General features: G+C 40.9%; 3 protein-coding genes and 2 pseudogenes across 10 annotated transcripts; 3 read left to right on the top strand and 2 right to left on the bottom strand.

Moving 5' to 3' along the window:
- Positions 1 to 102,425: 102,425 nt before the first annotated feature.
- On the bottom strand, positions 102,426 to 102,746 carry LOC127198906 (elongin-C-like; annotated as a pseudogene).
- A 31,381-nt stretch (positions 102,747 to 134,127) lies between these two features.
- Positions 134,128 to 140,005, top strand: Pfn2 (profilin 2). 2 transcript variants are annotated; one of them, XM_051157191.1, is made up of 3 exons: positions 134,128 to 134,340; positions 136,321 to 136,513; positions 138,676 to 140,005. In XM_051157191.1, the coding sequence occupies exons 1-3, from the start codon at positions 134,209 to 134,211 to the stop codon at positions 138,771 to 138,773; spliced, it is 423 nt and encodes a 140-aa protein (XP_051013148.1). In that variant the 5' UTR covers positions 134,128 to 134,208; the 3' UTR covers positions 138,774 to 140,005. The 2 variants fall into 2 exon arrangements, with proteins under 2 accessions (XP_051013148.1, XP_051013147.1); XM_051157190.1 differs by lacking the exon at positions 138,676 to 140,005 and adding an exon at positions 138,355 to 138,621 and having other exon boundaries at positions 134,134 to 134,340.
- Positions 140,006 to 146,294: 6,289 nt separating this feature from the next.
- Rnf13 (ring finger protein 13) lies at positions 146,295 to 243,920 on the bottom strand. The gene is made up of 10 exons (XM_051157189.1): positions 243,758 to 243,920; positions 224,173 to 224,298; positions 220,419 to 220,499; positions 202,107 to 202,232; positions 186,136 to 186,223; positions 178,523 to 178,613; positions 172,964 to 173,069; positions 160,589 to 160,682; positions 148,409 to 148,489; positions 146,295 to 147,947 (listed from the first exon to the last, which is right to left on the bottom strand). The coding sequence occupies exons 2-10, from the start codon at positions 224,284 to 224,286 to the stop codon at positions 147,583 to 147,585; spliced, it is 1,146 nt and encodes a 381-aa protein (XP_051013146.1). The 5' UTR covers positions 224,287 to 224,298; positions 243,758 to 243,920; the 3' UTR covers positions 146,295 to 147,582.
- Positions 168,976 to 170,312, top strand: LOC127199105 (60S ribosomal protein L10-like; annotated as a pseudogene).
- Positions 243,921 to 244,085: 165 nt separating the features above from the next.
- LOC127199248 (LHFPL tetraspan subfamily member 6 protein-like) lies at positions 244,086 to 255,592 on the top strand. 7 transcript variants are annotated; one of them, XR_007831919.1, is made up of 5 exons: positions 244,086 to 244,316; positions 247,831 to 247,951; positions 250,694 to 250,752; positions 253,900 to 254,469; positions 255,545 to 255,559. XR_007831919.1 is itself a non-coding variant. In XM_051157187.1 (3 exons), the coding sequence occupies exons 2-3, from the start codon at positions 254,085 to 254,087 to the stop codon at positions 255,553 to 255,555; spliced, it is 396 nt and encodes a 131-aa protein (XP_051013144.1). In that variant the 5' UTR covers positions 250,311 to 250,752; positions 253,900 to 254,084; the 3' UTR covers positions 255,556 to 255,592. The 7 variants fall into 7 exon arrangements, 1 of the variants encoding a protein (XP_051013144.1); XR_007831918.1 differs by having other exon boundaries at positions 250,688 to 250,752; XR_007831922.1 differs by lacking the exons at positions 253,900 to 254,469; positions 255,545 to 255,559 and adding an exon at positions 252,549 to 252,642.
- Positions 255,593 to 288,358: the final 32,766 nt, after the last annotated feature.

The following is a 288,358-nucleotide window of genomic DNA, read 5'->3' as shown; positions in this document are numbered from 1 at the left end:
CTGCACTGGGGTGGTACCACCCACGAAAATCATTAAACATAAAATCTCCCTACAGACTTGCCTGTAGGCACTGTGATAGAGGCATTTTCTCCGTTGAGATTCTCTCTTTCTAAGTGACTCTAGCTTGTGTCAAGTCGACAACAAACGAAACCAAACACCATATACCTGGCACAGTGGCCCAATATGAAAATCACAGGCTGACTTAAAGTGCTGTGAGATTTTTTTCTTTCAATTTTTTTTAATAGCGGTGTTGCATGATTCTTGGTCATGAACTTTGTTGATGACAATGTCATGCAGCAGTGTCCGAAGATTGGACATGCCTGATAGAGGCTCATCACATAGGTCCCAGAGCCATGTGAGCATAGGCATCGTTGTGAATCCCCAGTAATTTGGGTCTCTGCTATAATGTCACAGACATCTGAACATAAGTAATCTTAGGATTATTTACCTTTCCTTTTGCAAACTCAGTCAAATTGCAAGATTGTACTACAGTTTGAATGCCCTCAGCAGGCTCCACCTTTCACTCTTCTAAACTATACGGTGGTCAAATTGCACAGCATAAATTTTAATTTTCTTTCCTTGATACCATCTATTTTTTAAAGGGCCCCATTTATGCAAGGTGCAACCTAACGGCAAGTTCTTAGAGATGAATGTTTGGTTACCCATAGCTCTTCCCCTGTTTCACTTGTTATCTAGTAAGAAAGGGAGGAAGGAAGGAAGGGAAGAAAGAAAGAGAAAAAAGGAAAGTTCGAATAAAATGTTGGACACTTAAATACATGACTGGAAAACACTGGTGACGGGTGTCCCCCCTTCCGCCCCAGCTTAGATGATCAGTTATCCTTTAGGAATCCTGATGGTCCTTCTCTGGGTATGCCACATTATGACTCCTTATTATAGATTTAAGGTTGTGGTAAAGGATATGATCTCTCCAGCTGGCACAGAGGCACACACCTGTAATATCAGCGCTAGGGAAGCAGAGGCAGGCGTATGTCTCTGAATTCGAAGCTAGCCTGGTCTACATCATGAGTTCCAGAACAGCCAAAGCTATGTAGAGAGACCCTATTTCGAAACCAGAAACAAAATTATCTCCTTCAGAAAAGGCAACAAATGTTTTACACAGAGATAAGAGAGCTTTAGATTTAATCACAGAGGTTTAGAGAAGAGGACATCATTAGTTATGTATCTTCACTAAGCTCATATGTGATTCTGTGGCTTTAAATTTTCTTTTCAATTCTTCTCACAATAGTGTATCAGTGTAGGTTCAATGGGGGTCGTGAGTGTCACATTGTGGTGCAGAATCTCAGTAGCGCGGTGGTGCCTACGTGGGAACAGAGGGTTCATAGAAACTCTCTCTACTTCCCATTCAGTTTTGATGTGAACGTAAAATTGCTCTCAAAACTAATTTCATTAATTAAAAACGTCTTTGTCTGAATTGTTAGAAACACAAACCTGTATTTTGCCAAATTAAAAATGATTATTTTTGAGTCATGATACAACTGATTAACTTTTGGGTAGCGTAATTTGACATGAGAATTCATGGTGCCTCTCTACATTTACATTTAAACTGAATACAATTCAATAAAGTGCTTATTATGGATTCTACTGCCAGTCACTTTGACAAGAACTATTGGGAAATATTAATCTTAGAATACATAGTTCAGAGATGTTGGATCATCTTTATTCATGAAATTATGTTCTGAGAAGCAGTCTGGATTTCATTTATGCAATGTAGGCTGCTGTATATCTTGTTCCCACACTTGCATCCCTTTGTTTACTTCCCTCAGCAGACAAAGAGCCCGCGTCATGGCAGATGACGGGCAATACACACAGAGCGCCTAGTGGGCTCCAGATACGAGTTCAGAGTGTATATGTAATTATTAAACCATTTCAAAATTATTCCAAGTAAGGATACTAGTTGTTCTTCTCTCCCCACCCCCACCCCTGCCAAAAAAATCCAGAGAACACAACTTTTTCTTTTCAGTTCTTGCCTAACTTCTTCTTAGATTCTTGGAGACATTGTATTGACATGCCTTCTGCAGCTTAGCCTGAACAAGACTTATTGTCCAAATCATAGGGTCTTTGAGACCTTTTCCTTTTTCTTTTTCTTCTCTGTTCTTTACTTGTGTACGTGGTAGGGCAATTGTTTATTACTTGCCTGGCTGGTTCTAAGATAAAATATTGCTATGTAGCCTAGGCTCTTCTCTACTCACAACCTTCCCAAGTGCTGGGATCAAAGGCAGGCATGGGTCATTGTGCTGGGCACTGTGTTGTCAATGAGCATGTAGTATGGATGCAATAAAAGCATTTTTAAAGGACCAGGATATTTGTTTGCTCTTTTGTTCATTTAAAGGTTTCTGGATGACAGTAGCAACTCAGGAATCCTAGGCCAGTGTTTCCTCTCCAGTGCCTTTTACAGACTGGGCAGCTCTGTGGATACCTTCCTGGAGGTTCCACTTTAGAAGAAGAAAGCTTGCTTATTTAATCAGAGAATCTATTAGGCTACACCTTAAATGTGATTGAGTCAACCAATGAATAAGCGGACAAAAGGATGATGATGATGATGATGATGTGTGTGAGGGGGGAGGGGTAGATAAAAACTAGCTGATGCTTTTCATGGAATTCATGAGGCACTTCTGCTGGAATCCCACTGTCCTGTTACAATAAATGTCCCTCCAGGACGCCAAGCCTATCTTTTTCACCATATGAATATTTCAATCAAGATATTTTAAACACTAAACCTCTCCCCTTTCCTGGGCTAGTTCAATCCCCAGACTTTAACAGATGGCATTGCTTTCAGTGTGTCCCTGCCCCCTTGGGACTAAGCAGGACTCCAGGCCAAGGACCATCAAAGACCTGCCAGAGGCTTATGGCTTAAGTACTTCAGAGTAACCCAGCCCTGACATTTGGCGAGGCTCCAGGGCACTTCGGGTCAAAGAAAGAATGCATAATCAAAACCTCATCTGTAGCCTGTAGCGGAGAGACTTTCAATTAAAGCTTTTCGTGGTTTCACAGGCGATCCCACACTCATTTTCAACACTGGCTTTGAGGGCTAGCAGACGAGTCAGCAAATGGCTCACCCTGCTCTCAGCAAACACTACAAAGTCCTAGACACTCCGCCCTGTCCAGAAGGTCCCAAGGCTCCTGGCAGAGACTTGGACTCAGGAGCACTGGGAAAAGTTGACTGTACTTAATTAAATGAATGCATTTCTATTGTTTTCTGCAGACATTGCTCCCTCATAAGGCAAACGAGTAAAGAAAAGAAAGATTGAGAGAATGTGGGGAGGGGAAGAAGTTCTGGATGTAGCTGGCACTTGGAAACTTTAGCCAACAGATACAACTGAAACTGCAACACAGGTAGTGGTTGTCTCATAAAAACTCAGAGCAGGATGTTAGGAGACACTATGGAGCTGGAGGGATGGCTCAGAGGTTAGGGACATATACTGCTCTTGCAGAGGACCTGGGTTCAGTTCTTAATGTATACCAGATAGCTCAAAACCACATGTAATGTCAGTGCCAGGCAGTCTAATGCCCTCTAGGGACTCAGGCAGCACTCCACACATGTACACACACAGTACATGCAAATATACAACAATAAACCAGAGCCAGGCATAAGCCTTTAATGTCAGCACTTAGGAGGCAGAGGCAAGTTAGGCCAGCCTGGTCTCTACAGTGAATTCCAGGGTCTCATGGGCAGGAGGAAACTATGCTTATTTTCAGTCAGAATAATTGTGGCTTTGGGGTTTAAATGCATTAACATGTGTTTCTCTTCCTTAAATCTAAAGAATGTACCTCAGAAAACCACTCTATAATTTTATTTATGAAAAAGAAAAACTTTGTGTGTGCATACGTGTATGTAACCCAGACTGTTGTGAAAGAACTCTACTATTGAGCCAAACCTCTAGCCCAAAAGGAAAATTTTAAGTTAATTTATAAACTTGAACTATTATTTTTAACGTTGTTTAATCTTCAGTCCTTCTTATAAAGTACATCCTTTAGCAAAGAGAGTCGTAAAGTCACAGAACCATGCACGTGGCCATTATGTAGGCATCCAAGGGTATCCTTCTCCCTAAATCCCTGCACTGAAATCTCTGTTTAATAAAGTCACCACCTCTGCTTCACACTTCTGTGGCTTAGTCAAGGATCCATCTTTGCCTGAGTAGAATTTCCTAAAGGAAACCCCCTCCCCTAGCTCCAGGCAGCAGCATTGGGCCACTGATAAATGTTGCATGCATTAAAAATAAATATTTATTTTTGAGTGATTAGGGATGAAGACCATGATGTCCTGAGTCATCTTCATAGACTAGTCAAGACCCTAGTCTGGAAATAGAGCCCTGATTAAAATCCGAGTCCTGGTTCTTACTCAACAACTACCCAACTTGCTTAGTTTCGCTCAGCATCTATTCCCTTCTCTGTAGGAGAGATCAATTGTATCCAACCCCTAGTCTCACTGATTCAAATGAAGGGCTTGGTCGGTACCTAAGGTATCGACTATTTTTATTCACGTGTATGATTTAAGGAACAGTATGTCTACATGACGGATGGGCATATCTACCTTCTAGATACATATACATGTGAGCTAACATTTAAAAACTGAAACGTTTAGATACAAATTTAGACTTTGAGTTTTCCTTGAAAGCAACTCAGGTATCTCACAATAAGGGACTGAGTCAGGGTATAACTACCATGGGGGTTGGCAAGAGCTCACTGTCCTATCACCTTCTGGGCCATTCTGTCCCTTTGGGTTATTTGATGAAGTCATTTTCTATCGTGTTCTTCTACTGGTATCCTACTCTTTGCCACGGAAAGCCAGAAGTCTTCAGAAATACAGAAGCAAGCTGACATTCAGACAGACTAAGTGCACGTAGGTGAGTGTTATGCAGTGAGAGGCTGCCTTTGTCTCTCACCCAGTTGAAGAGTTAGGCTGTGAGGAGATCCATTCAAAGGACATGAATGAGCTCTCTAGATCAAGGATCTATCTGTTCTAGGCCTCGCTGTGCAGGCAACCTGCCTTTCTGCACATCGCCTGCCTGCTGAGCAGATGGTCTGCTAGGGACCCACGTCAGCAACTCCACTGCTATGAAGAGCGCTGTTTGCCAGGACATTATTTTTGGTTGTCACAATGGTTGGGAGAGCACCAGTTACGTTTGCTGCGTGGAAGCAGAGAGATGGACCCAATACTAAGCAAAGGAAAGAGAATTTGCTGTGGGGGAGCACAGCTTTTGAATTTTCTACTTTTCTTATTGTTTATAATTGTCATAACTACCAGAAAAATACAATTATCTTCATTCAGTACTGAACTGTTAAATATACGTACACATGGTTTTCAAATAGTTTTAAAATTTTCCTGGGAGTTCAAGGCATGTTGTGATAGAAATGTATTTCTGTATTTAGAAATTTACCAAGATTTGGTTTCCATTTTAAAAACTATCCAAAGGCAGCATTGTTTAATGTAATGGGAGCAACAGTTTAGTCAGTTGGCTTTGTCCTGTGTATGTTTGCATATAATCACAAATTATGATTATTTCATGAAATGTAAGGGGGCATCTCTGTACTGTAATGGAAAAACTATACTGTTCATGGTGACTCACTCTGGGTTGTTTCTGATTCTATGTGAACTATTTTTCAACTCTGTTAAGTGCAGATACTTAAGAACAGTGAGAAAGCTGGGCATTGTGGTGCACACCTGTAATTTCATCACCCAGGAAGCAGAGGCAGGGGGATCTCTGTGAGTTTGAGGCCAGCCTAGTCTACAAAGCAAGTCCAGGACAGCCAAGGCTACACAGAGAAACCCTGTTTCAAGGGGGAAAAGAATGATGAGAAAATAAGGTTCATATGTACTCATATATACTCTGTCCCATGTGGTAAAGACTCAACTGACTTCCTCTCCTCATTGCTGAACAAGTTAGCTTTGCCTTCCTCTGCACACTGCAGAATTCCTGATCTGTATACATGTCCACTTTTTACCTTTTCTTGAACAGGTTGCCGATCGTTAATTAATTAAAATACACGCGTGCGCTTTCATGTTTGGTGGGCATCCAGCTTTAGGAGGCACTGCCTTCAACATTAGTCTTGTCTAGTATTTGCCAATAGACATTTGCATCTATTGAGGACTGATTTCTTTTCAGTTCTCTTCTTAGGGCAGGATATTTATTTATTTAATGTGTGTGGTTGTATTTACCTTCATGCATGTCTGTGCCCACATTTCATGCCTGGTACCTGTAGAGGCTAAAAGAGGGCTTGAATCTCCTGGAGCTAGATTTCAGTTGGTTGTGAGCCACCGCGTGGGTTCTGGGAATCAACCTGGGGTCTCTGGAAGAGCAGCAGTGTTCTTAACAGCCAAGCCATCTCTCCATCCCCAGGGTACTTATTTCATGATGTGTAGGATGTAAGTTTATTTTAGGATAGCAAAGTGGGTGTTTAAATATTTATTATAAAAGAGAGCATGTGGACTGACAAGTTCTATGAATAAACCCACGTAAGTAACTGATGACCAATCTGGGTCATTATTTTTCCCAGTTAGAAAAGATAGTTCTGGAGCTGTAGGCTATTAAAAGAAATCTCTAAGTTGCACATTGTTTTTGGAAAACCTTCCCCATCCTCTGAGCTCCAGCATAGTTTATGTAGGACAATAACAAAAAAAGTCACACGTGATTCAATTATTATGTTGCATGTTATTGAAACGTTGAGACTATCTCAGACAGACTACACTGTCTGGCCATCTTAGCCTTAATTCAAATACTAGCCCAAGATGAGAAGGCTGTCACATGCAGGGACTCCTTTCCTTGCCTGAAATCTCAAGGTATGTCTTAGAACTCACTATCATAATGCATTTGCATGATACAACAGATGCATTCCCAGAACAGATGAGGTTTCGGCTGAAGTTTCTGGAATCTTAAAAGAAAACAATGGCTCGGCTCAGCCATCTTGACACCATTTCACCAGTGTCTATTTGGGGATGATCTTAGCTGACAATGATGAATGAAAAAAGAAAGACTCACTACTAGTTGTGTACTACCAAAATAGCCTTGTTTCAAGATATCACTTTTCATTTTATTTAATAAACACATTTCCCCTAAAGACAGCACAGAAAAGCTTGGCAAATAAAAATAAGCTTCAAAAAATTTATAAGCCTAACTTATACGTTGCTTTATTTAGAGGAGACTTTTCACACTTTTTCTTCCACCCACCAAAAGGAACATGCATAATAAATGAAGCTAAGCTTGGCAGGAAATCCATCAATAAGGTTAATTTAGTGTAGGCAGAATAGCTAATCTCCATATGGCCATCAGGGGTTGTTCTTATTTCAAATAGCTGAACATGCCTCTCCGTCTCCGGAGGAACTGAGAAGGGAACCTAAGCAACGTGGGTAAGCACACCCTGACTCGGAGGAGATGATCCTGTGAGAATTCTGTTTTAGGGTGACTCACAGCAAAGAGCTCAAATGCCGGCTCCATCACTCACACGGTTCACAATCTCAGGTGAGACAAATTTCCATAGCCCTCAGGTTCCTCCTCAGCCCACTCAAGAGACAGGACACAGCTGGATAGAGTTGCATGCTGTGCACACGGCCGACATTTCAGGACAAATGTCTAGCACTATATCTAATATTTTAAAATATTATTTTTAATATTAAAGTTTTAATTTTTTTACTAAATTAAAATTTTCAATACTCTAAGTTGGTGACAGTAATAGTTCAATACATGGTGAAGTGTTGCTGGAGACATTACTCACCTTTAAAGAGAAGATAGAGAGAGAAAGTCTAGGGAAATTTTTGTCTTTTTTATGTCTAAGTCCTCCATCAAAGGCTAAACTGGGAAGGATTTTGAGCCACATTAGGAAAATTTTCCTTTCTGGTTTACTCCTTTGGTATGTACATAATATGGCACTCTTGGGGAAAGTAGGTTTTAAACGCCTTTGGTAATAAAATGCTAATATTTGTTTTCTGGTAGCTAGCAATGGTCTATGCTACCATGGAGTTTCAGTCACTACACATACAAAAAAAAAAAAAATGTATCTGAAAGTGTTAGTTCAGTCCACAGCAATCTTTTCATGACAAAAAATTTACTTAAGTTACAGAGTGAAGTAAATGCAATTACAGATTCCTGGGCATAACAAGACACTATTCTTTTTTGACTGTTTTTTATTTTTAAGGACAAAAATGATATATTAGGTGCCCATGTAGAGGAAGACCAATCATGTTTAAAATGTGATCTAATCATCTGAGGAGATGGAGTAAGACTGAAGAAGGAACCATCCCTCTTTTAAAAGAGCTTGATTGGGTAGCTGCTGTGCAGCTTTCATTATGCCTCTAAAAGGAAAGAAAGGAAGGAAGGGAAGAAGGGAGGAAGGAGAAGAGGAAGAAAGGAGGAAACTCTCATCTTATTCTCTCTCTCTCTCTCTCTTTCTCTAAGGCCTCATACAACTTTAAAAGCTTGAAACTAGAGGCTGGAGAGATGGCTCGGTGGTTAAGAGCACTGACTCTTCTTCCAGAGGACCCGGGCTCAAGTCCCAGCACCCACATTGCAGCTCACAACTGCTTGTAACCTCAAGATCTGACACCCTCACACAGACAAAGATGCAGGAAAACACCAATGCACACAAAATAAAAGCAAGCAAATTATCTCAAAAAAGAAAAATAGAAAAGTCTAAAACTATGTGGAGGGTTGAAAAGAGAAAAGGAGGAAGGAAAAAAAAAAACAGGGAAGAAGATAACTGTAAAAATGCAAATGGCCTTAAGAATATATTCACAAAGGCAAGTTTTACAGCATGTCCATCATTGGCGTCAATTCGCTCCAATTAACACTGTTGTTCAAATTGATCTTAAAGCAAATATTGTCTTCCAAATTAGTATTTTTAAAAAACGATTTAACTATAATCAGTTGAGTTTTTGCCTTAAGCATGCTTGTGTTTAGTGATTTAATGTGTGGTAATCTCTAAAAGATATAGAAGGCTGTATTAAAAGTTGGATTTTACTTGCCCGGTGTTTCATACCTTTTTCATTTCAGCCTGCTAAAATCTTACTAAATATTTGACTCCATTCTTGACTCTGGAGTTTGAAGCCTTCAGGTTTTTATTCGGACTGTGCCGTTTAATTACCTACCTCAAGCAAACTAACCATCTCTAAGCACTCATATTTTAATCCTGAAAATAAGGAGACAACGAAGTAAGGGAAGTTAGGCAAGAAAAACAAACAAACACAATCCAAATTGTAGTGGAAGACCTGAAATTGTTCCTGTTCCTAAGCAGTGATGATATCTGTACAAATCCTAAAGAGTTCACAAAAAGGGTGTTAGAAGTAGCAAGTTAATTCTTCAAAACTACAATATGCAAAATCACACAGAAAACCGGTTGCGTTTCTGTACAATGACTATGGGTAACCTTGAAGCCAAATTAACAAAGCATAAAATAGTAGGTCAGCAAAATGGACCAGCTGGTAAAAGTGCTTACTGGAATGCACATTAAAAATCTAGGAAACCTGCAAATTTACCCTGTTAGCATTCATACTGTGAGGTGAAGGTGAGGGTGGAAATTTCCCAGAAGCGAATGGGCCACTGAGCCTGAAGTATGCAGTATGGAAGAAACAAGAGGGACCTTATCTCGAGGTGAAACTCCAGAAAGTGGTCCTCTCTGATCTGCACAGATGCGCGCGCGTGCGCGCGCACACACACACACACACGTACCCACACTCTCAGACTCCCATCACATAGGCACACGCATGCGTGTATGCACGCGCAGGTAACCTATAGAATGGAAGGAAATGTATATAAATCATATGTCTGATGAAGGATTAACCCTAAGTGCTTTAAGAACTAATATAACACAACAATTAAACTCAGATAACTCTATTAGATACTGGACGAAGAACCTGAGTAAACATTTTTCCAGACTCAGCATGCATATGGCCAACATGCTAAAAAATAGTCAACAATGTAAATCATAACATGTATGCAAATCAAACCCACAATGAGCTTTTACCTCACACCAATTTGGACAAAGAGTATAAAGAAAATGGGTGGAATCTTCACTGAAGACGACATTCCCGTCTGTCTTTATTGCTAGCATGGTATTATATGAATGCTTTATGGTATTTGCTAGTAGAGAGGTGCATATCAGGCCACTGAGTAGGTAAGCAAGCACCAGAGCATTCTAGTCCATTCCTGTTGCTATGATATGATACCACTGACTCGGGAATTTATGATTACGATGATGTATAGTGCACAGCTACAGAAACTGGAGATTTCAAGATCAAGTTTCTGGTAGCTGTGGTGTCAGGTTAAAGATTTTCCCCCCTCCTTTCAAGAAGAACCCTTGACAAGATGGGTCCACTGTGCGACAGCAGCACAAGCATTTAGGGTGATGACTTGCTTTCTGATTAGAGTGAGGCCTGTTCCACAGGAAAAGCTCCACAGGAGCTCTAAATCCAGCCAAAAGCTTGTGGCTGGTGAGATCATAGGCCCCAGGGTAGAAACTACTATTGTTGTCTTGTCATGGTTCTCAAAGTGACTTCTAAATGTTTATATCCATTGACCTAGACTGCTCTCAGACTTACTCAGAGAAGCTCCTTTTTGCAGGAGCAAAAGAAGAGTCAGTATAGAGGCCCATAGTGCCGAGAGCGCCTGGGAGTACTCAGCCCTAATGAGGTACCTTTTCCACTGTCCCTTCCTTGCCCCTGCCAAGACTCAGAGAACACTGAGGAAGATAGGGTGGAAATCTTGCAAGAGCCAGAGAATGAGACGGAGTGCTGGGAAGTGCAGCCTTCTGTGCATGGCATGGCCACCATGCTCACGAACCCATATCAGCTATGGTCATGCATAAGAGCAAGCCAGCCAGAAAACCAGCTACTGTGAGAGAAGATTTCTAGATGGCTCTACCTCTGACTGAAGAGGTATTGACTGTTGGTAACTGCTAGGGAACAAAGATCACTTTGTTTGGGGATGTGTGGCCACTCTTAGGATGGCCCCTTGCCTGTGTACATACAGGTGGCACCAACTGAGCTTAGTGGTTATTAGGGAAAAAAGAAACCGAGGTGGAGCAAGATAAGGCTGAGATTGGGAGGGGTAGGTTGGGGGTAAGCCTGGAACGAAATTGGGGTAGTTGTGATTGTATTTCATGATATGTAGGCTTTGAACTTCTTCAAACCTACTTTACTTGGGGTTCTTTGATGCTTACACTTCCCTTCTAACACACCTACCCTAGAGAGGAGAGAAAAGAGGTTAATAGGAACAGAAGAGAGACCTGGAACCCAGAACATCAGCCAGAGCCTTGAGCCTCAAAGCCTTCCTCTAGGAGCATCATAAAGTGGAGTGATGAACAGTTAAGACTGAAAAAGCCCGATATCTTGTTTTGGGCGTATGTATGTATGTATGTATGTATGTATGTATGTATGTGTGTGTGTGTGTGTATGTATACATATATATATACATACACACACACACACACACACACACACACACACACACACACACACACATATATATATATATCCTTTCAAAGTCCATACTAGAATGTTTATCATTTGGCAAAGACCATGCCCCTGCAAGAGGGAGTTAGTTCCTCTTCCAGTGGACAAATGTCACCTGTTCTCTCACAAGTCTGTTTTCAGCGAAAAACACCACACACCTTCACAGGAATCTGTTTCACATCCCACACTTGGGATCAAAACAAAAACATGTTTACATCTTCTACAACTGTATATCTGTAGAAAGTTCTCAAAAGTAAAACATTTAAAAATAGAGTTCCTTGAAAGTTATCTTCTCTGGGGTGAATGGATAGTGTGTCATCATATACTATGATGGAACTGAAGAAAATCCAGCAGGACTTACCTTTCTCTGACTGCTTCACCCAGCACTGATTTCACCCTCTCAGGTGAGGTTTATGAACTATTCTCTTTCTAAAGATGTCATCATTCAGGACCATTGTCCTGAACTTAATTTTCAACATGCCTTTTGGAGGCTACACGAACATTTTAAACCATAGCACAGAGGTACAAAGACAAGCATGCTCGTAGCAATCTGAAATCCCTGGCTGTCTGCTGCAAGGCCTTCCCGCTGCGTGATGGTTTGCTCATGTCTTCACATTTACTGCTTGGTATTCTCTGTGCTTTTCTAAACACACTCAACTGGTTTTCTCCAAACAATTAGCATTTTGTCTTCTTGCCATATATCCATGTATGAAAGCCTCATAACCTCCTTTCCGTATGAGGGGATGTAGCATTTCCATTTCTAAAGAGATTAGGAACTGCTTGGAGGCAGCTGCTGCTGTTGTTGTTGTTGTTGTTTTGTTTTGTTTTGTTTCTTATGCCCTGGCTGGGAAGGCATGAGGAAGGCAGATCTGCTTTCTTTTTCTTTTTTCTTCCTTTCTTTCTATCTTTTTTGTGTGTGTGTGTGCTGTTCTGAGTTTTGTGAGAAAAGTAGAAGAAAATGAGATTGTCAGAGTGTGTGGTTCCTGCAACACAATTCTTAGATGGAAATGATATTGGTAGTAGGATAAAGTGGCCTGAAAATAAAATAAAATAAGTAAGAAGTCTTGTCCTAGAAAACCAAAAGGCAGGAAAGGTGAGACAGAGTCAAGAGGGAACAAGGAACTTGATTTCTGTAGCAAACATCAATATTGGTCTCCAAAGCCCAAGTGAAGAAAGCTAAGGGCTTGCTCAAGGGAGCTGTTATAGCATCATGGTTGGTGGGAACTATCTGAAATTACTATTTATACTCAGTTGAATTAACGTTCCTAAATGTAATTAAAATAGCACACATATTAACTTCATGGATGGAGTAAGACAAATATTCATTATCTTGTCTCTCTTAGAGACACTGCAAAGCCATATGTGCACACTGAGAGATATGGTGTTCTTGCTATGGCTGTAAGGGACAAAGAAGGAGGAGAGACCAAAGGCAGTGGCGTCCATCAGTCCTCTTCCTGTGTTCACAGAAACTCTTTCCTGCCCACTCCTTCCCTCCTTTGTAAGTATCTATTGGGAAAAAATAGAGAAGTGTAGCTTCCTGTTGAGAGGGAGGAAAGGGAAAAAGGGAGTGATGTAATTATATATTAATTTTTAAAACATGTTTAAAGTTTAAGGAAAAAATGTAGATCTTGTCATGGTTTCTGGTCTCAGATAAACCCTTTCATGGGCCTCCCAGAGGTGAATAATGGCGTAAGAGACAAGCTTTAGTCAACTAAGAAGCACCCACATTTCAAAACCAGGTCTTCTTCCATGACTCAACCCCAATGGCCCCCTTCATCACTAACAGCGAATGCAACACTCTCCTTATTTCCTCTGCATCCCCAAACAGAGACAGCCATTTTGCTCGCGTGCACATGTGGGCGCGCGCACACACACACACACACATACACAGCCCCCTAATAAATCTCTTGTATGAGGTCTGTTGTGTGGTGTGATTTCTGTGGCATTCCTTGGCCCTTGATCTCTAATATACTCATTCAGTTGAAAAACTCTTTCATTGATGCCAAGACTCAGATAGGCTCTTCTGGTGCCTGTACTCCTCCTCATCAGGTTCAGAGCCACACTGGGACCCTATCCCCCACCTCCACTTATAACAGATTCACCTGTGCAACAGACTCACCTTCCAGCTTACAGACTGCTAAGCCCTCCATCCATCACTAGCAATTGGTAAATAATCCCTGTCAGTTGGTATAAATGCTTTTCTGAGCTCAAGGAAGTGATCACTGAGTGTCTGGCACCCCTCTAGTAGTACTCTTAGAGGCAGAGGTACCCGTGGATATGGTCTTAAAGCCACTGTTGACCCTCTTCATCAACCCCACTGCTGACCCTTTCCCTTGGGTAAGGTTTTGTTTGAGCTTGATTTGTTGCTTGGTTTTGTTGTTGTGTTGTTGGGGAAATTTCATCATGCACCTGATCACACTCATTTCCCAGTATTCACAGGTCTGGTCCCCAATTCTTGTGATCACCCATCCCCCCAAAAATAAAGAAGAGAAAGAGGAAGGAAGGATAGGAAGAGGAAAAAAGAGGAGGAAGAGGAGGAGAAAGAGGAGAAGGAAGAGGAGGAGAAGAAGGAGGAGGAGAAGGAGGAGGAGGAGAAAGAAGAAAAAGAAGAAAGAAAGAAAAAGAATGAAAGAAATTCAATTTGTGTTGCCCATATACTCACTGGAGAATGATCAAACTCCCAGTGGCCAGCTCCTTAAAGGAAAATGTGGATGCCCCTGTCACATGCTATAGGTGCTTGATATCCAGATAAACAACACTTAGAAGTGCCCATCAGGCACCTCTTGCAAGAGCCAGTGACTTACAGGGCCAGGGCAGAGAGCAAGTCTTGCTGTATATGCCAAGCTGCAGCCTGAGTATGGTGACTGTCCATCTTCACAATCGTACTTGGCTTGAATTGCATAACAGACTCAACCAGACATTAAAACACAGCTTCTGGGTCAAAAGACACAAATCTAAGAGAAAATGTGAAAAGGATGTGTCAGAAATCATGCCGATTCCAGATTCTCATTTTCACTAACAGGATACCAATACCCATAATGCTTACTGCTTTTTGTTTTCCTTACCTCATAAGCATATGGCCACACAGGCTTATATCATGGGTCTCTCGGCCATGGGTTCTTGGGTATACTGACATATGAGTAGCTAATACCCATGATCAAGTGGGATACCTCTAAGAGAGATCCATAGTTGCTGGGCTTTACCCAGTTTCTAATTGCTTATTACTATTAGCATGTTCCCAATGATGTTGATGCTGTTCACCTGAGGACTCCACATTTAGAAACTTTTATCACCAACTACAAGGAGCTCCATGGATGCTACAGGAAAACCACATCTAAGATACAGTGTTTGGTGACAAAAAAAAAAAAAAAAAAAAAAAAAAGAGTGGGAGCTAGTGAAAGGTGAAGGTTTCATTTGTGAAGAAACTGGGGGTTGTATGTACAAATATTACTTCTAGAAAGTTTCAAAGAAAAGGCTAGTGGTTTCCTCCAGGATCTGGGATAAGAGCTCAACACTTCTATGATTGTTCTGTGGTCCCACTCAATCCCAGTACCATCTCTCCTGCTCCCCTTACACTTCTGTATCCTCCACAGAAGACTGCCTCCCTTGATGGCTGGCTTCCTGGGTTTCTCCAGTATGACTCACAGCAAGCCGGTCATGCACACCCATAATCCCAGCACTTGGGAGGCAGAGGCCAGGCTGGTCTACAAAGCAAGTTCCAGGACAACCAGGGCTGTTATACAGAGAAACCATATCTCAGGGAAAAAACCAAGCTCACCCCCCACAGAAGAAGAAGAAGAAGAAGAAGAAGAAGAAGAAGAAGAAGAGGAAGAAGAAGAAGAAGAAGAAGAAGAAGAAGAAGAAGAAGAAGAAGAAGATCTTCTAGAGAAGACAGACTGAGGATTTCCTTCCACACTCCCTCCGTCTTTGGTACTGTGACTCTGGCAATATGCAAATTTGTCTCAAACCATTTCCTTCACAACTCAAACTGAACCACACTAATAGACTCCCACAGGCTGTTGATGAGTGTCTGGATACCCCCATGTCCCTTGTTTCTTTTAATCCTGGCAGTATACTGTAAATAGTCCTTTTATTAATGTCTCTTCATTTGAACCTCCTGGAAGCATTGTTTTTCCTCTCCTAAAATCCTAACTATGAAGCATGTATCATTTGTATCATTTAACTATTTTACATGTGTTTGTGATATCTATCCAAAATGAAAATACTGAAACAAATTGATACGAATAGAAATTTAATGTTGAGTAATCTTCAGCAACAAGTTTCAGTAGTTGAGAATTATATCCTGATCTACAGGGAGAGAGAGAGAGAGAGAGAGAGAGAGAGAGAGAGAGAGAGAGAGAGAGAGAGAGAGAGAGAGAGAGCCTGAGCCTGGGCTTTTGAAACCTCAAAGCCCCCCAACACACACACACACACACACACACACACACACACACACACACACACACACACACACTTCTTCCAACAAGGACACACCTGCTAATCCCTCTAATCCTTTCAAATAGTGCTATTCCTTGGTGACTAATATATGAGCCTATGAGGGCCATTCTTGGTTTTTTGGTTTCTTTTGGGTTTTTATGACATGTTTTCTCTGTGTAGCCTTGCCTGGAACTCTGTAGACCAGGGTGGCCTCAGACTCAAAGAGAGCTGCCTGCCTCTGCCTCCCTGAGTGCTGAGATTAAAGCTGTGCCCCACTGCTGCCCAGCATGAGGACTATTCTTATTCAAGCCACCATGAGTAATAAATAATACTTGTATATTATTTCATAACCCCAAGTAGAAAGTCATTAAACTCTTAGCTGTTCTCACTCCAATGCATATGCACAGCATATATTCTCACTCCATACCTGAGCTGTGGAGCAGGGATGGGCGGCAGTCTCACTCCATACCTGAGCTGTGGAGCAGGGATGGTTGGCAGTCTCACTCCATACCTGAGCTGTGGAGCAGGGATGGTTGGCAGTCTCACTCCATACCTGAGCTGTGGAGCAGGGATGGGCAGCAGTCTCACTCCATACCTGAGCTGTGGAGCAGGGATGGGCAGCAGTCTCACTCCATACCTGAGCTGTGGAGCAGGGATGGGCAGCAGTCTCACTCCATACCTGAGCTGTGGAGCAGGGATGGGCGGCAGTCTCACTCCATACCTGAGCTGTGGAGCAGGGATGGGCAGCAGTCTCACTCCATACCTGAGCTGTGGAGCAGGGATGGTGGCAGTCTCACTCCATACCTGAGCTGTGGAGCAGGGATGGTTGGCAGTCTCACTCCATACCTGAGCTGTGGAGCAGGGATGGTTGGCAGTCTCACTCCATACCTGAGCTGTGGAGCAGGGATGGTTGGCAGTCTCACTCCATACCTGAGCTGTGGAGCAGGGATGGGCGGCAGTCTCACTCCATACCTGAGCTGTGGAGCAGGGATGGTTGGCAGTCTCACTCCATACCTGAGCTGTGGAGCAGGGATGGTTGGCAGTCTCACTCCATACCTGAGCTGTGAGCAGGGATGAGCGGCAGTCTCACTCCATACCTGAGCTGTGGAGCAGGGATGGTTGGCAGTCTCACTCCATACCTGAGCTGTGGAGCAGGGATGGGCAGCAGTCTCACTCCATACCTGAGCTGTGGAGCAGGGATGGTTGGCAGTCTCACTCCATACCTGAGCTGTGGAGCAGGGATGGTTGGCAGTCTCACTCCATACCTGAGCTGTGGAGCAGGGATGGTTGGGCAGTCTCACTCCATACCTGAGCTGTGGAGCAGGGATGGTTGGCAGTCTCACTCCATACCTGAGCTGTGGAGCAGGGATGGTTGGCAGTCTCACTCCATACCTGAGCTGTGGAGCAGGATGAGCGGCAGTCTCACTCCATACCTGAGCTGTGGAGCAGGGATGGTTGGCAGTCTCACTCCATACCTGAGCTGTGGAGCAGGGATGGGCAGCAGTCTCACTCCATACCTGAGCTGTGAAGCAGGGATGAGCGGCAGTCTCACTCCATACCTGAGCTGTGAAGCAGGGATGAGCGGCAGTCTCACTCCATACCTGAGCTGTGGAGCAGGGATGGGTGGCAGTCTCACTCCATACCTGAGCTGTGAAGCAGGGATGAGCGGCAGTCTCACTCCATACCTGAGCTGTGGAGCAGGGATGGTTGGCAGTCTCACTCCATACCTGAGCTGTGGAGCAGGGATGGGCGGCAGTCTCACTCCATACCTGAGCTGTGAAGCAGGGATGAGCGGCAGTCTCACTCCATACCTGAGCTGTGGAGCAGGGATGGGTGGCAGTCTCACTCCATACCTGAGCTGTGGAGCAGGGATGGTTGGCAGTCTCACTCCATACCTGAGCTGTGGAGCAGGGATGAGCGGCAGTCTCACTCCATACCTGAGCTGTGGAGCAGGGATGGTTGGCAGTCTCACTCCATACCTGAGCTGTGGAGCAGGGATGGGCAGCAGTCTCACTCCATACCTGAGCTGTGGAGCAGGGATGAGCAGCAGTCTCACTCCATACCTGAGCTGTGGAGCAGGGATGGGCAGCAGTCTCACTCCATACCTGAGCTGTGGAGCAGGGATGGGCAGCAGTCTCACTCCATACCTGAGCTGTGGAGCAGGGATGGGCGGCAGTCTCACTCCATACCTGAGCTGTGGAGCAGGGATGAGCGGCAGTCTCACTCCATACCTGAGCTGTGGAGCAGGGATGGGCAGCAGTCTCACTCCATACCTGAGCTGTGGAGCAGGGATGGGCGGCAGTCTCACTCCATACCTGAGCTGTGGAGCAGGGATGGGCGGCAGTCTCACTCCATACCTGAGCTGTGGAGCAGGGATGGGCAGCAGTCTCACTCCATACCTGAGCTGTGGAGCAGGGATGGGCAGCAGTCTCACTGGGGAAAGGAATTAGACCTGTAGCACGGAAATGTGGAGGACACAAAGTCTAAGTAATGATTCTGAAAGTTTAATACCTACTTAGCAAGAGTAATGATTTAAAGTGGGAAGTTGCCAGATGGGACCCACTGTTAATAACACCTGTCTGTGAGCTATATTATAAATTGTCTCCCACTGTTTGTCTCAGGAAGCCAAAATGCCTCCTTACAGATTCAGGGTCATATATGGGGGTAAGGAAGTCTCAATACTGCTGATATATTGCTTAATAGTATATAAAACTTACACAATATTAGAAAAGGTCATGAACGCTATTTAAAATATTTGTGGCATCCAGAAAACCATGTTGACGGATTAGAAGGCCCTGCCTTACACACAAACGTGCCTCCGGAACCTGGCAGAATCTCACTGTAAGCAGTCCCAGGTTCGAATGCTTCTGAGCCTGTCAGCCTCACTTAGGCTCTCTGCAGGACTTCAGACTCTCTGACAGTCCAGGCTAGCTTGCTGTTGTGTCTTCCTCTTGCCCCTAAGAATCTTCCCTTCCCATTATCAGGGCTGTAGATAGTGAATACCCCACCTTTCTCTTTGGTCACTCAGGACTAGCCCATCTGGATAACTGAGCCCAATTCTCTGAGACTTAATTCTCTTTGGACCAGTTTCTCCATCTTTAATGGCACTGCAGAAACACTGCAGCAACGATCACTGCAAAACACTTGGCGAAGGGTGGTAACAGGAATGCAGTAGACCAACCCTAATCCAGTCACAGGACATCGCATTCAGTGTTGCCCATAACACACTCCACCCATTTGCGCAAATGTCCACTCCCTACTCCCTAGGAAGCTCTAATCATTATCTTACTTGAATGCCTCCTTCTTCCCTCCAACAGTAGGATTTCCTTCCCAATGTCCCTGTAGCAGCCCTGACGCCCACGGCCTTGTGTAATGCTCAGTTCCTTCATCTATGCTTCTCCCACTCCTCAGACAGACTAGAAAAATCTCTGTCTCTTGTTTATATCTTCTCCCATAATGCACCTGACCCAAAGCTGGGAACAGGAGTAGGGTGGGGACTTCATTATTCCTTTTCATTATTGAACAATCCTGTCCAGCATCAATAGTCTTTAACCCTGGCAGTACATCAGAAACACCTGGTAATATTAAAGTCCGTCAATTTCCAAGCCACATCCCAGGGACCCAGTTTCAGTTGATCTGGAAGGGAGCCCACCGCTAGGTATTTGTTTTTAAGCTTCCTAAGCAGATTCAACATGCAGCTGAGAGCAAGAAGGGCTGCACAGTCTAAACAGGATGACTTCAACCTCAGGTGTGCCATGCACTTGCAATTCGTCTACTGGCTATAATTTCTCTGTTTTAGCGTTTTCAATTATATCTTATGAATGAAGTTGTGACTCTGAGCTCTTTTCTGATATAATATCCAAGGAATCATTTTCAGGCAGGTAACACCTTTCCGTCATTACCTCATTGTGCAGAAAATCAAGCGGTAACAAAAGCAGCTAAGTAATTCCCTTTCAAATGAAAGACTAATCAATCATCAGTCTGCTCTCTAAGCGCCTGCACCATGGCGGGCCAGCCCCATTGATGATATTCCATCTCCTCTCCTCCCCCAAAACAAATCAGACAGAAATCTACCAAACAACAAAGACCAAGGCTGACTTTAAGAATTGGGGTCACTGATGAATAGTGATGAGAAAATAGGAAAAGGAGGAAAAAAGAAAGCCGAACTAAGGCTGATGACTTAATGAGGCTATTATGACAAATGATTTGATGGCAGATACTGAACATGAAGGTGAGTCAATGGGCTTTGATGATATCTACAAGTGTCATTTTCCTTAAGTGTCTAAATGAATTCAACGCCTCCTGAAAAAAAAAATCAAAAGACATATATTTTGAAGACTTCCTGCGAACAAGACAGGAAAGGCAACCTTGAGGAACATTAATCTCATTTTCATGGGACAGACTTACTGCAATTTTAATTACTCATGAGAAGAAAACAATGATGTGAAAAGGGGGGGGGGGAATCCCAACAACACACAGAACTCTGGAGCAGCCATTGGCTTTTAACTATATGCTTTTGTACAATAGTTAAAAGAAAGAGGGAGAGGAAGCCATCAGGAAGTGTGTATACTACGTAACAAAAGCGCATCTCTAAATTATGCTTCTTAAAGTGGTCCAGGAGACCAGTGAGTCAAAGGCTTGGAAAGCAGATGTGTTGACCACTCAGACCAGCTGCGTTCTTACTTTACTATAAACCATGAAGCTTCTTGACTGAGGTCTGTCTCCTCAACTTCTCCTCCATGGGACACAATAAGGAGCACCAGATGACATCCTGTACACACACTTAAAGGTTTACACACTTCAATTCTTCTCACTAAAATATGGACACAGGTTCAAGGCTCATCAACACTAACAATAAAAAGCTTCCAATGTGAAAGCAAGTGACCCCCAAATAAACATGCAGGCAAAAGGAATGTGGGTGAATGAATGGTTATGAAAAGAGCAGAAGAAAACATTGAACCTGCCAGAATTCATAGCCTCTGGGAAAAAAGAAAAGCTATGGCATTCATTAAATAAATCAAACTGGGAAAAGAACAAAAATCAAACAACAAAGAACACACTCATGCAAATTAAAACTATAATAGTCAAAACTAAAATTTAGGCACTGTTTGTTACTGAAAATGGAAAGAAAAACTCCAGCCAGGGTGGAATAGAGTCAAAGGGAATCCTCTACAAGTAGAGTGCAAAGAATAAGAAATTAAAATTAAAAAAAGAAAAAGATAACAAATGACTCCAAATTCTAATAGGAACCTAGGAAGGGGAAAACAAAGGATGAGGGAGAGGAGATGAGGGTATGAAGGGAATTACACAGGAAATTTCCAGAACTACTGGGCCTGAGAAGTCCATTATAGTGAAGTAGCGCATGGAGGAGTGGGGGGAGGGGGGAGAGAGACAGATAGACAGACAGACAGACAGACAGACAGACAGAGACATAGAAAGAATGGGTGTCAGAAAGAGGCAGAGGAACCCCCAGACAAATCATTTTAAAGTTCCAGAGCAACACACAAGAAAAAAACCATACATGTGACCATGTCTTCCAGTTTACAGTCATGCAGAACAGGAATTAACACAGCTCCAGCTTCTTCAAAGGCAACACTAGGGACTAGAAAACGATGGCAAAATGCCACCAAATCGTCAGATATTTCGGCCTTACCCATTCTTTCCTAGAAAAGGATGAAAGACTATTAATACCAGCAAAACAGGATATGAACCAACGCCCTAGAATCCTTCAGTGGAAGAAAGAAGCGGTGCTTCATGTGCGCAATGGGAAGTCACAGGGCGCAGCCCCACAGCCTCCCAGCGTCTGATGTCCTTAGCTGTTTGGGTTTTGTTTACTCGTTTCATTCTTGAGTTTGGTTTTTCTTCGCTGGTTTATTTTGTCTTGGCTGTCTGGTGAGTGTATATTGGTAGCTGTTATGGTTTTCATTTGCACTTTTCTGGCGACTAAGGTACCTGTTGTTTCTTGCTCATTTGCATATTATTTTGTCTGTTCAAGTCCTTCGTCCATGTTGTAAACACCATCTCCTTTTTCTTACTGATTCCTAGGAATGTGTAAGGTGTGTTTTGAATATGATCCTTCAGGCTTTTGCATCACCATCACAAAATACTGGACAGAAACAGCTTGGAAGGGGAGACTTAGTTTGGCTCCTGGTTGCAGCGGTGTCTGCTTCTCACCACAGGGAGGGCCCAGTGGTGCAGGACCAGTGACATCGTGGTGGGCAGGAAGTAGTGGGCTGCTGTACAGAAAAGAGTAAGGGCAGGATAGGATAGTGGTAGAATCGAGTCGGAATGACAGACTAAAATTTATAGGATTAAACCAGTGGCCAGATAATACTATCTTAACAATATTTAGAGCTAACACAACCTTGAAATAACACTGAGAACTGGATGTTTGTCTCTGTAGTCTCTTGTTTGCTCCAAAATAATATTCTGAATTTAAAAGTAAAATATCTCAGGGCCTGAGAAGATGAATCCGTGAGTAAAATGCCTGCTTGAAGGCACAAGAATCTAAGCGCGGTCTCCGGACTCCACATACGGAAGGATGCTTGTAGTCCTGGGGCTGTGGAGACAGAAACAGGCACATCTCTAGGGTTGTGGGGCCAGTGAGTTTCAGGTTGTGAGAAGCCCTGTGTCAAAATAAGGTAGAGGCTGAATAACAACACCTGGTTGTCTGCTCCCTAGCATGTCCACACACACAGGTGCACATGTCCACACAAAACAGAATAAAGCAAAAAAAAAAAAAAAAAAAAAAAAAAAAAAAAAAAAAAAAAAAAAAAAAAAAAAAAGAAAAAAAGAAAAAAGAAAAAGAAAGAAAGAAAAAGAAAGAAAAAAGAAAAGATTTTGACAAAAATTATTAAGAGCTACTAACAAAAATTATGATCCTGTCAGGTAGTGCGCGGGATTTACAGAACACTGATTTTATAGCTTTTTAACATGGAAAAACATTAGGAAACACAGACCTAGGCTCTCATGTTAAGAAAGCCAACTGCTCTAAGCCACACTTCCCCCATCTATAGTGAGAGAACAGTGGTATTTAGAAGAAGTTAACAACCATTATCCTTGCCTGGGAAGTAGATGGTGGTATTTTTAAAGATCTGTTGATTAAACTATTGTTTGGATAGACGAAACTTATGTTGGAAAGACCATTGCCATTTATTATGATGTATATAAGGAGCCAAAGGATGTTGTAACACAAATAAGAAGGAGGAAGGGAGAGAGTTAATAAAAATAAAAATTTAAACTTTTTATTTAAAAATAGTAAAATTTAAAAAAAAAGATTTTTAAAGAATCTTGGCTCTACAAATAGCAAACAATGCTTTATTTCTCTAGCACCTAAGACTTGGAGGGAGACAAATGACCTACCTATATGTTTACTTAATGACCAGAGACCTGCCATCATGGGTGACAGGCGTGGTGTCCCACTCAGTGAGATGAAATGCATGCTTCCCACCGGTTTCTCTGGAGGGGCTGTTATTCATCACAGCTGTAATGTTCCCTTTGGAGAGCTCCCACTGGAAGGAAAAAGGCATACTGGCAATTTATATACAAAAACCAACCCACAGTTGGCTTTGGAAATTAGCCGGGAAAACTGTATGCAGTCTGTTAGTTATTCATGGGCATGCTCTGACTTCTGACGGAAGGGCTATGGTTTCATTTCATTATCAAAGCAGTAAAATCTGAAAGCAGCAACAACACGTTAACCGGCTGGTTTGCAGGCTTCTCTAGCTGGCAAACTGGTGGATATACAAGTTTTCTTGGTTCAATTGACTTCCGAAAATAGTCATAATCACACAGACCTGGGTTTCAAATTAGTAAGATAGCCTTTGTCTCTAGTATTCACCACTGTCCTTGCCCTCCTTGGAGGTAATTATGAGGTCACCCTCTTTCCTAGAAATACTGACGACTCCCTGCAGAATACCTGGGGCCTGGGGTCCACAGACATTGCTTTCTTACAGCAAGGCAAGAGCGAAAACTATGTTGAAAATCTCTCTTAACATCGAATGAAATGGTGGGACTGAGAAATGCACATGTACAGATCTGGGCACATGAATCCTGATTTAAAAGTAATAACGTTCCCAGTTAGCCCTACAGCAGTACAGCCTCTCACTCCCCACTTCTCCGCAAATAATAGAGTCTTGCATCTGCAGAGGGTTGGGAAATGTGCATTCATGTATATCAGCAGGCCTAAGTACAACAGGAAATGTAAGAGAGACATGAGCCGAGTCCAGCATATCCACTTTCAGATGGGAACCCTGAATCTCGAGAACGCTTACCAACTTGCCTTAAATCTCACAACTAGTACAGAAGAGGGGCTGAAACCCAGTAAAGGAAAAGGTCCACCCCTCCACACTAAGTACCAGAAACGCTCACTGCAAACTCAATAGGACTTCATCTTTTGTTATGATGGGTTCAATCTGAATGTATTTAAGCAACAAACCCTAAACATCAGTAGTTCTGTTCAGTCTTGGCCCAGTAGGTATGATACTATGAGATACACAAAGCCGCGGAGGCTGCTATTTTGTCAGTTGCCTACTCGCCATAATTTTGGTGTTGTGCTCAGTAACCATTGAGCTGAACAACACTCTACAGCAAACAGACAAGCAACATTAGAGTGACAAGGTTTAGGTGGGTCCTTCTCTTACTGTGCATTGTGGACACAGGCAAGTAAACAGACACCACCGAGCACTCCGAGTGCTGAGGGAAGAGACAAACGTGGTGGCTTGTGTTGGTCATCCCAGCACTTGGGGAATTGAGATAGGGTTACTACAAGTTTGAAGCCAGCCTGGGCTACCAAGTAAGACTCTGTCACAGCAAAACAAGACATCAAAAGGTTACCAGTGCCCAGAGGAGAGTTCAATGACTCAACTAAGAGTTTTCTGAGGCTAAAGAGATGATTCCACAGTTAAAAGTATGAATTGCTCTTGCAGAAGACCGAAGTTTGGGTTATACCACCTATACCGCAGCTCTCAGCCATCCTTAATTCCAGTCCCAAGTAATCAGATAGTGTCTTCTGACCTCTTTGAGTACCAAACACAAATACACACACACACACACACACACACACACACACACACACACACACACACATACATACATACATGCAAAATACTCATATACATTAAGTAAAAACAAACTTTTAAGAAAGGTTTTCTGTGTGAGGAAATGCCTTTCTGCAAGAAAAGAAGAGCTTGGTTGTGTGCCATAATCCCAGTTCTCAGGAGTCTGAGGCAGGAGACTCCAAGCACCAAGCCCGCCTGAGCAGGCTAACAGTAAGACCCAGTCTCGAAACAAGACTAGACGAAGCAAGAACTGGAAGAGCAAAAGGAAATTCCAGGCACACTCAGAGACAGAGATGGGAGACAACAGGAGTAAATAAGCCTTTTGGTGGGGTGGGGGTAGGGGTGGGGAAGTGGGGTCGTGGGGGAGTGGGGGTAACGTCTTAAAGTGGACTGGTGCTTAATTATAATGCTCACTAATGCTCATACAGTGTCTGCCCTGCGCCGAGATCTCTCCAAATGCATTTCATTCCCATCACCACCTTAGGAGGTGGGTGCAGCAAGCAACCGAGGCGCACGGCTGCTACACAGCTCAGCCAGTGTTCCAAGGCCAGTGCTTTTAGCACACTGCTGTACACCTTCCTTCAACTTGTGGGTGTGTGGGTGTGTGTGTGTGTGTAATCAGGAGGAAGGGAGGACGAGAGAGAGAGGACACAAAACAAACAACATTGGAAAGTGTGTGCCTGGCGGAGGCCTTAATCCACTGAAGGACTTCACAGAAGAGGCCTGAGAAAGTAGCACGAAGAAGTGAACATCAATATTATTAAGAAAGCCTGAAAATTAAAACCAGCTGTGAATTCTCAAGTGCGATTAGAAGTTGTGTCTGCACAGGAGCTTGACTGTCCTTCCTTCAGGATGGGCTCCAGTGTTCCAGGCTGCGTAAGTGGCAGTTTCTGTGGGACTGTGCAGTGCCTTTACAAATATATGATCGGTAAGAGTCAGCTGCCGACAACTGAGTCAAATTCTGGAAGTGTTACATGTGCCTCACAGATAAGAGGTAAAAATGCATAAGGACAGATTTTATACTTTTTCTTTCTTTTCTTTTTCTGTTGTTTTCTCTTTTTTTCTTTTTCTTTTTAGAGGATTTTACTAGCTATCAGTGGCCCCTTAGAAGTTCAAAGTTAAATCTGCTTTCTAGTTCCAGAAAGGCAAAACTCTGTAATAGTAATTATCGATCTTGCCCCCATTTGAGCTGAAGTCTTCAACGCTTATTTCCTCTCCCACTGTTTTCTTCAAAATGTTTATTGTTATATATTTGCATGTCTCTGCATGGAGAAATACAGATGTATCTTTGAAAATGACACAGATTGTTTCGCAATGAGGGTGCAGTATAATTAAACACATACACAAAGCAGATGTTTCTCAGAGACTCGGAGATTAGTGAAAATTAGTTTTCTTTCAACCCTGGAACCTCAGAGAATCTCTCTGATTTTTATACTCTCGTGGGGCCATGTCAGTTCAAGCCCATTTGCTCGCTATTCAACATCTAGCTACTGACCAAGAACCAAATCCCAGGCATTGTTACAAGCAAAGGCAACAGGCTTTGAACCACAGGTAAATTCCTGTTCTGGGAAGGCTGACATCCTGGCAGGAGACAGGCAGGCAAACAAAACACGGAGAAGTGAAAAAAAAAAAAAAAAAAAAAGAATTCAGAGCACGAAAAGATATTTTCAGAAGAAAAAAAAGTTGGACGAAGAAAAATGAAACCAGGCAAATGAGGTTCCCAGGTGTTGCAAATTGCTCTGCCCCGGTGCATGAAATCCGCCCCGGTGCATGAAATCCTCTGAAAGATGCCTTTGGCCAAGGCCTGTGGACGTGGGAGAGGAATTCCCTGCAGAGAGGAAACACCCAGGTCAATGCTCTGGTGCTTGGCTGCTGCGAACGAATGTGTTAATGAAAATAAAGGCGGGTGTGGTGGCTAGGATTAGTTGTATCCCGGAGAGAACCCTGGAGACAGGCAGTGAACAATATGGCTTGGCAGATTACATAGGGATTGTGAACCAGAGGGAGCTGGAAATTTATCTGAACAGAGCATCTCATTCCCGATTTTGAAGAGCCACCGCTGATTCTGCTTTGAGAGAAGATTGTTCAGAAACAGAAGGCCCACCAGGGGGCTGTTGCTATTGCCCAGAGGACAGGGTGGCCCTTCAGTTGTGAGATGCTGGGCATGTAAGTGGCAGTGAATGGAGCTGGGTTCGGTTTTAGAGACGCTGGCAGAAAGACAAGCCTCAATGTTAACCGTGTGATCCACTTCCCTAGCTGACTTCTGCAGGCTCGTTCATTTGAACCAAGACTGCGATTTGAGCAATTTTATTTCACAGAGAAGGGTTCGCTTTGGAGGAGCATGTGGGTATCTTGGGTGCAGCTCCCTTTATCTCACTGTGCCCCCTTTTAAAAGTTGTGTGCTGTCCACTTATGGCCCTCCCCTCTATGCAAATCTTCCCACACATGTAATTTTACCTCTTGCCCCTCATGGCAAGGCCTGAAAATAATTCTGCACTAAATCTGATTTACATGAGTTGACTTGTGGCTGACCAGATGATACGCTGCTATGGTTTGTAGGCATTTAGTTGACATTTATTTTTATTTTATACTTTAATTTTCTATTGCTGAACATTTTTTCCCCAGGCAGACCCCACACGCTTTGGGAAGCCACACATGCTTTGTGTGGCAGGGGAGCTTGCTGCAAATATCTTGTGACCAGACCTATCTGTGTGGCCCTGTCTGGCTGGCACTGTGGTGAATAAAACCGTCTCCATGTCACTGCACACAGGATGAACTGCAGTGTCAGCAGGTTTCCATGACACCGAGGGGTGTGAAAGACACATCTCTCCCACACTCCACTTGTTAAAAGGCCTTCGTGGAGCAAACAGCACGGTCTGTGCCCACCTCCCCTCACTGGGTCCTCTCATGCATGGGTCTTGTGCAGTTCCCACAACTCCCAGCAGCCCAAATCTCAGACTTCTAGGCATTAATCCATGGTGCCCAGGAGCAAAACTTCCCCAGGGCAATGTCAGAGATTTGCTCAGAAACCGACAGCCAGAAACTACAGGTAGAGAGGTGAGGCACAGGCTAGAGCCAAGAGAACAGGTGAGACTCAAGACCCTAGTGTACAGGAATCTTGAGAGTAGGGATAGAGATGACACAGAGGAGAGAGGGTTGAAGTCGAAAGCAACAGGGACACAGTGAAGGAAACCAGCCAGGAAGGCAAGCCCATGCCAAGAAGACTCCAGAAAGGGCAGCCTCATTCACCTCTGCTTCAGCAAAGCGCCACAGTGTCCCTCCCTTCCTGTCTGACACGGTTTCCACCCAGCCTTCCCACAGTTACCCACCACTTCTGAGACAAGCCACCCACCCCCATGGAAACCTTCAAAACTGAGGAGCAGATCTGAGGTTGAAGACATCAGTGTTGGAGTGGGACCATTTGGGCCCAGCCTCCATCCCTATGGCTTACTCACCATTGGCCTTGAACACATTTATGTCCTTGGGCCCCCGTCACTCTTTGCTCAGTTGTAAAACAGAATGACAATTAATTGCTACTTAAATTATTGAGGAATTTTCTAAGACCCTAACATATGTTCTTCATAAATGCTCAATTATTAACATTATAAAGAACTGTCAAAACAGGGTCACAAAATTGTAGTATGTTTTTTAACATTTTTATTTAACAAATGATAAGCTCTAATTAAAAACGCAGTGGTATGTGGCTGTGGAATTCATGGGTAATTGCAGAGTTCAGTTCAGTTTAGTTTAGTTTTTAATTAACTGAAAGTATTGTAGAGGTAGAATGGTACAATTATGGGACATGAGAGTTGAAGAGAAGCATTCGCATCAAGACCGTATTTATAACCATGTTTGGAAGAAATGTTAAAAGTCTAAGTTTGGGGTTCCTTATGAATAGTTGTCTACATACCAAATATTTCCCCTGGTCTCCTCCAGGACTCCTGTTCTCACACCCATCCAAAGGATAAACTGAGAGAGCAGATAAATGCAGGCAATTCTGAGTGGCCTCCACCTTCTGTCCTCCAATTTCAAACTTAGATGAATAGGGCAAGGGGCCATTATTTGTATGACTGGATGGTTGGTAGGCACAGAGGGGGAGTTCACATAAGAGGAAAACCTAGAAGGACAAATAATGCGAGGCTCATTTGATCTCTAAAAGCAGATGTGTTAAGAGCAGGATCAGTAGACAAACTTCTTTCCCTTACCTCACAACTGGGCTTTAACTCACGCACAGCCTGTAGGTGTGTGAAAGACATACCTGTTTACTGCCTGGCCACAAGCAGGGCCTTAGGTTTCTGCCAACCACAGAGTAGGAGCCTCAAGTGGGACACAAGGGGACCATCCTCTGGAGATATCCTTGCCATGCGTTCATGCTTGGTATCTGCTACAGGGCCCGAAGAACTTTAGATCAGGCATCTCACCTGCTCTCAGGGATGCAGAGGGAAACACTCACCGAGAGTACAGCATGCGGGCTATCCCTCAAAGAGCCTTTCATCTTTGGAAGTCTGTGGTTTTGATGGAAGGCTGAGTTTTTTCCAACCCTTCTTATGGGCAGGCAGTCGTGGCATATGCCTTTAATCCCAGCATTCGGGAGGCAGAGGCAGGTGGATCTTTGAGTCCGAGGCCAGCCTGGTCTACAGAGTGAGTTTCAGGACAGCCAGGGCTACACAGTAAAACCCTGTCTCACAAAAATAAATAAATAAATAAATAAATAAATAAATAAATAAATGGAAAGGATACAGGACCTGGAATAGTGCTACTTCCTGATGCATTTTCTAAAGGGCTCAGAAAATGAATAAATAATGTCATCGTTCACTAAGCATGATATGAAATTTACATTGTTTTTCTGCTTTGTAGATCTAAGAGTTCAGAATTTCTTTTTTAAGGGTGTGGGTACCATTGTATGTATGTATGTATGTATGTATGTATACACACATACACACACACACACACATATATCAAGAAATAATTTGTTGTTCTTTGCATCATGGTAACTTAGCAGATTAATTTTGGGGGGGTCAACAAGTTTTTGGAGTTTCCCGTATCTTTTATTTATTTATTTTACTTTGTTCATCAATGAAGTTGATGATACCTTTCTTTGAAGAAATTAAGACATTGGATAATGAATGACAACCTATAACATAGCTGCTGCTGCTTCTTGAGAGCACAGTTGAAGAACGAGCCACCACAGAATGTAGTTGTGTAAGATAGAATTTTCTTATCTCTCAGGGCCTTATGGGTTGATCAGGCTCATTTACTCCAGTGGAGGCCAATGGGGCTGAAATGTCTAAGATGGCATCTGCTGCCTCAGCAAGCTAGTGGGAAGGCTGGCGCTTGGCTGGGTATCTTCTCCACGTGTTCTTTCCCAACAGGACATCCCAACTGCTTTATAGAGTGGCTCAGGGTCCCAAGAACATGTTCTTAAAGAGGGCAAACCCTTATGGACAAGGCCTGAATAAAAGCCTGCTAGTATTTCAACAGCCAGAGAAAGACAGAAGAGTTTAAGGAAGGGATCCAGGCCTCACCAGGGAACACCAGTATAACAGCCAGCTATAGCCATACACCATACCTTGCATTAGGTGTTTTATGTCTATTAATAATGTTTTTATAAACCAATGCAATCTGGCAAAGAGCACACTTATAATCCCCATTCTAAAATGAAGTAAAGGAGATAGTGACAGGTTAAGCTCCTTAAAGGAAGTCTTACTGGGGAAAGTGTGGAACTGAATTTGGACCCAGGTCATCTAATCCCAGAGGATGAGCTTTAAGTCTGAAGGCATGAGCATATGAAATTAGCAACTTCAGGAAAGGAAGTGATGTCTCAGAAATGCTTGGTTTGTGGTTTGAGGACTTATACATTCAGTAGCAGTATAAAAGTCCTGTCCTTTTTCCAAAAGAAAAACGGCATACATCTTACTTCTCTTAAAGATTAATTCACAGTTAGGAGTGAATCCCAGCAGTTGGGAGGCAGAGGCAGGCAGATCTTTGAATTTGAGGCTAGCCTGGTCTATAGAAAGAGTTCCGGGACAGCCAGGGCTACATAGAGAAACTCTATCTTTTTTTTAAAATCACATTGGCAACATTTCTAGCTTGTTGAGTTCTTTTGATCTGGGTTAAATTTTATTTTCCCTTATCTGTTGTGATTCAGTTTCCTCAACTATAAAGTGGCAACAGTAATATCTAGCTTACAGAGCTATAGCAAGGATTAAGTGTGCTGCTTCAATGAGCATTAAGTGCCTAGAATTTCCTCATGCATAAGTGTTCATAGCTACACACAAAAGCACAGTGAGCAGAGAGATGTGGCAGGCTGTGAGTCAGATTTAGGGGCTCACTATAATTCCCAGTATAGCACAATTAGGGTGGTGAGTCTGAACCGTAGGTAGACCCAGAAAGCCTGGAAGATGGCTCAGCTCAGAAAGGTACTTGCCACCAAGCATGGAAACCTAAACTCAGTCCCCAGAACACAAATGATAGAAGGAGAAAACTAAGTCCTGCGAATTGTCCTCTGACCTCTTGATGTGTGCTCTAGCACCCCCGCCCCCAATGCCACAAAAGTAATGTAAACACAAGCTTTTAGTGGGCTTGGGACTCTCCAGAATAAAGATGGGAAAATGATGGGGATTTTGCACCCCGTCCTAGGAAGATTATAAAAATAGACACTGTGAGAACTCACAACTAGTGATCAGCGTAGGATTAGCGTAACAGAGCCATTGTAACTGGTCCAGGCTCTGGGTCTCTCAGCCTCTTCAGGGCATCTTCAGACTTGGCAATGGATGGCTAGCTTCACTGTGGAGTCCCGATAGCTTCCGGTGTCTGAAACTACTTGGATGAACATGAAGATAAGGAAGCAGGCAGGAAGGAGAAGAAACTCATTGTGAGTAGCTTTCAACAGTTAGTTTTCATTTCCTGGTTATGCTGGCTGCTGCCTCTGGGGGCTGAAGCAATTTACAGCTTAACCCAACAGGACTCTGTGCTTCTTCCTTTGGAATCTGAAAGGTGGCCTTTTCCATAATATTATGGTCACCATGAGGACATCTCTAAATTCCAGCCACAACATTATGAGTAAGAGGATACACTTCTCACTGCCTCCTTTTATCTCTGAAGCCTGGAGGAAGAGGGGTGGGGGTGGTAAGGCCACTTACCCAGAAGCAATAAAATGAGGGTAGAGGATGTGCCTGTGCCAGGAAAGGCAGGTGGCAGCAGACTGCACTGAAATGCTCACAGCACAGACAAATCTCTCCTCCACAGAGACAGGAGGAAGGACGAAGTGGGGCAGTGTGGAGAACGAGACTTTCTAAGATCTGCTTATTGCAGTCTGTCCCTATAGCGTATTGCCCAATCTTCTCTGAGAATCAGGACACTCTTTCCAGGGAGGAATTTGGTGCTGTCTTTTAAATAGTTTTCTATAATTCACTTAAATGTATTTCTTGTGGTCTCGCAGGCCTGAGCAATTTCTGGGTGCAGTTCCTTGATGCTCTGATGTGATTTCTTTCTTTCTTTCTTTCTTTTTATTTTTTTATGTGCAGTGGTGTTTTGCCTGCATGGATATGTGCCAAGGGTGTCAGATCCTGTTGAACTGGAGTTATAGACAGTTGTGAGCTCCCGTGTAGGATCTGGGAGTTGAACCTGGGTCCTCTAAAAGAGCCCCCAGTGCTCTTAACCACTGAGTTATAGCTCCAGCCCCGAGATTTCTTTATGATCAGCTATGTGAAGCTGTTTTGTCACCTGTAAAATGGGCAGCATGATACACCTGCATGGTACACCTGCATGGTACACCTGCATGATACACCTGCATGGTACACCTGCATGGTACACCTGCATGGTACACCTGCATGATACACCTGCATGATACACCTGCATGATACACCTGCATGATACACCTGCATGGTACACCTGCATGGTACACCTGCATGATACACCTGCATGATACACCTGCATGATACACCTGCATGATACACCTGCATGATACACCTGCATGATACACCTGCATGGTAATATTTGGGGAGTAGCCAAATAAAGTTGGTTGTGCCCTCCTAACCATAGCCTTTCTTTTACATATCAGTGTGGCATCCCACACGCCTCTGGAGTGGACTCCCATTTTCATCCCCTCTGCATTTCTTCATGCCAGTACACCATCTCTCATGTGGGCTATGTGTCAAGCCTTCATCAGGTTTTCCTATTTCAAATGCCAGAGGGCTCTTTCAGAAGGCAGTAGTGATCATCCAAATCCCAACTGAGCACCAGGGCTCTACGGCCCTGTGGGCCAGCCATCTCTCTCTCCAACCCCACCTGAGTACCTACACACAGCTGTCCCCCTAAACACAGCTCACTGTAGAGTCTGCCTTGTCCACAGACCCTGGATTGCACAAGTCTTTTTCTCTGCACGAAGGCCCCAATTTTCTTCCACTCAGAGCTTTTCCATAAACTTTTCAAGACGTAGGCCAGAAATTATTCCTTCTTCTCTTTCACCTCGGAAGATTCCTGACCTCCCCTCTGCACAGCATCCCATATCAGCAGGAGGCCTCTCTCCTTTCTGTTCAGAACAGTTGGTCCTACTTGTGGCCACCTTCTGCAGAAATCAATGTAGATCCAATGTGCTGCATGGGTCTGCAGAGAGGAGGAACTCAAGATGAGCTGACAAGTGCAAAGTGCCCCTGGAACACTCTCTCCATCCTGTCCTTTTAGGTAGCAGGTTTCCCTGCTCACACCACTTTCTAGTCTTAACAAGCCAAACTTGCCTTCAGAAGTGACAGCTACGTGAATGAATGAAGCACACAGGACAGTGGGCAACCAGAACATCAAATGCAAGAAGGAACAGGGAGACTGAAAACAATCAAACACTCAATGCTTATAATCCTAGTAGCTTTCCTTTTATCCATGGCTGAGCTTTATACATTTCACAAAAGTAACTAGGGCAGGTTTCAGCTATGAAAGCTTCTAGAAAATACGATGCATTTTAAAAGGAAAATCGAGAATGAAAAATGCTTTAAGTATACCAGAGAAATAAATGCTTCAGTCTCCTGGAATTGGTACTGTTCTGTGAGGGAGGGGATGGGGGGTGGGTGGAGGAGATGCCCCCCACCACTCCGTCGCTCATTTCAGACCTGACAGCTTCAGTAGGAGGGAAAGCCCTTGCTGCTTATCAGTTGGCAGAACTGAGAATCAAAGGCTGCTCGTCACCGAGTGGTTGTATGAACAGTGTCTGACTAGGAAACGTTTGCAGGAATTTGTGCATTTCTGCCCTTGGAAGACGTAGCAGTCTAGGTTTACTTTTGAACAAATGCTTTCCCTTGTACAGGTGGCTGTAATGAGAGTTTTGGTTTCCTTAAAAAAAAACTGTTAGGTTATGTGAATATATATATTTTTTTGTTTTGTTTTGTTTTAATCCCAGTGTGGGATATGGGGCTGCTTCAGTTTGACCACAGCCATTAACTATGATTGTCTTGTGATCTAGCAGGGGTGTGATTTGTGCCAGCTGCAGATCGTCTAATTCTGAGAACTCATGAGAGGGTAAACATATCAGAACACTGAGAGGACCTGTGGCAGCTGCAGCTCTCCCTGCCGCTGCCCACTGCTGCTGCTGGTTCATCCTGCCGCTGTGTTTGCTATTGCTGATTTGCTGGTTTGCTGGACAGCTAGACAGCTGGATACCCTGACTATGAAGATTAGACTTGTCCCAAGGAACTACTTCTCTAAACAGCAGGAAGTAGTCTAAAAAGACATACTGCCCCTTTCCCTCCACCCACTTTTTTTTTACTTTATGAATATTTTTATTTTTACATATACATTTATATTATTATACATATATACAATAAACTACCTACAGCAAGAAGAACCATGGCACAATCAGGAATTATATAAATGTTACATTCTTAGTGTTTTGGCTATTTGTATTTGACAGCCTTGAAGAAAACATCTTTCCTATCTTGGTGTGCCTAAAATTCTGAATGTAAATCACTCTCCATCACATCTAGTCATTATCAACTTAAAACACCTATCTAGACCTTAAAACATTTTAACCCCTAAATAACTAAGCTTCACTGTAAAACTAAACTACCTGGCCCCTTTTCCCTTTAGCCTTCTTTCTCTCCTACCTAGTGTTGGGGAGTTGGAGGGGACTAGGGTGAATAAAGACTGGAAGGGACATAGAGTTATAAGAGCCCCAATAAAGTAGATAAAAAGGATGCCTACAGATGGCTCATGATTTAGGATGGTTGACTTTTCCTCCCAAATGGTACAGAAGCATTAGGTGTTTTATGGAAACCGTATTTCAAAAATACTTTTCACCTAAATTTGGTCTTTCACAGACTAGCTATATGTGAAATTATACTCTCTTGTCATACGAGGTAGAGATGTCTCATCCTAGTACCCAGACAGTCAAATATCACAAGACAAACTACTGTGCTGCATGTTTTTCATCATAGCTAAGCTATGACATTAAAATAGTCTACGCACACTGAACACACTTTCCAGTTATGTTCAACTTCTGATGGATTTATCTGGTTATCAGGCCATTTGAAGGAGGGAAACATGTGTATTCTTTCCCCAGCATGAAAATCAATTTCTTTTTTTGGGCTTTAAAAATTAGCAAAGCAGGACGCTCTTACTCTGATTAGAAATTCCTAGTGTTTAGGATCACAGGATGAGCACAGGCATTCGGAGGCTGGGGAGCCAGATAAGGATGATGATGCTTCTCAGGCTCCTCACTGCACCAGCATCGCTTCTGCAATGGCGTTTTGTTTTGTTTTGCTTTGTTTTGTTTTGTTATTTTAAACCTGGAAACAATTCGCAGTGTTTTAGTGAGCAGATGAATTAACTGGTTGGAGAAGTTTGAAGTCTATGCAGAAAAGAAATTGAAAGAAAAAGACAGCTTCGAAGAACAGTGAAGAACTCCTACCCAGGGAAAAGAAAAAAAGGAACATGGTCATGATATGGGCAGAAACATGAACGCATTTGCAAGCATCGGACTCTGTGAAAGAAGCCACACACAACAGGTTCCGTGCTGCACAATTCTATTTATATGACGATCTGGAAGACAGTCTAGAGTGGACACAATATGAGGATATGAAAAGATGACTGACTGCACGAAAACACATAAGGAATTCAGGGGTAATGGAGCCCATTTGGATTTTGATTCTGGTATTATTGTAAGGCTATCTAAACTCATTGAACCATGCAGCTTAAAATGAATGTTTTACCGTGTGCAAACTATCCTCCCTTAAATCACGCACAGGATGACCCTGGTAGGACAGATGGGAAGCAGGGTTGTGGCAATGTTCAGGAAATGGCTGCACGCATTTTGCCTGCATTACACATTAAGAATCTGTGCCAACACTTTGGCTGCAGAATAGTGTAAGCCAATCACTGGTGGACCGGGAAGCTTCCTCCCCTCTGGCTAGCTTTTATGGGGCCAGATAGTGTTATGCAGGCTGCTAAGGAGAAAAGTCATCAATAACCGTACCCAGCACTAGAATACATGATCCCTAATGATCTGTCAGGAAGATACGTCCACTTGCCGCAGTAGTGGTGTGATTGGTATGGGTGAGCCACTACTTTCTTGTTTAACTTGTTGAGGCCTGCTCCATAGCAGGGAATTTCATGCCTGGTACTGTAAACCTGGTCACAAGCCCTTGGCTGGGAAGATCATAAGTCCTAGGGACTTTTTGCTACATTCTCAGGTTGTCTATTTGGTTTCTAAATATTGGTGTTTATACCCATAGACTTGGGCTGCTCTCAACTTGAATCTGAGAAGCTTCTTTTTGAAGTAGGCAGCAGTCAATGCAGAGACTCATCATTAGCCAAAGTGCTGAGAATAACTGGCTGTGAGTGCTCATTCCTACATGGGCTAAATGGGGGAGGCATCTTCATCACTCCTCACCCTGGCCAAGGCTTAGAGAACATTATGGAACAAGTGAAAACAGTGCACAAGCCAGAGGATGAGGAGGAACGCTATGGAATACGTTTCTAGACATGGCATGGCTGCTGTCCTCATGATTTCCCAGAAGCTGCACTTATCTGCACAAGACCTACACAAGACCAATCCAGCCGGAATTGCAACTTAGATGCAGGAGAGGACTCAGCCCTTACTGAGGACAGCTGCTGAGGGAGGGAGAATAGTTCTTTGGGGGGGGGGTTCCCATGGATGACTCCATTTCTATGCACATACAGGTATCACAAATTTGGACTTATTGGGTTATCAATAATAAGAAGAAGAACAAAACGGCAGCAATTTGGGAAAAGCCATATTGACAGTGCCTCAGGAGAGCAGAGAGGATAAATTAGAGTGGATTTGGCTGTATTCTACTGTATACATGTATGCGTTTCTCAAAGAATTAAAAAAAAAAAACACAACTTAAAAAAAACATTTTCTGTGGCATAGTTTCCTTGAAAAGGGTTCTGTTGCTAAAAGCCAACGGCATCAGACGAGTTAATTAATGTTCAAGAGTAGCTGAGGCTTGTTAGGAGGGCAGTGCCTCTCTGTGTTGATGTTGTCTTCCCAAGATCTATTTCACTGGAAAACAGAAACCAGGAGAGAAAAGCCACAAAGGAGACTATGTATATTTACTTTCCCAGAGTAACCCCATATCTTTTCTTCCTAGGAACTCTGTCTTAATAAGAACTGTGTGCACTCCCAATTGAGGACCACAGGTATGGAAGCTGTCTGTTGGCCAGTCCCGTGATGCTCTCAGTGGGAACAGGTACAAGAAAGCGATTCCTTGGCTAACCCAAAATAAGCACCAGATAGGTTTTACTGGCCTCTGATCAGTAGGGGGAACACGGCAATGACCAGCCCTGGATGCTTCTCCTAGCCTGAAGAGCTAGCTGATTAAGTCACCGCTCACTTCATGGCTTGCCTGCACAAGCCTGAACTAGGCCTTGGGAAATCATCGTAACGCTGCAAGCCCTTTCATAGGCTCATTCACACTCCTCCACCCTATTCCCAGAACTTGTTATTACCATTTGCCCAATTTTCCCAGTGCCAGATGAGCCCTGGGTAATTTAAGGTTTATTAAAATGCCTAGAGTTTTGTTGGCAAATATTAGGACTGGCGGAGGATATTAGTTGGAAGGATGAAATTCTTTTGTTCCTGAACCTCCACTTCACATCAAATGTGCAAACTGCCATGTGCAGTCTGAAGTCCAGGCCTCTCATGCTGTCCTTCTCACTGCACTCTGCACACTGCCTTACTGGAAGCCCACTATTGCCCACCATCCTCAACATGCTAACGGGCTTGCAAGAATCTTCATCACATGCCAGCTTCCGTCCTGTGACAATGTTTCCATGGTTCTGTCTCTTCCCATATGCTGGTTACAGCTGCTCAGGCACAAGGTGCTCAAGTACAGCAGCTTCTCACTTCTGCTGGTTCCAGAAGCTTCTTTCTTTATTTACTAATCCCATCCACACCTCAATAAACAGTACATTTATCCTTCTCTTCTTCTTCTTTTCCTCCTCCTCCTCCTCCTCCTTCTAATAAGCCTCCATCAGTCAGGAGAGGGATCATTTCAATTCCCCTGTGTCACATTCTACAAAAACTTCTCTGTGCCCTTAAGATAAATCTTAGAACTCCCCATGCCTTCCTCCTAGATCTTACCTTCCACTGTCACTAGGCTCCATGCTGTCTTAACTCTTCCCACTTGGGGGCCAATTGCATCTGCTGCCTCCATCTGGATTGGCAGCCCTCCTCCCTGTAGCCAGCCACCCTTCTCATTCTGGTTATAGGTAACATGTTGCCTCTTTAATAAGTACCATTCTGTGTAGCTCTACTTTCCTAGGCTGCCTCAATGTTATCACTCTAATTTTCTTTTTCAGTCCTTATCACAATCTAACAAGCATATTTCACACACATTTGCTATCTATCTCCTCATAGCAAGCGACTCAAGATCCAAATAGGCCAGGCCTTTGTATTACTTCCTATTATATCACTCAAAGTCAGAACAAGAAAGAAATGACAGCACACTCAAACTGAGTTAGATTTAAAAGTGTAATACTGGGTTGACTTCAAAAGATAAGTGCAGCAAAGGTTAGTGCAGTCCTCAGGCTAGCAAAGCCAAAGTAAGAAGAGAATCCACACTCTAAGAGACAGGGTCTGTGCAATAAGACAAGGATGCAGGGACATTGATCCTTCTTCTCTTTAAGAACCTTCTGGTATCCTGCTGGCTATGATCTTTGTCTAGTAGAAAGAAGGAGAACCAAGGTGTTGGGACAGTCCTCACAGGTTTGTCTAGTAGCACAGAGCAGAGCAGAGAGCAGGTGAGGCATCTGAAGAAGTGGACCAGGCTAACCAAGGCCACCAGATTCTACCTTCGCAGAAAGCACCACACAGCTGGACTCATGTGACATGACAGCCTCACCCAGCAGGAAGATGTCATGGAAGGTGGTATGAAAGAATCCAGAATTCTCAATGATTCACTCCACTTTGGGGGAGACATTTTAGGACACCATTCACTTCCTCCATCAACAGGGAAATCTAGACAGCTGAAGATTTGCTTCATGGTTGTTTCCTAAATAGGGTTTCCAAGATCTCAGCCCCATGGCCCTGTACGACACAGAGAGGAAATTCCTGTGGCTGGCAGGGTTGTGGGTTCTGTGCTACAAACATTTCTGAAGCTGGAGAAGTTGTTTGTGTACAACATGGAAACAGGGGCTTGTTTTGCATTGTGTTTGGAAACAGAGGAGAACTAGGTGTGTGCTAGCAACACCTCTGATTTTGTAATGGAGTTTGGAGCTCCTCCACCTTGACGGGGGCATGGGCAGCATCAGGCTTCTACATACGGGGTCAGTGGCTAGAAGGGGAAGATGCCAACTCGTTACACATTTCTGCCATCGGCCTTACGCAAGCTGTGGAGTTGCTATGGTGACAGCTGTGGGATAGATGTATCTACGTGGACTGGTGAACTGAAGTCCCCCTTGAGTGCTTCACAACCATGTGAAGACAGAGTCTTGTCTTTAATACTAGATGAGAGGAGCCACAACTGCGTGGTGAAAAGGCATCTATATATTATATCACTGAAGGTGGGGTGGGAGCCACTTGCTTGTCAAAAGGTTTTAAACAATAAGCTAGATAATATATGATGAGATTTAAAAAAAAAAAAAAAAAAAAAAAAAAAACCAAACCAACAAACCCAGTAAGAACAGGTTCCCCACTTCCTCAGGATAAGATGGACTAAAGGAGGAGGTGAGCTTGGATGTGTGGGAAATGCAGAGGCCAGAGCAGACAAGACAGACTGTGGAATACAGCGCTCAGTCCTCCCGCTTAAGGACTGTGCCTTCTCTTAACACAGCAGAGTCGTGCAAACAGCTACAGACTCAGTGATGGTGCATGGACCTGATAAATTTAATTTTCTCAGATATCTTTATACTTGATCCATCTTTTCTATTTGGATAAAACACCAACACTTCTTTCATTTCCTCTGTGACAAAATAAAGATGAGTCCCCAGTATGTGTTAACTTTTGGTAGGAGTCCTACCTAGCTTCTCATAGGGGAAGCTTTGGAAGTTTGTTTACCGATGGCACCCAGATGCATCCAAACAAGAATGAAAAACCAGCGCATGTGAATCTTGGCGTGGGAGAGAGGTGCTACACCTTGTTTCCAGTGCAGAGGCTGGCTTCTTTCCATTAACCCCAAGGCACTGGTTGGTGCTAGGTTGAGTAGCTAAGCTTCTAAATGAAACTCAGATCTGACAGGAAGAGCTTGCTCATGGAGCATTTACTATGTGCTCTGTAGAGAGCATTAAAAAAAAAAATCAAAGATACACGAGCTATAGCCTAAGAGGTAGGGAGGGCAGGGGGTAATTCTGGGCTGGTGAGAATTATGGTGTGTTGTGACACAACAGAAGAAGCTCTTGACCTAGGTAGGAACTAGGTCCACAGTGCTGTTAGAATATTTTCCATATGGTTCTCCTAGCATAGCCTACGTCTTGTCCTGTTCCCTGGGGCTGATTCGCAGGAATTGCCTCAAAGGGCTTCTGTGTCTCCTTCCTCCTATTGTATCTGACATATAAGGATCCCAGGACCAAAGGGGCAAGGTGAGGGGTTGGGGATGGACCTCAAGGAAAAGAGTGCATCTGTGATGCCATTTTCTGGGATTCTGCCTTTCGGGAACATTGCCCACAGCTGAAGGATGCAGCTGCTGACAGAACTGGCAGGGGGAAACTTCTGTACACTCTTTTCCTTGAGTTCTAAAAATCTCTCCTCTGGTTCTTTTCTACCTCTTGAAAGGTAACTCATTATTATGTGTGATTAATATCTGCCTTAAAAACTTTAAATTTCTAATGCAATGATGTATTTTGCTTAGTTGAATTTGAAATGATTTTAATAAAAATAGTCAACAACCAAAAACGAACGTAAAATCATTCATTCCACTAATAGTCCCAGCATTTACTGCCTGATGACTTTGAGTGCCTTTGCCTTTTTCCCTCTCAAACCTTGATAATTTTTTTAAATTATGAGACCAATAATCATAATGAGATTAGAAATTAGTTAAGGGGTTACATGAAACAATATACAGAAACAACATGCTGAAACTAGAGTTAGCTGTACTTCCTTCCTTCCTTCTTTCCTTCCTTCTTTCCAGTGATTCAGAGTATGTGCATACATGCATATGTGTATGGTGCATGTGTGCGTGTATACGTGTGTGTGTGTGTGTGTGTGTGTGTGTGTGTGTGTGTGTAGAGGACATTTAGGGGGAGTCAGTTCTCACCTCCCACCTTGTTAAGGTAGGCTTTCTCTTGTTTCTGCCACCGCAAGGCATACTCCTGGTGAGTTGGCCCATGAGCTCGCAGTAAGAGCTTCTGGGTATTCTTCTGTCACTGCCTGCTGTTTCACCATAGGAATGCTTGTATCCCAGATGCTTGCTACCCCACCTAGCTTCTTATATGAGTTTGAGGCATCAAAATCAGGTCATTGTCTTGCACAGGAAGCGATATTGCCCACTGAGCCACCCCCGCCCCCTCCCCTAGGGTCAGTTCTTGATGAACAGTGCCAGTGCCAAACACCTTGACCAATTTTCAATGTGAGTTTCCCGCTGGACTGTGTCTCTTTGCCCTTCCCTTTGAAAACGCAGATGGACACCTTATCTGTCTAGCACAGTGCCTTGGAACCATTAAAAATGGTTTCCTTTAAAAATCAGAAGAGAACTTGATACCCTATGAGAATATACAGGGGGACGTAATCCCCCTCAGGAACAGTCATAGGGGAGGGGAATAATGGGAAAATGCGGGGGGGGGGGGAGGAATGGGAGGATACAAGGGATGGGATAAACATTGGGATGTAACAAGAATAAATTAATAAAATAAAATAAAATAAAATAAATAAAAAAAAAATAAATAAAAATCAGAAGAGAAATAATAACGATGAATCTATAACAACAAATCTGCATTTCAGTCATCTTTATGTTGATGCAGTTGAACTACAGAATTTAAATTTGCTAACTGAAGGAAAGTCCTCCCATGAAGGCCAAGATACCTACAACCCACAAGCCCATGGTTTTCTCTTCATCTTATTATTATTCCAGTGGATAATTTGACTCAAAACTCTGCACTTAGCTGCTGCTGTAAGTTAGACACTGGACTGCACAGAGAAAAACTTGAAGGAGCATGAAAGAATGGCCTGGAAAGCAGGTTTAGAGAGTAACAAAAGAGGTAGAAAATATGGTGGACGGATCCAGCAAGAATGTTTCACTGGATGGCTGTCTATGCATAAAATGAAAGTTCTTGCCCTATGACAGCAAGAGAATATAACCCAGCATCATGAAAGATGAAAAACATTTGCAAACCATGCAGGTAACAGGACATGGGGCAGAGAGACACGGCAGAAAGATTTAATCTGATATTGAGATATATATCCTGATATATATACCAGAAAACTTTGTGATCATGGGAGAATGCCAGTGAACTTTACACAGAGGTACCCAGACTAAAGCTCAAACATTTGGACACAGGACAAAATAGAAGAAAATGCAATAAGTAAGTCTTCTGCCAACTCAGGGCTGAAGTGCATCAAGACTAGGCAAACCTTACCTCTGACACATGTAATTGTGTGTATGTGCCTGTCTTCCTTTGCTTTTTTTTCAACAAACACCTCAAGTAATATCTGTAAAAGTCAATACAATTTTCCAAGTGCAATCATAAAAATTATGATGTCATATTTGAGACATTTTCTTCAAGAAGACAATTTGAGGTCCATTATAGTTGTTTACAAATTAAGAAGAAACTCAAAATAAGCTAAACATCCAATTGTACAAGATCGAATAAACATATTTTGCTTTATCCTTAGGCAGTCATTAAACACATGTAGGTTAGAATTTATTGAGATGACTGACATTGACAATATGTCACTGGATATAAAATATTAAAATATATACAAGAGATTGTATGTTGTAATTTTTCTTTTTATAAAATTAGGATTATTTTATTTGGGGGCTAGAGAGATAGTACAAAAGTTAAGAGCATTTGCTGTTCTTATAGAGGACCCGAATTGGTTCTAGTACCCAAGTCAGGTAGTTTACAACCACCTGGATCGCTAGCTCCAATAATAGCCAATGCCTCTTATCTCCTTGGGCACCTGTCCACATGTAACATACACCTACACACACACACACACACTGAAAATTAATAAAAAATAAAACCAATACCTCATTTCCATTAAAACAGCAGTAGTTCTGGGTTTTAGACACGATGGCACAAATCAAACACCTTTAAGACTTATTATAGCCATTTCTGGTTGAAACGGCCTCTCTTCTGTGGTTTACCAGTTGTGTGATCATTGAACTCATGAACTCAGGCCTTTGTTTCCTAAACCAAGTTGCAAAGCGCTTCAGTGGCTAGGATGGCTTCTTGGTGAAAGCCCATCTATGATGGGCTAAGGAGGAAAGTGTTCCAGGTAGGTGAACAACAGAAACAAAGTTAAACATGTGTATTATTTTGGAGAACAGAGGAGACTTACTGGTTGAGTAAGAAGGTGTAAGAGATACAAGAGGGATAACTATAAAGTGAGCCAGGTAAGGGGATCTTGAATGCCAGGTCGAAGGGTCTTCAGGTTATTCAGAAAGTGATCGGGCCATAGAATCTGTAGGTTACAAGATGACTGGACACTGGCATTTGAGGAAGTCTCCCTTGAGGGTTAAGAACAGTGATCAAGCTTTGCTCTCGCTGTTCATAGCTGGGAGAAGATCGAGAGACAGCAGCAATGGAGTGGGGGAGAGTGGCAAAGGAAACGCGTTGGAGTTATTTTAATAAAACTGTATTGTTTCTCTCAGCTTATTCCTTAGCCTAGCTATTGCACAAATAATTGAGGCTCTTTTGTATTTGTTTATAAAGCTACACAACACAATCTTGTGCAGTTTTAGTCTGGTCCTAACCCTCTATGTTATTTGTCTTACTCCCAGCATACATCCCAGCGGATACTTGCACTTTGTAGCTTTCCAAGGCTCCAGCTCCTTCCTCCTGATCTCTCTTGGACCGGTAGCCATGGCTGAATCCTCTGGCTTAATCCCCTACTTTGTCCTGCTAACTCCCCCCCCCCACCTCCCCCTAACCCCACACTGCCACTGGCAGAAAGTCCAGCCCTATTCTCTCCCCTGTTCAGCAACTGGCAGTAAGCTGCTTTACTGGCACGCCAGGGAACAATTGGGGAGCGGTGTTTACACAACATTGAGACAGAAATCAGAATTTAAACTACACAATAACCTTATGCCCACAGAAACAAAACAGTCACGAATCAGATCCAAGAAGGGTCCTACAGGTGTGTCCCAGCTGTGAAGAGACGAGCTCTCCCACACCACAGGAGACAGCTGTGAGCATCAATTCTTGGGCGTTCACCAGATACACCACGGGTCTGTCACCCACAGCTACAGGCCCCCATATTCATATACATCTCTGAAAATCTTAGTGAGCAGCTGTTAGGTTCTTGTCCCATGGGACTTAAAGGAATTCAAAACCATTATCAGACCATATATAGCTACAAAGGAGCAAACACAGACAGGGAGGGTTCCAGCATCCAGTCACTCAGAGAGCTTAGCTGTGGTTGGGATTCACGGTAGCTTAAACTTTATGCATTGTTGGTATCGCTGTTCTGTAGATGCGATCCTGGAAGGCCACAGAGTGGAAGAATCCAGCAGATAGTCTGGATCCAGTGTCTGCTGGATTCCAAAGCCATGTGCGGGCATATGTGTACCTAGCATATGACAAAGGTCAGTCAGTGTAAAGGAACTGAGAGGCTCTGACTTTTCACATTCAGGTGTTTGAGGATAATGCCGGTTCTGCCGCTGTGTCCACAGCTTACCCCACCTCATCTCCTAGGGGTTTCTCTTCCCATTTGCATAGACCTGTTTTCAATGTTCAGCATTGCAGGGAACCACAGAATGGCTTCATTTCTATGATAATGACAGTGAGAGACCCAGAGCCTGCTTCCTCAAAAACAAGCAGTCTGGGGCTAGGGAGATAATTCCATAGTTAAAGTTCTTGCAGGCAACGGGGACCAGAATTCAGATCCCTAGAGTGCACACAAGAGCTGACTGTGTGCGGTGGCACGCCCGTAACTCTAAAAAGGCAGGCACAGCGTGTCTTCCGAGAAAACTGGCCAATGTGATGATTACCATCTAGCTCCAGGTTTAACTGAGAGACTTTGACTCAAAAAGAATACGGAGACTCAAGGTCAAGGAAGATTCCTAACACCTGTCTCCTGTCTCCACACACGTGCTCCTGCATACACACGAACTCACATATACGTATGAGCACATATGCGGTGCACACACAAACACATGAAAAGAAAGGTGTCTGCCTAATTGCAAGAATGTTCTTTGACAGGCAGAATCCAGCATCCCCAGGAAATAAAATAAGACCAACCGACACTCTGGAAATTTTCTCTTTTTACGGATGAAGAATCCAAACAGGATATTTTGTAGCCAAGCTACAGCTGGTTCCATACAGAAAGTTTCAGCTATGCAGTTTCTGGGATAAGGAGGGATCCGTGGATGCAGAAAGAACAAAGGAAGTCTGAGAACCCTGGGAGTTTTCCCGGCTTTACCACTTTACGGAGGAATCAAGGAGTTCAAAAAACAGGGTTTGCTGGGAACATCTTGTTCCTGAAATAATACACTTGTACATCACTGGCCTCCGTTTATCTACTTTCCTTGTCTAGCTACCCCGCCCCCACAAGGAAAAACAATAAATAAACAGAGCTAACATCACACCGCTATCATATAAGATGGATCTGGTTTAAAAGAAGTTCCACGTGTGTACTCCCTACACACCCAGCCGTGAATGTGTTATCCGGACTTGTCTACACTTGTCCCTGAAATCTAAGAGACCCTCCGTGCCACCCACAAAGAAGGATTTCATTTTCTCACAACAATACCTCTGATTTGGCACTGGGAACCATAAACACGGGCAGGATGGTTGGCTAGGGGCACCCCTGAGGGCGGAGAGCACAGGATCATCCTGTGCTTGAAGGAAAGCGGCCAGTGCGCCCTTGTGCATACTGCTCCCTCTAGCTTGTTCCTTAGTCTCTCTGGCTAGGCAGCAGTCCCTGGCCATCTTAGGGGCCCCTCGCTGAGTCTGTTTGCAGTTGGCTGTTCACTGGAGATGTTGGAAGTTGTAGGCTCAGACAGAAGACGAGGAGAGAGCCCGGCAGAGACCACATAAAGCCTGAGAACAGGCTGCTTTGGCACTGCCTGCGATAATACTTATTTGGATCTGATTTTGTCACCCAGTGGGACGGGAATGGAGCCCAGTGTGGTATCAGGTAGCCGTGACCGGGAGGGGACTTGAGGCTGCAGCTGGACAGGATAAACAGGGAAAGGGCGGAGAGTGAGACTCCCCCGCTGCTCCCCCGCTAAGACCAGAAATGCTTCGAGATCATCAGTTAAAGCTTAACAATCAACACGTGTCGTTGGTCTCTCTCGCTCTTGATTTCTGGGATGTTGGCAGCGCTGAACTGCAATGGTCACTAATACTTGCCAGGCCCTGAGAGGGCAGAAAGGACACTGACCTGACCTCAGAAGTGTCTATATTTAAGATGGTGCCTCTGCTGCTATTTTGGATCCAGTCTGTCACAACTCGATTATGAAGTCTTCTTCTAATGTTGTTTTGCCCTGATGTTGTTTCTCTGCAGCTGGCATTACACATCGTGAAGGCACTTTTATCTCTTGATAGAAATGTCCCTTCTGTCTAAGCACTGTACGATATTAGTGGCAAAGATTACAGAGTAGAGTGTTGATTAAAGCAGGATTTAAGGCAGGTGTTGATTAACGCCAGGGACACTGATGTTTATTTTGAAGAGTATCATATGTGTTGCATCTTACGTAAGATGACTGGTATGAACCGTTCCAGAATACGTGCTGCAGGGGCTCGTGGTGCTGGAAGCTGCACCCACAGCTTCTTTGACCATATTCAGAAAACCTCAGCAGTCCATTGTGTGTATGTGTGTGTGTGTGTGTGTGTGTGTGTGTGTGTGGTGGGTGGGTGGGTGAGTGGGGTGGTGTATCTCTTCAGCCTTCGAAGGCAGTAGAGCGGTGAGCCCTGGGAAGCCAGCAGGCAGTTTAGCTCAACACTACTCAGTAGCTGTTATTGGTCCACACTTTGGGAGCTTGACTCCGAGTAGTTATTTCTGCTATATGTTAGCACAGCACAATGAGGTGAAAACTAGTCTGGTGATAACTAACTCAACCCCCTGCGCCCATCAAAGCATATATAAAATCTCCTTGAGGAACATGACCACATCAAAACTCTTTATAAAGTCCATAAAGATAGGCTCTACAAATTGGCTGAGAAAAACAGGCTTAAGATTGACTGAGAAAACACAAATTCATGAGACAGGTCTGGATGGGGAGGGAGGGTCCAGTGCTACAACTGTCTCTGACCACACAGATAGCATGAAGCACATCTGTCCCAGCCTTGGAAGTGTTTATATTCCTTCCCTTGAAGAAACAACTCTGCGTGGTTAACATTTCTGGTTCCCCTAGCACGTGTCTTTGAGCACAATTACCTCCACACCGCTTGCAGTCCTTGTGGGTGTGGAGTGGCCCCTGAAGTCCCCAGCTACAGCTCCTGTTAGCAATTGATGCTTTTAGCTTAAGCCTGTGTACGTCATGCTCTCCAGTATTGCCCTGGTCCTCTCAAGCAGTCTTGTTCTGTTTCAGTACTTCCCATTCAAATCTGCTTTGTTGGTTTTCAATGTGTAGCCCAACCCACAATTTAGATAGGAATTACTCTCCATCTACCGTAGTTCTGACCTAAAGTGAGGCCCTTAGTTCTTAAACTACTATAAAACCTTCCACTCTCCCTCCTCTCAGCCCTCCAATTATCGAAAGGGCTCTCTAAATATTTGGTTTAACTAATCACCCCCGCCCCTTTTTACAGCTCTCTCGAGCATCCAACATGACTCCTTAACCACATATCCGGACTTTTATAACCAGACCCCTATCTATCATTCTTAGAAAAATGAAAACAACCCTTTCTGAAATCCCAGGGGCTAATGATATAATGGGCACCTTGGCAAAGGGTTCTCATGGTTGCAATTACCCAATAGTATAGCACCTTGGATTGCCCCAGATGATTTTCTCTCGCAGGGAGAAATATCCACCTAATTACTAATGGTCATCATTTGATTCTGTACAGAGGTGAACTTTCTTAGACTTTTCTCAAGGTAGTCCTATAAGGAAGTGTGTGTGTGTTCAAATAAGGGCAGCTCATATATGGCATTCTCATATATAAGGTAAATAAATTTATTTTGGTGGCAGGCAAAAGCAATCTGAAAGCTTTATAAAACTAAAATAGAGGGCTAGGGAAATGACTCAGCAGGTAAACTTTCTTAAATGTAAGGATCAGAGTTCAAATCCCCTGAATGCACATAAAAGCCAGCTGTGTAGCGCAAGAATCTGTAACCCCAGCAATCATACAAGAAGACGAGAGACTGAGATGGCAGAACCTCAGGAAGAAAATAAGCCAGCTAATTTGGTGTACACTGTGTAAAAACAACAAAAAAGATCACGTCTCAAACAAGATAGATCATAACCAATGCCTAATGTTCTCAGACCTGTGCTACTCAGTATTGTATGTACTCAGGCAAACACTAATGTGCAATGACACACATATGCACGCACACACACACACACACACACACACACACACACACAAAGAGAGAGGCAGAGACACAGAGACACAGAGAGACCTGTAAAAAGAACTAAAATAGAAATATCCAATATAATTAACAGTTCTTGAGAAATTGTTGACTTGAGGGTGAAGCTATTAAAAAAACATGAGACAGAATTTGTGAACTCAGAATTGCTGGAGCTGATCTCTGCCAAGAGATTGCCTGTGTGCTTTGGTATGTACCTTGTAACTGTGTTCCCTAGAGGAATGCTCTTCCTTCTGGTTTTGAAATACATATTAATTGCTTACAGAACTCAAGTGAAGTTGACTGCAGGTCAACCTTGACACTGAGGGAGACACAGACCTTCAGTCATTTTTGGACCAATCAAGCTGAAACAGAGCAGCCAGCTCTTATCAAAATGCTTAAGAAGATGGTGGTTGTCTCCTGTGTCCCAGATGTCCTTTTTGGGTCACTCTGTGACACCTCACAGGACGCTGGAGGGACAGGGCTCACACTGTGCAATCATCAGTCCCAGGCTGAGTTCTGTTAAGACGCATGGCCCTGAGCAAGACTGTCGATTTACCTCTCTTGTGAAATCCAGTCTATCACCTGACTTGGTAGGTCAGACTTTTTCCTTACACAGCACAGTGCTTACTCATTGATGGATTGTTGACTGCTGCTTTCAGTGCTTCAGTGATGACACTAGGTCTCGCTGAGTGACCCGGTGAGGCTTTCTGTGTACCGGTGTGTTAGTTAGGTTTTCTTTTCTTTTTCTTTTTGGGTTTTTCAAGACATGGTTTCTCTGTGTAGCCTTGGCTGTCCTGAACTCGCTTTGTAGACCAGGCTGGCCTCAAACTCATAGAGATCCACTTGCCTCTGCCTCCCTGAGGACTGGGATCACAGGCATGCACCACCATGCCCAGCTTAGTTAGGTTTCTTATTGCTGTGGTCAAACACTGACCAATAACAGCTTGGGAAAGCAAGGTTTTTATTTCAGCTTTACAGTTTATAGTACATCATGAAGGGAAGCCAGGGCAGGAACTCAAGGCAAGAACTGGAGGCAGGAACTGAAGCAGAGGCCACGGAGGAGCGCTGCTTACTGACTTGTTCCCCAGGCTTGCAGTCTGCTCCTGTGACCACCTACCCACGGGTGATACCACCCACAGTGGCCTGCCCACCCCATATCAATCAATTACTAATCAAGAAAATGTCTCAGAGGCTTGCCTACAAGCCTGTCTGATGAAGGCATTTTCTCAACCGAGGGTCTCCCTTTTCTGATTTATCTTGTGTCAAGCTGACAGTCCTCCACCTGGTATGTCAGCATGAACTACCACATCTGGCAACGAAACACTTTTTACATGGCCTTTTCCAAAACGAATTCCTAGCTCCTTGGCCTACAACAAATGACTAAACCTCAATTTTACATAATGAAAATAATGCTATTCTAAAAAAGGTTTTGTGGTGATGCTAACAGACATTAAACAAAACCAACTACGTTTACTTGGAAAACTAGACTAAAATGTGTTCCCTTACTGTAGGCCCTCTCAGGACCTGTAAAGCACTAGTCAAGGAATCAGGCATGCATTCTCCAAATTAATTTACCCTCCTAAGTCTATTGCCATGAAATAACGTGCCAGAGTTATTTTCATCCATATATGCATCTACCTCAAGGAGTCACAAAGGCTCCCCAAGGGATGTTGGTAGTTTAAAGGTGATTCATTGCCAGAATGTGTCTCAGTGCATTAGCCTCCCTGTTGTTGGAATCAAGTACTCAGGATTGCCTGATCCTATAATGCTCAAGCATGCAGCCTTGGGGAGTGTCTTAGGCAGAGTTTTGTTAAGTCTGAAGCTTGCATTAACGAGGTGTTTGGGGGATATGTGGAGACACTTCGAATTCAGTAGCTGAAGTGGTCCAGGTTTGTGATGTATGTTTAATGTCTAGAACTATAATGTTCTTGAGACTACCAATTTTTTCAAGCTATGTGAAAGAATCGTCATGAGGGGAAAAACCATTACATCTTTCTAGTTTGGTTCCCTTGGTTTGACAAGGTAGTTAGAACTCACTTGGTTGAGTCGTGCTATTAAATATTTCTGCCTGTTGGGACAAGCCTCCACCAGACGCCATCATGGTTATCTTCTACTCCGATTCATTGTAACAAACACTGTTAACACTTACAGTGAACACCATCAGTTGTTAACTTAATAATGTGTAAAATGATATGTGGCTTCCCAGAATCCTCTTAGGAGGCAGGTGAGTCAAGAACTCTGCATGTTTCTCCTGCACACCCAGTGTCTGAAGCACTATCTTGGGGTAACATTAAATTAGACAGGTGTATGAAAAGTCAACCAAGCGCCCCAAGTGCAGCAGCTACTTAACAATGCTTCGTTCTTCCCTGCTGGTCCCTTTCCCTGACCAGTCTGATGAATGGCCTCATGCTTTCTACGCTAAAGGTGCTCTCAGGAGGCTTGATAAGTTCATTCGTATTGAGAAATCACTTCATCTTGGCTTGCTGCTCTTCTGTCACCCAGAATTTGCACTTTATCACTGGAGAGGGTAAAAGCCAGGAGAACCACAGCAGCACTGGAACACCTCCCTGCTCTCCCTGGGCCACTGAGAAAGGACCCTTGTCTGTGCAACACTCTTTGTCAGGGCACTGTCCACTCTGTCCCAGTGAGTGAGTGCTTCTTGAGTGCACACTAAAGAATATATCGCAAGTATAGTATGTCTGCCATGGCTCTACTTGGGCAGGCTAAGGCTGACAGTGATGATCATGTCTCAGAAGCACATTTCCTGAAAAAAAAAAAAAACTCACACAAGTGGGGAGGTACTCTACTGGAACACTGTGTCTTCTCCTGGCACCACCCACATGCAGCCGGCTTATGGCATTTAGGGCTGTCTTACTTTTTCAGACTTCAGAATAATTGGGAAGTGCTAACTTGATGAGCTTTCTCCAAGCTTGAAGATGAGTTCAGCAAAATATTTAGCAGAGCAAGAGGAAACCTACCTCCTACCTGTTAGGAAATCCCAGCAAGAAAAGCGTCATTCAACCAGATCATGCTTAATACAGCCTAGTGTTGCTTCCTCGGACAGTGGTGATGCTTCCAAAGAGAAGTGCCAGTCGTAGAGGCTGTTCTCAAGTGATTAGCCTAAACTGATAATCCTAGGAGAGCCAGGATTGGTCATAGGTACACACACACACATACGAATGGCTTATAGGCTGTGGTCCAGTTAGTCCCATGGCTGTGTACCAATGAAAGGTCTGAGAATCTAGTAGTTGTTTGGCCACAAGGCTAGATGTCTCAGCTGGTCTTCAGTATATCCTGGAAACCCAAGTAAGTAGGCTTTAATGCCAGTGAAGAAATGGACTTGCCAGCAAGAGCAAGAACAAGCAGACAAAGAGAGTAAGCTTTCTTCTTGTATATCCTTTACATGGGCTGCCAGCAGAAGGTATGGCTCAGATTAAATTAGGTGGATCTTCCCACCTCAAAAGGTCTGGATCAAACATGATCTAATTAAGATACTAATTTTCACTTCAAATGATCTAGTTAACAGAAAAAATCCCTCACAGGGTGTCTTAATTGGGGGGGGGGGTCACTATTGCTGTGATGAAACACTGTGATCAAAGCAACCTGGGAGGAAAGGGATTATTCAATTTACATTTCCACAGCACTGTTCCTCCCTGAAGGAAGTCAGGATACAAACTCAAACAGGGCAGGAACTTGGAGACAGAAATGGATGCAGAACTGTTGTGGAAGTTTTGGGTTATACGTAAACATGTTTTTGTTTTAATCCCAGGTGTGGGATTTGGAGGCTGTTCCAGTTTGTTTATAGCTAATAATTGCCACCTGGGAGGGCAGGTGATGTTTCTCAGCTGTGAAGTGCCTCATGTGGGGGGGGGGGGTCTGGTCTTTATCAGGGGGGATAAAAGCCAGACAGGGATAGAGACTGGGGGGGGGGGCTCCGAGAAAGAAGAAGGTTACTAATGTCTTCTCCCTAATGCTCCTGGTTGCTGTTGGTGAAGTTGGTCAAGAAGAAGTTGATGGTATCATGAAATGAGAACTGGACTTGTCACAAGGAACCCAACAACTCTGAACAGCAGAAAGCAGCTAAGAAAAACTATCCCCCTCTCCCCTCTAGCCTTCCTTCTCTCCTACCTGGTATTGGGGTATTGGAAGAAATTGGGGTGAAAAAGGGAGAAAGAGACTTAAGGAACCCTAAATAAAAATACATTTTAAAAATACACCAACACAGCACCCATGGATGGGATGGACCCTCCTCCATTAATCACTAATTAAGAAAACGCCCTATAGCTGGATCTTAAGGAGACATTTTCTCAATTGAGGCGCCTTCCTTTCAGATGACTCTAGCTTGTGTCAAGTTGACAAAAAACTAGGCAGGACACAGGTCTACCCAGCCACTTGGGATTTTGTTAGTTCCAGATATAGTCAAGTTGATAACCAAGCACGACCATCACAAATGGAGTTATTTACTAAAGGCCTTGATTCTTCCACTACCGAAGAGTTTTGTATCCCAACCTAATTCCTATAGGCTCTGTCCCTTCACCTGCTCCCCCAGAATATCAGGTAAGACTATGATCAAGAAATCCCACTGAAACTAACTCAAATAGTAACAATGTTCATGAAAACTGAAAACATTGGTTTATATATTTGAAATCGGCTGCCATTTTGATGTGTGAATGCAGGATTCGTTCAGGAGCTTGAGTGAAGCTACAGAAGCTCTTGGTCCTGTCTTGTCACAACATATGTTCCGCCATTAGGCACCACGTGATGTGTGACTGTAACTCACTTGGCCCACCTGTCCACATGTCCCCATGGCTTCAGCAGCTATGGCCTCATGTTCCATTGCCCAGAGAAGTCTAGTCAAACAGAAAAGGCATAATCTATGTCCTGAAAGTCTTAACATGTGTCTCTCTTCTCAACATTCCTATGAACCCATCCCACAGTTCAGTCAGTCAGGCAAAGCCAATCCATGTCATGGGGACAGAGAAGACCTCACTGAAGTCATGGGTGGGCTTAGGTCCCTCTTTGCCTGTGACTAAGTTCTGCTAAATCTTGGTGACAAGTCATATTGACTGATGTTCTGACCTCTCAACTTTCACCTTGACACTGGCCCTTAAGACAGAGCCCTATCTTTATGCCCTGCCTTCCACATAGTGTGTTTCTGGACCCAGAACAGACCCCTGGGTTCCAGGCTATGACCTAGTTGCTGGCCTCATTATGTTGGAAGTGAGTTTTAGGATGGGGGTCTAGTCAGTTCTTTCCTCTCTTCCCCGTAGAGCTTTCCCCTATAGAAAAGTCAGCAACTGTTAATACAGAGTGGTCAGGGGAGTGATCAGTCCACAGCATCCGATACTCTGACAGCTTGAAATAAGCATAAATCATTGCAGCCCGTGTTATCCCATAGGCTTCTTCCAGCAAGCTTTTGCACTCCAGAGCAATGGTGAAGAAAAATGTTGTTGATGAACACTACTTTTTTTGTCACACTAAGCTCCTGCTCATTAAGCCAGATGTTCATGCTGCTCTCTACACAGTTCAGTTAAAGATTATCTAGGTTGCAACAGGGTTCAGGCCGTGCAAGTACAGCAAAGGGCTGTTTAAGTGTGAGTTTCTTGGGGGCTTATGTGCACTCCTCTTCTTCTTGATAGGCATCTAGATTCTGAAACCTCCCTCCCCTTGAGCCCCATGGCCTATTGCCTGTGCCAGTGTGGTAAGCCTACTCCTGACACACTTTTACCTTCTTTCCTTCAGGACACCAGGGCTCAGCATGCATGACTAGCCCATAGCTTAAGTGTCCCCAACCTTTTGGTAACAGGAGAACAGCTGGTTTTTATTTGTGCTATCTCTGAATACCATGTAACTGATTTGTCACCGGAGTGACAATGGCTGCTCTGCATACCAGCTTTGAAACTACCCCCTTCCCTGGCCCCAGTCAATGGAAACCAAGCATACCTTACCTAGAATCTTTTCCTATCTGAGAACCAGGTCACCCTGTGACATTGGGACACATATAGTCTCACTTTGATATACTAGGATTCTGGAAGCAAACTTCCTAACACAGCTTCCTGTGTGTCTTGATCTGAAGAACGCCTCTCACATCCAGTCCCGGTCAGCACAGCCTGCTTTCCCTTTTAGCCTTTCCTTCCTAGAAGCCACCAGTGTCATTAACACCTCCTGCTCTTCCTTTCTCCCCTAGTGTCATCTAAAGCATCAGGGTGTCTTTGGAGAAGACATTTTTTTCTGTTGTAGAGGATTTATTAAATGAGCATGGGAGGAGAAGGAAAAAGGGAAGGGGTACTCCAGAGACACATAGACAGTAAGAAGAAGAGAGAGGGGAAGAGAGAGAGAGAGAGAGAAAGTAAGATCTGGAGAGGACACTTTGCCCTCTCCATTTGCCGTTAGAGTCTAAGTCCTTATCTCCTCTCACTAATATATTGAAATTTGGTTATTTCACTTTGTTTTACATGCTAATAACTGCTCTGTAGTGCCAGGGCAGTCCTCACAGTGGAAGGCAGTTTAAACTCTATTCCCCAAGGCCTTCTCAGGACAAAAGATGCTCGAGAATTTATAGGGTCCCAGAACCATTCTCTTTTCTTTTCAATGAGTCCTTGAATAGTCTTTTTATAAGCTCCCTTGACTGTGGGTGACCATCAATGCAAACTTTTTGCAAAAGTATTTTTGGGTAATACAAATGTAATGGTCATATGCTTTTTGGAGCTCCAATCCTAGACATGGTCTTTTGTGAGATTACTTCAGGCTAGGGAAGGGACCTAACACAGTGTCTCCAGGAGACAAGGCAGCAGAGAGAGCAAAGGCCAGGACAATGAAGGCTGAGGCTCTAGGTAAGGAAAAACCATGGTCTAAGGAGAAAGCCAGAGGAGTTGTTTACTTATGGGAGATGGCACCTTAGCAAGCCTCGTGCCAGTGTGCCAGTTAGTTTTTGGTTCCAGCTAAACACACAAGGTAAAGACATTTGGGAAGAGAAAACATCGACTGAGAAAATGTTCCTACCAGATTAGCCCTTGTGGTTAGGTCCTATGAGTTTATAAGAAAGCAGACTGAACAGGCCATGGGAACCAAGCCATTAGCAGCATCTTCCATGGCCTCTGCATCAATCCTCCTGCCTCCTGGCTCCTGGCCTTGGCTTCCTCCAGTGAACTGTGACCCAGGAGTTCCTCCATCCTTAAGTGCTTTTGGTCATAATGTTTTCCCATAGGAATAGAAATCCTAAGACAGACAGTGGCCGAGTCTGAGCCTGATTGTCCTAGGGTTCTTGGAGTAGATTGGAAACAGCTGAAGTGAGCAGTCATTTGCCTGTCCTCTAGTATCCTGCCTGTCTTCTCTAGTAATGGCCTGAGCAGAGGAATCAAGGCAGAATACAGGCACACAGAGAATGGCAACTGTGTGGTGACGGGGTATGTTAAATTGATTCTGACAATCATTATTCAATGTAGATCATCTTAGTTGCTAGCCTGAATGTGTATAGTTTTATCAATTACACCTCAACAAATCTCAAAAATAAAACATATTCACAGACATACACATTTTTAAAATAGGAAATTATGATAACCTTGTAAGAAAATTTAGTGTCTTGTTTGTGCTCTTACTGATGATCCAGGTTTGGTTTCTAGCACCCATGTAGATTTACAACCATAAGTAGCTCCAGTTTCAGGGAATCTGGCACCTTCTTCTGGCCTCCACTGGTGCTGGGGATGCATACAGCGCACATGCAGGAAAATCCACTAATTCACATAAAATAAAAATTAATGAGTGAATTAAAATTTTAGAAAAAGAAAGGCTTTGAGCTCCAAGAAATTTTCAATCATCCCCCCAAGTGACATTGACACAAGTGTCCACTTTCATAGGTTAGTAGCTAAAACCAGTTGGCTCTGAGTACTAAAACAACAGTACCAGGAGTCGTGTTTTTCATTCATTTGTTTCTGTTTTTGGGACAGTGTCTCATGTAGCACAGGCTGGCTTTGAATTCCTAACCTTCCTGCTCCCGCATCCCACATGCTATAATTACACACATGTACCACCACACCCAGTTTCAATTCTTGCTAAGATCCTAATTCAAAAATCTGAATAGAGAAACCCCAATCCCACATCCGAAGATTTGAGCCAAGCTTCACATCTGACCCTTCTGAGCTCTTAGGCTTGAGCCAGCACTGTTTTCTTCATGGAACATTCTGGTTCGATTTTGTTCTTGAGCTCTGGCAGACACGGCAAGCAGATTAAAACCTAAAGGAGATAGGATGCCAAGCTTGCCCGAACATTTAGGAATCAATGCAATTATATGCAGTTTTGTCCTTTCAGCTGACTGCTTCATTATTTATATGAAATTAAATCGTGTTTTGAGCTCTTACATTCTGGTAAGTTTTCCAAAATTGTATTTACTGACATCAAGCGCTTGGGATGAAAGATGCTATAGATCCCAAGAAGCTTAGCTCAGGTCTGAGTCCCCCTGAAATCCCCTGAGCTCATTCTTTATATCAGAAAGGAGAGTTACTTTCACCTACATCCTGGCCTGTGCTTGAAGACCAAAGGAGGTAAGATCTGTAAAAGGCCTTGTGATGGCTTAGCGTTGTCAGCCTAGAATCTCTTATAAGGCATACCTATGAAGCGGTTCCTAGGGTAAACCGAGGTGGGAAGAGCCCCCCAAATGTGGGCAGCAAGTTCCCTGGGCTAGTGTCCTGGGCTGATGAAAAGGAAGAAAGAGTGTTGAGTATCACTATCCATTACTTCTGCTTCCTGTGTGCAGATGCAGTGTAACCAGAGACGTCTCATGCTTCCATTGCCATGACCTCCTCTGCATGGTGTCTTCAGTGTAATAGGCTGTATCCTCAAACTGTGACGGAAATAAAACCTTTACTCCTTACATTCCTTTGCCAGGTATATTGTCATGCCAAAAAAAAGTAACTATATAAGCCTAACATAACACTTGATAAGCAAGTATGTTCTCATCCCATGATACTTATTAATATGCTACATTAAAGCCACAATACAGTATGTTTAGACAGCCAAGTAAATAAAGGCAATAGACAGCTCTCTTCTTCTTTCTTTATGAGCCCAAAATTCACTGAGTTCCTCTGTTCTACTAGAATATTCCAGAAGCAAAGAATGCATTAGGGGACAAGAAAAATAAGGCTACTGCTCTCTTGGAGGACACGTGTGAGTGGCAAGAAAATGACAGACAAAAAAGGAAACAAAAAGATAATTTTGGACATTCATAACTGATTGGAAGAAAACAAAACAGGGTGATATGATGACGACTTGTGGACGGTTAGGAAAGATCTCTCTAGAACGATAATTTCAGTGACACCTGCCAGAGGAGATGCCATGGGAATGTGGGAGGTAAGGTGACTGGGACAGCAAGTGTCAAGGCCTGGGGTAGGATTAAGCTTGGCCTGATGGGAAGGCAGAATGCAGACATGCTTGGCTGAGGTCAAGTGCTTGGTGGGAGTGTGAATGTGTGCCACCATGCCCAGTGTGTGCAGTGCTGGGCAAGAGTTTCCCGCCTGCTAACCAGGTTCCCTACTAGCTGAGCCACATCATTAGATCAAGGTATATAGTGTTTTTTTAAGCCCACTTTCCAGGTGGGAAAACTGAGGCAGAGATGCTCAATATCATAGTGGGATGCAGACCGGGGGTCTGAACCTGGACCACTGGCTCCAGGCTACCTGCTTTTTACATCACAATTCTGCTTCTTTCCTAACCAAATTGCACAAATCTGCATCTTTTGTGATTTAAGTGATAGGTAAAGAGAAACCAAAACTGTATTTATTTTGGCATTTGTTGCTTTATAAATAAGTGCAATTATTTTCCTTATCCCTAAAGATGGAAGCCCCAAATCGGTATTTTATCTCAAGTATGCTCTTGGGAAAGTGACTGTAGAGAAAGTGGCTTTGATTAATTCATGCTGTCCTGGTTGATGAGGGGGAAGCCTTGCTGGGCCAAATGAAGCCGAAAGGTCTCCTCCTCATTGCCTAGATGTTTTTACAAGCACAACAGAGCACTGGATTAAAGCAGAAAATCTGCCCAAATACTGAGCACAGGAGACCGTGAGATGGCCTCCCTCCAGAGTAGATGTGCTAAAGAGGATTGGAAACCTGCAGGGAGGTCACTCCCAAAGACACATTTGCTTTTTCTTGGCATTGAAACAGCTTCTCCTGGAAGAAGTAACATATTGTCTACCTATCTATCTGTTTTTATGTGTTTATACGTGTATGTGCACAACACACCTGCACAATGCCCTTTCATCTTCCTTATTTTAGCCACTAAAAGCATCACTTTTCTACTTATCCTTCTAAGTCTTCGTCATGGATATACAAGAACAGTCTAGTAACTCCCTACATCCCACCTCAAAAGTTCCCCCACACAACAACACAGGAACAAAAGGAAGAGAGTACTTACAACCTAATTACAGTAAATGTGTACCAGGTAAGTATAAGTAATAATTATACAGTGTGTGTGTGTGTGTGTGTGTGTGTGTGTGTGTGTGTGTGTGTGTGTGTGTGTGTGTTTTCCTGGATAGTTTACCATCAATTTGACACAAGAGAGAGTCATCATACAGGAGGGAGCCTTGCTTGAGAAAGTGCCTCCATAAGACTGGGCTGAGGCAAGCCTGTGAGACATTTCTAAATTAGTGATTGATGTAGGAGAGCTCAGCCCATTGTGGGTGGTGCCATCCCTGAGCTGGTGGCTCCGGCTTCTAAAAAAAAAAAAATCTACATGGCTGATCAAGGCATGCTGAGCAAGTAGCAGTCCTCAGTGGCCTCTGCATCAGATCCTGCCCTGTTTGAATTCCTGTCTTGACTTTCTTCAATGATGAACACAAATGTGGAAGTACAATCCAAATAAACCTTTTCCTCCCCAACTTGCTTTGGTCGTGGTGTTTCAGCAAAGCAGTGGTAACCCTAAGGGAGCTATCAGCGATGCTTATCTGTATGTCTGTGTCCTGTCTGGCCTGAATCTGCCTTAGTCATTAACTTTGTCATTCTGTCAGGCATTGGAGCCTAATTAATATTCCTGATACTTTTAGCTTTTTCTTTCCTCTTCCCCCGCACCGCCCCCCCCAACCCCCACAGTACTGAGTAGTCAGAGCCAAGGCCTAAAAGAGTACAAGCACTCTACCAACTGAGCCAGGTCCCCAGCCCTTTCCTAAAGCCTTTAAAACTATTAATCGGGCTTTTTCCCCAGACTCCCCACTGTCCCGATAAAGATACCTGATCATTCCTACCACCACAGCTTTCCTCCAGCACCATTCTTCATAAAATGCCCAAGGATGATTCCCAAAGTGCCAAGCACAGAAGGTACAGGGTAAGCACATACAAATAGCCGGGCGGTGGTGGCACACGCCTTTAGTCCCAGCACTCGGGATAGCTGTGAGTTCGAGGCCAGCCTGGTCTACAAAGGGAATACAGAACAGCCAAGGATACACAGAGAAACCCTGTCTTGAAAAAAAAAAAAAAAGAATAAGCACAAACGGTGCTGCCCACATTCTAGCTGAAGAGGCACTGAGAGTGGACTAGTGTTACATCGCTCTAACTCCCATGGTCCGATGGAACCACCTTGGCACCACGTTGGCTCTGTAACTAGAACCATTGCTGCACTGACTGGAAGCACTAGTGAACTTTTTAATGATTAAAATATCTGGGTGGAAGGGACGGCTCGGTCAAGAGCATGGACTGCTCTTCCACAGGGCTCCCAGGATCGATATCGCATGGCTCACAGCTTCCCGTAACTCCAGCCCCAGGTGCTCCTGAGCTCTCTTCTGGTCTCCACATGCAACTGCACTCACATACACATACACATGCCCACACACAGATTCACACATAAGCATGTGATTTTATGTTAAATAAACATTACCGAGCGTTGGCATCAGCCATCAACTCTAGCACAACTGAGACTCCCAGTCTATGATTTCTGTTTTTGTTCCCTTAAGTCTCACGATCACACTGTTTACAAATTAACCCCCCTATTTCAATTCTTCTATTTAATGAGCTGGTGAGAAGCGCCACTCCCAAAGATGCATAGGCAGTGGTTCTTGTTTTGTGTGTGTGTGTGTGTGTGTGTGTGTGTTTTTCTGAAGAGCTGTGTAGAAAGAACCCCGACTGATAACTTAGTCTGACTCAGACAACCAGCATCTCATGGGCAAGCCCGTGCTTGCTACTGCACCTCTCACACTGAGCCTCAAGGAGCATCTGAACTTACGGGTCGCCTAGAAAATGTGACGAGTGCTTATTCTCTGCTTGACAATATAAGCCACATTAAAATGCCTTTCAACAACCCAAAGGTGGCATTGTAGATACAGAGAATCCCTTTTAAATTGTCATAGTCAAACATGAACATATAATGTACACATGGCTTCTCTGTCTTTGACCATTTCCTGAAATGATGTTCCCCATCTTTGTGAAAAGTTAGATATTACAAATTAAGTCTAATCATATCTTAAGGAAGGGAAAATAGTCACTGTGTTTGCTGCAGTTTCCCCTTTACTTTTTAAAAAAGATTATGTTCACTGAACTAACTACAAGCCAATGTTACTTAAATCAGGAGTAGTCAACACAAACATTGTGTGGTTAAGCTGGCTGGTGAGATGACTCCACAGGTAAAGGCACTTGCCACCAAACCTAAGAACCTGTGTTCAGTCTCTTTATTCACATAGTGAAAAGGAAGAACAGACTCCCACCAGTTGCCCTCTGACCTCCCTATGCATGCTGTGTGGCACATATGCACCCACAGGCACACACATGTGAGTATACACACATACTCTACATAGATAAAGGTAATTAAAAGTATTTGGCTAACCGTTCATGATCTGAATTCTGGTGTATGCGATAGAAATCAATTGTGGTACACATTCAGGGCATACCACACTCCTATATATATATTTATTAATCAATAAAGCAGCTGCTATTGCAATGGATCCTTAGACCCTAATCAACCCCAGACCTTAGTACAACTGATTCCATGATGGAAGTACCCCTGAGGTCCTAAAACTCAGCGTATAGACAGCACCACCTGCCACAACAAAAACAGAGACCTGATCCATCAAACCCACAGTTCTGGAAAAGTCTCTAAATTTACCAGCCTTGCTCTTTGGCTTCTATAATTCTGTTTCTAAATAACTGTTCTCGATAACTGAAGTGTGTCAGCCTAGGATATGGTTTTGTTCTTAAAAACTCACCCTGAGAAAAGCTCAGGGCTACAGTGGGGTCCTAAACCCCGGTGTGGTCTCCCTGGCTACTAAATAGTTTCTATTGGCTTAACCCAATGTCCATGCAGTCTTCTCTGGTGGATACCCCACAACTGTTATTTACTGGTAGCTTTTAAAGCTTCCCTTTCTCTCATTCTTCCTCTTCCTTCTCCTGCTCCTCTTCCTCCTGCTCCTCTTCTTCTTGGTTTTTTTGAGACAGGGTTCTGTGTCGCCTTGACTGTCCTGGACTCACTTTGTAGACCAGGTTGTTCTCAAACTTACAGAGATCTTCCTGCCTCTGCCTCTCTGAGTGCTGAGATTACAGACATACACCACCACACCCAGCTTCTCCCACTCTTCTTAATACTGACAAAGGTCACTCTTGTTCTAGGGCTGTACTTTTGGAGATTCTGATGAGTCTCCTCTACCCAGGTAAGGGGCTTTGTTTTTGTTGACATCAGTGTAAAACAATCGCCCCCCTCTCTCCCTCTCTCCCCATGCCCCACCCCCATCCCCCTCTCTAGCCCAAATCTTGAGAGGACTTCATCCACATCCCTCATCCTCCAGGCCTGGTTTGGGCTTTACTCTGGGATATGTAAACACACTTTTACTTAAACTATAAGTGACAAGCTCCAGTGAGGGCAGCAGGTCAGGATTACTATAGGAAGAAAGAGGTCAGGCCCTCGAGGGAAGTAATCTGGGGTATAGGCTTGTCAAATTTAGCAATAAAAATAATGTTTGGTTAAATGTAAATTACAGAGGAAAAAAACTCAGTTACATTTAAATTTTCAGATAAGTAAAGTCTGTCCCAATATTGGCTAGGACAATGATACCTTGATGGCATCCTGAGGACACAGGAAATTGCCAAAGGGTGAGAGCACAGCAAGAATAAGCGCTCAGCAACTGGAAAAGCCACGTGAGTATTCATCACTCCAGTTGGTAGAACCAGCACGCACTGGCAAAAGAAACAGTTCTCAAGGGGCCCTAGAATGTTCCTGAAAATAGAAGAAACATTGGTGCTAACACAAGCCTACTTTGAAATTAGCCTGAACAGCTTGGCACTGCATCCAAGAAAAACCAAAGTGGGGGCTGAGGAGGGGGGGAACACAGGAACTGTGTACCAAGAGAAAGTCTGTCACACCAGCCAGAGGCTTATATCAGGACACCAAGTCTGTGCCTGAGATGCTCAACTGCTTCTGTGATTTTTGTTCCCTCCTTTTTTTTTTTTCCTTGTCTCTTGTACTCTCCCCTTGTTTCTCAGTTAAGTTTCTTTGTGAATTTTTAAAATCCCTCAATAATTAATGTTCATGTTTCAATTCTGATCACTATCAGTGTGTTCTCTTTGTAGCCATCAGATATCTCTCTCTCTCTCTCTCTCTCTCTCTCTCTCTCTCTCTCTCTCTCTCTCTCTCTCTCTCCTCTGACCTACCCAGGTGGGATGGCTTTTTATTAGTAATTAGCATCAAAATACATTAGACCATCTCCCAACGCCTAACAGACATATTCTCTTCCTACACCCGGATGATGATAATGGCTGATCTGCTTTATCCCACAGTTAAGCAGAATTATCTGTGTGTATGTGTGTCTGTACACACACGTGCATGCACAGTATATCTTTGTGTCAAATGGAGGTATACATGGATGTGTGCTGAGGTGCTAGTGTGTTCATGTGGAGGTAGGCGTGTTCCTCAGTCACTCTCCATCTTACGTTTTGAGACAGGATTCCTCGATGAACTTTCCACTTGGTAAATTTAATTAAATCTGTTCTTTGACAATTTCATATAATGTATCCATTTTGCTCTTAGCTCTTCTCTCTTCCATCTCTCACCTTTCCGTGCGCACACCCTCTCCCCTCACATTCATTTCTTCTGATTTTATTTGGGTCCATCCAGGTTTGACCAGCACCATCTGTGTGGCCATGGCCTTGGAACTATTTATAGAAGCCTGATGAATTCACCAGCGGCTACACACCTGGGGGACAGTCACTCCCTCTCCCAGAGTGTATCAGCAGCAATAGTTAACCAGTGAGGGGTATGTAAAAAGGGCACGGCAGAAGGAAGATTACTCACTGTCTGCCTGTTTGGCCTTTCCTTCTGCTTCCTAGTTGGTTTATTCTGCTGCTGCTGCTGCTGCTGACCTTACTGACATGAGAACCAGAGCATCTGGGCTTCTACTACAGACTAAGGACCATTAACTCTCCAGGAAACTTTCAGGTTTTCAGCACTAGACTGAGGCAGCCTTGTGGACTGAACAACTACCAGGTTGTCGGTGTCCACAATAAGACAACCACTGTATGACTGCTCCAGTAGCTAAGTCCCCCAGGCTCAAGGACCAAGCAACTACCAGGTGGCCAGCCTCTCAGGTGTGATTCAGCTATTGCTGTTAATTTGATGTAAGCTGACTTAATAAAGTGTGAACACACACACACACACACACACACACACACACACACACACACACATCTATGACTCTGGTCCTCTAGAGAACCCTGACTAATACAAGTGTAAATAATTCAGGCATTCACCATTAAAGATGATAATAGCAGTTGAATTTATAGGCTCTGGTGAATGTTCCATTCACATTAGATAGAATTGTTATTCAACCACTGGGAAGAATAGTCAATAAATATCAATTTGGGTCAAGGTAATGCTTTTTTCAAAGGTGAGGTTTTTTTGTTTCTATTTCTAGATATTTGGGTGTTTCTACTATAGATCTCCATTGTTATTAAATAAGTTTATTTCTGAAATTATAATATAATTACATCACTCTGTCTTCCCTTTCCTCTCTCCAACCCTCCCATATAATCCTCTTTGCTCTTGGCCTCTTTTTCTTCAATTGTTATAATACACATGAGTGAGTGCGTGCATGTGCACACACATACACACACACACACACACACACACAAAACTTCATTCCTAAAGACACAAACACAACTTGCTCAGTTTGTATAACATAATTTGTATGTTCATGACTGACCACTGGTATTGGGTAAGTAACTGCTGTGTTCTTCTACATTAGTTTTGTCAAATTTTATTATTGCATTTACAAAAATGATCTTGAAGGTTTTTTCTTTGTAGTCTGTTATATGGTGAATTATTACTGGTTGATTTTCAAAAGATGAACCAGTCTTAAATGTTTGTAGTAAACCCCACCTGGCCATGATATATTATCTTTATATATCACTGAATTCTGTTTATTAATACTTTGCTAATGGTGTTTACGTTTAGAAGATTGGGTTTCAGGAATATTGGTCTATATTTTCTTTTCTTGCAATATCTTTGATGTTTTGGTACCATAATAATACTAGTATTAATGGCTTAGGAAGCTTCTCCTCCTTATATTTTCTAGATTGTTATTCCTTTAATGTTTGGCAGCATTCAATCATGGTAGCCAGCAGAGATGAAGGTAGCCAACTTGTTGGAAGGACTTGTAATCATTTAATTTCTAAACAGTTTTAAGAATACTCAAATTGCATATTCACATTGGATATGTTGTGGTACTTCTTGCCTTTTCAAGAAATTTGAGTCTACTTCAGTTGACTTGCCCAAGAAAAGTGGTTCATAGCTTTCCATTATATACTTTTGATGTCTCAAGGATCTATAGTTCTTACAGCCTTAATCCCTCTCTTGTTCTTGTTCTCCTCCTCCTCTTTCTTCAATGAGGTTTCTTCATTTATTGATTTTTTTCTTTCATTCATTTTCTCCATTTACCACTTTAAGTTTCATTTATTTCTACTCTGTTCACAAATACATGTTTCCTTCTTTTGCCTTGGATTTTATTTTACTCTTTTTCCCCCTAGCCTTTGGAGCTAAAAGTTGAGAAATAATATCAGAATTTTACTCTGGGGTTAGCTCTATATACTCTACAAATTATTTTAAAGCTAATGTATTATATTTCCATTTTTCTTCAGCTGAAAAACTTGTGTAATTTTCCTTATAGTGTCTTCTCTCACCATTGGGTTATTTAACACTGCACTGTTGAACTTTAAAATATTTGGAGATTGTCCAGGTATTAGTTTTGATTTAATTCAGTTAAAGGAAAAAAAAAGTCTTTTGTAGGACTCTGGCTTTCACAGGAGCTACACTAGTTTACAGTCCCATCAGGTGCAAATAATTCCTCTTTCCCCACATCCTCACCAGCATTTGCCACCATTGGTTTGTAGGTTTTTTGTTTGTTTGTTTGTTTGTTTGTTTATTTTTGATAGCCATTCTGACTGAGGTGAGGAATAATCTCAAAGCAATTTTAATTTGCATTTATATGATGACTGAGGATGTTGATCTCCCTTTGAAGTGCTCAGTGTTTTGCATTTCTTTCTTTTTTATTAAATATTCATTTATTTTTACATATACATTTATATTATTACACATATATACAATAAACTTTAGGGGTTAAGATGTTTTTAGGTCTAGATAGATGTTTTAAGTTGATAATGATGAGATATGACAGATATTGATTTGCATTCAGAATTTTAGAAGCACCAAGATAGGAAAGATGTTTTCTTTAAGGCTGCCAAATACAAATAGCCAAATCACTAAGAATGTAACATTTATATGATTCCTGATTGTGTCACAGCTCTTCTTGCATTTCTTTTTCTGAGAGCTGTCTGTTCAGTTTATTAACCTATATGTTGATTGGTATCGAATTGATTGCAATTATTTATATTTATGTGCTGTCTGATATGTAATTGCTAAAAATCTATGGTAAACTATGTGTGAGTCTCTTCACTCTCCTAGAAGTTCCCTTCTTTTTGCAGAAACTTTAATCCCCTGTAATATCATCATCAGTTCTTGGGGCAGCTCCTGAGCTAGTCAGTCCCTGACAGAAGATGCTTTTTATGCCTACAGCTTGATGCATTTTATCTGTGCATCTTCTAACAGCTTCTGAGGCTAAGGGCCTCCATTAAGGCACTTGACCTATTTTTTAGTCAACTCTTGTGTGGGGTGAGGAGGAAGGATCTAGTTATATTCTTATCAACACTGATTGTGGAATGGGCAGTTTTTTCTCTATATCTGTCTTGGTCACTTTTGTGAAATGTTAGGGGGCTATAGTCATATAGGTTTATTTCTGGGTTCTCTGTTCTATTTTATTGGTAGCTGGGTTTGTGATGTTTTTGTTACCATGGCTAGAATACCATTTGAGATGAGATATGTGACACTTCCAGCTATGGGGTTATTTTGGTGTTGCTGTTTTGTTTGTCTGTTTGTTTTGTTTTGTTTTTGAGGATTGTTTTAGCTATGTGGGGTTTGTGTGTGTGTGTGTGCTTCCATAAGAATTTTAAGATTTCTTTTTAAACTATAGGACGAAAGTAACTGGAATTTGGGTAAGCATTCTATTACATCTTTAAATTGCATTCATCAATATAGTCATTTTTACATTACAAAGTCTAATTTTGCTATTTGAACACTGGGATTTTCTAGTATCTTCTTTAATTTCTTTTTTTTTTTTTTTTTTTTTTACAATAGAGGTTTTTTGGATCTTTGATAAGGCTTCTCTCTCTCTCTCTCTCTCTCTCTCTCTCTCTCTCTCTCTCGTGCAAGCATGTGCACGCGCGTGCAAGCGTGTGTGTGTGTCCTGGTTTTTTTGTTTGCTTGTTTGTTTTGTCAACTTGATACAAGCTACAATTATCTAAAAAGAGAGAACAACAATTGAGAAAATGCATCCATAAAACTGGGACATGGACAGGCCTGTATGGCATCTTCTTAGTTAGTAATTAACATGAGAGAGCCCAGACTACTGTGAGTCGAGCCATCTCTAGGCAGGTGGTCCTGCAGTGTTTAAGAAAGCAGTCTGTTTTTGCTTCTGGGTGAACTCACTCATTATGATAATTTCTAGATCAATCCATTTGTCCACAAATTTCGGGAATTTCTTGTTTTTAATAGCTGAGTAGTATTCCATAGTGTAAATGTACCACAGTTTCTTAGTCCATTCTTCTACTGAGGGACACTTAGGCTGTTTCCATGTTCTGGCTATTATGTATAAAGCAGCTATGAACATGGTTGCGCATATGTCCCTGTTGTGTGGTAGGGCATTTTCTGGGTATATTCCAAGGAGTGGGATGGCTGGGTCTTGAGGAAGCCCTATTCCCATTTTTCTGAGAAAGCGCCAGATAGCTTTCCCAAGTGATTGTACTGAGTTCACCCAGAAGCAAAAAGAGACAAACAGTATATACTCACTTATATCAAAACACTAGTCCAAAGGATACATACCATGAAAAACTTTACTTACCAAGAAAGTGGGTCAGAGGAGAGGACATTCTATTGAGACTTTAGGCGAGAGTAGCATGGAAGAATAGGGAAATATTAGGACCCACAGGGTCCTGGAAACCTACAAGAAGAACTTTATGACAGGCAGATCTGGGTCCTGGGGTCCTACGCAAACTAAGGCACCAGCCAAGAAGAATATAGGCAGTAAACTTTGAACCCCTACCAAGACCTAGCGGACGAACATGATATTCTCCACTGTTGAGTGGAGAGTAAGATCTGACTCTCACACAAACTCTGGTGCCCCTTTTCTGACCACGTCCCCTGGATGGGGAGGCCTAGTGGCACTCAGAGGAAGGATAGCAAGTTACCAAGAAGAGACTCGATATTCTAAGAGCATATATAGGGGGAGGAGGTCTCCCTCAATCACAGACATAGGGGAGGGGAGAAGGGGGGAAGTGGGAGGGAGGGAAGAATGGGAGGAAACAGGGGAAGGGCTAACAATCAAGATGTAATATAAATAAATTAATAAAAAAATGTAAAAAAAATTAAAAAAAAAAAAGAAAGCAGTCTGAGCAAGCCTTGGAGAGCAAGCCAGTAAGCAGCACTCCCCTATGAGTTCTGCAGCAACTCTTGCCTCTAGGTTCCTGCCCCGAGTTCTTACCCTCACTTCCCTCAGTGATGGACTATGATTATGTAAGATGAAATAAGCATTTTCCTCCCTGTGTTGCTTTTGGACATGGTGCTTGTTTTTTGTTTTGTTTTGTTTTTGTTTTGTTTGTTTTTTTAATCACAGAAATACAAAGCTCTAACTAAGAAAAAAAATGGTTGTAGAATATTGCTTTGACAAACTTGACCATTTTGTTGTAGGGGAAGATTGTAGAAGGAGTTTGGAACTTCAGGCCAGCAATGCCGTTGAGTGTTCAGACCTTAGTTATTGTTGGAACATAGAAGATAAACTTGAGAGTGGTGTGGATAATGGAGGTCTGGCTTGGGACTCTGCAGAGGGAAGTGTTGAGTGTCCCTTAAAAAAAATAAACCTATCATGGCCATTTAATATATTTGAATTAAGAATCTGCGACTCTGGTCAGTTAGGTCTGAAAGCTTGGCTGTCATTAAGAAGAGACCAGAACCACTGAAGTGAAATCTTTGCTTTCCTAGGACCATTGGTGCTGGTTAGCTGGAGCTAAGAAAAGCAACAATCAAGAAGAGGTCAGCATCATTGGCACACAGAGGTTATAATCCTGAGAAGGTGGGCACACAGAAACTGTGGTCCCCAGTGGGTCAGCACATGGTCCAGAGGGGGCTGACGCTGCATCTCATGCTGGTAGCCAAACTCTGAAATGTCTAAGAGTCACCCAAGTGGTTCTGGCTTCAAAGTCACACAGGGGTCCTGGGTAGAAGCTGGGCCTTGGCACTTGTGGTAGGGCTGTGGTCCCTGAAGAGAGGGTAAGAGAGGCCATAGGTAAGACATGCGGTCTCAGTGACAATAGTAATCCCAGGATTGAAGGGATTTTGGAGAGAAGCTGAGGCTAGGCACTATGGATAGGGCTAGTGTCCTTGAAGAGAGCCAAGGAGAGGTTATGGTGAAACTCCAGCCCAGGTGAAGCAGGAAGGATTTTGGAGACGCCAGGACTGTGGGATGATAATGACCAAGCACAACAGTGGTAGAGTAGAGCCAGCACGCCTCCAGAATGGCCTTTTGCTTCAGTTCCTGTTTCCGCGCTTCTTGCCCTGAGTTCTCGCTCCAACTTCTCTCAGCAATGTTAGATGAGATAAAAATCTCTCTTCTCCAAGTACTGTTGGTGTGTCACGCTGACAAGGGGCCAGTTGTCTTGGTTAGATTTCTGTCAACTTGACACAAGCTAGAGTTGTTCAGGAAGAGGGAACCTCAACTGAGAAAACTCCCGCTCCCTCGCCAGATTGGCCTGTGCAGACATAATACACATATCTGCATATGTATTATACATATGAGCATATTATGCACGTGAGCATAACACAGAGCACACAGACAGGCTCCAGGACCCCAGGCTCTCAAAGGTTTAAGGAACTCAATTGGAAACAGATGGGCTTTTCCCTTCAAAATTAGAAACTGAGATGACAGAAAACCAGATAATACTTGATTAAAAATGATCCAACCCATTAGTAGAAAGATGGACAAATGGTTGAGGAATCAACTCATGTAAGAGCCAAGTATGTTCAGGAGGGAACACCTCGGGAGAGAAGCCACCTGCTTCTGGGTGACTTGGTCTGACAGAGATGTCTAAGCCCAATCCCAGCAGAAGACATCTGGTCTGGGAGAAGACGGGCCGACTGGGAGAGGGAGAGAGAGAAGGCTTGGGAGGGGTGTCCTTTGTCCCTACTGCTTATTTTATAGAGGAACATAACACACAGGCATTGTGCCAACTTTGAGTTCTAAGTTTCCTTGGATCATTGGAAAGACACTAACATTTACTGAGGGCCCCTTTGCAGGTTTTGTTTTGCATTGTTTTTATTTATTTATTTATTTATTCATTTATTTGGTCAGGCCACAGAGTTTTAAAAACTTGATATGGTATCACTGTAATGGTAGTAATTTCATTGACAAGTGAAGGGACAGAAAGGTTAGTCACATGTATTTATGCCGGGGTTCTATGCTTTACCACAGGCAATAAAAATGAGAGTCTCTCAGATTGTTTAGTAAAAGCTTGTCAGGTTAGAATCCTAACTCATACACTCTATGGCAACCATACAGAGTGTGATACATACTGGGTATATGGTGGCAAACGGTAAATAGAATTATTTCCTTTGGAGAGTTAACATACTGTCAAAGTAGAATTTTCAAAAAGTTAAGGCATAACTCTTGTATAAATATAGAATGAATACATGCCAAACACACTACTTACTTCATTAGTGAAGGAACTAGGAAAATGGTAAATCTGGTGCAAAGAATATTGGAAGAACTGAGTGTTTATTGGCAACAAAAATTAGGGACAGAATGCACTTACTTGAATAGACACAAATTGGTTAGTATCTCAGAGAGCAATAAAATCAAAATCTTGGAGAGTATGTTTTTTTAATCAGAAGTCATTTGCATCTCCACCAGACAGAACCTAAAAAATCTATAAGTTAAAATATAATTTCCCAATGTCTAGGACTTTTAAACATCTTAAACGAGTCAAATAAAGACATATTTCTTTGAATAATTAAATATTTATTGGTGAGGTTTTGGTTTTGTTTTCTTTTTTGCTTTTCGAGACAGGGTCTTTCTGTGTTAGCCATGGCTGTCCTGGACTCGCTTTGTAGACTAGGCTGACCTGGAACTCACAGCGATCTGCCTGCCTCTGTCTCCTGAGTGCTGGAATTAAGTGTGCGCCACCACGCCTGGTCATTGGTGAGTTTTTTAAATAACTTCGAAGTATGATAACACAAGCATGAGGTTTCTCTCTTTGTCTTATTTTTGAATGATAAATTATTTTTCTTATTCCTAGAGTAGAAGACCTTTTATAACAGTGTCGAAATCCTTGACAGAGTGAGGCAGAAGTCCCATTTCATGGGTCATGAGACTCGGGGATTGTGCCATGTGTTTGAATGAGAAATATCTCGCATAGCTCATGCATCTGAACTGTTTAGGGAAATTATGGCACCTTTAGGAGTGCAGACTTGCTTTGGGGAAGCACATCACTAGGCAGTCCTTGAGACTATGTAACCTCTTCTGCTTCTAGTTCCTTGCTCTTCCTCCTCTGTGTGGTTAAGGTGTGATCTCTGAGCGTCATGCATCACTGCTGTTATGTACATCTAACTCTCTGGAATCACGGGCAAAAGTAAACTCTTCTGAGATGCTTTTGCTTCTGGCATTTTATCACAGCAATAGAAAAGTAGCTAATACATATCTTTTATATAAAAATTATTACTTTAAGAAATCTTAACAAATATGTGAATATAAGAATGCATGGCTTCTGTCTTTGTAAAGCATTGGAAGATACCATACACAGAAGACTCTATTATTTTTCAAATATTTTTTCAAGTGTTCTATAACCAAAACTTTTAAGTCCAACTCAAGTACATATGACAAACGAAAATCCCTATGCTTTGTAAATTATGTAGCACTTCGTATCACACTGAAATCATTGTGTTCTCTGTGCCATGTTATTAAGCTGAATGATCTGATTAGATAAATTCTCTAGGAAATATGTGCAGGCACTGAATTTTCACTGGCCAAAAAGACATTCAGGGCTGGTGTCAGCAAATTGATTCCCTTGTGTGTCGTCCACGTGGTGTAGTTTTTCAGTGAATGTATGTTCTTGCCAGGCTTCAGTAATGAGGCTTCTGCCTTTAACAGCAGAGCCAGTAACCAGGGCCCTCACACTGGCCCCTCACAAGCCCCAGCATGCTTGTCCATCTTTTTTGATGAGATACAGAGTAGAAGGAAAAGAAAGAGCAAAATGTGATGGATGTTCTTAAGTACTAGAGTCTTAAAAACTGCATGCCTTACCAACCAAGGACAATATGTGCAGTCATCATCAAACCCCTATCCAGATCTAGCCAAGGGACAGGACAATCTCCACAGTTAAATGGAAACTGGGGACTGACTTTCACACGAACCAATATTTGGCCATGTCCCCTTGATGGGGAGGCCCAATGGCACTCAGAGGAAGGATAGCAGACTACCAAGAAGAAACTTGATACCCTATGATCATATTCAAAGGGAGGGAGTCATAGTCATAGGGAAGGGGAATGGGGTGAAAGCAGGAGGGAGGGAAGAGTGGGAGGATGCATGGGATGGGATAGCAATTGAGATGTAATATGAATGATTTTATTTTTCAATTAAAAAAATTAAAGAAAAAAACTGCATGCCTTCTGGAGCATTCCAGAATGCCCACAGAGCTCAGAGAACAGTCACATTGACCCATCCCACCAGCCTTAGGAGGTGCCACAATGCATGTATGAACCTACCCAAGGTCAGCTTTATCAGAGTTATAAGGAGAAACCAAAACGTTTAAAGAATTTGACCAGGAAAAGCCAAAGGTCCACGTTTCCCTCTCAAAGCAAACTGAGAGTCCAAAGAACACAAAGGAAAACTTCAAAAGTCTAAACTTAGAGCTTCTACTCTTTGGCTTATTCTGCTCACCAATTTCCTCTCTATTGAGTGTCAAATGACAAAATGCAACTCAAGCTTTCGCAAGTCAAAATGTCTCATGCGAGGAGGGGCGTTCATTCTTTATAGGTGTGGCTAATGTCATCTGCGCTAACATCTGACCTTTAAATGTGTTTCTTTCCCTCCCTCTCGGCTGTGCTTCCCTGTGTCTGGGCTTTGCTCTATGGGTTGCTGGGAGAACTTCTTCCTGCAGCTTCAAGTTCACACAACCCTACAACTAAAAATACCAGAGTAAAATAGACACTCGGTGCTCACATATTCCATCGTAAGGTAGGGCATCTCCCTCGAGTAGCAAAACATACTCACCACACAGGATGTATATGACTGGGAAACCATGGGGGAACTTAGACTTTGCATGGCCACATGGACTATGAAAGGCAAGGAATGTGCTATTACTTGACCAAGGGGGAAGAATACCAATTGGGTGAAATGGAGAGACACCGTTGAGGGCTGGGGTGCAGGGCAGTTGGTAGAATGCTTACCTAGCATGCAGAAAAGCCTGGGTTCATCCCCAGTACTGCATAAATTGAGCTTGCTGGGCTATATCTGTCTGTAATCCTAGCACCTGGGAGGTGGAGGCAGGAGGATCACAACTCGAAAGTTATCCTCTGTGATACAGTAACTTGAAAATCAGCCTGAGTTATTTGAGACCCTGTCTCAAAAAGGAAAACAACAACAACAACAGCAACCCAAAAGGGCTGGCAAAGTGACTCTGCAGGCCTGAAGGCCTGACTGACTTCAATTCCTGGGATCCACATGGTAGGAGAGAACTGAGTCCCACAAGTTGTGTTCTGACTTACACACACACACACACACACACACACACACACACACACACACACACACACACACACCCCACAGGCATACATATGCGCATGCTCACATACTACTATTACTACTAATAATAATAATAATATAAAACAACATGATATTTATGCTCACTTGAATAGCACACATCCTAAAATTAGAATAACAGGAAAAAGGTTAGCATAGCCCCTGTGTAAAGAAGAATTTTATGAAGTGTTCCATATTTTAAAAAATAAGACAATGGCATCCTAAAATGATGCTCTTGACACCCCACTGACCTAGAACTCCTGTGTCATTGGGAAAATGCCATTTTATAACCCAGCTCTATGCACCACCCAGAACTCCCAGCGAATTACATTTTTAATTTGTTACTCCCATCTCTAAAGTCTGCCTTCCGGCTTACATTTGCATGTCAGTTGTGTTTTAATTTTAGTTTAAATCATTCTTAAACTAAGGAACTTTGTCTCCCAATATTTGAATACAAAGCCTAAGTGAACAACTGAAGTCATTATTGCCTGATTAAATTAGCACACACAAAGCATGCATTGTGGGGGCGAGGCACTCTGCAACAGTCCAGCCAACACACGCTTCCCCTCTGGAAGCCACTGTCACAAGTCACTGAGGACAGGACCGTCTACTGCCCATATAATAAATCACCGAAGCCTCATCTAATGCAACCCGTATCCAGGGAATTCCTTCCACAGGCAGTCATAGCGTTTCTTTTAGGTCGGGAACACATGGGCAGCCATTTCTTCCACAGAGAGATTTGCAAGTGCTTAGAATGACCTTACCCTCTCCAGCTTCCCAAACCAAATAGTTGACCTGACCGCATTTGAGCCGACGCCACCGTATCTGAAGAGCCCTCTTAAATCTTCCTATACAATTCTCCTTATAGTTCTCTTGGTTTCAGCAAAATGCTTTATGACCCCTCAACCTTTGTCATTCTTGACCTCTTAGTGCCTTTAATCCTTAGACAAAGGCTGTCTACAGTCATAAAGGATAGAGTTACATTAGCTGGGCATTGGAGCTGCGTTCCAGATGACGCAGAAGGTCCCCTTCTTGTCCAGCACTGTGTAGAGGAGGGAAGCTATTATTAAATTGAGTGCTCACGCTTAGAGCAGCAGGAAAGCTGCACTGCACAGCTGAGCCAATCTTTGGTTAAATACATTCTGCCCACAGGTGTCTCAGTATTTTCTCCAAACTGTTTCTTGTCACTTCCCACACCTTACTTTTCACTCCAAAGCAATCCAGTTCCTACCTCTACCCTGCAGACAAAACAAAAGGGAGATATTTCTAGAGGAGAGACATACTTGAGGCAGTCTTCTATTTCCTCTGCGTTCATCTGGGTGGATTGGCGTCGCTTCCTTTAAAGAACACTCCCCAGGGAAGAAGCCTTTGCTAATACACGAATGCTAAGCAATGCATGCATTATTATGCCTTATTTCCTTCATTCTCTTGGAGAGATCGGCCTCTATGGGTGCTAATCAATGGGGGCTTACATGTTCTCTCCTGCAAAAGGCTTTCTACGTAATACTGCCTTCCCTCCCTTGTCTCCCTTAGAACAATGCTGCTCTGTCAGCCAGTACCACCAAAGCCGCAGCCTCAGAACAACATAGGCTGCCTTTCCTGTAAACCTCAGGCATGTCCGGGCTCCTCCGGAACACTGTAGCACTATAACTGGGATCCCTTTGAGTGTCTGTTTGTATAAGGATGGAAGGTGCTCACAGGAGGAAACTTCTACAGGAAGAAGTCATGCCCAGGCAGAGCAGTGCTTGAAGAGGCCATCTGGATTACAACGGACAGTGTTGGGCTCAAGTAGCTCCTGCAGCCACGCCCTTGGCCAGTAGCTCCACCACCCTTCAACCCACCTCCAGACTTCTACTTTGAGTGGGGAAGGGGGCCGCACAAGGACAAAGGAGTAGCTATTTACCAACAGCTCTGTAAGGCTTTACCAGCAGCAAAACACCCTCCTTCCTCACCCATGTAACAGAACATAATACAAGAAAAAAAAAGTATCTTATTTTCAGGTCATAAGGACAATTTGGGAGCCCACTATTGCTACTCAGAGCACCAAAGCCATGGCTGTGCTATGTGGATGCGAAAGGGGAAAAGAGGGAGCAGAGAGCCTGTGCAGTGCTGTAGAGACACGTACCACTTGTGCGCCCCAGGCTGGAGATGGGGAAAGATAGCTAGAATTCTTGTGATTAGATGATGAGAGGCCCAGTCAATTAAAAAAAAATCACTTTATTACTGTTTCTACAGCCCGATTTTATCCAAATTTGGTGGGAAGACATGAGTCAGGCTTGTAATAAAAATACATGTATTCAGTTGCCTGCCTCCCCTCTCCATCTCAGCCCTTTTCAAAATATAATTTAACTCTAAGTTCCTGCATTTTCTAGCTGGTAAATGAGCTGAGATTTTTAAATCAGTCTGGTCTTTTTGGTTGGTCCTATAATTCAGAGTACTTCCAAGAGGTCTTTATACAAGTAGAAAGCCCAGGTGGGTCCCAAGATTACAATATTGATTTCAATTTACAAATAGACTTTCAGTGTGCAAAGGGGCAGGCCAGATCTTTAGTCAGCTTCTGGACGTCCTTCTTAGAAGCTCACAATTCAGATGGCTGCAATTAGTTGCATTTTTGTTGCCAATTGTTCCTGCCATTGGTGCAACCAGCCACTTTAGGGTGCAATTACTCTCTTGTGAGAGCAATTATGCATTTTTAAAAAGAAAAAAAAAACATTCTGCACGTGCAGCTAATTGTGACAAAACAAAGGGGAGCTGAGAAGGAGAATTTGGCTCCTCCAGTCCTAACTCCAACTTCATATGCATGCCAGCTACAAGAAGGAAGAGCAGTGGGGCAGGGGAGTGACATCAACTCTCTGGAATATACCTATTCCTATTACCAATGAATTTTTAGAGGATTACATTGTGAAGCTAATTTAAAAAGAGAAACTTATCTTGGCTATTCACTCACCTTTTGCTAACATGGTATCTAGACACCAGATCAAAGCATAGAACTCTCCAGTCAAATATCCAGTCTTATAGAAAATGCCAGATTTTAATAAAATTCTGTTTTGCATTGGTTTTATTTTCGCAAGAACACTGATGCATACATCCAAGGCATTAAATTATAACATGTTCAGGTCTCCCTTTGTCTCTGCTAGACGTGGCAGAAACCATAAGACGGGATTCAGTGATATAATGGCCTGACATGACGTTCAAGTTCCTGGAGCATCCCATCAGTTGGCAAAGGATGGCAGCCATTTACAAAACCCACAAAGGGTCTCCAGGCAGCATGCATAATGAAAACTGCCACAGCACAGCTCAGTGTTTGTTTCACATTTTAGGGCACTATTACATACTCCTGTAATCCCAATACTTGGAGATGGAGGCATCAAAATCCGGAGTTTAAAGTCATTCTCAGCTACATAATGAATTCTAGGTTAGCCTGGGGTACTTGAAGCTCTATCTTTAAAATAAAACTAGACAAAAAAGCAACAAAGAGAGGGCCAGGCAGGGAAGAAGGGAAAATTGGAGTGCACTGACATCCATCACCAGCATGTACTTTACACACAAACACACGTACACACAAGCACACATGAACACACACAAACACATATACACATATAAACACACACATAAGCACACACACACACACAAATACACAAATGGGCACACATAGATAGAACTCAGCACTTGAGAAATTGAGGCAGGAGGATTGTTGCTCATTTGAGGATAGGTTGACACAGACTGAATTTCAGGCCAGTCTGGACTATGTAATGAGACCCTATCTAAAAAACAAACAAAAAAACAAAAAACAAAACAAAACAAAACAAAACAAAACAAAACCAAAAAACAAAGATCAAGGCTTTGTGGTGTTGAAAGCATTAATCAGAATAAGAGTGACTTTGCACTCTTATCCCAGCATTGGCTTTTGTTCTCTTGGCTGCTCGTATCACTTTATTCTATCTTTTCATGTTTCGTGTTGATGATGCTTTCAGTGATGAATCTGAAAATATCTTCAACAAGTGTTGATATGAGGTCTCACATAGCCCACATAATCCTTGAGCCCATGATTTTGCCTCTTTTGGCAAGCTATCCTTTGTCATGTGCCACCAGCTCCTTACAGGCAGGGCTCTCTCTTGGGCATCTTCATGAGCCAATTTTACTTCCATTGCATTTTATGGTCATCCAGATCAACTGAGAGTTTGTGGTGTCTGGGAAGAGACCTGGAGTTTGAATTTCCCACCAAAATTGTTGGCTTTAGTCCCAAGCACAAGACTTTCACTTGGAAAATGTGTGTGCTCATAAATGTTTGTGTAAACATCCAACTATGAGAACAAAAGACGTATCTTACTTCCATCGCTACCCCCTCCTATTACCCAACCTTTCTTTTCACAATATGTGCTGTAATACAGAGAATCTGCTGTGCATAGGGACATTGTTAATGTACCTTGCCTATAATAATAACCTAGTTTTTAAAGGAGATATTAATGAGAGGGTGGAGGAGTGGAAGATACAGGAAACCACAGTTGGTTAGGATGTCAAAAGTAATCCACCAAAGAGAATTATGGCCCTACAGCTGCCACAACCAGGGTTCTCAGTAGAAGGGTAACTAACACCTGTAGCATTGTCTTATCACTTCCTCAGAGGTCATATGATTCCCTTTTGGGCAATCTTAAACTTCGGAGGGAGGAACACTAGTTGACCTAGAAAATAGTATGTGTACTTTATTTATTCATTTTTACATCCCAATCATATACCCTTCCTCTCCTCCTGGCTCCACCTTCCCTCCCTCTTCCCCATATTCCCCCTCCACTACCCCTCAGAAAAGAAGAGCCCCACCCCTGCCACCACAAACCCACCCCAGCACATCAAGTCACATCAGGACTGAGCGCATCCTCTTCCTTTGTGGCCTGGTAAGGCAGCCATACCAGGGAGAAGTGATGGAAAATACTCAACAGAGTCCTTGTCAAGAGACAGCCCTTGCTCCCCTTACTAGGGAATTCACACGAAGACCAAGCTGCCCATTGAGTACATATGTATAAGTGGCCTAGGTGGAGTCCATCCATGGTTTTTAGTTGATGCATCAGTCTCTGCAAGCCCCCTTGGGCCCAGGTTAGTTGGCTCTGTTACTCTCTTATGGAGTTCCTGTCCCCTCCAGGTCCTTCTATCTTCCCGCTACTCTTCCACAAGGCTCCCTGATCTCCACCCAATGTTTGGTTGTGAGTCTCAGCATTTCTTTCAATCCATTACTAGGTGGAGCCTCTCAGAGGATAGTTATGCTAGCCTCCTGTCTGCAAGCGCAGCAAAGTATTGTGAATAGTGTCCTGGGTTGGCTCTCGCCCTTGGTGTGGGTCTCAGGTTGGGCCAGACATTGGTTGTATGTTCCCTCAATCCCTGCTCTATGTTTATCCCTGCACATCTTGTAGATGGAGTAAATTCTGGGGTTTTGTGGGTGTGTTGGTATTCCTCTCCCTCCTCTTCAGTCTCTATGACACTGCTACTAGGAGTCTCAGCTAGAATTTCCTCCACATTCTCCCAGGAGCCTACCCTGTGGTAGGTCTTCAGCTTGTCTCAGAGATGCCACTACCTGTGGGTTCACTTCTCTTTGCAAGCTCTCTGTTCTCCCGCCTCCACTGCACTCACATCTAATCTCTAACCTTATTTCCCTCAGCACTCTCTCTCCTATCCTGTTCCCTCTCTTCAACCACTTCCATTGTTATTCATTTCTCCTTCTGAGTGAGATTCAAACCTTCTCCCTTGAGCTCTCTTTGTTACTTAGCTTCTTTGTGTCCATGAATTGTAGTATGATTATCCTATACTATGTGACTAATATCTGCTTATAAGTGAGTATATATTGTGTGTGCTTTTCTGGGTCTGGGTTACCTCACTCAGGATGGTATTTTCTAGTTCCATCCATTTGCCTGCAAATTTCATGATGTCCTTGTTTTTAATAGCTGAATAGTATTCCATTGTGTAGGTGTACCACAGTTTATTTAGGCATTCTTTGGTTCAGGAACATCTATGTTGTTTCCAGTTTCTGTATTAAAGAGTTGTACCATTAGGAAGCTTGAGAACTACTATTTTAGAAGGTTGGGTGTAAGTTTTTGTTTTCCTCAGAATTTCCCTTTAATTCTGCTCTAGCTCAACATGCTTCCACTCTGCATCACTGGCAACTTCAAGCAAGCTAAATACGATGTAATTCTATGGAGTCTTAGTGGTTGGCTTTCTTGCCCATCAGTGAATTGTCACAGTGGTGCAACTCAGACACTGCACTCTCTTGCTCTTCTTCATTTGCCTGTCTCTACTCCTCTCAGTCTTCTCTGCTAGATATTTTCATACCTCTGTGACCCCCAAACCTGGACAACTATAGGCTTAATCTTCTAGCTCCACTCCAGTCTGTCCTCACTCTCTTGGTGACCTCAGCCCGTTGGCTTTAAGCATCTTGCAAATGCTGATGAAGTCCACACTTAGAGTTCCATATATTTCTGTTTCTAGCATAGATACTTTCATATATTTTTAAATTTTATTACTTATTTATTTGCTTATTGGTTGTTTAGCATTACTCTCATATAGAAAAGGAAAATTCAATCAGCAAATGTGTATGTTAACATCCAATATAAATCATCCTCTGAGAGCTTATTGTGTGTCTGCTGTAGAGTGGAGTGTATAAGACAATGAGATGCTGACTTGACAGGAATATGGTCCTAGAGCTGTCCTCTCTCTGCAAAGGAACTATAGACTTATTATCTCTCCCTGTGGCCTTTTGGTCGATCTCCATCTTTATGAGGTAATTTTGGATTTGTGCCCTGATATTGAACATTATTCATGATTCTTACCAGCATTTCAAAGACTGTCACTCAAATAAAACAACTACCTTTCAGACATAATAAAGGCATTATCAGGATTTCCTCTGTGTCAGGCAAGAATACAACACTTCATTCTAATTGGGTCTGCACAATTATTCTTAGAAGTAAAGTAGTTCCATTTGCATATTTCAGTTGAGGAAACTGATGCTCAGTGAGGCTGGAAGACTCTTCTCAAATCACACTGCTGCAGAAAGTGACAGAGTCAAGGAAGTGAACTGGCATAGTGGCTCCTCTCTGTAATTCTAGCACTCAGGGAGCAAGGCAGGAGGATTGCTGCTTGGGCTACAGACTGAGTTCCAGGGCAGTCTGGAGTAAAGACTGATCAAGAAAGAAGTAACAGAAGGAAGGACAAAGAAAGAAACAAAGAGGAATGGAAGGAGGGAGGGAGGATGGGAGGAAGGGAAGGAGTCAGGAAGGAAGGGAGGGAGGCCATAAGATGGCTGTACTGGACTGTAGGCAAGACTGTGGGACATTTTCCTAGTGATTGATGTGGGAGGGCCAAGCCCATAGTGGGCGGTGCTCCCTGGATGGTATAAAAAAAAAAAAAAAAAAAAGGCAGAGCAAGCCAGGAGGAAGAAGTCAGTAAGTAGCTTTCCTTCATGGCCTACGCTTTGGTTCTTGCCTCTAGGTTTCTGCCTTGAGTTTCTGTCCTGACATCCCTCAGAGATGAACTGTGACCTGGAGGTGTAAGCCCAACAAAGACACTCATCCCCAAGTTGCTTTTGGACATGGTGTTTTATCCCAAAAATAGAAACCCTAACTAAGGCAATGGTAGATATTGCTGAAGTTTGAGTTCGTAGCCCCAGCCTCCAAGCTAGCCAACATGTCTTAGCTTCTGATTCAGACATTTGGCCCTTCAGGACTCAGCTGAAACAAATCAGTGCTTTGGTGCCAGTAAGCTTTGGGTTCTGTGGGTTTTGTGGTTATCTGTTTCCCCCTCTCTAGCTCCTGCTAACTTTTGTGTACTTTCTGTGTATCTGCCTATTTTAGAAATTGCACATATAGGAAATATACACTGCATATCTCGGAAATTTCCCTTCTTTGTGCTTAGCCTATTTATACAGCTGGTGAAGAGAATTAAACTGGTTGCACCATAGCAAAAGTCTCAGTGTGAGAGCCAAGGGGCATCACAGAATGCTGTCTCACTTTTTCTTTTCTTCCCAACCCCAAGGTTCATGAAAAGCAAAAGGGACCATGGTACTTATATAACAGGAGAGATCACTTGTGTATGAAACACATTACATTCTCCTGTGAGCGAATTTCTTCTGTAGGCTTTGAACTTTTACAAAACCTGCTTTATTTTGGGTTCTTTAATGCCTATTCCAACCCTTCCAACCCACCTAGCCTAGATAGGAGCGAAAAGAAGTTAATGGAAACAGAAGTAGACTTTTTAGAATCAGTTCCCTGGAGTGATTCCAATCTTCATCGTCAGAATTCCAGCAGACCCATTAAGCAGCAAAGCAGCAGCTCAGCAAAAGTGATTGCAACCGTAGCAGCTGGCATCTGGAACCTCAAAACTTTCTCTGGAGCATTTTTCTCCAGGAGTGTCTCAATGCTGAGCAATGAACAGCCAAATGATGGAAAGCCAAAAAGCCAAGCCTCCGGTTTAGGGCACATATATAGCTCCTCTCAGAGTGCATACTAGGATGTTTATCAGAGTGCAAAGACCAGGCCACCACAAGAGGCAGTTCCTCTTCTAGTGGACAAACGCCAGTGCCCTCTCACAAGTCTGTTTCCAGTGAACAAACACCTCATATCCTCACACAAGTCTGTTTCACATCCCACACTTGGGACCAAAACAAAAACATGTTTACATCTACGACATTCTTGCATTTTTCGGTTCTTACCCTCTACCAGGAATCATGCTGCTGGCTTAGGAAGGAGTGGAGAATTCATCTTGAACGCTGGCTGCCATCAGCACCTGTTGTTGAAGCTACCTTTAGAGTCTATCCTTTCTCATCTAGAAGGTTTCTTCCAGAGGTCAAAACAACAGCGAAGACGCAATAAGACATACCACCATTGGAAATGTCAATAGACACTAACAAGAGTAATGGCAATTTTTTTTTTTTTTTTGAAAGAGTGGAGGAACAAAGAAGAAAGAGAAAAAAAATGGAGAATCTCTTTCTGGTGGTGGAGCCTGGAGACCATGTGCAGAAGTGGACCTCATGAGAAGGAAAAGAAGGAAGAACACATCATTGGCTTCAGACCTCAAATGGACAGAAAATGTGTTTGGGGTCTGCCACATCTTTGCATCCTCTAGTACTTCTTTCTATGTCAATAATTTCTGTTGAGGAAACCATCGGCTGTGCAACTGATGGGATAAGAGTGAGGCTGACTGAGGTGAACTTTCCTTTCATACTGACAAATTAGTCACCCAGTATCCTAGTTCATTTCTGTTGCTGTGACAATATTCCCTGACAAAAGGCAACTGAGGAGTTTGTGTTAGCTCACAACTCACAGGGAGGTCACAACAGCAAGAGCTTAAAGCAACTAGCCACAGCACATCCATAGCCAAGAACAGAGGAAACCAAACACATGCACGCTTAGTACTTGGTTCAGGGCTCACAGTCTCTGCTCTCACACATTCCAGGACCAAAACAGAATGGTGCCACCCACAGAGAGCTGAGTCTCCCCACCTCAATTAGCCCAATTAAAAAAAAAAAAGAAATCCTCAGAGGCTTGGCCACAGGTCAATTTATTAAGATGATCCTTCACGAAGACTCTCTTCTCAGGTACTTATAGGTTGTGTGAAAGCAAATAAAAACAAACAAACAAAAAAATCCAACAAAGAGGACACTCAACAGCAACCTCAGAATAAACAACAAATGGATGGCCTGAAGGGGATGATTTACGTTAGCAGCAAGTGTCTTTACCTGCCATGCCATCTGGCCAGCGCATCAGATCCCACTTCTGTTGGCTGAAAATATTTTAACAGGGCAGATTAAAGTGAATCAAAATGAGCTCGGGAAAATGCCTCAGCAAACTGCTTGCCACATAACCCTCAGATCCAGAGGTCAGATCCCCAGCACTCACATAAAAGTTTGGTGTGGCACCCTCATCTATGAGCCCAGTGCTGGAGAACCGGAGACAGGCAGGTCTCTGCAGCGCATTGCCCAGCTAGCTAGCCTAGCAAACTGATGCATTCCAGGTTCGGGGGAGAGAGCCTGTCTCAAAAATAAGATGAAAAGTGGTTAAGGAAGGTACCTGACCTCCGGCTTGCATGCGTGTACACACGGGTACGCACACACATAAACAAAAATTAAAGAAAAATAAATACATGTGTTCGTTTTTTCAGTAGCCAAGCTAAATTGACCTGGAGGCTCAGCATGTGTTTAGATTAAGCAGTGCTCCCATCTGTCCATCCACTCATTTATCGGCCTGGATGGACCCTCCTGCCCTCAACACTGTGGCCTTCCAGGCTTTTAACTCTATTTCTGAAGCTCAGTTTGACTCTAAACTCAGCTCAGTTACCAGGGACACAGGAGTTGTTAGCTGAAGCTGATTATGAAAAGGGAGGTGGGGTGGGGGAGGGTCCATCTTCCATGATCTTCAAACTTTCCAACTCCTAAGTAGCTATCTAATGGTTGAGCACTTACCTAGTCCCCACAAGGTACAAATTAATCCCCAGCACCGTAAACCCAAGAAAGGAACAACCAAGATCAGCGCAGGGGGTCCCTCGCTCCTGCCCAGCCTGCTGCCCACTGTAGCGCATTTAATATACTTTTCTTTTATGCTAATGAAGGGGGTGGGAAGAAGCAAATTGACAAAGGGAAACAGATTCATTTACAGTTTGGACAACGCGAGGAGAGAAAGACATTGTGCCTGCTTTTGCTGTGGCAAATGTTACAGTTCTATAGAAAACACTAACAAACGCCAGGAAATGCCCATATGTTAAGTTGTCAGAACGGTGTGAAGTAAAAACTCTTTCTAGGAGGCGCGGTCCTCTTCTTGCTGGCACTGAGGCTTTGCTCTCTCCCTTCCTCCAGCACGGGACTCCTCCGGAAAGTTTCACTCTCTGTGATCCATGTTTTCAATGGCCTGACTGGTGGAGGGGGAAGGCCTCTCTTCTGAGAGGCCAGTTACCCCAGTATTCAGTCCTGCGAGCAGACCTATTGACTCTGCATTCAAAATTATATTGTGGATCCCCTCTCTCCGTTCAGCTTTAGCATCGCCACTTGGTCTCTGTTGCATCCTTTGGCTGGATTACTAGAATACAGACGCGTTTTGTTTGGGGGGTTGTGTTGTTGTTGCTTGTTTTGTTTTTAGTAGGCCTGAAGTAATATACAATGCATGACTCAGAGCAGCTCGCCCTACAAGCCCTCCACGGCAGCCTTTCAGACCGCCTTCTTGGCTCCTTTCCTCGCTCTTTCTTGCAAACTCTCCTGTAAACCCCTCCAAAGTTGGCTGTTTCCCACTCCCCTCCCCATTTCTGTGCAGCCCTTCGCTCAGCTCTGCTAGGCCTCTTAGACCGCCAAAGGGCAGAGCAAAGCCCGCATAAGGAGCAGCACAGACCGCCTTCAAAATGGAAGGGGAGGCTGCGAACATTTGACAGATGACACCTTTTATTTAACCTGGGACCCAAACTCTCCTTGCAAGAAGTGTTGTTGGCCTCTGAAAATCTCATTCCAAACTCAAAATCCACCCCCATCCCTGGGTACCTCTCCCACCACTTCTCTTCGATCGATCGAGATTTTTCTGACTCTGGACAAGGGATATAGGTGGAATGAAAGATGCCGGTTCCGGTGATGAGGACTGCATCCACCAGACTTTCTTCTGGAACAGTGACTTTGGAAGTGTTTTGAGACCAGGAAATACATTTTATGTTACAGCCAAGTATATTAGGTACATACACTCTCATACAGCTGAAATGAAAGTTTAACAAAATGTGGCCTTACCCTCAATGTCAAACCATTTTCTACCCTGCATGTATCTTTGAAAGATGGTACTTGTCATCTTTTAGTGTTACAAACACATAAATAAAGTTAGAAATGGTCCAAGGCTTGCTGGAAAACACCCAGGAGAAGGAACTGGGTGCAATTAGAGGGAGATTTTGCCAAAGCTGGATAATAGGCCTTGAAAGGAGATTATAGTATTCTCTTGAACGTTTAATATATTTGGTATTTTCTATAATAAAAACAAAATAAAAAATATTGGTTATGCTCCACTGACTCAATTTCATAATCCACTAATAGGCCCAGAAGGAAGGTTTGTAAAATGTACCTCCTGGAAATCTGGGCATTGGAAACCATGAAATAGATACAAAGAAACATACAAACCTCTAACTTATATCCTTCCTCTCTTCCCCAGTCAGGTCTGTTTTTTTCTCTTAGGGTTGAGGTGTGGATGTTTAAGTCTTTCTTCCTCCCTGGGATCAGTTGGGTATTAGCTATTTCCCTGCAAAAAAGAAAATAGAGGGAAAATGTCCACTCACAAAGATAATGGGACGGGACACAAAGAAAGTAAAGAAAGTCTGGCCAATGTTCTGTGTGGTATTAATTTGGAATGGCCAAAAAGGGAGGTGATTGTCTTATCTCACGTAGACACAGTAGTTCCCCAAAACCCATTTTAAAAAAGCGCTATCATGGTGAGTTCTAGTAATCCCAACACTGGGGAGGCAGAGACAGGCAGATTCCCTGGGCCCACTGGTAAGTCAGCCTGGCTAGACCAGGCAAATCCCAGAGTAGTGAGGGAACCTATTTTTTAAAAGAGGTTGGGGGTTGTTTTTAATTATCCAGCACTAGTGTTGGAGAAGGAGGATAAGAAGAGGGGGAAGAGGAGGGGGAGAGGGAGGAATCAGAGGAAAAGTCCTGAGCTAGCACACCTGTTCTTGCCCGGTGCTGTGATAATCCCCATGATGCCATAACAGAGCGAGAAAAGCCCTCACCAGGTGCTTAGAAAGTGCTTGTGTCCCATTCTTAGACTTCACAGACTCTAAAACCCTGAGATAATAAGTTTCTTTGAGAATTATCCAGCCTTGAATATTTCGTTACAGCAAAAGAAAGCAGACTAAAACAGAAGGAATAAGAAATTGTAACATATTGGCGCTGCAGTGATGGCTCAGAGTTAAGAGCACTTATCAGTCTTCCAGAGGATCAGAGTTCGGTTCCCAGCACCCACAGGGCAGCTCGCAACCATCTATAACCGCAGTTCCAAGGGATCTGATGCCCTTTTCCGGCCTCTATCAGGCATTCAAGTGGTACACAACCACACCTGCAGCCGAAGCACCCATACACATAAAATAAGATTAATATTTTTTAACTTAAAGAAACAGTAACTTGTGCTTTCTTACTTCTCTCCACAGCCCATATCAGAGAACTGAGAGTTCAGATTCAGGATCACATGATGACTTTGGATCTCTGGGGACTTTTATTTCAAATATTCCTTCCTTTATAGAAATAGACACAACATTGTATTTTACTATGCTATTATAAGTCCCACAAAGACAAAAATGTTGATGTTAAAATGTTTCCTTTAGATTACAATTTATTTTTTCTTCCAATTTTAAAAGAAGTTAAACTTAATATTTTAGGTCTCATAAAATAGTGTGGATCCTATCCGCTATGCTAGCTATGCCTAGTGGATGGTAGCTCTGTTAAGAATAAGTGCTAGATGGACAGATATTACAATAATTTTGTTTTGAAGCTATTATAGGTTATATAACAAGATCCTGCCCTGACCCCAAAATATGTAGTATGGGAGAGAGAGAGAGAGAGAGAGAGAGAGAGAGAGAGAGAGAGAGAGAGAGAGAGAGAGAGAGAGAGAGAGAGAATATTAAATGGTGAAACCACATTATTAAGGTGCTGGATGTTTAAGAATGTCCTTCACCGAGTTTCCTCTATCTACTTACCCTACCCTGAGCTTCCTGCTCTCAGCCATGGTGAAGCCTTATGTACAACTCACTTGGAAAGATGGGAATATGCAAAGGAAGGGCATTTGCCATATACCACCTTTCCCACATATCAGTCTAATCTAGGAGGTTCTTTACTTGAGGGCCCATCTATCCATGTGTCAAATTGACAAGGAGAACTATTCCAGTTATAAACACTGATGCACATATCATTGCATTAGCCAAGGAAGTGTCATTTCAAAAGATGCTTACAAAGCAATCCAACAGAACTGGCATGTTCCATTATAGTATATTTTTAGCTAGTGAGTTATTAAATATCAAGTTTTATAATACATCAAATCACAGACCTGTGTAAGATTGGCAATGGCTCCTACAACAGTTTGGATTTGTCACTTTCAGAACTTTTCACCAAGAGACAGGTTATTACAGTACCCGTCACTAATGTAGTCTAATTTACATTTCTCTACTTTGTTCTACGGATGGTCAAACTCTGGGATGGTATCTTGAAAGGCTTTCAAACACATTTTACTCACCTTAGTCTAACACAGAGCTGGTGAGCAGCACAGTTAGCAGAAGTCTTTTGGTCTGCAAACAAGGCAGGAGTGTCACAAACCTGAAGCTGAAAACTGTTCTCCTCTGTCTATGGTTGAACTAAACGGATTGAGTCATTACCCTAGAGCACAACAGGCAGACTACAGCCTGTAGGCCAAACTGGACCGAATGCCTAGTCTTACACAATCCAGGAAATAAGAATGATCTCCATGTTTTTAATGGCTGAGGCGGGGAAGATAATATTTAGAGAGGTGAAAAATCACGTAAAGCTCAAACTATGGTGTTAGAATATTTAGTGACATGTGAAAACTGTGTGAAGTCCTAATTCTAGTGCACATAAACTAGAGCGTAGCCAGTGACTCCATACATAGGGCACCTATGCATTAAAGCTGAAGAGTAGACATGAATATCTGCAGTAGAGACCACGTGATCCTCAAGGCTTCATGATTTATTATCTGCTCTTTTTTTCCTTTTTATTTATTTTTCTCTCATACTGCCATCTAGATGGAAGTTTCCCCTCCTTCTACTCCTCCCAGCCTCCCCACCCAGACCCCAGATCTACTGCTCCATTGTTTCCCTGCAAGGCCTCCCCGGGGATCTCAAATAAGGATGGCGTAAGACGCAATAAGACTACACACAAACCCTCATACCAAGGCTGGGTGAAGCAACCCAGTCGGAGGGAAAGGGACCCAAGAGCAGCAGAAGAGTCAGAGACACCCCCATCCCACTGTTAGGAGTCCCATAAAAAACAAGCTCCAAGCTAAACAACCACAACATTTATGTAGAGGAGCTAGCTCAGACACATGCAGGCTCCGATTGTCACTTCAGTCACTATGGTTCCTCATGAACCTTGCTTAGTTCTCCTCATGTCCTAGACCACTCTGGCTCCAAAATCTGTCTTCTCCCTCTCCCGTGGGGTTCTTTCTAATACTCAGGTGTGGGTCCCTGCATCTGGTCCCATCAGCTGCCGAAGGAAGCCTCTCTGATGCTGATTGGGCTAGGCATTAACCTATGAGTATAGTGGAATGACATTAGGAATTGTTCTACTGACTTTTTTGCTAGTTGTGTTTAGTCCTACCCTAGGTCTCTGTGTCATCCAGCTTCCCATTGCTGGCCATCAAGGCAGTGACCAGGTTGGACTGGTCTAACTGGAGGCCCAAGCCACAAGAGGGAGTCCATGCTGGACACATATTATGTGTGTCTTTCTGGGTCCTGGTTGTCTCACTCAGAATGATATTTTCTAGTTCCATCCATTTGCCTGAAAATTTCATGGTGTCAATGTTTTTGACGGCTGAGTAATACTCCCTTGTGTAAATGTACCATATTTTCTTTATCCATTCTTCAGTTGAGGGGTATGGAGGTTGTTTCCAGTTTCTGGATATTATGAATAAAGCTGCTATGAACATAGTTGAGAAAATGTCATTGTGGTTAAAAAAAAAAAGAAAGAAAGAAAGAAAGAAAGAAAGAAAAGAAAAGAAGAAAAAATGTCATGGTGGTAGACTGGAGCATATTTTGGGTATATGGCCAGGAATGGTATGACTGTATCTTAAGGTAGATCAATTTTGTGAGGAACCACCACACTGATATCCACAGTGGCTGGTACAAGTTTGCACTTCCATGAACAATGGAGGAATATTCCCTTGCTCCAATTCCTCACCAACATGAACTGTCACATATGTTAGTGATCTTAGCCATTTTGACAGGTGTAAGATGGAATCTCAAAATAATTTTAATTTCTATTTTCATGATGGCTAAGGATGTTGAATATTTCAACAATTTGAAAATCTTCTATTGAGAATTTTCTTTTTAGCTCTGTATCCCATTTTTAATTGGATTACTTGATTTTTTTGATATCTAATTTCTTAAGTTCTTTATATATTTTGAATATAGCCCTCTATCAGTTTTGGACTTGGTGAAAACTTTTCTATTCTTTAGGCTGGCATTTTGTCCTATTGATGGTGTCTTTTGCAATATAGAAGATTTTCAAGTTCATGAGGTCTCATTTATTAATTGGTGATCTTAGTAGCTGCACCATCAGTATTTTGTTTAGAAAGTTGTCCCCTGTGCCAATGCATTCAATATAGTACTTACATATGCTATCCTATCATCTGCAAATAGTGATACTTTGACTTTTTCCTCTCCAGTTTGTATCCCCTGGATCTCCTTCAGCAGTCTTATTACTCTAGCCAGAACTTTAAGTATTATATTGAATAGATACTGAGAGACTGGACAGCCTTGTCCTGTTCCTGATTTTAGTGGAATTGCTTTGATTTTTCTCTCCATTTATTTTGATGTTGGCCATAAGTTTGTTGTAAATTGCCTTTATTATGTTTAGGTATGTCCCTTGTACCTTCATCCAAAGGCTTTTTCAGCATTTAATGAGATGATCATGTGTTTTTATTCTTTCAATTTTTTTTGTATGGTGGGTTACATGGACAGATTTTCATATGTTGAACCATTCTTGTACCTCTGGAATGAAGCCTCGTGGTGATGACCTTTTTTTATGTGTTTTTAGATTTGGCTTTAGGGTATTTTGTTGAGTATTTTTCCTTCAGTGTTCATGAGGGAAACTGGACTGTAATTCTCTTTGTTGAGTCTTTGTGTAATTTTTGGTATCAGGGCGACTGTGGCCTCATAAAATGAATTTGGCAATGTTCCTTCTGTTTCTATTTTTGGAATATTTTGAGGAATATTGGCACTAACTCTTCTTAGAGAGATTCGTAGTCTTCTGGGCTAAAACCATCTAGCCCTGGGTTTTGTTCTTTGTTTGTTTTTTGGGGGAGCCTTTTAATGTCTGTTTTCATTACCATAGGGATTATAGGTCCGTTTAAATTGTTTATCTGTTCTTGATTTAACTTTGAAAAATGGTATCAGTTTGGTTCTGAACATGTAGCTTGGGTATGTTCACGTCGAATAGTCCAATATTGCATGCCATGAACTTCAGCATTTTAATTATATATACACTACGTTTTGCTCTCATTGAAACATAGCGATTTAAATATGGATAACAAAATCTTTGAATATTTTTGTCATCTTCAATGTATCAAATTAGGTTACTTTGTCTTAGAAGGTTTCGTTTTTAAAATCACTGTCTGACTGAAGCACCAACCAAGGACCATGTGTGGACTGGACCCAGGCACCCTACACAGATGTATCCAATGGACGGGTTAGTCTTCACGTAGGGCCCCAAGTAAGGTAGTAGGCTGTCCCTGATAAAGACTCTATTGCACGCATTTTAATCACTTTCTCCTGGCAGGGCTGCCTTGTCAGGCCACCATGGTAGAGGATGCACTCAGTCCTGATGCTACTTGATGTACTGGGATAGGTAGGTTGGTGGGGGGGGGGCTCCCCTTTTCTGAGGAGTAGGGGAGGAGGATATGAAGAAGAGGGAGGTTGGGACCAGGAGGAGAAGAGGGGGGATTTGATAGGGATATAAAGTGAATAAATAAGTTGATTTAAATTAAATAAATAAATAAAAATCACTGTCTGAGTCTCTCATTTGAGTTCCATTTTCAAATCTTTAAGTGAAACTCTGGCACTGCATAATGGTAGAGTTTCCAACAATTCCTGAAACTGTGCTAAGCACACTTCTGTCGGCTTATGTAAGCCAGTGTTCTTAGCGCTAACAATTACATATCAAATTATCAATCACTTCTGAAAATATATTGAAGATACTTTAGGTCTACTGTACCAAATAATTCAGCCAAAACTGAATTCTTACAGAGAAAGAAATAAGCATATCCACCTCAGTAGAATGTAAGTTTGCCTTCATCTTTATTTAATGGTAGAATTATATATGCTAAATAATTGTTTCAAATAATTTTTATAATTTATTATCAGTAAATGTTTTATTTGTGTACCTATATACCCAGAGTTATGTAGAAATGTCTTAGGCTGACAGGGATGATATGTGGGACAATCTAAAAAGGCCCTTCCCTAATCCTATGTTTCCCCAGCACAGCTTGCCTTCTTGGGGATCTCAAGCCTGTGCCTGTGAAATGCTTCCTCGAGGTGAGTGGACTGTCCCCAGTGTACATGGAAATCTCCAGGCTTCTTCAGTCTGGCTACTGTTTAGCCTGGTTTGATCTAGTCTCATTAAACGCAATGACCAGAACAACGCATGATATTTTCAGGTTCAATAAACCGGCAAGGCAATGCTTATTTTCATTTTCCATGTTTTTCTGATGAGAACAGGAGATAAAAAGTGGTCATGAAGTTTTCGGGCTGGAAGTCCAGAAGCAGCTGTTCTGGAAATGGCCATGGTCTTGTCAACAGTGCCTTCCTTGCTGGAGGCCAGGTCAGAGTTCTGATCCCTGGTTCCTTATTATCTCTCTGCTAGGTGAGCACTTCTGCCTGGGGGGCTACACATGAGGAGTGACTCAAATTGAGAAGATGGTCTGGAACACCTCACGAGTGGGCCAACTGGACTAATTATCCTTCAGGTTTTACCCAGTTTCTGCCACCAGTCTTATAAAACATCCCCAGACTAGATGCTCAGGTATCCCCTATCCTTTCTCTGAGGCGTCTTACAATAAAATTTCTTTCTAGAACCTACCACTGTAGTCTATAAATTTCCTTCTTCAAGTTTGTGAGACAAACTTGTGTGGGACTATGAGCTTCCCTTTCTCCTGAGCTAAGAGAGAAAGTATCCACTAAGTCCAAGTGTGTAAGTGTGTGGGGTGTCTGTGAACGTGTGTTTGTGTGGTATGCAGATGTGGAGGGATATGAGGGACTCTGTGTGGGGGGGTGTCTATATGGTGTGTGTATGTGTATATCTGTATGTGTCTGTGTGTCTGTGTGAAGGTGTGTATGTATATGTGTCTCTGTGTGCATGTGTGTGTGGAGGCATGTGTGTCTGTGTATGCATGTGTGTGTGTGTCTGTCTGTATATGTATGTGTGGTGTGTGTGTATATATATGCAGGGTGTGTATGTCTGTGCTCATGTGGGGTGTGGAGAGATGTGTGTGTGTGTGTGTGTGTGTGTGTGTGTGTGTGTGTGTGTGTGTCTATATGTGTCCCTGTGGGGTGTGGAAATATAAGTGTCTGTACATATACATTTTTAAATGTTAATTAAAAATGTTTTGTTTGTGTGTGAGTGTGTGTTGCTGAAGCACAGGTGTGGAGGTCAAAGAACAACTTTTGGCAGTTGATTGTTTCTGACCTTTGTGGGGTCCAGGCATCAAAGTCAGGCTGACGGGTCTGCACTGCAAGTGCTTTGACCACTGAGCCATCTCCCAGCCCAATAGTCACACCTTTATTTTATCTTAATTGCTTTTGAAAATATATTTTTCAAGAAAAATTTAAAAAGAAAATATATTTTTCATATTATATGTTCTGATTATGGTTTCCCCTCTCCCTACTCCTCCGAGATTCTCCCCTCTTCCTCACCCACCCAAATCCTCACTCTTTCTTGTTCTTTCTTTCATTATAAAGCAAACAGGCATCTAGAAAAAAAGCTATAGTAAAATAAGATAAGATAAAACTACACAAACCAGAATAGGACAAAACAAAACAAACAAATAAAGAGGAATAAAAGAGCCAAAGAAGAAAAGCCACAAGAAACACATATAGATGCAGAGAAAAACACATTTGCACACACAGAAATTCTATAAAAACACAAAACCAGCAAAAGATCCATAAAGTTAAAAAAAATGAGATAAACCCCAGACAGAACATTATGAGAAAAAAAATCTAAAATTACCATTGACTTCATTTTGCTTTAGACTGTCCTTAAGTGAATTTGCATGCCCAGTAAGACTACATGTAGAAAGAAAACTAAAGGAAAACTTTTTTTGTGAGCAGTTATCAGCTGGAGCCAGCTTCTGGGTTAGAGATAGGACCCTGTGTTCCCTTCCCCTTTCAATGAGCAGGGAGGGATTTTTTTTTCCGTAAGTTCTGTTGCTCTGGAGACCCATAACTAAAACATAGCCCTAGTCTTACCCAAATTTCTTGATCTTGCAGACTATAAGCTCTCTCAGTAATAAGGTGACCAGAATATGACGTGGGAATCTGGATTTTGGCCTGAGATTTTTTTTTTACAAATCATTAGATAATGATGATTACTTAACATGTGCAATTCTGCTGTATTAAAGTCAGTGTGTGTGTGTGTGTGTGTGTGTTTAACTTTACCACCTGCCACGTGTAAAATTATAATGCAAGTTAACTTTTGAATTAATAGTTTTGAGGTTTTTTGGAAATCATTCTCTTAAAACTTTTAAAGTATGTACCAGTTACTTTTCTTTGGGTGTATTAAAATACCCAAGGCAACTGAATAATAGAGAGAGAGTTTATTTTGGTTTATGGTTGCCGAGGGATAGGAGTCCATGGTGGCAGCACAGAGGCATGGCAGCTGGGATAGGGTGCCAAGAGCTCACATTGTGACCCACAAACCCAAGACAGAGAGAAAGCAACTGGAAGGTGTGGGAATTTCAAAACTCTCAATGCCCTCACCCAGTCAGAAACTCATTACTTTGTATGTCCATATGCTAACCTACAAGACTAAAAATAAAAAAAAAAAAAAAAAACGTTATGGTGGTACAGACCTGTAATCCCAGCACTCAGAGAGGCAAAGGCAGGCAGATCTTTGTGAGTTAGAGGCCAGCCTATTCTACAAAGTGAGTCCAGGACAGCCAAGGCTACATAGGGAAATCCTGTCTCAAAAAAACAAAATGATGATGATGATGATGATGATACAAGAAACACATATCCCAATACATAATAGTTTTTAAAGCACACACTAATGCTTTGTGGTGGTTTGAATAAAGATGTCCCCCAACAGGCTTCTATGGTCCCCACTTGGTGTTGCTGCTTCGGGTGGAATGGCCGGTATGGAGTTGTTGGAGAAGTATGTCACACTAGAGGAGACTTTGAGAGTTTAAAGACGGATGCCATTTCCAGTTCACTCTCTCTGCCTGGTGTTTGCAGCAAGGGATGTGAGCACTCAGCCGCCTGCTCCAGTTGCTTATTGTTCTCCCCACCATGATGAACTCTTATCTCTGGAACCATAAGCCCAAATAAAGCCTCTTGGTCTCTGTGTCTGTCTGTCTGTCTGTCTGTCTGTCTGTCTGTGTCTGTCTCTCTATTTGCTTTTGGCCATGCTGCTTTATCACAGCAAAAGAAAAGTAATGCAATGGATTAAGATGCGGAACTGAATACAAAGGAGCTAGCTCAGCACTGGTAATTCTCCACTCTCTTCTTCCTCATCATGCAGCAGGACAGCCTCCTCACCCTCCTGATGCCGTGCCTTCCCTGCCTTGATGGACTGTCTCTCCTGAAACTTTATTGTGGTGAATGAACTTTTGTTGTGTTCTTGACATCAGTCTGCAGATATTGGCTGAGAATTTTTGTGATCATGTTTGTCAGAGAGATTGGACTGTGATCTTTTTTGTTGTCATTGTATTTTAATCTGCTTTTGGTTTTAGGGTACTGCTGGGTTGTAAAAAGACTTTCACTATGTTCCTTCTTTTCTATTTTATGGAACAGTTTGAGAATATTGAGGTCAGTTCCCTTTTGAAGGTCTGGTAAAGTTCACCAATGAATTCATCAGATGCTGAAGCAGTTGTTGCTGTTGTTTGGGCGTGGGGAGGATTTCAATCTCACTGGTGTTAGAGACCTATTTAAATTCTCTAATTCATCATGGTTTAATTTTTCTGGTCATATATATACAGAGAGAAATTTATCTGTTTCTTTCAGTTGTTCCATTTTAGTGAAATGTGTGTTTTTAAGGTAAGGCTTACTGATTTTCTGAATTTCATTGATAATGGCTCCCTCCTTATATGTTATTTTATTAATTTGTGCCTTCTCCATTTCTTTTTTTCAGGCAAAACAAAACAAAACAAAACCTCAACATTTTCATGCACAGCTCACCTGCAGCTCTGAGCCTTCCCTACAGCTGGAGAAGGGCTTCTTGATTTCTTTTGATTTTCATAGGACCAATTTTTTATTTCATCGATTCTCTGTATTTCTTAGGTTGTTCATTTGTTTCCACTTCATTAATTTCTGCCACGACCTTAATGATTTCTTTCTTTCTACTGATTTTTCAGTTTGGCTTGTTCTTTTCCCAGGATTCTAAGATATATCATTATGTTACTTATGTAAAATCTATTTGATTTCATGAAGTGGGCACTTGGAGCTATACAGTTCCTCTTAGGGCTGCTTTTATTGTATCGAACAGGTTCTGTTGTGTTGTTTTCATCATCATTTGATTCTAGAAAGATAACATTTCCTTCAGGATTTTTCATTATCGAATAGTGTAGGGTTGAATCGTCATGGGTTTGTGTATGTTACAGAGTTTCTCTTGCTGTGGGTTTATAGTCTTGGTCCACTGCCATGAGTTAGGCTGCAGCGATCTATTTCACTGACCCTGTGTTGTTTGAAGCTTACTTTGTGTTTTTATATATGATCAATTCTGGAGAACAGTTCATATGCTGCTGAGAAGGAAGTGTATTCTGCTGAATTTGGATGGGATGTTCTGAAGCAGTCTGTTGACCTATGGTGTCATTTATATCATAGTGTCTGTCTTCTATGGTGAAGTGCATTTCTTAGACACAAAAATAGATGGTTCTTTCTTTTTAATCCAATCTACTCTTTTGTATCTTGATTGAAGAATTAAAACCCATAATACTCAGAGTTATTGTTGAATGGTATGTATTGATTCATGTCATTGTGTGGATTGTATACTGTTTATTTTTGTCCCTCTCTCCTTCTTGTTTATTTTTTTCCTCTCTCTCTTTTTCTTCTTTAGTCTGAAGCATTCTTCAAGTATTGCCTATAGAGCAGCCTTCATTGTCATCACCTTCTTTCCTGGCTAGTTTTGTGTCAACTTGATGACAGCTACACTCATCTGAAAGGAGGGAACCTCAACAGAAAAAAAAAATGCCTTCATAAGATACAGCTGTAAGGCATTCTCTTAATTAGTGATTGATGGGGAAGGACTCGGCCCATGGTTGGTGATGCTCTCCCTGGGCAGGTGGTTCTAAGCTCTATGAGAAATCAAAGTGAGAAGAGCCATGGAAGCAAGCCAGTAAACAGCACCCCCTCCATGGTCTCTGCATTTGCTCCTATTTCCAGGTCCCTGACCTGTTTGAGTTCCTGTCTTGACTTCTTCAATGATGAACAGTGCTGTGGAAGCATAAACCATTTCCTCCCCAAGTTGCTTTGGTCACAGTGCTTCATCACAACAATAGAACTTTAACTAATAAGACACATTGGTACCAGGAGTGGGGTATTACTGTGGCACACCAAGTCATGTTGTTTTGGGGAGGACTGTGGAAGGACTTTGGAACTTTGGCTAGAAAAAGCCACTGAGGGTTAAGATCAATGAAGACAATGGTGGCTTGGCTTGTGGCGTTTCAGAAGGAAGCAAAGACTGTGCCAGGCTTTTTGTGTGAAGAATCTATGATTCTGCTTGGCCGAGGTTGAAGAAGCAGCTGTGATACCAGAACTGCTAAAGGGAAACCTTTGCTTCTCTGGGGTGCTTGCAGCTGGGTGGCTAGCACTAGCTGTGATTAAGACGAGACCAACATTGCTGAGGTGAAATTTGGGGGAAGTGTTGCCTGAGAGCATAGAGACACTGTTGTCCAGAGGCAGCCAAGGTTGTACTGGTAGCCAAACTTGGTAGCATAAGAGTCCCTCAGGTGGTACTGGTTTTGAAAGCATGAAGGGGTCATGGAAATAATCTGAGGCTTGTCACTGTCAGAGGCCAGAAAAAGCCACTGGTGAAGGTACAGCCTCAGTGGCAGTAAAAGACCAAGGAATGAAAGGGTCGTGCAGAGAAGTTGGGGCTTGGCACCATGCACAGATGCTGTAAGAGGCTATTACTTAAAATGCAGCCCAGTTGCAGAAGTTCCCAGTGTTTTGAAAATGCTAGTACATGAGAGGACCTCAAGAACAGCAAGAGAAGTGCTGTGGATCCAGGCCAGAGCCTAGAAGACAAGTTGTGTGTATTGCAGAGGGCAAAGCAGAGAGATGTCCCAGGCCCCTTGGAAGGAGCCCAGAATATTGCAAATGAATCCCAGATATTGAGTTATGTACATTTTTGTAGTTTGGCTTTCCTTGGTTCAGATTGTGACCGTGCCCTGGTTCTCCCTCTTGAAATAAGAAAAGGTTTGTTTTGTTTTGTTCTTTAATTGTACAGGAGCCCTTGTAAATTTGAGAGTGACTTTTTAAAGAGATATTTAGGTTTTTAAAAGTAATGTTTTAAAAAAGAGACTGAATTTTTTTTTCTTTTTTTAAAAATTAATTTATTCAGATTACATCTCAATTATTGTCCCATCACTTGTATCCTCCCATTCCTCCCTCCCTCCCGTTTTCACCCTAATCCCCTTCCCTAGGTCTAAGACCGAGGGGGGCCTCCTCCCCCACTATATGGTCATAGGCTATCAAGTCTCTCCTTGGTATCCTGCTTATCCTTTCTCTGAGTGCCACCAGGCCTCCCCACCAAAGGGAAGTGGTCAAATATGGGGCACCACAGTTCATGTCAGAGTCTTAGGTGTTTGAATTTATAAAGACTGTGGGACTTTCAAAGTTTGTAAAATGTTTTGTGTTGTGATGTTCGGTGCTAATATGTGATCTTGGGAATTAACAGAAAGGAATAGTTATGGCTTAATCATAATATGTTTGTGCGCTAACTCGACAAAAGGGTCAATTGCCTTGGCTAGTTTTATGTCAACTTGACACGAGCTAGTGTCTGAAAGAAGGGAACTTCAACTGAAGAAAATGCTTCCATAAGATGGGACTGTAGGCAAGTCTGTAGGTCATTTTGTCCATTCATGATTCAGATGAGGGGAGGACCCAGACCATTGTAGGTGGTGCTGGGGGTCCTGAGTTCTACAAAAAAGCAGGCTGAGCAAGCCAGGGGAAGCAAGTCAGTAAGCTGCACCCCTCCATGGCCTCTGCATGGGCTTCTGCTTCCAGGTTCCTGCCATGCTTGACTTCTTGTCCTTCCTTCTTCAATGATGAACAGTGCTGGGGTGGTGTAGAACAAATATACCCTTTCTTCTTCAAGTTTCTCTAGTCCTGGTGTTTTATCACAATAGAAACCCTGACTAAGACACTGTATAATTCAGAAACAGTTCCGAGTCTAGGAGCCCAGTGTGAGCTCTAGTTATGCACTAAGTAGCCTATTGGCTATGAAACCCATCACAGTGCTTCATCTCACTTCTATGCAGCCTATTAACTGAAGTGGCCCCTTGACTGCAATAACTGTTGGACGATAAACACCCAAGGATAGTATTGAGCATATTCAGATTTAAGCTAATAATATTGGAAGGGGAAGGAGTAAGGTGAGTAAGGCAAAGATTAAATCTTAGAGCTATATTGAAAAAACTACAAGTAGAAGGGACTAAGGGAAAAAGTGCAGTTTAGGGGCTACGGTAACCCCTGCTTTTTCCCATGTTCAGTGTTATTTTCTCAAATCCCACTTTAGGGAGGTAGCCCTGTCTGACAGAAAATAAAGCTTGCATAATTTGACCAAAGACTTTGGACAGCGGTCTTTACTGTCCTTTGCTGAGATTAACACAAGTCCTGCACTGAACACAGTTGTCTCTTTGTTGTTTCAGGCCATTGGTAATTTTTACCAGGAAACTGCGAATTTCCAAAAGGCATTTTACCTATGTTCATATCTTGGAGTCCAGTAGATGAAGCGTTAATGCTCTTTTGGAAGCGTCAGGTTGCCTCATTTTTCTATGTTGCTTGCATTTCTGTACAGTTACCTTGCTCATGTCTTTGTTTGGGGATCTCTTCTGGCTTAAGAGTGGCACCCTACTCCTGAAAGCTCTATCCCTGAGACCATTCCGAAAGGAGGAAACAGACTGTGGTAGCAGTGTCAACATCAAACCATGCAAAATACTGGGATGCAATTAAAATCAGTCTCAGCCCACTTTTACATGATGATGATCACAGAACTGACTGAAAGCTGCAGAACTATCCTAGAATGTGCTGGGAAGCTGAGCTTTTTATTTATTTTTATTTTGTGCATATGGGTGTCGGCCTGAATGTAAGTCTGTGCACCACATGGATGTAGTCCCTGTGGATGGCGAAAGAGGGCTCAGGTATCCTGGAACTGGAGTTGTAGACTGTTGAAGTCTTGGTGTAGGTGCTGGGAACTGAATCTCAGTCCTCTGGAAGAGTGGCCAGTGCTTCTAAATGTTGTTATCTCTCCAGCATCTATGAAGCTAAACTTTAATTAATGCGGAGACAGTACATAAATGAGAGTAAAGGACAGAAATAGGGAAAGGAGGGAAAAGGAGGGAAAGCAAGGTCAAAAGAATGAAAGAAGAAAGGAAAATAGAGGAGGATATAAAAAAAAAGGAAAAAAAAACAAAACAAAACAGAAACAAAGCATATTTCCTACAGTGACAAAATTCACAAATTGAAAAAAAAACAATAAGATAATCGCATAGGGCTTTTTGTTGTTGCTGTGGTTTGGTTTGGTTTGTTTCTCCAAACGGAGGAACTGCAGGGAGCAGAAAGGGAAGAAAGGTTTGGAAACAGCCTTGTCTCCAGTCAGGCAGTTGCATGGCTGAACTGTGCTGAGCTCATGGCTCTCCAGCATGCATCTGTTCCTGCTCTGCTGTGGCATTCTTTTACTTCCTTCACCGACTTCTGACACTTTTATTTCTCTCTTTAGGAGAAAAATCTATTATTTTTTCTTAAGTAATTATCATTTGCTTGACTAGATGACTTCAGTTCAGTTACGATTCCAAGAGCTGTATCTGGTCATCTTCCAAAATTACTTTTAAATAAAGTTCTTAAATTGTAGCAGTAAAACACAAGATGCACTTAGACAATGCTGCAGTTTACCAAAATTCACATAAGAAATCCCAGCTCATACTCTTTGAGTTTAAAAATTCAAGGGGTTTGGCCACATTACGAACATGCTTTTCCTGTAATTATCTCCATAGCTCTAGTGCTCAGTGGTTGTGAGATCAGAGCTAGTTCTTAAAATAAAAATATAAATAAATAAATAAATAAATAAATAAATAAATAAATAAATGCACACCAAAAACCATAAAAATACTTAGCCCTGTAATTTACCTGTAGAGTCTGTTCATTCACTCTTACATTCCAGGATTTGCTATAACACTTATAATTTTAAAGGTCACATCCAAAGGAAAAAGCAAACCTACAAGCTGTCATTGTTTCTTTCTTCCCTTGTGAGACGCCCCTAATTGTTGATATAGCAAACAAATGTTTTAATTAATTAATTTACTTACACACTTTACATCCCATTCAAAGCCCTTCCCCTCCTCCCCTCCCAGCCCCACCCTCCCTCCTTCTTCCCTTGTCTCCCCTCCCCTATTCCTCAGAAAAGGGGAGCCCACCCTACCAACCAACCTGAGTACATCAAGTTGCACCAGGACTGAGCGCATCCTCTTCCACTGATGAAGGAAGCCCTGCCAGGGATGTGATGGAAAAGCAGACAACAGAGACAGTCCCCTCTCCCCTTACTAGGCAATCCACATGAAGACTAAGCTGACCATCAGCTACATCTATGTAGGGGGCCTAGGTCCAGTCCATTCATGGTCCTTGGTCAGTGCTTCAACCTCCACAAGCCCTTCTGGACCCTGATTAGTTGGCTCTGTTGGTCTTGTGGAGCAAACAAATTTTAACTGTGTTATGCGAAGGAACAGAAGGAATTTGCTTGTTCAATTTTATACAGGAAATGTGCTTTATGTGAAAAAATTACTAACTGAACTACAGGTATTAAATACTGAAAAATTAACAGTTTATTAGAATTTATTTTATTTAACAATCTAGGACGTTCGCAGCCATCAGCAGCCCCAGTGAAATTTCCGGTGCAATTGGGAATGCAGGCATATTGGTGGAGCTGACCTTGTAGGTAAAATACATGCATACTCTGAGTAGCATGTGTAAAGGGATTTCTCTAAAGATGACCTCATTGGTTTTGTTCTCAGCAAACTGCCCTTGGCCCATGCAACATGGCCTTTATTGTTCCTGAGGTAACACATGTTCTCTTTTTACAATAAATTCATGACCACCAGAAGATATTAATTAGACATACATGGCATCAGGGCCTTCCCAGCCACCACAGATTTCCTTCTCTCCGTCTATTGTATTCTAATGAAGTCCTACTTGATCCCACAGGAGTTTTAAAGTTTCCTGTAGATGCAGGGACGTGTTCTGCTAATAACGTGCGTCTGAAGGAAGTGCATTATGTTCTTGCCCCTAAAATCTATTTTTTTAAACATTATTCTGACTCTTCTTTGCCAACTCTCATGGAGGTACCCACTAATCTGCCAATTAACACCACTGCACCCCATCTGATCTAGATATGTTAAACTTGTCTCAAACATACTTGTTCCAAAACATATTCCTCCCAAGTTCATGGACACAATTCACATAAGCCTTAGTATAGGTGTCAGTTAGCAGGAGCAGCGCAGGCTGATGCTGTTGCAGCTTCTGATGCAGTCTGTGTCCTGGCTCTCTGTGGTACTTATTGTCATAGGTGGTGTGACTCTAGATGATGTCATTTATCATCCTAGATAAGAAAGACAATTCGTGTGTGTGTGTGTGTGTGTGTGTGTGTGTGTGTGTGTGTGTGTATGAATAGAATATATTCTATTTACCTGCAGCAAAAAACATTCTAATAAACAGGCCCTTTCTGGACATTTATCCAAGTTTTCAAAGCTTGTGTCTGTGTTTTTCCTTTCCCTCTCCTTTCTGTTAGTCAGGCTTTCTAGTTCGGTCAGTTGGCTGTTTGTATACTAACTTACTCAGTCCCTTTTTGGAAAACCTAAAGAACAGTTTAACCACTCTCACTCTTCTAAAAATTCTTTTTCCAATGATTAGTTTTTACTTTATTGTGTGTTATTTAAGAATTTGAAGTTTAGGGCTGGAGAGAGAAATGGCTCAGAGGTTAAGAGCACTTGTTGTCTGCTCTCCCAGAGGTCCTGAGTTCAATTTTCAGCAACCACATGGTGGCTCATAACCATCTATAATGTGATCAATGCCCTCTTCTGGTGCACAGGTGTACATGCAAGCAAAGCACTGTGTACATAATGAATAAATAAATCTGTTTTAAAAATTGAAGTTTAAAAATTAGAATTAGAACTGACCAAAAATAAACCTTTATGACTAGGGACATCAAGTACATAACATTCCTGCCACCGTGCTGGAAAAATGTCCTCAGCCAAGGTAAGAATCAGACCTTGAAAACCTGTCTTTAGTACTCATCACTAGATAGCACTATGGCTAGATAGTGGAGCCTTTAATTAGCACACTGAAGTCTCCAGATTTGGTCCCTAGCACCACATGCACACACACATACACACACACACACACACACACACACACACACACCACCATGTAATAATAAAATATATACAGAACATATTTATTTTCTCTTAGAGAGCCCTTTAGAACAGATTTTTGTCCTACCTCAAAAATAAATTCTATCTGTGGATAGGAAGAAAACTAGATATAATTTACATACTCTAAAAAAAAAAAATCAAACACAGTCTTCTTTGTTTCTAAAGTTCTTTGTGATATGTACAAGATACGCAGAATGTCATGAAGGATGCCAATGCCAAGTTTGCCTGTAGTGTTAATTCCATTGGAACGATTTGAAAAAATGGGCCCACAACGTACATGTATAATGTAATTCTCTAAGTACTGCTAATGAAATTGGTGTGAACAGGGTGCAGAGTGGCTAGCAGACGCTACAGTCACTGAGAACTCCTGAGCAGATCTCTTTCCACATTGCTCAGTCAACCTCCCCAAAGTCAAGAGAGCACCACCTCATTTCAAAGGTAGAATGACAGAAGCATATTTCAAAGTGTGTCTCAAGGCAAAAGCTGACTCAAACTTTTAGTAGCTCTGGTCTGTTTATTCTCTTGCTTTCAACATAATTTTCTATAATAAGCCATCCTTCTCAGCGTCTTCATGGTTTGCCAGCGGTCTGAGACAGGGCTTAGCAAAGTCAGAAGACACTTCCTTTGGCATTTCTTCCCAGAGTCGCTCATTCCCCTCAAGAACTTCTGTAGATGGATGATGCACTCGGGTTCTGGTTTTCATTTGCTGACTTCAGGATTCACTCTGTCTCAGCCTCTCATGCGTTTTATAAACAGTGATTCTCTTTCTCACCCGCTCACAGAGATGAACTAATGTAAAAATTATTAACTCATGCTCTTGACATCTTATTGAGTAAGGCAGAAGGAAAAGAAAAATAACAACCATAATTCTCATACAAAAGCTACCTGGATGAGCCAGCTGTGGTGGCACCCAGTTGTGATCCCAGCAGGAAGATGGTGAGCCTGGGGCCAAGCCAGGTGACATAACCAAACTCATCTAAAATAAATAAATAAATAATATAACAAAGTCACCTGCGTTAGAGTATCTTAAAATTAAACTCTGGACTTAGTGCAGGTAATCTTATACACTCCTTGTGTGCCAGAATTCCACAAATAGGCAGGAAACCAAGCTAGCATTTTATAATGGGCGAAATTTTAATAGTAAAATATCATATGTCTAGGAACAATTTAAGCTTGGTCATGGAGTCATGTGTTGAAAAGAGTCTCAGAGAGGATTCAAAGCGTTGCCAGAAATCCAAGAACAGTGGATCAAGAGGCCTGCAAAGGCAGACCTGACCTAAAGTCTAGAGAGTTACTGGGAGCCAAGATGGAAAGAGCACTGTTGTTTCTAGGCTCAAGTGTGTTCTTGTGAACATGGCTTGAAAGCAGTTTGCACTTTGTTTACATTGAAAGTAATTAGCCATGTCAGAGGCCTGTGTCAGAACAGAGTCCAAAAAACTAGCAAAGATAAAAAAAAAAGTCAAATGAGCACTTGAAAAAAACAACTGAATAATGTGAACTGCTACTCATGTAATTACCTATAATGAACAGTTTTATAGAAATAGAAAAAAAATACCATCTCAAGCCTCCTAGCAAGCAGAATGTGCACTGAGACGTCTGGGAGGAGACAAAAGATGAAACGTTAGGGATCATGGTTTTTGAGAAGCCCTTCCTGGTCTTTTAGAAACCACAATATGCTACCTACTAACTAGAAAAGACACCCTGGGTGAGCACTTTCAATACATTAAAGATCCACATAGCCAGAGACAGCCCTCCATTAGATCAATATTCTCTTGAAACAAATGATTTCTATAGTCAATGTGGGAACCCACAGACTAAGCTTTGGTCTACATTCACTATATAAAAGAAATGCTTGAAAAATCCACTTTAAAAATGTGTCCTTCTTTCAATTATGTACGTATGTGTGCCTATGGATGGGTATATACATTTGAGTCAGGTGCTCAGGGAATACTGAAGAGGATGTCCAATCTCTTGGAGCTGGAGTTATGGGAGGTTGTGAGCCACACAAGATAGATTATGGAAACCAAACCCAGGTCCTCTACAAGAGCAGTATATGCTCTTAACCTCTGAGCCAATGCTCCAACCCACCAATCCATTCTTATAGCTATGAGGAAAATCTACCAGCTATTGCCACAATAATTAAATAAGTGAGGAATAGACACTATTGACAAAAAATAGAGCCAAATGGAAATTCTGTATCTGGAAATAGAGTATCCGAAATTAAAAATTACTAGATAGTATTATTGAAAATAAAGAGGATAAGGTAAATAAAATGAAGACAAATAGAAATGATTAAATCTGATGAACAGAGAAGAACAATGAGTCCAACAATTTAAATTTTAAAATTTATATTATATGTATGGTTGGTTTTCTCTCTCTCTCTCTCTGTGTGTGTGTGTGTGTGTGTGTGTGTGTGTGTGTGTGCGCGCGCGCGCGCGCGTGCGCCCTTGTGCCTACTGCCCTAGGAGGTAGGAAGAGGACATCTGGTTTCCTGTGACTGGAGTACAGGCAGTTGTGAGTTGACATAAAGGTGCTGGAAATTTAAGCCAGATCTTCTGTACAAGCAACAAGTGTTTTAACCGCTGAGCCAACTCTCGAACACCAATCAAAACAATTTTTAAAATGTCTTAGTGTGCTGAAAGAGGCCACCAATTGGAGAGGGAATTGGAAGGAGATACAAGAAGGGTTGGAAAGGGAGAGGGAGGAGGTGATATAAATACAGTATATATATATATATTTTTAAATTAATTTAACAGTAAAAATGGTCTTAGTAGCAATAGCCTATAGGACAATATCAACTGTTCTAACTCATTTAATAAGAGTGTGAAGAGGCAAAAAGATACATAGTTTAAAATAGTATTTTAAAGCCTCAAGAACTTCAACAAATTCCGAATATATACAATGAAAATCACATCTAGAAACGTTCTAATTAACAAATTAGTAATCAAAGATAAAAAGAAAATTCTTGAAATTAGCTAAAGCAAAAGACACCACATACAGGCAAGCAGCACCACAAATGGTAAGTCAAGAAGGCAAGGATATGGACATATTAAAAATGCTAAAATAAAATAGTTTGTACAACATTGCTGTATATGCAACACCTGAAAAAAATATGGCTACTGATAAGTCTATAATAAACAGAGAATTAAAGGGAAGTAGCACTATACAGAAAGATTAGACTAGAGCAAGAAACGAAAGAGACAATAAGTAATAAGTATATTTTAAAGCATTGAGGTTTGGATCTTAAATGCACCACAAAGGCATTTAGTGTTGAATGTTTGTTTCTCAGTGTGTTAAGAGATGGGGCCTTTGGGAGATGGTTGATTCACGAATAACTCATTAGGCACTTGGGAGGTGGTAAGAAGCCTTGGGAGATGGCCTCGCCATTGTTAATCTTGGTTGCTAACTTTGTCAGATAAAGAAGCACCTAGATTATAAGGTACATCTTGGAGTGTGTCTGTGAGAAGTTTCTAGTGGTTTAAATAAGGTGGGCTTGGAACAAATGTGCCCTAAATTATTTCTGCACAACTTACAGTCTCTCTCTCTCTCTCTCTCTCTCTCTCTCTCTCTCTCTCTCTCTCTCTCTCTCTCTCTCTCCTTCCAGCCAAGAGGTGAACAATTTTTGCTCCATGATATCCTCTCAACTATGATATTCTACCTAACTGACCACTAAGAAACAATGCAATAAAGTAACCATGGCCTGAAATCTCTGAAGAAATAGATAAAAATAGACTTTCCTCCTTGGTTACATTTAGTGTTCTGTCACAGCCGTAGAAAGCTAACCCCAAAAGATAACTGACTAAGCTTAATTTTATAACATATATTATGAAATTTACAGTCTATATCAACTAAACCACATAAAAATAGTGCTGGGATGGTTAAGGTTAATCTTAATTGTCAATTTAGGATTTAGAGTTCCATGGAAACAAATCTCCTGGAGTCTGTGTGAGGGAATGTGGAGATTAGGTTAAATGAGGTGGGAAGATCCAATACTACATTCTGTGGTCTGTGATCCTGCAATGAATAAAAAGGAGAAAAGAAGCTGAGCAAAATTATTCATTACCTTCTGACTATGGACAATGTATTAGAGTTCTCTAAAGTAAATATATATATTCAAATATATGGGATTTATTAGAATGACTTACAGCCTGTGGTCCAGCTAATCCAACAATGGCTGGCTATGAACAGAAAGTCCATGAATCTAGTAGTTGTTCAGTCCATAAGGCTGGAGGTCTCAGCTGGTCTTCAGCAGATGGTTGAATCCAGAGGAAGCAGGTTCTAGCGCCACTGTATGAACAGACTTTCTAGCAAGCTGAGAGCATGCAGGCACAGCATAGGCATCCAGCAGAAGGTGTGGCCCTGATTAAAGACACGTGTCATTTCTTCTCAACATCTAGAATCAAGGTGTGTGTCTTCTCACCTCAAGATCCAGATCAGAAGTGGATCTTCTTACTTCAAATGAAGGGGAAAAATCCCTCACAGGTACGTTCTCCATTTTTTGGATTTTAGTTAATTTCACATGTAGTCAAATTGACAACCAAGAATTGCCATCCTAGACACAGCATGACCTCCTGCTTTTGCTGCTGTATCTATCTATCTGTCTGTCTATCTATCTATCTATCTATCTTTCTTTCTTTCTTTCTAAATTATTATGTATGCAATATTCTGCCTGCATGTATAGCTGCAGGCCAGAAGAGGGCACCAGATCTCATTATAGATGGTTTTGAGCCACCTTGTGGTTGCTGGGAATTGAACTCAGGACCTCTTGATGAGCAATCAGTGCTCTTAACCTCTGAGCCATCTCTCCAGCCCTGCCGTATCTTTCAATCCACAGCTGGCTGCACCCTCTGGACCTGGAAGCCAAAATAAGTCGGTCATTTCTCAAATTTGTTTTCATTACGTATTTGATCATAGCAATAAGAAAAGTAACTGTCACAAGCCATGGAAGACAGCATGATATTAACCGAGTGGGCTGATTGGTAAGATGCAGGTAAGGCTTAGAGCAAGAGTAACAAAGTTAAATGCACATCTGGGTTGATTAGCTTTAATGACCAGCTTGACGCCGCCTGGAATCACTTGGAAATAGAGTTTTTCTGAGGAATTATTTAAATCAGGTTGACCTGTGAGTATGTTTGTAGGTGATTGTATTGGTTGTCCATTGGAAGCCAGACCATTCTATGATATACTAGGCAGGGAATTCTGAATTGTATAAGAGAGAAGAAAGCTAGCTGAGAGCAAGTCAGCAAGGATATGTTTAGTCTCTCTTTGCTCTTGACCATGGATGTGATGTAACTAACTGCTTGAGCTCCTGCCTTGACCTCCCTGAAATACAAGATTATAACCTGGAATTATAAGGCAAATAAATTCTTTCCATCTCTACCATGCTTTTTTGTCAGGGTACTTTACCATAGCAACAGAAATGAAACTAGAACAATTTCTAAATGGAATACTTGAACATATTTGATAGGAACTTAAAACAAGTTAGAAAATAGATATAAATACATAATAGGTATAAAAATGTAACTGCCTAGACCGTTCAAAGCTAATGACAGATCTAGTAAGGATATGTGTGAAGATCTGTGTTTCAGGAATTGTTATGTCTGTGGTGGGTGTAATGCATGCAAGAAGCAATGAAACTTTCTAGGCTGTTGGTTTGCAGTGTGTCAGCAACAGGACTGTCTGGGCAGGAGTTGTTAGAAATCCACAATGGATCTCTACCAAATCCAGAATTAGCCTGGTCTCTACTTGATTCTTCAGAAGCAGAGCCAGGAGAGGGTTCAGCAAATAAGGTGCTTGCTGCCAAGACCTATGCAACCCTACACACACACACACACACACACACACACACGGTTTAAAAAATACATAAAATTTTGAGAAACATTGCTGTAGAATTTTCCTCGGGGCATCTGCTTGGAATAAGTATTAGTGATGCAGAGACTTGGATAATATTGAGTCTTTTAGTGATAAATGTTTCCCTGAAAATATGACTAAATTTGGCAATGGTCCTAGTTTTATTACATCTCAGAGACAAAGTTTCATTTCTTTTATTTATTCTTTGACAATTTCACATACGTATATATCACATCACAATCTGACCCCACCCTCCGTTTGGGTTTTTTAAAAGGAAATCTGCATGAGGAATAGCCACTCCGGTCTTTCAGAAAATGTCACTCATATTTTAGTGTTGTTACACAAGGGATGGGTGCTTTTAAAAATCATTTCTTAACTGCTCTAGTGTAGATTTTAAACGTATCAATTATTAGATGTTCAGCTGGAGATACGATCTGAACAAGAGCCTCTCACTCTTGCTTCTTTCTGTTATAACAAAGCCACAACGCACAGGCTCAAAATAGGATTTTCAAGACCCAATATTTTATTTGGATATATTTGAAGAGCAAAAATATTTCTATTGAAACTGTCTGTGAGAAAACACTCCCAATATAAAACATCTGTTTGCAATCATTTCTGGTTAAATACTAATATTTGCATAAGATAGGGAGGTCTGTGGAAATACTGTTATTCTAAGTACAGTAGTTCCACAGTGTTCTGTTTCTGAACTGTAGGGTATGTGTGTTCACCCCATTAACATGGGATTAAGTATTTCCAACATGCCTGGTAATATGTATATCTGCAAATGAGTAGATCTGACTTTCTCACATCTTCCTGTTTTGCAGGAGGAAGACAGAGCCTGGAGGGAGTGTAGGCTGGACGCAGCTCTAGAAACACTGTGGAGCTCCAGACCTGGGGAAATATGGAGTTCGAAACAAAGAAGATCAAGACGCCTGCATTGACTTTGCTGTGTACTGGGCTATGGAGAAAGTCCATTCTCAACATTTTGCAAAGCAAGATTTTTCAATGCACTTTGTAGTTTAACTTTTTTTGTGGAAAATATTTTAAGGCTTTCAGTTTCTATTATATGATTGGGACCACGCAGGCCTGGAGCTATAAAAGCCACCAGCACCCACATCTCTTCCCTGGCAATCTGAATGCATTGCTCAGAAGGTATGATCTCAGTGTTGTGGTGATTAACCATAGACCTGATGACTCCTGACAAGTTCAGAGTCTCTGTGCCACAATTCTGGGCCTCACCTTGCCCCTTCCTTCAAGGTAAGTGATCCTCAAGTGGCTTTATTTTCTCGTCTCCCTAGATCACCCACTTCAACTCTTTTCCAAGCCTGGGTCTTTCTGACCACAGTGAATGAGTTGTTAATCTCTTAAGTCTTAGAAATTGCTGTGGGATGAACTCTGCTCCCCAAATGTCTTACATTGAAGTCTTAAAGCAGAGTAATTCAGTCCCAGGTGTTATCTAGAGACAGGCCCTTTAATGAGGCAACTAAGATAACATGAACTCACAAGAGGAGGTCAAGTAGGTATTCATTTTGAGTTATTAGAATAAGAAGCTGTGGCATGCTACTGCACACTAGGCAACTACTCAGAACAATACGGCACTGAAAAATGCTACTGCACACTAGGCAACTACTCAGAACAATACGGCACTGAAAAATGCTACTGCACACTAGGCAACTACTCAGAACAATACGGCACTGCACATGCTACTGCACACTAGGCAACTACTCAGAACAATACGGCACTGAAAAATGCTACTGCACACTAGGCAACTACTCAGAACAATACGGCACTGCACATGCTACTGCACACTAGGCAACTACTCAGAACAATACGGCACTGAAAAATGCTACTGCACACTAGCAACTACTCAGAACAATACGGCACTGCACATGCTACTGCACACTAGGCAACTACTCAGAACAATACGGCACTGAAAAATGCTACTGCACACTAGGCAACTACTCAGAACAATACGGCACTGCACATGCTACTGCACACTAGGCAACTACTCAGAACAATACGGCACTGAAAAATGCTACTGCACACTAGGCAACTACTCAGAACAATACGGCACTGCACATGCTACTGCACACTAGGCAACTACTCAGAACAATACGGCACTGAAAAATGCTACTGCACCACTAGGCAACTACTCAGAACAATACGGCACTGCACATGCTACTGCACACTAGGCAACTACTCAGAACAATACGGCACTGAAAAATGCTACTGCACACTAGGCAACTACTCAGAACAATACGGCACTGAAAATGCTACTGCACACTAGGCAACTACTCAGAACAATACGGCACTGCACATGCTACTGCACACTAGGCAACTACTCAGAACAATACGGCACTGAAAAATGCTACTGCACACTAGGCAACTACTCAGAACAATACGGCACTGAAAATGCTACTGCACACTAGGCAACTACTCAGAACAATACGGCACTGCACATGCTACTGCACACTAGGCAACTACTCAGAACAATACGGCACTGCACATGCTACTGCACACTAGGCAACTACTCAGAACAATACGGCACTGAAAAATGCTACTGCACACTAGGCAACTACTCAGAACAATACGGCACTGAAAATGCTACTGCACACTAGGCAACTACTCAGAACAATACGGCACTGAAAAATGCTACTGCACACTAGGCAACTACTCAGAACAATACGGCACTGCACATGCTACTGCACACTAGGCAACTACTCAGAACAATACGGCACTGAAAATGCTACTGCACACTAGGCAACTACTCAGAACAATACGGCACTGAAAAAATGCTACTGCACACTAGGCAACTACTCAGAACAATACGGCACTGAAAAATGCTACTGCACACTAGGCAACTACTCAGAACAATACGGCACTGAAAAATGCTACTGCACACTAGGCAACTACTCAGAACAATACGGCACTGAAAAATGCTACTGCACACTAGGCAACTACTCGACAATACGGCACTGCACATGCTACTGCACCTAGGCAACTACTCAGAACAATACGGCACTGCACATGCTACTGCACACTAGGCAACTACTCAGAACAATACGGCACTGAAAAATGCTACTGCACACTAGGCAACTACTCAGAACAATACGGCACTGAAAATGCTACTGCACACTAGGCAACTACTCAGAACAATACGGCACTGAAAATGCTACTGCACACTAGGCAACTACTCAGAACAATACGGCACTGCACATGCTACTGCACACTAGGCAACTACTCAGAACAATCGGCACTGCACATGCTACTGCACACTAGGCAACTACTCAGAACAATACGGCACTGAAAAATGCTACTGCACACTAGGCAACTACTCAGAACAATACGGCACTGCACATGCTACTGCACACTAGGCAACTACTCAGAACAATACGGCACTGCACATGCTACTGCACACTAGGCAACTACTCAGAACAATACGGCACTGAAAAATGCTACTGCACACTAGGCAACTACTCAGAACAATACGGCACTGCACATGCTACTGCCCACTAGGCAACTACTCAGAACAATACGGCACTGAAAATGCTACTGCACACTAGGCAACTACTCAGAACAATACGGCACTGAAAAATGCTACTGCACACTAGGCAACTACTCAGAACAATACGGCACTGAAAATGCTACTGCACACTAGGCAACTACTCAGAACAATACGGCACTGAAAAATGCTACTGCACACTAGGCAACTACTCAGAACAATACGGCACTGAAAAATGCTACTGCACACTAGGCAACTACTCAGAACAATACGGCACTGAAAAATGCTACTGCACACTAGGCAACTACTCAGAACAATACGGCACTGAAAAATGCTACTGCACACTAGGCAACTACTCAGAACAATACGGCACTGCACATGCTACTGCACACTAGGCAACTACTCAGAACAATACGGCACTGAAAAATGCTACTGCACACTAGGCAACTACTCAGAACAATACGGCACTGCACATGCTACTGCACACTAGGCAACTACTCAGAACAATACGGCACTGCACATGCTACTGCACACTAGGCAACTACTCAGAACAATACGGCACTGCACATGCTACTGCACACTAGGCAACTACTCAGAACAAAATGGTACTGCTCATCTTCTAAGAAGGACTTTGAAAGCTTTCACTATAAAAAACAATAAATGTCTGGAGATATTGACACATTTTATTCAATTTAAACATTATATCAGGTGTACATTCACATGCATTGTAATCAATATGTCTAAATCTTATATTATTTTTAATTTTATTATTATTATTTCATTATTATTTAGTAGTAGTAGTAGTGTGTCTATGTGTGTGTGTGTGTGTATGTGTGTGTGTGTGTGTGTACCACATATGGGCCAAGTGTGGAGTTGTACACCTATGCTTCCAGTACTAGAGAGGCAGAGGCAGGCAGCTCTCCGGAGTTCCAGCCCACCCTGGTCTACATAGTAAGTTTCAAACCAGCCAAGGGGACAAAGTGAGAGACCTTGTCCCACAAACACCAAACATATGATGTGTGTATAAACACATGGGACATGGTGTATGTATGTGGAACTCAAAGAACAGCCTTGCGGAATGGGCTCTTCATCTATAAGACGCCACTAATGAGTGAGTCCAGCCACTGCTTTCTTGATTAGAAAGCAGGGCTGTCTCATGCCTTTGAATGTATACATAATTCACTTCCTCTCATAAACCAAACCTTTTCCTTCCTAAATTGCTTGTGGCCATGGCTTTTCATCATAGCAATAGAAAGGAAATTAGGACATTTCCTAAATTGTATTTATCCTCCCATTATACCTGTGTATCCAGTTATTTACTTAATTCAATCTGGACTCACTTTAAAAGTAAATCCTACTGTGTATTTTTTAAGTTTTACAGCATATTAATGATATTACACAATGGATAATAACATTGTTATTAAAGTGAAATAGATTAACATCCACTCATATGCTTTTTCAAGTATGACAAGAACCGCTAAAATCCACTTATGTGATCTAAATCCCTAATATAATTTAACTCGTTGTAGTTTTCATGTTGCACACAGTTGTTATTATTGGTCTGTTATTACTTGCAACAGACCCTCCAGAATTACAATGACCTGGGAATCAAGTCTGTGTACCTAGCAACCTTCGGTGGGACATCTAGATTTGCCGCTGGGGAGTATGCTACTAAACACTCTTTGTACTTGAATATTGCAGCGGACCCCTAATCCTCGCCAGGGCTTCTACATTTTCTGTTGTCATTCAGAAGCCAACCTCCTCAAAGATTCCATTTGTTTCAGATGAGTTGTATGATATTTTTGGCAGTCTTGGCCTCACTTACACAAGAACTTTTGCATTAGGCAAATGTACTGAAAACGGATGGCATCTTTCTTCCTTGTTTCATCTTCCACACTTCTAAAGAGAAAAAGCGACAGGGCAGACTTTAAGACACTGGGTAAAGCACGAGCAGCAATGAGGATGTAGGTCTCCTTGATGCTAACAGCAACAAGAACAGCCTTTGCTTATTGGTTTGCTTGTTTCACACTATCTCATTCAGTTACCTCTCACGGAAGTCTTTGATTTGCTACAATGCAACCTTACCACACAGATAAGAAACTGTAGTGTTTGGAGTTAGGCAATATCCAGCAAGGTACGTGGCAGCAATTTTCATTCCAAGTATTTAATTGAAGGCTAGAAATCTTTGTGTTTTATTTTTATTTAGTAAAATGAACATCATGAAAAAGGCACTCACATAAACAGCTTTATAAGTTATCTCAAAGAAAACGCCCATGTATAAGCATCAAGCAGCTCAGAAAAAGAATGTTATCAACACCCTACAAGGCTTACTCTTGTCCTCTCACTCCTTAGTCCTTCCCTCACAAAGATGACCACTACCCTGATGTCTAACACCAAAGACTGCCTTGCCTGCATTGCACTCCCTTGTGCCTAATTTTTAGCTTGAAGCTGTTGTTATAAACAAAACAAAACAAACACAAACACAAAAACAAAACAAAGAAAATAAACAATCGTTTGGTTTTACCAATAAAGACTCAGGAGCCAGATGCTGGAATGAAAACCTGCTAGCTCAGACAGGGAGCGAAAGCACCCAGCTGACCTTCCCACTCAACCAACATCCCAGAAGGAAAAAGCCAAAAGCAAAAAGCCCCTTCTTTTTCACGCTGTCTTAAATACTCTTCTCTCAATGTCTCTCATTTTCTTTAACCTCTGTCAGCTGGTTTCTTGCTCCACCTCTTGATTTAGGGTTGACTTTATTTAGCTCTTGGATTAAAGATGTGTGTCAGGGCTGAACCACACACTACAAGGACTTGTTTACAGTAAACAGAAAGCTCTTGGCTTAAAGGTATGTGTTAGGACTGAGCCACGCCAAACAATAAGCAGGTTTTTATAGTTCACAACCTTGGGGGGTTCACACTGGGATCAAATATCCTGCAGCATTAAGCATATTTTATGAAAATGCTTTTAAAAGCTTTCATGCGGGACAACTTCAAAGAGTGAATGGTCTCCTTCCACCGTGGGTTCCGGAGACTGAGCCCATGTTGCCAGGTTTGCAAGGCGAGTGCTTCTACTCACTGAGCTGTCTTGCTGGCCTGTAACATTCCCTGGATGTGTCCTGCAGCAATGCTTTATATATTCTCTTCACTAGATGGTATTCATTGTCTGATATGACAGCAGACCTCACCTTTATCCCACTACTGATAGGCATTCAGGCTTTTTTTTTTTTTTTCCAAGTTTTGTTGCATGTATAGCTGAAGCCACAATGGGTAAGCCATAAAGCACAGCCATGTCAGCTTTAGGTGTTGTGCACGTTGCCTCATAGCAGTGAGAAGAATAATTTCAACATGACTCTGTTTTTACTTTGATCACATACTCTGGCCATATTTGCTAGTTTTCTATAAAGTTGCTCTTTTTTTCTTTCTATATTTATTAAAAGCAAGTCACCAAGTCTAATTCATACTCAGAGTGGGAAAGATAATGGAAGGCTTGATATGTTTATGTTAAATGCCATGATTAATACATATTTTGAGTTGATACCTTATGATCATGCAAATTTCTTCATGCTTTGGTGACTGATTTTATAATGGCACTTGGCTTACAATGGCTGTTTTTGTGGTGATAGTGAACTTTCTGTTTCCTTCATTCTTTTTATTCAGCACTTAGAATTCTCCTGTAACAAAGATTTGTCCTGTCTCTGTTTGTTTATGTATGCCACTTGCTGTCATGAATATTTGTTTTATTTTGTTATTAAATTCCAATATCTTCAGTTGATTTCTTGCTAACATATGCAAACACTGGCCATTGGGAGCTTTCCTTTGGTTCTTATAAGTACATGATATGTGATACTTTAGTAACTTACAGAGCTGTGAACTATTAACACAGTTTAACCATAGAGTACTCCCCCATCCCCCCTCAAATAAACCACATCCCCATCTGCTGGGAGATTTCATTCCAAATTTCAGGCCAAAACAATCACTAATATCTGTCTCCATAGATTTGTTTTCACTGTTCACTTTCCTACTGTAAGACACTGCAGGCTTTGGTCATATTTTCTGTGCCTCGATCCTAGAAATTTGTTCAAGGGAGACTGTGTTGTAGGAGAATGTTATTCAGTAACCAAGACCTGAGGCTAGATGTGATAAAAACGCACCAGTAATCCTGGCACTCAGGAAACCGAGGCCACCTTCAGCTATATAGCAGGACCCTGTTTCAAAGAAAATCAATCATTCAGTTGAGTAATCAATCCAAGATGTGCTTGTCACTACTTTGGTACATTACTTCTAGCTTCAGGTAGTGGGTAGAGGCAGGTAATGAATGCACGCCTATCCATCCATGTATATGCTTATATGCTGGCTAGTTTTATGTCAACTTGACAAAAGCTTGAGATAGCAGTAAGGAGGGAGCCATCTGAGAGCTAGGATTGGTCTACACCAGCTCAAATGGCAAAAACACACAGGGCAGATGAGGAGAGAGAGGAAAGGAAAAGAGAGCCACAGGAGAGAGGAGAGAGGCGGGGGGTGGGGGGAGGAAAGGAGAGAGGAGAAACACAAGAGGAAGAGCCAGTTACATGTGATAATAAAGGCACGGGCTTGAGTACTGCAGCCATATTGTGAGTGCATCATCAGAGGCTAGAACCGCTGGTCTCTACAGACCAGAAAGACTGAGGCCCTGAACAGACATTAACGTTGGGATTCTGATTTTCAAAACGGTGACAGAAAAAAACTTCTTGCTACTATATATGGGACAATTTGTTACACCAGTCCCCATGAAACTAAAACACATAAAAAATTTCCACAGAAGTTTATAACCAGCATTCATATCAAGAAACAGGACAGTGATAGGACACCCCCAGGAAACCCTTCAAATAATCCACCTCAAAAGGATCTATTTATTTGGCTCCTATTTGTTATATGTAAGGCATAGTCATAGTTTTATTCACTTTTTATGAATTTGTATACATAACATAATCTATTCATCCGTTCTGCTGGTAGGGATTTGGGTAACTTCTAAAATGGGACAATTATGAATTATACTGTAAAAACTCTCGTAATCTTCTGCAAGACAATGATACTAACTACTTTTCTGTTGCTGTGATAAAACACCATGACCAGAATCATCTTACATATGGAAGAGTTTATTCTGGGTTAGAGTTCCAGAGGGGTAAGAGTCCAACATGGCAGGGAGAGATGGCGACAGGCAGGCATGACAGCTAGGACAAGAAGCAGCTGAGAGAGCACATTCTCGACTGAAAACAGAAAACAGAAAAACAGAGGAAGTTGTGGAGGAGCCTGAGAGCCAGATGGAAGTGAAGCAAGGCTATATACTCTCAAAACCTACCTGCAAGGAAGGAAGTCGATGTACTTCAGCTAACAAAAGCAACATCTATTAAACGTTCCATATCATCCTCCAAATAGCACTGCCCACTGTTCAAAAACCTGAGCTTATAAGGGATATATATTCTGATCCAAACAGCAGTTCAAAATTCCTGTACTACCTTACACTTCTAACAATAGAATTTGTCATTTTTCCATTCGTACCAATATTTTTTTTCAACTATTAGGTTCTGCAACCTAATAAGCAGGTAGTTACTGTAGAGTGGTTTTAAGTTTTGTGGTAAAATACACATATTTAGCATCTCCATTATCCTAACACAGACAGTTCAATGTGTTGTTGTCAGAACATGGCCCAGGAATGGAGTCCTGTTAGGAGAATTCTGAGTGCCTGTGAGAATGCTCCAAGAAAACAAAATAAGAGTCTTGTGACCTCAGTTTCTTCACGATATGAAATTGTTCTTAGAATGTGTTTGTGTGCTCCTCCCAGGCATTGGGGAGAGAAGTGAGTTTACTTCAGATTACTCATTATTGCTTGCTGGAATTAATCAATTAAAGCTCTTTAAACTACTTTGCACTTTCCCCTGGGTCGTATGCAGCTTGAACTCACGAGAGTTTTACTCACATGACCTTTCTTAACCCTTAGAGTATAAATTGTCTGGGGCTCTGAATAAAGTTGGTGATTGCATGAGACATTAGTCCCATCATTTATTGGATCCATCCTCTTAGGTCCCACCACCTCTAGAGTGGCGACATGTTAGATTTCATCTTTCTGTACCACCATCACCACTAACTGTCCACAGAACTCTCTTTCTCTGAAATTGAAGCTCCAAACCCATTTGTTGAGTCAACTTCCTGGAACCATTCCCTCCTGGAGGGAAGCTCAGACCACCCAGTCAGGGAAAGGAAACTCTTAAATGATTCGCAAGCCCCCACCCGCAAGGGTATGGGAGCAGCAAACAACCACTCTCCACCCTCTCAGCTACCTGCAGTTGTAGAAGAAGGTCTAGAGATATAACTTTGTGAGTAATTTCCCGGGCTGGCTTACGCTTTTGTTTTTTATAATGCCTTTGAGGCATCTGTACCATCGTAAATAATTCAATAAACTCATTGGCTTGCCAAGTTGTGAGTTTGGTGGATTCATTACTTTGGTATCCTACTTGAGGTAAGCAGACCGGTGTTCACATAATCCAAGGAAAAGTCAATATGTAACATTAAGCATTAATTGCTCATTTCCCCTCACTCCGGGCCCTGGAACCACCCTTCTGTTTTTATACTAGTGGCTACTTTTAAGTATTTCATCTCAGTAGGAGTAGTAGTCACACACTTGTCTTTTAGATTGCTTTATTATATTTAGAATAATATCAAGGCAGATACACATTGAGTGTGTGTGTGTCAGATCACCCTTGTTTTGAGGCAAAATAACATTGTATTATATGTGTTCACATAGCAGTTTGTCTATTCACATCAGTGGGCACCTGAGCTCCTTTTGCCTCTGGTTGTTGTGATTAATGAGGCCATGCATATGGGTAGATAATATTTGAGTTCTAACTTTTAAGAAAACCAGGGCTCAAACTTATCTACATCCTCATCAAAAAATTATTTTTTCTAAATAATAGCCATCCTAATGAGCACTGCTGTGAATTTGCCTCTTCCAATTGTCAAATGCAGTTGAGTATCTTCTTCTGTGGTACTTGCCTCATGACTTCTTTATAAAGTCCTTGCCTCTTGGCTTACAAGTCATCTACCATTTTTTATTAGCAAAATTTCTGTTTACATTCTGTAGTTATCACATTCTAAATGAGCAATATGTCATCTGTATTCTTTGTAACTGTATTTTCTTAGTCTATGGGCCATATTTTCTGGTAAAGAGGGAATCTTTAGTTTATTGTAGAGGAACATGGCTGCTCTGGAAAGAGCTGAGATCCAAAGATCTTCTAGGTCTGTGTTATCAAGGTTGGAAGACAGAAACAACTTTAATCCCAGGACACAGAGGCAACCAGATCTCTGAGTTCAAGGCCAGCCTGGTAAAGAGCAAGTTTTAGGTAAAAAAAAAAAAAGTTTAGGTCCAGACCTGGTGGTACATGCCTATAATCCTAGCACTCAGGAGACAGAGGCATGCATATTTGTGAGTTCTAGTTAGTTCTGGCCAGTCAAGTTAGGTTGAGACAGTGAATTATATTAAGAGGCAGTATGGTGGAGTTGATTTCATGGCAGGCCAGTTCATGGAATTCAGAGGCAGTTTTTACCAGGGAGAGTTTTACAGAGAGAGGTTGAAGAGAGAACAAACTAGACACAGGTGAAGGCAGAATGAGCCAGAGAATGAGAAGGAGCCAGAAGATTAGAACAGATTGCTAGAGTTAGTTTGATGCCAAGGAAAGCAATTGAGTCAGAACTGAGAGAAGCCAGTTTGAATCAGTCATCTTGGAGAGGAGTTTGAGCCAGAATAGCTGAGTTGAACCAGCCAGCCAGAGTTCAGAAAGAGCCAGAAACAGCGAGTTTACTCAGCAGTAGTCTCAGAGGCTAAAAACATTCTAGGCCTAGATTAGTTGTATGGAGGCTAGACACTTCCAGGACTAGGCCTAGGTTAGCAGATGGAGGCAGTAATCCTCCAAGAAGACAATTAAATCAGGCCAATAAAAGTTACATTTTACAGTTTATGCTCTTTTCATAGTTTTGGAAATCAAACATCAGTTCCATCCATTGAGCAAGTAGCTAAGTATTTTCTATTAAACATCATTTTATCACTTTTCTTATACCTCTAACTCTCCATTTACTTCTCCTCTTACAGAATACTCACTATCTAGATTTATGATTTAATGCAATTAGGCTTCATTATAGAATATTCATGCCCTATTGGCAGAAAACAATGCCTAAGTACTTTCTATGTGTTGCTTTTCTGTCTCAGCAGACAAGAACCTCCTTTTGTGTTACATGCATATCTGTAACAAAGTACTTATTACATGATTTGGGAAAAATGGTTACTACTATAAGAACATTTATGTCCACTCAGAATAGATACTAAATAGTTTAAATTAAGGGCATCTTATTGAAGACATCTTAAAAACAGAGCCAAAGTAATTATTAAATTAGTCTAATCTTTACAACATAAAGTACTTTTGACCTAGACTTTGTAAGGTTATTAAACCAAATTTTATTGCTTGGACGGAGATGAAGAAAAATTAGATGTGTTATCTCTTGGGGATGGGAGTGATCCGATGGAATGCCTGCATTTTTCTCACATATCACATAACATGATGGCTGGGCTTTTGTAAGCGGTCTGCTCTTCCGCTCAGAGTTATACTACAAATACCTCTAAGGTTCAACTGTAACTTTCTGGAAATGAAATGTTCCATCTGTGATCCCAGAATCTCTTCCCACATTTGGCAAATCCCAGAAAGACAGTTAAACCTCATAATGAATTCTCTATCAGTGTGGTATTTAGGAAGATACAACAATCCTTGAAGCTGCTAGGGCACTATTTAATACATGATGGCCACAAAACTGACAAAGCGGTTCCTCTGATAAGGCCACACCAGCCATTATTATTACGATAGGGTGCAATCAGTATAAAATATTTCCTCAAGTGCTCAGTTCATCATGAAAAAGCAACAGTGTTTCCCCACACTGCACTATATTGTTTCCCTTATCACATATACTTCCGTTATAACGCCCACATTTTCCTCTCCCAGCCTGGCATGCCATTCTATATACTGGTCCTTTGACTTCAATAACTGTTTCAGGACATATAACTAAGGGTAAACATGGTGCATGCCAGATTGTAGTTAATAAAATTAGCTGTGGGAGGGTCCTAGGGTGGATAAGGATAGTCATACTATCTGACTGACTTTAAAATAAAAATATATCTGAGTGAAGTAGCTGGAGGGGCAAAGTAGGGTACTGCTAAAGTCCATAGATTTCAGAGATTGTTAAATCTGAGCAATATTATAATTTATATGTAAAAAAAAGGCAAAGAAGATGCACATACTTGCAGTATAAACACCATATGCATAATAAAAAATTAAATGCCTGCAAACACTTTTAAAAGGGAAAAAACCAACATCTAAACTTGAAAAAAAGTTGAATACCAATAATAATTAAAAGGTGGGGGGGCAAAGATAAGGTACCAGCTGGAATTCCAAAACACATATGACACTCTGACAAGATCATGACAGTTAGGGAGGTATGAGTGTTAGATTAAACAAGAGACCAAATCTGCAGGTCTTGAGCATAGAAGAATAACCTTGTTTTAAAGGCATTAAAAAATTATCAAAATTTCCATAATAGAAAATTCCTCATAGTTAGGAAAAGAAAGAGCAGTCTGGATACAAAAGGCATTTAGGGAGCCAACAGGAAGACCAGAAAATAAAAATAAACAGAGAGATGTGAATTAATTCATCTTGTACATCAAATTTGGACTAAAGAGACATCTATAGATCACTCCACCCAAACAGTGAAGAATATACCCTATTTTAATAGCTGATGAAACAATGTTTGGAGTAGATAATATATTTACAATACTACCATCAGATACAGGAAAACTGAAAGAATTCTTTGTATTCCACCCGTTAACAAGAGAAGCCACAGAGCAAACGCTAGCTCCTGGATATTAAACCACATTCTATTGAATGATGACTGGGTCCTTGAAGAAGTTGGGAAGTCGGGCTGGAGATCCAGCTCAGTGGTTAAGAGTGTGTATCCTCTGAAGAAAGACTCAGGTTTGGTTTCCAGCTCCATGGTTAGGCAGCCTACCACTGTCTGTAACTCCAGCTCCAGGGGACCCAATGCCCTTATTGTGCCCTGAGGACACATGTATTCACTCCCTATACAGATGTACACAAATACTTGGGGTCTGCTTTAAGTCTTCCTAAGAAATTAAGAAGGAAATAAAGTTCCTAGAATCAAAAGAAAATGGAACACAACATTTTAAAACGCATAGAAAACAATGGAGAAAGTCTCAAGAAAACAGTTATAGCTGTAAGTGACCACATTAAGAAATGTGAGATATTTTAGATAAATAACCTAATGATGTGTGTTAGGATCTTGAAGAGATAAAACAAGCCACCCTCTCACTTGCTCCCACCCCTGCCAAATCAGTACATTGGGAGAAATAATCAAGATCAGGGCAGAAGTTAATGAAATGGAAACAAAAAATACAAAAAGGAAATCAATATAACAAAGAGTTATTTCTTTGAAAAGATAAATAAGACTGGCAAACCCTTGGCCAAACCAATAAATAAATAAAAAGGAAAATATCCAAATTAATAAAACTAGAGGTGAAAGGGAAGCAATATCTATTGCAAAGTTACTAATGAAACTTAGAAGACCATAAGGTCTTACCTTAAATATATATTTTTTTTCATTTTCATTTTCATTTTCATTTTCACCACTGTTATTCCGCATAATACTCAAAGCCTTAGCTATGCACTAAGGCAAGAGAAGGAAGTAAGAAGGACACAAACAAGAAAAGAAGACATCTCATTATCTCTATTTGCAGATACTATGATTTTATATTCATGACTTTACTCCACCAAAAGTCTCTAAAGACTCAAACATTTTCAGTACACAGCAAGATACAAACTAAATACAAAAAAAAAAAAAAAAAAAAAGGAAAGAAAGAAAGAAAGAAAAGAAAAGAAACACGCCGAGGAACAAATCAGAAAAACAATTCTTTTATAATAGACTCAAAAAAAAAAAATAACATTGTGGTAAACCTAAAAAGTATGTGAAAGACCCTTACCATGAAAACTCTAAGCCACTAAGGAAATGGAAGAGTAAAAGGACTCCTGTGCTCTTGATCAGCATTAAGAGTGAAAACAGTCCTGCTATGAAAAGTAGGCTACACATTCCATGTAACTCCAGTAAAAATTGCACTGACATTCTACACAGAAATAGAAAAGCAACAACAAAACAAAACAACAGCAATTAAAAAAAAAAAAAAACTAAAACACAAATGGAATTAAAAACAAAAAACAAAAAACAGCAGCAACAACCCAGGATAACCACAAAAACCCTGGGCAAACACAGTCCTTCCAGGGTATCGCCTTAACTGATGGGTTAGGGTGACTGATGCTGTGATGAAACACCATGATCAACAGCGAGTTCAGGAGGACAGAAAGGCTTTATTCACTCACAGGTCCATATACAGTTCATCATCAAAAGCAGCGAGGACAGGAACTCAAGCAGGCCAGGAACTTGGAGCAGAACCTGATACGGAGGCCATAGAGGAATGCTGCTTACTTCCTATAGCTTTTTTTTTTTTTAATTTGGAATTCATACTGATTTTTAAAATTTTTACCTGATTATAATTTATTCAGATTACATCCAGATTGTTATCCTCTCACTTGTATCTTCCCGTTCCCATCCTCCCTCCCTCTCCTGCCCTATGTCCCTCCCCTAGACCTCTGACAGAAGGCGACCCCCCCCCCATGACCACAGCCCATCAGGTCTCATCCAGATAGCCTGCTTCCCCTTTCTCTGTGTCCCACCAGGCCTCTCCACCAAGGGGCAGTGATCAAATCGGTGGCACCAGAGTTCATGTCAGAGGTAGTCCCTGCTCTTCCCACAGCCTTGTTCAGATTGTCCTTGGTTGGTGCTACAGTTTGTGCAGGTCCCCTTGGGTCCAGATCCGCCAGCCTTGATCGTCTTTTTGTGGGCTCCTGAACCCTCTGGGTCCTTCCGTTCCTCTATTCTTCCATACCACTCTCAGCATTCTATCCAGAGTCCAGCAGCGAGTTTCAGCATCTGTCCTGATCCCTCCCTAGGTGGAGTCTCTCAGAGGGCATCTATGTTGGGCTAATATCCACTTGTAAGTGAGTATGTACTATGTGTGTCTTTGTGGGTCTGGGTTATTTCACTCATGATGGTCTTTTCTAGTTCTATCCATTTACCTGCAAATTTCATGATTTCCTTGTCTTTAATAGCTTAGTAGTATTTCATTGTGTAAACACACCAGTTTCCTTATGCATTCTTCGGTTGAGGGACACCTAGGTTTTTTCCAGATTCTGGCTATTACGATTTTTAAAAAATATTTTTATTTTACTGTGCATTTATGTTTTGCCTGCATGTATATCAGAATGAGGGTGTTAGATTCCCCTGAAGTTACACACAGTTGAGAACTGCCATGTGGGTGCTGGGAATTAACCCCCAGGTCCTATAGCTTTCTTATAGAACTCAGGACCACCAGCCCAGGGGTGGCCACACCTACTATGGGCTGGACTCTAGCACATCAGTCACTTATTTAAGAAAATATCCTGGGGCTGGAGATATAGCTCAGAGGTTAAGAGCACCGTTTGCTCTTCCAGAGGTCTTGAGTTCAATTCCCAGCAACCACATGGTGGCTCACAACCATCTATAATGTATTCTGATGCCCTCTCCTGGTGTGCAAGTGTTCATGCAGATAAAGCACTCATATACATAAAATAAATAAATCTTTTAAAAATACAAATCAGGTTTACTTATAGCCTGATCTTAGTTGAGGCATTTTCTTAATTGAGGCTCCCTCCTCTCTGATGACTAACTTGTGTTGACATAAACTGGCCACCACACCTGATTTCAAGTTATATACTACAGAGCCATAGGAGTAAAAACAGCATGGTACTGGCACAAAAACCAACAACAACAAAACAAATGAACAGATCACTGGAATAGAAAGCCAGCTCAGACACAAAGTCACAGGCACCTGAGTTTTTTCTATATGGATGCCAAAAAATACAAATTGAAGAAAAGGCGTCTACAACAAATGGTCCTGGGAAAGCTGGCTACCAATGCCTAGAAGACTGAAACCAAGAGCCTTAACTCCCACCCTGCACAAAAATTCAGCTCCAAATCAGCACAAGATCGGAGACCCTCAATATAGGGGCTGAAGCTTGGGAACTCTTAGAAAAAAATGTAACCAGTACATTTTCAAGCTACAGGAGTAGATAAGGACTTTCTGAATAGGACTTGGATCTCAGGAAATAAGTCCAATAACCAGTGGACCTTGTGAAACTGAATAGCTCCCATACAGAAAATGAAATTGTCAACTGAAGGGGCAGCCCACAAAATGGAAGAAATATTGCCAGATACACATCTGATAGAGCATTATACTATACAAAACCAAACAAATTCAAGAAAATAACCCAATCAAAACATGAGCTAAAGAACTAAATATACAGCTCTCAGATGAAGAAATGCAACCACCAAGACATACTTGAAAAAAATGCTCCATGTGGTATGGAGCCAAAAATACACATTTTCACTGGAGACCATTAAAAGCACCAGAGTTATTACTTTAAAATTAAAGGAACTGAAGAGATGGCTCTGCGGTTAGGAGTACTTGTTGCTCTTGCCAAGGACCTCGGTTCAACTCCCAGCACCCACATGGGAGCTCACCACCCTCTGTACCTCCAGTTCCCTGGCACCCCCAATTCCCAAGCCAAGAGATCTGTAACTTCCAGTCCAGGGGTCTGACGCCCCCTCTGACTTCTGTGGGCACTACACAAATGCAGCATGCAGACATACACATGGGCAAAAACACTCATACACATAAAGGAAAATAAATCTTTATTGAAATTTAAAAAGACACACGGGGCTGTGGAGATGGCGCAGAGGGGGAAAGCACCAGCTGCTCTTCCAGGAGCCCTAGGTTCCATTTCCAGCACCCACACAGTACCTCACAAACATCTGCAACTCAAGTCTCAGAGGATCGAGTACTTTCTTCTGGCCTCCATGGTCACTGTGTGCATGTGGTGCACAAACATACATGTAAGCAAAATATCCACATATATTAATATTTTTACAAAGAAAAACATAGTGCCAAGTATTGGTAGCAAATGAAACTTTCACATAGAAATTAAAAAAAATAAAACAACCTTCAAAATCCCCTGTCTACCAAATATCTCTAAGAAATATATTTCTTAGAGAAACTAAGGAATAATGGGGCTGGTCTGAGTGCAAATGCCAGCTGCAGCTATTAATGAGGAGCCAAATCAGGTTCATTTGTTTTGAATAAGCAGGTTCTTCAGCCCACCACCAAAAGGGTCGAAGGAGCACTGGGAGGCTAGCATGCCAGGACAGGTCGCAGAAGCAGAGGCAAATCTTGTCTGAAGTGAAGTGCCTTCATCTGAGTCTTCACATAGTAAGGAAGCAAGGTGTGGTGCCATACTCCTATAGTCCCAGGGTTTGTAGAAGCAAGAGGCTTACCATTCTAAGGACAGCCAAGTTACGTAGTAAGACTCTGTTTCCAAAAAACCTAAGGGCCGGTATGTAGTTCACCGGTCCAGTACTTGCTCAGCAGGTAAAAAGGCTTGGGTCCAATTCCCAGTACCACAGAAGCAATGAAAACATGAAGAGATGTGAACCGAGAAGCCAGTATGGATAAAGCACAGTTAGGTCAATATGCACAGTGTTTAGAGGTGGGAATTGCCAGACAGATACAGACTCACAATAACTAGGTAAGAGATGTCTGAAGCAGGGGTTCAAGTAGCCACAAGGATGACAAGAAAGCCCATGACCAGCAGGAATCATCTAAAAGTAAATGCTTAACAGTGAAATGTAATTTCAAAAATAAAAACATAAGTTTTTGGAATTAGAATTTAGAATTAGAAAAATTGGAGATCAGCAGATGGGACCATTGAAAACTAAAATGGAATGTGTAGCTAAAGAAATCACCCAGAATACAGTACTGAAAGCAAAAAGATGGAAAATATGGAGAGAGTCTTTCCTTAATAGGTATAGTCTATTTTGAAAGGAATGAAATAATATCAGCAATGTCAGCAAAGACTGATATTAAGATGTAATTAAAGATGAAGGAAAATGATCATCTGAGATGTGACAAGGACCAGTAAGTAAATAGCAGGCGTGTATGTTATAAAGTAAGTAAAGTCTGTAAATCTAAGGAATGGCCAGACAGCAAATGCTCTAAGGTTCTTGGACTGTGTGCAGAGACTCTTTAGAATATTACTTAAAGTTCTATTATGTTAAATATACACGGCAAAAATCTTTAGAGTAACACAGAGAAAATAAAATTGAGCATATAAATTCCAGAAGAAAAATTAAAAATACCTAGAAGAATAAAAGATCCTTCTCATTCACATTTCTTTCTCTTTCTTTTGTGTTTTTTTTTTTTTTTTTGTTGTTTTTGTTGTTGTTATTCTTGTTTTTTTTTTTTTTTTTTTTTTTTCTGTCTCAAGAACAGCTCTGGCTGTCCTGGAACTTGATCTGAAGACCAAGCTAGACTTGACTTTAGAGATGCACCTGCCTCTGCCTCATGAGTTCTGTGATTCAAGGCAATTGCCACTATCAAGGCTTCATACACATTTCTTTAAATGAAGAGAAAGAAAGAAAAAGCATAAAATATCACATATGTTCGATTATATGTCAGTGACTACAATGAATACAAATGGAATAAGTTGCCAACTAATGGATATGGTGTCATATTGGATAAAATGACAAAATTTAACAAAACACTATGTGAAATCTATGGAACACATCTTAAAATGTAAAGGTGGAGAAAGGTAAAAAGCAAATTAAGCTAGACATGTTTTGTTTTTGTTATTCACAAGACACATTTCAGAATTTTTCAGATTTCATGTCCAAAATATACAGATCTTCTAACTACTTTTACTTGGGAGGTGGAAGACAGGATTAGGGGTTTGGGGTTATTGTAAAGTTGGCTAAATATCAAGTCTGAGGCTTGAGCTACATGAAATCCTGTATCAAAAACAAAAACAACAACAACAACAAAGCAGAAGTTGAAGCAGAGAAAAGATATATAAGGTAAAAGCTAATGGAAAGCGCTGAGATACTTATCTTAATATTTACAAAATAAACCTTAAGACAAAGTACTATAGGAGGTAAAGAAGAAAATAAATGATAAAATCTAAATTTAAATTATCCCTGATTATTATATTACTTTTGTAATTAATATACCTCGCCTGAAATAAAATATGTGGATGAAGATCAGGTAGATTTAATCCTGAGTTTTGTAATTAGGTAATTACAGTCTGTGCTTTACTTTCTACTCAACTATTTGTCAAGTTGTATACCTATAATAGCAATTTTTGTTAGCCAAATTATTATGAACTTAAAAACTTTACATTATTTAGGTACCAATTAGCCTCTAACAGCTAATCTAAGTTGTTCTACATGAAAGAATTTTGGGGATAATGAACATAGCTAACCACCCTCCAGATTTAAATATGTGACCTACTAGTTGCTAGCCACACAACATTCTAACTCTCTGCCCCAGAGGCAGAGTCACCGCTCTCGAGACTTCTGCCAGATGCCACTGTGAAGACAGGAGAGGAAGGTACAAGTCACTGATTCTTTTTCTTATGATGATACTTCTCTGGGCTTAAGCTATATTGTTATTCCTAGGCCCCAATATTCTACCTCTACTGACACTTTTTGAGAGGTGTGACAGGCCATAATAGCTGACCTGGGAACAGACCATTGTACACATCTTGGCAATGTGCTAGGGACGTTGGCACTAAAGAAAATAGGCACAGGACACCTTTCTCATAGCACTAAAAACACAGCCATAAATGGACTCTCTTAGTATACAAACTGTAAGTTCTGTATCTGACAAAATATAATATGCACAGCTATTTAAAAATTTACCATAGGCAATTGTAGAAAAATAATACCATGTTGAAAAGTAAAACAGTAATTAAAATGCATTGTTACAGTTTGGAGAACATGGGAAAGTAGCAGGTTCTAAATTCTTATGTTTTTTTTACCCTTGATTTTAGGGGGAAACAAACAAACAAACAAACAAAACAAACCCGAGATGCAATTACATTTTTGTTTTTTGCAACATACATTTTAGAATTTGTAGATAAGGACTTCCAAAATACTCAGCATGTTTCAAGCCAACAATAGTATAAGTGAAATAATAAAGTCTAGAATTAAAACCTCCAGAGAGGCACTGAGGTCCTTGCACTCACAGATAAGCATTAGTGGAGACAGGAATGTTAAGCACACCGGGCTGTCCCTTCAAAGGGAGGAATGCACAGCCTGTTTTCCACCTAGAAGGCTGGGAGCAGACATGGCTGATAGCCTAGTGACCTTTGAGCTATCTGTGTGGCTGAGAACACACCAGATCTTCCCCTCGATTCTTATCACGAGCTTGTCCATCTATATAATCCATCTTTACAGAAGACTGTACCATGTACTTTGTGAGTTTTGAGGTAGTTATGGCTTAAGCTTTATTGTGCACATGGAGTTGAGTTATTTATCACCAGGAATTTTCCATAAAGTTGTGGTGTGGTTAAATATGCCTAAAATAAACTACTCAGGGTCAGACTCTCAAAATTTGAACCGACAGCAGCAGCTATTGAGTCATGTTAAACAGAAGTGCCTTCTTCCCTCCAGGGGACGCATTAATTCTGGTGGGCACCCCACTCCTACCGCCCCCACACCAGAGTAATAAACAAAACATAGTCCTATACTTCTGTAAATTATCATCTTCTCATCTTAATGTTTAAATTTACTAGATTATAGAATACATAAATAAAGATGACAAGTTCTAAACATTTTATCATTTTATACATTTTCACAAAGTAAGCATATCCATTTTACTGGCAAATTGTAGTCTCCATTAACTTGACAGGTCTCACTACATAGGGCTGGCTAACCCATAGCACTATATGTAGACATGGCCTCAAATTTAAGAGTTCCTCTTAAGTCGGCCTTCCTAGTGCTGGTATTAAAGACATGTGACCCACCTTTAATTTTAATTTTTATTTATTTCTTTTAGCATTTTATTATTTTTTTACTTTTACATATATATTTATATCATTAGACATATATATATATTAAACTAAGAACCACAAAGCAATTAGTAATTATATAAATGTTACATTCATAGTGTTTTGCCTATTTGTATTTGGCAATCTTAGAGAAAAAGTCTTTCCTATCTTGGTGAGTTTACAATTCTGAATGTAAATCAATATCTATCATATCTCATCTCTATCAACTTAAAACATCCATCTAGACCTAAGCAACTTAACCCCTAAACAACTAAACTTAATTGTAAAACTAAACTATCTGTTCTTCAACCCCATCAGAGACTTGAGAAGAAATAAAATTAATTAACTGAGTAAATCTTTAATTTTTAAAAATGATTTATTTTATGCATATAGGTACTTTGCCTGCCTTCATACACATGTACACCACACACATGCCCAGTGCCATGGGTCACCCGGAAGTTACAGATGTTGTGAGCTGCCATGTGGGATCTAGGAATTGAACCTGGGTCCTCTAGAGGATAACCCAGTCCTAAACACTGAGCCACTTCTCAACCCATCTTTAGTTTTTCAAATAGATATTTTTTTTGTATGTACTTTTTTGTTTGGTTGTTTGGTTGGCTGGCTGGTTGCTTTTTCAAGACAGGGTTTCTCTGTGTCGTCTTGGCTGTCTTAGAATTCACTCTGTAGACCAGGCTGGCCTCGAACTCAGAGATTCCCATCTTTAGTTTTTAAGGTGATAATAAAAGTTAAGAAATGAAATTAAAATGGTTGTGCTACAAAAAGGCAGAATGGTAAATAGGAAGCAGCAAGGGCAGTTAAGTCACAGTTGCAGAACTGGATAGATTCCTTTCTAATGAGCAGAACTCTCTATCGCCCAAACACAAATAAACATGCTGCCTCAACCGGGAAGCTGACCAACCTGTAAATGGCCATACTCTTATCCTACTTGTGGTGGAGTGACTGAGACTGGCCCCCAAAGACTCATGTATTTAAATCATTAGTGATCAGAGAGTGACACTACTTGATAAGAATAGGAGGTGTGGCCTTACTGGAGGAAGTGTGTCACTAGAGGTGGGCTTTGACATTTCAATAGCCCAAGGCAGGACCAGTGGCTCTCTCTTCCTGCTGCTTTTGGATCCAGATGTAGAACTCTTAGCTACTTCTCCACACCATGTCAGCCTGTATGTTGCCATATTCCCCGCCATGATGATAATGGACTAAACCTCTAAAACTGTAAGAGAGCCTCAACTAAATGCTTTCTTTTCTAAGAGTTGCTGTGGTCATGGTGTCTCTTCACAGCAATTAGAACATAGGATATTAATTTTATTTTTTTTAAAGTTATTTATAAAGCACAGCAAGGTTATTATAAAATTACCAATGGATTCCATAACTTTAAAATTGACAACGTGCAATATATTGGTGCTTTCTTTCCCTTAATCGGCAAGTAAGGTTTGTCGTCTAAAACTGGTCAGTGTTGGGGAACATCTGATTCTGGGTCTAGACTCAGCACCTAAAGTTAATAAAGACGTAGGAAAAAAGTTCAGAGACACTTAACCATTTTCCACCCTGTTAAATACAAGTCTTCCTCAGATTTGGATTCTGAAACGTTTTTGTCATCTAGAAGAGTGAGCCTCAACCTGTGGGTCACAAATCCTTTGGGGTTGCATCTCAGATAATTACATTATGATTCGTAACAGTAGCAAAATTACAGTTATGAAGTAGCAACGAAATAGTTTTATGGTGGGGGTTACCACACATGAAGAACTGTATTAAAGGGTCACAGCCTTAGGATGGTTGGGAACCACTGGTCTGTTGAATAAATCCTTTCTCTGTTATTCGTGTTTTTTTTCATCAACGTATTCAACGCACAGTAACTTTCCAGTTACCAAGTGCACACAAGTCTTTTTGTTTAGAATTTCTGGACGATTGAGCCCCCACGCATGATTAGTAGCACTGAGTTCAGGGCAAAGGCTCCACAGAACCTGGGGCTCCTGGTACTCAAAGGAGGCAACAAAGAGCACAGAGCTGCGCTCCGCTGCCACTGCTCTGATTTCTGGAGCATGAGGGCGCAGCCGGCCAAGGTCTTCTCGGAGACACCTCCCCAAGTGTGGGCTACCCCCACTGGCCGTTCCCACTACAAAGGGTAAACCCTCCGCATCCCGTCACCACGGCAACCCAGCCACCCGACACCAAGGCTGTCAAGACCGCGTCCAGAACCGGCGCAGGAGGTGTGCGCACCGTGGCCGTGCCCCCGGAACTCCCGGAACCCCACGGTTCACATTCAAATCGCCTCGCTTGGCCAGAGGCGCGGCCACCAACACCGCCGCCGCCGCGCCCTAGCCGCCCACCCGCTCGCCTCCCGCACGTGTCGGCAGGCAGTGATTGTCCCTGGCGGTATCCCTCCGCGCCCCCGCCTCGGCTCCCCCCCCCCCCGCCCTTCCCGGGACCCTCGCCGGCTGCGCTGCGGAGGGATCGCACGCACGCGCGCGCACGTCCCGCCGGCCGCGGAGAGCTTCAGGAGCTGCGGTGAGAGTCAGCCGTCGCCAGCCCCGTTGCCAGCGTCGTTCAGCCGCCGGCTCCTGAGCCCCGCGGCCGCGGCCGCCCGGCGCTCCCCGCTGCGGATCCTATCCCCGCCCGCCGCAGTTCCCCGGAGAGGGGCGGTCGGTGCCTGCGCAGAGCCGCCTCCTCCCCGCCCCCGCCCCGCCTCCGCTGCCGCCGCCGCCGCCGCCGCCGCCGCTGCGCCTCTGCTCCTGCCGTCCCCGCTGCAGTGCGAAGGGCTTGAAGATGGCCGGTTGGCAGAGCTACGTGGATAACCTGATGTGCGATGGCTGCTGCCAGGAGGCCGCCATTGTCGGCTACTGCGACGCCAAATACGTCTGGGCAGCCACGGCCGGGGGCGTCTTCCAGAGCATCACGGTGAGGCCCGGGGGCGCGGAGCCGGCAGGTGTGCGACGGGCCTCTGAGGAAGGGACGCCGCCCGTGAGGAAGAGGGGGGGATGCGGCCGAGGCTGGGGGAGAGGGTGCTGCCGACTGCGGGAGGGGATGCGGCCGGGGCCCCGGATGCCGGCGGCAGAGGCTGGGGATGCTACCCGAGGCCGCGCGGGGGCGGGGCGGCCGGACTCTTCGCCCCGGCGGCGCCCCGGCTTGCGGCTGCCAGGGTGGAGGAGGGGATGTCTCCCCGGGAAGGCCCCTAGGCGTTCGGGGGAGCCCGGCGGTCTGCAGTACGGGGCCCCCCGGGTGTGGGCGGGGGTCCTAGCGGCAGGCTAGCCCTGGCGCGGCGGAGAGCGCGGGCTGCGGGAGGCGGCGGTGGCCGGTCCCGGGAATTAATGGAGTGACTTTGCGTAGGCTTGCGGGTGTCCAGGCCTCCCAGGCTGGCGAGAAAGGTACGCGGACCACGTAGGTGGAATCGTGAATCTACTTCAGCTCTGGCTCTATAGTTTTTTTTTTTTTCCTCCAAGATGGCGAACTGCCATTGATTTCTCTTCTCCACCTATAGAGATTCATCGATATACCGTTATCCCCAGTTACGCAACATAGCTCTAAAAAGGGGGTGGTTTAAGGGTGATTTAAAAAATAAAAATCTGGGAAGTCGAGGAGGGGGTGACACTTCTCCAAGGGACGGTAGTAAAGAACTAATACCGATTTATGTTTCACGTTACCTCATTTTCATGTGACTTGACGGCTTTTGACCGGGTTGCCACACATTTGGGGGAATATTCGTCATTCAGCCTCTATCACTGCTTATTGTTATGCCCATTTCTATGCAAGGCTCTTCCTTAAAAATCTAACACCAGTATCAAGTACAAAACCATTCCCTTCATTTTCTTTAGCCCCACACTCCCGCTCCGTTCCCATCACATAGCAAAATTCAAGTTCCATATCACAGGTGCTGAGCATTTTACTACTTAACATGGATTAACACATTAGCGTAGATTCAGCCCTTGATAGGAGGTGCTCTCAGATCCCCTGTCCCCGGTATGGGCGGACTACAAATCCTGTAGCGAAATGACATTTGGCGATCAACTTTTTTTTTTTTTTTTTTTTTTTTTTTTTTCTGCAGTCCAGTCTTTGTGTGTGAGTTCCCGCTGTCTGGCTAAGAAGATTGCGGGAGTGTGTGCATGGAAATGGCTGGGGCCTGCTATGACTCTGCAGTTCTGATGGGGGCGACGCCTTCCTTCTTATCCATGGAATGTTAGAATGAATGGGCTCTCTTTTCCGGTTCTGGGCTATTTCACTTTCTTTACCAGTGCCCCTCCATTTTCTCTATAGTTTTTCTATTGCCTACTGCGGTGCTGTAGAAAGAATCCACTCAGCATTTGTCCAGAAAGAAAGCGGATAAGTGAATGAAAGGGCAGGCAAGTTGGAGAGAAAAGAGTAGTGGCTAGAAAAATAGGAGGGAAATACGAATTGGGAAATGTGCCAGGGTGTGGTGGTGATTGGGGTTCATACACACTACTAGGGATATTTCAAGCTGCCCCAAAGCAGAGAAGTGAGCAGGCTTGTCTGGATAGACTTTTACCCAACTTTAAATTTGGTGCACCATGACTAATGTGGCTGCATACGATAGGCAAGCTGTTGGAAGAGCTTATAGCTGAATCTTTACAATTACATAAGCACCTTCAAGTACCACCTGACTTGATATAGTTTATAAATAACTCGTTTTCAGTTTGTACCTAGTGTCAACTGCCAACTATTTAGAGAGACTCGGTGTATGGTTGTATACACTGGCTTTTATTTAGCAGACCTCACTACTAATTACAGAAGCAAACGAATGTGCAAATCATGTAATTGTAGGAATAGGCAATAATGCGGAAAAGATACCTTGATTTTTATATCAGCACACAGTTTGCTGTATCAAACTGATTAATTTTTTTTTCTTCTGTTTTGGGTGGCCAGCCAGGAGAAATAGACATGATTGTAGGAAAAGACCGGGAAGGTTTCTTTACCAACGGTTTGACTCTTGGAGCAAAGAAGTGTTCAGTGATTAGAGATAGTCTATATGTTGACGGTGACTGCACGATGGACATCCGGACAAAGAGCCAAGGCGGGGAGCCCACATACAATGTTGCCGTCGGCAGAGCTGGTAGAGGTGAGCAGTTCTTTGTGTGCCTAAAAGTTACATGCCATATACAACTTGAGTTTCTTTAATGGTTTAAATTCAAAAGTGGTTCATACTGGCTCTTAAGGTGGTTTTTGTGAACTGCTCAGCACTGAAGGGAGGTACTGCTTTCGGCTTGTCCACTGCACAGTTGTTGCCAGTGCTTCTTCACCCTGACTTATTTTAAATTATTAGTGTCAACTTTTCATCTTCAACTTTAGTAAACCTACAACTAAAAAATTACCTCTTACACAGTCCAACATGGTATAACCCTGTGGTATATATGATTGTTAAATTGTCCAAGTCACTCAGTTGTTTTTGACTCTAATTAGAGTCTTTACTTGTGGATCGTTCATGTTTGTTTAGATTGGAAATCAATTCACTGCTCATCATAAAAAAAAAAAAAATGCATTGGTTCATTTTATTCTCCCAGGAACATTTTTGGAGAGAGAAATAGATGAGAGTTAAGGCATACATTCTCTATTTACTGAATTACTTCCAAAGAAGGAAATTTCAATTTGAAAAGTAGGAAACTACATGCAGTTTACATACTTGGCCTACAAACTCTGACTTGGTAAGAAAAATTCTGGTGTCAACATGGATTAAGGAAATACTTCAAAGAGAACTTCTGAAATTGAAGTTCACTCTGACATCTCACTGATTCATAAATACATGGAAATGTATTAACTTGTATAACTGCCTCATTTGGCAAAGTAGGCACATAGAAGAACTCTGCCGTGTGAAGACACATGAACCCACAGTGAACTATAATCTAATGCTGCAGGGCTCTGATTGACATGTGATTTGTTTATGGGTTTCCATAAAAATGAGATTAATTTTAAAACAGACAAATCATGTTTCAGATGCTTCCAGATACATAGTTTTTTTTTTTTTTAAATGCAACAGCTGAAGGGCTGGAGAGACGGCTCATTGGTTAATAGCAATGATCTGTCTTCTATAGAACAGAGGTTCTAGTCCCAGCATACACACAGCAGTTCACAGTTGTCTGTAACTACAGTCCCAGGGCCTCTGATGCCCTCTTCTGGCCTCCAACAACACCAGACACACATGGTATATATCTACATGACAAAACACCCATATGCATTTAAAAAAAAAAACCCACACAGAAAGCCAAATGATAATTTTATACCAAAGAACACTACTGACATCTAGTGGCAGTGACTACACTTGACACACACCTGCACACATATTTGAGGGTAGACCTTTGAAGTCCACTACAGAATTAGGTGCTAGAAACAGTAAACAGGTTTTACAATTTTTAGTTGAGAAAACAATTAGCAAAGGAAAGTATCTGTATAAGACAAATACCATTAATATAGCATTTTCCAACTAGCAGTTAAATTTCTGTTTAAAGTTTGGTTTTCATTTTCCTTTGGAAGTAACATGTTTACTCATAGCCACATGTGTAAGATAGTAGCTTGTATTTATCAAACACATCAGATTTGGGGAGCATATGTAAATGAAAAATACAAAATTTTTAAAATATATTTTGGGAGATAAATTGTGAAATCAGCCAGTGTTTTTCCCTAGGAGTCAAGGTAAATCATTTTTCTCCTAGCTCTCATAAAGACTCCTTTATGGAACTTAGCTGTTGTACAAAGGGGTTTCCTAAGTATATCCACACTATGCTTTGGTTCTAGTGTATTACGAGCCTGAAAGCTCTCCATTCTAGAGACATGATGATTTCAGTGCTTGACAGTTCATGGAAACTAACTTAATGTTAACTTATTAATAGGGTTCTATCTGCTTAAACTTATGTGATTTTCTTGATTAACACTTCTTTTGAAACACTTTTCTCCTTTTTCTTTCAGTCTTGGTCTTTGTAATGGGAAAAGAAGGGGTCCATGGAGGCGGATTGAATAAGAAGGCATACTCAATGGCAAAATACTTGAGAGACTCTGGGTTCTAGCTGCTAGGCAGACTGTTAAGTATTAGGGGAAAATTGCTCTTAAATTTTCCTAGCTGTAAGCTTAAGTCTTAATTCTGGAAATTTTATTAGCAATGCAGGGTGATGGGATATGAACCTGTGTCTCCTTTGTATCCCTCTGTTGGTGGGGAAAGGTGTCTTTCTTTCTGCCCCTTCCCCTTAAATAATTGTGTTCACTTTTGTTTTGTTTCCCTGTGTACTCCAGCATTGGTTATAGTCATGGGAAAGGAAGGTGTCCATGGAGGCACACTTAACAAGAAAGCATATGAACTCGCTTTATACCTGAGGAGGTCTGATGTGTAAGCAGCCTCTCCCCATCTACTTATCAACTGTCTTCATCACCACCCCAATTATGGTCACAGTGCTGCCAGATAGTAGATGGTAGCTAGTTTTTCTTTACCTATTTTCTAATGTCATGATTCCCAAAGGGTCATTTGTATGTTAGCCACTGTGTATAACCAACCTTTATCTGGCATCATAATTGCAGCACAATAATGATTTGCATGATATCTTGAAATTGGGGAAGGGGGCATGCCAAGTTGGGCATCACTTTGTCTTAGCAATTAATGGGATACTGATTACTAAAATAAGTTAATATTAAGCAAGGTGCCGGTTGTACAATCTCTAATTTGATCAATGTCTTTTCAGCACTTTGAGCATTTACTTGGCTCATTTAGTCTTCCTTTTGTAGAGCATGGTTGGGAGGAAAAAGTGCATGCATCTTTACTTCACTCCTTTCTCATCCCCTCCCTTCAAACATGAGATATTTGGTTTGCTTCCATTCTCTTTGGTGTAGTGCCTGGTTTATTTAACCTAATTAATACCTCCTGTGTTGATGAGCTATTGCGAGTTGCAGTGATTTACTTTTAATACGGTGATTGCACTTGAGACAGACTATTTGTAGTGTCTATAGGACATGAAGAGTGCACCTGTCCTAGCACAGGCACTTCCTCCCATGACCTTACCACAGTAACGATACTGATCAAATTCCCAGGGACATTCTGTCATTGCAGTAGCTCAGACTGTCTTTTCTTTGCACACCAGCTGTACTCTGAGTGAAATTGTAAAAGGCTGCCATTATGGGTATTAGGTATCCCAACATAACCATCTGGAGTGTGTCCAGTTTATTTTTCATAGGACCAATTTTTATTTGCAGCTTAGGTTTTTATATGAAGTTGCATTATTGTGGACTTGGCTGTCTTGTGATGTATTTTTTTCATATGTATCCTGTGCCATACTATTGTTAAAATGAACTGTTGCTATTGTGAGATGGATTTCCTTTCGAATGGCACTACTTTAGGGACATTCTAGTATTTGCTTCTATTGTTTGGGCATTGTGGATAATGTACAGACTTAAAAACAAATCTTGTTGCTGATTTGTCCATTTCTTTCCCTGCACTTTGTTACATCTGGGATACAGTCTAACTCATCTGATTTAATATGCATTTAAAAAAATGCCATAACTATTAAACACCTTGTTTACAGACAGATGAAATAAATTTATTCCAACCAAATATTTTATAGCCTCCTGTTGTTATTATAAATTATAAATTGTTGGTTTTACTGTCACTGTTGATTTTAAAGAGTGGAGTAGGGTGGGGTGGGAGGTTCTTGGTTTGTAGCCCTTGTTGGCTTTAAACTCAGAAGACTCCTACCTGAGCTGACAAGGAAATGTAAGGAATAGGCAGGCTCACCTGCAAGCGTATAGAAGCACCTACAGATTTCTTTTCATTAAACTTTGCTGTGCTTTAGGCTTTTGATCATTCTTTCTATGCTCATCCTCAGACTTACATGAAGAAAACTAACTGGCTAGGAAATTGTTATGTTGGTCTCGTGATGTGAACTCAATCGCATAAGCAGTAAGAGGCCGCAGGGGCAAGGAGAGTTTCTGAGGAATCCATTATCGAGGGTTCTTCTAGAGCAGCTGTCAGTGACTTTAGATTTGCACTCTGCTAGCGAGCTGACGTCAGCAAGTAAGAAGCCGTTCTCCGGGCAGAGCTCAAGAGAACCCGAGACTTCTGCATATTCCAGTTTTCAGAGTAATGTGTTGACCACAGCTAAATATTTTAGTCCTACAGTTTGTAAAGTAAATATTTAAGTTGAAGACTATGGAGACACACCATTACTACAAATTGTCAAGCAGAAACAGCAGGAAGTCCTCAAGTTATTCTAAATGAAATGGGGGAGCTGGGCCATGGACTCCAGGATTCTACCTTATAAATGGAGAGTCCACAGACCAGAAAATACATGTTTAGAAATAACCAGTGTGGTGTATATCAATTGACCTGCAAACTCCATTGAGAAAGAATGGGTTAGGGAATAGGAATTAATCTTTTCCTTACTTAAAATATACTGTACATAATGAAATTTTCTTTTACAAGTTATGAGGCATTAATTATAAATTTTATTTACATATGAGATATAAAATATTTAGAATGTAGAAATCTGGGTCTACTTTGGTACATAAAAAGATCCTAGGAATTAAAAAACAAAATCTTGTATCAATCTTCATTAAGAATAAAGGGTGGGCAAATGAAAATTCAGTGAGGTGATGATTTGAGAATTTTGAGTAATTACTCACATTATAGTGAACCAAACAGTGAAAACCTTAATGAATGCACCTGTAAATCACAGTGTATGTTGAACATGTGGTAAAGGGAGACTGTCACACTGAAATAGTAAAGATATAAGTCATTGGTTCCTGCTCACAATTTCAATAAAAATATACTTAGGGAAATGTATGTGGTATGTGTGTTGTATCCCATGTCTATTTTATTATTTACTTAGTGCTGAAGGTTTAGCATAAGGAAATGGAGCTATATAAATTTGTTTATCAAAATGCCCATCACACTTAACATTAACCAAACTTGAAAGCATAAGGTTGAGTATGTCTTTTAGAACAGTTACAGTGAGAAGACAAGATGCTGCTGTTGCTGCTGGCCTAGCTGGGCATGCTACATAGTGTGTGAATACTTTACACTTCTACTTTGAAGGCAGATAGTCCAGGCACAGTTATCCTTGGGCTGTGTTTTCAGGTGACTCTCTTGAATCCCAGTGTTTTATGCTTATAATTGGAATTTTTAATTAGACCCTTTAAAGTGGATTTTAATATTATTTAATGCCATAGTTTTAAGAGCTTAAAACTGATGGGAGCAGATGCAGAGGCCCACAGTTGAACACTAGGCAGAGCCAGGGGAACCCCACAGAAGAGGGAGGGGCTGTAGAAGCCAGAGGGGTCTTAAGACACCACTAGAATACAGTCCGCTGAATCAACCTAAGCAGGGCTCATAGGGACTCACAGACACTGAAGTGACAATTACAGACCCTGTATAGGTCTGAGCTAGGTCCTCTATATAACATGTTATATAAACATATAAAGCATGTTATCGTTAATCAGCTTAGTGTTTTTGTGGGAATTCTGTGGGGAGGAGGGTTGACTCTGACTCTTGCCTTCTCTTGGAACCCTTTTCCTCCCACTGGTTTGCCTCATTCAACCTTGATTGATGAGGGTTTGTGCCTAGTCTTACTGTAACTTGTTCGTTTTTGGTTGATATCCCTAGGAGGCCTGAGAGAAGAATGAAAGGGGAAAAGCTTAATAGCTATAAACCATGAAATGTAGATTTTAAGTGAATATTGAGAACAAACACCAGCCAGTCGTAGCAGTGCTTTTGATCCAGACGAACTCCTAATTTAAATGTAAAAGAACCAGATCCTTGTTCTGAGCTCTGGGTTAAGGACTAAAGGCAGTCACAATCTCATATGTAGCCATGGACGTAGTGACTCAGCTATGCACTTACCGGGAGACAGTGACCTTAGTTAATCTTTTTATCTTAGGTTAAGTGAAACAGTGCAGATGACATAACAGGTTTAATAGTTAGGAGTATTTCCAGAGGATGGGAATTCAAGTCCCAGCAACCACATGGGAGGCTTACAACTGTATGTAACTCCCATCCCAAGGGATCCAACACCCTTTCCTGGCCTCTCCAGGTACTGTATGCACACAGTGCACAAATGAAGGCAAAACACCATGCACATTTCTTAAAAAGCTAAAAAAAAATAAATCCATAAAATTATGTCACATTTTAACTTCTACCTATTTACCATGGTAAAGTGTTTTTTTCCAGCCTCTGCTTTATCTTAAAGGAGTAGGAAAATGACAGTGTCATTAGTGTATGTTGAGTTGACCCTTTTACTTTAAAAAATCTAGATAACATTTTGTGTTTTTATTATGCATACAAATTTACATTTTTACAGATACTAGTGTTGTCATTGTTATGACTTTAGTTTCTTCTGTTTTTCTTATATAGTCTAAATTTATAACAAAGTAGTTTATGGAATGAGAAGGTATATTTTGAAAAATCACATAGGTATAAGTATTTGATCTAATTTGAGTAGCATTTTCCATAATAATTAAAATATTTCCAGTAAAAGTATCAATAGAATGCTATGAACCCTAATTTAAAATTCTAAGGGCTTGAATACTTAAGCTTTTCCTCAAAAGATGCCTACTTAGGTTAACTGTGACACTTTGTGCTGTCAGTTCCAAAGGCAGAAAGGTTGCATTGTGGGTACAGTTCTGCACAAGGAGACCAAAGCTCTGGGATGTAGTTATTGTCCTTTGCTGGTTCAAAGCGATTACTATAACCCTGTGGATTGACGCAGCCTTCCTTCATGCATGACTGTGGGTCTTGTCAAGCTACCAACAGCTGGCATGCACGTTCAGTTCTGGATGGTTATATCCAGGTGACGGCAACAGATCCTGTCATCTTTGTTACCTACACACACATTTAATTGGCTCAAGTCCACTAAGTACATTAGTCTTGAAACCAAATAGCCTCCTTATACATTTTCTATCCCATTTATTCATTTTGAACTGATGGCTTGAATTCTTTGAATCAGTTTTCAGATTGCCTGAAGTATATTTACATACTAATTTTGTACATTGAGCACAAGTCTTTTTTTTTTTTAAGAGACCTCCAAATTTGAAACTTAAGTCATTGTACAACTTATTTTGAGGCAGGGTCTCACATGAAGTCCTGCCTCTTCCAGTGCCATGTCCAGCTAGCTTTCTGAATTGCAACTTACTTGTGCCTGGTATGAGGCCTGCTGCACATGGAGGAAAATGTGCCTGGTTCTGTAAACCTGGCCAGAAGCTCATGGCTGGGGAGATCATGCCACTGAAGAAAAGTATACCTCCTCCAGCACTGTTGATTGCCAGCAGTCCCTCAGGGAGGGGCGGAGCTCCATGGGCTCCCTCCTCCAACCAGAATAAGATGTTGACGGGCTAGGCTGGTGCAGACAACCACAGCTGCAGTGAGGTCATGATTGTGATGGCCATGTTATGGCCAGAAGTCATCCTTTTGCTTAGCTTCTACCATTCTCTGGCTTTTAACATGCTTTCTACACGCTCTTCCGTGATGCACCCTGAGCCGTGAAGGAAGTGATATTAGCCATTCCATTTAGAACTGAGCATACTTTTGGCATTTAAAGGGTTTTTAAAGGCTTCTGATGAACACATCTCCCGGAGCAGCACAAACAGGAGTATTTATAAGCCAATTTCCTAACATGACCATAGAGTAAAACAATAGCAGTAGGATGTCCACAGGGCCTGTGATCTCTCTATCCATGGGCTCCTGACCAGGTTGATAGAACCAGGCACAATCTCCTTATGCAGCAGGCCTCAGGCAGTTGGTATCCTCATACCAGTCGGAACACTGTCTCATAAGTGGACACATCTTGCCTGGCAAGTCATTAAGGCAGCTTTCAGGATTCATAGCTGAGTAACACCATTAATGGCATTTCTTACACAGCAGCCTGCATAGCACCTTCTGGCACCATGAAGGCTAGCAACAGGAGGGAATCTTCCAACTGGGCTCCAGCCTGATTTCTCTCTATCTTGTGGCCAGAGTATGTGTTATCTCTAGCAGTAGTCTTAATCAGGTTCAGGTTGACAACTAAGATCGCTATCAATGACCTTGAATTGTTTGAGCCCCCTCCCCAGTCAACAGTTCGTAGGAGGTATCCCATACTCAGCACTGAGATTTTTGTTTAATAATCCATGGCTTTGGGAGAAATATTAGCCATCCATAGATGCCTAAAACCAAACTTTTTCCTTTTTAAAATAACCTCATATACACGTATCCTCCATATGAGTTTCCTATATAGCCTTAGTTTTGGTTATCATCCACCCTCCTCTTCCCTCTTCTCCTACCCCTCTTCCTGCTCAGACCTTCCTATTAGTGTCCCCACCTCTGAACTTTCATGCCTGTTGTGTTCAAACTTCCCCAACACACACACACACACACACACACCTACCTTTCTGGCCTTTACCAACACTCTGGTAAGCACACTGTTGTAAAAATTCCTAGCTAGTATCAGCATATAAGGGAGAATAAACAGTGTTTGTCTTTTTGGACTGTGGGTTACCTCATTCAGTATACTGTTTCCCACATATATATGTATGTGTGTGTGTGCACATACATATGTATGTATATAATATTTTCATTATATATTCTTCATTGTCATTTAAGCAGGTTCCATCACCTCTATATTGTGAATAGAGCTGCAATGAACATGGAAGTACAAGTATCTCTGCTATAGGGTATGGAATCCTAGGTACGTGTCCTGGTGGGCCATTTAGCACTCTTCTATTTTTAGGTTTTTGAGACACTGACACTTACCTTCATAGGGGCTGCACCAGTTTACACTCCCCACAACAGTGAATCAGGTTCCCTTCTCCACACTATTGCCAGCATTTGGAATCATTTACTCTTGATAATAGCCATTCTGGCCAGGTGTGATGGCGCACGCCTTTAATCCCAGCACTCTGGAGGCAGAGGCAGGAGGATTGCTGTGAGTTCAAGGCCAGCCTGGTCTACAAAGTGAGTCCAGGACAGCCAAGGCTACACAGAGAAACCCTGTCTCGAAAAACAAAAAACAAAAAAAACAAAAAAGGAAAAAATAGCCATTCTGACTTGGATAAAATGTTGGACACTTAAAGTATTAGATATTTGTCTTTCTTCTTTTGTGAACTCTGTTCAGTTCCCTAGACCAGTGTTTAATCAGGTTGTTTCTATTTTTTCTTTTCAGCTTTTAAAGCTCTTCATATATTCTATACACCAAACCCTATCAGATATCTGGTAAAGATTTTCTTCTATTATGTAGGCTGCCTCTTTACTTGATCAGCAATGTCCTTTGTTAGCCTTATTTCCTGAGCAACTGGAGTCCTACATAGGAAGTCCTTACCTGTTCCTATATCTAGTTTACTTCCGGCTTTATCCTCTAGCATTCAGAATTGAGGTCTGACACTCAAGTCTTTACTATATTTGGAATTGCCTTTTATAGAAGATGAGATAAGGTTCAAGTTTCATTCTTCTGTATGTGGATACCCAGTTTGCTCAGCCTCATTTGCTGAAGATACACAAATGTATCAAAACCAGGTGACTGTATTTCATGGCCTTATATCTGGGTCCTCTGTTCTGGTCTGTTCATCATTTTGTGTCAATATCATGTTGCTTTTATCACTATAGTAAAAATCTTTTTTTTTTTTTTTTAAAGTAAAGAGCTGATGCAGGCATTTAATCCCAGCACTTGGGAGGCAGAGGAAAGCCTGATCTACAGAGTAAGTTCCAGGATGGCTAGGGCTACAGAGAGAAACCTTGTCTCAAAAAACTAAACTAAGCACAAACAAACAAAACCCACAAACGAATAGTATAAAAACTTTTAAAGAGAAACAATTTAAAATTAAAACTTCTTTTACTAGTGTTACATTTCTCTTAAAATACAGCATTTAAAAAATAATGAAAGGCTCATACACCAATAGACTTATTCTACAACATGATTTTATTTACTTTTCAATGTCACTAGATGCATCTACTGTAAAGAATGTGCCATAATTTACAACAGAGTACCCGAATTTATACTATTTACGGGGTGATTTTGGCTATAGTGGTAACTTTGGAGGGAAAGTCTAAATGCTTGTAAATCCTAAGTAACCTTGTGTCGAATTCTAAGGTGATGTATGACTTGCATTATTTTCCTTTATAGCACCCTGCATATAAGGCTAATGTGATAAAGAGTTCATCAGAACAAATACTTTGTGGCTTTTAAAGTGGAAAACATTTATTAACATTGAAGCTCTCATACAAGGCCATATAAAAAGTCTTAACATTCTGATTATATTTAAGTATATTTTCTACATAGTTACAGTGTTATATAATTTAGCTATTCATAATACATTGCCTTGATACATTAGTTCTATTAAACAAAAGCACTTATTTTCAAACCAAATACTTGAACAATTTCCTCTGCACGTGGTTCAGCAAGGCTAACTAGCAGAAGATGCTTTTTATGAAGAGGTATATGATCTCAGTATTAACAGTTGCTGAAATTTGGTATTTTTATGCAGCTTTTTTTTTTTTTTTTTTTTTTTTTTTTTTGTAACACAAAAGGATACTGAAATATGGAAAGTAAGGTCCAGGGACATATGTTCCTGTGGAATCAAACTTATAACACTATAATGGTCTTAAAAACCTTAAAACAAAGTATTTGAAGTCTACACTAGACCTTTCCTATGAGGAATAACTACTTGGGAATGGGGAGGAAAAAGACTTTTTAGTTTCTCTGTGGTGCTACGAAGAAAGAAAGAAAAATCCTGACTTGCCTGCTGTCAGTCACTAACCATGACACAGGGAGAACATCAGAAGAGACGTGTCCATCCCAACAACGCTAGGCAACGTTATGGAAGTGAGAGTTGTTTTAGCTCATGCTAGATGACCAGAGCAGACTTCATGTGTAACAACAGCTGTATACTGTGATCTAGGCCTTCATTTCAAGCTATAGTGAGAATTTTTAGAGTGTCTTGACTACATTCCATCATCCCCAGAGAGCTAATTTGATGCCTGAGTTACAGCACCAGTCTGTTACTTGTTAGTGGAATGGATTATACTATTTGACGTAAGTATCAGAGATCAAATAGCCTGTTTCAGGAACTTGATTACACTAGAAAACTAAAAAATAAGTTATTTCTACAGAAATGTCTAAAGGGAGCAGAAAAATCAAACCATATACCTAAATAAACGTTTTGAAGGGAAATAAACCAACCACCTGAAAGTCACACAGTATTCGCTATGTTGTAATCCTGTTCACCATTAGGCTGTAGCTGGACCACAACGCTGTGTTCAGTAATTTCATTGTCTGCATCACTGCTTTCGGTCTCTTCATTGTCATCTTCCTCGTAGTCTGAAGACTCTGTCATGTTCTGATGTGAGTGGGATTCTGACAAAGACCCAAATGACTGGGTCCTGACAGAAGCGGAAGGTGGAAGTAAAGGGGTGTTCTCTGACACCTCGTTTTCTTCCTGACTGCTGTCTGTGTCAGAGTCCGAATCACCTTGGGAAGGAACAACTTTTTGTTTGCAGACTGGACAGGTCTTTTTGGTTTTAGTTAGCCAAGGATCTACACACTTGGAATGATAAGCTGTTGAAGCAAAATATACATCTTCAGTACCACAGTTCTGTTAAAAGTACTATTTTCAAATACAATGTTCGGTTGGTTCAGCAGGGAATAAGATGCTCTTTATGAAGAAGGACATGATCCCAGTGTTAACAGGTGCTGAAATTTGGTATTTTTTATGCAATATTTTCTTTTTTATCAAAACACAAAAAGGATGACATTGAAATATGGAAAGTAAGATGCATAGACATTCCTCTGGAGTCAATCCTGCATAACACTGTCATATTAAGAGACTGTATTACTTAATTTCTTGCTATGTTTATTTAGTGTTGTGATCTGTTCATATGGTGTACGTGCGTAAGAAGTTAGTGTATTTCTATAGAATCACATCTATCCTTCATTTTTGCATTTCTGTCTCTTCTCCCTGACACAGAGCTCAAAATTGAATTATATGCAAGCTCACAGCACTGTGTGATTACTCATACCATGGGAGCAGGGGAGGATCCTTAGCTTATCTCCGTCTTCATATTCCTCCAAACAGATAGCACATACGTCATACTCATCTCCTGTAACAGAAAAGTGCAAATAAAATGCATAGTCAGACTTGTTGAAACTTTACAAACTTACTGTAAATGCTGTTTGATTGTTTGTCTCAAAGGGCTACTTCAAGTTCAAAAACCTGACGTTTTAAATAATTAGCCTTTTACCCAAATCAGACTATTAAAAATAGAAGTCAGAGTTGTTTGAGTACCTTTGTCAAAGATTTTCATAACAGTCACAATTGCATTAAGAGTTTCCCTAAACATTCAAATATTAGTTTTGAAATATACTAGAAAAAAAATTTCATTGTATTTTTAAAAGTCTAAATCAGTTTTGTGGCTGGTGACAGGACTGAATTCAGAAATGCTAGGTAGGAGCTTTACCACTGACCTACATCCCTACCCCTTCCCCCAGCATATACGCAAAAGCACATTAAAACATATTCAAATATATATAATATGTTTATTAATATAGATTTGACATGAAGACACTTTTGGTTTCAAATAACCAATATGTCCCAGTTCTGTGGTGTTTTTAAAGGAAGTAAAGCAATATTCTTTTAAATGCAGCTGCTTTTTTTTTTTTTTTAAGATTTAAAAATGCTTTATCTCAGTGACTGCTTTAGTTTAGTTTAATCCAAAAACAAAACAAAAGTCATTAAAAAAAAAAAACCCTAGGAAACAAAAGAGGGCTTCATTGCGTGACCTACACAGGGATTACAACGTTGGAAGAAGGTTCCCGCTCTCTGGGAAGATAGTCTGGATGGGCACCGTACATAAACGGGAATAAGGGCTCTCGACAAGGAAGTCATTCAGTGTCTCTAGTCATTTAAACACCAAGGAGAATCCACAATAGAAAGCTTTAAAGAATATTAGTGGTTTTTGTTTTATTAGTACCTTGGTTGTGTTTACTGTATATGATCACTACCAAATACACTCTAAGAAAGTCATGTGCACACATGTTGGACTTTCAGGTAGAGTTTGGTCAGACTGAGTCTTAACAAGAAATATTACAGAGCTCTAACATTTATGATAACCTATCATTATACAGATTTTTGAGGGTAGAGTTTGAACATTAAGCAATTAAACCATGACACATGTTACCATACATGTCAACCATTTAGTCTCATTACCTTTTAACATGCCTGTTAGAAACTGTTGTGTTAACAGAGATCAAGGTAAGTAAGGAGAATGGCTTGTGTTTTTCCCATGAATTCAGTTTGGCCACAGGAGTCCTTATGTAGAACTACAAGTAATAAATTTGTAGTGCTTTCAGCTACTGTGTTTGTCACAATTTGTAACCCAAGAAACTAATAAAGGTAGTGGTGATCTGGGCCATCTTTAACTGTGTGGATTTGGTATTAGTGTCACTGAGTTTCCGTGTCCTGGAAACAGTTCCAAGTGATGGCTTTATATTGATCTATTTTGTGCTACATTATTTACTTTGCACATAAGATTGAAAGATGTAGTTTGTGATTGTAGGCCAAAATAAAGCCCAGTGTTTTGTATGTACTGTAGACAGTCCTTATAGTCCTGAGCTAGTTATGAGATGGCAAGACACACTGCCATGTCCTATCTGTAAGACAGAAAGTAGGCTTCACGTGCTTCAGAGTCAAAACCAGCAATTGTCAACATACCTATGTCTCGAGGGTGTTGTGTGTGCTCCACAGAGATAATGCAAAAGCAGAGTACACAGTGTTTGGCACTTATATCTAGATCTCATCCTGGTAAAACTACCATGATACGCATATCGGCTTATCACAGGGTACACTGAGACCATGCCTCACCAGATAAACTATTTTACACTGAGCTACTAGTTGGGCTACTTAGGGAAGTTGCACAACTGAAACATCCAGCATCCTCTGAACCTGACTATAAGACTTTGAATTGAATGGGTTGAATACATTAGAAGCAGGGAAGAGCTGGCTGCACTCTCACCTCATGCCTCATCCCCAGTAAAAAGCAAATGATAGCAAATGTAATTATAAAAACTAAAACATTTCTTAGTAACTAGGTTTAAGTAGTAAAAATTTTAAAGATTAAGTATTCTATTTTTAAAGTAATCTATTATAAATTTTACATTGCTCTTTTCTAACATGATGATGATGATGATGATGATGATGACACAGACTTTCTCCTACATGCGTTACCTTGAAAAATAACTTTTAGGCTACAGTAGTTAGGTACTTGGTAACTTAAAATAAGAGAAAATTTCATTTTATGTAAGACTTATTTAAGAAGTTTTGTTTTAGTAATTTCTACCATTTTTAGACTCGTTACATGGCTCTGCCAATCATTTTTCTTTTTTTCCTTCTGTGGCTACATGCATATGTACTAGAGATGGGTAAGATGGGATCTCATTTAGCTAGAGTGGGCTCCAGCTTGCTATGTGTCCAAGGCTGGCCCTCAACTCCTGATACCCCTGTTTCCACCTCCAGAGTGCTGGGACTACAGACAGGGGACATCAAGCCCTAGCATTTCTCACAGATTTACTTACTTACCTACTTAGACACACACACACATACACACACACACACACACACACCAGCAAAGTAGGCACCCTTGGTCACATTTAAACATTAAATGTATAATGGAAAGGTTATGAAACTGTATAAGATCACACATTCAACATATGGGGGAATCTAGAATTCCAGAATGTTCTATACTTCAAGGCTTTTGCAGTGTCTTAGCCATTATGTTGCATTGTCTCCTTTCACCGTGACTCATAGTACCTAGAAAATGTTTTAGTGTGTATATTTTTGTTTGTATATGTCTATGGAGATCAGAGAACAACCTTGAGTGTTGGTGCTTGTCTTCTACCTTATTTGAGATAGGATCTCTTGCTTCAGGCTAGCTGACCTGTGGGCTTCTGGGGATTCTTCAGTTTCCACCTCTTGCATTGCCAGAGGAGTACCAGGATTACACTCACTACTGGCTTTTGGGGGTGGTGGTGATGGTGTGTGTGTGTGTGTGTGTGTGTGTGTGTGTGTGTGTGTGTGTGTGTGTGTGTGTTGGGGGTGGGGAGTTGTGGGTATCCAAAACAAAGGTCCTCAAACTTGCTTGGCAAGTGCTTCGCTCACTGAGCTACCTTCCTAGCCCAGAAGTATTTTTATACAGCCACCTAGAAATTAAGAATTTAGGAAATTTCCTAATTAGGAAGTTAGGGTGAAAAATACCTTCCAGAGCTACTTCAAGATACCTGATTTTAAATACATACTGGATTAGCGAGGTGACCAGGGTTCAAATCACACCACCACATGGTGGCTCACAACCATCCGTAGCTCCAACTCCAGGGGATCTGATACCCTTTCCTGGCCTCTATACACATGTGGTACACATATCTACAGGCAGGCAAAACACACATACACATAAAAATGAACCCTAATTTTAAAAATTACACACATCCTAAAATACCAGTGATCTACTTTAGTATTTCCCTTCCTTTCTTTGAAATATAAAGAATGTTAAAACCTGCTCCACTTCAGTGTCTCTGAGGCTTTGGGCCTATACCACCCCTGGATAAAGAGGAATAGAGTGTTTCTAAATGATCTGTGCTTGTTGGGTAGATTATTCTTGTGTTTAGTTTAATCTCAGCTTACGTAAAGAAAGTATAAAAAATCAAACATAAACTTCTTTCTAAAAAGTGCTCTGGAAAGAAATCAATAAGAAAACACTAATACCCCAGTACAAACATTCTAGCAAAGGATGTACTATCATCTGAATCTTGAATCTTCCCCCAAAGGCATATGTTTTAAGGATATGTTCCCCCAGCATGGCACTATCGGGAGATGGTAGGCACTTAAGGAGGTAGATGGGGCCTGATAGAGGGAGGCTGGCCTCATATTTTACATGCTGAATGTGTCATCCAACTCGCAAGACAGTAAAACATAATAAAATACTTTACAGTAGCAATACTAGATATGGTGTCTACGATAATCAAGACATCCGAGAGTGAAGACTTTAATAACAGGTTTTGAAGAAGCTTTCTTAGAGGCCTTAAGTGTACACTGGATTTAAAAAAAAAAAAAAAAAAAAAAAAGACGTTATTGGTAAGAGTAAACTTATATAAAGCATTTTCAAATAAAAAACATGCCAAGTCATGCAGAGTAAGTAATAAATGGCAGTAGAAGGTAAAGTCAAATGAGTATAATTGAGCCAGATTCTGAAAAGCTCTAAATACCACCATGAGTGCTCTAGAGGAAAATGGCAAACAACAGAGGGTAACTGAAATCTTTCAAGTAGAGAAATAAGTGGTGGATTAGGACATGTTATAACCCTGCACCAAAGAACTGAAAGGAAACAGGGGCCTGAGATATACGGGTGAATACAGAGACTGTAAGACTAACCTACTTTCAGGATTCAAGTAATAAAAGTTGTCTTGGGTAAATCAGTAACAAGAATGAAGGGCAATGCTCCAGTCCCTATCATCTGAGATTTTATGAACAAACACTGCTAATAGACGCTTGAGGTGAACTAAAAGATAATGTATAAAATAAAAGGTTAAAGCTTTGGGTGAACTTTTAAGTGGCTTACTTGATATTAGTAAGATGTAACCAGAAATAAGAATAAGAGAGAGACTAGGAAAAAACTAACCATACAAGCAAGTTGGCTGTAAGACATTCATTTTAGCCCAAAATTAATAAGATAACTAAATATGAGGTTCTTCACATTTTTGTGGGAGCATTTATCCTAAAAGGTTGCATAACTACTTTTTCAAAGCCTAATTATAATCTAACCAAGTGTGTCCATTTAGAGGATAGAGCGACCCTTTCAGGGGACCACCCACTACAATATATGAATGTGGTACTCTGACAGGCAAGCGTACTTTCATGGAGCTATATATAAATTTATATTTATCCTGGAAATTGCTTGAAAACTGGCTCAAACTTTTCCTCCTTGTAAGTTGCCTAAGGTGTCTATGACAGTAATAGGCACACATTCATTTACAAAGGTAATGGGGGAAAATCAATCTTGGTAACTGAAAGGAACACAGTAACTGCAGGACACAGTAGAGACAGAGACATTAGATCACAAGTGCAGGTTTCTTCTGCAGAAGCTAAGACGTCCTGAAGCTCACCTGTCCTACAGAATCATGGCACTACCGTACTAGACTTACTTTCAGCCCACAGCAACTCCTTATTTGAAAGGACACAGTTTTGTACTGCTTTTCCTCATAGCTAAGCAAGTTGCACAGATATTATCAGGGAAGTTAGGTTAAGTGGGCTCTCAAGGTCACATCCAAGTGGTAAAATGAGGTCTTCTAGCTCATTCTTTCTACTTTATCATGCTGGAGGAAGTACTGGCCGACTAGAAAACGCTGACAGCTAGCTTACTTACTACTGTTACCTAGTAGATGCATACCCCTTCCATGAATGTTGTCTTAATACAAAGCATGAATAATGCTGAACTTCAGAGATGAGAGAACTGAGGAACCAGAAACAAAATAAAATGACTTGTGATGCCATGGGAGTTCTGGTGCTCTGTAACTGCTCAGGTGAAGTGATTCTGTAGGGAAGATGGTGTGGCAGCATCCCTCTCTGACATCTGCATCTGTAGGGAAGATGGTGTGGCAGCATCCCTCACTGACATCTGCATCTGTACTTTGATGTAGACTCATTTAAGTATCTCATTGCTTTCTTTAACACATTTTTAAATTAGAGAAATTTTAAAACATAAATATATAAAAATATACCACTACACAAGTTAATCTTCAATTATCAGGTCTAACAATTTCAATATTCTTTTATCTTTGTTAGATCTACTTCCAGTGTCTTCTTGAAAAAATTAAAAGCCAATACTAAGACATATCATTTTATTAAGTATTTTTATATCACAAACAAGAGCTTTAAAGGCATAATCATAACATTATCATGCCAATTTCTTAATATATAAATATATTAATAGCATTCAAAGAAAATTCAAATTTCACCAACTGTCCTGAAAATCTTTTTCATCAATGATATGTCCTAAGCAGGGCCCAAGCTCTCAGCTTCTTGCTCCTGCCAGCGCCTTGCTTCATGCTTTCGAACCATCAGAGATGCCCCTCTAGAACTATAAGCCAAAATAGACTCTCTTATGTTGCTTTGGTCATGGTAATTTTATCACAGTAACAGAAAAAAAATGACTAAGACACCTATAGACCCATGTCAGTTCATTTCTTAAATTATCCATTTGGATTTTTAGAAACAGTGCTCTGTAGCTGTTTCCTCACTCCTGCGGTGAGAACTGAGACTCATAATATTCCAGAAGCTCACAGGACTTAAAAAATTCATATGAATCCTTTTCAAAGATTACAGCAAAAAATTACAAGAGACAAAAGACCCTCTAGTGGAGGCATCTGTTAATTAGTTGTGTATGGTATGTCAGGGATGCAGCTTTTCTGAGTCATCACCCATGCTGGGGTATACTATATACACATGTGGCTCTGAGTCACCCATACTCCTATAAGTAATCCCAATAAATTTATTGGTTCACCAAGCTAGCCTCAGGTGGAGTTATTTCTTTGGTCATCAATGCCCTATGTAGCGTGAATGAATAAATGTTTATTCTTGCCTTCCCAGGAAAAGCTGTGGAACTAAATTGGCATCTGCATAGTAGCTCACAGATGAGTTGAGGAGGAGAAGTTGTATAGCGTATGGTATGAATGATAAAATAGAACTGAGGTTAATCTGTCTGAGGGTGGAGCATATGTGGGGGTAATCTTGATATAGCTATTTCCCCTATGTGATATGGATGCTGTGCCTCCTTGCTGCAGTGGCAATTACATGGTTCACAACAATGAGAGATAAGATATAAGACTCAGGCCAGGCCACCTGAGAATGGGCCACTAAGGGGGGCCATCTTCTTGTATGTGGTATGAGGTGTCAATCCTCCTTGATGAACACAGACCACCTCTATCCCTAAACAGCTGATGGACTAAAGAGTGTGCCGCAATCCATAAAAGCCCAAATGAGATGAGATCATAAGCAGTGTGTGGCAGATGTTGCATGGTTTTTGCTGTGGGCAGCAAGACATGTAACCTAAGGCTCAGCAATGTGCCAAGAAGGAAATCGTCAGAGTATAAAAGGAACTGCATTAGGAGAAAGTCATGTGAGCATCATCCTCTCATTTGGCAAGGAAGGTGGAAAAAGGGAAAAACGAGATGGAGCTTTTGGCCTTCCATCTCCTAGAGTTGGCAGGATGCAAGGAAAAGAGCACAAATTAGATCTCTGATGAAGAGCTCTTGTTGGGGTTAATCGCCCCAACACTCTACTTGTTAGCTGCTTAAATTGGAGAAGATTTTTAAGCCAAGAATGCCAGTGTCCCCTGACAACTGGCTTATGATGCTGTGGACATGTGTGCAGAAGGGATCAAGATAAGTGCCACGGAAGTGGAGAAACAGTATTTTAACCACCGCTTCCTTCTTGAGACAACGATCAGATAATCTGACATGATACATAAGAAAGCAGTCACTGATGAACTAGCCCATACAAATCAGGAGCACATGTTTATTGATGGCTGAGGTCTCCATGAATATCAGGCACTGGAAGACAATAGTGAAAGGACGGTGTTATTACTAAGCAAACTGCACAGCAAGAAACTATGGTTTGGTGCATGAAAGGGCTGTTTTATAGGGAAGTTAAGAAGTTGTAGGCCTGGGGCTGGCAAGCTTGCTCAGGGGTTAAAAGTATTGGTTGCTCTTTAAAGGACCTGGGTTTGACTCTCAGCCCACACATCACAAGTCTATATAACAGTTTATATAACTCCAGTTCCAGGAAATCTGACGCTTTCTTCTGACCTCGGTGAGCACCAGGCATGCATGTAGTACACATATGCACGCTGAGGGAAAACACATAAAGTTAATTACCTATTAAAAAGAGAAAAAGAAGCTGGGCGTGGTAGCCCCATGCCTTTAATCCCAGCACTGGGGAGGCAGAGGCAGGGAGATCATTGTGAGTTCAAGGCCAGCCTGGTCTACAAAGTGAGTCCAGGACAGCCAAGGCTACACAGAGAAACCCTGTCTCCAAAAACCAAAAAGAGAAAAAGAAGTTGTTGTTGGGAACCAGTGGCAGGGCTCAGCAGATAAAGGCAGGGCTCAGCAGATAAAGGCACTTGCCTCTAAACTCCTCGACCTGAGGTTAATTTGAAAGCTAACATGGCGGAAGGAGAAAACTGGCTCTTGTGAGTTATCCCCTGACCTTTACATGTATGCTGTGGTACCTGTACTTCCCCCACAAATACAAAATACATGTAAAAGGGAAAAAAATTTTTCCCCTTCTTTTCATACATGACCTTGGAACTAGAACAGGGCTTCAGTGGCTCTACTGAGCTTCATGGCAGAATGTACTCTTTATAATGTAGAAGGGGCTCTGGCAGATCTGGCCAGCATGTAAATTGAATTTATAAAGTCCTAAAGCAATCCAGAGGAGCTAAGAAGGGCAAAACAAACAAAAGGGTCTATCTGAGCCAGAAGATCAATGTGGCAAAACCTGTCTCTGGAGTTCCTGAGGGGGGAAAAAAAAACAAAAACAAAAACAAAACAAAACAAAACAAAAAATCAATAAAGACAAATGCTGTGTTAGTTTCTGGAAGGCAGAAACTGTTGTTTGAGCATAAGTGATAAAAGTAGAGAAAATGAAAAAAGATTAAGGTTATCCTAAGGGTATACAGTTATACACACACACACACACACACACACACACACACACACACACACACACACACACACACACACACACACCATAGTATTCTATATACATTTCTCCCCACTACAAGAAAAAAAGTACATTGGGGTTGGAGAGCGTTTATCCAGACTAGGGCTTTTAGCACCAGTTGTGACAATGAAAGGGCTTAAGAAGAACTGGGGAGCTAACTCCAGTGGCAGGCACAGGAGTCTGTTGTTCTGGCTTCCCCCTGGGCCTGATCCAGGCTAAGCAGCACAAGCTAGCCTCACCAAGACTGCTGGGTATTTAGAGGGATGCACAGAAACTCCATAACAAGTGCCAACAACACAAGGAGACCAAATGGCTCTTGGAAAATGACTGTTGGTTATAGAATTAGGTGGATTAGTGCCCCCATCTATACTGCCGTATACAAGAGACAGAATCTTTTCATGCAGTTTTGGACCTTGTGAAAGCTTAATAGCAGTCCAAGACAGCAGGAGGCCTTCAAAGATCTTTCTCACCTTCTGTAAATGCTAACCCTTCTGTGTCTTACAGATTTGGAAAGGTACCTGGGAGGATGGTAAAACCATCAAAAGTGTTTGACTGAAGTCACTGTGCATGGACTCCCTAGAGCCATAAGGTTGCTAAGTAAAACCTTAAGTCCCAGAGTAGGCTGCCTTCCTATGACTTGTTGGCAAAGGAATCAATCCCCTGATACCCTACAAACCACAGGGTGATTCCTACTGCTGTTGGCTGCAAACCAGAGCTAGACGGTAAGAGTCTATTTCTAAAGATGACACACTTTGGCTGCAGGACATGGAGAAATGAGGCTGAGACCAAGCTGAAAGTTCCCTCCTTTTTCATTAGTTAGTGCAGACTCCTGTGGAAGAATTGTCACTGACAGTCCTGCTCAAATATGGATGCTACGTTTTGTACTAACAACACACCAGACAAGCACCACAACACACTGGTGCCACAGTGGCATGGCTGTTATGAGTACAACCAACTGCTTTTTAAGCTTAGATTTTTGTTTTGTGTTTTTTGAGGCAGGATCCTGCTATGTATCCTTGGCCTGGCCTGGAAGTCACAGTATAGATAAGACAGGCCTGAAACTCATCTAAATCCACCTGCCTCTGCCTCCCAGGGGCTAAGGTTAAAGAACGCTAAAAGAAAGAAAAAAGGATAAAAGAAATGAACTTTTGTTTGTTTTTTCAAGACAGAGTTTCTTTGTGTAGCCTTGGCTGTCCTAGACTCAATCCGTAGTCCAGGCTGGCCACGAACTCACATGGATTTGCCTGCCTCTGCCTCCAAGTGCTGAGACTAAAGACGTGCGCCACCACGCCCTGCTGAAAAGAACTTCTGCTCAAAACTCCTATAATGGCTACTCAGGGAAGAAGCCAACTTTGCAAACCTGTTTTAAAACATTTTAACCCAGGGAAGTCTCAATATCTTTGTCTTTTTTTTTTTTTTTTTTTTTACAGTGTGTATATGTGTGTGAATTCTCTACTCTCACCATGTAGATACTGGGGGCCAAACTCAGGCCATCAGAGAAACCTTTACCTGCTGATCTATCTTGCTAGCTATCAACATTGACTTTTAAAAAACACTTTGGTTTTGGTTTTATTTTGCTTTGTTTTGTTTTTTTTGGGGGGGGGGGTGGTTTAAGAGGTCCTAGCACTGAGAGGGGGAAATGAACAACTGACCAAGAAGCTATCTATAATTAATCCCAATTGTAAAGGAAAACTTAGTTTTCTCCAATAGAGTCTCACTTGGCATATGAACCACACTTAAGGGAGTCCTCATGCCCAGGAGTAGTTCATACCAGAAAGCAATCTCAAAGGTATTTTTGTAGACATTTTGACGCATATTGCTTTGTTTGGACATTTTTTGTCTCATTGGTCTTTTGCTTGTATATTTCAATTTTCTTTTTGCGGGTGTGTGGGGTTTTGTTTTTTGGGGTTTTTTGTTTGTTTGTTTGTTTGTTTTTTCCCGTGCAGAGTTCTGAGTGTGTTTTGTGTGTGTGTTTCTTGGGGGTTTTTGGTTTAGGTCTTTTTAAAAGAAAGAAAGGGCATGGAGTGGGGTTATTGAGTAGGTAGGAGGATCTGGGAGAAATTGGAGGTGGGGAAAGCATAATCAGAATATATTATATGAAACCACTTTTTCAATTAAAATAAAAGATTATTTCAAGATTATTCAAAAATATCTAAACTAGGCGTTAATAAATATAAAATGAAACATACAAAACGGAGCTTTACAAAGTGATTCCTAAAGGTAGACTTTCATACTGGGTGGACTCTGTAAACAACTTTTAAATAACTCAGCTCATATGTAGTATAATTTTATACCATCTATGTCCTTTTTAAAATCGAAATATGATAGGGTTTTTTTTTTTTTTTTTTTTTTTTTTTTTTTTTTTTTTTGTGGTTATTGGCTTGTTTTTTGTTTTTGTTTTCCCCGACACAGGCTTTTTCTGTGTAGCCTTGGCTGTCCTGGGCTTGCTTTGTAATCAAGGTTGGTTGGCCTCACACTTCCTGCCTCTGCCTCCCGGAGTGCTGGCATCATAGGCGTGCACCGCCATTCCCAGCTCTTATTGTTACACTCTTAACAAGATAAAATTATAAATGGTAATGAAACATTTGAGCTATATGGAAAATAAAACTTGGCTTTTTATTTATCATTTATTTATTCTTTTTTTTATTATTTTATTTTTTCTGTTTGTATGTCTGTATATCATGTGCATGCCTGATGCCCATGAAATCCATGGAATATTGGATTTTCCTGGGGCTGGAGTCACAGATGGTTCTTAAGCCACCATGTGGGTCCTAGGAATTGAATCTCCGTTCTCTGGAAGAGTGAACAGTGCTCTTAACCACTAAGCCATCTCTCTAGCGTCTCTCATGCCAGTTCTACTTTTACCTTCATTAAACAATCTTTAAACAGAACATTTAATTGGTATTTAAAAAAAAAAAAAAAAGTAAAGTCTGTGAAGTACTAGCCAAAGGGATTAGCAAGTATGTACCTACATTTGAAGCTCACTAAGCACAGAACACTGGCTGTAGTATAAAACTTGGACTCCTTTCCGGATTCCTGTCATAAACACATCTTTACCTAAACATTAATTATTATTGTTTATTAATTAATTCATTATTAATGTTACTGAGTGTAAAAATGGTATATAGCAGAGATTCAGAAATTAGTATTAAGTATGATTATCATGGGGGCTAGAGAGATGGCTCAGAGGTTAAGATTAAGAGCACTGGCTGCTCTTTCAAAGATCCTGAGTTCAATTCCCAGTAAACACATGGTTGGTGGCTCACAACCATCTATAATGAGATCTGGTGCCCTCTTCTGGCATGCAGGTGTACATGAAGGCAAAACACTATATAATAAATAAATAAATCTTTAAAGAAAGAAAAAGTATGGTTATCATGTATTCTGAAACACACTAAATGTTACTATTTAGGAAACAATAATATTCACTTACCTTTCTTGAATTTATGTACAGGGAGTTTTTTAAGCTGATCTTTACGAAGTCTATTTCTTCTGTTTCTATGTCTGTCCTGAACAAATTTTGTGATCTAAAGTCAGGTAGGAAGAAGAAATGGTTAGATAATACTATATAGATAGAAAATCAGCACTGAAATTTTTAAAAAAACAGTCTTTAAGTTTCTGTTGTAAAACCAATTCAATTTATTTCAACTGCAATGGCAATATTATTAAGACATTAAAGTTAAAATGATGCATTAATATATATTATCCTTTGAATTTCTTATTAAATAAATGTTATTGTCTTAAAATTATTACATACATTTATTTGTCTGTTCTGTATGTATATGTACATACACACATGTGCCACACCGCACATAGAGAAGCCAGAGGAGATCTTGAAGGAATGGGTTCTCCGTTTTGATCATCTGGGTCCCAGGATCACACTCTGGTTGCCAGGCTTGGCAGCCAGCTTGACTCTATCTATGAGTCATTTTCCAGCCCAGACTTTACTCTTCATTTACTGATAGGGCATTATAAATTATAAATGACATTACAAATAGTCTATAACTACTGTTTGCAAGAATTCAAATAGTAGGCTACAGAGTAATTAATTAGTCAAAAACAATTAGGAAGTTGGGGCTGGAGAGATTGCTCAGTGGTTAAGAGCACTTGCAGCTCTTGCAGAGGACCTGGATTCAGTTTCCAGCAGCCACATGGAAGCTCACAACCACCTGTAATACAGTTCCAGGGGAGCCAATGCCTCTTCTGGTGTCCATGGGCATGAGGCAAACACGTATAGAATATAACTCAGAAATAAAAAGAATGAATAATCAATATATATCAAAAGATTATGCTGAAAGATGACACAAAAGACTACATAGTTCATAATTCCATTAGTATAAAGCTACTGAAAAGAAAATGTAGTGAATAAAATCAGGTTTGTTGTTATCTAGGCATAAGGGTCAAAAAGACACATTAAAGAGAAATAGGGAATACTGTGGAACATAAAAAGTTTTTCTGAGGTGGATATTTCATTATTTTTATTGTAATGCTGATACTTTCATACTTGTATTTGAAATATATATATATATATGCTAAAATTTACTAAGATGTACAGCCTAAATTTGTGTGGCTTATTTTATGCCAACCATAATACTGACTTAATATTAATTTAATTAATTAAATATTAATTAACATTGATATTAATGTTATCGTAAATCTTTTCAATGTTATAAATAACCATTAAAAATAACAGCATGACTGTGCAGTTAGGAATATAACTCTGTAGTAGAAGGGTTGACTTGTTTCCACAAGGCCCTTGCTTCAATCCTTGGCTCTAAAAAGAAAAAGTGCAGCAATATGATATAAGCTTTTAAACCAACAGGAAAAAGATAAGGGAAAAGTTATGTAATCCAATTTACATAAAAGAAAGCCGAAAATGTGTAGACATTAATCCAAATATATGTGAGTATAATAGATGTGAATGGAATACATTCATCAATTTTTAAGGAAGTGTATAATAGGGAAAGAATCCAATTCCATGCTACTTACAAGAGACAAAACTGAATGACAACTTAAGGTTTTAAAAAAAGAGGATACAGATAATGCTGTGAGGATATTAAAGTGACAGCCATGTGCCAAGAAGAACAGAATAGTAAAAAGAATATTTTGTCAAGAATATGCTAAAAACTATGGGAGTAATATATGAATTCAAACCCTCAGGGATTTTATATGTAAATCAAACACTTATTTAAATACATTAAAATAATGGAGCTGCACTAGCTCTCATTTTATGTCACAGCCACACACTGAAAGCATAGCTCATCAAGTGTTCCTTGTTACTTTGTTGAATTTGGCTACCAGAAGATTAAAAAATAATAAATTCTGTTCTATTGCTTAGCATTGTTTTAGAAAATCTAAGAATGCAAAGCTACAGACAACTATAGTTAAAGCTGCACAATTTTGTGCATATACTAAAATCATTAAATTGTGTATTTTAGATATGTCAATTTTATGCTATAAGAATTATATTTTTGAGTTAGACAAATCCACAAACTTAAATGAAAGGACATGTAACCACATTCTCCAAATATAAAATTTGACTACAAAAGGATGTCACAGAGCAGTTGTTTGGCGATTACATTAGAATTCACAGCATGTTTCCTGACCATATTATACCTGAATTAGAAATATATATTTTGGACTTCTCTGCAGATAGCAAACAGCACCAGTACCGCACCCAGTTTATAATGATGCTTGCTTGTATATTTCTTTATTGAATGCATTTTAAGCCCCAGGTATGACAGCAAAACTCTGTATTAATATAATAAATGTTATTTGTATAATTAATTATATTTGTACAAATTTAATTACTCTTTTAAAAAGAAATATATATTTCTATACAGAAAAAGACAGAAAAGATGCTAAATTTAAAACTATAACATGAATCACAAAACAACTCACAGTGGGTAACAGGTTTCTAGTGAAGCCTCTTTACCACCTTGAATCTCAGCAACACAGAAGAGAGCATGAATTATGGAGGAAGGTGAAACTCTAACTCACTGGAGAACGAACGAGCTCTTTACTGAGCCATGAAGTTAGACAACCTTAGCTACTCAGATGTCCAAATCAGCTCTGAGCTGCCGTGGGCTACTGTGGTCAACTCGGAGGAGCTGACAACAGCCGCAGCTGATGGCCGGTTGGAGCTCAGACAAGTATGCCTATTATTTCTCCACATGTACTACAGGGATAATATTGGAAAAGAACAGTAAAGGGCTGGAATAGGGCCATCTTCCCATAGAAGGAAAAACCAAAAACAAACAGAAATGTCTTCCAATAAGGATAAAGCTTTAAGCTTTAATTTAAATAAGTTGGGGAGCCCAGTTTCAATGGATACTTCTACAAACACTCCATCACCTAAGTCTCAGGGAAGAGTGGGCAGAAAGGTTTTAAAAAGTCCAAGGATTAAGGAGTTTCCTGGGAGATTGTCTCTCCAGAAAGTACCCCCATAAAATCTCACCAAGGCAACTGCCCAAATGTGAACTGAACAAAGATGACAACAATGGATGGGAAAAGCCCACAAGGCTATACAGAAAGAATTAGAAGCAACTGAGGAAAAGTGGGAATAGGAGAGGTGGACCTCCCTAGGGAGGAGCACACTGATCAATTGTCCAATACCAAATGGTCAGCCCAGAAAGCATACATATAGGTAGCATTATATGGACTGAACAAGTTATATTTAGGAATATGCATGTATGTGTGTATACATGCATACTTCCATGCATGTAATAATAATTAGTTTTTTGGTTTTTTTTTCTTTTTTAAAAAGAGGGCATGAATTTGAAGGAAAGTAGGAAAGGGTATATTGGGAGGGTTTGGAGGGAGAAAAGGGAAGGGAGAAATGTAATCAAATTACAATATCAAAAATAAAAAATTAAAATATAAAATAAAATAAAAATCCTGCTTTTTAAAAAAGACTTTACTTCACCTAAACCCCCAAAGGGACAAGAGTGTAAATAAGGTTAATAAAAATGACTTTAAGAAAAAAAAAAAAACAAAGAAAGAAAAGAATGTTTAGCCAGGTGTGGCATCTGCCTTTAATCTTAGCATTTAGGCAGAGGCAAGTGAATCTCTGAGTTTGAAGCCAGCCTGATCTACAGAGTGAGTTCCAGAACAACCAGGGCTGTTAAGCAGAGCAGCTCCGTCTTGAAACACACACACACACACACACACACACACACACACACACACACACACACCCCGGGGTGGGGGAGGAAGAAGGAGGAGGTGGAGGAGGAGGAGGAGGAAGAATTTTTTAAAATTTTGCTCACTGAGAATATATAGATCCCAAAGCAGAGTGGGCCTGGTTTATTATGGGTGTAGAATGAAAGTCTACTTCTCTGAAAGACAATTATATCACATAAACATCTAACAACAATGCAAGGCACATATGGCTAAGGATAAGGAAAACCCACTCTACATGTGACAGAAATCCTCTTAAAGTTGCTAGTGAAGTCTATGAATAAGAGAAGTCACTTTGCCTTACTACAGTAAAAATAACTTCTTAAAAATATAACTCAGTGAGAAACTGAAGCCTTTCAGGAAAAGTGGGAGACTAAGCTGCCTCCACATGACTGGTTAGAGAGAGGCATCAGGACAAGAAAGAGTGGAGCAGATTATAAAGGAAGAAAATAGAAGTCAGCTTCAGAAATTCAGAATGGCAGTGGCAGAACCAATGAGAAAATGTAAAGAAAAAGATGGGTGAGCACTGATCAAGGTACTATGCGCCAAACACATTTCCAGCCATGGTTTACTGGTAGGGTGAGAAGACACAGCTGCCTCACCTTCAAAAAAGAAGCTGAGTGGCCCTGGTGACAGGAGACCTGTCATAAGAGACAAGCTTACAGCTGTCACCAGCCCTCAGCGCAGTGTCTAGTTTATGTAAGAATGAAACCTCTGGAGACTGGTGAAGTAATCAAGAGGAACCCCATTTTACCACCCTATGACCAGACTCGGGGCCTGAGAATAGAGAACAGCCACAAACCAGGGAGCTGCAATGTCACATGGTCCAGCCCTGAGACAAGAGCAGGAGGGACAGAGGCTGACAAGCTGAAACTGTAGGCTACAGGAGGTTTGGCTCAGGGGTTAAGTGTATAAGGCTACCTTTGGTGGCTGGCATGGTGTATCAGTGGAAATAACCATACGGTCTGGTGGCTCCAAGCATGGGCTCCAAGGCTGCAGTCACTCCCTGCTAATCATTACTGCAGAGCCCAAGAACTCTGAAGTGCATCCACCAGCACGAGGCTAACACTTAAATCTTGACCATATGAGTACAGGTTCCTCTTCTGTACACATCTCAAAGTTGTAGCTGCCTCTTAGGCATCTGACATTTGAGAGATGGCCCTCTACTAGAACATTAGCCACCCTCCTGGATACTCACCACCCCACAGAATGCTAAGCTAACTATGACCAGCAGAGGCTGCTGGCACACAATGTTACATTAGTGGAGACACTTTTGGTGGACCATGGACATTTGATCAACACAAGCTTAGCACCAGCAGAAAGCAGATGAAAGACAAGAGGCTACAAACAGCAATGACCCTGCCTGCATGCCCTGCCCACCTCATGCATATAACTAGTAGCCTCCAAGGCTTTTTGTATGTTTGTTTTGTTTCTTCAAGACAGGATTTCTCTGTATAGCCTTGGCTGTCCTGAACTCATTTTGTAGACCAGGCTGGCTTCAAACTCACAGCGCTCTGCCGGCCCCGCCTCACCCAGTGTTGTGATTAAAGCCAGGCTAGTAGTCTCTAAGTTTTAAGGACTCTAATACTTCATTCTCCCTGACCCCTCCCCACATGCTTCCTATCTTTCTTTGCTTTTTCTCTGTATGTGTAGGTACATGTCCGTGTGTATGTGCATGCACATGTGTGTCCAGGTACATGTATGAATGCGTGTGGAGGCCGGAGGTAGAAAACTGTCTTCCTCAATATCTACTTACTTACTTACTTACTTGATTGATTGATTAATTTATTTTGAGTCAGGGTCTCACATTGAACCTGGACCTCATGCATGCACTAGATGGGCCTCGGGGATTACTGCGTCCTCCCCTCCCATACCCTCCCCAGCAATGGGATTTCAGGCAAGAGCATCTGGATGCTGGAGATGAAATGCGGGCCTTATGCTTTGGGCACTCTGCTGACCAAGCCATCTCTCCAGCCTCTGTTTTTATTTTTACTCTTTTTCCTTTTCACATCAACTTTAGCAGTGGAATTTTATTTTTTAAAAAACAAAATTCCCATTCATACATTCTTCTAGCTTTGTTTATACTTTTTTCATTGTGAGATAATCTTTCTCTTTTTCTGTCTTGCCCCACCTCCTGGTGTTTCCTCCTCCACCCCCTTGCTATAGTTTTAATAACATTTTATCTTGTTTTTTCTTTTAACTCACGTGTGTCTGTTACATTTTTGTCTGGCGTGTGTTTGTGCTTGGGCACTCTCATGCTACAGTGTTCATGTGGAAGTCAGAGGACAGCATGCAGGGTTGGTTCTCTCTTTTCCCCGTGTGGGACTCAGGGATCAAACTCGGATTATCAGCTTTTGCAACAAGCATCCTTACCTTCTAAGCCATCTTGCCCACGCACGCATTTATCTCATTTTGTTTTCCAACTTTGTCCTTATTGTGAAATCTTTATGATCTTGAATTGTGTGTAATCTCATATTCTTTTCCCTTCTATAACGTTATTTTCCAATTGTTTGTTTAATCTTGCTTCTCCATTTTTCCTTTTCCCTGTCTTCTTCATTTCATTTGTCTTTTACAATCATCTAAAACAATTCTTCTTCACAGCACCTTCAGAGTTAGTTTCCCCATTTGGTGCTTTATTATCATTGGTGATCAGATAGGCTTGGGTTTAACATGGCTTAGTGTATTTCTATATCTTATACGGTTTGTGATGTTTGTCTGCTCCTGTGAGTAGTAATGGGGACTGTGCCTTAAAGGGAAATGTCCCTAAGTACAACTAGAAATCTAAACAAATAAATGTATAACACATACACTAGGAATATGGAGGCAGTACAACAGATACTTAAAATGCTGAGTGAAAATGTCAAAAGTTTAATAGTAGAGATGATGGGTGACATGAAATACAGTACAAACATGCAGATTAATCAATTCAGAGCCTGGAGAGGAAAATCAGCAAGTGAGGAAAATATCAGAAAGCTAACAATATGGATGAAAACAAGAAGAGAAACCTAGACTTAAGAAACAAAGTAGAAATATTTGTAATTTTCAAGAAGAAAGTGAGAGAGAGAGAGAGAGAGCACACAGTAGAAAGCACCAATAACATACTTGAGCAACCAGAAGAAAAAAAGTGAGGGGTGAAGAGACAGCTGAGCAGACTATACATTCAAATATTATGAGGAAAAATAAGTGATTGTGGCCAGGTCCAGGTCTACTAAGATACACTCAAGAGACCAGCCTAAGAGTCCACAGGGTAGCAGCTGAGAAAGAACTAAAGGCATGGGCTGGAGAGATGCCTCAGAGGTTAAGAGTACTGTCTACTGTTTCAGAGGTTCTGAGTTCCTATCCCAGCAACAACATGGTGGTTCACAACCATCTGTAATGAGATCTACTTCCCTCTTCTGGTGGGCAGGAAGACATGCAGGCAGAATTTTGTATACATAATAAATAAATCTTAAACAAACAAACAAACTACAGGCATCGGTATACATGTATGTACCCACCACACACACAAATGAAAATAAAGCACTTAAACTGAGAAGTAATACTGTGAAAAATAGTCCTCCCACCAAAAGCAATCTACAGACTCACTGCAGTCTTACCAAAATTCTACCACCATTCTTATTCTTTACAGAAAAAGAAGACTTAAGATTCATATGAAAACATAAAACAGAAAGCCAAAGAAATTCTGAGCAAAATAATAATGCTGGAGGTATCACCATACCTGATTTCAAGTTACACTACAAAGCTATATCAATAAAAACAACATGGTGGGCTGGAGAGGTGGCTCAGCAGTTAAAAGCACTGACTGCTCTTCCAGAGGACCTGGGTTTGATTCCCAACACCAACATGGCAGCTCACAACTGTCTGTAGCTCCAAGATCTGACACCCACAGACATACATGCAGGCAAAACACCAAAGCACATAAAATAAAAATAAATAAATTATGAAACAACAACAACATGGTACTAGTACAAAAATAGGAAAATAGATCAGTGGAATAGGGGACCCAAATATAAACCCATACAACAACCACCATATGATTTTTTTGCAAATGTTTTAAAAACAAAAAGATGCCTTTTCAACACAAGGCACAAGAAATGTTGGCTATCCACATGCAGGAGAATGAAAACAGATCTCTTATTTCATTCTGCATGAAAACCAACTCTAAGTGGACTTGCAAAGGCTTTAATATAAAGCTTGAAACTCTGAAATTATTACAAGAAAAAGTAGGGCTGAGGAGATGGCTTAGTCCAGCGTTTCTCCACCTTCCTAATGCTGAGACTTTTTAATACCGTTTCTCATACTGTGGTGACTCCCAGCCACAAAATTATTTCATTGTTAATTCATAATTGTCTTTTAGTAAATATCTGATATGCGACCCCCAAAGGAGCGGTGGCCCACAGCTTGGGAACTGCTGGCTGAGTCAGTAAAGTACAAGTACAGGGACCTAAGCTGTTTGATCCCTAGAGCGCACATGGCGGTACAAACTCACGATCTCAGTACTAGGGAGTCAGAGTCAAGAACAGGCCTGGAGCTCACCTGGCACCTGGCAAGCAGCCTTGCCTACCTGGTGAATTCTAGGCTTGTTAAAGACTCAAAAAAAAAAAAAAAAGCCCTTTTCTCTTCTCCTCTGGCACACCACCAATGATCTTGTTGGGCTGCCAGGGTGTCCCTGATGCTAAGAGCTGCAACTTTGACTTGGGATGGAAGAAGGCAGAAGTTGATGAATTCCCACTTTGTGGCCACATGGTGTCAGATGACTATGAACAACTCTCTTATGAAGCACTGGAGGCTGCCCGTATTAGTACAAGTGGCAACAAATATATGGTAAAGAGCTGTGGCAAGGATGTGCTCATATTTGAGTGAGGTTCCACCTTTTTCATGTCATCCAAACCAACAAGATGCTGTCCTGTGCTGGGGCTGACAGGCTCCAGGCAGGTATGAGTGGTGCTTTGGGGAATCCCAGGGCATAGTGGCCAGAATTCACACTGGCCAGGTCACCATGTCCATCTGCACGAAGCGGCAGAAAAGGAACATGTGATTGAGGTTCTGCATAGAGCCAAGTTCAAGTTCCCTGGCCACTAGAAGATCCACATCTCAAGGAAGTGGGGCTTCGCCAAGTTTAATGCAGGTGTTTTGAAGACATAGGTGCTGACTGTGGCATCAAATATACCCCCAATTGTGGTCCCCTAGATAGATGGACAGCCCTGCATCCCAAGAGCTCCCACAATGCTCTCCTGTACCCTACCAAGTCAAAAACAAAACTCACATCCAGTCTGCCAAAAGAAATGCGGGGGGCTGGGGGCGGTGACACCTGTGAAAGAACATGCAAGACTGTTCTCTGGCCTCTGCATGCATGCATACACTTACACACATATACAATACACACACGTGTGGGACTAAAGCAAAACACGTCAAGATACCAACCAGCTAAGGTAAGGAGTTTCTCAACAGTACTTGAGTCACTTAAGAAATAAAGTCAACAACTGACAAGTAGAAGCTCATGAAATCAAAAGGCTTGTATACAGTAAACAACTCCTGTAAAACAAAAAAATAGCCTACAGAGTGATAGAAAAATCTTTCCTAGCTATATATGACAGAGATTTAATATCTGGAATATTAAAAGTCCAAAAACCATACAGGAAATCAAACAACCCAATCAATAAATAAGCTAAAGAAATGAAAAAACAATTCTCAAAAGAGTAAATACACATCATTTCTCGGCCTTCTAGCTAAGATCAAGTGTGAAAGAGTAAACACAAAAGGCGAATGACATTTGAAAGCATTCAACTTCACATATCAGAGAAATCCAAATCAAAACTACTTTGGGATTCCATCTTACCATCGTCAGAATATCAGTCATTAAAAAACCAGTAACCATAAACATTGGCAAGGATATGTACAAATGTGAGCTGCTAGTGGAAATGGAAACTAGTCTAGACATCACGGAAATTGATATGGAGGTTTCCAAAAGAGCCTAATGCTTATCTTCTGTATGATCCAGGTATATGAGTCCTGGGAATTTACTCAAAAAAAACTTCAGGTTGACATGTCACAGATAAAGACACATGTCAATTATAAGTGCAGCAGCACTTATAGCAGGTGCCCAACAACTGAGAAGTGGGTAAGGAAAATGTAATACAGACACACAGACAGACAGACAGACACACACACACATACACATTTTTCTTTTAGCCAACAAAAACTATACCATTTTCAGAAAAATAAATGCAACTGGCCATAATCATATCAAGCAAAGTAAGCTAATCACAAATACATGTCGCTTGTGCTTCCTAGATTTTATGTAGAGATATATAAAATAATGAACACACACACACACACACAAGACTTGAAAGTAAAGCTGTCTAAGGACCAATGGGAGGAGAGAGGCATGAGAAAGGAGTAAAGGCATTACGAAAAGGAATATGTTTAACAAACAATATATACATGCATAAGAACTTTAAAATACTTTTAAGGTTTGAACGGAGGTGCCCTTCATGGTGGGAAAAAAGCCACTCTTAGAAGCCATATAATTATCAACTGCAAATCCCAGGGCCATTATGGGCTACCATCCTATGAGTTGTTAGCTGGGTATGCCCTGGGGCCTCCAAAATAAAATAGGCTATTTCCATTGCTGTTGGTTGCCTACCAAGGCTACATGGTAAGACTTTACTGCTGAAGTTGCCACATACTCTGGTCATACATAATACACAGAAATTAAGCTGAAACAGAAGTAGCAGGTAAGACGCTTTCTAGAACGCATAGTACAGGAGTTGCTATGCAGGCTGCTGGGGGAGAGTTGTCATCAACATCTCACTCAGCAACATATACTCAGTATACCTTGCATATTATACTACTGAGCAGGCAAGCAAGATGTGCTCACTGGTGTCACTGGTATACTATAGGGGTAACCCACCACTTCCTCACGTGGTGCCTATTTCCCAGGAGAAAAATCATGTCTAGTACTGTAGACCTATAAAGCTGGTAGCTAAGGGCTGGATAAGTGGCTCAGCAGGTAAAAGCATTTGCTGTGCAAGCAAACAAACCTGAGTCTGAATACCTATCACCATATACAAGACTTGGACATGGCTCCCATGCCTGTAACACCGGCGTTAGTAGGCAGAGAAAAGCAGATTCTGAGAGCTCAACTCACTGGCTACAGCACTGAAGCAAATGTTTCTTCCTGCTCTAGCAATTGTTAGCTACCTACAAACCCTAGGGAGGGGTGGTATCTAAGGAGCCCCTCCCCCCTAATTGTTAACTGCCTACAAACTCTCAGGGAGATGAGACCTACCACACTGCATGGTGGAATACTGACAAGGCCTAATTCTGTACAGGAGGTCACTGCTGATCAAAGACTAAAAGAGCAAAAAAGATTTCTATACTTTTATTTTTTTTTGTTAATATTTGAATAACAAATACATAGTAATTTTATATCTATTCTCTTGAAATATTTCTATAACACATATTATATGGCCTCTAGAAATTTCCTTGACATAATCCTCAAAAAGAATTAGGAGTTAGCCAAGTGTGGTAGCATACACCTTTAATTCTAACACTGGGGAGGCAAAGGCACACACATCTCTGAGTTTGAGGTCAGCCTGGTCTACATAGTGAGTTCTGGGACATCCAGGGCTACATACACAATGAGACACTGTCTTAAAAGAGAGAGACAAGAGACATGGGGCGGGGCAGAGAATGCATACATTAGGAATGATACAGGCAAATATTAGCTTAGCATCATTTTGAAAATAGCTTGGACCTCACAGACCCTCTAGAATCCTGCAACCATACTCTGGTTATAATGTCTTAGAGAAACAATGTATCATCCCTTTACCTTAAGCCCTCATAATATGTTTATTTACATTTTAATATGAATTTTCTCAAATTTACTTGGAGGTAAACTTGAACAGTTTGCTGATAATACTAATACACCACTAACTAGACTCTACAAATGACATTTTATTATATGTCTATCCACTGTATATGTCAATCAATACATCTTCCTTTTTCTCCATAGTTTATTTTATTTTATTTTTTATGTGTATGAGTGTTTTGTCTGTGTGTGTATATGTATGTATGTGCACCATATGTGTGCCTGTTGCCCACAAAGGTCTGAAGAGGACATCACATCCCCTGGAGCTGTGGTTACAGATGGTTGTGAACCACCATGTGAGTGGTGGGAACTGAACTCAGGTCTTCTGCAAGAACAAGTGCTCTAACCTGTGAGCCTTGGTAGTGTTCTACAATACATTTCAAGCCAAGCTATAGATATCAGTATATGTCCCCCAAAAACTGTGTGTGTGTATGTTTACACAATATGTGTGTATATGTGTATATACAATCTAATAGATTCAGACAAATGCTATGCATTTGTGTCGCCCAATTTTCTATCTAGATACAGAATGTGGGTCTCACCTGGGAAAGTTCCCTCCTACCCTTCCAGCAATACTTTACTCATCCCACGTGGCCATTCACAATTGCTGTCCTTTCCTTTTCTTTTATGCTATATTTGCCCTTTCTAGAACTTTACATAAAAAGACATAAACAATACATACTCTTACTTAGTTTCTCAGTGACTTTTAGATCTACCCTTAGAACTTTTATAATTATGAGAAGTCAACTGACCTACCATAAAAATTACTATCAGGATGAGGCAGATACCCACGATGATGAGGAAGGGGATCAGATAGTACTCCAAAGGAAGACTCAGTTCTGGAACTAAGATAACATGGCCCCTAAAAAAATAAAAATAATAATTAGTAACGATTATCAAGTTATATTATTTTAAAAACAAAAAAATTAACAACATGGCCATTTCAAATCTACTCTGCATATATCATTTTCTGAGCTATGATTTACATAGTTTAAGGCAGTGGTTCTCAACCTGTGGGTCATGACCCCTAGCTCCTTTGGGAGTTGAATAGTCCTGCACAGGGGTGGCTCAAGTCTACCAAGAGATACAGATAGTCACATTATGATTCGTAACAGTAAAACACACAGAGAAACTGAAATAATAAATAAACCTTAAAACAAACAAAAACATTTTCACCTCCAGTAGCATGTAATAAAAACCTCTACCTCATTCATCATTGCCACCAACATAAAAACAGAATCTAGAGCTAACGAGAGGACAGCTCAGTGCTTATGACCACTTACTGCCCTTACAGAGGAACAGGGTTCACTTTCTAGCATCTGTATTGGGTGACTCACAGCCACCTCTAACTCCAGCTACAGTGATCCAATGCCGTCTTCTGGCCTCCACAGGCACTAGGCATGCACACAGTGTACACACACATATGTAGGGAAACACTCACAAATAGAAAATAAAAATAAATACTTTTTTTTTTTTAAACAGCTACTCTAGAGCAGTGGTTCTTTAATACAATTCCTCTTGTTGTGGTGATTTCAACTATAAAATTATTTCATAACTTTGACTTTGCTTCTGTTATGAATCATGCTGTAAATATCCAATATGCAATCCCAAAGGGTTTATGACTCAAAAGTTGAGAGCCACTGCTCTAGAGTACTTACCGGCACAAATCATACCCCGTCCTCCTATGTACTTCACCCACTGTACCTGGCACAATAGACACAGGGCCTGTGTCCCGGCATTTATCTATCAGATGTGGGATGGAAAAATTCTCATTAAGGAATCCCAAAGAGAAATTTCTTCTACATTTCCATGCTTTTCACTGTTTGGCTGAACATGTCACAGAAATATATATATATATATATTGGGAATGAGAATCAGATAATACCACATATTATTCTTTGATATAACCATATTGCTGGTTACTGTGACATCATTTTTATAAAACAAGCAGAATCCTATCAGATAATGACAATGATCAGACCGGGCATGGCAGTGCATAAGCCTTTAATCTCATCACTCGGTTGGCAGAGACAGGCAGATCTCATGATTCAACGCCAGCCTGGTCTACAAAGTGAGTCCAGGACAGCCAGCGCTGCTACACAGAGAGCACCCCCTCCTCCAGATCAGACTTCAGTTCACTGTCTGTGTTTCACGAATGGCCACACTTTACATGATATGAAAGCACTGCTTTACAACTCCCTTAGTCTAAGGAGAGGTAAACAACACTCAGTAATGTAGGTGTTCTCTGAGGCACTACACCAGAATAGTGTTGGCCATGTTACCCTGCCTTTCACTGCTAAGGGATTTTCCCTGTGAGGTGATAATACCACATACTCAGTTCAAGGTAAACCAGTAACCCTTAGTATAAAAGAAAATATGAACAAGTTGCTTCTTTTCCCACTAACAAATCTTTAGGATTTCACAGTACTTAGAAAAAAGTGAGTATTTTTACTCCCAAGCTATTTTTACTGCTATAACTTGTCAAATCTGCATCTAAGGAATTGAACTAAACTACAACAAATATAAACAATAACAGAGATTTCTTCCAAACATTAAAAATACCCTCCAAAACTTGCTAGGATTGCTAGAATACAAGTGTCACTTTCAGCAGAATTTTTTGTAGCTTTGTATAAAATCCCTATTGATAATAGCATTGGTGAGGGAGACAGACAGAGAGAGAGGACGAAGAGGGGGAGGAGAAGGGGGAGGATGGGGAGGAGGGGGAGGATGGGGAGGAGGAAGAGGGGAGGAGGAGAAGGGGGAAGGGGAAGAGGAAGAGGAGAAGAAGAAAAAGAAGAAGAAGAAGAAGAAGAAGAAGAAGAAGAAGAAGAAGAAGAAGAAGAAGAAGAAGAAGAAGAAGAAAGCAGCAGCAGGCTTGGGCCAACATATTTGATCATCTCTTCTAGCAAAAGACCATCTCAGAAAAATAATTCTCCAGTTCTAGGCACAAACTTCTGCACTACAACAATGGTACCACTTGTGTGAGACATTCATTACCACAACCCCACTGACATGCTATAAATTCACAGTGCTGAGGTCCAATAGCTAAATTGCTCTATAACTAACTTTAATCAATTATAGCTTTTTAACATCCATAAGTAGGAAGCTTATACTTCATTTATTCTGGTTTTTCTTTTTTTCATGCCTATGACTTATGTAGACACATTTTTCCACATATGACAAAACAAAAACTGTCCTGTGATTTAAGGTGTTGAATTGCTTAGAAATAACATGATAGGCAAGAAGAAACAAGCTATAAAAGCAAACCAAGAACTTCTAATTAGGTAGAAACCAACACTTTAGAATAACAATGCTGTTTTTAAGTACAAGGCTGGAATTCATTACAGACATTCCCAGATGCACTGATTCGGTGGTCTGGATTCTTAATCTAAAATTCTACATGTCCTATTCATCCTTTCCTGCCACATTTCAAATCATTTTAGCTATGGTCAAGACATATTCTTAGAAATCTAACTACTCTAAAACTGATTTTCAGGTTGTCCTGGCTGGTTTATTGTCAACTTCATACAAGTTAGAGCTACCTGAGAAGAGAGAGCCACAACTGAGAAAATATCTCTAGAAGATTGGCCCATAGGATTATTTTTTCTAGTCCCATCCATTTGCTTGTGAATTTCAAGATTTCCTTGTTTTTAATAGCTGAACAGTATTCCATTGTGTAAATGTACCACAGTTCTTTATCGATTCTTCAGTTGAGGAACATCTAGGTTGTTTCTAGATTCTGGTCATTACAAATAAAGCTGCTATGAACATTGTTGAACAAATGTCCTTGCAGTATGATGGAACATCTTTCAGGTATATGCTTAGGAGTGGTATAGCTGGATTTTGAGGAAGTACTATTTTCAATTTTCTGAGAAAGCCCCATATTTATTTCCAAAGTGGTTGTACAAGTTTGTACTCCCACCAGCAATAGAGGAGTGTTCCCCTTTCTCCACATCCTTGTCAGCATGTGCTGTCACTTGACTTTTTGATCTTAGCTATTCTGATAGGTGTAAGATGGAATCTCAGAGTCATTTTGATTTGCATTTCCCTGATGACTAAGATGGAACTACAAAAGATCATCCTGAGTGAGGTAACCCAGACCCAGAAAGACAGGCATGGTATATACTCATTTATAGGTGGATATTAACCCAACATAGACGTCCTCTGAGAGATTCCACCTGGGGCGGGGGATTGGGACAGATATTGGGGCTCGAAGCTGGACTCTGGGCTGAGAGCTAAGAGTTATATGGAAGAGTTGGGGCAGGGGGCAGCAGGAGGGGAGAATGGAAGGCTCTGGAACTCCACAGGGAGACCATCAAGGCTGGCAGATCCGGCCACAAGGGGGCCTGCAGAAACTGATGCACCAACCAAGGGCAATGCATTCAGGGAAACTAGACTTCTTGTTCTCCGCGTGGGAGGGGTGGAGGCACTGCCACTGAACCTCTGACATGCACTCTAGTGTCCACAATTTGATCACTGTCCCTTGGCCATGCAGCCTTGAGGACAGGCTATCCTGATGAGACCTGAAGGATTGTGCCAAACAGTGAGGGAAGAGGGAGCCCCTGTTGAGGCCTGAGGGAGGGGAATGGGGGCGGAATATGGAGGGAGGCTGGAATGGTAAGATAAGAAGCGGCGATAACAATCGGGATGTAACGTGAATAAATTATAATAATTTTTTGAAAATCAATTAAAAAAAGATTGGCCCATAGGCAAGCCTGTGGGGCATTTCCTTAACTAGTGATTAATGTGGGAGGGTTTAGCCCATTGTGGGTGGGGCCACCCGTCAGCTAAGTAAGCCATTAGGAGTGAGGCAGTGAACAGTAATCCTTCCTGGCCCTGCCTCAGTCATGCCCCCAGGTTGCTGCCATGACTTCTTTCAGTGTAGGACTGTTCCCTGCAAGTGTAAGCAAAATAGACCACTTCTGCAGACTGCTTTTGATCACGGTGTTTTATCACAGCAACACAAACCTAACTAAGATACAGATTCAATACATAATAAAGACACTGCTCTTTCTTTACCAAGCTGCTAACGGTACAGCTGTGACAGCAATTACATATGGTTGAGAACTGCTTCCTTTCTAGTTTCAGATCTGCCACAGCTGAGCTTATAGACTCACCCCAGACTAATCTCAACTTTTGTCGAGGGAAGAGGTATTTAAACAGTTGTTTGCCTTCTATGACCATGCCTAAATAACGTAAACTCCATGAGTCTTGCAGGTAATGTTTGGTCTTTGAAGTAGAAAATGTGTAATGGAGAAAATAAGATTTATCGTGTGTGTGTGTGTGTGTGTGTGTGTGTGTGTGTGTGTGTGTGTGTGTGTTTTCAGGCTAATTTCAAACCAAACATCAAAGCCTACATATCAAAACAACAGCTTGTTAATTTCTCATCTCCCATGTTGACACACATAACCTTGCTTGTCTCCTTCTGACCATCAGCCAACCAATTACCAAACCTTTAGAACCCATACAGCAGAGCCTTCTATCAAGGAAACAACCCGGGACCTGTGATCAGCTCAACTACTGGATACTGATGTGCATGCTGGGAATTGAACTCAGATCTTCAACAAGAGCTGTATACCTCTTAGGGTCTGAGCCATCTCTCCAGTCCCTCAATATGCTATTATTCTTAACAATGGTAAAATGACTAGAAAGTAGCATTAAAAAATTAAATGTATAAAGTAAAACTGATGCTTTCTTTATCTGATTAAAAGCCAGAATCCTATTTTGAAACAAATTAGCTTACTAATGACTAAGGCAAAGATACCAAGTATCTCTACTGGTTAGCATGTTGTTAAAGGTATTGCCAATGCATTTAGACAGCAGAAAGCAACTTAAATAGAAAATTTAGAAAGGAAAGGTGAAATTGCTCATGTGTATAATGAAAAAATTATTGTTAACCAGAACATAATTTTATCAATCACAGTTTAACATACCATATAAATAAGCTTTCATTTTTGCAAATAAATGCTCTGTAGCAAATGTAACATAATAGAAGAGTTACCAATAATTGCAAACAATAAAGAAACTATAAAATGGAAAATTAGTCTTTTTACCAATACTATACTAACATTAGCAACTCTCTATAGCACCAAATTTATATTTAATATAAAATTCAAATAAAATAAAACATTTTTACAATACAATAACTTATTAGTATATAATAAAACAATGTTTTCTAGGCCACCTGGGGCAACATAGTGAGACTTTGTCTCTAAATAAATAAATGATAGCAACATAACTAAAATTATATAATTCTACTCTAAAATAAGGACCAATCTGAAGTTACATGATTTTTTTTTTTTATTCATTACTTACCCTTTTTCATATGTGAATTCATCTTTCAGGGAATTAGCTGATGATTCACCAATAAAGACAGACGGAATGTCAATTTTCTTTAATGTATCAACTGTGTAAAAAAACAATAAGTTTATTTGTAAAAAGTCAATATTTAAGGTTCTCTCTAACAGCAGCAAATGCAATAGGAAACAACTGCATCCAGATTCCAATGCCTACCGGCTGATCTTTCTGACTGTACATTTACACTTACCATAAATGTGTTCAGAAACACCACATGATATTACAAAGGTGAGGTTCGTCATATACACAATCACTTCTTAGTTCTTTCAACAGTCTTCCAAGGTAGAGACATAATTTTTATCTTAAATATTTCCATTTGCCTTACTCTTCTGTAGTTAAAACTAACTATCAAAGAACAAAGACGGGGGAAAAGTTTTAGCTTTCCTTCCCACACATAACTTAATTCCTAAGTAAAGGGGACAATTTACTTTACCTACTTGTTTCTAGGACAGAAACAAGCCACCAATGTAAGAAGCCTAATGGACAATACCATGACTCTGGCTCGCAAGAGGGAAATGGTGACAAAGATTAACTGGTATGAGGCAAGGAGCTAGAGGTCAGAGCAGAGCTAGCTTCTAAATGGTGTCTCTGACCTCCATATTTAAAATGAAAATAAAATGCCACCAAAAAAATAATTTTTGTAATATTACCCATTATTCGGTATGGAAATAAAATCATCAGAAACACAAATAACAACAATCGTCTAAGTCAAGGCATGTGATGGAGACAGCTCATTTAGGGCTGAGTTTTTTCAAGGTCTCGCACTCTCTGCATAGTGTCTTGCTGTGGATCTCTGTATTTGTTCCCACATGCTGCAGGAAGAAGCTTCTCTGACGATGTGAGTATAGCAGAATATCATTAGGAGTCACTTTATTTTTTCTTGTTTTCAGACTAGTAGTATTTGGTTTTACCTTAGGTCCTCGGGCTATCTAGTCTCGCGTTCTCGGTCACCCAAGCAGTGTCAGGTATGGGTTCCATCTCTCATGTATGCCTTAAGTCAGATCAGTGCTTGGTTGTTTATTTCCATAAGTTTTATGGCACCATTGCCCAAACACGTCTTGTGGGCAGGACACCACATGAGTAGGTGGGAAGAGTGTAAGAGCCAGAGGGGAATGGAGGACACCAAGAAAACAGGGCCTCAAAATAAACATGAGAATAGCTCAGATGAAATCTCAGAGATTGAACCAGCATACATAAAGCCAGCATGAGCCTGCGCTAGGTCCTCTGTTATTGTAACAGGAACCCAGGCCTTAGTAGGCCCCATAACATCAGCACTACTGACTCCATGGTGGAAGGTCCATTCCAGCTGTAAACTCAGCATGCAGACCACACCACCTGTCAAACTAAAACAGACCTAATCCAAAGCAAAGTCTCTAAATGTACTAACCTTGCTCTTTGACTTTTGTAGTTCTGCTTCTGGCTAATTGTCCTTGTTAACTGAAGTATGTCAATCCAGGGCATGATATTTGTGCTTAAAAGCTCACCCTGAAAAGGGCTCAGGACTACAGGAGGATCTCAAACAATAAATAATAAAGACTTTGTATTGGCTTAAGCCCATGTCCAAGCAGTTGTCTCTGGTGAATACCCCACAACAATTACAGCTTCCAATTAGTGTTTGTTTGGGTTTTTCTTTTCTTTTTTATGGGATTCATAGCTTCTCTTGGGCTCTCTTCCTTCTGTTGGCTTGGCTTGTCCAACTTCAATGTGATAGTTTGTGTTTTATTTTATTTTTTATAATTTTAAAGTGAATAAATAAATAAATGAGAACCTAACTGCTAGGGATAGGCTAACAACTTGTACCTGTTGGGAGAAAAATCAGTTTTCTCTGAGTATATCTATGACTCCAGGACAGGCCTCATATTCAGAGCAACATATAATTGGACTCCACAGATTTTTTTGTCTGCTTTTATTTGGTTTCAGTTTGGTGGTATTGGGGGAGTATGCTATTGTATTGGGGGCTTGCTTATCTTTTGAAAAAGAACTTAAGGTTGGGTGAGTAGGTAAGGGTGGGAGATCTGCAAGGACTTGTGGGAGGAGAAATATGGACCAAATATATTTAAATTTTAAAATTGTTTTAAATAATAAAAATATAATAACATTATATTTATATATTAAGTTTTATAATGTTAAAATATAATAAATATGATAGCAAAATTACCACAATCTTTTTAATGTTACTAATTAAAAAGCAGCTTTACTATGTGAGCTTATCTAGAAAAATTTATTTTTTTGTTGCTGTTTGGAAGAAGGAAGTTTACTCTCTTTCTCTGCTTGTTCTCACTTTCATTAGCAAGTCTGGTTTTTGGGGGGGGGGTTGTTTTGTTTTAAAGATTATTTATTATTATGTACATGAGTGCTCCATCTGCATGTACACCTGCAAGCATCAGGTCACAGTACAGATGTTTGTGAGCCACCTTGTGGTTTCTGGGAATTGAACTCAGGACTTTTAGAAGAGCAGACAGTGCTTTTAACCTCTGAGCCGTCTCTCCAGCCCCACAAGTCTGTTTCCTCATTGGCATTAGAGCCTGCTTCTTCAGGATTCCAGAGAGAGAGAGAGAGAGAGAGAGAGAGAGAGAGAGAGAGAGAAAGAAAGAGAGAGAGAGAAAGAAGAAGAAGAAGAAGAAGAAGAAGAAGAAGAAAAGAAAAGAGAAGGAGAGAGAGAGAAAAGAAGAGGAGGAGGAGGAAGAAGAAGGAGAAGAAGAAGAAAAAGAATAAGAAAAAGAAAAAGAAAAAGAAAAAGAAAAAGAAAAAGAAGGGTCTTTCTTGTTGTTTCTGCAGGGCTGTGTACTCCAGGCTAGCTGGCTCCTGGGTGATCCTCTGTCTTTGCCTCCCATTTCACTGTAGGAGAGCTGGGATTATAGGTATACATTACCACAGCTGGCATTCCGTACAGGTTTGAACTCAGATTGTTTGGGCTTACATGGTACAAACACTAAATTATATTTTGACAAAGCTTAGAATTATATTCCCTGTATAAGAGATGTTATTCTTTCATAAAAGACTATGATAAAGTGGAGAGACTTGACTTGAAGCTATTGAGTTAAAATTATTAGAAATAACATCTACTGGGTTATGATATCAAGAAAAATACAGCATAGACCTTATTTGGATAAGAAGCTTGAGAGTGAGTTAGAATCCTAGCCAAAGGATGCCTTCTTTTATTTTGCCAGTAATGTATACAGATAACAAATGTAACTGAGTTAAGATTTATCAACTGAGATTTTTAAAAAAATTAAAAGAGGGTATTGTAAAGGGGGAAAGGAAACAGTCAAATTTGCAGTTCCTTTTGCACAACAAAAGAAATAACCAATAGACTTGGAGAGACAGCTTATACAATGGCAGAAAATATTTGCAAACTAAAGGTCTGACAATATAAGGAAATCAAAAATCTCACTCTCAAAAAAAATCTAAACACCCTGACTCTAAAATGGGCAACAGATCCAAGTAGACACTTCTCAAAAGCAGTTCTGATGTGCTAGCCACAAGGGTACACTATGTATTTCAAAACAAAAGAAAAGGCTTAAACCGTTTTACCATAGAGAACTAATAAATGATCATGATGGATGTTTAATGTATACATGTCCTAAGTTTCATGAGAACACAGCACCATCTTATTTGATGCATAACCCCCCCGCTCAACTCAGAAGTCTGGTGCTGCCTGTGCCATGGATGTCAGGCCGCGCTGAATGCTAGGACTTCTTATAGGATGCTTCGCACACTCCATAATCATCACAGCCCTGGCTAGGCTGAGATCATTTAATATAAATAAAGGAACACATTAGATTTTAAATATAATTTTGCTCATCATATTAGAGCTAAAGAACAGACAATAGCAAAGTACTTTCCTTAGATTATAAGATTGATCTATTAAGAAATAAAATATCTGCTATTTATTGAGGATGAGGCTGCGTGGAGGACCAAATACATTCCAATGTACTGTCTCAGTCTGCACCTTCATGTTCACCTTTTGTTCCAAGAAAACCCTCTGTTTTACTCTGCATATGCAAATCACGGAGGTTCAATAGCAAGAGACTGGTTTGTAATTAAAAACGAAAATCTTATAAGCATGAATGTGGCCAATAACCAGTAACAATTAGAGATTTTATTAATTTAGTCTAGATACCAAATGGGGAAAATGAGAAAAGTTGGGGAAGACTTTAACTGGAGAGGGGAAGGGAAGAGACTACAGAGAGAAAGGAAGGAGAGGCAAATAACATTAAGGATGTTTCAAGTGCTGGGCGTGGTGGCGCACGCCTTTAATCCTAGCGCTCGGGAGGCAGAGGCAGACAGATCGCTGTGAGTTCGAGGCCAGCCTGGTCTACAAAGTGAGTCCAGGATGGCCAAGGCTACACAGAGAAACCCTGTCTCGAAGAAAAAAAAAAAAAGGATGTTTCAAAACGCCATAGGGAAACACAAGCTTACTCAAAAATATATATATACAATATAAGTGTACATGCACACATAGACGTAGAAGCACATACACATAACATGTAAATTTTTAATCGAGTTATACCACACACAGTGACAATGTTGTCCCCACGCCATAGTCTAGCTAACAAAAACCCCACTGGCAGGTTTGGGAACTCTCCCTTTCAAGATGGTACTCAGGATGATCCAAGAGACTCCCTGAAACAATACAGGCTATTTCCATTGGCCTTAGTTGCCTCACAGCGCTTAAAGATAGTATCAAAAGATACTATGTAAGCTGCCGGGAGGGAAGGAGAGAAGCAATCAATAGTCCTCTGCAGCTATAAAGTGTAGGAGTCACAACAACTACTGTCCAGGAAGACACCCTCAATGGTACAACAGTGGCACACTCCTCTGGGGATAACCACCAGCTGTCTAATTGGACTTGAAGTCTGCTCAATAGCATGGAATTCATGCATGGTGCTGCAAACCTAGCCAACCACCCATGGCTGGTGAGGTCATGCACTCTGCTGCCAGTTTCCTAGAACAGCTTAATTTCTAACTACATTCTAAATACTTAGGCTTATACCCGACAGATAAGTGCAGCTCTCCCCCATCATCAAAGAAGCTTCATTTTGCTGCAGATAGAAGCTACATAGAGATCGACAACTGGGCAAAGTATAAAGCATAAGTGACAGTGGAGTGTCCCACCTCAACTGATACATCTACAACACAACCTCCATTCCTAAGGTTCATGAAAATTGAGTAAGGAGGAGCAGAAGGATTCTAAAAGACAGGACAAGGATGTCGGCTGCAAGACAGTATCTTCTAGACAAGACAGGAGAGCTGTACCCACGAAATCTCAACAATATGGTTGCCCAAGCAAGACAGCACAATGACAACAACCACAGTCCACATGTCAACATTGATGGGAAAAATTTCACAAGGCTCCAGCTCTACATGAAGAGCTATAGGCAAGCAATGGCTTCTGAGAGAGAGAAAATAAATTTTCTCCAGGGCGAGCCCCTGATAGGTTATCCAGTGCCAAGTGGTCAGCCCTAAACACATGTCCATACAAACATCACAAAACGAACTCTACAATTTGTGTGTTTAAAACAATAACACTTAAGAGGAGAGAAAATCATGAATTTGAGACAGAGGGAGGGACACAAAAGATGTTGGAGAGAAGAGAGGAAGGGACAGAAATGGTGTAAATATAGAGCTCACGAATGAAGTTCTCAAAAAAATTTAATTAAAAAAATACATGATAGCCCAGAGTTATGGAGTGAAGGAAACAGCTTTAAAAAAAAAAACAAAAAACAAAAAACAAAAAACAATGAGTAGCTGGGCATGGTGGGACACACCTTCAATCATGGCACCCTGAAGGTGGAGACAGTCTAGTACAGCTTTCTGTGAGTTCACTGTACTACATAGTACCTTATCTCAAAACAAAAACAAATAAAACCATTGAAAAATGTTAAGCAGGTTGTGGTGGTAGTTAAGCAGGTAGTTAAGCAGGGTGTGGTGGCGCAAACCTTTACTCCCAGCACTCAGGGGGGCAGAGGCAGGTGGCTCTGTGAGTTTGAGACCAATCTGATCTACAAAGTGAGTCCAGGACAGCCAAGACTACACAGAGAAAAAACAAAACAAAACTTTTTTAAAAGAAAAGAAAAAAGCTAATTAGCTTATTAAAGTTGGCTCATTTCTCCTTGTGAACTAAGATTTGTAATAAGAAAATATTCTTATTTCAAATAAAAATTATGGGTATATCCATGTAATATAAAAGGCCAACTGATATAAAAAAGCATGTGGGAGGCAAGGCATAGTGGCGCACGCCTTTAATCCCAATACTTGGGAGGCAGAGGCAGGCAGATTTCTGTGAGTTCTAGGGAAGCTTGGTCTATGCATTGAGTTCCAGGACAGCCAGGAACACATAGAGAAACCTTGTCTCAAAAACAAAAACAAAAAAGAAGGAGGAGGAAAAGAAGGAGAAAGAAAGGGGAAAAAGGAGGAAAGGAAGGAGAGGGAGCGAGGGAGGGAGGCAGGGGAGAGTAGGAGGAAGGAAGGAAGAGAGAAAGAAAGAAAGCATCCATCCATTGAGCTTGGGTATCTAGCACCTATATAAAAACCCAGCTCATCACTGTAATTCCTGAAGTGGGAGACAGATAGGAGGGATCACCAGGTCTTGCCGGCAGCAATCTAGCTAATCAGTACATTCGGATCCGTGGAAAACCTCAAAAAATAAGGTGAAAGGGCAGTAGAGCGTCTCAGCATCAAGATCACTTGCCTGCTCTTCCACGGGACTCATCTATTCCTAGTACCCACAGGGCAGCTCACAACTGTCTACATCCCAAATCCAGGGTGTCCGATGCCCTCTTCTAGCTTCTGTGGTAACTGCACATACACGGTGCACATAGACACATGCAGCAAAACACCATATTTATATGATAATAAAATAAAATATACACCCATGCATGCACATGCAAAACATACAAAATAATGTATAAGATATATGGCTTTGAAATTTCAGCAGAATACAGCAGGTACTTTACCTATACATCTTAAAATTTAATGTTATATATACCTATATAAATTATAAAAATGATTCTACAACATTCTGTAATTTTCATTACATTTTTATTTATTTTGTGTGTGTGTGTGTGTGTGTCTGTCTGTCTGTCTGTCTGTCTGTCTGTCTGTCTGTCTGTCCGTCTGTCCCATGGAATGCATGTGGTGGACAGAGGACAACTTTCAAGCATGGACTCTCTTTCTTCTACTATGTGGTTTAAGGAGACTGAGCTTAGATCAGTCCTGACAATGCCTTTGCTCATTAATCCATCTTACAGGTATTCCATGGCATGTCTAACAAGTAATTAAATGGCTACTTATGGCTTTTGACTTCTTTTTTTTAAAGAAAATATCTACAAATAAATAAACACATAAGCAAAAAACAAACAAAAAACAAAACAAAAACACCTTAACCGTTCAAAAAAAAGGACAAGTCAATTCTGCCTCAATTGGAAATCAAATTATCCCAAGCTAAGAATTATCTGATAAAGAAGAAATGTTATTGTATAAACAGAAAATGAAAGAAGAACTTTTGTTAACTTTCATTTGAAATGATCTGTCAATCAGGAGACAAGAGAAGTGATACCTGTACTTACTGTCGTTGGATCCCATGCTAATAAGGTCATCAGAGTCTACATTGTGAACTATGGCTGCTTTGTATCCTGCTCTCTGTGCATTTAAAACCTGCAGATGAGAAAAATCATATTATGAGGAAGATGTCACAAGTCTACCCTACTTGCCTAGAAGCATATCATGTGCATCTGTAGAAACAAAGCACGGATGTTTTTGAAAGGTGTAGATGTCTATAGGAGAGTACAGGAGTTCTTTGGATACCTTCTCTTCTCATTCAGGGCATTAAAAGAACTCAAGACAAATAAAGGCCAGGGATGTGGCACAGTGTTAAGAGGACTCAAAGCAATAAAGAGTCTATTTCCAAAACAGAAACCTGCCATGATCAGGCTGAGTAATCCCTAGGCCCCAAGCGTTCAAATCTAACTCAATACTTACTAGTGGTATAAGCTCAGGCAAACTACTTTCCCTGTATGTGAGGAGGGATACTTGCATGCATGTTCACACATATATGCACAGGTGTATCTGTGTGTGAGTATCTGTGTGGAGACTGGAGGCTGACATCAGTTGTCTTCTCTGATCACTATTTTATTTACTGAAGCAAGGTTTTACTTTAAACCCAGAACTCACAGATCTAACTAGTATAGGCAGCCAGCTTGCCCTGGAGATTTTCTGTCTCCCATTCCCCAGTGGTAGGATTACAAAAAGGCTGCTATACCTACCCAGTATTTAATTTACATGGGTGCTTGACATCAATCTTCACAGTTAGGGGGCAGGGAGTAATTTTCTAAGACATCTATCTATGCATCTCTACTTTCTTTTTCAATCCTCAGTTTCTGAAATATTCTCATATATAAAAATAATATTTTGAAGTGTTTAAAACCATGCATCATATATAGAAATGTGGCATATGAAAGCAAATCAGGATTCCAGCTCACAACTCTAGTGGAAATACCCTGGTCTACCAGAGGCCACACTGGCAGCCAGGAACCCAGGTTAGCCCCCCTGCCAGTGGCCTACCAAATGCCCATCCAGCCTTCCTCCAACCACCCTCCCCTCATCACCATATCCTAGTCCACACCTCCAGTGGAAGCCCCCTGCCCAAGCAAAGTTCACACTGGCTGGCAGAACCCCAGGCAGGTTGCTTACCCATGAATTATCACCACATTCTCAGTGTCTGCCCGCCCACTGCAAATTGGTCCTTCCTTCTTCAACACCATCTCCTGGCTCACAACTCCTGTGGAAGACCCCCTACCTCAACTGGTGGCTTCCAAAATTCCAACCCCTTCTCTTGGTCCAGCCTCCGACTTATGTGATGACCCCCTATTCAACCACAGGTCAGACAAGCCAAAAGACTAGAGAAGAAACAGAAACCAAGGTGGGGGGTTTGGGGGGCACCCAGCCATCCAATAAAGACAAATTCAGAAATCAACACCTAGACCTATAATTGCCCCAAACCCAGATGCCTAGATGCCAGTGTAAGAACGCAATAAAAAATAGTCAGGGCAATATGTCAACACAAAAGTCCAACTTTCCTACTACAGCAAGCTCTGAATATTCCAGTACAGATGAACACAAAAAAGAAAGGAAAAAAAAAAAAAAAAAAAAAAAAAAACACCCTTAAAGCCAACTTTATGAAGACCACAGAAGTCCTTAAAGAGGAAATGACAAATTCCTTAAAGAAATCCAGGAAATGTTAAACCAACAAATGGAGAAAATTATTTAATCTCTTAAGGAAATCCAAGAAAAAAACAAAAAAAAAGTTGAAGGAAATGAATAAAACTATTCAAGACCTGAAAATTGAAATAGAATAAAGAAAACACAAACTGAAGGAATTCTGGAAATGGAAACTCTAGGTAAGCTAACAGAAACTACAGATAAAAAAAAAAAAAGAAGAAAGAAAAAAACTACAGATATAAGTATCACAAACAGAATACGAGAGATGGAAGAGAAAATCTCAGGCATGAAAAATATGATAGAAGAAACAGACATGCCAGTCAAGGACAATATCAAATCTAACAAAATTCTTGACACAAAACATCCAGGAAATCTGAAACATTATGAAAAGACCAAATAAGAATAGACAAAGGGAAAGATTCTTAGCCCAAAAGCCCAGAAAATATTTTCTACTAAATCATAGAAGAAGATTTTTCCTAAGCTGAAGAAGGACATGCCTATAAAGGTACAGGAAGTTTACAGACACCAAATAGATTGGGCCAGAAAAGAAAGTCTCCTTGCTGCAAAAGAATCAAAACTCTAGACATAAAAAACAAAGAAAAAATATTAAAAGCTGTGAGGGGGAAAAAAAAAAAAAAAAAACAAGTAACATATAAAGGTAGACCTATTAGAACTAAACCTGACTTCTCAGAAGCCAGAAGGGCCTGGACAGATGTCCCACAGACTCTGAGAGACCACAGGTGCTAGCCCAGACTATTATACCCAGCAAATTTTTCAATCACCATAGATGGAGAAAATAAAATATTCTATGATAAAGTCAAATTTACAGTAACTATCTACATAGCCACAGAAGGTACTAAAATGTAAACTCCAACCCAAGGAGGTTAACTATACCCATGAAAACATAGGAAATAAATAATCTCACACCAGCAAAATCAAAAGAAACACATGTGTGCATGTACGCACACACACACAACACCAACAACAACAACAGGAACTAACAATCATGGGTCACCAATATCTTTCAATATCACTGGAGTCGATTCCCAAATGAAAAAATACAGGCTAAAAAATGGATGCAAAAAAAAAAGAAAAAAGATTCATCCTTCTGCTACATAGAAGAAACATACCTCAACATCAAAGATAGGCATTACATCAGAAAAGGATAGAAAAATATTCCCCAAGCAAATGAACCTAAGAAGCAAACTACTGTAGCCATTCTAATATCTAATAAAATAGGCTTCAATCCAAAATTAATCAAGAGACAGGGAAGGATCCTTCATACTCATCAAATGAAAAATCCACCAAGATGATCTTTCAAGGTTTAACATCTTTGCCCCAAATGCAAGGGTATCCATGTTTGTGAAATAAACACTATTAATATACATTGATCCTCTCACATTTGATAAAGGAAGTCTTCAATACTCCACTCTCACCAATGCATAGGTCATCCAGACAAAACCTAAACAGAAAAATAATGGAGCTAACAGATGTCATGAACCAAATGGGAATAACAGATATTCACCCAGAATAACAGAACATTTCACCCAAACACAAAAGAATATACTTCTTCTCAGCACCTCATGGAACATTCTTCAAAACTGACTATATACTTGGTCACAAAGCAAGTCTCAACAGATGCAAGAAAACTGTATACTATCAGACCCTGTATACTGTCATGCCACCATGGATTAAAGCTGGAATTCAATAAGGACAGAAACAACGAAAAGCCTACAAACTCACAGACACTGAACAACTCTCTACTCAGTGACTCAATGGATCAAGGCAGAAATAAGGAAAGAAATTAAAGAAGTCCTTAAATTCAATGAAAATGAGTGTATAACATGCCCAAACTTATGGGACACAATGAAAGCAGCACTAAGACAAAGTTCATAGCACTAAGTGCCTTCATAAAGAAATTGGAGAGATCTCATTCTAGCAAACACACAGCAAATTTGAAAGCTCTAGAACAAAAAGAAGCAAGCACATCCAAGAGGAGTGGATGGCAGGAAATAATCAAACAGAAGGCTGAAATCAATAAAATAGAAACAAAGAGAATGCAAAGAATCAATAAAATAGAAACAGTTCTTTAAGAAAATCAGCAAGACAGACAAGATCTTAGCCAAAGTAACTAAAAGGCAGAAAGACAGTATCTAAAATTTAAAGATCAGAAATGAAAAGAGGGACATAACAACAGACACCAAGGAATACCAAAGAATTATCAGGTCATACTTTAAAAACCTGTACTTAACAATATTGAAATATCTAAAGGAAATCTGGATAGATACGATTTACCAAAATTAAATCAAAATCAGATAAACAACTTAAATAGACCTATAACCCCAAAGGGGTGGGAGTAGGGAAGCCCAGGGCAAAACAGTTTTAGCTCAGAATCTACCAGATTTTCAAAGAAGAGCTAATGCCAATATTCCTCAAATTATTCTACAAATGGAAACAGAAGAAACAATGCCAAATTCATTTTAGGGGGCCACAGTCACCCTGATACCCAAACTGCATAAAGATCTAACATAAAAGAAATGCAGGCCAATTTTCCTCATGAAAATGGATGCAAAAATACTCAACAAAATACTTGCAAATGTAATCCAGGAACACATCAAAAAGAACAGCCACCATGACCAAACAGGCTTCGTCTCAGAGATGTTGGGACAGAATATATACAAATCAGCCAATGTAATCCATATATAAAGAAACTGAAAGAAAAAACCCACATGAGGAGTGGAGGGAAGGAAAACTGTGGCCAAATGCAATGTACAGGAGAAGAATGAATGTGTGTGTGTGTGTGTGTGTGTGTGTGTGTGTGTGTGTGTGTGTAGTATATATAATATATATGCAACTTACATCAATTTGTTTAACAATGTTACATAAAATTTCTTTCAAAAAAAATGAGAAATAGCCCCCAGCCAGAAGTTACTTCCTCTAATTTGAGAGAGCTACTTAGACTTTTTAAATACTCTAAAATAGTAACTGATGACCATGAGGGTGCAGCTAGTTGTGTGACAAGTTTCCAACATGAAAGATTTGAAGTGTCCAACTATAGTATTATGTAAAAAATCATGCATGGCAAGTATATCTTTATATACGCTTTCAATTTTTTGAATATTTTTAAACATTCAATTTTAAACATAAATTATATTTTAAAACTGTAAATATTTGCATATATTAAATATTTAATATGACAAGAAGTTCTTGAAATATATCACTTTATAACTGATGCTTTCTATAAACAAGCTAATTTCTTAAAAGAATTTTTAGGTCTAATATTAGTTTTATTTTAGTTAGCAGCACTACAAATACTGAAAACTACTCAATTTTTAATAGAAATAAAAGCTTTACCAAGTTCCAAAGAGTCAACGAAAGCCTGGGATTCAGGAATAAAAGTAATGTCTAATTATTCATTCTCTGAATCTGATAAATAGCTAAAGAGAACGAGGCTATCTGTTCATGGCAAATCACCTTTGCACAGCAAATTCTTTTCTATGTTACCTGTGACTTTGCTAAAATACCACCAATGCAAATATAAATAAGTCCAGATAATTTTATCATCTTATTTTTTAAATGAATCTCTGGGAGTGTCAAGAGGAATATTTTGCCCATATTTATGGCCCCATCATCTATAAAATAGCCTGACACAGAGTAGAACAGTCACTAATTAAATGTCACTGAAAGAGTTAAGGAAAAAAGATAAGGCATTTGTTTAGATCAGAAGTTCATATAAGTGGAAAATTGGGCAGAAAGGTTTTCTGAAGAACTTAAAAGAAACAGCTCATTGGCATAGGCTCCTGAACACGAAGAACTTTAACTACTTTCACATTAGGCATAATGACAAGAAATCTACAGTTAACATGGCATAGTATTCTGTACTTAAACAAAGAAAAGGGCAATAATTAAGAACATAAGTTTATTATTTTATTTTCTTCAAAAGCCATTTTATGCTAATATAAAAAGATTTAAATTTTGTAAAACTAACTTTACTTCTCTGAGAGCAAAGATATAGCATGTTAGGGCTCACAAAGCCACCATGGAGACCACAACAAAGAGCAAATAAGACAGTATATGCGTGCACAATAGAGATCAAAGATGACCGGAAGCACTGTTGTCCTTACAGAGGCCTCAAGTCTTCCTAGACAGCAAAGAGGCTAGGTGCTGCCTTGCTTCGTCCCACTGTCTCTTGCGGGCTCTATATGGAGTGCGTCTGCCTCATGTCCTTTTCCACACACCCTCTCCGCCCACACCAGCCGTTCCCTGCTAAGAGCACTTTCATAAGGCTATTTACTCAAGTATCAATATTTTACTAATCTTGCCGGGCACGGTGGTATAGGCCTATAATCCCAGCACTCAGGGAGGCAAAAGCAGGCAGATCTCTGTGAGTTCGAGGCCAGCCTGGTCTACAAAGTGAATTTAGGACAGACAAGGCTACACAGAGAAACCTTGTCTCGAAAAACAAAACAAAACAAAAATATGTATATATATACACATGTTAATCTTAAACCATGCCACATGTTAAGCTTATGCAAATATGTACCATCCCAATTACAAAACAGGCTACCAAGGGCTCTTTACATCTTTAGAAACTATCTACCTATGAAGTTTTCTGGTAAGAAGAGCCAAAGTATCATCAGTTTCTTATTAAATTTTTTATTTAAATAATTTATTCATATTACATCTCAATTGTTATCCCCTCACTTATATCTTCTCATTCCTCCCTCCCTCCTTTTTTCACCCTATTCCCCTCCCCTAGGCCTGTGACAGAAGGAGACCTCATCCCCACCGTATGGTCACAGCCTATCAAGTCTCATCCAGACAGCCTGCTTACATCATCTGTTCCTTTTTTTTTTTTTTTTTTTTTTTTTCGAGACAGGGTTTCTCTGTGTAGCCTTGGCTGTCCTGGACTCACTTTGTAGACCAGGCTGGCCTCGAACTCACAGCGATCCGCCTGCCTCTGCCTCCCGAGTGCTGGGGTTAAAGGCGTGCGCCACCACGCCCGGCCCACATCATCAGTTTCTTAAAAGGCTTTCTCATTCCAAAATTCTGTTTGAAATCTACTCGCTGTTGCTGTTGTTCACGGCAGGGTTAGGGGTGTATATAAACATAGCTGCACAATGGGTCAGAGGAGTAGTTCTCTTCCACCTTTACATGGATCGTGGCCTTGAACTCAGGTTGCCAGGCTACACAGCAAGCGGCATACTTGCTGAGCCATCGCTCCAAACCCTCACTCTCAAGTTACCAACACATAGACATGAAGGAATAGATTAACAACAGCATGCTAATTGTATGCATAAATAAAGTAGCCACTAAGTTTTTAAGGCTTTATTAAGCAATTGAAGGGAAATACTTATTTCATATATCTGGCTGCAAATATTTCCACAAATGAAATGCAAAATTATATTACTATCAAAAGCTGTTTCTGCTAACAAAATAAATGCTCCTAAAACAAAAAAACTGTAAAACAACTAAAATGGGAAATAATTCTGTGAGCTTATATTCAAACTCAAATAAATAAATAAATAAAAATTCAGAAATGTAACACTCTTCCCCCAATGTTTTCTTACTGTTTTACTGATTTTTGAAATGAAGAAGGAAAGTGAAATCAAGAGACACATTAACATATGAACCAAAATGCTTATGAAAACAAACAAGGAAAATATAGCCATGTTTAGAAACCATAAATCTCAAGTGTCAGTCAAATTAAATTACATTTTCAACTATGCAGCAGCTGGTATTTTTAAGAACACATGAGACAGAAATAAAACCTAAATCATTTGGTAATCATGTGCATGGTTTTACATTCATAAAATACAACCTCAAACATATGGTGTCAGATGGAAGCAAAGAATGAGAAGATCCATGAATAAAAAGCACACATAGTGAATAAAAACCTAAATCCAAGCAGACATCAAAACTAAAAAATGCACAAAAAACCTACTGAGCTATATTACCAATTTTCCTCTTAAGGGACTGCTCAGAGCTTTAGTTCAAACTGCAGTGAATATCCTGAATACTTCATACCTAATCAACAAATTAAATGCAACTGTATTATGTAGGGGACATCTAACAAAGAGTTTCAAGGAAACAAGCAAATAAGCCTGTTATATAATTAGGCAGTGCATCAGAAGGTAGCACACAAGTCATCAATATGACAGGTTGCAAAAGAAATCCTGGAAACGAATCAATAGTTTCTTTTTCAGTCTGAACCAATTGGTAATAGCAACACTAATAAATATACCTTATAAGAAAAAAGAAGTGATTGTGTTCTCAAGATGACCATGAATGAAGAACTCATGCATAAGACATTGGGAAGCTAATAATAGGACATAGATAACTAAGTTCCAGAACAAAATGGTAAAAACAAAAGGAGCCTCTATTTGCTAGACATCTGTATTATCTCCAATGTTCACCATGGTCCTACAATCTAGATATTCTTTTTACATTTTCAAAGTGAGGCAAGACAGGCCCTATTGTCAGTCACACTTGCGCAGAGCTGATATGGAACAGCATTTTATTAGGTTAGAGAGTAGCCTGGGCTATAGTTTGGATCTAGAATATCCCAAAGATCCGTGTTAAAGGTTTGGTCACTAGCTTGGCACTGTTAGAAGGCAGTGGAGACTTTAAGAAGAGGGTCTTAATGGGATGTTTTAAGTGAGTGGGAGCCTGCCTTTAGATGGGCTGTGTGACACTAGGCTCTTCCTCTGGTTCTCTCTGCTTCCCGTCCACTGTGAAATAAGCAGATGGTTCTGCCACATGCTCCCAGGCAGAAGCAACAGAGCCATGGAATCACAGAAAGAACTCTTTGAAACTATCACTTAAAAGTGTATTTTTTCTTCATAGACCATTATCTCAGATAGGTACTAAGTCTGCAGGAAAGTAAAGCTACACAGTACAACGGGATTTGCTGTTGGATCAGGACAAGGGCTACCAGCACTTAGCACTCACCAAGGCCAGAAAGGGAGACTGAGATGAGAAAGACCTGGGTGTATTCATATTAGTATTCTATAAGAAAAATGAAACTTATTAAATAAACAACATGTGCCAATAAGAAATGTGTTAAAATACTGGAGTAAAGTAGAAACTTAGAAGAAACTGCTTCAGCATGAAATACCTATATGGCAGATTTTATGGAACTTGGATCTCTACAAGAGAGAAAATTTGATTTAGCGGTGGAAGAGATTTCTTTTTCTTGTAGAAAAGACAGTAATAGTAAGCCTCCATGCAAAAGAGAATTATAGGGCCAACCAATATAAAGGAAAGTCAGGATTAAGGAAAAGGGAGGAAATCAAAAGGAAGTAAGACCCAAAAGGAGCTGTGCGGGCTCCTCAGGAAGAGCTGCAGTTTCACTGGGGATTTTACTCGTTTGTTTTAACTTTGGGTTTTTATTTTAGTGGCTTTCAAGTTTCTATCTTCAAAGACTAAAGACTTCAAGGGTAAGGACTCTAGAAGAGACCACAGTGGTTCCTGAGGAGCATCTGAAAGAATTACAATTGATAAGTAAGATTTTAGACCACAGGAATGCAGGAAGGTAAGAGGCCTTTACTGTAAGCAAAGTTAACAATTTGAGACTCTCAGGAACTGTCCAAGGAATGAAAAGAAGGCCTATCCAAGGTCACATGCATTTAGGTCTTAAGTCTAGATCACTGCTATTTTAACATAAGGCAACAGTACTTTTATATGTCCTGCCTTTCTGTTGGATCACAGTTCAGCAAAGCAATTAGAACATAGCAGTGTCAGAATTATGAACACAAAGATGTAAATTCACAGAAGCTCTAGTGGCTGGAATTTATAAACCAGTATACCATAAAGCAGCATGCTATGCAAAGAAATCACTTCAACAATCTGCACGGCATGCCCTTAGGTTATACTGGGGCAAGAGCAAACAGAGAACTACACTCCCATCCAACAAAGGCCAAGACCAACAAATAACATCAACACCAAGAACCCCTTAGTCTTTGAACTCCAGATTTCTAAATCCTAGCAAAAAACACAAACATGACAAACCAAGTCAACATGCCTCCTCCAGAAACCAGCAATCCTACTGCAATAGACCCCCCAAAAAGCAATTTAGCTGCAGCACAAGACAAGGTCTTCAAAATAGTAATTGTGAATATGTTGAAGAACCTTTAAGAGAATATAAATGAAGACCATGAAAACAGAGTAGAATGAAATAAAAACAACTCAAAGTATAAAAGTAGTTATTTAACAAAGAAATAGAATTGCAAAAGAAAACTCAAAATAAAAATTCAGGAAGTCAAACAAAAAGGTCAGAGGTAAACTTAACAGAGATGAAAAGACTTGCTTAAGTGAATTTCAGGTCTTGAAGATAAGGCAGAAGTAATGGATAGTTCAAAGAAAATGTTAAATCTAAAAAATCCAGACAAAGGACCAGCATGGTATCACATACCTTTAGTCCTAGCGCTCAGGAGGCAGAGGCAGGCAAATCTCTTAAGTTTAAGCCTGGTCCACCTTCAGGCCAGCCAAAGCTATATATTGAGACTCTATCTATGAATAAATAAATCCAAGAACAAATCATCCAAAAGAGTATGGACATTATGAAAAGAACAAACCTATGAATAATATAATAGAAAGAGGAAGGAGAAAGAACTCAGGTCAAAGTTACAGAAAATAATTTTAACAAGATTATAGAAGAAAACCTCCTTAATGTAAAGTGTTATCCAAGAAGATTCAGGAGGCATTACAGGGTACCAAATAGACAGGACCAAAAAAGAAACTCCCATGATACACAATAATCAAAACATTTAATGTACATAACAAAGAAGGGATATTAAAAGCTGCAATGGAAAAAGAGCCAATCACATATAAAGGCAGACCCATTAAAATAATGCCTGACGTTTCAACTGAGACTCTGAAAGCCCGAGAGGCCTGGACAGATATCTACAAACTCTGAAAAAAACACAGATGCCAGCCCAGACTACTATGCCCTATAAAATTATAAATCACAATCAACAAAGAAAGAGAAATATTTTATGATGAAAACAAATTTAAGCAATTTCTTCTGTCCACCAATCCAGCTCTACAAAATACGCTATAAGGAAAAGTTGAGTATGAAGAGAAGGTTAACTACACCCAAGAGAACACTAGGAATAAGCAATCCCAAAACAGTTGGTTACAAGAGCAGAGGAATAGAAGAGGAGACAGAAAGCATATAAGAGCCAGGGAGGTATGGGGGAAACCAAGGAAACGAGGCCCTCTAAACCATCATGAGTATCTGAACATCGATACAACAAATACAAGGGCACCCAATTCCATAAAAGAAATACTACTACAGCTAAAATCACTTATTGGTCCTAACACAGTGACAGAGGGTAATTTCAATGTTTCATTCTCACCAATAGCCAAGTCATCCAAACTGCATGGAGTAAATAAACCCTGGAGTTAATTAATATCATGAATCAAATGGACCTAGCAGACACCTACAAAACATTCCCCCAAACACTGAAGAATGTGCTTTCTTCTCAGCTGCCCATGGAACTTTCTCCAAAACTGACCACATATTAGGACACAATGCAGAGTTAACAGATAAAGAAAACCTAAGTAACATCTTGCATCTTATTTAACCATCATGGCTTAGAGCTAGATACCAACACTAGAAACAGAAGGATGTGGGAAAACAACTCACTGCTGAACCAAAACTGAGTCAAGCAGAAACCAGGAAGAAAATTTTAATCTTTTTAAGAACTGAGTGAAAATGGAAACACCATATACCCAATTGAAGGCAGTTCTAACAGGCAAGTTCACAACACTAAGTGCCTATGTCAAAAAACTAGAGGTATCGCATACTAATAACTTAACGATATATACTTGAAAGCTCTAGAAAAACAAGAACACCCAAAAAGAGTAAACAGAAAGAAATAATCAAACTCAGAACTAAAATTAATGAAATATAAACAAACAAAAAACTCAAATATATTAAAAAACAAAAACAAAACAACAACAACAAAACCACAAAGATTCAATGAAACAAAAAGTTGGCTTTTTGAGAAACTCAACAAGATTGGCAAACCTTTAGCCAAATTAACCAAGAGAAAGAAAGAGCGGGTCCAAATTAAAATTAGAAATGAAAAGGGAGAGAGACTGGACACCAAGAAAAGCAAGACTTCAGGATATAAGTTTTTTAAAAATTGTATTTCCCCAAGTTGGAAAACCTAAAAGACATTGATGGATTTCTTAATATATACAACCTACCAAAGTTAAACAGGACCTCATCCCCTAGTCAAAAAGAAACAGTAATTAAAAACCTCCCCACCTCCTCAACAAAAACCAGGGCCAAGAACTCCAAAACTTCTCAAATTAACTAGAAATGTAAAAATAATTGCCAAAATCTTTTTACAAAGCTGCTATTAGCCTGTTGTTGTTCTGCAGGGTTTGGGTTCTGTTTTAGATGAGGTCCCACTATATAGTCCTCATTGATGTCAAACTCCTAGGCTTAATCAATCTTCCTGACTGACTCTTCCAAGAAGCTGAACCTTGGAGTGTTGTGAATGTGCAACTTTTACATTTCATGAGAAAGGAAAAATCCTAATTATTTGTATATATTTCAATTCTAAGAGAATATCTATCATATAGCTGCTAAAACAGTAACAAGGATAACTATCCGCCTTTTAAATAAACTTTCCTTTTGCCTGTGGCTTTGTTCTCCCAGAGTCATAAAAGTTTTCTTCAGTCACTGTAGACAAAAATATTCCTCATATATATTGAATTTTCCAAGCTTTGTCAAGTAAAGCGCACCAAGCATGACTTGACCGTCTCCGGTTAGTGACGCATCACTATGAACAAGCAGGTCTTTCTCTTCAGTGACTGTTAAACGTTAGTGCCTCCAGGCCTCATTCCTGGCAAGCTGCTAAGTCATCTAGTCTCCTTCCACCCTCACATTCTTTTATGTAGTATAGAAAGGAGGAACTAAACCCAGGAAGAACTACTCTCTTTTAAAAAATTAAAAATAAAAATAGTACACGGAATCCCAAGAAAGGCTGTCAGAAGCATATATTTTAGTGCAAGGGTTTTGTGGCATTTACAATAAAGGAACGGAAGAACGTGTGTTCCCTTTCTTGAGGTCATGCTGCCAGACTTGACCTTCTGCCACCACATATACCCTCCCCTGCATGTTTTTAGAGGCTTAGCAACGGAGTGAATTTCTTTCTCTAGAATATATTTTTGGACTGTTGAAGCTTCTTTGTTGTGTTGTAAGTTATTTATCCATTTTGAGAAAGTCAGAAAAGAGAAGCTGGGGTACTTCAAACTTTAAAAAGTGAAAATCTTACAATACGTCCCATATCACACTTTAAAATAAGAATGTGGCACACAGGCAAAATAAGTATTAAATATTGGGAGATATATTTGATACTAAAATGAAAAATGAAAAAAAATTGATTTTGCAACTGTTCAGGCCAGTTTCATTGATACAAAGAGCTAGCTTAAATCAGTATTTTTTACTATCACATATACTCACACATAACACAAACAAAGCCCTTTCACAAACTGACATTATTTTTCAGCAGCTTAAATTAGTGACTCTAATGAAAAACTTGCCTAAACATTCAAGTGTTAGTTAAGTCTTAAAATTCCATCCCTTAGTTTTTTATGCATATTAAAATGAAAACTCTATTCATGCTTATATTTATGTAACTTTTTATGTGACGACAGGATTTATATTCCAACCAATCTTAATATTTCTCAACCTAATACAGAAGAAGTGGCATTCCAACATGCTCATCACTGAACATAAGGCTTCAAGAAGTAAATTAACACAACCAAAAGATACCTAACTGCATCTGCTATCTGCTCACAAAGACTGTCTCAAATGACAAGGATTCATATTGTCCTAGGCAAATAACAGTGACAGAGCAATTACAATCAGCATGTTGATTCTCAGTGCCACCCAGTGATAGGTCTCAAGTACACATGTTCTTTAATGTCCACTCACCGTTCTGGTGTCTTAGGCCCTATATTTAAAACGTAACACCCAGAGCTATATAAAGTATAAGATATAATGCTAAAAAGCTAAATTTAGAAGGAAAAAGATCCCAACAAGCCTATAAACTTTCAGGCTAGAGTTAAGCCAGAGGAGGAAATAGTCATGAACACAAAGAATACCTTTATTCACAAAAAGAAGTAAGAACAGTCAGCCATGGCGGCCTGCGCCTTTATTCACAAAAAGAAGTAAGAACAGTCAGCCATGGCGGCCTGCACCTTTGACTCCAGCACTCAGGGCAGAGGCAGGCAGCCATAACGAATGAGACCCTGTGTCAAAATACAAGTACAAGCTTTTCCTGACCTGAAGAAATAAGGTTTCCTTTCAAAAGATTTTTCAAGCACGAGAGAAAAGGTAAAGACAGGAGCATCACTGCAAGTTCAAGACCAGCCTGGACTACACAGCAAATGTCATGCCAGCATGGCTACATATTTACACCTTATCTCAAAAAGCAAAACAAAACAAACAAACAACATGGTTCAGCAGGAGGTACTTGCTGCCATGCCTGACAATGAAGTAACACTCTAGAACCCTTGTGGTAGCAGATGAGAACTGAGTCCTACAAGATGTCCCCCAGGAATCTTGGGCCCATCCTTATAAGCAGCTATTACAGGATGTTTCGCTCTTTTTTTTTTTTTTTTTAAGATTTATTTATTACATATACAGTGTTCTGCTTGCATGTACACCTGCACACCAGAAGAGGGCAGCAGATCTCATTATAGATGGTTGTGAGCCATCATGTGGTTGCTGGGAATTGAACTCAGAACCTCTGGAAGAGCAGACAGTGCTCTTAACCTCTGAGCCATCTCTCCAGCCCCAGATGGTTCACTCTCATGGATAGTTTGATGACATAAGTCATCTTTTTGCCTAGATTTATTCATTCTGGCACATCAGAGTAAACTGAGCATCCTAAATTCTGAACTAATATACAATAACAATGATACTTATCCTGTGCAAAATTCTCTACATTGTCAGGCCCCTTGACAATTATTATTTTTTTAATGAGGTGTCATTTTTTTCCCCATGTAATGGAAGTTGAGAGTCAATGGTTCAGAACAGCATTTTTTTAAAGTATGATCAAAGTATGTACGATGTATGAAAATAATATGCTGTGTCTACCCTGTGAGAGAGCTTTCAGTGTGTCTAGTACACAGTTCTGCCAGCTGGTCAAACAGACTGAAGCCACACGTTACAGCAGCACTGGTCCCAGAGCCATGACATTAATACTGCTCTCAGATCCCCACTGCGTCCAGTAGATGAAACAATAGAGCATTCCACCACAGTACTGAGCTCTGAGGGTTGCGGGAGCCCCTGGGGCTGACTATGCTATTATCAAATGACAATTCATTGACTAACGGTAGCCAATTAGCTGCTTTGTATGCCTTACTTGTATCTCTTTATCGTTGTTGACTGATCATGGTGCTGGGCAGAATGCTCAGAATCACCTGTGATTCTAGAAGGCACCTGATTCACAAATTATTTTTATATTGCTTTGGTCAAATTAACTCTAACTGGCATAATTAGCCTGAGAAATTTTCCTTTTAATCATAGTGAGAGCCAGACATACTGGTGCACAACTTTAATCCCAGCATTGGAGAGGCAGAGGCAGATGCATCCTGTGAGTTTGTGGCAGTTTCATCTATATAGAGTGTTTCAGGACACTCAAGGTTACATAGAGAGACCATGTTGTTGTAATTTATTTATTATTATTATTATTATTACATAGTAATAAATACAAAAGTGAGATTATTATTATTATTATTATTATTGTTGTTGTTGTTGTTGTTGTTGTTGTTGTTGTTATTATTATTGTAATAAATACAAAAGTGAGATAAGTTCTATAGTGAGTTCTACTTTATTATATGAAGTGTTCCCAACTATGGGGAAAGAATAAGTGTATTACAAAAGAAATCTTGGTGTCAGTGTTAAAGAAGGTAAGGGTTAAGCAGATTATTCATACTGTAAAACGTTAAGACATAAAATTGAAGGTTTAAGACACAGCTCAAGATAACCAAAAAACCCTGAATTCTTAGCAATAACAGGAACAATCTGTATTCAACCTCCCTAACCCTGAGCCTCCTAAAACCACCATTATCTTCCTTTTCCCACTTCCCATTGACCACTAAATGAGTAAAGTTTATTTTGAAATAAATAAGACTTAAGTAAAATTTCTCCCCAATCTTCTCTTCTATATCCTTGGGCTGGCCTCATTCTTACTTTAATCTGAATAATTTAATATGTTGACATATCTTTCCTGAAAGGGGGACAATTATAATTAGATAATTAAAGAAATTAATACTACCAAAAAGAAAATATTACCTTTATATCAAAATTACAATCTAGTCTTCTGATCAATACGATGAAAGTGCCAGATGAGTTGTCTCTTACTGGTGGAGGCACTATGGGTTCACAAGCGTTCTCTGGTTTCGAGTTAATCAAAAAACCCTGAAAAGGAATTAGTAAGACATTATTTCTGCTTCACTTAATAAGTCAATTAGCTTACCTCCACAGACATGTTTCATTAGTTTCCAATGTTTTATACTATTATAGATATATTTTCTGGTAACTACAGTTGTTCACAATTCCAAAGCTTTTAAAGTAGAATCTGGGTTCATAATCATTTTATTGTTTTTTGTTAACAGATTCAGTCCTTCAAACTATTAAGGCTTTTAGAATTACACAGTAAGTCAATTACATCAAAGATAGCCACTCCTAGCATGTTATTTCCCAACAGTGGCATTTTTAAACCAAGAAATATTTTAAAGTTAGCTTTTACTTTTTACATTATCAAACAAGGAAAAGGCACACATTGCACTATAAATAAAATATTCTAGATTTTTCCTCTATCAATACTCTGCTGAGTATATGTACAAATACGTACATATGTACAAATACATTAATTTCTATGTTGTCTTTAATAGTTAAAAGACAAAGATCAAGCTTATGAATGAGGTGAATAGGTTTACGACCACACTATACATACACAAGAGAAAAGTGATGTGTTCATTTAACAATGAAGGTATAACAATGGGATTTCTTCAGCTGTAAAGAAAAGTAAAATCTTGATATTTTTAGGATGGCAAAAGCCAGATTCAGAAATAGTCTGTGCTCTTTCTCAATGTGTGGAATCTAGGAGACAGACTGTGTGTGTGTGCGTGTGTGTGTGTGTGCGCGCGCGCGTGTGTGTGTGTTGAACATAGTAAGGGGACCATGATGGAGAAAAGAAGAAATCGAATGAGATGGAAAGGAGGGGAGAGAGAGAGCTGCAATACATATGACATAAACACAGAAGGAAGGACTACCGGGAGATAGGGAAGGACAGGCAAGAGAGCAATAGAGATGAGGTCCAACAAGAACAGAATAGATGTATGACAATGTCAAAATGAAATCCACCTACTTATGTATGAACTTAAATAAGAATTTTTAAATTAAAATTACAAATATGTTAGCAAGATAGCTATTTAAAAATTTAAAAAGAAAACAGCAAAATGCTTTCCCCAAAATGCATGATGGTTGAATATCAGAAAATGCATTCATTTGAAAAGTCATATTAACAAATTGGAATAGAAAAAAACAAATGTCTTGACATAGTGGACCAATAAATACCTAAAACTTATTTAGATATTTATAAATTATAAAACTTATTTAAAAAGAAATCAACAAAGAAAGCTATGGCTCTTCATAGTTCCGCGTGCTGTTAGAAATTGTCCCATGAACCAATTCTTAAAATTTACAGATTTCTTCTGCCCTAAGCTCCACTACTTGGCTTATGACAAGAACAATACTTGCACCTGCTTCAGGAATGAAAGCGTCAGTCCTTCATTCAACCACAGAATGTCTCCCCTGACTTCATACAACACTTGGTTTTGAATGTCCCAGAAACAGAACTGAGACCATTTTCAGTATGGCTATTTGCTTCATATATGTTAATACCCTGTTATCTGAATCCCTGAATTTTTTGCATTCTTCTCTGATAACACTTTAAATCATGCTAAATCATGGTGCAGTTAGTCCTTTTTAACTCATTTATAACTGCAATTAAACTCTGCATACTTAAGAAGGCACAGAGCTCAAGTGAAGACACTATAGAACCAGGAGCTGCAGCACAAGCCTAGATCCCAATTACTCAGGAGGTTGAAAGTACCAGAAAAAGGATAGATGAGTGTAAACGGAGTAGGATTTTTGCTTTTAAAACTTTTACATGTGAATCTAGTATAAATTTTGTACTATTTTTAACACAAGAATACATAAATCTCAAAAATATTGTGCACTTAAAGTCCTTAAAATAATCTTTTTGCTTAAGTTGATTGACATGTCTTAAATTATTATTAAGTATTATCTTTCCTATGGATTATATTATAGCTTACTATTACTAGTCTCAAATATGAGTCATTTAAAATTAAGTGCAAATGAAGTCTGTTTCATCCACAAAGCCCACCAGAAGGCAGAGTGACCTTTGCCAACTTGGCAGAACTTTCTGGCCCTAAAATAAGAGTGCCCAAGAAGGTGCTACCTTGAACCAGATTTCATGCTTCCTAACACTCTCCAGGCCCAATCTCTTCTCATTAAAAGAATACTTCCTCTGCTATAAGGATCTTCTCGAGGATCCAAGATGGCGGCGAGCAGTGTGGACCGCGTTTGGAGGCTCCAGTGAACAATTCAGGGAATTGCACAGATTTCTGAGCCAGGAACACCGAGGTCCTAACATCACGGCAGCAGGAGTGCTCCACGGTTTGGAGGGACCAGGGTGCGGAGGACCTGCGTGCCCCTGCACACGGGAGGAGCGTGGTTTTTCTCTGATCGGAGCGGCAGCGGTAGAGGCGGCAGCACCAGCGGCACCAGCAGCGGCGGCTGAGGTTTGCAGCTCATAGCCTTCCGGTGGAGGCGATTGGTGTGGTGGCTGGTGGGAATTGCTGCGGGAGAGGGGACTCGGGGCAGGATTTGGGTCGCGTGGAGCCTTTGGACCCAGATTGGACTCGGCGGACAGTTCGGCCCCAGAGTCCCGGGTATTGGCCGGGCCCAGAAACAATTCTGCCTGAGGCACTAACTCAGCGTGGCCATAACTCCCCTGCTGTGGCGCAGGCTCAGTTGAGCACGCTGCTCCACACTAGGCACCACCTCAGCTCAGCGGCAGCTCCCCTGCGGGGACACAGTCTGGGCTGAGCACTTGGTTTCACCACAGGCGCTAACTCAGAGCAGCCGCAGTTCTCCTGCTGTGGCGCAGGCTTGGTGACGTGCTCGGTTCCATCCTAGGCACCACCTCAGCTCAGCGGCAGCTCCCCTGCGGGGACACAGTGCGGGCGGAGCACTTGTTCCACCACTGGCGCTAACTCAGAGCAGCCACAGTTCTCCTGCTGTGGCGCAGGCTTGGTGACGTGCTCGGTTCCATCCTAGGCACCACCTCAGCTCAGCGGCAGCTCCCCTGCGGGGACACAGTCCGGGCGGAGCACTTGTTCCACCACTGGCGCTAACTCAGAGCAGCCACAGTTCTCCTGCTGTGGCGCAGGCTTGGTGACGTGCTCGGTTCCATCCTAGGCACCACCTCAGCTCAGCGGCAGCTCCCCTGCGGGGACACAGTCCGGGCGGAGCACTTGTCCCACCACTGGCGCTAACTCAGAGCAGCCGCAGTTCTCCTGCTGTGGCGCAGGCTTGGTGACGTGCTCGGTTCCATCCTAGGCACCACCTCAGCTCAGCGGCAGCTCCCCTGCGGGGACACAGTGCGGGCAGAGCACTTGTTCCACCACTGGCGCTAACTCAGAGCAGCCGCAGTTCTCCTGCTGTGGCGCAGGCTTGGTGACGTGCTCGGTTCCATCCTAGGCACCACCTCAGCTCAGCGGCAGCTCCCCTGCGGGGACACAGTGCGGGCGGAGCACTTGTTCCACCACTGGCGCTAACTCAGAGCAGCCGCAGTTCTCCTGCTGTGGCGCAGGCTGGACAGAGCTCTCGGTTCCACCAGCTCTAAGACTCTGGTTGGACACAGTGTACAGTTTGAATCCAGAATTCCTGGCTGAGATTGGTGGTCAGTTTGGGCCCTGAGTCAATAACTGACCACAGCACGCACTTTGGGCCAAAAGGCCCTAGTGGAGCTTGGTGCGTAGTCCCAGCCCAAAAATTCTGGCTGGGCCCTGTGTGCATTTTGGGCCCAAAATCCCTAGCTGAGCTTGGCAGACGGTTCTGGCCCTGAGAATCTAGCTGAGTTCTGCCCGTGGTTCGGTCCCAGTGCTCCTGGCTGGACTTGGCAGGGAACACAGAAGGCTGTGGATACCTTGGCCTGACCCAACGCTCATTCAGAGACCCAGAACAATTGCAGGATCCACAGCAGAGAGGGACTGAGGATCACTGGCTGTGAGAGACCAGAACAACAGGGCTAACCTCCTAACATCCACACCAGTGAAGCTTTGAGCTCGCAGCCTAGGGAAATCGTAAGAAAACAAGTGAATCTATCATCAGACACCCTCCATTCAACTCTGGAAGCTACCCAACAAAAACAAAGACGGCAAGATGTCTAAAGGACAACGAAAAAGCATACGCAAAAAACCCCAAAACAACATGGCGTCTCCAGTTTCCAGCTATCCCAAAGAAAACCACCCAGAGAACTCAAATACAACGGAAATACAAGAAAATGACCTCAAATCTTTAGTAATGAGGATGATAATGGAGGAAACAAATAAAATTCGTAATCAAATGCAGGAAGACGCAGACAAACAGGTGAGAGACATAAAAGAAGCACATAGAGTGGAACTGGAAAAATTGCAGGAAAATGCAAACAACCAGATGAAAGAAATAACTAAAACGGTTCAAGCTCTGAAGACCTATAAAGAGGCAATGGAAGAAACTCAGGAATATACAAAAAATCAGATGAAAGAAATCAAAAAATCAGTTCAAGATCTGAAAATGAAAATGGATTCAATGATAAACACACAGACAGAAGAAAAACGAGAACGTGAGACCTCAGAGAAGAAGGCGAGCAACACAGAGGTGAGCTTTTCTAACAGAATCCAAGAGATGGAAGAACGAATCTCAGGGCTAGAAGATACAATCACAGATATTGAATCAACCATTAAAGAAAATGCCAAATCTGGAAAACTCCTGACACAAAACATCCAAGAAATTAAGGACACCATGAAAAGAAGAAATTTGCGGATAATAGGCATTGAAGAAAGAGAAGACATCAGACTCCAGGGCCCAGAAACTATTCTCAACAAAATCATAGAAGAAAATTTCCCCAATCTAAAGAAAGAGATGCCTATAAACATACAAGAGGCCTACAGAACACCAAATAGAATTGACCAGAAAAGAAAAACTGCCCGCCACATAATAATCAAAACACAAAACATGCAGAACAAAGAAAAAATATTAAAAGCTGCAAGGGAAAAGGGCCAAATAACATTTAATGGTAAACCTATCAGAATTACACCTGACTTCTCAGCAGAGACCATAAAAGCCAGAAGGGCCTGGACAGAGATCCTGCAAACCCTAAGAGAACACAGATGCCAGGCCAGACTACTTTACCCAGCAAAATTATCAATAACCATTGATGGAGAAAACAAAATATTCCATGACAAAAACAAATTCAAACAGTACCTATCCACAAACCCAGCTTTACAGAAGGTACTAGAAGGAAAACTCCATCCCAAAGGGTCAAGCTACAACCAAAACTACCCAGGAAATAGATAACTATCCCATGGCAAAAACACAACTACACAAACGCTCGACTGGAAACAACATCAAAATTAAGACTCTTAACAGTCACTGGTCATTAATATCTCTCAACATCAATGGCCTCAATTCTCCAATAAAAAGACACAGACTAACCGAATGGGTACATAAACAAGACCCAACATTCTTCTGCATCCAAGAAACACATCTCACCCATAATGAAAGGCATTACCTCAGGGTAAAAGGTTGGAAAAAAATATTCCAAGCAAATGGTCACAAGAAGCAAGCAGGGGTAGCCATTTTAGTATCGAACAAAATAGACTTTCAACCAAAATTAATCAAAAGGGATGAGGAAGGACACTTCATACTCATCAAAGGTAAAGTCAACCAAGATGACATCACAATTCTGAACATCTATGCTCCCAATACAAGGGCACCCACATATGTAAAAGATCTCCTAAAAAAGCTTAAACCACACATCGATCCCCACACAATAATAGTGGGAGACTTCAACACCCCACTCTCACTGAAGGATAAGTCATTGAAACAGAAACTAAGCCGAGAAATAACATCATTAACCAATGCCATGGGTCAAATGGATCTAACAGATATCTATAGAACCTTTCACCCAAACAAGAAAGAATACACCTTCTTCTCTGCACCCCATGGAACCTTCTCCAAAATTGATCACATCGTAGGTCACAAAGCAAGCCTCAACAGATACAAGAGGATTGAAATAATACCTTGTATCCTATCAGATCACCATGCTCTTAGGCTGCAATTCAACAACAACAGAAATAACAAAAAGCCTACACGTTTGTGGAAACTAAACAACTCTCTGCTAAATGACACCTGGGTCAGGGAAGAAATAAAGAAAGAAATCAAGGAGTTTCTGAAATTCAATGAAAATGATGAAACAACATACCCAAATTTGTGGGATACATTGAAAGCAGTGCTAAGAGGAAAATTCATAGCACTAAGTGCCTTTAAAAAGAAATTGGAAACATCGCACATAAGCATCTTAACAACACAACTGGAAGCCCTAGAAAAAAAAGAAGCAGAAACACCCAAGAGGAGTAGACGCCTGGAAATTATCAAACTCAGGGCTGAAATTAACAAATTAGAAACTAAGAAAACAGTCCAAAGAATCAACAAAACCAAAAGCTGGTTCTTTGAGAAAATCAACAAGATAGACAGACCATTAGCCAAACTAACTAAAAGGCAGAGAGACAGTATTGAAATGAACAAAATCAGAAATGAAAAGGGAGACATAACAACAGACACTGAAGAAATTCAAAGAATCATAAGATCCTACTTTGAAGGCATATACGCCACAAAATTTGAAAATCTAAGGGAAATGGACGATTTTCTTGATCAAGTTCACTTGCCAAAGTTGAGTGAAGAACAGATAAACAAGTTAAATAGTCCCATTTCCCCTACAGAAATAGAAGCAATCATCGATGGTCTCCCAACCAAAAAAAGCCCAGGGCCAGATGGTTTCAGTGCAGAATTCTACCAGACCTTTAAGGGCGAGCTAATACCGATACTCTTCAAGCTACTCCAAAAGATAGAAATGGATGGAAAATTACCAAATTCATTCTATGAGGCCATAGTCTCATTGATACCTAAACCTCACAAAGACTCAACAAAGAAAGAGAATTTCAGACCAATTTCTCTTATGAACATAGATGCAAAAATACTAAATAAAATACTTGCAAAACGAATACAGGAGCACATCAAAGATATCATTCATCATGACCAAGTAGGCTTCATTCCAGGCATGCAGGGATGGTTTAATATACGGAAATCCATCAATGTAATCCATCATATAAACAAACTGAAAATAAAAAACCACATGATTATCTCCTTGGATGCAGAGAAAGCATTTGATAAAATTCAACACCCATTCATGTTTAAAGTTTTAGAGAGATCGGGGATACAAGGCACTTTCCTCAACATAATAAAGGCTATATACAGCAAGCCAATAGCCAAAATCAAAGTAAATGGTGAGATACTCAAGGAAATTCCTCTCAAATCGGGAACAAGGCAAGGCTGCCCACTCTCTCCATATCTCTTCAATATAGTACTCGAAGTTCTAGCCAGAGCAATAAGACAACAAAAGGAGATCAAGGGTATCCAAATGGGAAAGGAGGAAGTCAAATTATCCCTCTTTGCAGATGATATGATAGTGTACATAAGTGAACCTCAAAACTCCACCAGAGAACTCCTAAAGCTGATAAACACCTTCAGCAAATTGGCTGGATACAAAATTAACTCAAAAAAGTCTGTAGCCTTCCTATACACAAATGACAAGCTTACAGAGGAAGAAATTAGGAAAACCACACCCTTCACATTAGCCACAAGCAATATAAAATATCTAGGAGTTACCCTAACTAAGCAAGTGAAGGACTTGTATGAAAAAAATTTCAAAACTCTGAAGAAAGAGATTGAAGATGACCTGAGAAGATGGCGTGATCTTCCTTGCTCATGGATCGGGAGAATTAACATAGTAAAAATGGCCATCCTACCAAAAGCAATCTACAGATTCAATGCAATCCCTATCAAAATAACTACACAATTTTTTAAAGACATTGAAAGTTCAATTCTGAACTTCATATGGAAAAACAAAAAACCCAGAATAGCTAAAACAATCTTGTACAATAAAAGATGCTCCGGAGGAATCTCCATACCTGATCTCAAACTGTACTATAAAGCAATAGTACTTAAAACAGCATGGTACTGGCACAGCAACAGGCTGGTTGATCAGTGGAATCGAATCGAAGACCCAGATATGAATCCACACACATATGGTCACTTGATTTTTGACAAAGAAGCCAAATCCATTCAATGGAAAAAGGATAGCATCTTCAACAAATGGTGCTGGTCTAACTGGAGGTCTATGTGTAAAAAAATGAAACTGGACCCATATTTGTCACCTTGCACAAAACTCAAATCCAAGTGGATTAAAGACCTCAACATAAAACCAGAGACACTAAGCCACTTAGAAGAAAAAGTGGGAAAGAGCCTGGAACATATTGGCACAGGAGACAACTTCCTGAACAGAACACCAACGGCCCAGGCCTTAATGTCAACCATTAATAAATGGGACCTCATGAGGCTGAGAAGCTTCTGTAAGGCAGGAGACACTGTCAAGAGAACAAAGCGACAGCCTACAGACTGGGAAAAAATCTTCACCAACCCTACATCTGACAAAGGTCTAATATCCAAAATATATAAAGAACTCAAGAAATTAAACACCACCAAACCGAATAACCCAATTGAGAAATGGGGCTTGGAACTAAACAGAGAATTCTCAACAGAGGAGTATCAAATGGCTGAGAAACACTTAAAGAAATGCTCAACCTCCTTAGTCATCAGGGAAATGCAAATCAAAACAACTCTGAGATTCCATCTTACACCCATCAGAATGGCTAAGATCAAAAATTCAAGCGACACCACATGCTGGCGAGGATGTGGGGAGAGAGGAACACTCCTTCATTGCTGGTGGGAATGCAAACTAGTACAGCCACTTTGGAAATCTATCTGGTGCTATCTCAGAAAAATGGGAATAGGGCTTCCTCAAGACCCAGCTATTCCACTCCTTGGAATATACCCAGAAGATGCTCCAGCACACAACAAGAAAATTTGCTCAACCATGTTCATAGCAGCCTTATTCATAATAGCCAGAACATGGAAACAGCCTAAGTGTCCCTCAGTAGAAGAGTGGATAAAGAAACTGTGGTACATATACACTATGGAATACTACTCAGCTATTAAAAACAAGGAATTCCCGAAATTTGTGGATAAATGGATTGAGCTAGAAATGATCATAATGAGTGAGTTAACCCAGAAGCAGAAAGAATCAAATGGTATATACTCACTTATATCTGCATACTAGCCCAAGGGGCATGTCCCACGAAAGCCTTCACTTACCAGGAAACTGGGACAGAGGGGAAGGCATCCTATTGGAACTCTAAATGAGAGACGCATGGGAGAACAGCAAAATAAAAGGATCCAGAGGGTCCTAGAAATCTACAAGTAGAACAATATGATAGGCAGATTTGGGCCCAGGGGTCCCGCTCAAACTAAGGCACCAGCCAAGGACAATACAGGAGGTAAACTTTAAACCCCTTCCCAGATCTAGCCAATGGTCAGAATATTCTCCACAGTTGAGTGGAGAGTGTGATACGACTTTCTCACATACTCTGGTGCCTCACATTTGACCATGTCCCCTGGAGGGGGAGACCTGGTGGCACTCAGAGGAAGGACAGCAAGTAGCCAAGAAGAGACTTGATACCCTATGAGAATATATAGGGGGACGTAATCCCCCTCAGGAACAGTCATAGGGGAGGGGAATAATGGGAAAATGGGGGGGGGGGAGGAATGGGAGGATACAAGGGATGGGATAAACATTGAGATGTAACAAGAATAAATTAAAAAAAAAAAAAAAAAAAAAAAAAAAAAAAAAAAAAAGAAAAAGGATCTTCTCACACCTAGCTTCTGGCAGGAATACTTCATATACTACTTGATATGTAGGCCTAAGGAACCAACTACCAAGACTGAAGAAACTCAATGCCCATTTTCTCTCCTTTGTTATTTTAATCTTCTGATAAGCAAATGAAGATATTAAAAATAGCACATGCTAACTGACATCTCAAATCAAACATAATTAATGCATAATATAAGTTATAATATATTCATATGTTATAAAAGCTTTAAGGACTATGATATTCCTAAAGAAAATGCATCAGCATCTCAAACATCTCCCAGTGAGTTGAGCTACCCACACTGAACACATCTGTATTAGAAAATAAAACATTAACAGCACTTTGGACGCTTCCTCAACCCTCCCTACTCGTCAGTGCGCCCATTAGGGAATGACACTATATGGATGCCAACAGATTATGTTTGTTTTTGCTTAATTTCAAGTTTGATACAAACATACAGTTTGTTTGACAGAAACATACAGTATAGTAAATGCTTTTGTAGACTATTTTCTGTACAGTACTTTTGAGACTCACCCTGTTACACACACACACACACATACACATACACACACACACACACACACACACACACACACCATTTCCATTTTTAGTTAGTATTCAAATGTGACATATATTACAAGTCATTCAACTATTAGTGTATATTTGAGTGGTTTGTACTAAGCTTGGGAAAACCTACGGAAGAGGGGGAGGAAAAACTATAGGAGCCAGAGAGATATAGGACACCAAGAGAACATGGCCCACAGATCAACTAAAAAGGACTCATAAGGGCTCACAGAGTCAGGAATCACAGAGCCTGCATGGTCTGTGCTAGGCCCTCTGCATACATGTTATGTTTGTTAGCTTGGGGTTTTTGTGGGACTCATAACAGTGGAAGTCAAAGTGTCTCTGACTCTTTCTTATCTCTGTCTCTGCTCTTGGGACCCTTTTCCTCTCACTGGGTTACCTTACCAGCCTTAATATGAAAGTTTGTGCCTAGTTTTATTGTAACTTGTTATGCTGTGTTTGGTTGATGTCCCTGGGAAGCCTACTCTTTTCTGAAGGGAACCTGAGGAGGAGTGGATGTGGGAGAGAGGGAAGGTTGGTGAGGGGGGAAGGTCTGGGAGGAGCGAGAGAGGGGAAACTGAGGTATTATGTTATTACATATTATTATATAAGGAATGCATATCTAAGAGAAGAATAAATAAAAGAAGAATTTAAAATCCAAGAAGTGAAAAATGAAATAAAATAAACATTCTAGTCAAGTTTTCAATGATCACATGTCTGTGCATGTATTAAATACATTTATAGAAATAGAATCACAAACTGTCAAAAGTTGGGTCACAGGGTATTACATATTACTAAAGACTAACAAGACATTTCCAATATAGCTTGGGCTACCAATTTCAACTGGAAGAGTCAAATAACCTGAACATGAAAACCATATTGAGCCAGGCATGGTAGCACAAGCCTGTAATCACTCCGCACACTTGAAAGACTGAGGTAGGAGGATCAATGTAAGTGTGAAACCATCCCAGAATATACAGACACTTGCTCAAAAAAGAGAATCAGAGAAAGGAAGAGGGAAAGGAGGAAGGAAGGAGGAGGGAAGGGGAAAGATGATCATGAGCTGAGCAGACATCTTCAATCCTAGCACTTGAGAGCTATAAGTGAAGATCGAGAATTCAACGCCACATAAGCATACATGCCATGGCACATGGATAGGGTCAAAGGACAACTCTTGAGAGTAGTTTCTCTCTTTCCACTATGTGGGTCTCAGAGATCAAACTCAGGTCATGAGTGTATATACATACATACAGACACAACACTCATAAACATAAAATGAATTTTTTTAAGAATAAGCAAACTCAAAAAAAAAAAAAAGAATAATGCATTAGCTGTGAAGGTGGCTAAAGAAAAAAGTATTGTATGACATGGTCACTGCTTTTGATGTTTCAGTTTGGAGACAAACTGAACAGTATGACAAAATAGAATAAGAGACAAAATTAACATCTTTTAACTTGTTCTAAACATTAACCCACCATTATAAAAGTAAATTAAGTTTCTAGCAAACACATCACATTTCAGACCAATGTTGCTACTAAGCAACATTCTCTTCTCTTAGGACAAAGGGTAAAATACAACACCTATAACCCTGACAGTCATATTTTCTGCACATTGGAAGGTATATAGTAATTAAATACAAAATTTTACTGGATCAAGATTCGAAAAATCTCCCCACAAACTCATTAATATAGTTGTAGTGTCTCAAAGTTACATCTCACTTTGTACACTCTACCAACAACTTATTTTGATAACATAGCTTACTAAGATTCTATTTATTTATTTATTTATTTATTTATTTATTTATTTATTTATTGGTTTTTCAAGACAGGGTTTCTTTGTGTAGCCTTGGCTGTCCTAGACTTACTTTCCAGATCAGACTGGCCTCAAACTCCCAGAGTGCTGAGATTACAGGCATGTGTACCATGGTTATTTTTAAAGTCCATCAATAATCTGAACATTTTCAAAGAATATACTGAAATATGAAATATAATATATGAGAATATTATTATTAAAATTAAATATTATTTAAATATTATATTATTCCTGAGGCTGGGGAGATGGCTCAGATGTTAAGAGCACTGGCTGCTCTTCTGAAGAGCCTGTGTTTAGTTCCCAGCACCCATATGGCAACTCACAACTGTTTATAATTCCAATCACAGTGAATCTGGTTCCCACTTCTGATCTCCTTGGGCACCAGGGCAACAAAGGTGGGGCACAGACATACATGCAGGCAAAACACCTATATATGTAAAATAAGCAAAATAATAATAATTAAAGCATTATTAAAAATTTTTTAAACTGGAAATAAATTTTTCATATTAATATTCTAAACACATTAATAAAATTTCTAAACCAATATGCTTGTTTTTAAATGCACTTTGATTTGAAAAGAAAAAAGAAGGAAAATTTTAGATAGTAATTTTCCCTTTGTAATTCCTTCAAGTAAGAGGTTTTGACTAATTTCTCTTCAAAGGACTTAACAATTAGCATTTATCTATTACTAAATTAACAGCTATACCAATAAGACTTGGTTCACCTCTCTGCTTCAAACAATTAGAAAACCAGACAAAAGACATGTAACATCAGTTGTCAAAACGCTGGACAATAAAAAGACAGGAGTCTGACAAGTGTAAAGCAGATGTGCTCTACAGACACCTTGATTTACTGCCGAGAGAGAGCTCAGAACTCAGTACAGGACAGAGGAATGCATTAGAGACTGTAGTCATTGAGCTGAGGGGTCAAAGTTCAGAGTCTAGGAAATAGGGTTGGGACTGGAATGCTTGATTTTGTGGGACAGAGTATTGGAGCAAATGGAGGTAGAAAGAGCGTGCTCCAGACTGGCACATGTACCTCATGTATTTGGCTATGTGCATGAGGAGCCTACTACTACACGGAGCAAAAGATTAATAGAAAGGAATAACCTAGTAGCCTTGTAAGTTTGCACAAGGATCAGACTAGTTTATGTTCCCACCAAAGTAGACTCCACTCTCCAATTCACAGAATCTAGCAGTCATCCTGACAGCACTTCCTCCCAAGTTTACCACAAAAGCTTTAAATGTTTGAAGCAAGTGAAAGGGAAAAACAAAACTGTTAAGTTCTGTGGAACACAGCTACAATAGCACTTCTATGGAAATCAGAGCACTAACCAACTGCATTGGATAAGAGAGAAGTTCTATCAAAATAAGAGCCTTATCTTTCAACTACAGTAAGACAACATAAGACAAAGATGAAAATAATAAACTATAGCCATTTTTTCAAAGGCATGCTCTTCAATGTTAGTATGCGCATCATAAAATACCAATCAAAACCAGAACTAAGTTTTAGACTTAATTCTTCTGTCCAACAATCTAATAATTATGGCACTGTGTTAATATAATATCTTACCTCTCTCCGCCCCTTGTCCCCTCCCTCCTCCCTCCTCCTCCCTCTATCCTTCCTGGACCACACAGTGAGGCAAGTGCTGTACCACTGAGCTGCATCCACAGTCGCCATTTCTATGGTAAAAGTTCACATGTGCTTATTAAAATTAATATTTAAAGCCATGTGTGGTGCTGCATGCCTTTAATCCCAGCACTCGGGAGGCAAAGGCAGACAGCTCTCCGTGAGTTCCAGGCCAGCCTCGCCTACAAAGAGAGCTCCAGGATAGCCAGGGCTGTTAGACAGAGAGACCCTGTCTCAAAAAAGAAAATTAATATTCCAGCACATCCTTTCTCTTCCTTTTGTCTCGGTCTCCTTCTACCTTCCTATGTGGCTGATGACACCAGCATATTCATTATATTATGTGAAAGTCTGAAATGTATTGAACCAAAACTAAGGACATATGGAAAGGCCATGAAGGAAAGATGAGTAAGCTAATTAAAAAAAAAAAAAAAAGTACACAAAAAGAGTTTAAGTGGAAGTACTCTAAATAAATGGATAAAGGTGCTCTCAGGAACACAGCTATTAAATGAAAATGCCATTGCTAGTAGTGTGCTGCCTCCCTACAAATGGTTAGGCAGAGAGCTTCTGATTCAATACAGAAATCTGCCACAGCTGTTAGCTGCACACCATACTGCTGAAGGCGCCTCATACTTGGGTCACAGGACATTGAGGGATCAAGTTGGAACTGGACTAGAACCTTCCTAGTGGCTAGCTCCAATAGTACAAGGAGGTGCTCTGTTGGCTATTACTGCTGCCAACAGTCTTACTAATTTGTGGAGCCTGGGTACAGTTACTACAGATTTATAAATGGCCAAAGTGCTGAGAATAAAGGACAGTAGACTATGTGGCCATAAATGAAGACTATTAACACCTCCTCCAAGGCTCAGGAAACATCACACTAGAGGAGAGGGAAAGAACAGAAGATCTAGAGGAAGGAGGGATAGACAGAATGTGAAGCACGATGCCACACTGCCCTGGTGATGCCACACGCTCATGATTAGCAGCATATGACCTCCACAACATCAGGCCTGTAAACATGTGAACAGGGAGAGCGGCAGGTATTGGCAGTTAATGGTGGCTGGAAAGAAAAGCCCAGGAGGCCACACGTCTTCCTTAATACCCATAAGAACTTAATGACTGCCCAAGAAGAGAGACAAATTTTACCCCACTGATATAGTTGTTGGTAAGATGCACATGTTCCTATAAATAACCTCTCACCCAGAACCCTGCAGCAACCCTAATAAAACTCACTGGAACATCAAATTAGAAAGAAGAGTAGAGTAAAAGAATAGAGAGTAGAGTAGTGAAGAGTAAAGTATAAAGAGCGGAGTAGAGTGGATTAGAAAGAGTAGAGTGCAGAGCAGAGCAGAAAGAGTAGAGTGCAGAGCAGAGAGAGTAGAGTGGATTAGAAAGAGAGTAGAGTGCAGAGCAGAGCAGAAAGAGTAGAGTGGATTAGAAAGAGTAGAGTGCAGAGCAGAGCAGAAAGAGTAGAGTAGAGTGCAGAGCAGAGAGAGTAGAGTGCAGAGCAGAGAGAGTAGAGTGCAGAGCAGAGCAGAAAGAGTAGAGTGTAGAGCAGAGTAGAGTTGGATAGAAAGAGTAAAGTAGAGTGTGGGAGTAGAATGTGAAGTAGAAAGAATAGAGTGTAGAGCAGAGAGTGGATTAGAAAGAGTTGAGTGTAGGTTAGAGTAGAAAGAGTGGAGTGGAGTGAAGTAGGAAGACTGGAGTAGGAAGAGTGGAGTGGAGTGTGGAGTAGACTGGAGTGGAAAGAGTAGCGTGCAGTACAGTAGTAGAGAAAAGGATGGCCACCTAGGGCCAAGAAGCACATAGAACATGAAATAGGACAAAAAAGAAGCTTTCTACTTCACATTACAGTCAAAACACCAAATACACAGAACAAAGAAAATGCACTGAGAGCTGTAGGAGACAAGACCTAAGTTATATAAAAATGCAGGCCCATCAGACTTAGAGCTGAATTTTCAACCAAAGCTCTAAAAATCAAGGGCTTAAAAAGGTATATTTCTAGTTCTGATAGACAGTATCTGCCAACCCTGACTGCAATACACAGCAAAATTATGTCATAATTGAAAAGAAACTAAAACCATTTTGAGATTTAATTTTTTTTTAAAGACTAAAAGAATTTATGGCTACAAAGCCCATTCTACAGAGGACACTGAAAGGAATATTGGGTGCTGAAAAGGATAACACATTCAAGAAGTTATACACCAAACACTGATGAATAGTGATGGTCTTAATGCGCGATCAAAAGACACAGACTAGTCAATGGTTAAGAGCACATACTGTTCTTGCAGGGAGAGGACCCAAGTTTCAATTAGCGATTCATGTGAGATGACCCAGCCCACTGCAGTTGATGCCACCCTTGGGCAGGTGTTCCTGCAGTATATAAGCAAACTCAGCAAGCCATGAAGAGCTAGCCAGTAAGCAATTCTTCCATGGCCTATGTTCCAATCCCCGCCTCCAGGAAGGAGAGAAAGAAGTAACTGTTGAAAGTTGTCCTCAGTCCTCTCCATGTACACTGCGGTTCACATATGTGCACACACAGACACACACACACAATAGATAGATAGATAGATAGATAGATAGATAGATAGATAGATAGATAGATAGATAAATGTAGCAAGTTTTTTAAAGAACTAAAAAGTGCTGCATATGTGAAAGGACCCAAAGGCTTGTAATGCTTAACTCTGAGAAGAGCGTTTGACTGATACATATTTATAGTTACAGGAGAGACAAAGGAAAGCTTTGCCTTTTCTAATATGTTCAGTGTGCTGTTTAAATATCATTACAATGAACAGTCACCACATGATATTGACAACATTTTTTAATAATTTAAATTCTTAAAGAAAACTAAAGTGGATGTGCCCATTGCAGAGTTGCACACCATGCTGATTGAGAACTGAAGATACTATATATGTGCATTCTGGCTTGTACAACAAAAACCTCACACTGCTTTTAAGGAATTTCAAACTATTATGTTAGAGAAAGAAGAAAACCATTTTTAACCACATAACGAAAATTACTGAAACTTTAAACTCAAGAAAAAATATTCTGAAGCATATGTGGAAAACAACCGATATTTCCAATATGTAAAGAACTCTGGCAAAATAAAAACGTGTTAATTTTTAAATAGGTATACAGCATTTATAGCCAACTAGCTCTCTCAATGTGTGAGGGTGTGTATGCATGTGTGAGTGCATACATATGTGTTTGTGTGTATTATGCAAGCAGAAAACTAAGATGTTTAATCTGTTGATACTTCTGGTCAACTAGTAAATATATGTAATAATGAAGAAAAAAGGATGGTCTCAGACATCACTGATAGGATTTTAAACTACCTTTAACTTTCCGCACAACATCCTCAACTCTGTACCAAAATTTAAAACATGTATACCACAAAGAAAGCAATTCTTTGTTTGAAGATATACCCCATAGAAATAAATACAACAGGATGAAAACATTGATTAAGGAAGGACTGATAGTGCAGGAGGCAGAGGCACGAGGATCTCTGTGAGATTGAAACTAGCCTGGTCTACATAGCAAGCTGTAGGCCACCCAAAGCTACATAGTAAGACCCTGTTTCAAATTAAAAAAAAAAAAAAAAAAAAAAGGAAGATCACTACAGCAATGTTAGTAATAAGCTAGAAAATCTAAATGTATACTTCAAAAAGTTAAAATGTTCAAAACCCACAGTATTTCACAATATTGGAAAGCCAAGAAATTCTTAAAAATAATGGAGGTCTTTTCCTATCAGTAAGAAAACTTGATATAGAGATGCAATTAGGGGAGCAGGGACCAAACAGCAAGTTTCTATAAGTATAAATATAGCTTTATTATTATATACATAAATATTTACATAGACATGTATATACACATATCTAAAAATGCATACATAACATATAGCCTATGAAACAGGTCTGGCATGCCATGTGCTAAATGTGAACATACCTAGTGTCAGCTAATACAGTGACAAGCAATTTCACTTTCTTCTTCATGTTCATGTGTATATAAGTATATGCACACTGCAGACTCAACCCAGCACCTCACTCTTACCACTTCAGAATTGGTTTTGGTTTTTATTTTTTGTTTTTGTGAAAAAGGTCTCACTATTATGTAGACCAGGCTGGCCTTGAACTCATAAAGATCAACTTGTCTCTGCCTTCTGAGTGCTGGCATTAAAAGCATGCACCACCATGGATTGTTTTTTCTTTTTTTTTTTTTTTTTCTTTTTTTTCCTTTAAGATAGGACCTCACTCTACAGCTTAATCTAGCCTCAACCTACAGCAAATTCATGGCCTGCTGTCATACCCTCCTGAGGGCTAGGGTTACAGGTATGCAGCATCATGCCTGGCTTAAATGACTTCACCTTTTTCAAATGACTACTTCAGGATTTATAATAAATACTAAGAAATATTTTCACTCAGTAAATGACCATTAAAAGCACCTTATTAAAATCCCATATGCCTCGACATTAGTATCTTCTCACCTTTAAGCCTTCAGTTGGTAATCTGTAACCAAATCTTGCTGGAAGGTCCTCAAATGTCTGAGATGCATTTTCAATATTATACTAAATATAAAATGTAAAAGAATCAAGTTAAAATCAATTTATATGTTATATTTTCAGAGTTTATTAAATCACATAAATTATCATTTCTGTAATTCTTATTTACTACTATGGCTTATCACAGAATAGTTAAGAAAAATAGCATCAATTTTAAATTAAAATTAACAAAAATAAATTAAATCATTAAAATAGCAAGAATAAATATAGTTTATATAAACCACTTAAATTTGATGTATTATCATGTATTATCAAACACCAACAATAATTGAGTAACATTATCTACTGTTTTCTGGGTAGAAATAACTCTCTAGCAAATGCCCTAGCAAGGAAAATGATTTCCCACCCCTGTAGGAAAAAACAACATGAACTCATACTTTTTTTTTTTTTTTTTTTTGCTTTTGAGACAAGGTTTCTTTGTGTAGCCCTGGCTATCCTGGACTCACTTTGTAGACCAGGCTGGATTCAAACACACAAAGATCTGACTGCCTCTGCCCCCTACGTACTGGGATTAAAGGAGTGCGCCAGTGCACCTGGTCAACTCACACTCTTATACACTATGGATTTTTATATAAGAGGGTCACTTAAAGCCGAAGTTCTCAACCTTCCTAATGCTGTGACACTTTAATACAATTCCTCATATTATGATGACCCCCCCACCATAAAATTACTTTTATTTGTACTTTCACTACTGTTAAGGATCATAATGTAAATATCTGTTTTCTCTGATGGTCTTAGATGAGCCCTGGGAAAGGGTCATTCAACATCTCCCCCAGAAAGGGGTCATGACTCACAGGGGAAGAACCACTGACTTAAGAGGGAACTCTGAAGCAATTGAAGTATTTGGATCTAATTTATTATTACTGGGAATGGCACACACAAGCCATGGCATACACATGGCTGTCAGAGGCAACTTGTCGAGATGGTTTCCCATGTCCACTTTGATATGGATTTTAGGGATTGAGTTCAGATCTCAGACTCGTAAGGACTGCTTCCATCACACTAGCCTGAGTTACACAAACAATTATACAGATATTGGTTCTTGTGCTACAATACTTAAGAGTCTTCAACTATAGTAAGAGAGTGTGTGCTTTTGCACAAGAATAGCAAGGCTAGGGATAGAGCTCAGTGGTAGAACCTACGTAGCACGCATGAAACCCTGAGTTCCATTCCCAACACCGCACACAAAAAGAAATTCACAGATGCTAACAGTACTGACCTAACAGTGACGTAAGTCGGATGTATCACTTAATAATGACTAATCAGCTACGCTGAAAACCCAAGAAACAAGAGCAGTAGAAGAAAGCACGCACAGACAGTATACCAGCAACTTTTACAACACAGATGGTAGAAGTTAAGATGGTGGTTCACAACCCACACGTCATAAGTAGGAAACAGAGAACACATTGATAAAGGGAGTTACATGGCACTAATCACAACACAGAAACAGCTGCAGGGGCTGAAGACGGGCTTCAGAGGTGAGGAGCACATGCAGAGCACACACGCTCCATTCTGAGCAACACCCACATGGTGACTGGAAACTACCAATAACACAATTCAAGAGGACCTGACACCCTATTCTGGCCTCCAGGGGCACCAGTGCACATTCACACATGCAGGCACTCACAAATACAAATACATATAAAATAAAAATAAATAGATTTTTTTTTTTTTTTTTTTTTTTTTTGGTTTTTCAAGACAAGGTTTCTCTGTGTAGCCTTGGCTGTCCTGGACTTGCTTTGTAGACCAGGCTGGCCTCAAACTCAGAGTGATCCGCCTGCCTCTGCCTCGAGTGCTAGGATTAAAGGCGTGCACCACCACACCCGGCAAAAATAAATAGATCTTTAAAAAAAAAAGACATAAAGATCAAGTAAGCCACAAAGCAGAGGTCACATATCCATGTGGACAGGTATGCTACCCTGAATCAATCATCCACTGGACAGCGCTGTTTGGCATCATCTGCCAGAGGCACGAGGTAAGCGATACTGCAGTTTAGCAACATAATCTTCATCTTTCTCTCTCCTACAGAAAAGCACCACTCAATCAGGACACCTGCCAGCTGCCCAGTTTCTTGGCTCACCCTCAGCTCCTGCCACTGCCAAGAGTAAAAGCAAACAAGAGGCCACGCGAGCACAGCAGGCAGCACAGGACTGGAGGGCTGCAGCTCCTGCAACGTCTTAACAAGCCCAGCTTCCCCCCTGCTTCTCACGATACAACTATAATCATCAATTCTGTTGCCTTGGGTACCCAGCCCAGAATCATACCTGGGGGCCACCAGATACACATGGGGACTCTTCCACACTGACTTCCTATTGCAACAGCAATTCATATTTACAGAGTGATTTACAAAGTACTTTAGACACAGTGTCCAAACTAACATAACTCACATTGAATCTCTTAAAGTACTGTCAGTTATTCAACCCGGATCAGCTCTGCATTAATCCTGAAAAGGTTATTTAGCCCCTCCCAAAGACACCAATGTAAGATGAAGAAATTGACTTAGATCAATGTAGAAAGAGCAAGGAAAATACAAGTGTATAAAAGCAGCACTTTAAAATATGTACTTTGAAAATTAGGAAATGGAACAATCTACAAGTAAGTATTCCTTGATCACTTATTACTAAATTTACTTTTATGGCTAAATTTTTGGAAATAAAATCTATAGCTTGAACAGTACTTATGACATCTATTAGTGCTTGGAATACAGGTATTCATTAATTTATAACCCTATAATGTAAACTATGACTATATCCTCATTTTGCATACTGAACACACAACACTAAAAACAACTTATCCTGTTAAAAGAACCAAGAGTCTAACCAAGGCAGTCTGGCACCAGAGCCCTGGTTCTTAAACTGTCGGCTGACAAGATGCATCTATACTTCCACTTTCAGTGTTATTAACTATGAACTGAGATGCTAAGTCATTTACCCAAGGTCATCTTACCACATGAATAAGAATTTAACTCAGCGTGTGACTCTATTACCAGCGCTCCTGACTACCTTATATACAGTCTATCCATCCATGCCACTTCCTGTTACCTGTTTCTCTGATGCTCACCTTGCTGACCATCAAGTAATCAAATACAATCTCTGACAAATACAAATAATGGGATCAAAGGCAGACTGGAATCAAGTAAAATGGTGTTGTTCCACTGTAATTAACACCATAATACTAGGTCTATGTTTAATATCTATGTTTAATATTGCTATATTCACAACATCATGATTCTTGCTACACAAGAAAGAAAGAAGGGGGGCAGGGTCAGGTGGTCAGGTGTGGTGGTATATTCCCATAATCCCAGCTCTCAGGAAGCAGAGGCCAGGGGCTTTCTAGGCCACGCTGGTCTACACACTGGGTTTCAGGATAGCTAGGGTTACTATAAAGGAAATAAAAGAGACTGGGTATAAAAGAAACCAGTAAGATTATGCATAAAACACATGCATGTAGGTATGAGCACAGAGTCTCAAGAACACAGCATTTATCAGATACTTAATATACATGAAATTTACACTGGATAGTCTATTAAGCAGCCAAAAAAGAAATGAGACACACCCAGTTTTCACATAACTGTGTGTAGTTTGGCATGCTTAGAAACACATTATAACATCACATCATTCATGGCTTTTTTACAGCATTAGGGATGTTTTCAGACCTAAACAAATTATACTGTACTTACTGCTAAAATGTCTGCTTCTACAGGCAGCAGGTTCAGGAAGGCGAAGAGCTGCACAGTCAAGATGGTATAGACTTGCGTGGCAGACAGCATGAGCATCCCTATGGAGAGCAGCATCTTGAAAATCACCTAGGAGATATGGAAGGAATAACCGTGAAGGCTGGTGCTTCCTCCCCAAAAATAAATCATTTCCCACACCAATTCCTAACAGCCAAAAATATTCTTTTTAATTACAAATGTGCTGACACTAAAAGTAAGACATATTTGAAGCCAGGCATGGTAGTGCACACCTTTACTCCCAGCACTCGGGAGGCACTGCTGGACGTATTTTAAATTATATTACAAAGGCATCATAACACAACCAGGATGACACTAGCACAAAAACTGACAGGCAATCACTGGAGTAGAATGGAGGAACCCAAAATAAGCCCACATGGCTTCAGCTCTCAAAAACATACGTTGGAGAAATGGCCCCCTCTTCAACAAATGGAGCAGGGAAAACTATTTCCACACCTGGCAAAACAAATCAGATATCTCTCTCTCTCTCTCTCTCTCTCTCTCTCTCTCTCTCTCTCTCTCTCTCTCTCTCTCTCTCTTTCTCTCTCTGAAAACCCAATTCAAAATGGATGAAAAATTAATGTAGACCTGAAACTTTTCAGCTGTTAGAGGAAAATATAGGTATATACTTCAAGATGTAGGCATAAGGCAAGGACTTCAGAACAGAATCCCAATAGCAAAAGAAATAACCATCAGACTGAGAAACAGCCTAAGTCAACATTACCGAAATGTGTGTACTCATGTTTATATCGAAACCATTCAAACCAGATAACGGAATATGACAAGATGCCCATCAATAAACAGAGAAAATATGGTCCATGTACAAAATGGAACTTTATGAGGTGACAAATAAAAATGATGTGCTGACATATTTAAGAAAATGGATGCCATTGGAATCCATTAAGCGAAATAAGTCAGACTTAGAAAAGCAAATAGCATGTTTTCTCTCTTATGCAGAAATTGTGTGTGTGTGTGTGTGCGTGCACACATGTGCACAAGTGTATGCATGCACACATGTAAATCACAACACTTGAAGAGGGAGGATGACATCAGTGGGAAACAGAGTGTAATGAAATACATGTAATGGAGCGCAGAAAAGGAACTTGAAGGCAATCAGCTGAAGTGGTCAGGAAAGGCAGCTGAGAAGACAAATGCATGGCAACAGTGTATAGTGACACAAATGCAGATGATACTATGACAAAATGTATTGGTTTTTAAGTTGTTATTATTCAAAAAGAATACTTTTCAAGGACACAAGAGATGGCTTAGCAGGTAGACACTTGCTGCCAAGCCTGGTAATCTGAGTTGCCTCTGCAGGACCCACAATGATGGAAGCAGAGAACTAACTCTTGTAAGTTGGCCTCCGACCTACATACACATGCTAGAGCGTGCACACACCAACACATACATACAATAAATAAAAATAAAACATAAAAATGGATTTAAAAATGCTTTTCTTCCTCGTCTTTTTCCTTCTTCCTGATGGTCTTCTTAAAGGGTTCCATGTTCACTGAGGATGGCTACAACTAGAAGTTATACTTAGTCAAAGGAAGAAGTCCCAAGACAGAATGTGCAAGAAAACCTGGTAGTTTTCTTAAGATGTGAGCATCGCCACATCTTTTGCCCGCATGTATGTCTGAGCACCACGTGTGTGTCTGGTGCCTGTGAAGGCTAGAGAGGGCATTGGGCCCTCTAAAATGGGAGCTACAGATAGTTGTAAGTCATCATGTGGATGCTGGGACTTTAGCTGCTCTGGAAGAGCATGCAGTACTCTTAACCACTGGACTATCTCTCAAGCCCCCAGTACCATTTGTAATCACAATCTAATCTTCATCTTTTTCTGTAAGAATTCTAATAAATATTGATAAACATTTTATTGGAAATCAGCTTCCTGGCATAATACAAAGAGTTTTCTAACTCTCATTCTATTTTCTGTCCAGTTTATACTATATCTTGCCTAAGAAATATCCTTGCAAAATGTCTTAAGTTGACTCTAACCTGGAATGGTTATCTTCTCCCTAACTTCAAGCTTATGGGAATTAGATGAAATGAAAGGGAAAAAAAAGTTGTAAGACATGACAAAAGTGAGTGTCTTGCTTAAAAGTCATAATTTCTCCAAAACAAGTGCAGTACAAAGTAACAGAATGGGAAAATAGCACAAGGTTGTTAAAAGTAAAGAGATTACTGAGGCATAAAGGGCTCATGCCTGTAATCCCAGAACTGCAGGGGCAGAGGTATGATGGCTACATGTTCCAGACCAGTCTCAAAAAACACTCAAACAAATATACAAACACTTTTTAATTTGAAGCAATGAGAATAAAATATTTAAAAATAATGAGAAACACTCCATACAACACAGTTTCATCAAACCAACAATCAAAGGATAGTTTGCACGCAAAAAGGCCAGTATAGCTGTCATGGTTGACTTTAACCATCCGTCTACTTGACAAAACCAAGTCACCTGAGGAGAGGCTCAGTAAACGAATGTCATAGTGGACTGGCTTGTGGGTGACAGAGAGCTCTCCCAGAAGCCCATCAGTTTTGTTTTTTATGTAATATGATATACATAAAGCATGTCATTGTAAACAGAGTTCAGTAACTATATTTTTATTCTCATGCACTTAATCACCACCATGTATATATTGCTAGAACCTTCTTATCCTAATAAAATGAAACCTGTAGCCCTTAACAACACTTATTCTACTCTTTGTCTCAGAATTTGACAACTTAGGGTAAGAAAAGTGGGATCACTCAGCAAGTCTTTTGTGAATGGCTATGTTCACTAACTGTGCTGTAGAAGGTACAAAGTCCACTTCCTTTTCAGGCTAAATGGAGCTCCATGGAGTATATACACTACATCTTATCTACTTGCTCATCCACCAGTAAGCTTTAAATTGCTTCCACTTCTTGACTTGTTAAGAAACATTTACTTGTGTTCCTTCTTTCAGTTTTTTTGGGTAGGACAGATTGCCGCAGTTATAAAAACATAATTCCCATGAGATCACAGCTGCCTTTGTTCCTTACTGCTCAGCCCAGTCAGAATGCTTGCTGAGGTAGCATGTCTCTCATGACAGTCTGTTCTTTCTGACACAAACAATTCCAGAAAGGAAAGCCCACAGTGCTGCACAGAGGCTCCACAGCTACATCAAGTTCCTCATTCCAAAACCCCTCACCGTCCCCATCAAGGGTTCCAGCCAGTTTTTTCCCTTTGCAGACCCCTGCATTCCCGTGGGAGAAAGGGTCCCCTCTGCTGTGTTGCTAATAAATGCAATCATGTGTGAAGGTCAGACTCTGTTCTCTTTCTGCTTTCGGTCTCTGTACAGTGCGCTCCAGGTTCGAACCAGGTACATGCCAGAAACGGAACTACACAACCACAAGTTACTTCTGATTTTTTTTTTTAGTACTAAACCACTTTCCATAGACACTGAAACATGGAGTCCCACAGGTAATGCAAAAGGATTGCCATGTCTTCTCATGGTTGTCAACATCTGCTACTTTTGACACAGCCATCATAAAGGGTACGAAGCCGAGGTTCTGATGTGTGTCCTCTATTAATTAGCCATGCTGGGCAGCTCTTCTTGTACTTTACCTTGCACACTTTCTCTGGAGAAATGCATACTCATCTCATTTTTAATCAAACTTTGTTGTTATTGCTGAGCTACAGGAGTGTTGACACACTTTGAATATCAAATCTAACCTAGTATATGACTAAAAATATTTTTTCTACCATCTGGTGCATTATCATTCCACTATATAAAGAGTAGAAAAGTCCTTCAATGCTCAAACACTTAATGTTCATGAAATCCAACTCACCTAATTTTTATTTTATTATCTGTGCTTTTAGCATCCTATGTAAAAAATCCAGGTTTCCCTGATTTCTTTATATATTACTTCTATGTTTAGGTCTTGACATTTTTTAGTTAATTTTATATTAAATAGTAATATAAGTTATGAGTCCAACATACTTGATCAAGACTGAAAAGTGGCATCCTATATAATTATTCACAAACTTCTTCCAAGCCAAAGGACAATGTACAGGTCAAAGTCGACAAGAAGAAGACGCGGGCATAGAAATGCTAACAAAACACACCTCATGGTTCTCTCAATGCTGCTATTGTCAACTGTGTGACAGGCTGTCAACCCCAGCAATGAGCCACACAGAAAACAAGAAATGAACAATTGACAATGAAACTTTTTCATGAGTATTGAAACCCTGAGCACTGGGGAAACATGGTAGAAATTTCTGGTTTTCTTGATTATCAAAATATGCAGTGTACTTCAAAGTATCAGTTTCCTAAACAAGAATGTTTAATTTTCATACAACGTTTCACAGAACGTTTGATATTTTTCACACAAATGTCAGTCCTATCACTACAACATTGAAAGAATACCTGATGTTATGCTAAGTTCTGGATTAAGGATCTGGTCTAAGTATTTTTCTGTCTAGTCCCCTATGCAACCTTTAAAATGGAACACAGGAAAGTGAGTTGTACTGCCACCCCAGCTTCCCTATTTTAGTGGACTGAACTTCCCTTTTTTGATACCACCACCCCCCCCCCCTCGAGACTGGGTTTCCCTGTGTAGCCTTGGCTGTCACGGAACTCGCTCTGTAGAATAAGCTGTCCTCCAACTCACAGAGATCCACCTGCCTCTGCATCACCACCACCTGGCGTGGGACTGAACTTCTATGTCAGTACTAAGATCAACTGAAAAATGAGCAAATTATCTTACTCATCATCCCTACCTCCAGCCCTCATTCTTTAATTTTTGTACAGTTCTTAGATGGAAAACAATAAGACGGTCAATGATCTGCAGGGAGTTTAGGTATATAAACAGGCAATCTTTCATACCGTGTTAGTGGCGGCAGACTATCACACACCAGATCAAGTTACATCACTGCCATTGTTACAACTTGTTACTTCTTTAAATTTTTTCCTTAATTATGTGTATGTGGGGAGAGGTGCCCATGTACAGGTGCCCGTAGAGGCCAGAGGCATCAGATCCCTGTGGAGCTAGAGTGCAGGGAGTCACCAAGCACAGGATGTGGGTGCTGAGAACAAAACTCCAAAAGTGCTCTGAATGGCTGGCTGCTGCCCACGCCCTGTAACCTGCTGCTTTACAGGGTCCTCACAGCTATTCTTGCCTTTTCTTGCTAAATGCCAGACTCACCCTTGGCAGATGTTTCAATTAGTTTATACATCTACCATGACTCATTTCTTTAATCTCCTGCTTTTTAAATGTTCACTGCCTCCTATAATATTTTTGTTTTTTTATTTTGCCTCCTATAATTTTTTTTTTTTTTTTTTTTTTTTTTTTTTTGGTTTTTCGAGACAAGGTTTCTCTGTGTAGCCTTGGCTGTCCTAGACTTACTTTGTAGACCAGGCTGGCCTCGAACTCACAGCGATCCACCTGCCTCTGCCTCCCAAGTGCTGGGATTAAAGGTGTGCGCCACCACGCCCGGCCCTTATTTTTATTTTTTAGTATCCTTATTTGCTGAAAGAATATGTGCTTCTCAAGAACATCAACATTTATTTTACAGGTTTGTAAACAGAGCTTGACAAAAATTAAATGCTTAACATGTGTAAAAATGAAGGCACACACCACCTCTCTTTATATAACTTCAGTGAATTCTCCACCTCGTACTTGCTCTTTAAATGTTTAAGACTTTTATATTAACCCTGTCTTATTCAAGGCTCAGTAGGAAAGCCCCTGCCTACCATGAGCCTCAAAGAGGCACTGAGTCTCAGGGCCACCAAAAACAAATAAAAACTCTGTGTCTACTAAAGGCAGGTGTGGTGTTTGGAATAGCAGTCCCAGCTACTCAGTGGAACTCAAGACCAACCTAGACAACATAGTGAGATATTGTCTCAAGGAGATCTTTAAGTGAAAATTGTCTCATGCATATACTAAAAATATACATACATTGAATACTATGGGAGCTGGAGAGATGGCTCAGCAGTTAAAAGAAGTTGTGCATCTTGCAGAAGACCCACACTTGACTCCCAGCATCCATGTCAGGTGGCTCACAACCCTCTTCTGGCTTCTCTCTTCTGACCTTTGAAAGTACCTGCACACATGTGGTACACATATGTACACTCTGTCACACATATATACATATAAAATAAATCTTTAAATATTATGAAAATAAAAGAATATGTAAATATGTTAACTCTGGGTGATGAGTATATCATTTTTGGTTGGTCCTTTACACCTATTTACATGTTCCAGAGCAAAATTTCTAAAGCCTATTAATTTATGTGGCATATTCTAAAGACTAAACTACAAAAACACCTTAATAAATGGGTCCCGCCTATTCAAGATCTATTTTTGTACAATATAGAAAATAATTTGAATGAGCAAGCAACAAAGCATTTAGTTCACAAATCTATTCAATATTTGGAGGGGATAAAATTATTTATGAAGTAAAATGTACAATTAAAAAAATAATGATTTATAGCCCAGCAAGATGATGCCACCTTTAGTCCCAGCACTGAGAAACAGAGGCAGGTTCATCTCTTTATCCTGGTCTACATAGGGAGATGGCCCAGGATAGCCAGGGCTACATAATAGACATTATCTCAAAATAAAAATCAAAATAATAATAATAATAAGATGATGGTGGTGGTGGTGGTGATGGTGGTGATGGTGGTGTTGATGGTGACTCAAGTATGTAGCTGCTGGTAGGTTGCCCATACTCCATGGGGGTCTTGCACCTAGGCACAGGCAGACAAGACTAATTATATTAGTGGTGCTTACAGAAAGAAAGGACATGAAGAAGGGAAAAGGAGCTGTTGGGGGAGTTCTAAGGAAAATATGAGGGAGGCATGGGGTGAATGTGATCAAGATTGTACACATGTATAAAATTATCAATAAATAAATATATTTCAAAAAATAAATATTTTTAAAAATAGAGAAAAGTGTAGATCATGGGAAGATAATTAAATATTTTTCAATATAAGCATTCAATTACACACAAGATATCCATTTTTTTAAGTGGGTTACTTACTTTAGTGTGTATGTGTGAGTGCTTGCATGTATATATGTGCGCCATGAGCATGCTGGTGCTGCCCACCACAACCAGAAGTGGGTACAACACCTGAAACTTGTGTTAGAGGCTGTGAGAGGGCTGAATGAGATATGTCCCTCAGTCTTGGGCATTTTAACCCAGTTGGTAGCACTATAGGGCAGGTTCTAGGTGGGGTAGCCTTGCTACTCACTGGATACAGGCTTTAAGATAAAAGCCTTTTATCACTTCCAGTTTGTCCTCTCTGCTTCATATTTGCAGTTGAAGATCTGAGATCTCAGCTGCTGCCTGCAGCTATGCATTCTTGCCACACTAGATTCTCACCCCTCTGGAATCATAAGACAGATAAACTCTTCCTGTTGTACGATAGCAACAGAAAAGTAACTAATACACTGGCAGTCATAAGCTACTATACGGGTGAGCTATGGGTACTAGGAGCTAAACCTAGGTCCTCTGTAAGTGCACAATTGTGAGCCACTTTGCCAGCTCTATCCCCACATCATCCCATTCCATACAGTAGTTCTAACCATAAGGATGATTGCCATGAAGTTCAAAAGCAGCAGGCACATGCATCAGTAGATGATACATCTAATTCAACTACTGCCCATAGCTTAGTTAATTGTGATGCCATGTTTGCCAGCATCTCAAGTCCAACTAGCAAATAGCACAGCCCTGTACTCAGACACAAAGGTAAACCAAAAAAGAAAAAACAAAAAAAAAACCTCAAATTTTTAGGTCTCCTGGAACTACTCCAGGTACCAATTTTGTACTAGCAGGGAGTTATATAATGATACAAAAACCATACAATACACTAAATTATGGTCTGTAAAGATACATATGTACAGAGGCAGGAGAGTGTGAATCCTATCAGGCTTGAGAAAATGGCTGAGAATAATGAACATATCTGTCAAACTCATATTGTGAGTGTTTCATAGCTATATAAATGTCAGGTCTTATCAAAGTACACAGTCAATATCTTCAAGCTTGCTCAACAACAAGACAAATATCTGTCTTTAATATTTTATGAAAAAGATGGCCAGAAACGGCCTTTAATCCTGGCACCCAGGAGGAAAAGGCAGAAGGATCTCTGTGAGTTCATAGCCAGGCTGGTCTACAAAGCAAGTTCCAGGCCAGCCAGGGATACCTGTGAGACCCTGTCTCAAAAACTAAATAAATATATAAACCATAATGAGAGATTAAGACTGAGATGTCCCAAAGGATAAACATAGCAGAGGGAAGCTTCTCCAAAGCTAGGATCCAGTCCTCAATTGAGTATGGTGGAGGACAATTAGGCAACAGATAATTTCAATAGGTTGTCCAGACAGGGCTGATCCAAAGCTGTAAGGAAAGCAGGCCACAGCCACAGTCTCTGGGACAGGCTAGGGAATACTGGTATGCAGAAATCACCAGGGAACCTTTTCAGAATGTGTGGCATTTGTGAAAAGTCATTAAGGAATCCTCACTTCCTAGGCCCTGCTACCCAAGGCCTGAGTGAGAGCTGCAACACTAGAGGCTACTGCCTGCTGCCACACCACCTGCCCACTGTTTTCACTCACTGCTACCAAGCTCCACAGCTGAGGGATGAAAAAGCTAACAAACAGCAGGACTTGGCTTCTTTTTGCCATGCAGAATGTCAACACACATGCACACAATAAAAATTGTTCATGGGGTCCCAGGTAGGAAAGACAATTCTCCTGGAAAGTGGATGTGTGTAATATTCTGACAAGGAACTCATCAGCATTTTGTCCAAGCTTTGGGTGAGACTCGGTTTGTTCCTTAATTTAAAGGTGACAAATTACCTGACCTGGAAGAGAAATTTTCCACACAGCCCAGCATAGGAAGAGTACTATTACTCTCTGCTTACTCAGTTGATAGTGAAAATTAGGAACAAGAGGTTAAAACTGAGAGATTTGAAAAACTTGCAATTTGACCAGAAAAGAGGTGTCTGAAAAAGTGAAGCCAAGGAAATATTGTCCCAAGCAGAAAGAAGCTGCATTTAACAATAAGAAAACATGAAGGCATCTCAGGTTTTGCCATCCTGCCACCCGTCATAGAATCATCATGTAGAAGGAATTCATTTGAAAGCCTATGCTTGAAGAAGAGATCTCTGGGCGACCTGCTTGCCTAAGGCCACCTGGGAAACTGATTCCGGGTTCAACACCCAGAAATCTGTGGTAACTGCAGCCATGGTCTAAGGAGGCCAAGCTACTGCCTAAAGTGCCAGACAATGGAATCACCCATGTGTTGCAGGACTTTGGGAGGTGGATGTTGGTTGGTTGTTTATCTGTTTGTGGGTTTTGGGGGTTGGTTGGTTGGTTGGTTGGCTGGCTGGTTGGTTGGTTTGGCTTGGTTTTCCCAGACAGGATTTCTTTGTGTAACCTTAGCTGTCCTGGAACTCTCTGTGTAGACCAGGCTGGCCTCGAACTCAGAGATCCACCTGCCTTTGCCTCCCAAATTCTGGGTTTAAAGGTGTGTGACATCACACCCAGATTTTAAAGAAAACCTGGGAAGCCAGGCATGTTTAACAGGGTCAAAGTCCCAGAAGGCAAACACTAAGACAGAAATGTATGAGGCCATGAGAGTGAAGTGGAAGATGCAATGGCAAGCCCTGGAAGTGAGAGATTCCAGGAAGATGGACCATCTACCAGGCAAGACAGCAAGTGGAGCTGGCTTAGCAAAGAATCCACAGAGCAGGTAACCGACAAAGCTATGAAGCAGTGTTGTCCCAGCCCTTGAAGGCTCGTGCCATGTGTTCAGAAGCCTGATAAGGAACTACAGGGCTCAGTCATGCTGCAGTCCCAGCTCTCCATGTCTCTATCCACACTCCCTTTGGAATGGAAGTGTCCACTTTGTACCACAGTAACTTTAGTTGTCCCCATAGTCACACTTTCACTTTAGTGGAGCTCACAGCTAACAGTCTGGCTTAGGGCTCAGAGGAGACTGTAGACTCAGACTATAGAGCAATACTGGTACCAGTGAACTTTCAAGACTCCTGGAGATGACTAAATACAGTTTGTACTATGAGGTGGGCATGTGACTGTCGGGGAGCCAGGGACAAAATGTAAGTTTGAGTAAGAAGTGTCCCTCCCTGGCTCATGTGGTAAAGGCGTGGACTGCGGCAGCTTGCTGGGATGGCGTGATGGTTAGTACTCTGCATTGTGAAAGGCTGGTCACAGCTGGTACTGCCAGATTGGGAGGTGGTGGAACTTTTAGGAGTAGGAGCCTGGTGAGACATAGGTTAGTGAGCTGTGCCTTGGAATGGTATATTTTTTCTAGCCCCACTGTTTTTTGGGTTTCAAACTTTCCTTTCCAGGAAGCTACAATTATGAGAACTGTATATGCTTCTGTAAGCAGGTCTACAGAGGAAAGCAACAGAGCCGAGCAGGGGCAGAAGCCCACGTACCTACCAAGACTGGCATCAAACTCAGAGATCCACGTGCCTCTGCCTCCAGAGTGCTGGGATGAAAGATGTGTGCCACTACCACCCGTCCATATAAACCACTTTTTAAAAATTAAATATTAAAAGCCAGGCGTGGTAGCACAAACCTTTAATCCCAGCACTTGGGAGGCAGAGGCAGAAGAATCTTTGTGACCTTGAGGCCAGCCAGGTCTACAAGCAGAGTTCCAGGAGAGCCAGGGCTGTTCCACAGAGAAATCCCAGTTCAAAAAAACAAAACAAAAACAATATTGAAAAGATATTTAAGAGGCAAAGAAAATAGACAAGTCTTCAAGAAAATATGCAAATGAAAAGAAACAAGTGTATGAAAAAAATGTGCAAAGTCATTCATTTCGGGATAACACAAGTCAAAACCATGAGTAGGGCTGGGCATAGTGGCACATACCTTTAATTCCAGCACTTGGGAAGCTGACAAATCTCTATAATATCAAGGCCAACCTGGTGTACATAGAAAAGTTCCAGGCATAGTGAGACCTTGTGCCAAACAAACAAACAAATCACACCAAACCAAACCAACAACAAAAACCACCACGAGCAGGGACCACTTCATTCTCACGAGAGTACCAATACTATTTTTTTTAAACCTGGAAAACAGGAAGCTGGAGAAGGCTCAGTAGGAAAAGTGCTTGCTATACAAACACGAGGATCTAAGTTCAGATACACAGCACCATGAAAGTTAGTCATGGCACTGCACAACTGTCACCCCAGGGCAGAGGAGACCAGAAGAGGAAGACCCTGGAGTTTACTGCCCAACTTGTTAGTGAGACACTGTCTTAAAAATTAATGTAAAAAGAGACTAAGGAAGGTACATTCACACACATACGCGCGCGCGCACACACACACACATATACACATGTACAGGCATAAACTACAGCCATACATACACCAAAAAGATTTAAGGAGAGAAACAAGAAGTGTTACAAAAATGTGAAGCAATTAGCAACCTCACACATTGCCAATGTAAATATAGAATATTTTAGACACTGTGAAAAACAGTAAAGTAGGTTCTCAAAAACCTAGACATAAGCAATTCCACTCTTGGGATATATCTAAAGAAATGAAAACTGGTACTCAAAGAAATCCTTATAACAAACACTAAATGTAAGAGGTTAAAGAGTTGAAACAATCCAAACATCCATCAACAACTGAATAAGTTGTGTTTGTAAAGGAATATTATACAGTAGTAAAAACTACTGGTATATGTTATTACATGTCCCTAAGTGAAGGAAGCTAAGCATGAACAATCATATAACGTTTGATTCCATATTAAATACCCAGAGTAAGTAAATACATAGAGAGAGAAAGTAAGTAGTAGTTAGTATGGCTAAGGGTATTAGGAAATAAAGATAAGTAACTTCTAATGGTATAGGATTTGTACTTTGAAGTGATGATGGCATTTCAAAACTAAACAAAAGTGATGGCATACAACATTGAAAATATGCAAAATGACACAGAACCGCTATGTTTTAAATGTAGCAATGTATATGGGGGACACTGTATGTGATGCATGCATGTGAGTGTGCCGGTATGCGACATGTGCACACATGTGAGGAGGCCAGCAGAGGATATGGAATGTCTTCGTCTGTCACTCTGTGACTTAATGCCTTGAGACAGGGTCGCTCACTGAAGCAAAAGTTTGCCTTTTCAACACAATGACCAGCTAGCAGGCTCTCAGGATCTACTTGCTATTCACAGCCTTGCCCAGCTTTTTACATGGATGCTACAAATTCAGACTCAGGTCCTCATGTTGCAGGGCAAGTGCTGTTACCCACTATGCCACCTTCCCAATTCCTAAGTGGTTAATTCTGTTAGGCGAGTATCAATTTTTCAAAAATGAAGCAATTAGCATTTATAATTTATGAGTAAATAGCTCTTTCTTTCTAAAGGTCAAAATGGAAATTACAAGAGCAGTAACCAGATAATCTTCAACATTAATGAGGTGTTTTATATAGGAAAAACTCAATTCAATGTCTGCTCTCTCTCTCTCAGGGCTTCACTCAGAAATATTCATCTCTCATCCGTTCAGTGGAATTCTTTCCCAGTGGAATTCATTCCCTCTGCAAAGTTTAAGTGGATAATTCAATCATTAGAAGCTGAACTTAAACTATACAACACTTAAGTAACAAAACATTAACATACTTTTAACTTCCTTAGAAGTTAATCTAGATCAAATTCTTTTACCCAAGCCAGGCGGTGGTGGCACACACCTTTAATCCCAGCACTTGGGAGGCAGAGGCAGGTGAATCGCTGAGTTCATGGCTAGCCCGGTCTACAAGAGTTCAGGACAGTCAAGGCTACACAGAAAAACCCTGTCTTGAAAATCCAATACCCAACCAGAAGTCCTCATATATATTAGTGAACAAAATTACCTGAAAACGTGTTGCTCTTTTAATTATATAAATGTGGCTATGTATATTTACATGTTTTAATGTGTGGATGTTTCAAGATTATCAGTACCCTAAAAACCAAACAAATAAAACCATGATATTAACAATGTTTCTTAACACTTTGCTGTTAAAACACTGATTTCTTCAAGGTATATGATCATCATTGAAATAGCAACAATGTCTTCTTTCTAGTATCAACTTCTTGTAAGAGGAAGGCAAAATTACACATAAAAAATGTCTCAACAAGTGGGAGGGGAACAAGAGAGAATAATAGTAAATGAATATGATCAAAACATTTAATAAGAGCCGGGCATGGTGGCGCAAGCCTTTAATCCCAGCACTCGGGAGGCAGAGGCAGGCGGATCGCTGTGAGTTCGAGGCCAGCCTGTTCTACAAAGTGAGTCCAGGATGGCCAAGGCTACACAAAGAAACCCTGTCTCGAAAAACAAAAAAAACAACAACAACAAAAAATTAATAAACACAAATGAAAATATCATAATGAAACTTACTATTATATATAATTAACATATATAATTATAATATATAATATTATAACATATAATTAACATATGCTCGGGGAAAGAAAAATGCCTGATCATGTCATTTTCTGTGTAAAATTCCTTAACAGATCTCATTGATGTCAAAATAGTTTGTACCTAGCTTGGGATTCAGCCCAAGAGCTCCACATACACAATTGTACTCTCTCAACTCAGTCCCCTGCTGTCCTCCCTACTCTCTCTTCTATCTCAATAAACTCTGTCTCCTCCTAGCCTTCCCTTCTACTCCTTGTCTGGACCACCACAAGGTAACCAAGTGAACTGCTCATCTTCTCGTTCCCATTATGCTAGGGAATCTTTTTCTTTTTTAAGCTTCTTCAAATTAAGGACTGACATTTTCTGTCTAGCGTCTCATATCAAAAAATAACACAAATGAGTATTGCATAAACTTAAAACCCAAAGGAGAAAATAACCATGATGACCTAGTACTAAAGCTAAATAGAGTACTACAGCCCATTTTCCTCTGCATGAAAGAGTTGGCAATTGTATAGCAATTTTAACCTACATTTTACTGTTTAAAAGGTACACAGCAGTCATTAGTAAACAACATCGAAACATATTGATTTTCTAGAAATCTGGTTTAAACCTATTTTTTTTACCAAAAGTAGTTATTTAGCTTGATATGTATTCAATGAAAGTTTATAATCATCTCTACTTTATCTATGTCAGTAAAGCAAAATAATAATAAAATCATTTTTATATGGCATCTCAAAAACTGATCCTTAACCTGAAAAATCTAACAGCCTTATCAATGAAAAAATTAACTGAAAGGTAAAAAATTGTTATTGCTGGTAAACAATACCCCAAAATTCCCTTAATGTTAATGCTTTTGTCTCCAATAACCTCATTTCCATTGGTCTCCCAGATCAGCAAGAAATACAATTCCAGGCACCCTTCTCTTTGGTGTCATCTAGTGAATGCATGATCCTTAATGCTCACTACAGTACAAATTTTCTTCAAAACCTGGTCCCTGCCTAGGCACAGCCTCTTCCTGTTTATTATAAGCATTTAGTGCACACCTACATTTGCTGTACAGTAAGAGCTCTCTGACTTGACCTATTTTGTCTAGAGGAGATAACAAAGTAATTTTGGAGAGTAACATTCAACATATATATAACATTTTGTTCAAAGGGTAAGCCATTGTACAGGGAGGGAAAAGAGAAGAAACAAAGATATGATCCCTTTCTTCAAAATGCTCCACACAACCAACTGGGACCTAGTATCATTAATTAGTCTTATCCATGGAGAATAGCTTAAACATGCAGTACCAATAATAATAATAATTTTAAAAAATAATAATTACAACAACAATTATTAAAAAGGTATCCATTTCTCCCACAAAAAGAACAGTTTCAGAAGAACAAGAGTTTCTGTCTCTTTAGTTAAGTGACTTTTCCTAAGTGCCTAGAGCATTATATGACAAAGTTATTGCTGAGTGAAAGAATGCTAAAGGAAGAGGAGGAGGAAGAGAGGAAGGCGGCGGCAGCGGAGGAGGAAGAGGAGGAGGAGGAGGAAAGCAGCAAAATTCAAGTAATGTTTTCTACTGAGATGCATATGCAAACCTGATTTCTCTTCATGTTCACCAACAAACACATTTTTGTTTGACTGGACAGTTACTCAGGCCTACCTAACATGACAAGAGAAAATTAAATATAATTCAGTGACAAAGTTCACTGTATAACTGAAAATCGAGCAATTATAGGTAAGCTTTAGAAAATCTGCTAAGAAAAGAAACTTATAGGCCCTCTATTACTTAGTGCTGAGCCCTTTCTGATGTTAATGAGGGCTTTCAGACACTGTTTTTTTGTTTGTTTGTTTGTTTGTTCATTTGTCTTTGTTTTGTTTTTTGAGATAGGGTTTCTCTGTGTAGCCTTGGCTGTCCTGGACTCATTCAGTAGACCAGGCTGGCCTCAAACTCACAGCGATCTGCCTCCCAAAGGCGTGTACCACCACAGCAGGCTTTTGTTCCTTCTTTCTTACCACAGGTCCCATTAGCTAAGATTAAACTGATGTGGTGGCACACGCCTTTAATACCAGCACTCAGGAGGCAGAGGCAGGCAGACCACTGTGAGTTCGAGGCCAGCCTGAAGTCCAGGACTGCCAAGGATACACAGAGAAACCCTGCCTCGGAAAAGAAAGAAAGAAAGAAAGAAAGAAAGAAAGCAAGGAAGGAAGGAAGGAAGGAAGGAAGGAAGGAAGAAAGGAAGGAAGGAAGAAAGGAAGGAAGGAAAAGAAATAGGAGCCTGTGTGCTTTCCTTCCAACTATTTTCCCTCCTGTTACCCCAGAACACTAATAAAATATGATAGATGGAAAACGATCAGTGCATTCTTAGCAAGTGAGGAATTTCAGTTCTGAGGAATGTCAGGAGTTGAGTCACTCCCCTTATGCAAACGGGATGGCAGTTCGGGCCATTTCCTCATGCTGTGAGCTTTACTCCTCTGTTCATGGACTGCAGAGCTTCCAGGATCTATTTTACCTTCCCACAAGCTGAACATCAAGTTCCAAAACTAAACTCTCCATCATTCGGTCTCTTCCTAAATATCAGCACACTAAGATGTGTTCGCTGTAATGTCCTCTATTCACATTAACAGCATCAATGCCACCACCACCCAAGAAGTCTGCCCAAAGCCATGTGGTACTTCAAACATTTTAAACCTAGCCTCCATTACAATCTTCACATTTTGTCTCAACCCCATGGAACTCCCACCTCCAGGCTTCTACTTCTCCACTGGGCCTCTGTTCTCGTTAATGTTCATAAAAGAGGGATTTGTCTGAACTAAAAATCACATGTAAATTTTTAATCTGATATGTAAGGGTCACCACAATCTGTTCCTTAAATATACAGCCTTGACAAATGTGCTCTGACTTTCTTTCCTCTCTACTTTTGCTCTGACTGTGGCCTCCTGGGGCCTCTCCCACTCTTCTCCTTTCACTAACAATTATGCAAACAGCCACACGCTCAATGTCTGAAGAAGACCAAGGCTTGCTCATTCACTACACACATTCTGTCTGGTGCTTTACAAACTGTCCTAGTGCTGAAACATCATAAGCACAGAGTTAAGTAAACTACCCAAAGTCACCAGCAAGTAAAAACTCAGAATACCCAATAGTATTTCATGGATGGGGGTGGTTATGATATGTGTAATATACGCACATAGACACATGCGCATATACTTGAAAATGCCAGAGAGGGACATAGGGTGTCCTATATTAGTCTCCGAGACTACACTTTATTTCCCTACGACAGGGTCTCTTACTCTGGTTTTTTGCTAGTCTGGTGACCAGCAAGCCCCAGTCATCTTCCTATCTGTGACCATCTCCCAAGCCTAGGGTAGCAGATGTGTGGACCACTCTCAGATCTTCACATGGGTGCTAAGGTCCTTATGCTTCTGCAGCAAATGCTCTTTACCTGCTGAGCCACCTTCTTAGCCCCACCCTGTGGGGTTTTTTGTTTGGTTTTGTTTTTGTTTTTATTGAATGTGACACAAAGAGAAGGGCTTTATATACTTGGTGACAGATTTGATGGAGTTTAATTCCATCTACTCCACAAGATTACATGCATGAATTCACGTGTGATGCCTTAGCTTCTCATCTGTAAGAAAGGTTTAGCTGGGGGCTGCAGAGATGGCTCGGCAGTTATGAGCAATGGTCTGCTCTTCCAGAGAACCTGGGTTCAATTCCCAGCACCCACATGGCACCTTGCAACTGTCTGGAACTCCAGCTCTTTCATTCTCAAACAATCTTCGTGCAGTGCAAAATCTTCATAAGGGCTTAATCCTATGTTTTATATGTGTCCAATAATTATCTACAGAATACATACATTTAAAACCATCATTCTCCAACGTGATTTATTAAAATGAAGCCACATGTCTACTAACTCTGTTTCTTCTTCCGAGAAACGTAATGCTTACTAACTGCCTTCCCCTTTTTATGTCACCGGGAACCACTGTACAGTAACAAGTCAAACAGGGTAAATCACTATTTTAATTTACTCATTTTGCTTTCAGCTATACATTATTCCTAACTTTAAGATGTCCAAAGTCATGATTTTTATTTTAAAAGTCAACATTTTAGTTCATGCTAACATGGCATAAGTATATCATATAATATTTTATCAAGCCAGTTAATACATATTCATAATAAAAACGATAAAACGTAGTCTTGCCATATCACTATAAACCTACCCCTAGAGTCAAACCCCTACTCTCCCTCACTTTGCTGAAATTAGTGCCTGAGACCTGATATAAAACCTGCTAGTCTTGGATGTAGAAACATCAAAGGAAATAAGCTGCATGCTAGCAACAATGTCTTTTCACACATTACTTAGACACTTCACATCAAGACATCGTGCTGACTTCGAGGAAGGCAGAAGACAATACACCCACACTGCTAAGATAACTGCCGCTCCTCACACAAAGACAGCTGTGGTTCTGTACCATCAACTCAGTGGAGCTTAACTACGGAGCAGATACGCTTGAGTTCATTTAATCTTCACAACTTTTCCTGTTTTCACTTTTGAACTTACTGCATGTGTATGACTTGGAAGGTAAGGCATACACTACAGGGTCCGTGTGCAGGGCAGAGGCCAGCTTTGTGGAATCAGTTCTCCCCTTCCGTATCAACATGACTTCTGGAAATCTAATCCAGGTCACTAGGCTTGCGCAGCAAGCTCTGTTGCTCCTTGAACCATCTTGCCAATCCTTTCCATAGTTACTGATGTCACAGAGTTAAGGCTAGCCTGACTCCCAAATTTGAAACGCCAGTCTTTTGAAAGATTCGTCTTTCCTGAATCTACAATAATACATTTTACATCTTCCTGTTGGCCCACATTAAAAAAGGAAAGTAACTGAAGCTAAAATTGACTCTTTCGACATAAATTAAAAAAAAAAAAAAATCAATTAATGAATCCCTGTGGCCCTGCACACCCAACTCCTGTTTAACTACCACAATCCAATCTGTGTTCCTCTGAACTGGAGTTATCTTGTCGACCCATTAAAAACTATCGTTAGTTGGACGTGATGGTGCATGCCTTTAATCCCAGCACTTGGGAGGCAGAAGCAGGAGGATCTGGACAGCCAAGACTACAAGAGAAATCCTGTTTCAAAAAGCCAAACAAAACAAGCAAACAAACAAACAAAAAACTGTCTTTAAACAAGCCTTGATTACCCTGCAATTCCAGTAGTGGTAGGCTGAGGCAAAAGAATGGCAAGTTTGAGGTCAATCTGAGCTACACAGAGGGACCCTGTCTCAAATAATTAATGACGGAGTAACTCTCCAAAGCTCTTCCCTAAATCTTTTTTTGTTTGTTTTTTGTTTTTCTTTTTTTCCCTACATCTTTAAATGACCTGTTTCTATTGGCTCTTTGGAGGCACGGCCACTTTACTGTATATTATCAGAAAGTACAGCTGCCTTCCCGTCACTGCTGAAAGGAATGCAGATTCCACTGTAACTGCTACATCAAGGGCAGCAAACAGTAACACCCAAGCAGGTTTGGGTCAGACAACAGCCCATAGCAGCTGCCCACGGTGCTGAAGCTAAGGGCAAAGGGAGTTATGGAAATTAATTACTGCCAGATTAGAACAAAATAGAGCAATCTACCATAAGCACTCACAGAACGTGCAGCAGAGCCTACCAAAGTTGTTTCTCTCTTAGGGATAGATCGATTCAGTGTCCTTGCAGAAGTTCAGACTTCGACGATCAGTTAAAACAAACAATCAAAAGGGCAGTGTGTGGCCCTAGCAAGGTCACGCCCAAGCCTACAAGCTGAGCTTTTAGGGAAGGATGGGGGAGTGGGTGAGAAACACCCCCGACCGAATTTTCGCGGAGGACTTAGAGCAAAGTATTGGACCAAGAGAAGTAGTCTAAGTACCTTTCCAGGCCACAGGCACCTCTGGAAGGGAACATGGGAGGCAAACTGCATAACCTGACAACTTCAGATCCACAACCCCACAGGATGGGGTGCTAAGAACCAGTCTCCAGCACCGGCCTATTGCTGTTACAGCACGGAGCTGAAGAGCCACCGCACCCAGGCCGGAGGGGGTGTGTTCTCCCGACCAGGCCCGATCACCCCCGCCTACAGCTGAGGAGTTACACAAGGGCTCTTACCTGAAGTCCGGCCCAGAATCCAGGCTCGCCGCCACGCAGAAGAAGTCGCTACCCAGACTTCATGACTGAATATCCGCACTGAACCCCTACCCAAGCAAGTCCTAGGAGGGACGACAACAGCGGGGGAGCGGAAGTCCCGCCTCTTGCTCCTCATTGGCCTACACTTGGAGGTAGAGAGACGCTATTGGGCTGTAAGATTGCCCGTCAGGGCCCCGCCCCTCTAGCAGAGTCGCTTGGCCAGCTTCGGCTGGGCTGGGAAAACTGCCCAGTAGTTGAGTGTCGTTCCGAGCCGCGTGATACATCATCCCTATTAGGGACTTGAAGAAGGAGGAGGAGCGGCTTTTGGAAGCCCTGGATGCGCCGGAGAGGCCACTGAGGACTGCGCCGGGCCGGTGGCTTGCAAGGCAGGAGGCCCTAGCTGAGATTGTGTGTCTGAGAGGCTCCAGCCTCTAACATGCGCCCATCCCCGGCCGAGGAGCGGCGAAGTGTCTTGCGTCCCTCCAGCTATCAGGCCTACGAGGGCGGGGAACGCCGGGTGACGCCTCGCGTTGGAATCCAGGTCGGGTAAAGGCAAGCCTCCCAAGGTCTGAGCACGAACCGGAGGCCTGGCCGGGAGCCGCGCTGATCAGCAAAAGTCCAAACCACGTGATTCAGTCCTCAAAAGAACCTTTCAAAAAACCTTGTCACCTTCTGAGGAACGAAAATCTTATCCCATTGGGTTCCCTTCATACCTTTTCTACCCCTAGTCTGAATCGTAAAGTACTTGGATTTAAATGCCTTGTTAGTTTTTTTGTTATTAATCTTGTTACATCTCAATGGTTATCCCATCCCATTCTTCCCTCCCTCCCATTTTCCCCTTACTCCCCGCCCCTATGACTGTTCCTGAGGGAGATTTCTTCCCCCTGTATATGCTCATAGGGTATCAAGTCTTTTCTGGTATCCTGCTATCCTTCCTCTGAGTGCCACCAGGTCTCCCCCTCCAGGGGACATGGTCAAATATGAGGCACCAGAGTTCGTGTCATACCCCACTCTCCACTCAACTGTGGAGAATGTTCTGTCCATTGACTAGATCTGGCCTTGTTAGGCCATAGACATTAACAGCTTCTAAACTACTGCTGTTTGCTTTTAAAGCGGTTTGATGCAAAGATTGCAAGATCCCAACATGCCCTACTGGTCCTACTGTCGCTTGAAATAAGGCGTCTTCGAATGACGACCATACTGGCATCAAATCCTTTTAACAGCTGGGGGGAGGGAAGTTACAACGAGGGATATCAATAGTTTATAGCCTCCTTTGCTTCAGGAGGCCTAAGTAGGTGAGTAACGGGAATAGATGTCCTGCCCTTTCTCCTTGTGCCTTTTTAATTAGAACCTACTCTAAATACCACACAAGCAATTTAAAAAGCAAATTTGAAATGTTGGAGATTTAGTTCAGTGGCAGAACACTTGCCTAGCAAGCACTAAGCTCTGGGTTACAAAAAAGGGAGGGAATAAAAAAGAATCAAGTTTGAAAAATAAAGGCCATCAAAACCATTGTCACCTGTGTAGCCCACAGTTACCAGGCTAGCCTCGAACTCACAGCGATCAGCCTGCTTCTGCCTCCTGAGTGCTGGGATTAAAGGCGTGGGCCACTATACCCGGCTCAAATTTCTTACACGTTATAAAAAAGATGCGCGTTTGCGCACGTGCGCGCACACACACACACACACACACACACACACACACACACACACACACACACATGAAAAACCAGTTATTAACTTCTTAGATTCTTTTTTTTAATATATTTTATTGATTTATTTATATTACATCTCAATTGTTATCCCATCCCTTGTATCCTCCCATTCCTCCCTCCCTCCCATTTTTCCCTTACTCCCTTCCCCTATGACTGTGACTGAGGGGGACCTCCTCCCCCTGTATATGCTCATAGGATATCAAGTCTCTTCTTGGTAACCTGCTATCCTTCCTCTGTGTGGCACCAGGCCTCCCCATCTAGGGGATGTAGTCAAATATGGGGCACCAGAGTTTGTGTGAAAGTCAGACCCCACTCTCCACTCAACTGTGAAGAATATCCTGTCCATTGGGTAGATCTGGGTAGGGGTTCGAAGTTTACTGCATGTATTGTCCTTGGCTGGTGCCATAGTTTGAGCAGGACCAATTTCTTAAACTCTTAAGAAGAGAACATTTTGCTTCTTTTTTCAGTCTACTCTCATAAGCCATGGTAAATATAAATAGATAGATATAGATATCTATATATAGATATAGATATAAAGATTTATTTCAGAAAGAAGCAAGATAATGTATTTGTGTTGCATTTTTAATGGTATAGTTTATAAATATATATCCCCTTGTATTGAATGCAGGCAAATTAGAAGACAGATTGGAAAATATCTTTAATTGTGATTTTTCAAGAATACGAGGAATTTAATAGAGTACGTGATTTTAAAAAACAAAAACAAAATCAAAGCACTAATTAACCCCTCCTAAAAAATAAATAATCTAAGTGTAATGGGGTAGGCCTAGATTCCCAGCACTCAGGAGGATCAGAAGTTAAAGGGCCTCTTCAGCTTTGTAGCAAGTTCAAAGCCAGCCAAGGAAACATAAGACTGCCTCATTTACTGTGTCAAAACACCAAGACCAAAGGCAACTTATGAAAGAAAGTATTTAATTGGGCTTTCAGTTTCAGGGTACATTAGCCAGGGTTCCATAAAGTAACAGCTTATAGAATGACTTATGGTGTTATTAGGATGATGTAAAAGAAAAGAAGACGTCTAGCTAAGCCAACAATGGCTGGCTATGAACAGAAACTCTAGAATCCAGTAGTCTCGGAGTCTCCGCTGGTCTTCAGTAAATACCGAAATCCCTTAGTAGGTGCTAATGCCAGTGAAGGAAGGGACTTTCTAGCAAGGTGAGAGCAAGCAGGCAAAAAACAAAAACTTCCTTCTTCTATGTCCTCATGTAGGCTTCCAGCAGAAGGCGTGGCCCAGATTACAGGTGGGTCTTCCCACCTCAAAAGATCTGGATTATAGATGTGTCCTCCCAACTAAAAGATCTGGCTTAAAGGCATGCCTTCCTACCTCAAAGTTCTGGATACATAGATACTCATTTTATTCACTCTCTTACTCTAAAGAACACTGACTAATACAGCATATAAAAGTGACACATGCTGATAATTTCACCAACTGGCAGCTAAACAAATTGAGCACGCCCTGACCTATGTGGTAAGATTATACCTCAAAAAAAAAAAAAAAAAGTTAAAAATAAAAGTAAAAGGAAGTGAGATTTTCAAGCTCAGTATCTGTCAATTCTTGTTCTTTGTAAAAAGCACAGATAGCATGAAAGCACAATCCTTGCAGAATCTCCAACTTCTACAAGCAGCCACAACAGGACCAGACACCAAGTTACTTGTGTAAACTAGGATGGAACTCATCCTCGTTGAACACTAGAAAGAATACAAGCAGTCTCTTTTTACACTGAAATACCCAGATATATAAATGATAAAACAAGTTACTAGTAAAGCATAGAATTCCTAAAGAAACCATATGTTTGGAGTAGAACAACTTGAAAAGGTAGCAATAGAGGATTTGTGGGTGTTTGTTTGTTTAATGCTTTAGGGAATTAGCCCAAGATTCAAATTAATAAATATGTGAAGTGGATAGTAAAAAGCTTAAACAGTAGGAGAAATATCATAAGGGGTTTCCAACAAAGGTTTTTGGTTTTGTTTTTCAAGAAGTTGAGAAAGATCACACAAAAAAGTAAGTCTTTGAGTTTAATGCCTAAAAATATGGTATAGTCATTGGGGAGGCAGAGGCAGGCTGATCTCTGTAAGTTCAAGGCTAGCCTGGTCTATGAAGCAAGTTCCAGAACAGCCAGGCTACACACAGAAAAACCCTGTCTCCAAAAAAAAAAAAAAAAAAAAAAAAAAAAAACCAAAACAAAACAAAAAGAAGGTAGTGTAGGCATTGGGTTATTGTGTAATTCAAATGCTGATTTCTGTACTCCCCCGCCCCCATATCTGGTTCCATATCTTGTTCTGAGAATCTTCTGTCTCAATGTTGTGTAAACACTGCTTCCAGGCTCGACTTCCTGCCAGCCAAGGGATGAAGAGCTAGAGAAGGAAGTAGGGGATTCGACCACAGGAGAGGGCCAAGAGACGTCAGTAGAAGGAGCTGGAGCAGAGGAAGCTACAAAGTGCAAGTACTGCTGGGATGCATGCTGGGAGGAAGCCAAATTAGCTTAAAGGGAGAAGAATAGAGGAATACCTGCTCAGTTATTGTGTTGTGAAACTTATTATTAAACAAAAGAGTCTCAATTATTTATGTGATAGCCATGTTAGGAGAGAAACTAAGAGAAACAAATACAGTTTGGTAAAAAATAACTTTAATAAGTTAGGCATGGTGGCACATGTCTATAACACTGAAGAGGATTAGGTGGGAGAGTGCCAGAATTTGAGGGTAGCCTAGGCTATATAAGAGAAACATAATTACTGAAAAGCAGGGAAAGACTGATGCAAAAGAAGCAAATCAGATGTACTCCAAATAGCAAATTCAAAATTAGTGGGCAGAACATTGTCACCAAAATGGCTGAATAGAACTGTGGTGGTTGGGATGGGAATGGCCCCGATACATGCATATATATTTGAATGCTTGGTCCCCAGTTGATGGGCTGTTTGGAGATTAGGAAGTGTGGCCTTACTGGAGGAGGTGTGTGACTAGAAGTTTGCTTTGAGTTGTAAAGCTCCCACCATGCTCCATGTCTCCATCTCTCTGTCTGCCTACCTATGGATCAGGATATAAAGCTCTCAGCTACTGTTCCAGTGTCATGCCAGTGCCATGATTCTCTCCATGATGATGATGAACTAACCCTCTAAAACTGTAAGCATCACCTCTAATTAAACATTTTAGTTTATGAGAGTTGCCTTGGTCATAGTGTCTCTCATAGCAATAGAACAGTAAGACAGGGATGTTCCTACTGTCACTCCCCCACACACACACCTTTAAAAGCCCAAGGACAAACACATTGCAAGAGGGTAGGAACAGTCCTTGAGTCTGTGATTTCCCCCACAAAAAAAAAAAGCAAGAACTTAATGTGCATGTATGACACTCTCCAAGAAGCCCATAGGGCAGAAAACAACAAATGGCAATAGAAAACCCCTACACATATCAATAACTATCATTAATGGAATTGACTAAATTCTTCAATCAAGAGATACAAAGGAGATGACTCAGCAGTTAAAAGTGCACGCTGCTCTAACAGACAATGTCAACTGAGTTCCCAGCAACTTTGCTTGGCAGCTCAGACTTGCTTGAACTCCAGCTCAAGGAGAAGCCCATACATCTGGCCACTGAGGACATCTGTACTAACGTGCACATACTGACACACAGACACATAATTTAAAAACAAAAATAGATCCTTTTAAAAGAAAAAAGTAATTGTTTGAAAGATAAGAGAGCCGACTCGTGGTGCCTATAAGAGGCTCTAGTTTGCCTTTATAACACACCTGGACTAAAAGTAAAGGAATGAAAATAAGATGCTACATGCAAGTGAAAACAAAAGAAAGCAGAGTAGACATGGCATTTGAAAGGAAACCTGTAAATGTTCTTTTCATTTCCTCAGAGGGGAGAATAGATGAGAGCCATACACAAGCTGTACAAATACACGGCTTGGGCTGAGCACAGAGCATTTCATTCTCTATTCTAGCCATCACTAGGCCTAGTCCTGGAAGCTTCTAACCTCCATATAATCTAATCTTCTGTAAGCCTCAACCTTGAAAGATTCAGCTTCCAGTCTCTGTTTGCCAGCCTATGCCTAGAATATTTTCAGTCTCTGAGACTTACTGCTGAATAAACTCAACCTTTCTAGTTCTTTCTGAACTCTGGTTGGCTGGTTCAACTCAGCTGTTCTGGCTCAAACTCATCTCTAAGATGGCTGATTCAATCTGGCTTCTCTTAGCTCCTCACCAAATTGTTCCTTGCTCAAGCTTTTCCCAAGGCCTCCTTAGTAGATTCATTGCTACAGGGGAGTCAAGTAACCACTGCTATGTTTAAGGGACACGGGGAAAAAGCAGCCATTGAATGAAGGGGGTGGGGTTGGGGTTAATATTGGGTAGCCAAGTGAACGTGTTCCCATGAACGCCTTGCGGTCTTCCATTTTCCTGCAGTCTTCCATTCCTTCATGATCTCATTCAGGCTGAGTAGCCATCATTCTGCTCCTGGGCCTGGAACAGGAGGTCCAGCAGCAGCTGCTGTGTGGGAACTTCTGCCTGGGAAGTAACTTAAAGAGCCTTGGAAGATGTAAATCGAATGCAAAGTTTTTTTGTTTTTTTTTTTAAGATATTACAATGCATGTGCTTGTAAAGTACCCATGCGAGAATCTAGAGGGTAGTTCAGAAGATTTTATAGCTTGGGAAAATAATTATATGGTGGAATGGAACAGGAATAGGAGTTGTGATTCTAGGCCCCTGCTTCAAGTGAGGTATTGGAGGGATTCAGAGCCTGTCACCGCATCTGTGAAGTCATGCACTTGGACAAGTTTAGACGACCCCAAAGCCCTCCTCCAAGGCAGGTGTGCCCCCATGTTGTCATCACACTGGCAGTCCGAGGGTCAGAAACACTAAGTGTAATTGGCTTCAAGCTCTGTGTTACAGTGAGGTAACAGACTCGTTTGAGTTGGGATGCTGAGTCCCAGGAGGCACAGCACAAAGATTCCACACATAACTTATACTCTGTTCCGATGGAATCCAAAGATTCTGACGTCTTCGTTTCTTCTCTTTATATCAGCCAAACCTCTCTGACAACATTTATATTGCTTACTAGAACACAGATCATGTGATTTATAAATAAGCCCATGTTTTAACCATATGCTTCTAGGGAAATCACCTGTTTCTTTGTAAAATAATAATCACCTTCATGGCTTTTCTCTTCTTTTTTTGAGAATTAGATCAAGCCATCTATTCATAAGCCTGGTGTCCTGACACACAGTAATGAACGACTCTGCAGGTGAGGTGATCACTGCTAATGCCTCCTTGACAATCTGTGTCACTGTGAACATAAGGCTCCTTCCTCTAAGCTGGAGAAAGTGTCCTAGGACAGTTCTCTAGTGGGCAGTGTGTGAGTGAATGCATGCGTGTGGGTGAGCCCGGCGGCCACTGTGTCATTTTGTCTATGCTGGTATCTGCTACCTCCACATTACACAGATATGAGATCTGCGATAGCCAAGCAGTAGTACTTACCGAGGAGTCAGACTTGTCATTATATGGCCGCCAAGCCCAGGAACTTCTGAATTGCACAAGACAAACTGAAACCTAAATTAACAAAGGAAAACTCCAAATCTAAACCTCTATACCTGGGATTCACCAGTGAGCTTGACCGGGTGACATTTGGAACCATCCCTTCCTAGTCTTGGCCTGGTCACACTTCAAGCTACATTATTCCAGATGTGCCCTGTGTACTTACTGAGCAGAACCCTGGCTTTTATGGACCAGCTGCCAGTAGGGCCTTCCCAGGCCTGGGTCATGCTCATCACAAACATCTCCAGATTCTCCCAAATGTCTCCCTGGAACTCTTCTCTCCCCTGCTCATGAGTATTGTAATGGGCTTAAGGTGGACTGCACTACTTAAGGTGGATTGCACTGCTTTTCTGGGAGGCCCATCACCCATACCATCCTCTTACAAGGGAAGGGCTTGGAAATCTGTTAAAAACGTTCAAACAATCTCGAAACAACCTGTCTCCAGCTGATGCTGCCTAATTAAATGGCATTCCTGAACTTTTATTATGAAATATATTTCTACCCATTTTATGACTTCCAACTGCTTTGAAAAGGCACATCATAAAAACTGTATCTGGGAAAGTACTTCAAAAGTTGCCTTTCCCACATGGTAGCCTCCTAAAAAGAACTGTCCTCAGTGAAGACTGGGGGTGGGGTAGGGTGCTCAGGCAGTCACCAAGAGAACACAGTTCCTGCTTCAGAAAGTATAAATGCTGATGGCAAGTCAGAACCTGGGTGAGTCCCTGAAAAATCAAAGGAGCTGATTTTCAGAAAGGAAACCCAAAGGTTGTGTAGACTTTAAGATTGATCAAGGGTTGGGGAGTGGAGGGGGTGAGAGAAAGGATCCCCTCCTTGAGGGAGGAAGAAAGGAGGGTGGAGGAAAGAGGAGAGGGGAGGGGGCAGAGGAGGAGGGAAGTGGGTGAGGAAACAGGGTGAAAAAGAAGAGGAAGAGAAATGTCTTGAAAGAGGTTCCCAAGGTTTTCAGGTCTTGGGAGATGCTGGCTGCAGGAGCCACCTGCCTTCTTGCTTGCCTTGCTTTCACTGAATTCTGCAGCCTCGCATAGCACGCGCCTTCCCATTCCTGAGGCTACAACAGTCATGGTCTCTGTCCTCCAAAGTGACCAGGTCTCAGGAGCTTTTTAGAGATCACAGGCACCACTGTAGCCATCGCGGAGGCTACTTCCCACCAGAGTCCTCATAAAGGATGCGCGAAGATTGCAGCTCCAGACCCCAATGCCTGACCAAGAAAAGCAAACAGGGGTCGGGTGTACCCTTGGCGCCCCTGAGGAGCTGTGGAGAAAGCCAATAACTTTGTCCCTGAATTCTCAGTCTGTCTGCCGCCCCCACTCTCGCGCGTCCAGGACTGCGCAGCAGGGAAGAGGGGAGGGGACAGCTGGAAGCGGAGGGCGGGGAGGAGGCGGCGCGTGCCTTGCCAGCCAAAGCTGAAACCAGCATCCCTGGGCCTCAGGGCCACAGCCCACAGGCTCTCAGGGCGGGTCCTCCTGACCCTCCACCCTGGCTCTCCAGAGTCTCCGCGATCTCGGTCCGGACTGTGTTGAAGCCTAGGTCAGTCTTACTGGCCGCTCTGTCCCCGCCAGGGAAAGACGGCAAGTTGTGCTGCGCCCTGACTTGTGAGGGAAGGTGGCCACCGCCAGGCCCGGTAAGTAGTGAGCTCCGCGGTCCTGTGCCCTGCACCGGGGTCCCTCCTGACTTCCTGAGCAGCATGGTTCAGCTGTGGGCTTGCTGGCCTCAGGGGGGTGCTGCCTTCCCATCCCTTATCAGTCCCTTTCTCAGAGCCAGCTGCAAGAACTTCCCTGGGCTGCTTTGCATCCAGAGATCATTGTGTGGGAATGTGTGTGGCTCCCAGAGAGGTGGATGTGCTGAGCAGTTTGGTGGGAGGATTGTGGCTTTGGTTGATCTGGACTAGGGCACCTCACTCTTGCTGAGAAAGAGGCCCTCCTTCCTCCTACCCTCACCTTTGCGAGTCACCCCTAGACCAACTCAACTTCAGTAGGCTCTGAAGCTGGAGTGTGCATGCAGTTTGCAGAGGGACCTTGAGGGTGGGTGTACTTTTGCATTCTCTGTGGAGAGTGTGGCCAGGTAAGCATGCCCAAGGCCAAGTGGAACCCTTTGAACAGCTCACATTTGACACTGGGTATTGGAAAAGTGTGAGTGCCCTCTCTGGTTAGAGTTGAACACAGGTGGAAAAGCCAGCAGGTGAAGTCACTGAAGCCAATGAGTCAAAATAGGAGATAAACACAAGAGGTTTGCTTGTGCCACAGAAGGTTAAGAATGAGGGAGTTCTCAGCGTTGTCGAGTACTGGGAGTGTGTGACCCTGCTTCTATCCAATGCCTATCCCTGGGTGATGAGTGACATTAGTTAAGTTTACAATACTCTGAAACTGTAAGACGTTACCACCCTAATTATCTTGGTTGGCACTCCCACCTAGAGATGCAGAGAAATTACTAGACACTAAATAGGAGCTTGCAAGCCAAATAAACAAACTACAGCAGGGCCCATTTTATTTTATTATCCTGAATTATGTCTACCACTAAATAAAAATGCTACATTGCATTGAGTGTGTGAGTAGGTGAAATGAACTCACTGGCTTGGCAGATAGAAGCCATTTGTTTCTTTAAGTAAATAGCTGTCAGAGGTAACTTGGGGGCATTTTATAGAAGATAAAGATATGGAAAAGCTTGAGCTAATTTGGCATAACTTGTATAGAGATAGGTATAGAGAGAGTTAGTCCTTAACACTTTGGAAACATTGAAGGAAGCTTGAAGTTTCTTAACTGCACATTGTAGAGCTTCTGTAGGCATATATAAATAAGCGAGGCATCCTTAACTCCCACTGTTTCCTATTCTGTTTTACCAGGGGCCACCATCATTACCACAAAGAATGAGAGGTTGATACATTGTAAGACTGAAGATTTGTAACAGCGCTTAGCTGCATCCTCCTTGAAGAACTGTGGATTCCCTGGGAGTGTCTAGTGACCACCTGCCTTCATTTCCACCTTCAGGACAATCAGGTTGAGTCCTCATTGCATCGCCTGGTGAAAGATGGCATCCAGCCTGACTTGTACTGGAGTGATCTGGGCTTTGCTCTCCTTCCTTTGTGCTGCCACCTCCTGTGTGGGCTTCTTCATGCCTTACTGGCTCTGGGGATCTCAACTGGGCAAACCCGTGTCCTTTGGCACTTTCCTGAGGTGCTCCTATCCGATGCATGATGAGAGTCGGCAGATGATGGTGATGGTGGAGGAATGTGGGCACTATACCTCCTTCCAGGGCATCCCCAGCACAGAGTGGAGGACCTGTACCATAGTGACCAGCCTGGGCTGTGGCCTGCTCCTCCTTGTAGCTCTCACTGCCCTTATGGGTTGCTGTGTGTCAGATCTCATCTCCAGGACAGTAAGAAGAGTGGCTGGAGGAATACAGTTTCTTGGGGGTAAGTAGCTTTACTAAACTTGGGTTGTTTTCATAGAATCATAAAGCTGTATTGAAAAATATGCTTCAATTGCCCATTGTGGTTCAATTGTAATTGACATTTGGAATGCACGGAGAAATAGATATAAAATGGCTATCTAATACACCCAGCAAAGTCCAATACATTTTCCAGTGTCAGGGTTCTTCATGCTGGTTCATCCTCATTTTGTTTGTTTGTTTGTTTGTTTCTAACCACCATAAGTCCTTCTGGATTCCATCTTGAGGAGAACAAAGATTGTTATTTCTCTACATAGATAAACATGCTCTCTAAGAACCAACTAGTTTAAATCAAAGGAAAACCTGATTATTTTCTTCACATCTATGTATGTACATTCCCAAAATAATGGATGGGCTTAGTTATGGCATCTAAATATATAGATGTATATTTCTATATATTTTACTACACTCTAATATTTCAGTTATTTGAAAGAATTATTCAGCAGAAAATGCTTATGAAGAACATTATTGTTGGTAGACTTTTGCTATCATAATTAGTTCAGGGTAACTACATATATTAATGAAACTACATAGTTTTCAGAAGGCCCAACTTATTTTTTTCTTTTCTTTTTAAAATTAACTTATTTAGAATACAACTCAATTGTTCTCCCATCACTCGTATCCTCCCATTCCTCCTACCCTCCCACTCCCACCCTATTACCCTCCCTTAGGTCCATGTCGAAGGGGGATCTCCTCCCCCACTTTATGGTCACAGGCTAACAAGTCTCATCTTGGTAGTCTGCCTATTGTTTCTTTGAGTGCCACCAGGGCTCCCCACGAAGGGGAGGTCGTTAAATATGGGGCACCAGAGCTCATGTCAGAGTTAGTCCCTGCTCTCCACATAACTGTGGAGGATGTTCTGTCCATTGGCTAGATCTGAATAGGGGTTCGATGTTTACTATTGTATTGTCCTTGGTTAGGGCAATAGTTTGAGCAGACACTCCTGGGCCCTGATCCACCTGTTATGATGTTCTTCTTGTGGGTTTCTAAGATCCTCTGGATCCTTCTATTTCCCCATCTCCTATATTTCTCTTACCTAGAGTCCCAGTAGGATGTCCTCACATCTGTCCCAATCTCTTGGTAAGTGAAGACATTCATGGGGCATGCCTTTTGGACTAGTGTCCAATTATAAGTGAGTATATACCATATGAGTCTTTCTGTTTCTGGGTTAACTCACTCAATATGATCATTTCTAATTTCCTCCATTTGTCCACAAATTTCTGGATTTCCTTGTTTTTCACAACCGAGTAGTATTCCATAGTGTAAATGTAGCACAATTTCTTTATCCATTCTTCCACTGAGGGACATTTAGGCTGTTTCCAGATTCTGGCTATTATGAAGAAGGCTGCTATGAACATGGTTGAGCATATGTCCCAGTTGTGTGGTGGGGCATTTTCTGGGTATATTCCAAGGAGTGGAATAGCTGGGTCTTGAGGAAGCCCTATTCCCATTTTTCTGAGAAAGTGCCAGATAGATTTCCAAAGTGGTTGTACCAGTTTGCATTCCCACCAGCAATGAAGCAGTGTTCCTCCTTCTCCACATCCTCGCCAGCATGATCCCAGCCCCCTTGCTCCCCACGTCCAAGTCCCACCCTCACACCCTCTTTTCTCTATTTCCCTTCTCTTTTTCTCAGAGGAGGAGAGGCCCCTAAGGTGTATCAACACACCCAGGCACCTGCAGATGTATTCTGGCCCACAGTCACTGGTTTTCAGGAACACATTCCAAGAATGGACTGGTGGGAAGGGAATTCAGAAATATTTGTGACAAAACTTCAAGAAAACAAGGCTAAAGTCTTGTGAACTTAGTTTCCTCAAAAGCACTGAATAGTTCTTTGAAAAAAATTTTTGTTTGTTTGTTTGTTTTTGTCTCTCTCAGGCGTAGGAAACAGGAGTGAGTTTGCTTCTACTGCTATTATTCATAAGTCTCTATGGAAAATCATGTTTTGCCACATGGAGCTTCTCCTTGTGATTGTGTACTTTACTCATGTGACCTTTCTTACCCCTCAGAGTGTACCCTGTCTGATTCTCTGAATGAGGTTGCCTATTGCATGCAGCATTTGTCTGCTGCATTTTTAGGCCTCACTCTCCCAGGGTCATTCCCTGAAGAAGGTGTATAATAATCTCATGTATCATACAAACAAAAACTCAAAATTCTGTAGAATATTTGTCATTGGGTAATTTATACAAGCAGAGGATCTTGTAGTCATGGGCATAATTAAACCTAAAAATCTCAAATCAAGAAATATTCATTACAAACATATGCTAAAATGTAAAAGAAGGAAGCAACATATTCTCACTTGTACATACAAACATGGCAAGATTTCCCCAAGTAAGTTAAACAATATTTGCAAATGACAAATAAGGCTGGACTATTCTTAAACACAATATATACAAATGATAAATAAGGCTGAAATATTCTTGAAGATAATATTTGCAAATGAGAAGGCTGAAATTTTCATAAGAAAACACAATACACCTCAAATTCCAAACTCATAGAAGCTAGTAAATACACACACATGTTGCAACGTTCAAGCTAAATAATAGAACACTTTTAAATGAGTGTTTAAAGAAGCAGATTTTTTTCCCACATCATAGACTAAAATCTCTTGATCTTTTCCTAAAGCAATGGTGGTAGTTGGATATAATTGCCCATTTTTTCTGTAAGACAGTGATGCTCACACAGTATCCTATCCTAAAGAAAGGACTCAGTCTTACCAAAGCATGCTTTTAATTTCATCTATGTAACTTCCAGTCATATAAAGTTATAGAATCCTGATCAAACGTATAGAAATGTCAATGAAGTGCCTTCAGTAAATAATATGGAAGAGTTGGAATAAAATGCTATAGTTCATAGCTGACTAGAAACTAAAAATCTTTCTTTTACAATACCTATGCATATAAACATTAGACCTTATATACAAGTTCAAATAAACAAAAAAAAATCTGCAACTTCATGTTTGCCTTTCTATGTTTCTATATGATAAATCACTCTGACCAAAACGTACTTGGGGATGAAAGGCTGTATTTCAGCTGATGGTTGCAGTCCAGCATGAAGGAAAGTCAAAGTATGATCTCAAAAGCAAGAAACTTGGAGGCAGGAACTGAAACAGACATCACGGAAGAATGTTGCTTACTGGCATATGACCCATGGCTTGTTCAGTCTACGCTTCATAAATTCCAGGACTAAAAGGTAAAGCAATGTCACAGTCATAATAATACTAAACCAAATCCAACAATGTAAGCATCTTAGTACCTGACATCCGCCACTCTGGGTCTTTTGTCTCCAAAATGCCCAAGCAGCTCTGTTTCCTCTGCTTTGCACTCCCAGCACATAGTTTAGCTCCCAGGCTCAGGCAGCTCTATGCACAGCTACGGCTGCCCTTGATGCTCTTCTCCTGACCATGGTTTCTCCAATGTTCTGGGATCTCCACAGACTGAGGCTATCCCCTCACCAAGGTCTCCTCTTGGCCTTTCTTCAGGTATATTAACCTGCCAACACAAGTGGTTCCTCTCATTCTTTGTGTAGAATTGAAACTTGTGGGCCTTTCTTCAAGTCCTTACAAAATAAAACACTTTGAAAGTTGTCTTTTTAAAATATACAAGTCACTTACAAAGTTGACACTCTAAAATATTGTCTCTTGAAACCTCCAAAGTCTCTTCAAAAGTTAAAATCTTTCAACTACTGCATCCTGTAAAATAAAAAAAAATAGCTAAATACTTCTTAACTCGCCAAGAAAAAGCCAGAGCATAGTCCTAATCAAATCAAATCAAAGCAGACCAAATCGTAATCATAATCAGATCAAAGCAAAGCAAAAGTCAAAAAGTGTAAGCATTCCACATAATATATTGAATGTTCACAGTCCTCTGTGTTACCAAGGGCACCATTCCCCCAGTTCTGCCCTTTGCAGCTACCCACTGGCTACATCTGTGTAGGGAGCCTAGGTTGGGTGCATGCATGGTCCTTCATTGGTGCATCAGCCTCTGTGTGCTCCCCTGGGCCCAGGTTAGTTGGCTTAGTTGGTCTTCTTGAGGAGCTCTTGTCCCCTCTGGGTCCTTCTATTCTTCCTCTCATTCTTCTCCAAGACTTCATGTGCTCTGCCCAATGTTTGACTATACTCTCAACATCTGTTTTGATCCACTGCTGGGTTGGAGCCTCTCAGAGGACAGCTATTCTAAGCTCCCATCTATAAGCATAGTGGAGTATCATTAATAGTGTCAGCAGTTGGCTCTCTGCCAAGAAGTGAGTCTCACAGTGGACTAGGCATTGCTTGGACATTCCCTCAGTCTCTGATCTATCTTTATCCCTGTACATTTTGTAGGTAGGGTAAATTTTGGGTCAAAGTCTTTGTGCGTGGGTTGGTGTTCACCTCCCTCCAGTAGAGGCCATATTAGTTAAGAGGGTGGCCTCTTCAGTCTGCAGGACCCCTGCTACTAGGATTCTCAGCCAGAGTCACCCCCATATCCTCCCAGAAGCCTACCCTGTTGTAGGTCTCCAGTGTGTCTCAGAGATGGCCCCAGCCACATTTCTCTTCTATCTGCAAGCCCTCTGTCCTCCTGCCCCCTCTTGCCCATGTCTGATCTCCACCTTCACTTTTTCCATACTCACTCTCCTACCCTGTAACCTCTTTTCAACCATTTCCACTGTCCATACTATTTCCCCCTCAGAGTGAGATTTTTATTAATCTTTAAAAAGTAATAACTAGTGTCACAGATCGCCTTTCTACCCTGTAGTTATCTTTTTACCTTTTACAGGTGAAAATTATTTTGAAATCCACTTTTATCAAGCCCTGTTTAAAATAGAGTCATAATATTTCTAGTTCTAGATCCTACTATGTCACTTGGTTGCCATGCTTTTCTGAGCATAGGGTTATAATTTTATGAGTTTCTGTCTGATATATAATTATATAAACTTATTATATATAATTATAATTTGATCATTAATTATTCCATTTCCTTTCCTCTATCTACCCCTTCCTCACTCCCTCTCAAATTCATGCTTCCTTTTCTTGTTACTACTTAAGTACATAACTATATAAACAGAACCTGCTGTGTTTGATTAGTGTTGCTTTTATGTGCATGATTTCAGAGGTGATCACTGGAGCTGGATAACATATTATGATGCCCGTGCCTTGGGAAGGCTAATATTTCCTCTCTCTCCATTTCTTAGTTGCCTAAGAGGGAGGGAGAGTTCTATGAAATTTCCCCCTTCCACATAGAATGTCAGTTGATATTGTTTGTTTAGGCATCCATATTGTCGAATCAAGACACATAAAGCTTCTTTGCTACTCCTCGGAGACACGAACTCACAGTAGATTTTTAGTCCTCTGTCTTGCCCATGTTTCTTGCCCCCTTTCTGTGTTTTCTCCTGAGTCTTATTTGCTGCAGTTGTGTAGAAGATGTATATGTTGGGCCTAGGTGTATTTTAACCAATTGTCTTGTTTTAATGACATTTTCTTTTTGATAAGAGGAGGGTTACACATATCTGTGCGTATAAGTACCTATCTATCTCTATCAGCTGTCTGTCTGTCTATCTATCTATCTATCTATCTATCTATCTTAGCAGTCAGATAAATAATTATGCTTGTTTATTAAATAGATGTAGTAAGTTCCCCTCTAATATCTATGAATTTATTATTCCTGGATAATTGGCTAGATTTCTAGTAGCAGATATGATTTCCATTCTGTGGAATTGACCTTAAATCCAATTTTAAAAAGCTGTTAGTTTCACCAAGATAAGGTGCCCCCGTGGAACCCTTAGGAACATCTTGTCATGTTAGTTATTGTTGTAGTTAATAGTAACATGTGTGTAAAGCTATTGGTTGCTTTCCTCCTTGATAAGCCTACATAAAACTGTCCAATCCTTTGAAATCTAATCATAATAAAGAAATCTTGGCACTCAGAGGAAGGACAGCAGGTAGCCAAGAAGAGACTTGATACCCTATGAGAATATATAGGGGGATGTAATCCCCCTCAGGAACAGTCATAGGGGAGGGGAATAATGGGAAAATGGGGGGGGGGGGGGGAAATGGGAGGATACAAGGGATGGGATAAACATTGAGATGTAACAAGAATAAATTAATAAAAAAAAAAAGATTAAAAAAAAAGAATTCTTAGCTCTTACAACTAAAAAAAAAAAAAAAAAAAAAGATTCCAAGTGAAAACTAGCATGGGTGTTAATATTCTGATAGTTGCCACAGGTCAATGGAGAGCCATATGTCCCTCTTGTCAGAGCCCAAGGAAAGGATTCTTTTTTTTTTTTCTTTTTTTTTTTTGAGAAGAACTATTTTACAAATTTGTGATGAATGCTGTTGTTTGCTTCTTTCTTTTTAATCACCAGAAATCCTTCTATACTCCATTTTGAGAAGGTCCAAGACGGGGGTTTCTGAAAATATGCCCTTCCTGGCTCATCACAGGTTAAAATTATTAGGAAAACCTGATAGTTTTCTTTACATCTATTTGTTTTTTAAACAAAAATGAGTGTAGTTCTGGAATTAAAATATATACATTTATTTTTTATTTGCTTTTATTTACCACACTCCAGTACACCAGTCATTTGAAGTCAGAATTATTCAGCAGGATATCTTTATGAAGAAATTTTCAGTTTGGAAGAGTTTTCTTATTTAATTAATACTGTAAAATAACCCATATCAGTTCAACTATAAAGTTACCAGAAGGTATAATTTATTACTGTCACCAGAATTCAATCATTTTAAAGACATAGACATTCTAATTTTAAATTATCTGTCACCGGTGGTACACACCTTTAATCCCAGCACTAGGGAGGCAGAGGCAGGTGGACCTCTGTAATTTCCATGCCGGCCTGGTCTACAAAGTGAGTCTAGGACAGCCAAGGCTATCACAGAGAAACCCTGACTCAACGAAAACAAAATGAAAAAATCTGTCTGTGATCACTTTGTGTCCAAAGTATACAACATATGAAATTATGAGATTTCAGAGTATTTCCCAGATGTTTCAGCCACAATTTTCATATCACAAGGCTTTACTATATAAACATTAGTGTGTGTGCGTGTGTGCGTGTGTGTGTGTGTGTGTGTGTGTGTGTGTGTGTGTGTGTGTGTCTTCCTCTGTACTCTTCAAAGCTGTCTGACTTCTCTGTGCAGGAAGCTTTCTGATTCTATCTCAGTAAAGCATGTTTATCTTTAAAGTGTTCTGTGATTTTTTTTTTTTTTCATCTGTTAGACTCTGAGGTTCACGGTGGTAGTGGCTTCTGCTGCCTATTTACCCAAGGACTTTTAATAGTATAAAAAATTAGGAATTGAGAATCTTTGAGCATGATTATAAATTCCCCAATGTTGTACACAGGGATTCCTCTTGTTGTCATGCGCATAGTATTGTAGTTATCTATCTATCTTTCTAACACCTGTATTTATCTGTCTACTTATTCTCTATCTGTCATCTATTTAGCTATCATCCATCTTATATATGATATATATGCAAAATACATACATATATTTATTTATGGTTGTAAAAATGTGTTATTCCTTACAAACTCATATAGTTCAATAATATTTTTGAAAGCCAAAGTGTGAAAGGAAATGAAATGCTGTGCCACTTTGTCAGTGATGTCATGAGCCATTATGACATCACCGTGTCCTTACCCTGACAACTACAGAATCTTCAGACTTCAGTGGTTGGTCTGCAGACTGCTGTAGCCAGCCGTGGTGTTTAGTGGCAGGAAAGAGAGAGAGAATTTGACGGCTGTTGAAAGGTTCTCCATTCCAGACTCCACTGTAAAGGTATTTTCACATGACTATTATGATTCTCATGATAGACTGATGGTGTCAGGAAAGGTTCTGTCTTGATTCCTCCAGATCCTGTGAACTAATTCTTAACTCAGCAGTGGCTTCATGAAAAGCCACTCATGTTAGCAGTATTTAGAACCATTTCCCCAAAGAAACAATGTTACCATGTCATGGAGGTGTGTTTTGCACTCTACAGGAGAATGGTGTCTGTAAATCGTCAAAAAAATATCTTCCCAAGTTCTGAGAGAGAATTATTTCCTGTTGCATCTAATTATGGAGTCCATCATGACCACAAGGGTTTGTTGGAAACTGGTCAGATTTCAACTGCAAAATCTCCAGAACTCTCTTGTTTTCAGTACATTGGTATTGTTTCAAATATATATTCTGTTCTTTGGAACCTAATTCTCAATATTTCGACATTGATTCAGATTAGACAAGAATTTTCCAAACATGTTCATTTACTTTCACTTTTGTTTATCATGAAACTGAATTGGGACTATTCTTTAAAATCATACCTTTCTATTATTACTTGATGTATGTAATGACAACCACAGGCTGCTGTCTCTCTTTCACACTGATTCACAGGCATCTTCAGTGCCTTCTTATGAAAATCTGTGGTGTTCCTGACAACAATCCTCGAACAATGTAGTGTAAGTTTTGGGTAGAGTAAATAGTCACATAGGAAAATATGTATTTTAAATATTCAATTGTACGAGCTGGGCACTGGAAGAAAATCTTTTTAAAAAATCGAGGCCGCTCGATGATTACAGGGAAGAATTTACTATGGATAAGAGAAGAAAACTGTTCAGAGTCATCTAGAAGATTTCAGAACAAAGTGGAAAAAAGACTTAATGTGATTAAGCTGTTTAGTAGAGCAAGGAGAATGTCAGGACAGAGAAGTGGAGAGAGCTGGGGAAGGAAAAACTGATTCACAGAGAGACAGTGGTTCTCCCGCATTCTAGGGCTAGCCTCATGTGGAGGAGATGGGCTTGTTTGGGAACTGACTGGAGTCCAGGCGGGGACTTGGTGATGTAGACCAAGTAATTTTACTTTCCCTTCAGTTAACTGGAGGCCTCATGAGTGTTGCTGTCCTAATCAGGGTATCGGGAGCCACAGGTCCGTGGGTGGCATCTGTCCTTTACCCAGAGGCAAGGGACATGGAGTCTCTGGCTGGACAAGAATTAGTTCACACACTCTTGATTAGGGCTGGTTTTTCTTTGTTTGGGGTTTTTGTTTGTTTGTTCATTTGTTTCTAACTGCAATAAATCCTTCTCCACTCCATCATGAGCCGGAGAAAGACTGTCATCTCTGGGTATATGTGCTACCGAGACCTAACTAGTTTAACTCATTAGGAAAACCTGATTACTTTTTCATATCTATTTATGTTTGCTTACAGAGTAATGGGTGGGTTTAGTTATGGCATTTCAATGCCAAGACATAAATGTATTTCTATATTTTTTACTGTATCCCAATGTATCAGTCATTTGAAAGAAGAATTATTCAGCAGAAAAATTGTCATAAAGAACTTTACAGTTTGGTAGAGTTTTGCTATCTTAATTACTACTGTAAAATTACATATATTAAACTACAAAGTATCCAGAAGGTAAAATTTATTACTATCACCGAAATTCAACCTATTTGAAGACATAGGCATTGCAACTTTCCGTGACTCTCCATGATTATTATGTGTGCACAGTATCCTGCATATTTAATTATGAGATTTGCAGAGTATCTTCCAGGTTGCTTTAGTCACAGTTCTTTGTGTCTGTAGACTGTACTGTATAAACTGTAAACCCACGTATCCTCCTATGTACTAATTCACATGAACCCTCCTCTATAGACTTCAATGCTGTCTGACTTCCTTGTGCATACAACTTTCTGACTGTATCACAGTAAAGCACATTGCTCTTTAAAATCTACAATGCTTACATCTTTTAGACTCTAAGACTCACAGGATTAATGATATCTACACGCTGCCTTTTTCAAGTCGACCTTTGATAAGTTAAAAGAATTAGGAATTTAGAATATTTGAAGATAAATGTAGATTTCATAATATTTGGCACAAGCATTCCTCCTGTTATTGCACACATATTATTGCACTTAGGAATCGCTTTTTTAAAAAAAGCACCATATTTTAAAATGGCCTTCATTTCATGTTTGACATTGATTTGTGCTTTTTTGTGAATCCATCTAGTATGTATTTCTTCTTCTCTTCAATATAATGCCTTGTAGTATATTTCCTGATTTTATTTTAAATAATGAATAATATTTGTAAACCCCATTGAAAAATGGATATTCTTTATTACTAAATTTTAAAAAATGATTTTAATTGAAACAGAATTACCTCACTCACCACTTCTCTTACTTTAGACCAGTGGTTCTCAACTTGTGGGTCATGACCCCTTTGGCGGTGGCATATCAAATATCTGCCTATCATATTTACATTAGGATTCAGAACAGAATAAAAATTAGAGTTATGAAGTAGCAATGAAATAACTCTATGACTGGGTGTCAGCACAGCGTGAGAAACTGTATTAGTGTTAAAACATTTGGAAGGTTGAGAACCAGGGATCCTGACCACACCAGATACACTTCCTGAAACCCTTCCCATGACCATCAAGTCGATACTGCCTGAGAACAGTCTACTTCTTCAGTCTGGTCCCAGTCCTTCCCTTCTTGAGTGACCTCTCCTTTTCGGTTACATTTAAATCTGCCTAGAAGTCAACAGAATCCTGCTTTGTGAACTGAGCCTGTCTTTTAACACCACACACCCTTTGAAATTTAGTATGAACATCGATTATAAAACTTCTCCACTGAATATCCTGTTCTCTAGGAGGAGACCCTTACCAGGAGAATCCTTATTTTCAGAAATGGAATTCATTGAGGAGTTCGCCAAGCAAGAAAAACATCGAATCTTGCTCTGCCTCGGTCCAGTGGAAGTCAGAAATGGCTGGACAAGGAAAAAACGCTTCTTCTCTTTGTTTAATGATGTTTTGATTGTGTCTAATAACCTGTGAGTATGTGCATCATGCCTGCTTACTATGAGAGCCTACACTTTTTAAAAAATATAATTACCCTTCACTCTCTCCCCCTCTTTTTCCTATTCCATATCTTCTCACATTCCCTTCCTTGTTCTCTTTTAAGATCATGGCTTCTTATTTTTTAATTGTTGTTACATACATATATGCATATTAAAGGACATATATGTGTGTGTATAAATATATATGTATCCTTAAATACATAAATATAATCTACTCAGCTAGGATAATGTTTCTTGTATATATATTTTTTTCAGGACTGTCCATTTGGTATTAGATGACCAATTGGTTTGCTCTTTCTATAGGAGGAGTATTTCTCTTATTCTCAAAATTCCTTAGTAGCACATACTTCTTAATGGATTTTGGTCTGTATAGACTTTCACTATTTTTTTTTACAAATGTTTTAGTCAAATTTCTTAACATGTGCTACTTATGATTCTATTCTGCTGTTAGATTCTGGTGAAAATATAGTTACAAACTTGAAAAGAAGGCAGGAGTGGTAGCACAGACCATCAGGTCTAGCTATTCTGAAGCGTCTATGTGAGTAATATGTTTGTGGATCTTGTAGTCTACACAATGAAACATTTTCTCAGAATAAAATATTAAAAACATGAGGAACAGGTTTCCCCTGTTTACAGACAGACTATAAACCCAAGAGGGAAAAATCCATTTATAGTGGGTGCTCAGAAGGGGCCACATATGTAAGCAACTCTGAGCTCATAACTTCCAAATTAATGTGAAGAGGTGAGAAGCAGATGCCATCCCTACACTAAGCAGGGGACAGCATTGGTACCACATAAGTCCTGCTTGGTGATCCTGCAGAGGCTAGAGAAACCTGGTGTGATTGAAGCCTTATGCAGGGTTGTATTGTCATATGTAACCATGGAAGTGTTGTCTGGGACCACGTCACATAGAATTTCCAGGGCCATGACCGTTGCCTTGATATTATTCTGAAAGGAAGGAAATTGATACTGACCTTATCAAGTAAATGTTTTAAGGGTGTTCTTGTAAGTTCATAAATGAATAGATTGTGGGACAGACATCAAAAAAACAGTCTGTTCACTGTTGGGCGTACACTTTCTGGTCATTGGTAAATAATATTCCTGAAGATCCACCTCACACATTGTGATAAAAACCACCTGGGTGCATTTCCTCTGATCAGTCACTCTAAGTTCCCAGCCTAGAAAATGGTGACTTAGTGTCTGACCAATACAGGCCTAAAATAAGTGAATGGCTCAGCTGTCTGTCGGTCTGTCCATTTTTCTTGTCTTTCTCTTCAGCTCCTCTTTGGTCCACAGTTGGAGAACCTCACATTTTGTTTTAAAATATTGTAATCAGCTCATTTTAAACTTAAAAGAAAACACTGAGCATTTACCATATCATGTAGTTGGGAAAGTAATTGGGAAACTGAATTTCAGTTTGATTTTTGAGAATAAAGGAAGCTAGCCGGGTGGTGGTGGCGCAAGTCTTTAAGCCCAGTACTCAGGAGGCAGGGGCAGTCATATCTCAGTGAGTTTGAGGCCAGCCTGGTCTACAAAGTGATTCCAGGACAGTCAAGACTACACAGAGAAACCTTGTCTCAAAAAACAAAACAACCCCTGCAAAACAACAACAACAACAAAAACAAGCGAATAAATGAAACTAAAACAGTTGGTTTTCTTAAAGTCAATAAATTTCTTCCCCTTCTGTTGTGTTACAATAGTAACTGAAGCTATCTTGAGATTGTCATTTGTATTATGGAAACAAGTCATCAGGGTTGTAAGAGATGATTGTCATTATTTCCATTTTCAAGGCAGATTATCTCTTATCAGAAATATTGTAATTAGAAGCTAGAGGTTTAAGCATTTCTTCTGAATTTGATTCATATATATGCGTATATGCAATGTGAATATTATTAAGTCAGATAACATTTCTCTTTGTTGTTTGTTTTTAGAGACAGGGTTTCTCTGTGTAGCCTTGCCTGTCCTAGACTCACTTTGTAGACCAGGCTGTCCTTGAACTCACAGAGATCTGCCTGCCTCTGCTTCCCGCGTGCTGAGATTACAGATGTGTGCCACCACACCCAGTAACATTTCTCTATTAATTATTTTGGAAACATTATGAAATGCATTTAATTTAAACATAAAACTTGTCCCAAAGTTTGGCTGTGAGGCTCAGCATTTGCTTAGACCCCCTGCTGGTGGAGTCTTGCAGAGGGCCTCTGTGGGATGCTCCCATCCTGTTCCCTCTCTTCAAGCACTCCCAGTGTCTATTCTAGTTCTGCATGAGCATGAAGCATCCTCCCTAGGGTCCTCCTTGTTATTTCGTTTCTGTAGGTCTGTGGCTTATAGTTTATGTGTATTATGTGGCTAATATCCGTTTATAAGTGAGTATATACCATGTCTGTCTCTCTGGGCCTGGGTTACCTCCCTCAGGATGGTCTTTTCTAGTTCCATCCATTTGTCTGCAAGTTTCATGATTTCTTTGTTTTTAATAGCTGAGTAGTATTCCACTGTGTAAATGTCCTCCAGTCTAGTTAGCTATTCTTCAGTTGAGAGACATTTAGGTTGTTTCCAGATTCTGGCTATTAAGAATAAAGCTGCTATGAACATAGTTGAGCAAATGTCCTTGTTGTATGGTGGAGATCTTTTGGGCATATGCCCAGGAAGCGGTATAGCCAAACTTAGAGGCAGAGCTCAGGGAGACTTAGGGAAGAGTGGGGGAATAGGAAAGGGACAGGAGCTCCACAAGAAGAACAACAGAGCCAACAAATCTGGGCCCAGGGGACCTGCAGAGACTGATGCAGCAACTAAGAGCCATCCATGGCGAGGAACTAGAGCCCCTGCTCAGATGCAGTCAGTCTAACAGAGATACTTGATTCTTTTTCTAGGCATAAGAGAAGGTATAAAATAAAACACTTCATTTCTCTGAGTCGCTTATGTCTGGATGACCACCATGTGGACACAGGTGGACTAGATAAGACCCCTACAAGCAAGTCCATTCACCTGTTCTGGCCCTTGGGAAATTTTGTGGCCACTTTTGGGTAAGACCTACTCCTTGGAACTGTGTTCAAAAAAGGCTGGCTGTGGACACTGGGGGTCAGTTTAATGCTGTCTAACTCACAAGGAAGATAAATCAATTAACCGGGATATTTATAAACTCAGCATTTATTTTAGTCTCATCGTCTGCATTCTGCCAACCCCAACTGTTTTTCTCCTATGATGACCAAGTTTGTCTATATTTTTACCACACACATTTGTGCGTCTACGTGGCTTCCTTAGACGTTGGTCTGTGATGTTCATCAGGACGGCATGAGATTCTTGGGGTAGAAATGAAGTGCATTGTGGTCTATAAAGGTCGTTGCCTTACCTGACTCTCCACATTCTTGTCCCCAATATCATCTGGGTCTGAAAGTGCACAGAGTGATCTCTCAGCAAGGATGTTGTGTAGTATAATTGACTTAACACTACCTCCTACACCCCAAGTTAACTTCCTAATAAAATAGTGTTTAATTGTATCAACAACAATTGTTACTCATGAATTGCTCACGCTCTTGAAAGTCTGTGCAACAGAATATCACTGGTGTCTGCAGTCAACAGATGAGGACCAGTGCTATTAGAACATCAGAGTCACAGTTGCTTTGTGGTGTGCAGGTAAATGTCAAATTCACCCTTATCTTTAGTGAGATGATGTTATCATGGTGTTCTGGGAATAATCCCTTGATTACAAAGGTGAGGACCACAGGGACTGTACACCATAGAGCTTCTAGTCTATGCAAGCAGACCCCAAAATCATATTTCTTTTTCACATGAAGAGTTCATCCCAAGCAACCCTCCATGTTAGACTTTCCACATCTTCTATTCAACGTTCTAGCCTCATTACAGAGTTGACTCGACTAACACACGGGCTGGCAAGTTTATTACACATTCTGGGCTCTGGCACTTTGCTCTTTACCTTGAAAAGCATTTCCATAGGCTTGAGGAAGAAGATCATCTTTGCGTTCTTTGGATTTTTACTTTTCCTTTGATAATGTCTCTGAAGATTATGTTAATGCTTGTTCTTTCTGCAATGCTGAATATGTGGGAAAGTACTTCAGGATGTATGAAGTGTTTCATTACAACATGTTTTTCCCGTGACATTTGGAAGTCATATTTAGACTAATTCACATTCAATTAAGTATGTACCAGGCATTTTCACAGGGCATATCACCAAGTTCCTGTGATGTTCCCCACTATGTCACCGTGTAATTTGGTGATATTAGCTGTGTTGTCTATGTACATGTGCAGGCTGGGGCCACAAGCATAATCCCCCCTTCTGATAACAATGGTTTCAGGCAGAATATAAAGTGGGTGCGCAGTGAGTAGTAGAACACCACTTCAGTCTTACAGGACACTGTAAACTTTATCCTTAGACACTGGAAACTAAAGCTTGGAGCTATTGTTGGCCCAGCCGTGGTCACACAGCTCTCATTACATAGTTATGGTCAAGGCTTTTATTTCCCAACCAACACCCACGCTAAAGCTCACTTTCCATCATATATGATTTCCTGTCAAATAATGGGTCAATCAGCAGCCCAGTAATGTGGAGAATGCCACCTACACTGGCACTCTCATGGACAGCAATTGCCTTATAATTTCTGTATGAGGAATCATATTAAAAATCTTAGTATTTTTCAAGATTCTTATTATTACTTTTTTTTTTTTTTTTATTTTTTACATTACAGTTCCACAGAACAGAAAAGTCAGTGGCACTATTGGCTCAAAAGGTATTTTACTTGTGTTCATATTTTAATCCTTTAGTGATATAACAATGGCATTCTATGCTCTATTTCTTCTATAAAAATGTATTTGATAGTCTGTCTCTATATGCACTGTTGATTAGAGGTTTCCTGGCCACTGCTTTAAATTCTCCTGTTAATATGCATACTTTGTTTGATTTTGAGGAAGCTCTGCATACTATGCCCTTCAGCATCTCGTCTGTATATTGGAGTGAGCAGTCTTCCTCAGACTTATTTTAAATTCCACTCAGTAGAGGTTACTCTACCATGTATGCTCAAGCCATCTGCGGCTTCCTACTTTGAAGTCAAGCAGATTCCCCCTTCCCCTGCAGACAAAACATTTTGAAGCCTGGTCTATGCTTCCTAGGTCAGTGTGTAATATATTGCCTGACCATGTCTTTCTTTCTGAAACATTTCTGAATATTCCCTAATCTAATAATTCATTGTGCTGAACTGGCAGTCTTGTAGTTAAAGCTAAGATGATTTTGATAAAATATTAACAATAATTAGCTTGAAACATCCTACTAGCAAATTAATTTTACTGTATTGTGTGTTTTTTATTGCATTTGATCAGATGCATTAAGGACGCCAAGAGGAACAACAGCGAATCAATTTCACTGCAGATATTCACTGAGGATGACGCAAGCTGTGACAGCGTATGTGATATTATACAGAAGATGGCATGCCAAGTTCATGACTAGGAGACAGACAGGCAGTGTGTAAAGGAGTGGAACGTGGAGCTATAAGAAGAGGGTGGGGAAGAGAGGATGAGGATTTAGGCAGTCGTGTGTGGAAACGATGTGTGTGTATGCCGTGCACACACATGTCTTTTACATGTGATATGTAGAAAGCAACAGGAAGCAGGTTGATACACATTAGCTACAGTGCCAAGAAAGAGGAAATATTTTCATTCAATGACTGAAGGCTGAGGCAGTTTGTGTCAACAACATACATTTGCAATCCAATATTTCTAATAGAATTGAACTGTTTTTCCTCAGCCCATTTACTTAGAGACTTATGTGTTGTTTCCAGTGTTGCTTATGTTTTAAAATATTTCATCCAATCCTAAGTAATTCTAATCATAGAAGAGTAAATAAGGAATTATAAGCAAAACATTGTCAAGAATTACACTCTCTCTACATAGTCAGCTGTGTGGTATACTTTACCTATTTAATCTGCCCTCTACTCTTTCTCATTCTCTTCTGCGCACTCTCACACCTTATTGTGAAGCCCAGCTATGTCATCATGGCTCCTTATCCGCAGTCTATATGAATCTCTTAGGCATACGGATATCTTTCCATGTAACTTGTGTTTATAAATCATCGCCTTTATAAACTTAACGTGTGTGTGTGTGTGTGTGTGTGTGTGTGTGTGTGTGTGCTTGTGTGTGTGTTTAAGGAGGGGCATTATCAGTGTGTACAGTGCTTATGATAGAACTCATGACCTCACACATACTATACAATTTTTCTATCATCAGGTTATACCCGTATGTATTAAAAATAATTGTGTATCCTTCTAAGCCTTACACTTCCACTACTAGATTCAGTGAAAATCAGCAATTTAACTCTTCTGTAGAATGCAGAGCACCAAAGACCTTTCCTACTGTAAGACCAGGATGGAATGTAGCTTTAAAGGTCCCCATGATCCTGACTTTATCAATGCTAATGGGTACAAGACACACTTAGAGTCAGTACTCTAACGTGCCACTGCTGAAATTGCACTAGAGTAACTATAAACATTATGAAGATACTTCAGATCGCCAAAGCAATTGTAATTAAAGAGAAAAGTATGGTATAAAAGTGATTTCCAACCAGTACCATAAATCATGAGAACACTCGCACTAACTTTGCTGAACCAGCTCTGTCTGTCTTCAGAGCAGGGAAAAGCACACAGTCTGCAGGGAAATGCTCTCTGGCCTCTGCTTGCTTGATTTCAGCTGAGGGAAAGGCTCAGTACCGTACGTGAGCAATCTTCCCAATGTCTTTGAACACCATTGTGAGTTAGATTCAATTCCTTGAAAATAAATATTTCTACTGATTTTCACCCACAATTCTATTGGTTTTATATTTTATACTGTAATAATTTTGATAGCCTTTTAAGTAGTGCAAACACTTGAAAATAGGTACTTTTTCAGCTTTTCCTCATATGATACTGTGTTTATTTCCCTTTTGTTCATGAAGAGATATTCTCAGAACATAGACCATTCTTATAACATCTTAGGACTTAAATATTCTCCATCATGTTTATTTCTCCATGTTCTCCAGTGAGTAGTCAGCAATGATCCTTCATACATATATTTTCAACTTATTTGATGGCTTTCCATGATTTTTCTGTTTATAGTTTGGCCTTTTGAAGTCTGACGATTCTTTCAGTCACCTGTGCATTTCATTACACTTAAACTAAATCTGTAATTTTTCTCTATAAACAAATTAGGAATTTTTTTTTTTTTTAGCTATTCTTACTTTAGGACTTTTTTCCTCCTGTTTTTTCTATCTTTCCTACAAAATTCTTAGAATTCAACAATGATCCTTCAGACTTTCTATATTTTTGGCAGATGATTTTGAAATTATCTTTGATGATTTTATACAAGTATACAAATCCACTGCCAACTCACTTGCCTTACCCCCAAGATGATCCCCGAACCCTAACGTACCTTCATGTCCTCTCTCTGTCTCTCTCTCTGTCTGTCTGTCTCTGTCTTTTTTTCCTGTCTCTATTAACTTCAGTCACAAATATATAAAATATTAAATTTTTAAGTTAATGTTGTGTGGGGCTTCATATCTAAAATGTTTATTTTGGATTCCTCAATCTATCACTGCAACAGATTTCAACACATTATAGCAATTACTTACGAAGTCCAATATGGAGGAAGTGCTCATTCACATTGGTTTTTACAAATAAGAGAAAGTGCAGCAACTTCTGATTTTCCTAGAACTGTGCTGGAAAGAGAGCTATAAAACAAAGGGAAGTACAGTTGGGGAGGGGGGAAGTGAAGGGCTCTGGTTTCTTTTTACCACCTCCCCAAACAGCTACCCCCCATTGCTACCATAGTGGAAGAAGAACCAGGATGTTGAGTTCCAGCCCTGATGGCTCCTCAGTTTCCTTTTATCATACACACAACCTGTTACCTGTGATGTTTGAGTACCCTTTACCCAAGTACTTAATTTTAAGATAAATATGGTAGACTGGCAGTCTCCCAGTGTCATGTTATATAAAGGGAAGACATGAAGGTATTCAGTGTACATTAGAGTTGTCAGTACAGATTGTAGATTATAAGTAATGATTGGACTATAATTATATAATCATGTGGTTTGAAGTTATTTTGTAACATTTTTTCTCTGTACTTTTTATAGCCATTGGATGTAACAGCAACAAATGGTGACACAGTGAATGATGTTATGGAGAAGCTGGTCCCAATGATAGAAATGCCAGTAAGTCACTTTCAGACTACTTCAAGTTAAAACTGAGGTTTGTTTTTGAGTTCCTCACGTGTGCAGATGTGCACATGTATACAGACGGTACTTGATCATGATATGTATAAACCATATTTCAAAATCTCCTTTTGGAACTGAAGACATCTAAGCTCTGATGATAGTCTGTAGAGGGACATGTTTCTGAAATTCTTGTCTAAGATTCATGTGAAATAAAACTCGGAGCCCAATGGCATTGAGCTATTCTTTTAGTCTCACCAGATAAAGAACATTTATTGTATTAAATAAATGAGATTATTTGGTCATATTCACAAACCTGGTTTAAATGATGCCAGACTTAGAGAAACACATTTTTTCTTTCTTGATTATGTTGAACTTACCATTTATGGAATAATTCCTTCCTTTCCCCCATTCCTTCTTTCTTTTCACTTCTCTGTGTGTGTGTAGCTATAGGTGTGTGTGTTTTGAAATCTTTGATAAATGTGTCTCTTCGTATTTCTCTTTAGGTTCTTTTTCTCCCTGCGTACAGATCACTGTATAGCTGTCTTCTTTTTTGAAAACATGCATGAATGTCTCTGCATAATTATGTCTCTGTCTCTGAGTACGTTTCTCTGTGTGTGTATATGTCATTTTCTATCACCTTCTGGAGTGAGCTTGTATTTCTCTCTCTCTCTCCTCTCTCTCTGTCTCTGTCTCTGTCTCTCTCTCTCCCCCTCCTTCCCTCCCACCCCTCGTATCTCGCTTCTGTCTGTGTGTGTGTGTTTCTGTGTTTCTCCCTATGTGTCTTTGTCTTTCCCTGTTTCCCTTTCTCTCACTCTGTGTGTTTGTGTGTGTGTGTGTGTGTGTGTGTGTATGTTTCTTTCTCCCTATGTGTCTCTGTCTCTCACTCTGTATGTATGTGTGGATGTGGGTGATGGTGTGGGTTTCTGCGTGAGTGTGTATTTCTGTTAGTTTCAATACTTAGGAATTCTATGGGGCACTGTAATGGTTTTCCTCTTTTAAATGTTTATAGTTAATTGTAGCCCACCCTCCTTCCCTCATACCCTCTCACTCCCTCTCCTAGTCCTCAGAAAGGGGAGCCCTCCTCCCCTAGCATCTGGCCCCAGCCTATCAAGTCTCATCTGGACTGCCTGTATCCTCTTCCTCTGGGTCCTGGCAAGGCTGCTCTGGCACAGGAAGCGATCCACATGCTGGGGGCCAGAGTCCATGTCAGAAGTACTCCCTACGCCCCATATTATGGGACCCAAAGGAGACTGTGCTGCCTGTCTACTACATCTGAGCAAAGGGTCTAGGCCCACACTATGCATGGTCCTTGGTTGATGTATCCGTCTGTGCAGCACCCCTCTCCTTTGCCCAGATTTGTTGGCTCTGCTGATCTCCTGACCACCTCCAGGTGCCTCTATTCCCCAACATCTGTGCTCCACTCCACAGTTTGGTTGAGTGTTTGAGCATCTGCTTGGATCTCCTGCTGGGTGCAGTCTTTCAGAGGACCTCTCTGGTAGGCTGCCTTCCTGTTCCTTCTCTTCAACTTCTCCAGGGTCTATTCGGTTTGCCTTTTGAATGAGAATTAAGCATCCTCCCTAGCATCCTTCTTGTCATTTAGTTTTTTGGGTCTGTGCCCGGGCCCTCAGGGTCTTCAACGGGTACCTGTGAAGGGGGCAGACGAGTTGGGGGAGGGGGACAGGAGACATGAAGAAGGAGACCAAGTCTGGGTTCTGATCAAGCTCTCAAACTTTATTTTTCACATGATAGTTTATAAAGGGTATGCAATGAGGAAATGAGGTCTACGTGAGCGGGTTGTCATGGCAGTTTAACTGCAGGCTGTCCCAAGGCACCAGGTGTCCCAAATAATTTCCTGTAACCCATCTGGTGATCTTATTTCAACATCCTGTTTCTCAAGGTAGCAGGCCAAGAGCTGGGTTCTGATAATTATGCACAGACCTTTGGCCCCTGGCAGGTCTGTGTATTGTAGTGTGGTCATCCTGTATTATTTGGCTAGTATCCGCTTATAAGTAAGTGAGTATATACCATGCCTGTCTTTCTGGGTCTGGGTTAACTCATTCAGTATGATCCTTTCTAGTTCCATCTTACGTTCCATCTTATGTTTGGTCTTTTTACAGTGTTCCAGATTTCTTGGGTGTTTTGTGTCAGAAACTTTTTAGTGTTAATGTTTCTTGTCTGATGTATTGATAACGTCCACTGTATCTTCTCCACTTGAGATTCTCTCTTGTGTCTCTTGTATTCTGTTGCCGTTACTTGTGTCTGCGCTTCCTGTTCTCTTGTCTAGGTTTTCCAATGCTGAGATGGCCTCAAACTGTGTTTTCTTTGTTGCTTCTAGCTCCCTCTTTAGGTCTGGAATGGTTTTATTCATTTTATTTCTTTCACCCATCTGATTGAATTTTCCTGTAATTCTCTATAGGATGTATTCAATTTCTTCATCTGTTTGAAGATATTTTCCTGTAATTCATTAAGTAATTTTATTTTCCTCTTTCAAGGCTTTTATCATTTTCATCACCTCAGACTTAAAAATTTTTTTCTGTTTCTTGGGTGTTCATATCTCCAGGGCTTGCTGTGGTAGAATCACTGGCCTCTAGTCCTCTGGTCATCTCTGGTGTTAGCAGGCCTGGCACTTGTTCCTATGCTTCGCTGTCTATGTGTGTCCCATGCGGGTGAGGCAGGCCAGGAGCTGGCAGAGAGAGCTCCATGCTGAAGGCTCTTTAGTAGAGCTCCCTTGAGCATTCTTCATGATGATGGACAATGGGTGCTGGATAGTGCACCCAGATCAGCTCTACTGGGTTCCATGTCTGTGTCCCTGTTGGGTCAGGCAGTAGTGGAGTAAGCTGAGAGAGCTTCAAGCCAAAAGCTGCTTGGGTGCCCTCAGGCCTCCTTGATACCAAGGTGGATAATGTGTGTTGTGGCTGAAGCCTGACTCAGCTCTGTTGGTTCATTTTATGTGACCCAGATGGGTCAGGCCAGCAAGCAGCAGGCAGAGAGAGATCCAATCCCAAATCTGTTCAGGTGACCCACAGGCCCTCTTAAGCTGGATACTAAAGTGGGTTGTGGTCCATGCCTGACTCACCTTTGCTGGTTAGGTTTCTGTGTCCCAGATTGGCCAGGCTGGTAAGCAGAGGGCGGGCAGAGAAAGATGTAAGCCCAGAGTGGCTCAGATTTCCCATTGGCCTTATCCAGGTAGCAGCTAATGTCCTCTGTCATGATTTCTAATCAGTAATCAATAATGCAGTATAATTAGAGATAACTCCAATTAGAGAATATTTTCACTTTATCCACTGCTTTATGGTGATAAATATGCCAACAGAATATTCTACTTAGATCGTTATCTCAAATGGATTCATACCACTCTGTGCAATAATTGCATTGTGGAACTTGTTTGCAGCATCTCGACTATTTTCCAGGTTAGACACATGTCCCTCCTCTCCACAAACTGAACATCTCTGAATGAAAGCCAGTGGTTTTTACTGCAAGGCACTCCCATATCATCTCTGTGTTTTGTCTCTTTTCCTAAACTTTGCTGAAGTTGCCATATCTTTCAAATGTCACTTTGCCCAGGACATCATAGTGACTATGGGTGTATGACTGCGTACTAGGTTGTGTGGTCATGTCAAGTTGAAGCTCAAAATTCCACACACAGTCCGGAGAGACAGATGTAAGAGATCTTCTAATAACAATTTTCTTGGTTAGTGATGATGAGTGAATGCAGATTCTTAGCCCACAGCCATTCAGATCCAACTATGGATCAGTAGATCTGGGCTCCATCAGAGATGAGAGGCAAGTACCCAAGGGTTTTCTCCTGAAATCAGCCCTGAAGACGCAAACTTGTGGTGAGAAGACAAATCATTGGTTCTGGTCCTAAAATATTCCTGCCAGAGGGTTGGACATGGTAAGGAAAGGTAATGAGAAGACACTTCAAGAGTGCACTGCCAGATTATCTGTGATGGTTGGTTATTTTTACCTCCCAGAATATTCAAGATTACCAGCTGTGGTTCTGTCGTGGCCATGGAGAAGCTCCCCGACCACTCCAAGGTAAGTAACAGGAAAGTCTAAAGATGGACTGATTCCAATGTTGTATAAATGTTTTCATTACTTAAGCCTAAACTTAAACACACATTAAAAACAAAGTAACTTAAACAATATTTCACTCATTTAACTCATGATTAACAACAATTTAATAGGACTTTCAGACACATGATAAGATCTCTTTTTGCAACAGTCGGAGGTCTGTTGAAAAATTAACTGGTATTTTCCTGTGCTTTTCCATTTGAAAATAGAATTTTTCTAAAAAGACCAGCAGAGCAATACCCTGTCTATATTGTTTCTGAAGAAAATTTTTGAAAATTTTCATTTGTTGAACATTAAAGAAAATCCTGCAAGCTAGAAAGGTGTCTCAGCGGTTCTCATAAACTTCATGGTAGCTCACAGGCACCTATAACTTCACAGGGGATTTGATTTTATCTTCTGACCCTGTCAGGCACTAGGGACAACACAGCATAGATATGCATGTGAGAAAAAACCCTTACATACATAAATACATCTAAAATTAAAATGTAACAATTCTAAAAATATTCCGTATGCTCCAAACTCCGTAGTGAAAATCAGAAATCCATATAAAATTACTCAGTTCACATCTGCCTATTACCAGTATTGTCTCCCTTTGAATGAGAGATCTTATTCAGATTTCTGGAGACCTGCTGACTCAACCACCTCCTGTTCCTTTGGCTGCAGTTTTCTGAAAAAGTTCACCAGATTATTGACAAATAGATAATAGTCATAGAATTATCATAAGCATTTGACTAAGAAATGTGAGGCCACAAAGTGTGCTTGCAAGGATGACTTTTTAAAGGTGGTGAAATGTGAAATTCTAAGACATATAGTGACCCTCAGACAAGTGACAGTAACTATGTTTGTTGGAGATCAGAGAGCATGCTCTCATTGTTCAAGCCTTTCTCATGTTTCCTAAAGACAATCTTCAGGCGCATTCCTGATTGGCCACAGTAGACTGAAGCTAGACTAGTAGACTTTTTCTATAATACTTATTTTCAGGGTTTTAGTATATTAGGTAACAGCCAGGGCATCATCTGCCCCATATTTGGTCATTGGCTGCTGTTGTTCTGTTTTAGATGGCAGAGAGTACTGAGCCCAGGTAGGTGAGGCCTCTCACTCCTCACTGCCATGATCAAAAGCTGACAACACAGACATGAGCCAACCCCATCTGGTAGTTTTGCTTTGTATATGGTGGACACAATTGCAATTCTAAGTCAGTGAAAAGGCAAATGAGGGAGATCGTTCAAAAATAAATTGATTTAGTGAAATGTGTCATAGTTTAAACCTAAAGTTTGGAGGAGCTCTGTACATCATGGATGCTTCAGAAATCCCAAGAGCTCCACATGGTTGCTAATTTCTCAGCATTCAATTTGAATGTGTATTTCAAGCCATAGGATATACTTAAATATGGATCCTCATGTCTAGATTTTTCCATATTGATCCCTTGGATGCTTCGGGAGTCCTTTGATTTAGATGTTTCTGGAACTCTTGTTCCGATTGTAGCATGGACATTCTATCTGAGTTAAAGGAAAGGCAAAGAAGAGCTTATTCACACTGCACATTAGTCAGGTTTGGATGAGGGCAAGGTTCCCTGCATCCAGGAAGCCATCGCCACCCCACAGCACACACTCTGTAGTATTTCTCTAGAGGAGAAATAGCTTCAAACACGGGAGAGAAAATCAAACATCTGAACACTAATTCCAACTTTTTCTCTTGTAGTTCTAGCTCACAGTCACTGCTTGTCAGAACACAGCCCAAGGTTGGAGTAGTGGGAATGGACTTCTGAATGCTTTTGAGAAAACCACAAGAAAACAAGACAAAAGTCTTGTGACCTCAGTTTCCTCAAAAACACTGAATTGTTCTTTGGATGCATTGTAGTGCCCCTCACAGGTGCAGCAAGTAAGACTGAGTTTTCCTCAGCTGCTGTTCCTCATTTGCCTCTTCTGGAAAACCATGTTGTGCCACACGCAGCTTCTCCTTGTGACCGTGTGCTTTACTCAGGTGGACTCTTGACCCCTCAGAGATACACTGTCTGATTCTCTGAACGAAGTTGCCCATCGCATGCAACTTTCATCTGCCTTTTTCTTAGGCCTCACTCTGCCAGGATCATTCCCCAAACTAGAGTGTTAAACAACTGCTGTGTGTCCAAGAGGTTTAATGTGTGCCGTGCACCGCACAGCACCAACCTGGCCATTGTCAGGAAGAACAGCCATGGGAGGAAGCAGAAGCCATTCCACTTCACTGCGCCCGAGAGCCCTGTCCTCTCCTGTGATTGCAAATGGAATCTTTATAAATGTGGCTGTCATCATGAGGGAGAGAAGAGTGTACAGAGCAGTGCTTGACATGGTTGATAGGATTAAAGAGTGTGAGCCTCCAACCATAGAAACATCTTTTCATATATATATATGGGCCTGGAGAATATTTAAATGAATTAATGTAAAGATAGACAAGTGAAGTAAGATTTTTATGATATAAAAATTTTTATGATATAAAAATCTTGTTTGTATCAAGGATAAAAATGGCAGGCCTTAGAACTGTGAGAGAGGAGCACAGCAAAAGCACCCCCTCCACACACACACACACACAGTGCACTGAGGGGCCTGTGTTCTACAGAAAAATATGACAAGTTGAAAAGTTTCTTCTCAACGTTTATGAGTTCTCAGTTACACATGCTCATCTTATCAGGGTCTGGCAGGGGAGCCCTGATGCTCTAGGGTGTGCAGTCTACCGGCCCAGAAGCACAGGGAGAAATCAAATAGGGCAGTGCAGGTGAATCACACTGGCAGGTTGGCTCACACTTTGTTACCATGAATTTCAATTCCTATTCACACTGTCTTCTCACAGGACATGATATCCCATATGATATTGTTGTGAGGAACATTGGAAATAACTTCGCTAGACAGGAATCAGGAAACTTGACTGATTTTCCAACCCTGCCTGGGCTGTGTGGGAGACATCACAGTTCAAATGGCCAGGGGCGATTCATCCTAAAGCCCAGAGACTCTGCAGGACGCCATCAGCAGAGCAGTAAGTCCCTGACCTTCCTTCAAGTGCCTGTTCTCAGCTCACGCTTCTATTCTGCATAACATACCAATGCATAGTGTGTTGTCTTACTTGGAGAAGGGGTGCTGTAGAAAACAAAAACAAAACAATATGGCGCAGGCCAGGCTTAAGAGAGCTCAGTTTGTGTATAGGGAAAACATTTCATTCTTTCAGGCAGAAAGTCACCCTCAGCTGGAATGCCAAGTCACTGTGTACACATACTTGTGTGTGCACACATTTTTGTCCCATTAGAATATGATTTCTAAGACCTGCATCCTCCTATGTTCCCCATTCCATGATTTCATGATCACAGCAGAAAATGACCTAAGAACTGCACTTAGACAAACCTGTAGTGACAACTACACAGAAAAAGTTATACGTATGGAATTGAAGATGATCTTTTCTGGGCTTGACGGGTTCCTAGTCCAGTCTCTAATCTCATTTCAACTGACAAAAGAAGCATGTTCATGTGTGTCTTTTAGACCTGAATCTGGATTAGATATGGATCTAATTAGAAATGGAACTAATATTCATGTTTTGGGACCTTTAATTTTATGTACATATTTTTTCAAATTATACTATACTTTCATTCTCTTCTCCTTTGTTCTCCTTTCTCTAAAAATACCCATATATTTCCCTTGATTCCTTTTAATTTCTTGGTTTTTTTTAAGTTACATATATACATGTATAAACACATGTGTACACACTCACACATCTTATTCAGTCTGTATAATATTATTAGTGTTTTCAGGCCAGATTATTTTGTATTAGACAGCCAACCAGTATGTTCTACACTGAGAAAGTCGATTTTATATTTTGTTATATGATGCTGTAGTTTACTTTTAATGCATTTGTTGTGACTTATTTAATATTTTAATTTGGTCTTATGTTCTAAAAGCAGTTTTAGAAGAGCAAAAGAAAATTTGATCTCATCTTTAAGCTAAGAGGTTCCTCTGAAGTTCATAACAAGGAATAAAGACTCAAGTATAAACTAGCTAGAATAAACAGTGATGCAACTAGGTATCTTTCCTCTTCCTCATGGGACACATGGCACATACAGTTCCAAATGACAATAGTGCATGGAGGGTCATTTCATATGCACTATGGGAGCAAGGCTCCAGAGTCTGACTGACGAAAGTAGTCATGAGCACTTTCTCATGAAGGGCACAGGCTCATGAGGAAGGAAATTAGACTCAGCAAGAAAACTAAGAATAGGAAGAGATACACTGTGACATTTGAGGACAATGGAAAACCGCTTAATGCGAATACCTGTGAGGGTGGCTTTGACACAGGATGTGACCCCTCAGGCAGCTGACTGTACTTATAACTCAGGAAGCAGCTCATTCAGCTAGGTGTCAACGACCTCTTGATGCAGTGTGGTGGTTAGCCATCATCGTCTTCTGAGAATTCCATTTGGACAAAACTCAGATCATGTCTCTAAGATTAGTGACAGGGTGGAGTATAGAGAAGAATATCCACACACTGCAGCATGATGAACTGATTTTAGAACGTGGGGAAATATATTACAAATGATTCCCTCTTTGTACGTATCCATTACAACAGGCACATTATGCAATTGGAATTCTGTTAAGAAAAAAATGTATAAGTTACACTACTCCATGTAATAATCTCTTCTGCACTTTAGATGTGGAGGAAAAAACAGCTAAGAAAAGATGTCATTTCAAAACTTCGTTGTTCCGCAAGGAATCTGTGCCCCACCAGGATGAAGTGTGCACAGCCCTGCCAGTTGCTAAGACAAAGAGTCTCTTTGCCAGAGATCTCACTGCTGTTTGTGAGGATGGCAATCTGCCCGCAGCAGTTCTGGTAGGTCTCATGTGGTTCTTCTCTCACTGTCCTAAGTTCAAAATCTGCTGCTTAAATACCCCCTTCAATTCTGTCATCAAGTGAAGAAACAATTGTGCATCAAATCATTGGCTTCAGAGGAGGAAGGCAAGAGAGGGCTACTCACCAAGAGAGGGCTACTCACCAAGAGAGGGCTACTCACCAAGAGAGGGCTACTCACCAAGAGAGGGCTACTCACCAAGAGGGGGCTACTCACCAAGAGGGGCTACTCACCAAGAGAGGGCTACTCACCGAGAGGGGGCTACTCACCAGAAGCCAGGAACTAAGAACAGGCTAATCACTTTACTAGAGTGGAAACTCTGATAAAATGAACTGTTGCCTGAGGTTTCAGGGCCAACATTAGGCTGGTGCGAGTACAACAAAAGATAGAGGCAAAGCCAGTTCAGAGCGCTCTTCATCCTGCCATGCACCATTGGTCTGGCTCTCAAGAAGCAAACAGTGCTCTGTGCTGTAGATGGGTGACGAGTACTTCCCTTCCTTCCTCTCAGGACATGCTCTCCATCCTCAGAGAGAAGGGGCCAAACATTGAGGGCATTTTTATAGCATCACCCTCCATGGCATCAGTCCAAACCCTAAAGGAAAAGCTGGAGAGTGGAGAAGACGTAAAGTTAAACTGTGAAGACATTCATGTGATAGCATCTGTCCTAAAGGTAGGGAGAGTCCTTGCGCCATCACACTCAGGATCGCTCTGAATCTGTGTGAGTGAGAATGCCAGTAGATATAGATGATGGACATCAGGTCAGCTAAAGGGCTCCTCTGATGTTTACAACATAAGGAATGAGACTCAAGCATAAACTAGCCATAAAAAAACAGTAAGGTAACTATCTCTCATCCTCCTGAAGGGATGCATGAGGACACAAGAGACATAAATCATTTCAAAATAATAATAATAATAATAATAATAATAATAATAATAATAATAATAATAATAATAATGTGTGGCGGGTAATTTCTTACATGCATGTGAGTGTCATCGGGTCTACACGCCTCGTCATGTGCATTTTGCTACCACTGTTCTTCATCCTCACTCTCTAGTCTGTTTCTGAGAGGCAAGTGTTTCCTTCACATATATCTTTGCTACACATCCCAATGAGATATCATTCTCTCTGCCCCCCCCCCCCACACACACAAACATTGGTATCCAGATGCAGGTGCTCATGACTGTGTGACTGTGAAGCACCTAGGTATTCTTAATCACTGAGACATCCCATCCACTCCATAAAATGATTTATTTTATCTTATTATTACGATCAAATTTCTATTAGAGCAGTTCACTTCTTCCTTTTCCTTGCTTTAAGGTTGTTTTCCTTCAATCTCCTACTTCTCAAGTGAATGGCCCATTTTCTTTATTATTATTATTATATGGATACATATAAATCCTGATGAGAGCCGGGCATGGTGGCGCACGCCTTTAATCCCAGCACTCGGGAGATAGAGGCAGGCGGATCGCTGTAAGTTTGAGGCCAGCCTGGTCTACAAAGTGAGTCCAGGATGGCCAAAGCTACGCAGAGAAACCCTGTCTCGAAAACCAAAAATAATAATAATAATAATAATAATAATAATAATAATAATAATAATAATAATAAATAAATAAATAAATCCTGATGAGTTTACTTATGGTTAGTAGTATATATACTAATTCTGAGCTAACCACTTGGTATTGCATTAACAATTCGGAATTTATTTCTGGGAAAGACTAATTTTCTCATTTTCGTTAATATTTATGTGTATGGATGCCTTTGTGTAGAAGCTTGGCTTCATGACATTTCCTCATTCCAAGTTAGTGTTACTAATTTGGATGATGATTTTGGTCAGATATTGCTTAAGCAACCATACTGTTGAAACCTCATGAGTGAAGCCTTCCCGTCATGTCTAGGAGACCCATTCTCAAGGCAGATTTCCTGATCTTCTCCTTTAAAATCTTTCTGTCTCTTAACTAGTGTTTCCTGAGCCCAAGGTTCAAGAGTTACCATGTGTATGTATCCACTGGGCCTAGGAACCACAGGGGCTTTTGTTCCTGTGCTTTGAACAGCTGTGGTTTTCTGTAATGGTTTCCATCCATTGCAGAGAGAATCTTCTTTGACGGATGGATAACAGCTACATTATCTGCATTAGCTTAAATATTTAGAAGAGAGTTAGGACCTCTGTGCTCACCTTTGGATCACAAAGTGTCACATAGCCAGCTTTCTGATATTTACTTTACAGTCACTGTACAAAGACACACATTCCATTTCCTCCATCACTGGTAGGATGTCACTCGAACCATTTTCTCTCAAAGAATACACAAAAGAGAGTAAGTCTAGGCTCACTCAGCCTTTACTTATGAGCACATGGGTCCATGCAGTTAGATCACTTGATTCAGAACCATTAAGGATAGAAGTAAAAACCCTTGACCTGTAGAAATTACCATAATGTGTATGTTTGGGCCATTTAAAAATAGGATTTGGGGCCTGGAGAGATGGCTCAGTTGTTAAGAGCACGGTCTGCTCTTCCAGAGGTTATGAGTTCAATTCCCAGCAATCACATGGTGGCTCACAACCATCTGTAATGTGATCTGATGTCCTCCTCTGGCCTGCAGATAGACATACAGGCAGAGCACTGTATACATAATAATAAATAAATATATCTTTAAAAATAAAAATCGAATTTGAACTGAGCTATTATCTCTTGTGCTCTAGTTGGCTCAGCTGGCCAATAGAGGCCCTGTGAGCCAAGAGATTTGTCTGCAATCCAGGCACTACTGAAAACCTGCTCTTAAGTTTCTCATTGTGATGGACGAACGTACTGTACCTACATGTGAGTCAAGACTCTAGCTAGGAGAGAGGTTGTGACCTAGGAGGACGTTTCAGAGTAAACTGAATTTTATACTTTAAAGTAGTTTGAGTAATTTCTGTGATTTTTTACTTTTCCACAAAATATTTACTTTCTATGTTTATTAGGAGTTTCTCCAAAACATAAGAGGTAGTTTGTTGTCGTGCAAATTATACAAGGAATGGATTGATGCCATTGGGAAAGGCAATGAAGAGGAGAAATTGATGGCTGTGCAGAGGTAATGCCTACTAGCTGACTGAACAACATAAAAAATAGGCATAATGTTTGCTTAGACACATTAGGTTCCATACCACACAGTTATGTACTTACAATATTGACTGAGAGCAAGAGATTTCAATTGCTCACATACATGGAAGACATTTCACAAGGAGAAGATGACATGGGGAGTCACAGTGGCCCATGTTTACAATCTCAGCATTTATATACCAAATAAATTTGTCTCTTTTTTCTAACTTTGGGGAAATCATTCAAGGGCATTCCTACTCTCATTTTACTCTCAGAAAACAACAAATGAGATGCAATTCCTCTGTCCTTCTTATTTTTACAAATTACTGAGTAAAACTTATTGTTTTAATATTATTTGTCTCTGTCTTCAGACTTCTAGAGAAACTGCCGCAAGTGAATGCCATTTTCCTGAAACAGCTTTTCAGAATGTTATACAACATTGAGAGAAATTCGGAAAAAAACCACATGACTGCTGATAATTTAGCTGTTTGCTTAGCACCAAGTTTACTATGGATGCCAAGTTCCTCCAACTCGGGATTAGGGAAGGATATGACCAAGAAGGTAATGAGACTTTATGCCTAGGGTAAACAAGTCTTTACAAGAAGAAAGAATACAGGATTATCCTGGGAGTCTGTTCTGTTTTTTGATATAAGTCACCCTTACACTGTGTTTTTCTGGAGGAGAAGAATCCTTGGTGTGTGTTAAGTAGGTAGAACTTCAGTGGGTGTTGAGCTCAGTGACTCAGTCCTCTGGCCATTGTGATGTGGAGTAGTCTATCATTAAGCTAACCAATGAGAGCAAATGCTGTGAAATGATGAGAGAAGGTGGGTGCTGGGTTCAGCTATCAAGACTGAATGCTGATGTCATCACTGAGGAATGTGTGAACTTCTACTTTTTTCTAAGGTGGTTTCCCCACCTAAGCCAAGGCAATATGGATTGCTTTGAACAGACATAGTTGTTAGGAGGCCTAGTTAGTGTGATTAAATAGATCCTCGGCCCCTTGTTGCTAAAGAGAATTCTTTCATATACTTTTCTATGGTAGGCACCTTTCAAATATCATCATAGAACTTCAGAATTTACAGAGAAAATACAGATCAAATGGTTCTTCTGACTCTCAGTACTTGGGTTTCTGATTTGTTATTTATTTAACGAATCGTTCTTGAACCTGTAATGAGAACACTGTAAGAAACCCTACCTCAGAAAATCTTGTTCTTTGATTCTGTAGAATGAAAGAATGAGAGCAAAAAGTAGGGTTCCAAAGAACCTGCCATTACAGACCCACAATTATCCAGTTCCCTCTGAAGAGGCCTTACTTCAAATACCTCCCAATAGAATGAACCTGAGCATCAAGCTGATAACGTTGCATCTGCAGTGAGAATCAGAGACCCATGAATGCCACTGCTCAGTTGGCTTTGTCCATCACTTCCTTTTAGTCAAAAATGGGAACTTTCAATAGGATGGGGCCACATTCAGAGGTGGCCACGTTCCCTCTTGGGTGGGACTTTCTGTAAGCATCCTTAGAAGCATGCTCATCCATTTGGGTGATAAATGAAACTGAAATTACTCGCGTTGACAGTCTATACTAGCACACACAATGGGAAGCTGGGAATCATCCTCTTATATAGGATTGCACTGTGATGATCACATTTTAACATCTGACCTCAAAATCAACTTTTAAATTTCAAACAGAAAAATCCCCTCTATCATATAACAGCTGACTCAGAATTTTGCACTCCATATATTTAGCATGCAAGACTCATATACCAAATGTGATGTACAGCCATGCAGAATAAGAATCCCCCCCCCCTTTTTTTTTTTTTTTTTTTTTTTTTTTTTTTTTTTTTGCCACAGGTGTCCTTGGTAAAATTTTTAGTGGAGAACACTCCAAGAATATTTGGTGAAGAAAAAAATACGGTTTTCTATGAAACCTCATTCGTTGGTCCTTCTAAAAAGTTCAACTCTTCGCCTATTCATGAGGGTATGGTAGTGATGTTCTATTATCGCAGCTTAAACCTTAGAATCATTTGATGTTGAAGCTATCACTGATAAGAAAGAGCATTGGGGAGTGTAATCAAGCCATTGTGAAGGGAGACCTCACTGTGGTGTAGGTGTTCTCCTACTGTTAGAAACTACCTCTAAATTTTTATTCCCCCCCCACCCCCCCCGCCCCAGTGGGCCAGAGTTTATGTAAGAAGTAAACGCCAGGACTGGGATTACTTAAATAATTAAAGATATATGGAGAAATGTCAGCTACCTTGATATACTGAGCCCTGTATTTTTATAATACTATATATAAGAATGTCAACTCCTTTCTGCAACTCAGGGTTTCTCTGTATAGCAGGCCTGGCTGTCCTGAAAAAACACTGTGTAGAGTTGAGGGAAAACTCTGAAAAACTAATTCTATGGGAATTGAGGTGAATCTATCATCTGAGATTGTTTGTACCAAGATGGTATTTTATGTTTTATTTGGCAGTGAACAACACAGCAACTTTGTTATCAAGTATGTTTAAGCAAGATGTTCTACATAATGGCCTGATGGAAGAGGAGGACTGAGGATGCTTGTCCAGGAGCCGAGCTATCTTACTGCCCTTCATATTCTTAGTAACTGACAATTGAATACCCAGAATTCCATTTGCCTGCATCCTTCCCTTCCCTTCATCTTAGCATATTCCCTATGTTTTCGTGTATTACTTTATTATTTACAAATATTTTCACTCATTTACCTTATGTTGTATAGTAAACATTTTCTTGTTCAATAATATGACTGCTTAGGCTTGAATGTGTCTTGTTGGTGATCCTCCATAGTCTTTGGAAAATGCCCTTAGGCAGTCTTCTCTAAGTTTCTC

This window comes from Acomys russatus, chromosome 15 (genome assembly GCF_903995435.1).
Source record: "Acomys russatus chromosome 15, mAcoRus1.1, whole genome shotgun sequence".
NCBI classification, from domain to species: Eukaryota; Metazoa; Chordata; class Mammalia; order Rodentia; family Muridae; genus Acomys; species Acomys russatus.
Note: the sequence above shows the minus strand (reverse complement) of the source record. Positions and strands in the feature narration are given on the sequence as shown.

Bases quoted from the DNA above. Each gene is read 5' to 3' on its own strand.
- LOC127199248 (XM_051157187.1), top strand. From the start codon at position 254,085: ATGGCATCCAGCCTGACTTGTACTGGAGTGATCTGGGCTTTGCTCTCC.
- Rnf13 (XM_051157189.1), bottom strand. From the start codon at position 224,286: ATGCTGCTCTCCATAGGGATGCTCATGCTGTCTGCCACGCAAGTCTAT. The intron at 160,683-172,963 runs GTAGGTCAGTTG...ACCTGACTTTAG, and splicing joins TCCTGATAGTAATTTTTATG to ATCACAAAATTTGTTCAGGA. The intron at 148,490-160,588 runs GTAAGTGAATAT...TTTCTGTTACAG, and splicing joins TGTACATAAATTCAAGAAAG to GAGATGAGTATGACGTATGT.
- Pfn2 (XM_051157191.1), top strand. From the start codon at position 134,209: ATGGCCGGTTGGCAGAGCTACGTGGATAACCTGATGTGCGATGGCTGC. The intron at 134,341-136,320 runs GTGAGGCCCGGG...TTGGGTGGCCAG, and splicing joins GCGTCTTCCAGAGCATCACG to CCAGGAGAAATAGACATGAT. The intron at 136,514-138,675 runs GTGAGCAGTTCT...TGTGTACTCCAG, and splicing joins CGTCGGCAGAGCTGGTAGAG to CATTGGTTATAGTCATGGGA.